Source organism: Aristolochia californica, unplaced genomic scaffold (assembly GCF_029961685.1).
Source record: "Aristolochia californica isolate CCGP_79_NKW_82.1479 unplaced genomic scaffold, dmAriCali1.0.hap1 SCAF_2, whole genome shotgun sequence".
NCBI classification, from domain to species: domain Eukaryota; kingdom Viridiplantae; phylum Streptophyta; class Magnoliopsida; order Piperales; family Aristolochiaceae; genus Aristolochia; species Aristolochia californica.
In genome coordinates, this window is record NW_027181881.1 from 48,592,488 (window position 1) to 48,843,668 (window position 251,181).

At 38.3% G+C, this 251,181-nt stretch overlaps 29 protein-coding genes, 1 long non-coding RNA gene, 1 other non-coding gene and 1 pseudogene across 39 annotated transcripts in view; 18 read left to right on the forward strand and 14 right to left on the reverse strand.

Annotated features, from left to right (window-relative positions):
- Positions 1–352: 352 nt before the first annotated feature.
- LOC137957036 (uncharacterized) lies at positions 353–6,947 on the reverse strand. The gene is made up of 3 exons (XM_068804736.1): positions 6,841–6,947; positions 2,983–3,134; positions 353–1,058 (listed from the first exon to the last, which is right to left on the reverse strand). The coding sequence occupies exons 2-3, from the start codon at positions 3,132–3,134 to the stop codon at positions 983–985; spliced, it is 228 nt and encodes a 75-aa protein (XP_068660837.1). The 5' UTR covers positions 6,841–6,947; the 3' UTR covers positions 353–982.
- Positions 6,948–8,830: 1,883 nt separating this feature from the next.
- On the forward strand, positions 8,831–20,315 carry LOC137955628 (probable magnesium transporter NIPA3). Of its 2 annotated transcripts, XM_068802648.1 has the most exons (9): positions 8,831–9,244; positions 10,160–10,216; positions 12,901–12,991; positions 13,072–13,232; positions 13,355–13,482; positions 13,575–13,712; positions 19,285–19,377; positions 19,635–19,740; positions 19,840–20,315. In XM_068802648.1, the coding sequence occupies exons 1-9, from the start codon at positions 9,079–9,081 to the stop codon at positions 19,935–19,937; spliced, it is 1,038 nt and encodes a 345-aa protein (XP_068658749.1). In that variant the 5' UTR covers positions 8,831–9,078; the 3' UTR covers positions 19,938–20,315. The 2 variants fall into 2 exon arrangements, with proteins under 2 accessions (XP_068658749.1, XP_068658750.1); XM_068802649.1 differs by lacking the exon at positions 8,831–9,244 and having other exon boundaries at positions 10,185–10,216; positions 12,885–12,991.
- A 3,226-nt stretch (positions 20,316–23,541) lies between these two features.
- Positions 23,542–32,647, forward strand: LOC137955679 (histidinol-phosphate aminotransferase, chloroplastic-like). Its single transcript, XM_068802737.1, has 10 exons — positions 23,542–23,902; positions 24,039–24,299; positions 25,542–25,625; positions 26,429–26,583; positions 26,677–26,774; positions 27,794–27,902; positions 27,988–28,145; positions 28,903–29,045; positions 29,550–29,690; positions 32,139–32,647. The coding sequence occupies exons 2-10, from the start codon at positions 24,045–24,047 to the stop codon at positions 32,268–32,270; spliced, it is 1,275 nt and encodes a 424-aa protein (XP_068658838.1). The 5' UTR covers positions 23,542–23,902; positions 24,039–24,044; the 3' UTR covers positions 32,271–32,647.
- LOC137955678 (uncharacterized) lies at positions 32,601–35,266 on the reverse strand. Its single transcript, XM_068802736.1, has 2 exons — positions 34,767–35,266; positions 32,601–32,973 (listed from the first exon to the last, which is right to left on the reverse strand). The coding sequence occupies exons 1-2, from the start codon at positions 34,850–34,852 to the stop codon at positions 32,850–32,852; spliced, it is 210 nt and encodes a 69-aa protein (XP_068658837.1). The 5' UTR covers positions 34,853–35,266; the 3' UTR covers positions 32,601–32,849.
- Positions 35,267–35,937: 671 nt separating this feature from the next.
- On the reverse strand, positions 35,938–37,898 carry LOC137956929 (uncharacterized). The gene is made up of 3 exons (XM_068804599.1): positions 37,695–37,898; positions 37,432–37,575; positions 35,938–36,257 (listed from the first exon to the last, which is right to left on the reverse strand). The coding sequence occupies exons 1-3, from the start codon at positions 37,866–37,868 to the stop codon at positions 36,114–36,116; spliced, it is 462 nt and encodes a 153-aa protein (XP_068660700.1). The 5' UTR covers positions 37,869–37,898; the 3' UTR covers positions 35,938–36,113.
- A 9,701-nt stretch (positions 37,899–47,599) lies between these two features.
- On the reverse strand, positions 47,600–52,284 carry LOC137956355 (protein EI24 homolog). The gene is made up of 11 exons (XM_068803822.1): positions 52,065–52,284; positions 51,896–51,961; positions 51,363–51,513; positions 50,747–50,799; positions 50,551–50,661; positions 50,254–50,317; positions 50,014–50,099; positions 49,773–49,855; positions 49,270–49,346; positions 48,311–48,423; positions 47,600–47,902 (listed from the first exon to the last, which is right to left on the reverse strand). The coding sequence occupies exons 1-11, from the start codon at positions 52,163–52,165 to the stop codon at positions 47,887–47,889; spliced, it is 921 nt and encodes a 306-aa protein (XP_068659923.1). The 5' UTR covers positions 52,166–52,284; the 3' UTR covers positions 47,600–47,886.
- Positions 52,285–53,452: 1,168 nt separating this feature from the next.
- Positions 53,453–56,509, forward strand: LOC137955728 (protein NRT1/ PTR FAMILY 5.10-like). The gene is made up of 4 exons (XM_068802825.1): positions 53,453–53,659; positions 53,771–53,988; positions 54,825–55,345; positions 55,622–56,509. The coding sequence occupies exons 1-4, from the start codon at positions 53,527–53,529 to the stop codon at positions 56,457–56,459; spliced, it is 1,710 nt and encodes a 569-aa protein (XP_068658926.1). The 5' UTR covers positions 53,453–53,526; the 3' UTR covers positions 56,460–56,509.
- A 13,281-nt stretch (positions 56,510–69,790) lies between these two features.
- On the forward strand, positions 69,791–77,948 carry LOC137955230 (protein NRT1/ PTR FAMILY 5.10-like). Its single transcript, XM_068802093.1, has 4 exons — positions 69,791–69,914; positions 69,999–70,216; positions 76,500–77,002; positions 77,089–77,948. The coding sequence occupies exons 1-4, from the start codon at positions 69,791–69,793 to the stop codon at positions 77,903–77,905; spliced, it is 1,662 nt and encodes a 553-aa protein (XP_068658194.1). The 3' UTR covers positions 77,906–77,948.
- A 1,700-nt stretch (positions 77,949–79,648) lies between these two features.
- LOC137955289 (protein NRT1/ PTR FAMILY 5.10-like) lies at positions 79,649–82,351 on the forward strand. The gene is made up of 4 exons (XM_068802161.1): positions 79,649–79,872; positions 79,984–80,201; positions 80,526–81,061; positions 81,326–82,351. The coding sequence occupies exons 1-4, from the start codon at positions 79,737–79,739 to the stop codon at positions 82,161–82,163; spliced, it is 1,728 nt and encodes a 575-aa protein (XP_068658262.1). The 5' UTR covers positions 79,649–79,736; the 3' UTR covers positions 82,164–82,351.
- Positions 82,352–83,251: 900 nt separating this feature from the next.
- On the forward strand, positions 83,252–86,841 carry LOC137955231 (protein NRT1/ PTR FAMILY 5.15-like). The gene is made up of 4 exons (XM_068802095.1): positions 83,252–83,392; positions 86,021–86,126; positions 86,240–86,457; positions 86,677–86,841. The coding sequence occupies exons 1-4, from the start codon at positions 83,252–83,254 to the stop codon at positions 86,794–86,796; spliced, it is 585 nt and encodes a 194-aa protein (XP_068658196.1). The 3' UTR covers positions 86,797–86,841.
- A 1,368-nt stretch (positions 86,842–88,209) lies between these two features.
- On the forward strand, positions 88,210–91,954 carry LOC137955288 (protein NRT1/ PTR FAMILY 5.10-like). Its single transcript, XM_068802160.1, has 5 exons — positions 88,210–88,279; positions 89,041–89,198; positions 89,310–89,527; positions 90,139–90,674; positions 90,954–91,954. Exons 1-5 carry the CDS (start codon positions 88,257–88,259, stop codon positions 91,789–91,791), a joined length of 1,773 nt encoding a protein of 590 aa, XP_068658261.1. The 5' UTR covers positions 88,210–88,256; the 3' UTR covers positions 91,792–91,954.
- A 15,102-nt stretch (positions 91,955–107,056) lies between these two features.
- On the forward strand, positions 107,057–112,213 carry LOC137955232 (protein NRT1/ PTR FAMILY 5.10-like). The gene is made up of 4 exons (XM_068802096.1): positions 107,057–107,180; positions 107,266–107,483; positions 110,808–111,310; positions 111,397–112,213. Exons 1-4 carry the CDS (start codon positions 107,057–107,059, stop codon positions 112,211–112,213), a joined length of 1,662 nt encoding a protein of 553 aa, XP_068658197.1.
- A 4,200-nt stretch (positions 112,214–116,413) lies between these two features.
- On the forward strand, positions 116,414–119,093 carry LOC137956062 (protein NRT1/ PTR FAMILY 5.10-like). 3 transcript variants are annotated; one of them, XM_068803368.1, is made up of 4 exons: positions 116,414–116,606; positions 116,690–116,907; positions 117,545–118,017; positions 118,128–119,093. In XM_068803368.1, the coding sequence occupies exons 1-4, from the start codon at positions 116,483–116,485 to the stop codon at positions 118,942–118,944; spliced, it is 1,632 nt and encodes a 543-aa protein (XP_068659469.1). In that variant the 5' UTR covers positions 116,414–116,482; the 3' UTR covers positions 118,945–119,093. The 3 variants fall into 3 exon arrangements, with proteins under 3 accessions (XP_068659469.1, XP_068659471.1, XP_068659470.1); XM_068803370.1 differs by lacking the exon at positions 116,414–116,606 and adding an exon at positions 116,970–117,069 and having other exon boundaries at positions 116,763–116,848; XM_068803369.1 differs by lacking the exon at positions 116,414–116,606 and having other exon boundaries at positions 116,820–117,069.
- Positions 119,094–120,968: 1,875 nt separating this feature from the next.
- Positions 120,969–124,473, forward strand: LOC137955864 (transcription termination factor MTEF18, mitochondrial-like). The gene has a single exon (XM_068803042.1). The coding sequence runs from the start codon at positions 121,398–121,400 to the stop codon at positions 123,162–123,164; it is 1,767 nt and encodes a 588-aa protein (XP_068659143.1). The 5' UTR covers positions 120,969–121,397; the 3' UTR covers positions 123,165–124,473.
- A 1,323-nt stretch (positions 124,474–125,796) lies between these two features.
- LOC137955608 (3-phosphoinositide-dependent protein kinase 1-like) lies at positions 125,797–132,754 on the reverse strand. Of its 2 annotated transcripts, none has more exons than XM_068802625.1 (11): positions 132,198–132,754; positions 130,490–130,670; positions 130,326–130,378; positions 130,142–130,243; positions 129,807–129,912; positions 129,637–129,715; positions 127,920–128,085; positions 127,031–127,165; positions 126,784–126,947; positions 126,382–126,604; positions 125,797–126,279 (listed from the first exon to the last, which is right to left on the reverse strand). In XM_068802625.1, exons 1-11 carry the CDS (start codon positions 132,390–132,392, stop codon positions 126,196–126,198), a joined length of 1,488 nt encoding a protein of 495 aa, XP_068658726.1. In that variant the 5' UTR covers positions 132,393–132,754; the 3' UTR covers positions 125,797–126,195. The 2 variants fall into 2 exon arrangements, with proteins under 2 accessions (XP_068658726.1, XP_068658725.1); XM_068802624.1 differs by having other exon boundaries at positions 129,637–129,718.
- Positions 132,755–133,421: 667 nt separating this feature from the next.
- LOC137956558 (uncharacterized) lies at positions 133,422–136,209 on the forward strand. The gene is made up of 2 exons (XR_011113250.1): positions 133,422–133,617; positions 135,782–136,209. It is a non-coding gene; the product is annotated as an uncharacterized lncRNA (long non-coding RNA).
- Positions 136,210–136,931: 722 nt separating this feature from the next.
- Positions 136,932–137,003, forward strand: TRNAQ-UUG (transfer RNA glutamine (anticodon UUG)). Its single transcript has one exon. It is a non-coding gene; the product is annotated as a tRNA-Gln (tRNA).
- Positions 137,004–137,241: 238 nt separating this feature from the next.
- Positions 137,242–144,421, reverse strand: LOC137956944 (uncharacterized). 2 transcript variants are annotated; one of them, XM_068804620.1, is made up of 4 exons: positions 144,123–144,421; positions 143,872–144,024; positions 142,101–142,172; positions 137,242–139,560 (listed from the first exon to the last, which is right to left on the reverse strand). In XM_068804620.1, the coding sequence occupies exons 2-4, from the start codon at positions 143,879–143,881 to the stop codon at positions 137,375–137,377; spliced, it is 2,268 nt and encodes a 755-aa protein (XP_068660721.1). In that variant the 5' UTR covers positions 143,882–144,024; positions 144,123–144,421; the 3' UTR covers positions 137,242–137,374. The 2 variants fall into 2 exon arrangements, with proteins under 2 accessions (XP_068660721.1, XP_068660720.1); XM_068804619.1 differs by having other exon boundaries at positions 143,872–143,941; positions 144,016–144,421.
- Positions 144,422–146,783: 2,362 nt separating this feature from the next.
- Positions 146,784–149,280, reverse strand: LOC137956862 (F-box/kelch-repeat protein At5g15710-like). The gene is made up of 2 exons (XM_068804513.1): positions 148,739–149,280; positions 146,784–148,476 (listed from the first exon to the last, which is right to left on the reverse strand). The coding sequence occupies exon 2, from the start codon at positions 148,333–148,335 to the stop codon at positions 147,238–147,240; it is 1,098 nt and encodes a 365-aa protein (XP_068660614.1). The 5' UTR covers positions 148,336–148,476; positions 148,739–149,280; the 3' UTR covers positions 146,784–147,237.
- A 9,375-nt stretch (positions 149,281–158,655) lies between these two features.
- On the forward strand, positions 158,656–163,214 carry LOC137955233 (nuclear poly(A) polymerase 4-like; annotated as a pseudogene).
- Positions 163,215–164,076: 862 nt separating this feature from the next.
- On the reverse strand, positions 164,077–168,670 carry LOC137955697 (probable alkaline/neutral invertase D). The gene is made up of 5 exons (XM_068802769.1): positions 168,588–168,670; positions 167,715–168,146; positions 166,865–167,296; positions 165,591–166,149; positions 164,077–164,540 (listed from the first exon to the last, which is right to left on the reverse strand). The coding sequence occupies exons 2-5, from the start codon at positions 168,093–168,095 to the stop codon at positions 164,245–164,247; spliced, it is 1,668 nt and encodes a 555-aa protein (XP_068658870.1). The 5' UTR covers positions 168,096–168,146; positions 168,588–168,670; the 3' UTR covers positions 164,077–164,244.
- Positions 168,671–172,001: 3,331 nt separating this feature from the next.
- Positions 172,002–173,365, reverse strand: LOC137957232 (U-box domain-containing protein 26-like). Its single transcript, XM_068804977.1, has one exon. The coding sequence runs from the start codon at positions 173,328–173,330 to the stop codon at positions 172,077–172,079; it is 1,254 nt and encodes a 417-aa protein (XP_068661078.1). The 5' UTR covers positions 173,331–173,365; the 3' UTR covers positions 172,002–172,076.
- Positions 173,366–176,867: 3,502 nt separating this feature from the next.
- LOC137955765 (26S proteasome non-ATPase regulatory subunit 11 homolog) lies at positions 176,868–183,490 on the reverse strand. The gene is made up of 2 exons (XM_068802877.1): positions 183,302–183,490; positions 176,868–178,367 (listed from the first exon to the last, which is right to left on the reverse strand). Exon 2 carries the CDS (start codon positions 178,340–178,342, stop codon positions 177,071–177,073), a length of 1,272 nt encoding a protein of 423 aa, XP_068658978.1. The 5' UTR covers positions 178,343–178,367; positions 183,302–183,490; the 3' UTR covers positions 176,868–177,070.
- Positions 183,491–183,918: 428 nt separating this feature from the next.
- On the reverse strand, positions 183,919–199,517 carry LOC137956150 (uncharacterized). 2 transcript variants are annotated; one of them, XM_068803510.1, is made up of 15 exons: positions 199,342–199,517; positions 198,318–198,465; positions 192,837–192,934; positions 191,549–191,610; positions 191,355–191,446; positions 191,123–191,246; positions 190,903–190,977; positions 190,220–190,316; positions 188,878–188,985; positions 188,304–188,404; positions 187,841–187,906; positions 187,676–187,763; positions 185,868–185,928; positions 184,691–184,754; positions 183,919–184,184 (listed from the first exon to the last, which is right to left on the reverse strand). In XM_068803510.1, exons 1-15 carry the CDS (start codon positions 199,394–199,396, stop codon positions 184,047–184,049), a joined length of 1,377 nt encoding a protein of 458 aa, XP_068659611.1. In that variant the 5' UTR covers positions 199,397–199,517; the 3' UTR covers positions 183,919–184,046. The 2 variants fall into 2 exon arrangements, with proteins under 2 accessions (XP_068659611.1, XP_068659610.1); XM_068803509.1 differs by having other exon boundaries at positions 190,903–190,989.
- A 3,199-nt stretch (positions 199,518–202,716) lies between these two features.
- On the forward strand, positions 202,717–204,675 carry LOC137955914 (transcription factor TCP8-like). Its single transcript, XM_068803136.1, has one exon. The coding sequence runs from the start codon at positions 202,947–202,949 to the stop codon at positions 204,414–204,416; it is 1,470 nt and encodes a 489-aa protein (XP_068659237.1). The 5' UTR covers positions 202,717–202,946; the 3' UTR covers positions 204,417–204,675.
- A 1,873-nt stretch (positions 204,676–206,548) lies between these two features.
- Positions 206,549–210,499, forward strand: LOC137955795 (uncharacterized). Its single transcript, XM_068802917.1, has 6 exons — positions 206,549–206,996; positions 207,828–208,027; positions 209,008–209,148; positions 209,236–209,316; positions 210,031–210,155; positions 210,263–210,499. Exons 1-6 carry the CDS (start codon positions 206,765–206,767, stop codon positions 210,309–210,311), a joined length of 828 nt encoding a protein of 275 aa, XP_068659018.1. The 5' UTR covers positions 206,549–206,764; the 3' UTR covers positions 210,312–210,499.
- Positions 210,500–210,681: 182 nt separating this feature from the next.
- Positions 210,682–216,638, reverse strand: LOC137956740 (chloroplastic import inner membrane translocase subunit HP30-2-like). The gene is made up of 6 exons (XM_068804344.1): positions 216,273–216,638; positions 213,602–213,717; positions 212,589–212,715; positions 211,207–211,355; positions 211,027–211,089; positions 210,682–210,938 (listed from the first exon to the last, which is right to left on the reverse strand). The coding sequence occupies exons 1-6, from the start codon at positions 216,567–216,569 to the stop codon at positions 210,908–210,910; spliced, it is 783 nt and encodes a 260-aa protein (XP_068660445.1). The 5' UTR covers positions 216,570–216,638; the 3' UTR covers positions 210,682–210,907.
- Positions 216,639–219,604: 2,966 nt separating this feature from the next.
- Positions 219,605–226,590, forward strand: LOC137955815 (uncharacterized). 3 transcript variants are annotated; one of them, XR_011113183.1, is made up of 8 exons: positions 219,605–220,153; positions 221,668–222,426; positions 224,312–224,667; positions 224,822–225,033; positions 225,123–225,379; positions 225,473–225,651; positions 225,931–226,148; positions 226,517–226,590. XR_011113183.1 is itself a non-coding variant. In XM_068802964.1 (7 exons), the coding sequence occupies exons 1-7, from the start codon at positions 219,907–219,909 to the stop codon at positions 226,012–226,014; spliced, it is 2,094 nt and encodes a 697-aa protein (XP_068659065.1). In that variant the 5' UTR covers positions 219,605–219,906; the 3' UTR covers positions 226,015–226,502. The 3 variants fall into 3 exon arrangements, 2 of the variants coding, with proteins under 2 accessions (XP_068659065.1, XP_068659066.1); XM_068802964.1 differs by lacking the exon at positions 226,517–226,590 and having other exon boundaries at positions 225,931–226,502; XM_068802965.1 differs by lacking the exon at positions 226,517–226,590 and having other exon boundaries at positions 219,605–220,144; positions 225,931–226,502.
- Positions 226,591–227,019: 429 nt separating this feature from the next.
- Positions 227,020–234,149, forward strand: LOC137956117 (cleavage stimulating factor 64). Its single transcript, XM_068803460.1, has 10 exons — positions 227,020–227,303; positions 227,409–227,487; positions 229,667–229,841; positions 230,021–230,054; positions 230,158–230,390; positions 230,473–230,550; positions 231,427–231,462; positions 231,559–231,993; positions 232,756–233,052; positions 233,609–234,149. The coding sequence occupies exons 1-10, from the start codon at positions 227,273–227,275 to the stop codon at positions 233,735–233,737; spliced, it is 1,527 nt and encodes a 508-aa protein (XP_068659561.1). The 5' UTR covers positions 227,020–227,272; the 3' UTR covers positions 233,738–234,149.
- A 602-nt stretch (positions 234,150–234,751) lies between these two features.
- On the forward strand, positions 234,752–239,415 carry LOC137955888 (protein disulfide isomerase-like 5-2). Its single transcript, XM_068803089.1, has 5 exons — positions 234,752–235,022; positions 235,307–235,410; positions 236,532–236,902; positions 237,478–237,785; positions 238,687–239,415. Exons 1-5 carry the CDS (start codon positions 234,807–234,809, stop codon positions 239,008–239,010), a joined length of 1,323 nt encoding a protein of 440 aa, XP_068659190.1. The 5' UTR covers positions 234,752–234,806; the 3' UTR covers positions 239,011–239,415.
- Positions 239,416–243,736: 4,321 nt separating this feature from the next.
- LOC137955585 (myb-related protein 308-like) lies at positions 243,737–244,902 on the reverse strand. Its single transcript, XM_068802595.1, has 3 exons — positions 244,726–244,902; positions 244,452–244,581; positions 243,737–244,355 (listed from the first exon to the last, which is right to left on the reverse strand). Exons 1-3 carry the CDS (start codon positions 244,856–244,858, stop codon positions 243,794–243,796), a joined length of 825 nt encoding a protein of 274 aa, XP_068658696.1. The 5' UTR covers positions 244,859–244,902; the 3' UTR covers positions 243,737–243,793.
- Positions 244,903–248,181: 3,279 nt separating this feature from the next.
- Positions 248,182–251,181, reverse strand: part of LOC137955798 (protein-tyrosine-phosphatase PTP1) — a 7,836-nt gene continuing 4,836 nt past the window's right edge. The window contains 5 exon segments of the mRNA XM_068802921.1: positions 248,182–248,698; positions 248,793–248,880; positions 249,741–249,882; positions 250,047–250,195; positions 251,006–251,140. Of these exon segments, the coding sequence (XP_068659022.1) occupies positions 248,694–248,698; positions 248,793–248,880; positions 249,741–249,882; positions 250,047–250,195; positions 251,006–251,140 (519 nt within the window). The 3' untranslated portion in view covers positions 248,182–248,693.

Here is a 251,181-nt window from a genome sequence, read left to right on the forward strand (position 1 = left end):
TACGTTTTGTTATTGGGGCATTGAGCGACAGGGATGAAAAACATTAGCCCATATTTGAAGGGCCAAACCTGAAAGCAGTAAGCAGAACGTAGAGCCATTTCCGCGAAATGAACTGAAATCTGGAGTGCAGACAAATATTTGAAGGGTTCTTCAGTTATTTGCATCGACTGACCTTATTCTGTAAGAAGCCTTTAAACGCCCGCAGGTAATAAATATAAAAAATCAGTTACATTAAAAATCAGTTGTGATTCATGGAACTAGGACTTAAGACTTGACAAGAGGTAATAAACCCAAAAGAGAGAGAGGGGGGCTGAGGAAATGAGTCAAAAGTGGAAATTCTTTTCTCTGGAAGTTGCATGAGAGCAATTATCATAAATGAAAAGAACTTTTTCAGGCAGAGAGACAATAACAATAGCTTTTCAACAGAGCGTTGTCACCTGTTGATCTTCACTCCCAAAATTTCATAGGGGTGTATTGAACTTCAGAATTCTTCCCTCGCAATTATAACTGACGTCTGGTAGACTTCGCAATGTCAGGGTACCATTTTATGGTACAATGAATCCTTCCCTCCATCTCAGAGTACAATGAAGAATAAGCTAAGCATGTTCAAGCAAGCAAAAGAGATTCAAAACGGAGGCCATGTCAAAAAACTAGTTCTATACCTGCCATTTTCTTATTCAATGGCTTAGGGATAAACACAATAATTAAAAGAGGACCATATCAACCCTGCAATGAATCGAGGTGAAATGATCTTTACGGAAATTTCCTGCCTATGAACAATCAGCTACAACCTAATCATAATCATTAAAAATGAAATAAAAGAACCATGATTTATCCACCTTTAAATTCCTACCATGTTTACTACAACTTTATCTACACAGACAAACCTCCACACAAGAGGGATTGAATCTCTTGCTTGCCATTTGCATCAGTCTAGAAGTCCAAAGGACAAAAAATCATGATAGATACATCTAGTAGAATTTCAATGCTTGTCCTTTGAAATGTCCTTTTCTGGTATTTTTGATTCCAGTTCTTTAGGTTTTGCTTTTTCTGCAGCCCTGCAACCAAACTCAACATCAAACACCTAAAGACTTGATGTATTGAGATGAACAACTAACTCAAATAACCTTTGTACTAGCCACCCACATTACAGTAAGCAAGAGAAAAATGGCCCCAGTTTCATCATAAGAAGAAATTAGTTATCTGTGGTGAATTTTTGAGATGATGATCCAGTGCATCCAGCATCCTAGGACTAATCTCCCTCCTCTCCCTCCTCTCCCTCCTCTCCCTCCCTCCCCGGGCTGACTGAAAACTTACTTCAATGAAACTCCCGGGGTTACCTGGGTCCAGCAGGAATTGGAGGCATCACATGGAAGAGTCATGGTCTTATTTTACTGACTTTTTCTTAAAGCAAAATCCAAGGCACTCACCGCTGGATCAAGTTATATGTCAGAAGTTTCCATCATCAGTAGTTAATGAAGCGAACTCAGCACTAGTTTCCATCTCAAAGAAAAGCACTCGATCTTGGAGATTAGAGTATGTATTCAATGAAACCCAAGACATTAGTGTATCCTTCCATGTAATCTGGCAGCACACTCTCGAGTTGCCATCAGTGTCTCCAATCACATAGCTAAACAGGGAGTTTCTCAGCCTACCCTAGGAATAGGAGTCTCCCCCATGTTCCCAGTTGAGGCTCTTATTTGGAATTTCATGTATCTCTGATGACATAGGTAAACAGAGAGTTTCTCAGCCTACCCTAGTTATAGGAGTGTCTCCCTCATGTTCCCAGGTGAGGCTTGTCCACTTTCTTGGAATTTCATGTATTTTTTATTTCTTTCATGAAATACACAATAAGTTAAAAAAATAAAAAAATAAAAATGAAAGAGTAGTCGCTAAGTCGCTTGGCAAAAGTAGATGTAAAACAGAAACCCACAAACTCATAGCTGAACCAGTTCTGACGAAAGCTGGACAATCTGATACAATGCTGCAAGTATGCACAGCCTAGTCCACGTGCAGGTGGAAAAGCATAACAGGTTGAGGTAGGGATCAAAACAATACTCAAACAACTAAAAATGACTGAAATTATTGTTTAACATCTGCTTCTTCTTCCACCATATATAACAGTGAAATAATCAGAGGCTAAACTAGTATTTGGGGAAGGAAGGGTCCACCTAGCACCTAAGAATCAAAGTACTAACATCTACAACAAGGATCAAGAGTCAGACAAACATCTCATGCTAGGTTTCTTATTCAGTGATTTTCACTGTTTTCCACCTCATAATTTCAGAAGAAGGCATTTTTTTAAACGCATACAACCACAAGTTATAACACCTTGCTATTAAGACTTCCACAAGAATACAGTTACAACTAGAAAACAGAGCCCAATTTAAGAAATTCAATCCAAACTTCACATAATAAATCCTGTTCGAACTCCATACTACAGCATGTGATTAGTATCTCAAATAATATTTTTATCCTTATTTTAAGATAAAACATTGTTATGCTTCTTGCTCCTTCACAATTGAATTTTGCTATAAATAAGCATTTGAACTCTCCAAATATGAAACAATAATAAGCACTTAAACTAACACTAGAATTTGTCAGATAAAAGAACCTAATGGCAATATATTTTGTTGAAAGAGAATATATCTCCACTCTGTTCCTTGGTGTTGAATGGTTTTCCAAAAGGAATATTTGTTAATATCTTAATAAACAAGAATTCTCTAACAACATATTGCACACTTTACATATTTCATTTTTTGAACACTGATGAATATCACATGTTATACCTTAATAGACATACTGTCAAATAACATGCATATAATAGAACCTTCTATTGTCAGTTAAAAAAAAAAAAAAAATTCTGTTGCATCATTGATTCATACAATGGGAACATTTTTGTCAAATATAAGGTTTGAATTCAGTGACAGCCATAAAACAATATATAATGAAGATTAGCATGATTATGGAAACAGATCCTACTTGGTGGCAGAAACAGATTCTTCCTCAAGCCAGTTCCGAATTTGGCGTATATTTCTCCTGAATATCGTGCCTGATTGTTTCACGTCACCACGAAAGAGAAGAATAGCAACACTGACCCCAGCAACGGTCAGGATGAAATTGGTCAAAGCCATCTATAAGGGGAAATAAAGAAAATAATCACTTGAAAGTTTTATGCAGATGAAATCATGTCAGAGCATTTAATATATGAAAGAAGATCAAAAAGCTTAAAGAAACAGCCAAGTAGACAGGCTTTTTCTGCCTATTACAATAGCAATGGTGTTAAGTAAGCTTGGGTTGAATTTCCAACCATAAAAAACTCATTGGTGGTTGAACCATTGGCAAACCCCAAATTTTATGGTTTTTGTGGCAGCACAATTAAACGGCCTGTCATAAATAGCATATTCAGCTACTGAAATGCAAAAAGGAAAAGATATTCTACTCAAGATGATTTGCAACTGTTACAAGAGACTTAAAGAGAAAATGTTAGTTTCAAGATCCCCATTGAGATAATTTTGATGATAACAAACATTTTAAGTTACTAATGGTATTAAGTATGTTGTGCAACTCAAAAAATTCACAAAGGAAGCTTCTAGTCATATATCCATTCGATTGGCAAAACATCGTCAGAACAGCCCATACAAAAAAATGAACAAGCAATTCAGGTTAGAAATCACACAATATGAACAGCCTAGTACACCTTTTGACCAAGTCAAGAGAAAGAGCACCATCATGTGAAAAGAACAAGCCTAGAAGAAGCAAGAATAAAATGGGCACAAGAGTCGACCCTTGGCAAAGGTGTCGACTACATCAGCTTGAAAAATGAAGTTCTGAAGTGGAGAAGACAAAAAGGGATCGTTCCCACGCATATGAATCAACTCCATGAGTAGGAGGAATGAAGGATCAAGGTAAAAAGAAGTCTACCCCATAGGCAAGAGTCAAGCCCATTGAATAAGAGGAGGACTTGAAAGGAATTGAACCTTCAAAACATAAACTTTTGAAATGAAAAAGAAGTCGGCCTCTACAACAGCACAAATAAAAATGAAAAGTGAAAAATGAAGAAGAAGTCGACTACAAATGAAGTAGCTGACTCCATTGAATTGAAAAGAAGAATAAGGGACTCAACCCAACGAAACATAAACTTTTAAATCAAAAAAGGAGTCTAGTCCTATACACGGATGTTAGTGGGCCGAATGGTCACTGGCGCCTGAACTGAATCACATTTCATAAAAAAAAAAAGGAGTCTAGTCCTATATGAAGAAGAGAAGCAGGAGTTGACCCTATGGAAGGGATTGACTACATGTGCCTATAGAAAAAAGTCGAGCCCCAATATCTATGTGCAGAAGTTCAAATTTTCAAGATGTTAGGCCAAGACCCTGATGTGTAGGTCTTAAAATTTTGTATGTGACCCATCATTGTGTTCAGAAACAAAAATAGGATTTAATTCACATTTTTTCAGAATTTTTGGACTTCTTTTTACATAGTTTTGTTATATGTCAAAAAGTCATTTTTCAAGTCTAACGACTAGTGTTTTGAACGTTGGAGAGACTTCTATTTATTCAAAACTCATCTCAAATGAGAAGATCTCTTAGCCACAACATATTCTAAGCCTCCTAAGCCCACATATACGATTTTAAGATTCGGTGTCACCTCCAAAGCTCCAAAGGAAGTGAAATTTAAAAGTTTCCATATTGAGCTAAGTATTTTTTAGCTTTTTTTTTTTAAATTCATGTTTACTTAGCATCCTTTGTGCTAGGGGCATTGATCTCATACTCTGAAATCATAGTATTATCTCTAACATACGAATTTGAAGGGCTTTTGCTTAGTATTTTAATTTTATGTAAGAAGTTCAAAATTCAAAGTATCTACTCTCATTTACTTCGAAATCTTTAATTATACTTGGTCAAATACATAGAACTAGTGTCATTTCACTTTGAAATTATTCATAAAATTCAGATTATTACTCGTGAACTGTACTTTAAAATATTTTATTAAGTTGTTTTGTGTGTTTCCTTTTAATTTGAAAAACCAATCCAATGTTCATATTGAGCTTATATTGTTAAATCCAGTCATGTAGGAGCATTTAAGTTGCTGATTACATTGAGCAGGTACTTAGGATTGGTGTACCTACTTGCTTGTGCTAAACTGTAAATTTGCCTGAGTTGCATAGTAAGCAAGTAAACCTTGCAAATTGGGTCAAGCCTTGGTCAGAAAGACCATCCTCACCTGAATTTCATTGAGTGAAGCTACGTTTGGCTAAAAAGGAAAGGTTGTAAGGCCTTACTATTACTTTCTTCCACAAGTCCTTGTGTAGGCGGGGGTGCTGAAAATTTCATTCGTGGGTCTAGGCTGGTGTGCCTAGCGAGTGATTGCAAATCCCTATATGGGTCTAAGCTCATGTGACCTATTAAGCTGTTGGAAAATCCTTTTGTGAGTCTGGGTTGTGTGCCGAGTATGCTGCTGTAAATCTAAGTGAGAACGTGCATTGTAAATTGGTTATTATAGACAATTGAATGACATTAGTCCCTGTATGAGAAGCATTATAGTTGGCCTTACAAGCATATCTGATATAAGTGTCAAGTGACAACCCTAAACTAACAGAATTCCAAGGTATAAAACACCTTGGGAGTAGCCTAGCAATCCAAGATAGGATTGTGAACCACTATGATTTTATTTTTATGTTCTTTGTGAACTTGAATGTTTGTGCGTACACATTTGATTGTTATATTAATGTTGCACATTAAATTACAATTAAGATTGTGAACACACTCAAAACCAAGAGTAAAACTAAAAATAAGTAAAAAACTAGCAGCAAAGTTAACAAACCTATTAACCCTCACTCTCCCTCTTAAGTTGGTTTCTCAACAGACCTAACAGAAAAGATAACAAAAAAAAGGCCCTTTTCTCTTGCATATCACTTTTAATTTGCATCGGTGTAGTCTCAAGTGGAAGATGTTAAGAAAGGTTCCTCTTATGAAAATTTTATGGGGTCTTTTCTCTAAGAAATAGTACCACCCCAGAAATAAGGTTTTTATGAATAAGAAGATCTGAAGCCACACCAAATGCAATGGTAACAGGCAACTGTTAGCACAGAAGCTTGGGTCTTTCATAAATTTCAAAACGGTGAGATATGATCAGCCATGGTAAAGAACTGAACAGATGGCATGAGTATGGAAAACTTGCGACAAAACAGTGGTGCCTTGTTCTGAAATCTGAAGTTGGTTTTATACCGGGAGAAGGACATAAGAAAAATACAAAAAAATAAAAATAAAAACTGTGGCCTTGACCATGCGAGTATTTTGTTGAATTCACTTATGTAGACCGCCTGCATCCATCAAGATTAAATGAACTTTGAAACAAATGAATCTCTAGATGAAATAAATTAGATTCTTTTTATGATGCTCAGAAATCCTACAATACTTGAGCAGCAAAATTTCTACCCACGGCTAAAACGAATAAGCATTACTGCACTTAGAAATAATTAGTCCCTCCCTTCAACTGAAAGTGTTACTCTTACGGGATAAAAACAATCACAAATACATCTCTATCCTGGATCATCATGCGTTCTCTAGCCTATGTAACTACCAAACCTCAGAAACAGACGATGTCATCAATTCCAAAAAACAAGTATTCAGAACAGTTAAACGACCATCAGAGTCTCTCCGCACAAGCAAATAATGACCTAATTCAGATTTAGTTGAGATCATTGAATCACGGCAGAGCGACATAAACTTGAATAAAATATTGAACAAAATATAAATTAACACAACCCGATCAAAATTCAACTTTCAAGTTTCCAAAAAACGAGATTAGAACACCGAAAATGTATTAAACACTTACCGTAAATGGAAAAACAGAGTGCGAGAACGAAAGAGCGTCCGCAGTCCGAGTGGCAGCACAGTGCGGCAGAAAACTATCAGCAGGTGCAATTTATCGTAATCGAGTAATAAAATGGGAACGGGCAAATCGGTAGGCAGGGCAATTCAGTCTTTCCAGTATGCGTAAATAAAATTTGTCTAGCTTTCCTTACTCTTTAAAAATAAGTTTCCACTGTATTCGATAGGAAAACATTAAATTGGTCTTGACCACTCGCCTCTTATTTTGTCTAACTTAATTGTTGCTTCTAGAGGCTTATAGTAAGAAGGTAAAACTTAACCTTACATGAATTTTAATAATCTCCTTCAAATTGGAGCATATATATTAAAAAACTCTAACTTATTACAAAAAATCCTTATTTCTCACTTACTTAAGGTTTTCATAAATATATGACCGAGTCGATCAGTATATCGAACATGCAGAGTGGCTAGTACTCCACTCATCACTGTGTCACGAATGATCATGGTCTTTATATTGAGAACACTCAAACTATTGTCATTGTTTTGTATTCAACTTCAGTTTAATCTTCAAGTGATTGTATGACTCATAGAATAAACCTTTTTTTCTGGTGCTTCCTTCAAGTATCTTGAGTTGCCTCCATATGAATTCTACGTGGACACACTAGAAATTAACTAACCTTGCTTATAACAACCTGCAACATAAGTAAGTTTTTCTACTTGCCTTTAGTACAAGGTCTTGTCCTTGAATTCAACACCACCATCTTCATGAAGATTATGACTCACCTCCATAGGTATCTTTACTGGTTTTTCCCTAATAACTCATATTCCTACAACACACTTGTGATATACTTTCTTTGCATCAACACAACACTTGCTTTACTTATGGCTACCTGGATCATAAGAAAAATATTTAAGTAACCTAAAATTTTTAGTTTGAAACCTCTTTAATGATAGAAATAAACATAAAGATAAAGATAATGATAAAGATAATAATAAAGATAATGATAAAGATAAAGATAACTAGTAAATAAATTAGAAACAAATTCAAATTGTAGAGTTGTAACTATTTATTATCTATGTTGTAACTCTATAAATAGTGTATACACAATCAATAACAATCACGGTAATATTATTCTTCATTCCTATATTCTACATTTAATGTCTTGCTTATCATTTTTAAATAAATACTATATCATCCACATATACAATCAAAATCCCAATCCCAATTCTAATTTCTTTCTTCATGATAAATAATGAACGGTCTCCAATGGTACACTACCTCACTAAACTTGTCAAATCATGCCTTAAAGACTCTGTCTGAGAACGTAAATTACTTTTTTGGGTGATGCGTCCACCGTCCACCTGCTGCCTGTGCCGGTACGCCGGTGTTGTGATGTGATGCTTAATCTAACACCCAATATTATTACTTATTAGGTGCAATGCGAATGTGTACTCCATTATTGCCGTGACCATCACTGTTGGATCACACTGTTGATCTACACTCTTCAATCGAGTACTACTTATTTTATCAATTGCAGCTAGACTGTGGTCCAGAGATGCTAATTAGTTTGATGATCTGATCATGGGCCCGCAACATTTTGCACGGTGGGCAGGCGGTTCATTTTGACCCCAAAAAGAACAACATTTTATCCGCATTTTTTTTTTTCGCTTTATTAGTCAGGAGAAAAATGGCCCAGACCGCAAAAACAGAAGGTTAAAAGTTAATTGGTGCGAGATAACCATTGATTGAACGGCTGAGATAGACTTTGAGATAGGATTTTGAGGACAACATGCCGTTTCGTATTGAAATTATACTTTCACTTCTTAAGCGCCGGATACAAAACTGTAGCCCCAGGAGTTATGCCGCCGTAAATACAGACTCGGAAATACAAAACGGTAAAAGTGCGGTCGGCGATGCGCGCTGCGCATTCGGGCGCATTGTAACCAAAGCCCAAAATCCCCTTAAAGAATTTACAAACCAGAGTACGAAACAGTTGCTTTGCTTCGTTCGTTCTACACATCCCCGATCCAGATTTCATCAATTGCTTCGCTTCGTTGGCTTCATATTTTTCTCTGCCTTTTGCCTTGGATCTGCAGAAGAGCACGCGCTATAGCTTCGTCGCTGAGATCTCTGTCTGCCATGGAAATGGCGGACCACTGACTCTTGAAGCTGGCTCGGCCATGGATCATGTAGAATGGACCGTGAGGATTTTGTGACGGGAAGTCAGTTCAGGAATTGGGAATGGCGACAGAGAGTGCTACTGCAAGTTGGGCCCCTTACAAGGGCATGTCTTCGGACAATATTAAGGGTTTAGTTTTGGCGCTTTCCTCGAGTATTTTCATCGGTGCAAGTTTTATAGTGAAGAAGAAAGGGCTGAAGAAGGCTGGGGCTTCAGGAATAAGAGCGGGTAGGGAGATTTTTTTTCATACATTTTTTTTTTTCACAATTTGGTGTTTTTTGATCGAGAACTGAGTGGCGTTTTTTATTCTTTTGGGCGGACAATATTATTTAGCCGACTGAAGTTTTTCATGCTTTTTTTTTCCTCTCTCTGCTTTGAATTGGCATGTCTCCTGTTGTAGGGGGCGAAGATGTTGCCATTATATAATTTTTCTGAGTTTCTACGCCACTGATTTGATTTATCTTCCAACCTGGAAGTATGAAACCGAAATCCAGCTTAGGTGGATGAAATAATTACTGGCGTTCTTACACTGCAATACAGCTGCCCGACCGTTTGAACAGGGTTTTGTCTTCCGTGCTGTGCAGAATTTGTTGCTTGGGTTTATTACTGGTGTGAAAGGTGCTCTAATACTGCTGCCTAAGTACTTTGAGTGGGTGTCATGTTATGTTTTCTGCAGAATATGTTCTCAGGTTTATCTTGCAGAAACTTTTTGGGTTGGTTAGTTATGTGCAATTGACATGCTTTCATGTTGATTTTGGCTGAACTGGACCTATGATGATTTTTATTTTAAGAGCAGAGCTATCAACTGGGAAAGACTAGTTCTTGGATCTGTTTGACAAAATAGGACTTTGGACGATGTCTCATTGTTTGGAAACTGAGAAGGCAATGCCTCTGATACTGATTAGTGTTGTCCTTTTTCCATTTACTGAGAGAATAGGCATCTGATTGTTCATGTTAGTTAAATTTTATTCTTTCCTTTCTTACTTATATATACGACAGTCTTATGTCATATCTCTTTTCTTTATCTTTTATTTCCTATTCATTTGCAAAATCCTTCAGATTTCACTGCACAATGCTGTGATGCTCTGGGGTCTCCTTTTGTTGTGCGATGAAGTTGAAATAAATGGTTGGTTGCTCTTGCAGGGGTTGGAGGTTATTCATATTTATATGAGCCACTGTGGTGGGCAGGCATGATTACAAGTGAGCTGTCTTCCTTTGTTTACGTAAAATGGATTGCAATTTAGGCTTTTTCTGCTATATTTCTTTTTACTATGTATTGCATAACGTGATATTCAGTATGAACTAAAAATAATATTTTCTCTGTTTTTGTTATCTTTATGCCTTTAGTGGACGAGCGCTGTAATTCATGGGCCCTGTCATGCAAATATGGACCCTTTTTTTTAAAAAAAAAAGCAATTTTGATAAATGAGAACCCTAAATAGTCAGATAGGTTTGGGTGTCTATTTGCTCAAGCTTGTTTTTCTAGAATCACATGTTCGTCCTTAATGACTCTAGTGCTACATTTGGTTTGCTTTCAAGTTCCAATAGATAGGAAAATCCATGCATAATGAATGATATACATTACAGTATGATCCCACAAATGTGTCCTTTGATGGTGTCAAAGAGGAGTCGGACATCAACCTGGTCTAAAAAGGAGTGATTTGGTATGATCCAACTTATGTACCATTTGATGGTGTAAAAAAGAGGTCAAACATCTACTTGGTCTAAAAGAAGTGCTTCAGTGGTTCTGGATCTTGATTGATGGTCTCAATATTCGAACTTTGGGAGAAGGGATGTGTAAGAGATTAAGATTGAGTTATTAAAAAATCCACTTAGGACTTCATTGCCTGATACTTCTATAGAAGGTTGACAGTTTAGACAAAATTAAGAACCCATTGATGCAGAGCGTTTTCGAAGATATTTTTTAAATAGAAAAATAAAAAAAATATTTGAATATTGCTTTTGCTTATATAAAGATTTTTTATTTTATTTTGGAGAATGCTTTTTGAAGAGTTTGTCTAAGACTTTTAGTTCTTTGAAAATTTCTGCTTGTGGTGTTGCGGATTATTTATTCTTTTATTTATTTTTTAATTTCATAGCCTACGCTGCAAGAGCATTTTCTGTTAGTGGTGCATTATTTCAATGCAACTTTTTCTGCCTGTGAATGAATTATCTCAGATATTGTTGGAGTTGACTTGACTGCAATGAAGGAAAGTATTACTGTAAATAGAATAAGAGGTCTCTATGCACAATCACTTATTGTAGAAACACAAATTAAAATGCATGGTGATGAACAAGATCTGAACATAAGGTTATGCTGCGGCATTGGGAAAATCATGCTGACTTTTCATTATTTTTTAAATTAATAAGGACTCATATGTGTAATGACATTGTGGATAAATGCAGCTAGGTTTTTTAGTAGTTCATTGATCAATCAATCAAGAAGATCTTTCTTTCAAAAAAAAAAAAAATCAATCAAGAAGATCTTTCTTTCAAAAAAAAAAAAAATCAATCAAGAAGATCTAAAGAGTCCTTAGGAGGTGCTTCATTTGGTGAGAAGTTAGACAAGCCTTAAGATGGTGTGGTTTTGTAAAATGAAGACTATTGACACCATTAAGCTGGTAAAACCTTGTGCAGGTTGAGGGATCTGGAGGTGTGAGGGAAAAGGTGACCTAGGACACGATTGAGTAGTGAAATAGACTTGAAATGTAAATACATATTTGAAGAAATTAAGAATGGAATGGTGGAAAATGGGTGTTGTTGCCAGCCCCATATATCTATAAAAAAAACGCATGAAGAGATTTTTCTCTGTCTATGAATAGATAAACACGATGAGGAAGATAGTTCTCTCATCTGTATATTCATTAGATTTTCTCCTTTCTCAACCAAAAACTTTTTTCTCTCAGAAAAGCTGCTCTCATTCTCTCAAACACACCGTCAAACAATGCCACATGGATTCTCTCAGAAATGTGAGATTATTATGGATATGCTCTGTTGAATTTGCATCTTCCATATGCTGACATGAAAAAGCTCTAGAAAACAGTTTTTTTATATGTAGTTTTTATCAAGTAAAATCGTATTCCTGCAGGAAATATGTGTAGCTAAATAAATTTAAAACAATTGTAATGTGTGTTAGCTACCTATGTTCATCCATATATTCTTTCGGCATTTGCTCATTACATCAGAAATATCTTTCTAAGAGGGGAGATTATATTGGTTGGCTCCCTTTTTGTGTAAATGTAAGTGGAAATAGCTAATGGACTAGCTTTTATTATAGAAAGTAAAATCAATAAAATTTCTGACTTTTTCCTTGTTCTTTTGAATTTTGGTTATATATACGTATGCATAGATGTTTTTTGGGGAAAGGGTGATATCCAATCAAGTCCATCGAAGTTCAATGTACTAATTTAGTCAAATTTTATTTCTCTTTGTGCTAGACTTTTTCTTTTTCCTATGATTTCGTGGTTGGCAGTCATTTGAATTTTTTATTAAAAATTGACAATATTGTATCATGACATTAAGAGAGAGAGATAGAGGGAGGGAGGGATGGAGCATTTCTCAAACAGATATATATATATGTCATGTCCTTTATGTTATTGTGCAATTCAACTGGAGAAGTTTAGGGTTTAGGATGGATCATGTCTCAAACAGATATATATGTCATGTCCCTAAACTGGAGAAGTAAAAGTAGTCTTCTGCATCGGTTGCTATCTTTTTTGTTGAAAGAAAGTAACCTAATGCCTGACGCAAGTTGTGTTTCAAAGGAGAAATCAACTCCTTTATCTAATTCTATTGGCAAATAGATGCCTTATAAGTTGTTTTGGAAAGTGAAAATGTTCTACTGTATGAGCTACATGCTGATTTGCAGATGACTGCTCCAACAGTGATTGTTGGGGAGATTGCTAATTTTGCAGCTTATGCATTTGCACCAGCAATTCTTGTCACTCCACTAGGTGCACTGAGCATAATTATCAGGTATGAGACAAAATGCCTCCTTGGTAGTTTTTTTTTCTTCCTCTGATTGTGGAATATTAATTACTGTATTTTTATGGCAGTGCTGCATTAGCACATGTTATTTTACGAGAGAGATTACATATATTTGGAATACTTGGTTGTGTTCTCTGTGTTGTGGGATCGACTACCATAGTTCTGCATGCACCTCAGGAGCGTGAGATTGAATCTGTGAAGGAAGTATGGGATCTCGCGACAGAGCCAGGTATTTGAGCAAATTCATTATAGTTTTTACCAACTTATGCATGGTTGTCTCTGGGATTCATGCACTTTTTCTTTTCATTGGGGATTTCATGTAACGAGAGTTGGTTTTACATCTCTTTGCAGCTTTTCTTTTGTATGCGGCATCAATTATAGCAGCAGCTATGGTGCTTATATTCCACTTTATTCCTCAGTATGGGCAGACACATATAATGGTGTATATTGGGGTTTGTTCACTTGTTGGTTCTTTATCGGTATGTAATTGTTCTAGAGATATACAAATGGCTTTATAGTTATTCTACTTTTATATATTACCGTCTTATTTAAAACTTCTGTTTTCTGACAGGTAATGAGTGTCAAAGCTCTTGGAATTGCCTTGAAGCTGACATTTTCTGGAATGAATCAATTAATATATCCCCAGACTTGGGCTTTCACCATAGTGGTTGCTGTATGTGTCATAACTCAAATGAACTATTTAAATAAGGTAAAGTGAAGCATTTTATGTTTTTTTTCCTTTTAGGTGATGATGATGAGTAACACATTATAAGATGTATTCTTTGATGTCTGCTGATTCTCTAATGAGTTGTTCAGCCAAGTTAGGGCCATCCACCAACATCCTTTTGTGGATGGCCATGTAACTTGTAAATTATCATCCCTTTGTTTACTCTCTTGTATTTGCTTTCTTTGTTTAATGAAAAGTACTTAGTCTCCAACAAAATCACAACTTGTAATGTTTTATGATTTAGAGGTCACTCTTTTAGTTTTGAAGCCAAAACAGGAAGTGATGGTGTGGCTTTTTATTATATCTTTTTTTTGAAATATTTCTATTATATCTTTTGCTTAAAATGATAAAAACTATAAGTAAAAGATAGCTGTTTAGTATTTGCATTTTCTTGAGCGATGCTACTGAGAACTTTACAGAACTTTTGCTTTTGGATGTTGGTGGGTTGTAAAGCAGACATTATTTTTGTAAATCAGAAATGATTTCTTGTGCTCTTTTAAATTTGTCTAGTAGGAGGTGATAATGTAGGCTGTTCATAAGGTCTGGAGCTATGTCCACAAAGGCGCTTATTACCATTTTATATTCTTCACTAACTGTTCTGATCCATCTGTTGATGAATTTCTCCTTTCTATCATTCATAGTCCCTTTTTGTACGAGATATCTGGAGTCCAATACATTTTGGCTATAGTGGCTAATAAAGACCTAGTTGGTCTATATTGTTGAATAAGAAGAAATTTCACATATACATGTGTTTGCAAGAAATTTATGTATGTATATTTTACCTGTGAAATTATGTAATAAAGGGGATTGAGAGAGAGAAGAAGAGAAAGGGAAGAGAGAAGAGAATAGACAGCTGCAAGGGAGCAAGAGAGGCTCTTGTGATTAGTGTTCAAGTCGACCCCTAATCCTTATATATGGCTTAAATTAAAAAACCCAAGGTACAAAGACAATTATACCCTTATAATTCCTACATTACACCTAATTACATGAAACTTGAACTACATAAGTTCTCGAACATGCTGAATAAGATAAGGCTATATCTAGGTGTATATAGTGGGAAATTACCAAACTACCCTTCACACTACTTTCTAACACTCCCCCCTCAAGTTGGAGCATAAATATCCATAAGGTTCAGTTTGTTACAAAAAGCCCAAATCCATGTTTTCATATGCCATGGTAAACATATCAGCAACTTGATCACCAGATTGAACATAGAGAGCGAGTACTTTCTTATTCATCACCGCATCTTGGACAAAGTGACAATCAACTTCTATATGCTTAGTTTTAAAAAAAAAAATTGGATTTTCAGCAATGAAAATGACAACTTTATTGTCACAGTACATGATCATGGACCCATTGCTCTATAGGTTTAATTCTAATTGATTTCACCCACATTAATTCACTAACAGTATGTGCCATAGCTCTGTAATCAGCTTTGACATTGGAACAAGCCACCATATTCTATTTGATGCTCCTCTAACTTATCAAGTTTCCACCCAAGAACACACAAAATCTAGTAGTTGACTTTTTGTCTAGTTTAGACTCAACATAGTCTACGTCTGAGAATGCCTCTATCTTCAGGTGATCATGAGGCTTAAAAAACATCCCTTTTCATGGGGAGCCCTTCAGGTATTTTAATATCCTTTGAGCAACTTCTAGATGTACCTTTTGTGGATGATCCATGACTTGGCTGACTACACTGACTAAGAATGATATATCTGGATGGTTAGCTGTAACATAGATTACTTTCCCAACTAATCAGCGATATACAATCTTGTCCTTGAGTTCATTATTGTCCTCACTGTAAAGATTATGACCGACTTCCATTTGCCCCTAATAGGCCATTTTCCTGTAACATATCAGTGACATATTTTCTTTGAGTAAGTACAAGTCTTGCCTTGCTTCTAGATACTTCAATTCCAAAAAAATACTTTAAGGAACCCAAGTCTTTAGTCTAAAAATGATGTGAGGGATGTAACTTCACTTCTTCAATACCCTTTGCATCACTTCCAAATAGGATGATATCATCCACATATACTAGTAGGACAACAACACTTAGATGATCTCTTCATAACAAACAAAGAATGGTCACAGTGACTTAGAGAGAATCCATAAGACATAAGAACCTAACTGAATTTTTCAAACCATGCCTAGGGATTTTTTTCAAGCCCATAGATTGCCTTTTTGAGTCTACACACCTTCCGAATTTTTCCTTGAGCAACATACCCGGGAGGTTACTCTGTACACACATCCTCATCTAGGTCACCATACAAAAAGGTATTTTTGATATCAAGCCGAAACAATGGCCATCTTTAGTTAACAACAATTGATACAAGAATGTTTACCAAAGTTAGATGAGCAACAAGTGAGAAAGTCTCAAATACATCAACACTAGGTTTACGTTTACCCTTTTGCTACCAGCCTGGCCTTATATGTTCAATTGAACCGTTTGCTGGTATTTCACCGTGTAAACCCAACGACATCCAACCACGGAAGCACCTAAATGCAAATCACATAGAACCAATGTGCCTCTATCACATAATGCATCCATTTTAGCATCAATGTCTCCGACATAAAAGCAACAATAACACACGAAGACAAGGACAAGGCAAACTTTTTGTACTTGTGAGACTAAGAGTCAAACAAGACAAAGTTAGATAACGGGTGGCTAATGCACTTATGAACACCTTTTTTGAGGGTAATAGGATGGTCCAAGACACTTACCTCATGATCAGTAGACGAGATTCTGGATCCAACAAGAGAGAGAGGGCTGATGCTGGTCGCTCGCGAGCATGTCTTATGGGATACACCTGTAGCGGTTTCTCTCCAGTGGCATCTACGACTAAAACATCCATCTCCAACAAAGTTTGCAATGGTATTAGAGCAAGTTGTATTAGTGCATCGATTAGGACAGTGGTATCAAAGGAGGTTGTATGTGTGGCCAAGGTCCAGTTTGTGTTTCCCAAGTTATTTGTGTGTTGTGGGCTCCATGTGGTAGGAGTTTGTGTTGTGGGCTCCATGTGGTAGGAGTTTGTGTTGTGGGCTCCATAAAGTAGTAGTCTGTGTGCCTGTTACGGAGTTTGTGCCCACGTCTCAGGTCCGTTATGTGTAAGCCTGGACATGATGGGGAGTGTTGAATGGAAAAAACTCTTACATTGAAAAATGAGAAGAAGAATTAATGGATTATAAGGTTGATCCATAGCCTTCTAAATAACTAGTCATTTTGGGATGGAACCGAGCTAAACCCAAAGCCCAACAGAGGTATCAGTGCAATAAGATCTGGTTGCAAGCAAGTGAAGCTTTCTTTGCTCCTCCATTGAAGCTAGCAACCTCTGACCAGGAAGAAATCAAGGTTTGATTGCTATTGGTTGATAACAAATTGATTTTTTGCTACCTTTCTCTGCCATAACACTAGGGTTAATGGCCTATGCTGCTTCTAGAGCAGCCTGATGAGTGATTAGTGCCCTAAAGGGGTTATTTTCTTGGGATCTCTCCCATCTACTTGGTGTGCTGCCTATTGTTGGGCTCAGCTTGCCTGCGTCATCATTGGGTTGGCTAACATCAGTCCTAGTCTTGAATTTTTTTTGTGGGATTTCTAAAGTATTGCCATCAATATTTGGGGTTTTGTGGATTTTTGGCAGATTGACATCCCAATTGCGCAAACCCTAATTTGTCTGAGAAATGGGGCCCATAGTGCCTACGCAGGCTATTGATTTGTGCTAATTTGTGGCTGTTTATAGTTGATATTCTTGGCATATATGGTTGATTGCGGTGAAGTTATCACCCCTTCTAGGGAACATGGAACTTCATACGGAAAAGATTCAATCTTGATTATTTCTGAAAGGTTGAATGAAAAGAACTATCTCAGTTGGTCAAAATCCAGTCAGATTTACTTCAAGGCCAAAAGAAAGTTAAAATTTATTAGGGATGGCTCACCAGTTTCCCTAGATGATGACTGAGAAGTAGATGATAGTCAAGTCATGACCTGGCTAATCAACAATTTTGATTCCAAATGACGAAATCAAATTATGAACTGTGAAACAGCCAAAGAGATGTGGCTGTCTCTAAACGCGTTGTATGCTCAGGATAGCAATTTATCCTATGTATGAGCTATATGCTAGATTGTCCAGTCTCAAGTTGGTTGATCGGTCAGTTACAGGTTACTATAATGAGCTACTTGGTGTCCTGCAGGAGAGAAGTACTTTCCACTCCTTTACTATTGATGAAAGGGAGTTGAGAAGACATCAGGGACAGCTACACGTAGCAAAATTACTGGATGGTTTGGGGCAAGAATTCCATGCTGTTAGAGCATAGTTATTGGCAGATGATATTCCATCACTAACCTGCTGCTTTTCATAGAGTCATGCAAGCTGAAAAGGCAAATTATATCCAAAGGACATAAAGAGATTAAGCAGGTTGATATATCTGCCCTTCATATCTTGGGCAACTCAGAATCAATCAAAGGATGGGGTGGATCCAATAAGGGCAGAGGTAGAGGCTGAGGTGATAGTAGGTCTGACATGAAGTGTATACATTCAGGCCGATCAAACCATTTCTCTGACAAGTGGTGTAAGTTTCGGAAGCCGGCTTGGTCAAATTCTCATCCATGAAAATGTTGAATCCTCTACTGGACCTGTTGTGAATATTGTGCCAGGTTCTGATGAAATGCAGTGATGAAGAAGGAAATAGTCACTCCCTATATTTGGTTTGGTGATCAAGTTGCTGATATGTTTACCAAGGCCTTGGAAAAACGTGAATTTGGGAGTTTTTGTACCATGCTAGAGCTTATGGATATATATGCTCCAACTTGAGGGGGAGTGTTAGAAAGTAGTGTGAAGGGTAGTTTGGTAAATTTTCACTGTCTACACCTCCTAGATAGCCTTATCTTCTTCAGCATGTTTCAGAATTTATGTAGTTCAAGTTTCATGTAATTAGGAGGTGCACCGTAAGAGTTGTAAGGGTTTAAGTGAGTGAGGATATAGTTGTCTTTTTACCTTTGTTTTTGTAAGGATTAGGGGTCGACTTGAACCCTAATCGCAAGAGCCTCTCTTGCTCTCTTGCAGCCGTCTATTCTCTTCTCTTCTCTCTTCCCTTTCTCTACTTTTCTCTCTTAATCCCCTTTATTTCATCATTTTGACAAAACTACCCTTCAGACTACTTTCAAACAAAACCATGTGGCAAGTTCCTAGTGATATTCACCAAATAATGTTGAAAATATTTTCTGTATAAGCTTTTTGTACTGGTTAGACCTCCTGATGCAATTCCAGTATAATATGTTTATACATATGAATATTACCTTTGTTGAGTGATATGCTTTGGATGTTCTGCAAAAAGTCTTGAGCAAAAACTCCTGTGGCACCTGTTTGTGAGAATCGAGGTTGTCCAATGAAGTGAGTTGGCTTTCATTTGTTTGCAGCATCGTTTGGATGATTAGGTTTCTGTGATCATACTGAAGCACATTAGCGAAGCTCCAGTTATTGTTTAATATATCTCTTTGGTTATTTTGTTATATGTGTCTGTGTATTTAACTTTTATATTTTAAACTTAATTGCAGGCCCTTGATACTTTCAACACAGCAGTCGTCTCTCCTATATACTATGTGATGTTCACTTCCTTGACCATATTGGCTAGTGTGATCATGTTTAAGGTAAGCTCAAATTTTGCTTTGCTTTGTGAACCATCTGCAATTTAAACAGGAATGGTCGGATACACTTTTCTGCTTACCCAAAAGAAATCATAAATGAGCACCAAGATTGAGATGTTTCTTGGTCGTCTGTACTAGATAGTTGATTACAATGTGAAGCTTGGATTGTTGATAAGAGAGATGCTTTTAGCCTCTCATAAGGAATATTATTGTGCTTCATCTATTAATTCTATCTATAATTGTATATTCTGGATAATCAGGACTGGGATAGGCAAAGTCCTACTCAAATTGTCACAGAGATGTGTGGATTCGTAACAATCCTCTCTGGTACTTTTCTTCTTCACAAAACAAAGGACATGAGCGATGGTATGTGTTGATGTGGATTTTACGTTTTTTTCTTCTTCTGTCTTCTCTAAGACAGTTATCATGATTTATGAACTAAATGAGGAAGGGATCTGTATTCAGGGAATATTTCATCATATAAGCATGCAGATGAGGACGGCTTTGGTTCAGAGGACATCCCTTTAACACTAAGGTGTCCGGAATCCTTGCGTTTACCATAGTGCTTGTTGTCATGGCCATCTGTTTCTGCCTTTCCAGCTGCTACTGTGGCTTTCGAGGGCCTGAGTCCACACTCGGGTGTTTGGTACCACTTTCTTTCCTGTGCGGTGGAAAGGCCAGGGATTTCAGTCCCGAGAAGGAAGCATTTTACATCTCTTTTACAGCATCGAACGAATACAGGAATATTGGTCATTTTGCATGGGAGGTCCAATTGGCAAGAAAGTGCAAACAGACAAATCAGTCGTCAGCTTTTGTTAGGGTTTGTTCGAACTACATATATAATACAGCACATTCATTCGTTTATGAGGGGGAGACCCCATGTAAGATGTAGTAATGATTAATTTGGCAAAAATGAAAGTTGAGGTATTAATTGTGCTTAATTGTGTCAAATGTGGCATTTTATTTCCTCGAAGGAATTATTTCACTTGTTCATGTCTGGAGCCCTTGTCCTGTTTTCTACTCTTCCACTTCCATCTTCTTTATTGAATTATTATTATTATTTTTTGAATGAAGATGTATTAACTCATCTTCTTAATTGATATTGATGATCTAATCCCTTGACCCAAGTGCAAGTTGGGACATTTGCTTAACTATTTATTATTCATTTATGGAGTGAAGTCAACGACCCTTATGCTGGATATTCCGACAAATAATGACATAAAAAACGGTAAGGATGTTCTGCTCATCTTCGAGAAAGTGATGGGAACCTAATTTCTTATCTCCACCGTGGTGTAGAGCAGAGACCATCCCATCACCAACCCCATTTTCCTCTGCTCTTCCTTTCAGCCATTTATAGCCGTTGCTTTTGGCCAGGGTGGCTGTGAGAGTTTAATTCTCTGTTTGCCTCATTGTTTTCACACTTCTTCTCTCTCTTATGGGTTGTAGCCCCTGTCCGAATGTGGAAGAGAGACTTGTGAGTCTACAGTTCGGCCCGGTGATTCCGGCGGTGGATGAGTAGCCCATTTGCCACGACAACGATTTCGCATATTTGGGGACCCACTTCTGCAACCATATTCGATTTGATTTATACTTCCGACAAGCAACTCCCAACTCCAAGATGTTGAATTGGAGCTCTTATTTAGTTGTTTTTCTCTTAGGCCGAGACGAGAATCTACTCTTGCCGATCAGAGATGATTGAGCAACCCTCTGTGTCCGAGGATTTCACCTTCCCCACAGTCACAGCAGTTATCAATTCTCCACCCCATTTCCGCTCTTCCGCTTTCTCCTCCCCTTCTTCATCATCTTCCACTCCTTTCTGGTTTTTGTCTGCCACCGCTGCTTCTGACACAAAAGAAGAAGGTCGCGGCTCAATACAGGGGACCCTTAGAAGAAGAAGCTTCACCGAGGGAGTAGGCGCCAGGGTGCTAGTTTCTACTGCCACCAGTACACGCAATGATGACGGAGGAGGGAACTATCTTGACGAGGAAGAGAGGATGGACATGCTGTGGGAGGACCTGAATGATGACTTGGGTCATAAGAAGGATGGACAAAGGTCGACTGCCAGCGCCTCGGATCCACCATCTGGATCGGTGCCGGTCTCGGATGCTGTGGCCAATATGAGCGATCTGTACTGCTTGCGGAGGTTGAAGATGTCCAAGAGCGATGGAGTCTTCTCTCACAGAAGAACAAGCCTGCTAGTGATTCTGAAAATCATGAAGAAGCTCTTCTTGCTCCACAACTCCCACAACCCAAAAAGGGTATAACCGTATATGTATATGGATTCGTGATCCGCCTGTGGTACATCCCATCATCAAAATTTAGCACCTGGTAAGTACAGAAAAGTTGATTTGTATATGCGCAACATAAGAGATGAAATTCATGATGGCTGGTTCGATGTCTGTTGAGGAGTCTGTTTATCTTGTTAGAAGATCACCATTTCTTGTAATTTTGGTATCGAGTGGTTGATCTGAAACTCTTACAGTTTTTTGTTTGTTTGATATACATTCTCTTACATCATCGCAACAGCTTGGTTGAGTAGTTGCACGGTCAGTTCCATGACCAACCTCAGACATCCCAAGAACAGTGATGATTTCTGAAACATACTCGGTTTCATAGATCAACACTAATAATCTCTTATGTAAGCACCAATATTTCTTGTATGATCATCCAAAGAAGTCTTGACTGGGTGAGAAAAACTCCTTTCAAATAAAAGGGTACTTGTAACGATAATTAAGGAGTGACACTAGCTAAAAGCTGCAGACAGATTTCCAGAGCGTTGTTCTTTTTATTTCCGTAGCAGAAGTTTCTCTCCTTGTGCTCAACAAAATTATAACAAAAAAAGTTTGATATTTAGTTAGTTATTAGAGTCAATTCTCAACTGTTTCACGATCCAATGGATTTTTTTTTTTTTTTCATTTTGATTGAGTGGTTTGATTACCAGTTCTGGATTATTTCTCATCTGCGTTTTTCTTCCCATCAAATTAGCAGTTAAATGGTGTTTATTAAGAGAGACATTCGATGTCACCAGACGGTAACCGGCCAACCCTGGGTTAATAAACAAAGTAGCCGTCAACATTAAATCCCCGGCTCTGTGATCACCCATGACGAGTGCCATTTTTGCCACATGTTCCTTGGTGGTTGGGATATTCTGTGTTGTCTATTTTAAAACAAATATCCACTGTTATGGGCGCAGTGAGTCACATACAGGCTACATCCTTAGTTCTAAGATAACAATCTATGGACAGAAATTAAATATTTGTATTTGGCTAGGTAATGGTGTCTAAATGGGCGGTCTTCCTTACTCAGTTGGAGGGAGTGGAGGACCTTTCCCTCTATTTGTTTCTTCTCACGTATGGGGAAGAAAATGGACATTTTTCTAAATTACATATTAATCAAATATTTTAAAACAAAATATTTTAAATTACTTAGAAATTACATTAGCTTTGATTTTCAAGGCTGTTTTCAAAATCATGATATCTAATATATCTAAGTTGAAATGTAGTATCTATTCCATATATGGAAAATACAATATAAATTACTTATTTGTATTAGTATGTACAATGTAAAATGTAGAGGGGTAATCAGTGCACAAGGCAACCAAATCAAGAAGAATGATTCTGAACCAAGAAGAACGAACCCTAATTTCCGTCGAATCGAGTAAGAGAGGTTGCAGAGGCATAGGAACGATTCTGAAAATAAAGCCGAAAATTAAAATGAGAAGTATACCAACAATTCAGAAATAATAAGAAGAATAACCATTGATTTTCAGGAAGAAAATTTTACCCTAGTTTCTTTCTAATCGAGCCGGAGAGATTGTAGAGAGGGAAAAGAAATCGCTGAAGGTCGTTGGTGTTGGGGACGGTGAGAGGAAGAGAGTTAGTGAGCACCTGACTCCTTTGAATTCACTTTCCCACCGGTTATACCTAGGGGAAAATGAATTACATTTATAATTTACTGTCCCTCCGACTACGGGTTTTAGCGCATTTTACCCACCGTAAATGAAATAGAGCACTGGCCAAATTAAATGAGATACAGTAGAATCTGCATAAGAGATTTTGCTTCCCAGATGCTGTGATCTTTACTCCATTAATTGTTGGCATAAGATGCGAGCATTGTATTTTATTTATAGTTAACAACTTTTGTCCCTGTTTGTGGAATTGTTTAACATTTATTTGACACTGTCGATGCGCCTTGGTCTCGCGTGAAGTGAAGAATCTTCAGATTGCCTGTTAGATGCTGTCATCCGGGTTGCAATCGTCAGTTCCGTAGAACTAAAACCTTAGATGAGTTTGAAATTTGAACATTGTGGGTCATTCGTAAACGGTGGCGGATGCCCAGTATCACTCCATCTGTACCATCGTCCGTAGAACTGTAGAAGAGGGTGTCTGAAAAGCTCACAGTGCGTCCCTCTACTTGACCGTTTATGATTTCGTACTTTAACCGTTAGGGTTTTGCTGGCTTCTGTTCGTCTCGCCTCCTCTTGCTCTTCCTTGCAGCTCAAATCAGCCGCTCCGATTTCAGCTTCGAGGTATATGGAGAGGAAAAACCAATATCTTCTCCTCGTTTCTGTTTTGCCTTTTCCTTTCTTTCCATCTCTCTTTAAGTTTCATTTTATGCTGTTGTGACTGTTCATGGGTTGCTTTTTGATTGGTGCCTAATTGCAGAATTTGATGGGTCTCGTTGGTGCAAGTAATACTTTTTCTCTGTGTGCCGCTGAGACACATTTCAGCTCCCGCTTAGTTTTCCGCACTAATCAGAAAAGCGTTTGTTACTCTTCCGCACAACGCCATTTCTCTATCCATAACATGGCTTCAACCATTCCCTTGGAAAATGTTAATGAGGGTCGGAATCAGGTCACCGGTGATTCATTCATCCGTGATCATCTCAGAAGATTGTCTCCATATCAACCTATTTTACCGTTTGAGGTAATCTCACAGACAATATTTTAACTTTTCTGCAGACCCGGTATGAACTGTTTTATTGACTGTCGTGCTGGCTTGTACTTTTGCTATTTCAGTAAAAGCTTGTTTCCCTGTTATCCCCTCGATAGTTTCTTAGTAACTAATGGTAGATAGTATAAACGACTAGCTGCATTGTTTTTAAGATGCTGAGGTTGACTATTCTTTTGCCATTGTTGTCCAATTGTGAATTGAGCTCCTTGAATATCTGTTGGAGTCCTTCATACTTTCCCTGTTGAAGGTTTTTATTTTTCCTTAACGTGTATGCATTGGGTTCACTAATGAATCACATGATGCTTTTCAGCTCACGTTGAAACTAGTAATAAATCTTAGAGATGTGAAAATTTCCAATCTCGTTTACTGTGTACCTCCTATCATATTTCTTTTAGGATGTCAAGCTAATCTTATGTTTCTGCAGATCTATGGCTTGGGCTTGTAGACACTTATTTAGTTGACCCCTGATGTTCACCAATACATCTTTTTAACTGAGTGCTCCTAACCCTTTACGTGTGCCGGAAATGGGAAAGGGGTTCATTTACTACATGAGTTTATTTATTTTCTTCTAATGATTTGATTTGTTCCATTATTTACTCTGGATGAGGGAGAGGGGGTTAATTGCACAGGAATGTGAGGTGGAATTTGCTCCATTGGAATTCACTTTCCTAGCAAAGTCAATTCCACTTCTCATGGATAAAGGAAAAGCTTGTTCACAACTGGTGAAATGTCATTAGAATTATTCAACTGATTGAGATGGCTTGAAATGTAACTAATCACAATCTTCAATTTTGTTTAGAAGATCAATATGGGCACATGCTTTTTACTTCATTACCTCTAACACAAAAAGGACTTCACCACATGGAGATCATCCTGGAACCATATTTGCTTTTTTCTTTAAGTGATTGCTTTCTCTGTGAACCACCCTTATGTCCATTTTTATTGGCTATTTGTAGAAAAACCTAGTTGATTGTATCTTATGCTTTGAGTCATGAAAAGGAATCAGTCATGCATCCATTTGTTCTTAGACCACTGGTTGCATTAAATGATGCGGGTTTTTTTTTTTTTTTAATAAAGAATGGTGTGGGACAGATATTATGAAGTAACATGTCTGCCTAATTGTGAAGGACATATGCACATTTCTTGCTAATGGTTATCTGTGTGTCGTTTGCTTCCTTTGCGTGTGAGTCATTTATGTAATCCAATTGCATGCAGGTTTTGTCAACCAGGCTTGGAAGGAAACCTGAGGATATTATCAAACTTGATGCCAATGAAAATCCTTATGGTCCACCTCCTGAGGCAAGTTCTTCCTATACTTTAAATAGAAAAATCCTAAAAGGTGCTATTTCTTATTTTAAAATTTAATAGCATTTGAAAAATTAAATAAGGGCTTGTACTAAGATTATGTATTTTAGAAGTGGCATATATGTTGACAATTTTCACTTATTATTTTGGGTCTCAAAATGAATAGGATGTAGTGAAGGATTTCTCATATTCTACCTTCTGATTAATACAATGGACCAGTATATAGTTAGATGCCCTGATCATCAAACTTATTAGGTTGAACCTGGTTCCATCCCAAAATGACTAGCCACTGAGGAGGCCTATTGCTCTACCTTATAACCCATTTTCTTTTCTTATGACTTCTTTACTTCTCAATATGGGACTTTTTCCCACTTCAAACTCCTGCTCACATCCACGCTTACACATAATAGGCCTGTGACGCTCATCTCATGGAGCCCACACAACTCAAATAACTTGAGGAACACAAATTGAGCCTTGGCCCACACACCCAACCTGCTTTGATACCACTATTAGGTTGTGCCTGGTTCCATCCTAAAATGATTAGCAACTTAGGAGGCTTGTTGCTCAACTTTTTAACCCATTCACTTTTCTTAAAACTTCTGAATGTGGGACTTTTTCCCACTTTTCAAAACTGTTGTAACTAATGAGACCAGTGCTTTACAAACTTTTCTGCAGAAATTTTACATGTTCTTTTGGTAATATTTCTTTTGGACTAAACTCTCCAAGATTGCATATAAATTAAATATTCTTATAGTCTTTATATTTTGTTCTAAATCCACTTCTCAGATTGTCTATAGGTAGCTGAAGCTTTGGGAACAATGAAATTCCCATATGTCTACCCTGACCCTGAGAGCCGCCTTTTACGAGCTGCACTTGCTGATGACTCGGGGCTTGAATCTGAGTATATACTTGCAGGGTGTGGTGCAGATGAACTAATTGATTTAATCATGAGGTCCATAACTGGTTATGTTGTCTTTTCTTTATTTTGGTTTACTATACAATTTCTTAAATGAATTAATTTGGATTCTACATTGACCTGCCATAGATGTGTACTTGATCCTGGAGACAAAATTTTGGACTGTCCTCCTACATTTACCATGTATGAATTTGATGCTGCTGTCAATGGAGCATTTGTTATCAAGGGTATGAAACAGTGTTTCATTTCCAAAAGTAATTACATTTTTGTAAAGGACTGTCTGCCACCACATCGCCTCTATTTTACTTTAGAAAAGGACAAATACCTTTAGTAGTGATTTTCAAATGCCATTCTGTTTCCTGTATTATACAGGTTTAAGGTCCTACTAGTTTAATGTAGGTAATAGTCCTTATGTGGAACCCATCTAGGTAATAGTCTTTATTTGGAATCCATCTAATGGCTCCTAGATTAAAAATATGCGTTTATCGTGATTCATGCATCTGTAATGAGGGATACAGATAAATGTTGTCCTCTGGATAAACTCTAAAATTTGGATCTGTACTTTATAATATGATACTTATTGGATAGGTTCCACATCAGATTTACATAAACACATAAATGTGTTCTATGGTACCTTTAAGGTAAGATGCATTATTTGAGTCTCACATAAGATATATGATCTCACATTAAGCTAGCGGGGGAAGAGGCTTATATGATAAAGAGACATATTGACCTTTCACTAATGGTATTTAACATGGAAGAGAACAAGAGGTTGCATAAACTAGGCTTTAAAATGCTATATTGTGCTTTTCTAGATGGTGGGTTTAATTTACACATATTCTTTTTGTTTATAGATCATTTGTCATTGATTGGCCTACAGATGTGGTTTGAATGGTGCTTATTCATAGTGGTGCTTCATGTCTTCTATGACTGTAGTTTGATTCTTGTGGAACTTTTTGTTTCTTAACATTACGGTTTTCTTGAATCACCTGCCATATGCAAAGATGACTTGTATGGTTTCATTTTTATAGATCATTTGTCCTTGATTGGCCTACAGATGTGGTTTGAATGGTGCTTATTCATAGTGGTGCTTCATGTCTTCTATGACTGTAGTTTGATTCTTGTGGAACTTTTTGTTTCTTAACATTACTGTTTTCTTGAATCACCTGCCATATGCAAAGATGACTTGCATGGTTTCATTTTTCTAATAATCCAGATTATTTATAATTTCTACCTATTTTAACAGTTCCTCGCCGATCTGATTTTAGCCTGGATGTTCCTCAAATAGTTGATGTTGTGGAACGAGAAAAACCCAAATGCATATTTTTGACCTCTCCAAACAATCCGGATGGAAGGTGAAATCTCTATTTTATTATTAATTTCTGCTCTTTGTTGTACATAGACGAAACAATGACATTACTTCTTCCCCCAATCCTGCAGTGTAATCAATGATGAGATTCTTTTGAAGATTCTTGATCTTCCCATATTGGTTGTGTTGGACGAAGCATATATTGAATTCTCTGGAATGGATTCCAGGATGGCTTGGGTAAAGAAACACGAAAATTTAATTGTCCTCCGAACATTTAGCAAAAGAGCTGGTAAGAGCAAGTTTCTTTGATCATTGAATTTTGAAAGTATTATAAGCTTCATTGTCATTGGGGGGTTAATGCAACTTTGTATGCATCTTCCTGTAAAATGTTGTTCAGATTGTTCATTTGGTGGCTGCCTCATAGAGGTTACTGTCCAAAGTCATACTCACTAGATACAGCCAACTACCATTTAGAGTTAGAAGAGATTTTGTTAAAATTGGGTCCAAGGCCTTATCCCAAAATGACTAGCCAACTTAGGAAACCTCTTTCCCAACTAATAAACTCATGATCTTTGTACTCACTAATCCATGTGGGACTATTCCTTAACACTCCCCCTCACGTGTAGACCATCTTTTGTGGCTCTACAAGTGGATAATTTAGGAGTAGGCAGTTTAGGTGTAGGCCCTCTTTTGTGGCTTTACAAGTAGATATTTTCACATGGCATTAGAGCAGGTACTCATATGTGGGCTTACACTCAATGGTGTATTTTAATTACAATCTGAAGTATGGTGGTCCAAAATATTCCGGCATGTCTATCTCTGCGAACTCTAATAATCATAATTATCAAAAGCCTTGTTTCAACTATGTTGTTGATATATGTCTTTCCTCCATTCTGATCTATCTCTGCCAAAAAAAACATTTTCTAAAGCTGAAATTTCTGTTTGTCATTATATTTCAAACTTCTAGATGTCTACAAAGGCAGCTTTATTTATTTATTTTTATTTAAAAAGGAAATAGTGCTTAACATCTTCTGGTGTGGAATCAGGTTTAGCTGGTCTTCGTGTTGGATATGGAGCATTTCCGCTGAGCATGATTGAATACCTTTGGCGAGCGAAGCAACCATATAATGTCTCTGTTGCTGCTGAAATTTCTGCTTGTGCAGCATTGCGGAACCCCACCTATTTAGAGGTTTTTTTTATGGTTTATTTAGTTTTGGTTAAACTGCTTAGGCATAGGCTATTCAGTTGTACCTGCTTTTGATATATTTTAGTTCAAAACTGATTTGGCAGTTTATATCCATTGCAAAAGATACGATTACTGCTGTAGTTCAACAAAAAAAGAAAATTGTTGATTGATTCTAGAGGATAATGATTACTTTATGTTCTTAGATGCTTATTCTCTTAAAAACTGCTGTCAAACGTGGCCACTCTACTTTTACCTACTTTTACCTACTTGTCATTCAACAAATAGGCAATTTATGAGCAAGCTGACAAATCACTGAATTTCCATTTATTTGAATGTTACTGAATTCTATTTTTCCTTTCAATTTCCGTCATCATCATTTTTTTTCCTTTCTTTCTAGCAATCATCTAGGCTACTTAGACGACATCTTTTTCCCTATTGTAGGTAACTTGCTCAAATGTGATGAATTTTTTTCTAACAATTTCTTTGACATGTGCCTATTCTAATCAGATGGTGAAAAATTCATTGGTACAAGAAAGAGAAAGACTCTTGAACCTCCTAAAGGAGGTCACTTTTTTGAAGCCATATCCCAGCTATTCCAATTTCATACTTTGTGAGGTTACATCTGGAAAGGATGCAAAAAAACTGAAGGTACCAAGATTTTCCTCAAAAAATGACATGTTTTAAAAGATAAAGATCCAGTGAAATTAGCAATATTTTTTCCATTTTAGTTCAACCTCATATATTCACAATCTTTGTCCTGCATTCTTTGCTGTGGAAAAATGATCAGTCTGGTCATTTCAATTGTGTATTTTGAGGGAATGCTCCTCAATTAATTGTTTCTTAATAAATCTCATCATTTTAAAAAAAAAATGTGTATTTTGAGGGATTTAATTTGCAAGTGGTATTGAGCTGAGGAATTTACTGACACTTGCATTACCTTTTTTGAATCAATAATTAAATCAGTTCACCAAAAGAAAGGGGTAGACCTTGTTATTTTTATTTTAAGTTTTTTGAAAAGGTGTCTTTTATTGCTTGAAGATGGGCAAGGAGACCCTTATGTTACAAGAGGGAGGGAGTTCCCAACAACAAGATATTGGCTGGAGATTCCCTAGGCAAGAGAGTCTGCTACATCATTGGCAGACCGAGGAATTTTCTGCAATGAGACATAAGTGAGCATATGAAAATCAAAGATTTCAATGCATGACGTAGAACACTTGGTGAGCCCCCTTCCAGTATGAGAGGGGAGGTGAATGACCTGTGGTGAAGTTTCTACCTTGAAGTTGGCACAGGTTTCAGCTTCATTTGAGTTACATGATCCAGTAGAGCCTGAATAAACACAGAGGATGCTGCTGCCGTTGTGGTTTCTATAGCCCCTCGCACACTGGCCAGGCAAGGATTGCCCATGGAGCTTCCATTGAAGTTCAATTTTAAGTGGCCAATAAATGGAACCAGCTTGCAGGTATGCAATGAAAGGGGGCTGAGAATGATTCTACAATCATCCAATGCCTCTTGGTAATGGAGCTAGGGAGAGGAGGAAAACCGTTTTTTGGTGCTACCCGAGGTAAGGGTTAGATGAGTAATCTTTTCCATGATGCTGCCTACTGAAGAAAGATGCACGGTAAATGTGCGGATGCTTCTTTCCTACCATAGTCCCCAAAGAACAGCTCGCATAGCTACTTTCCAGAGTATTTTAACTAGTGCAAGAAGGCCCCAAGAGTGAGATTGAGAGAGGAATTCTGAGTATAGGAGAGAGGCATAGCCGTCTGGATGCCAAACTACTTAGGACAGCCCCTGGACCTTGTGGCTGAATGGAGAACAAAAGGTCCCCTGGTTCTTCTGCAGCATCACTGAGCTTACAAAGAGATTTCACTACAGGACATCCCTCTTTTGGAGCTTAGCACACGTTAGGATCATCTTGTGTGCTTGGCATTAGATGAAGTGAAGTACCCTAAGGGGCCCATCAGTCTCCAGCCAATTTGGCCTGAGGTTCAGCTATGGTTCCAATAGATTTGAGCATAGGGAAGCCGTTGTAAAGACCCAAGGAGTCAAGGCTCCATATATTGTTCTGGCTTAATCTAGACGGCTCCCAGCAGTAGTAGGAGCTCAGAGATTTCCACTGCTTCAGCATCATTGAAGGGCATTTGAAACTAAAGTTCCAATCATAAGTTTTCCCATTCTCTCAAAAAAAAATCATAAGTTCTCCCCCTAAAGATTCTGCATTACTGAATTGAGCCTGATACGTCTTGGACTAGATTGATGGAATATCTTGGGAATTGGGTGCTCAGGCGGGATAGGCCCAGCCATTGGTCAGTCCACAATTGGACAGAGAACCCTGCCTGACATTGGTGCATGAATTGTTTGGAGAACTCTCCCCTTGCTTTTACAGATTTCTTTCCATATGCTAGATGCCCTTCATGGAGTGTTGTTTGGAACCCTGCACTGCAGATCGAACCCACCCATGTTTCCCATTCAGGACTTTTCTCCAGTGTCCTTTGATATGACGAAGTGCCACAACCGTTTTGCAAGGATTGCTGTGTTCATTAGCTTTAGCTTTTTCAAACCAAACCTCCTATCTGATCTTCTTTTACAAACTGATTCCCATCTAGCCGCAGGTACCACAATTTATCTTCAGTAGCCCAGTGGAGGAATCTCCTCTTAAGTGCAACATTCATCAGGGGTGGACCTCGTTATTATTGTTTGTTCATGTGCGGGGTGTAAGTGCTGGCATGGTGCGGGCATGGTGCGGAAACTTGCAAAGCTTGCCATCAATACCATTCAGAAAAAGCTCTACTTTTTGAACCATTGACCATACGATATGATCAAGTTCTTCACGGCTATTCTTCAAATATTCAAAGTGTCTTTCTTTAACTAACAACAGTATAACTGCTAGAACACCCTTGCTATTGTTACAGCTTCTTCCCATATTTCTACTCATTGTGCACATTCTAACATATATGCAAAAAGTAAATAATTAAAATATATGGCTTTTAGGGAGTTATAAATCACATACGTACTGATGCTGAACGATGAACCCTGTTTATTGAGCCTGGCCTGAGTGCATATGGCTGGAATTGACAAATTCATTTTTCTTTGCAGGAGGACCTTGCTCAAATGGGAGTGATGATTCGGCACTACAACAACAAAGAATTAAAAGGTTATGTTCGGGTGTCTGTTGGGAAACCTGAACACACCGATATCCTGATGAACTGCCTAAGACTGCTCTCCTGATCCTCTTCCTATAAAAGTAGAGGGCTTGTTGATTACTTTATCCAACCGGAGGCTCCAGAATAATACAATCTTCCACTCAAAGATCGGAAGTGCTAGTTGCAAGATGGGCTGTCCGTAGATTTTCTGAAGAGTTCGATTCAGATTCTCGTTAGAGAACTAGGAAACTAGAGTGAATTCAGTGTTAACACTATATTGTGTGGAAGGCATTAATCGTTGAACAATTCAGGCGGAGAATGAAGAGTTGTATTTCACCGGAATACCTGTTGTAGGGAATGAACTTGGATTGTACGTAAATTGGAAAAACATAGTTCACTTCGCAGTCATAGAACTTCTACACCACATCAAACAGGTGGGGAGCCATCAGCTGAACTCCACCCCAGGACATTGAAATTTCACTTGAAAGAATACCAAATGATTTATTAGCATCACAAATGCAGACAAGATAATATAAATCTCAGCAATTAGCGTTATTGAGCTTTGTCAAGTTAGTAAAAAAAATGATTATTTACAACACATCAGCAGATTCAGCTACTCAAAACTAGCAAAGCAGAGATGCATGATGCACACCATGTTTCCAGACTATGCTTCCACCTTTTCTTTCTTCGAGCGTGTTTTAAGAAGTCCTGATAAAGATGCACAATGAGTAGAGTTGTACTGACATTTCTCACAGCAGGACTGCAGCAGTTCAATGACTTTCAGGCACCTGCAACGATTATTAAACCCCAAATTTGTGAATTGAGTCATATGTCATCACTTACAGTACACTTCAAGTTCATAAGTGAAGTCTCAGGCACACAAACATGACTTTTATGGCAGATATTTGTGAAGAAGTCTCAAAAGGCTCCTTTGCCAATTCACTCAATACAAAGCTTAACAGAGATCATGCACCCAAATATACAAAAAGTAAAAAAATGCAGTGAGGAAGGGGCTGAGTATTTCAACGACAGTAAAATGCAGATTTTAATGCATACATTCTAAGAACATCTCACAGAATTGGCAAAGATACCTTCAGGGGTGAAGTAATAAACAGCTTGCTACTTCATGATTTGTATGTTTTAAGTATTTTTTTAATTTATCATTTCAATACCTGTAACAGAATTCAACGTCTATATGGAATCTATTCCTCTACTTTGTAAGGCACCTGCTTATAAATAGAAACTTCTACAATGGAATGCATTCTCATAAGCACAATAATCATATTACAATATATATGATAGATTCACATTTATACAAATTTAAAATGACAGATTATGTGACCCACTCCTTTCCACCGGGAATTTTTTACGATGAAATGGTTATGTTATAAGAGTATAACCTGCATGTGAGAAATTCCTAACATCAGCCCTGTGGTCTTTGAAATGCTAAACAAATGCCTTGTGGTTCTGAGAGATATGAGCCTACTACCACAATCTAGGTAGAGGATTGGATGGATTTCTCTTAAACAATGGACAAAAGAGACTGCCTACAGAGAGTAGAGACTTAAAAGTGACATGAAGAACCTTTCATTTTACATGAACTACACAGAGATCTTTTCAAGTTTTTGGGGTCACGCAACTCTGGCGAATCACTTTTCGTAAGGAAAGTTTGAAAGAACATGCAGGAGATATGTCGAATTTTGACCAAATCAGAAAAAGTTCTTCATAACTCTGGCTACAACAGAGTAAACAAGTATTCACATCAATCTCAACAAACTATAGTCCTTGGTGAGCAATGACAAGACTAGGAAAATCGTAAGAAGAATCAAATAAGTCATTCATATGAGTATTCCAATCAATATTAGGTAATGTTCTGTTTTCTCAAGTAACATTGAGAGGAAAGAGCAACGGTTTCTATACGGTGCTTGCCTGAGTAACCAAGACCATGAACAACTTTTGTCACCTTTTTATTAAAGAATAGAGTGAGCCTCCAATAGTTTCATGTGGGCTAAAAAAAGTGATGTCAAAGAAAACACTGGCGATCTTCTGAGTGGAAGAAACGTATCAAGAATTTAAATTCTGTAACAAAATCATGAGAATCCTCTTTATCATTCTTTTGACAGAGTAAGATTGAGTACTAGGATTATAGAATGAAACAATCATAACCTTGAAAGACAAAAGACGAGATCGTCTTCATCCGATTAAACAACAGAGAGTCTTGTCCATCTCCTGCACTCGCATTCAATACAGATTAACTCGTACTTTCGACTAATTCACCGAGTTCTGGGGCTCCAACAAGTACCGGTGAAAAATTAGACAACTGATATACCCAACCAGACACGTACTAAATCTTTAATCTAAACGAGCACATTAAGCACAATAAAATTTGAAAACCTCTTGTTTACGAAGAGATTGGACAACAGCATGACCTAGAAAGAAAACGAAAATCGCGAGAGAGTAAATGAAGAGCACACACAAATGTAAATTTCGTAAGCTACTTTTATTTAACAAGTAATTAGCGGGGGAAAGGAGAAACCAACAGTTTATCATCTGGGTGACTGGACCAGACATCGTAGCGTACCTTTGGGGGTTAAAATTGTTTTTGGTGAGGCAAGCCTGAATATCGCAGGCTTCTTTCTTGCACGGCTCTTTGCTCGGTTGCGGCATCTCTGTCGTCTCTTGGTTTCGTTTCAAAACTTCTCAGACGCCAATGTGGGAAACGCTTAACAAGCTGCAGACGACGTTCACAAGTGGGAAGTGTCCCTCTGCGCGCGTGACTTTGACGCCTACAACTCCCGTTCTTCTGCTGCTTCCGCCGTGCCCACGAGGCCATGACCGTGGGAAACACTAACCGCATCAGCAAAAGCCCACTTCACCCCGATCTGGCGGTTTTAGCACAACCAATTGAATATCAAATAAAACTGCTTAGAATTTGGACGCTGGCTAATTCTCTGTCCGATCAAATATAATGGAAGTCATCAATGTCAACGTATCAGATTCATCGTGGATTGAAGAGGATTGTCCTGGCTCTTGCTCCTGTTTCCCCATTGAATATGGAACTGTTTTCTAATTGCTTCTATGATACAATTAATACGATCAAATTTAGCATATCAATTCATAAGGCTAAAAGTCATGACTCGTGTCACATATGTAGAACCATGATAAATAATGAACGTGTCTTTAGTGCATCCTCCCCACTTCTTCTGGCGTGAAGGAAGCGGCTTCCACTTCCCTCTGTCAATGGCAGAGGGAAGAGTCGTCAAGGTACTGCTCTTAGTGACAAAGCAACCTGACTAATTGCCCTAGGTCAACTGTTTCATGATTAATAAATCAGATTGGTCAATTGAAGTTTATTAAAAAGAAGGGTTTCTTTTATTATATATTAAGTCAATGACATAATCCAATTGAACCAGATTCAATCAACCAGTTCTTTTCCATTAAAGCCTTGTCAACCTTGGGCTCTTGCAGGCTGATACTTCATGCATGAGACAGTGTAGACCCATTTTTCTAAAGAAACTTGTGTTCAACTGTAAAGCCACTTTTCCGCCATTTTCTATTCCATTTTCACCTTTTTTATTTTTTAGCATTTTCCATTAAAGCATCCTCAGCCTTGAGCTTCCAAAGATGACACTCCTTGCACGACAATTGAGTAGAGTCCATTTCCTCCAGCAAGTTGTTTGTGGGTAAGAGCCTCCAAGCTCTTAATAATTAATCCACCTTTACTATACAAATGTGAATGAAAGAGCTACAAATCATGGTAATAGTATGAGCATTCATAATACAATAAAAGTTTTTGCTAAGATATGTTCCAGCCTCCTAAGAGGTTGCAGAGAGCACCATCTACATATTGATTCCACAGCAGAGAATCTTGTGAAAGCGTACTGCTAGGCAGCCTTATGACAAGCCACAGAAGTAATATGAGACTACTTCACAACTTACTAGAGAAAGGCAAGGACATGGTATGACGACCTTGAGCGATTATCTTCCCTGTCTTCTTCTTTCTCAGCTCAACATTAACTACTGCAATAGTCTTTCCCATCCTCAGGACCTTGGCATCAATCTCAACCTCTTCCTGAACAGAAAAAAAAGCATAAAGAGGGATACAAAAACAAATTTCTGGTTTTATAGTTTAGAAACATGAAATTTGATTGAAACTAGACTATCAGACATTTCTAACCACTAGGCACAGATCCAAATTTGTTTCTCAACATCAAACCATGGAGATCAACACAAAAACAGGCTAAACCATTACAGCTCCATAAATAAACTGCCAAATAAACCACATCAAGTACCATAACCCTTAATAAAACTTCATCTGGAAATTTTGCCATGACAGTTTAGTCTCTACACAAAAAACAGCTAAAGAGAGTAGCCAATAAAGACAAAGCATATTGTTCTCAAGGATTGAAATGACCTCTCCAAGATATAAAGGACTAAAACTTCAAGAGCTTAAGAAAGTTAAGTGGAGAGCATGGTGAAAAGATCCAAATCAATAACAAAATTCGGTACTTCCCTTTCAAATTGGAGGCATAGAAATGATCTCCAGTATACATAACCTACTTAGTTAACGAACAACATTAAGAACTGAAATTACCCAGAATACACCACTTGCATAAACTTGAATTGCATCAATCGTGTCAAACACATATAAGAAACAATCAACATCGGACAAATTAAAGTAGAGGCAGTATAAACTACAGAATCATATATGAAATCAGGCTGTGCTAAGTAATCCTGAAAAGAGGAAAGCTGATGCAATCAAATCACTCCATCGAACAAGATATCGTGGCCAAATTCAATCATCCAGGTCACAGTTATAGTTCTTTCTTTCCTTCAAAGTTACAATTTCTTCAGAAAAAATACTGATCATAGTACACTAATGAATTGAAGACCACCTTCTCGCTTACTTTCCAACCCAAAGGTTTACATATAGGACAAGATAAAAATAATGAATCGACAAAGAAATTCTATAAGAAGACAAAATACGGACGAGAAAACAAAAGTAATTTCAATCTAAAGAAAAAAAACATAAAAATATATACCCGCATCAAGAAGTGAAATTGGTATCAAGGACCAAAGGACCAAAACAGCAAGCAGGTCCGACAGAATTGAGTTATAAGATGAAGCAGCAAACACAAAAAATAAGATCACTGATAGCCACATACAAAAATCCACTCCACAAAACGAACAGATCAACAATATTGAACTCAACGGAGATCGTGAATAGCAAAAAATTCCACCCGTACATCGAGATAAGCGGCATCCAAGTAAGAAACGTTAATCTCCAAAGAACCCTTGACGGACGGAGAGCCAGCAGCAAAAATCGCCGCCGAGCCAACGAGGTCAACCAAAGAAAACGTGGCTCCGCCGTGAAGAGAATTCTCATTATTCTGCACAAGCATAACAACAACAGAAAACCTCTGAAGCCCACAAGAAACTTAAGACAATTATTGAACAAATTCCGAAACTTTCTCGAATCCTATGAATCAATCTTGTAAAATTCCGGTACCAGTAAACGAGCAGGGACTTTGAAAGAGCAGAGAACTCGACCAGGTTCGATGAGATCAATTGAGAGGCCATAGAGGATTAGTGAGTTGTAGAATCCTGGGGGAAGGGAGTCGACTGACGATGGGAGGGACTTCCCTGCACTTTCCAGTGCTTCTTTCAGTGCCTCCATGTCCATTTCTTTCAAGTAACTTTTCTCGGTTTTCCACTTTTCCTACATTAAGCTCTGACTATATATCTATCTAAGGAATGTAAACTATATATATTATTTATTTATTTATTTATAATATGAAAGAATAGATAATAATAATAATTACACATTTATAAACTTAAAAAATAAAATATAAAAATCAATTGTATTTATACAAAATCTAAGAAAGAACACCCTAATCCAAAACTATTTTAAGTTGGTAAAAAACAAGATTATTAATTAGTTTTGGGATTTGTGACATTAACCCTAATTTCTTAACACCCTCTCTCATTGCCTTCTTCTTAGATTGTAATACTACACACTTATTCTATATATCCAATTTCATTATCACAATCATAAATTAATTAACATATTAACGCAAAACCGAAAGGCTTATATAAAATGTTACACAAGAACATAAAAAGAGTACTAGATCTATAACTTAACAAAACTAGCACTGAACATGTCCATCATCTTCTTCCTCCCTTTGATTCCCTCTTCAAATACCTCGTCAACTGCAGAACTAAAATTCTCAAGGCCTTCTTCCAGCTCAACGCATTTCTTCTTCAACAACTCAACACTCCTCAAAACCTTCTCTCTATCTTCTCCCGCTTGAGCCTTCACGTCCTCAATGGCTCTCTGCACCATCTCAAGCTCCATTACATTAATGACGCCTGAATCCCCTTCTGGTTTTCTAATCCTCTCTCGGAATGCATACACCAACTTCCTAAGCGACGGAACGAAGGCATCTATTTGTCGAAACTCGGGTCCGAGCTCTCCATCTATGTCAATTGAGACGGGAGCTACCACAGCGGAGACGACAAGTAAGGATACAATAATACTGGTGATTTTAACGACGTAAAGAACAGGATTCATGCCCTTCTTGAATTTAATGCCACTGGGGTTTACAGTAACTAATCTAATGTCTTGCAACTTCTGATCAATCCCACCAGTGAGGTCGAGATCGCCGCACTCTCCTAGTCTTTTGATTTCAGCCTTGTTTGTTGCACTCGACGGGTCGTCACTGATCCTTCTAGCCATGAATTCAACCACCATACAGTGCCTCTCGACCGTAGAAATTGCAGTTTTTACCAGGTTGCAGAAATCTAGTAAGGCTACGGTTTCCTTCATGTAATGGTCCAGCCATTGTTCTCCTTCCAACGAGATGGGTAGCTTCAGTTTCTCAATCAAGGCGAAAAATTCAACTTGCATTCTCTTCAGAAGATTTATAGCTTCTGCCGCCCATTTGAGGGAGACGGAACTATTGATGAGCGACTTTCCGAGAATCTCCAGGTCCTTGGAAAGAGAATAGCAGAACCCGCGAGCGTGTTCAGAGTAAGTTGCAGAATAAGGCGGATGTCTACTGCCCCTGAACTTGACCGTCGGCAGACAATTAAACAGAAGTACTCTTCCCATGGAAATTACTCCGGACCTGATCAGAACGATGTAATCAACGACGATCAGCTGGAATAGAGTAATCTTTCAGCTGAACGAGATGATCACCGCCGGTTGATTCTCTGATGGTTGGATTACAACCAATATGACAGAATCTTGCAAAGATCTAATCCTAACGGAGAGAACGAAAGGAGGCGACTAGTATTTCATATGTTCGCGGGCATGGAAGTTGTTTCGTTTCCTTCCTGTTCTCGTTAGGTTTCAAAGGACAGGAGAGCATACGTGATAACGAAGGACTCGAAAAAGAGAGAGAATTAAAAAGGGAAGAAGAAGATAAGTCACGCAAAGTTCTTTCCGTCCGCAGCAAAAGCGGAGTAATCCCAGTTTCGTATCTCTTACTCGAAACGATGACATGACACGAGAAAGATGACCTTGAGAAGAAAAAACGACCAGCGAACAGTCAGAACAGCGAGAGGAGATAGCTAATGTACGCCGGCTCGGGCAAGGAGCGCATTCAGTAGAGCAGTTTTAATGGAACGCAAAAAATTAAATATTTAAATAATTTTATATGTAACATGATATTTACATAATTCTAAATATTAGGGGAGATATGAAGTGCATCTTGTCCAACATGTGAGACGTGTCAAACAAAAACTCACCCTCGATTGAGAGAATGGATGGTTGGATGCAACTAGCCCACAAATGGTGGAAGTGACACGCATCCCAGTTTGGAGAAATCACCGGCGCACGTTAGTAAGGTGCATGTAACGAAGTGTACCGTACCCTTTGGGGGCCAAAAAGGTGGTTGGGCACAGAAACCGGTCAAAATTCGGAATTTCTGATGGATTAGGGCAAAAGGTTCCCAACCGAAGTCGACAGGGTCCTCCCTCGTACCTGAGTCCGGACCATAATCCGAACAACAAATGTACGCGGTTTCTATCTGCTAAAAAGGATTGACCGACTCTTCTGTTTGCAGCTAAATCTCACGTCTTGATGCGACTCAGTTGATCTGACTCAGATTTTCATCTATTTGAGTGGATCTCTACTACTCCAAGTCGGAAAACCTTAATTTGTTCAACCAAATCACTGATTTTTCTAGAAAAAAAAAACCCAAACTAATGTACTAAGAGTCGAAACTATCGTTCCGTTTACCTAACATCTGCTTGACTCAGACTTAGACAGTGAGCCAGAGACAAAACCCAAAATCTTAGGTGACTTTTAAGTGCCACCATCTATGGGGCCTCTTATCTGAAACTGGAGTGAAGATGGAAGTCTTACAGGTGCGGCAACAGCCATGCAATCACAGTACATATCGTACTAAGAGAGGAGAAGATCTCTCCAGAGTTTACAGACAAGTTGACTCGGAGATACTTCAATCTAATAGCTTCTGATTCCTTGCTTTGCTTTGCTTTCCTTGCGAATATATTCCTGTAAACTGCCTTAAACTGAGGTTTTTCTCACTTCTTTTGCCTTTTGGCTTTACTGTTATCGATGTAATAAATAGGTCTAATCCCCTGCTTTAATCAACCTGTATATTGAACAAGATGCAATCTAGTTTTATGTTTTCTAAACTCTTTAGCTGTTCAGAAAATTTTTAACTACCTAAACTTGATCATCGTCAAGAGTTTGCCTTATGCGGCAAGGTTCAAGGAAACTACCTTCTTTCGTACCTGTTATTTTTACTCCAGCGATGTCTCTCATCTACGGAGTAGTTTCTTCCCTTCCACCTCACTTCTCAGCACGGAGGACCAAAATGACCACAAGAGTTGGAAAGGAGACACTTAGGCCTATAAAACAAGTTAATTAGTTGTTAAGAAGCAGTTTAAAACCTGAAAATATCAAATACTTGTAGGAAGATAACTATGTTTGGAAGTGATTTGCTAAGCGATTTCTCTTTACTTGGCTGACACGAAGTTTGGACAATCTGAGTCATCCATCAATGAAAACAATGGCCAAGCAAAGACTCCAAAGAGTACACCAAATCCCGAACATGACTTAAGGTAAAATTCAGGATGATATCCATGTCAGACCAGCGGATGGTGCAAATACCCAGGTTATTTGAAGTTTCTCAAATTGCTTTAATATGCATGCCCAGGTTCATGCTTAGATGGGTATTAGTAAAACGTTGAAAAATACAAAAGCAACAAGGTAACTAAACCTTTCTCATCCTTTAATAGTGATTTGAATGCTTTTTTCTGCAACAATTTGAGAGAAGTTGAACCCTTTTAATCTCATGAACCTAGCTTTGCACTGTTGATCTACTATGCCGTTTAGTTTCTTTCTAATGGTAATTCAGAGGAACAAGATATCTGAACATGATGTTCAAACCCGAGTACACTATCAATGTGAAAACATTAGTTGTGAACAAGACATGGAACACTTCATGCTCTAATGATAAAAGGGTCCTAGCTTAAAGTCAATTGGGAGCTAATATGTTACTAATATACTTCATGAATATATGTTATTAGGAGCTAGGCCTATTAAGACGCATATGAGGTAAATCACAGTCTTCATGAAGATGATGGTTCTAAGCTTAAAGTCAATACTATCTAAAAAAAGTTAATAGGTAAACATATTTATGCTACAATTATTCAAGTTGATATATCATTTGTAGTGAGTATAGTCAACCTGTTTATGAAGAATATGAGATAAATATATTTTGAAGCTACACACAAGATATTACAATATTTGAAGGTTGCACTAGAAAAAAAAATTATTTAACACACCACATAACCATTTGCAAATTGGAGGATATTATGATTTCGACTATGCAGGGTCTAAAAAGGATAGAAAATCTATCTCAAAGTATTGTATGCTTTTACTGATGTAAACATAGTTAGCAAGAAGAACTAGAAATAAAATATTGTGGCCTGCTCTTATGCAAAAGTAGAGCACCAAGCAATGACCCACACGATTAGTGAAACTTTGTAGGTGAGGCCACTGTTACAAGAGTCGGGTTTTCTATTAAAAAAGCTATGAAGATGTTTTGTGAGAAGTAGGCTATAATATTCATCGCTAATAACCCAGTGTTCCCTGAATGTACTAAACATGTAAAAGATGTTTACCATTTTGTCTATAATTTTGTAATGAGTGGACCTAAAGTCACTCCATATGTCAAGTTTGTGGATTAAGTTTGTGATGTCTTTACTAAATCATTGGACAAGAGAGAATTTAGGACTTATTGTAACAACCTAAAGCTCCTTGATATATACCATCCAGCTTGAGGACGAGTACTAAAATATCTTTAAAAGGGTATTTTGGTTATCTACCATGCTTGTATGTCCCTCATAGGATAGAAATTAGCTTATCTTTATGCTAGTATTACATGGTTAAATTTTTGTTATATTTTGAGATGTAATTAAGGAGATGTAAGGCTTGATATGTAGAGGGGCATACATTTTTTTTACCACTTTTTTAAGTATGGATATAAGTGATTTTAGGGTTATTTCCCAAACCTTGACGACTGATGCTCTTTTCAATGCAGCCTTCTCAACTTATTTTCTTCCCTCTTTTCTTCTCATTTCTCCTCTATTTCTTCTTCTTTTTCATATTTTTACAATGATTTATGTGCAAAGTATTTTAGTATGTGAAGGGGTGATAATGATAATGATATGTAAGGTGCTTGGCAAGAGGCGAATACATTTAATCTTTTTACTACAAATGCTTTTGAGCTTAGTAAGGAGAAAAATCAAATTCAGGTTACAAAATTTTTAGATGAATTGGGGTCAAGAGTATGATACTAATCAAAGCCAAATTATGGCTAATGATGGAGATCATACATTGGAGAAAGCTTATAATTGAGTTCTTTGTGTTAATGGAGTAGAGAGAAATGGTAAAAGTCCTAAATATTTGGATGGTAAGCTTAATATCTCCTCTCCGACACCTCAATGTGAATCTTCTAGAGGACAAACAGGTGGTATTGGAAGAGGGGGGTGTGATAGTGATAGTGGTGACAGATGTAAAGGCTATGGAGATAGAGAGTATGTTCATTATTGTAGGTCTATTAACTTCTTGGATAAGTGTTGGGATAAATTTGTAAAGCCTATATACATTAATTCATGTATCTATAGAAGGTGGAGAGGTGGTTAGTGAGATTGGGTTAACTGATAATGACCACTACTCCAACATCTCAAGCACCTCCTACTCCTCCTATAACTAGTACTACAATTGCAAACTCAGGTATGTTTGCACTTCATGTACTATCTCCATTTTCTTGGGTGATAGACTCATATGCGCCTAGCCATATGTCACCTATGATATTGTTCATTTGGTGCATGAGAGCAATGGGTTGTACTACCTTGATATTGTTCGAGAGAGAAAGTTAGTTGCAATGAAAGTTTCATCCTTGCCTTATGACACCTATGCTTGGAACATTTGTCAATAGTTAATCTACGTAATTCATTCCTACCCTACCTCCAAATACTTCATTTGAATGTCAATTGTGTGAGATAGGGAAGCACAATCAATGTTCATTTCCTCGAAGTACTCAACAGAGTGAGAGTCTATTCTATTTAGTTCATGATGATGTATGGAGCCCATGTGGGATCCACGGTCTTTTGGTTTCAAGTATTTTTTTTAACATAATATATATATATATATATATATATATATATATATATATAGTTACGGACCAAGTACAACTATCAACAGTTCCCACTCCTTCATTGCCCCCACCATCAACCTCCAGGTTTGCAACTCTAGTTATGCGACCTTGATCTTCCTATTTACCTCTTAAAAGGTAAACAATTATGAAGCCATCATCCTATTTCTCATTATGTGTCTTTTAATTATTTTTGTCAAGTATTACCATTCCTACTAAAGTGTAGGATACCTTAATTTCTCTAGAGTGGAAAAAGGCCATGAGGAAATGGGTGTTTTGTTTATTTGCGCTTTATGGCTGTTGTGGTTGGCTATAGATGAGTTTCTATAGTCAAGTATAATGTTGATGGCGCCCTAGAACGACATAAAGCAAGGATAGTGGCTAACAGATATACCTAGACGTATGATATAAATGTCCTTGATACTTTTTTCCCTGTAGCTCAACTCAGTAGTGTTTAGATCCTGGTTTTAGTAGCTTGGTCTTTGCTCTAGTTTGATATCAAAAATATATTTTTGTATGGAGACTTGCGAGAGGAAGTGTATATGAAGCAAGCACCAACGTATGTTGCTCAAAGAGAGATAGAAATGTTTACAAGCACTAGAAATCTAAATGTGGTTTGAAGCAGAGTCCACGGGCACTTTTTAAGAAATTTAGTAAGGTGGTGATTTCATTTAGGTTCATAAGAAGTCATTATAACTATTCCTTGTTTATTTCGTATAGACAGTCTAGTGTTGTTGAGTTAGCGGTGTGTGTATATGACATTGTGTTCACTACAAATGATATTGAAGGTATTGAAGACGTGAAAAGTATGCCAAACAACAGTTTTAGACAAAGAATTTTGGTACACTTAAATACTTTATGGGAAAAGAAGTGGCTAAAAGCTTGTGGGATATAATTCTATCTTATAGGAAGTATGTGGTTGGTTTGTTGAGTGAATATGGATTACTTGGTGTAAGACCTACAGACACACCTATTGAGATAAACTGGACTAAACATATAATTTACACTACAAGAAATTTGACTTTTTTAGATGATTTTATATTGACAAAATAAAGTTTCACCATGAAAAAGTATACATTTCCCGAAAAATTGACTTTTCTCAGCAAAATTAATTTTTTTGAGAAATGTAACCAAATTTTCTCAGTGAAATTTAAAATCACCAAGATTTTTATTTTCATTATTCTAAATAAAGTTAAACGCAAGTAGGGGCTTTTCCCAGAGAAATTTAAAATCACTGAGAAAATGTATACATATCTCAATGGTTTTAATTTTCCCAAGAAAAGCACCCCAATATTTAGAAATAAATAAAGGCACTTTTTCTCAAAAAAAAATTAAAATAACCAAAGAAATGTACACATTTCTTGGTGGCATTTAAAATCGTTGAGAAATGTACACATCTCTAAGGAGTTTTAATTTCACCTAGAAAAGTTCCCAATATTCCAAAAAACAAAAATAAGGGTTTTCTCATTGAAATTTGAAATTTCCAACAAAAATGTAATTTCACTAGAAAAGTTATCCAATATTCCAAGATTAATTAAGTGAAAATGAGGGTTTTTCTTTATGAAATTTAAAAGCATTGAGAAATTTAATTCATTGAGAAAATTTTCCCAATTCTGAATAAAATTAAATAAAAATATGAGCTTTTATCAAAAAAATTTAAATCATAGGAAAAGTTTTCAATATTTTTAAAATAAATAAAAAGGGCCTTTTCTTTGTAAAATTTAAAATGGTTGAGAGATGTATACATTTCTCAATGATTTATTAATTAATGTTCATAATTATTTTACATTTATATAAGATTTAGATTTTTTATTATAGTGAAATACCTTTTCATTTTATTATTTTAATTTAAAACTCTCAAAATATAACTAGTTCAAGCGCTTGGTTCCATTTTACTTTTTATGCTCTTGCCTTCTTGGAAGTTTCCTCAATCTCTTCCCTGCTTATTGTTGCTTTCAACTTTCTCTTGTCAAGTGTTGTTTTGGCTATGAATAGGGGAGACACTTAAGCCAAATTGACTGGCAAGTCACTCGACTCGAGTTCGATTCGAAAATGTGGCTCAATTTTTTTTTTACTTGAGGTTGCTTTGAGCTCAAACTTAGAATAAAGCTCGTTAAGTATAACAAATCGAGGTCGAGATTTTTCAAACTCGGCTTGTTGACTCATGAGCCGACTTGTTAGCATATATTTTTCTTATGAAAATTTCCTTTACCCTAATTATTTTTGTCAATTCCCCTTTTAGTAAGTTGATGATTGCTCTTATTTACCTCAAACTTCAAAGGCCATCACTCATTCAACCCTACAGGTCACTCAACATCTAATTGTTTCGTCAATTCCCCTTTTAGTTAGTTGATGATTGTCAATGGAATAAACGCTATTGATAGAAAAATTTGCACTTTCTGTTAGGTCTATTAAGCTGATTATTGTACATCAATATGCTCTATTGTAAAATTTTGGACTTCTCTACAATAACGTGTCGTTCAATGGTACTAAGTTCATCACCAAGTTTTTATCTTTTCTCATTTTTGTAATTTATTTATTTTTATAGTTTTAAATGTATGTTGAATTAAAATCTGGCTCAATTTATCAGAGTCTGAAGAGTCCAGATTAGAAATCTCACAAATCCTCCTTATTAATGTTGTGCACGGCTCTTGAGAGAAATCAAGTAACCTGCCATTCTAAGTCCCTAATTTTCTTGCATGGGAGCTATCATACTACCGTAAGTCTGTTTTTCTCTGCCTCGTTCTCCGCTGTGTTGTCTTGTTGGAGTTTGCTGTTCAAGGAAAAGGTTGTAGGTAGTTTCAGTTTTTCAGAGAATGTTTCAAGTTAGACCTTCAGCGTTATTGAAATTCCTTTCTCCTGCGTTCTTTCTTAGTTAATCAGGTCCTACCAAAAGTTGGGGTTTCTAATTCCTGTAATGCCTTTGCTATGCGTCTTCTCATCCTACGACTAAGCCTGGTTTTACTTGTCTTATATGAGTCCCTTCGTTAAATTTCCATTTATTTCCCGTCCTACGTGAGACAAATTTATAGTCAAAATCTTTTTGAAATAGCTGTCTTTATTAGAGTCAGAATCTCATAAAATCTGTTTGGACTCGCATTGAAGAAGAAGTCAGTCCATGGCATATTAAAGAGTTCTAAGTATCTCCTTTCTCATTCAAAACATGTCCTAACAGCAGTAAGATCTGTCTTTCCTTTCGTATTTCTTCTCCTTGAACGTCAATCACTTATTGTAGACAACATCTTTTTGAATTTGCTAAGAGTCTTAATTAGAGTGAGAATCTCATAAAATCTGTTTGGACTCACGTCGAAGAAGATTGAGCATCTCCATTCTTATTCAAAACATGTCCTAACAGCTATCAGATCTTTTCTCTAATTTGACAGGGAGTATTAAAGAAGATGGTTTCATAGAGTTTAAAGCAAGTCTCAACAAGTCGAAGAAACTCAAAGAGAGAAAAAAAAATAGTCTCCTACTTGAAGCACATGGATAAGGACTAATCTTGTTGGAATTCCCATGTTTTATTTTCTTATTTCAGTTTCAGGGAGAAAATACACTTGTTCTCTGCATCTTCATTTCCTTTTCTAACGTGCTCTTCTTCTCTCTCTTTTCTCTTTCTATCTCTCTCTCACCCTCTGAAATTTAACAAATTGTTTTACCTTTTCATCTGATATTTACCCATTTTAAAAAAGATGTAGAAACTATATTAAGCAACCTTAAAGTGGATGATAAAGTGGATAATTGCATAACATAACAAATGATTTCTCATGGTAGAACAATCTAAGGTGGTCATTCTGTTACACATCTACAATCAGATGATTAAAATATTTACAAATTATCTAGCAAGGCAGGCTGAAGACTAGCTGCTCGGAGACAAGATTTGTCCTCTTTGGTCGTTGCAGGAAGAGATGCACATGAAGTGGTTCAATCCTGGTTGGGCTTTCCACCGCAGTGATACTGGCCATGCAAGATTCGTCACTGAAATGGGATATTCTTATCGAACAGCCACATAATTCACAACAGCCTCGTTCTATTTGCGTGCATCAAAGATTATCAAATCAGAATGTCAGTCACTACCACACTGTTCTCAGAATGGGCAATTCAGATCAAATGAAAGGTTGATTAATCCTCCACTAGGCATCTTTAGAGATCGAAAGCAGAACTCTCAAAAGCTAAAATGCGAAAGATAGTGAAGGGAGAGAAGCTCAGCAACTTTCAAACAGTTTTAAACATTAGTTGAATAACTAATATTACCAACCCTGGCATGCTTTCTTTGTTCAATTGCTAACTACTATGGTGGTAGGTAGTTGCACGCTACAAACTGTTTAAAATGACAGAGCTGCAAATTACTGTAATATCTCCAGTTATAATATGAATTCTTTCTTATATTTTGTTCTTTTTTAGGAGTCTCCAGCTAATTAATCAGAAAATAACTTACGCCAGAATATTTGCAACATAAAATATTGGAAGCTTTCCAGGTCCACCTCCCCATGATCTTCTTTGAGAATCTATATCTTTCTCTGCCTGAGATCCGATAGCTGTTAAAACAAACTGAAACATCACAGCAACAAATTGACATTATTAGCTTTCACAGTCGACGTTATTGCATTTATGCCAACATTTATAACACTCCATGAACAGTATGTCAGGTCTCACCAACAATTTAAGAATCACTTGAGTCTCAATCTTTTTTTTATCATATTTTATTTTCTTCAATAATGAGTCTTGGTTCTTGTCTTAGTTTAACATGTGCTGGAGTTCCTCATATAGAAATATTTCATTAAGAAAGTAGGTTCAGGTAGGCCTGGATCCAAAACCAACTGGAAAAAACCCAAACCTGAACACACACCTCCTCCTTCCCCCCCCCCCCCCTTGATTACTCAAGGAACTGAAAAATTAGTCCTCAATCTGGAGATTTCAAGCAGCGCAGCATTTGTTGACATCCAAAAAGGCAGAAAAGGATTCAAGTAATTGATCCAAACAAAATTGGGATATGCATCGAAAAAAAATTATATCAAACTGTGCAGTTGGTATTGAAGAGTGATTCATTATATAAAAAAAATTACTTTAATATATATATATATATATATATATATATTCTTTTTCTTCTTAAATATTGTTGACAGATCCTGCTCACAGTCCAAGATTGAAGACATCTCTGAGACATGGACCTAAGATCTCACATTAAGAAAATCTCTCGCATGATTTCTTTTGAAATTAAAGTTTAATTGAACCATCCCAACAGAAGTTGTCCTTTTTCAACTCTTCTACTGCAGCACAATATCTCATAGTAAAACGGGGAACTATTCCTTTATCCTGGATTTTTTTTTTCAGAGAAAACAGACAAAAAGTTTAACCAAGTAGGCCCTCATTTAACAGAATAGTTTAAAGATATACCAGAGGAAAGAGTATTGCCATGACTCCGTAGCTGAGGAGTGGAGAGAAAAAGAAAATTCCCATCACACATGGACTACCTACAAGGGAGACAAGACTGCAGCCGATCAACATCCTGACCTTGAAAATTAAGAGCATCAAAGTGAAAGACTTGAATAACAAAGTCTTCCAAGAACTTCCGCGTATACATGGATAATGGAATAATATAAAAAACATCCATGAAAGTAAGGTGGCACAATATGAAAGGTCATTCAATCTAAACTCAGGCAACCTAAAGCTCCTTAGGGTCTTCCAGTCCACGAAAATAACCTTAGATCAATCTTGATAAGCTTAACTGCCTTGTTGGAATGGAGGATATACATTTTCTGGATGTTTAACAGCACATTTAGTCAATTCTTTTCCACATAAAGAAGGTAAAAGAGGGAATGACATTTGATGTTATACGGAATTTCTGAAGTAAGATTTTATCAACAAAGCAACATAGTCTTTCTAGAAAAAAACATTACCAAATCCTGCAAAAAAGGCCCAGTTGGATTCAAAGAAGTCAAGCCTTTTCACCAATTCCAGTTCAATGAAGTTCCACTTGTACCTAAGAGAAAGATTACAACACAATGAGTCCTGATCCTCTAAATGTTGCATGTGTTACTGGTTATAAAGGTTCAACATAAACAGACAGAAAGAAGGACACAGAGAAAAGGTGAGACTAAATATGGCTTCAGTGAAGTTCCATATATGATCAATACATACTCGAAACAGTAATAGGCATACATCCAAGAAAGCAGTAGGAACTTGATCGCATTACCAACATATGGCAAAAGACCTGTAGCATAAACCTGGAACATAGTAACTGGTAGCAGTTAAAAAGATATTACATGCACTATTAAATAGAGTGTGAAAGTTCATCAGATGATGAACGGTACATGATCATCTTAGACAAAAATTAACTGAAAAATAAGAGCACAAGGAAGCAAGAGAAAAATACAGTACCTCGAAGCAGAAAATACTCAACAACAAAAGTGAATAGAGCTGCTCACTAATTCCAAACATGACCCTATTTGAAGACAAAGGGAAAGGATAAAACAGATGTAGAATATATTTAAGGAAGGTGATTCACCCATCACACACATTTCGAACAACTTTTCACATAAATGGTTTTGAATGTAAGACACAACTGCAAATAGTATCATGAAAGAAACAGGTTTTACACTATCATGTTTAATTATCTCACTTAGTATTTTCAGGAAAATAATTATTTAAAGAGAGATATGTTCTATGAAAACTAACTTATCAATCCCTGTGGACTTCTCCATATGGAGTGACTGTTGTTTCTTTGACAACTCCATTGTCCTTGATGTTTCCATTGATGAAAAGGCATGCTTAGCAATGTCATTATACCTGAACTAAATCCAAATAATTCAGGAGAAATTCCATAAAATTGTTAGAAAAGGAATGGTGTAAATTCAAGGTAACATATCAATACCAGATAGTGCTTAAGCACAAGCTGAAAACATATAGTGGATAAAACCACAATACCTGTCAGGTACAACAAAATGGTTAGGACAAAAGCTAAAATAATAAAAAGCATGTGAAGAATCTGCAAGAATGCAAGCAAGGATACTACCAATAAGACAAAGCACATGCTCATTATGTTATATACACATGTATATGCATATTCACAAATGTTCTAATACATTCTATACTCTACACAGGTGAACCAGTCCAACCTGGAGCCTAACCCCTGACTAGGTCAAACATATCATGTTTATCCAGATTTTCTTTTGAATGGAAATATCATAATTGAAAGTTGGAAAAACTTTGCCTATACAAAATGAAGTTATAGACGAGATGGCAAACCAGAAAATTCATGGCACCAACTGGTACAACAATGAAGCAGTTACTAGACAGGTTAATCATTAACACTTAACAGCAGGAACAAAAGACAAAAGAATGCAGCTCTTTATTAAAAAATTCTATTACTTTTTTTATAAGCACTTGTTTAGAAATACTCTCTCTCTCTCTCTCTCTCTCTCTCTCTCTCACACACACACACACACACACACACACACTGAGGGCCTCCAATGAAAATAATTACTTACATAGAAGAGCTCAATAAGGATATACCGTAGAAAGGTATAAAGTTTAATAGGTTCTCCATCCCAGCATGGAAGTTTAGAACTAAGATTTTGGCACCCATCAGGTAGTATCCACCACAGAGTTGGCATGACAACAAAGTTTAAAATATACATACTGCAACAAGAAAAAGCAAAAAGAATGTTATTTAGTTAGACAGATCACAGAACCCTTTGAGACGAATTTTTAACTGAATCAAACCAAATTTCATCTCTAACATGTGTAGAAATTCTGATGATCTCACGAATTGATGGTACCAGGAGGAATGGTCCTTTCCCACAACCCTCACTGGCTTCACAATCCTTAAGCCATTTAGTCAGTTAACTTCTACCTTATCTTCAGGAATGATATAATTGCCGCAGACAAAAGAAAAAATTCAAACGTGTTACACAGAAAATTCTTAACTAGGAACTCATCAGTATGACAGGTGTCGATGAATTAAATAGCAAAAAATTTCAGTATGAAATAAAAAAAGTTAGTCCGTGTTTCAGAAGACAACCTGCCTAAGAAGATCAGACCGTTTAACAGAAAGCATTGGCCTGTACGTATCGAAAGCATTCTCGACCTGCGGCAGAAACAGATAAAAGGGGGACGTTAAAGAAGACGAAAAGGAAGATAACCTAAGCTCTAAACATTGAAATTTGCAGAGGAAAAGCAAAAAAGAAAACCTTCTACAGAAGAAAACCACCCTATGAAGACAACAAGCTTCTCTAAAGCCTGCTTGCCAAAGAATCCCCGCGTGCTTTACATATTCTCTCACTTCATCCATGGATGAGAAAGAAAGTTCGATCACAGCATAGACTGATTCCGTTTGATTTATCTCCACTGCTTTTCGCAATCCGTGGCCGAACCCTCTCGCCGTCTCAGCTCCTCTCTTTCTTCCCCCTCTCGCCGTCCGAACCTCTGCCCTCTCTCAAAGTCTTTTTATTTTTTATTTGTTATAATTAATTAAACTAATAATTTCATTTTACTTCGTAATTATATTATTAATTTATACTACACTAAAATCTCTCTTAATGTTATTAATAAAATACCATATTTATTTATTCATTATATATTATTACTGTTAATACTATATTAAATTACTAATTTAAAAGTAGAATCACCTCATGAATGACCTTAGGCTTGGATTGTAGGTTTCCTAAGCCCATCTCAGGTTAAGATGAATTGATAATTATTCTCTCAGAGTTAGATGTGCTACCGTGATGCAGTGGCCTATCTAGGATTTTACTAGCGGAGGAACAAGGCTAACCAGGGGTGACATCGAACTAAGCCGGTTTGCTAATAGTTTGAATTCGGCTTGGTCTTGGCTCAATTCGGCTTGAACTATCCCGATCAGTGGTAGAGGAACAAGGCTAACCAAGGGTGACATCGAACTAAGCCGGTTCGCTAACAGTTTGAGTTTGGCTTGGTCTTGGCTCAATTCGGCTTGAACTATCCTGATCACGCATTGATTTCGAAATCTGGAGTTTGTTCGCTTAGTTATAAGAGCCCTGCTCGATTGAGGCTTGGTTTAGTTCGCAAACTTATAAGTCACCTCAATAACTTAAATATCTTTGGGTTTATATTAAATATCTGTTCACTAACTAACATACAGAGCTTAGTAAATCACAAGTTTGGTTTATTACAAGACTATTCCAAGTTTGAAAACCGAATTGAACCAAGATTGTTTTGATCGGGTTGGGTAAGCCAATTCATTACTTAAATGGGCCAACCTACCCACTCCAACTGGCTGTACCTTGGGTCTTTCATCATATTGACCCGATTAGGAGCATCTTGCCATATGAAGCCGATTCAAATGGTTAGGCCTGTACTAGTTTTTATAATATTATTAATATACAATAAAATAGTCTTTATGACTTATCTCAGTATCTTTATCTAGATCTTTATTATTCCTAACATCTTTTATATTTTTTAATGTTGACAAAAAATATTATATTTATTTTTAATTATTTTGATGACAACACAAATGCTAAAAAAATTGGCTCCTAAAGATTAATTGACACCAAGACAACGTGCCGATCTCTAGCACTGGGGATAGTGGGACCCGGCTCATGCCCATGTCTCCCGCGAATTTAACCCAGAGCTCGGATTTCTGCGAATCAGCAGCAGTTTTTGAGTTCAGGCATCATGGCGACTTCAGAAGCTGCGCCCCTTCTCTCTGGCCTCGGCAACGACGCCGTCCAAGGTGCAGTCGACTACAAAGGCCGGCCCGTCCCCAGATCTAGCTCCGGAGGATGGCGATCTGCTTTTTTCATCATAGGCAAAGTTTCTTACAACTTTCTGAGGTTTTGTTTATAATTCTTTCGATTGATTGGATGTACATGCACTTCTCGTTTAATTTATTGTTAATTTTTCATCTGTGGCTCGACAGGAGTGGAGGTGACGGAGAGATTTGCGTATTACGGAATTGCGTCGAATCTGATTAGCTATCTTACCGGACCTCTGCATCAGTCGACTGCGGAGGCTGCTGCTAATGTCAATGTGTGGTCTGGAGTAGCTTCGTTGCTTCCGCTTCTTGGGGCTTTTGTTGCAGATTCCTACCTTGGACGCTATCGGACGATCCTTCTTGCTTCACTGCTCTACATCCTGGTTAGTTTTACTGTCCTCTCTCCAGTTTTGCCGTCCGACATTCCGGGATTTGAATGTTCTGTCTGCTTTTATTTCTTATCTAGTGCGATAAATTAATAGTTAATAATCTTTTAAATAAAATTTGATATTTCAATTGACCGTGACCGAGTCGACAGGGGAGACGGGTAGGGAAAATATCTGTTTGTGAAATTACAAGATACCCTTTGCTTTGCTTTGATTATTTTTTTCTAGCTCGATTGCGTCAATAGAAGTCTAACTTTAGTGTTCCGTGCGGCCGTCAAGTCCAAGCCATTTTATTTTTATTTTTTATCACCAGTATTGTAACTGCAAGTTTGGAACATCACGTGAAAGCGGGGGAGAATTGTTATGAACCGGATTCGTTCATGGTTCACGATAGGGGTCTCTAGTTATGGTCCCTTGTCAAGTAAATGTTTTATATCTCGGAAATTATGTAATAATGATGTAGTAAGGCTCTTTTAGTTATAGCAAGACGTGTCGTATTGATAAGATGCAACTTAACATGAATAAACATTTGTGTAAAATAGACGAAAATAGAATAAAGTAAAGAGACAAAGATTTACTATTAAAAATAATGATTATTTTAATAATTTTAGTACGTGTCTTCGAAGGGTCCCTATAATCTTCATGACTTTTTAATGAGTTTTTAAGAATTAAATCAATTTATAGTGTAGTAAAAAAAGATATCTCGGTAGCTCTTGGAGATTTGAGTTTGATTGTTTATTCGCCTCTTTCTTTCTCTGACCGGGTTATTCCTATTAATGAGGCTCCAAGCAGGATAATAAATTTTCGGACTCAGCTGCCTTGTCTCCGTGCAGGGTCTGGGCTTGCTTAGTTTATCTGCTTCGATCACATTTCTCCGCCCCCCACCCTGTGTGGGTCTCACAATTTGCCCAGCTCCTTCTGGCTTCCAAAAGTTCTTCTTCTTCGCCTCTCTGTACCTGGTCGCACTTGCGCAAGGTGGTCACAAGCCTTGCGTCCAAGCCTTCGGAGCAGATCAATTTGATGCCCAGGACCCTACAGAGAGCAAATGGAAAAGCTCCTTCTTTAATTGGTGGTATTTTGGAATCTGTGCGGGAACAATGGTTTCCCTTGCTATTGTGAGTTACATTCAGGATAATGTGAGCTGGGGGCTTGGATTTGGAATTCCGTGCACTGTTATGGCGGTTGGACTTGTTATATTCTTGTTGGGGACCTGGACATATCGCTATACTTCCGCAGGGGATAAAAACCCATTCGTCAGTTTAGCGCAAGTGTTTGTTGCAGCTGCAAAGCGTACTTTTCAGCAGGATCCAGCGCTTATAGGCGGCAAAGCCGGAGGGAGCAACAGCCGGTTCAAGTAAGAAAAGAATTTCACTGGCTTTTTATACTTAGCAGGTTACATGTAGATAAATATCGGATATAAAGGCCTCTAAGATGCGTAAGTTATTATCGGTGGAACGTTATAAGATTGATGAAGCCCTGGAAATAAGTAACTTATATTGCTCCACAGAATCCTTTCATTTACTGCTTGTTTCACGCACTCCATAACATGGTTTGAGAAAGATTTGATATGAAACACAATAGTCACATGATTTAACACATCCAACTAAATGTCTATCATTTCTGTTTGCAGATTTCTTGATCGTGTCATTGCAGTTTCTTCTGATGGCACGGATTGTTCAGACAAGAGCAGTTGGAGTGTGTGCACAGCAAGTCAGGTCGAGGATGCAAAGACAGTATTACAGCTTGTTCCAATTTGGGCCACCTGTTTGATATATGCTGTTGTTTTTGCACAATCGTCAACATTCTTCACCAAACAAGGCAGCACCATGGACAGAAGCATTGGCTCCAATTTCAGAGTACCACCGGCCACCCTGCAGAGCTTCATCAGCCTCTCCATTGTGTTGACCATCCCCATCTACGATCGAATATTAGTCCCTGCAGCTAGAGCTTTCACGAGAAAGCCCTCTGGTATTACCATGCTTCAAAGAATTGGCACCGGGATGTTCTTATCTGTCTTGTCAATGGTGATGGCAGCTGTAATAGAGAAATGGAGGCTTGGCATTGCGAAAGATTCAGGGCTGGTTGACGATCCCTCGGTGACTCTTCCAATGAGTGTGTGGTGGTTGGTACCACAGTACAACTTGTTTGGCGTGGCCGATGTGTTTACCATGGTTGGGTTGCAAGAATTCTTCTATGATCAAGTGCCAGATGGGCTGAGGAGTGTGGGTTTGGCACTTTACCTCAGCATCTTTGGCATAGGGAGCTTCATAAGTGGGTTTATGATTTCAGCCATAGACAAGGTGACCAGGACTCGCGGGGACAGCTGGTTTGCTACAAATCTCAATAGGGCACACCTTGATTACTTCTATTGGCTGCTAGCTGGACTAAGTCTGATCGAATTGGGGCTCTATCTCTTCTTTGCCAAATCCTACGTTTATAAGACTGAGCTACGATCTTCGACGGGGTAAATACATGAACATTCAAAAAAAATTTAAAATGAACTTCTTCAAATATTATCTCCACTTGGCTGGTTAACAATGATTCATCAGTTTGTCTTTCTACTTTGAAACCAATAATTTTGTACAGTATTTGCAGTTTCCCTAAAATTTTATAGATAAATTCCAGTGAACCAGAATTCTGAACTTTTTAGCATTTGGAGTTTCTATCTAAAGGGCTGATACCTGGCCAAGCACTTAAGACTTAGGATTCGTAGTGAGGCACTAAAAAAAGTGTTCAGACTTTTAGAAGATTATGGCATACAAGTAATTAAATGTAAAAATATATTTGATAAGATGTATCTTGAGAATGTATTTAATTACAAGTCATTAAATGTAAAAGGAGTAGTATAACTATTCATGTACTCAAGTTTTGAATAAGCAAACACTTGAAACAAGATATTTTGTGTTGTCTATTTTTTTTCTTTCTTCTTCTATTTCTTTAGTGAGAGTTGTTATTGTTAAACGTCTAGCCAATACAAACCGGTCTGTTAAGTGCGGAAAGCCAAGTACCTAACATAGGTAGACCAGGGGTGGACGAAACCTAACCCAGGTGGATCGGAACCGCCTAGCTTTGACACCCATCGTCCCCGTTCCCTACTGCTTCCATCGGGATTCGAACGTGGAATATGGTGCCCAACTCTGATACCATGTCAAACGCTTAGCCAATACAACTTAACAAACCGGTCTGTTAAGTACGAAAAGCCAAGTACCTAACCTAGGTGGACCAGGGGTGGACGGAACCTAACCCAGGTGGATTAGAACCACCTAGCTCTAACAGTTATCCCACCTTTGCTTCCAACAAAGTGGTATCGAAGCGAGGTTGAAAGAATGAGTTAAAAGGGAGAAATATTTCTTTCCAATATCCACAATTATCCAAAACCAATTATGAGAGTTGGGCAATTCGAATAAAAGTTATCCTTGGTTCTCAAGGATTATGGGAGATCGTTGAGAAAGGTTTTGAAGAACCAAAAAATGAATCAATTTTGCTAACAAACAAAAATTAAGCTTTGGTAAAAAAGAGTAAGAATGGTCAATGTGCCCTTACTGTCATTAATCTAGGATTGGATGATGACATGTTCGTGAAGGTTGCCAATGACATCAAATCCAAACAAGCTTGAGATATTCTTCAAAATTTTGTCAAGGTAGTTGATAAAGTTAAGAAGGTACATCTTCAAACTTTAAGGGCTGAGTTTGAATCATTTTTTTATGAAGGAGAGCGAGTTTATCTCAATTTTCTTTACAAGAGTCTAAGTCGTGATGAATCAAATGAAGGGTTTACGAGAAAAGATTGAAGATGTTTGGGTTGTAGAGAAAGATTCTATCCTACCTCAACTCAAAATTCAATAATGTGGTGATAGCCATTGAAGAGTCTAAAGACTTGGAGATCATATCCATTGATTAATTAAATGGGTTATTACGAGCCCAAGAGGAGAAAATGAATCGAGGCAAACAAGTGCAAGTTGAGTAAGCCTTGCAAACAAAGTTATCTCTCAAATCTAAAGGTAAAATCACTTTGAGAGGTGAAAGAGGTCAAGGACATGGTCAAGGAAGAGGTAACAATGATCAAAACTTTATTTTTGAGAATAGAAACTAGATTTTTCATAGAGGTCGTAGAAAAGTACGATGAAGAAGCAACAATGGAGGCAACCATTGGATAAATAATGAAGTAAAAATTGACATATCTAAAATTGAATGCTATTCTTGTGAAAAATAAAGACATTATTAATAGGAGTGTCAATCCAAGAAATTAGATGAACAATTAAAATTGACTGAACGCAACAAAGATGTTGATGAACTTACATTATTCCTTTCACTAAAGGATGAGCCCATAGGAGAAAATAGTGCATGATACTTTGATAATGGCGCTAGCAACTATATGACAAGTGATAAAAATAAGTTTATTGAACTTGACAATAACGTAATGGGTCATGTACGATTTGGTGATGATACAAAGGTGGATATTAAAGGCAAATGTATGATCTTATTTCAAATAAAAGGTGGTGGCCACAAAATTCTTCATAATGTTTATTACAATCACAAGATGAAAAGTAATATTTTGAGTATTAGGCAACTTTTGGAGAGTGACTATAAAATCACCATGGAAGATCACTTTTTTTGACTTAGAGATAAAAAAACCAATCTTATCGCTAAGATCACAATGACAAATAATTAAATGTTTGAACTTGATATGAAGAACATTGGAGTAGTGTGTTTAAAAGCTTATGTGAATCTATCATGAATTTGACACAAGATTTTTTCATCTAAACTTTGGAGGACTTAGAAACTTGGGTGAGAAGAATATGGTGAATTGCATTCAAAAAGTTAATCATCCCCATCCAATATGTTAAACGTGCTTACTTGGCAAACATTCAAGAAAGTTTTTCGAAATAATCCACTAGAAAAGTCCCTTGATCTACTGGAACTAATCCATGGACATGTGTGTGGTCAAGCCTCAATCTTTTGGTAAAAACACTTACTTTATCCTTTTTATTTATGATTTTTCTAGAAAAAACATATGTATAGTTTTTGAAGTACTAGAGTGAGGCTTTTGAGGTATTCAAAAAGTTTAAAATTTTAGATGAGAAGGAAATGGCTATGAGACTAAAGCACTATAAACCGATCGAGGGAGAGAATTCATTTCCAATGAATTCAAGAATTTTTGTGAAAGACAAGAAATTTGTTGCCCTTAGACTTGATCAACTTTTATGCGAAAGTTGGAGGGGCCTGCAAATTTCGTACTAGAATATCTTGCAGCGTTTTGTCTGAGTAATTTAAAGACTTAATGTGCACCAACATACTTGATCCTACTTTCGCCATCTGTTTACTTGTAGGGCCCCATACTCACGTTGTATTCAATTTTTTTAGCAATGATGGCTTTTTTATGTGTCTATGCTTCTCCTCTAATCAAGTGAGAGAAATTGGAAGCAACAAAAAGTAGAGAAAAGAGGTAAATTGAATCTTCTTTGTTCTTCACCCTCTTGCATTTCTCTCCTCTCCTTACCTAATGTTATATAGGTATCTTTGTCATCCGTTTTTGGAGCTTCAAATTGATGTTTGCTCTCAAGAATTAATGATCCATAATTGAAGCATCATTCACCTAGACACCTCCGATGATGACTTAAAAGAAAACTAAGCACAATAAACAAGAAACCATTTGTGGCATTAGAGAGACTCTTTTGGAACTCATAGTAGGATTTTTAACAATTTTTTTTTTATCAGTAAAGAGGGGAAAAAGTAAGAAAAAAGTAAAAATAGAAGAAGAGAAAAAAAAAAAAAAAGCCAAATAGGATCAGATCCACCCATGGGTTCAATTCTTACAATGTGCATATTCAGTACAATGTTAGAATCCACTTTTAATATCGAAAGTTTTTTTAACTTGAGTTTGCTTCCTTTTTTTCTCTGCCATCTTGGGGATTCACATCCTTTCACTTGGGCTTCAATTCTTCATTCTTTACATGTTTCTTTCAGACCTTCAGTTTGAATCCTTCTTGCTAATGGGGTTGAATCCAATAGAGGATTCGACTTCCATTTTAATTCCGAAACTTTATGTAAGTGCGTTTGCATCTTTTTTTTCTTTTTTTAATTTTTAATGGATTTGAATCCAAGTATAAATTCGAAGTCATTTTTCAAAAAATCTAGAAACACCTTCTTTTCTATAAAATTTATTTCAAGGATTAGTTTAAAATACATGTTTTTGTTATCACCAAAATTCAAGTGTTTGGAGACGTCTTGAAACTCTTATTTTATATTGATGCCATCATTTATGTTGCAATTGGATCATTTTGTAGCAACAACCTCAAATAGGATTTGGTTGACTTGAAAAAGGATCAATGATATGAACCCTATTTTTAAATGTCGTTATATTTTCATAAAATTGCAATGAAGAGTTGAAGGAGAGAGGTTAACAAGGTTGAAATAAAAGATAATGGAAGAAGAGATTAGTAGAGGAAGAGAGGGAGATAGGGTGAGAGCTAGATGAAAAGAGAGAAGATGAGATAAGAAAGGAGAGAAAAAGTACCCGGGCATGAATTTGAGAGGGGAAAGAGAGGCAAGAGAGATTTTGGAATAGGTTAGACAAATTATTTTTTTAGCCAACGCACCTATTTATACTTTTTTCAATGTCTTCTTTTGGGATACTCGTCAATCATTTAAGGTTCCCTAATTACATAATTTAAGGAGAGATCCTAGGAGATTGAGAAAGAACATCAATCTAAATGAAATTCTAAGAATTTAAAAGATTGCATCAATCAAAGGAAAATGTTTTCTATTCTAACAAGATTCTATCTTCTTCAAGTGAGGCAAGTACCACTCCAACTTTGACCAGTCCCTTGAAGGAAAAATATGCAATTTAAGAATTTAAAAATTTACCTTTTACCCTTGAGCTCTTCTTTTTTCTAGGAGGTAGCACCATTTTCTAATTTTTGGGTGTCACCATTTTCTATTTTTCTTTCTTCTTTTTTTCTTCATATTTTGTCTGTCTGTATCAGGTTACCACATTTAGCTTTTTATTTCTCCTACTCACTAAATTAACCAACAAAATATGCAAAAACCACTCTTTTGATCTCATTTGAAGCTAGCATATTCTTCTTTTTTATGATGAGACCCTAAAGAAGCTAAAAAAATTGTTACTTCCCAAACTGGGGTTCAAACAACAAAAAATAATTCCTTCAATAATGTTGTCAAGCAGTTATAAGAACATGTCCAAGATTTATGAGGGGTTAGCAGCACAAGAGTGTGGTGTTCATACCTCAAAATTACCCTAAATAGAAAGACTCCTTCCCTCCTTCCTTGCTTCCCTCACACTCATCCCCACCCTGTCTTTTTCTTGCTCTTCCCTTGACCTCCAACCTCAAAATTACCCTAAATAGAAAGACTCCTTCCCTCCTTCCTTGCTTCCCTCACACTCGTCCCCACCCTGTCTTTTTCTTGCTCTTCCCTTGACCTCCACCTTCGCTTGGAAAGATCTCCCACCCATTTTTTTCACATTAATGAGTTTATTTTTTAAATGGTTACTATTTAAAATAATTTTACATATCATTATTATTTCTATTTATAAATAATGACTTATTTTCTCATGTTATAATTTTATTAAATTTAAATATTAGACATATTTTTGTTTATAAATAATAAATTATATTCTTTGATTACTTTAAAAATATTTTTAATTATACCACATATTTTGAATTACTTTAAACTAAAATAAAATTAATCTAACTTGCTTATTCCTCCTCCAAAAGAAAAAGGAGGGGTGGAAAAAAGAAGGGGAAGAAAAATAGAAAATAAAAATAAAGAAAAATAATTTTTGTTTTTTTACGTTTCCCAAAACATAATTAGCTCGAAAAAGTTTTCCCAAGAATGAGAACTTTTCCTAGAATGACATTTCCCAAAAAATTTTCACATTCACTAACAAAATTTTTTTGCTGGCAGAAATGATTTTTCTGGTAGGGTATAATACCCTCACCTCTAAAAACTTATTTCTCCAACATAATCCCTAATCATTAAGGAAAGGGAATTTCCCTAAAATACCCATTTAAAATAAATTATTTTCAAAAACACTGACGTCATCAAAATATTTCTAATTCTACCCAACTTTGACCGGTCAAATGCCTGTGTGCAGTCAAAAGCGACACGTAAGTTTTGACTGATTATGTGTCACCGCGTAATTAGTGCAGTAAACATAGATTGACACATTGTCTGCCATGTCATTATTTTACCACGTCATATGCCACATAAGCTGACACGTCATTAAATAAAAAATTAAATATTTTTTTAAAAAATAAAAAATCAAATACATATCGTGCCACGTAAGCCCCCACTTATGTTTTTTCTCAAAAATCTCTCTTCCTCGATCTTTCTTTCTCCTCGCGTCTCCTCTAGCCGTTGCCGCTCGCTCTCCTACTGCACCCCCCCCCTCAACCGCTCTCTCTTCGTCTCAACCTCATCTTTCATTATTCTTTTTCGCTCCCCTCTGTTCATCCTCTCGCCGCCCCTTTCTCAAAATCGAAAACTATCATTTCATCTCTTCTTCTCCCTCTCTCTCAAAACCAAATCCTATAATTTCCTCTCAAGGTCCCCTCTCTTATTACCCTATTATTTCAGTCTCTCGCCGCCCCTTCTCTCAAAACCGAAGCCCTACTCACCCTCCAAACCCGAATTTGAATTTCAGAAACCGATTTAGCACGGTGATTTTTTAGGGTTTTTGTTAATTGAATCTAATTACAGTGTTTAATTATTGTATTGATTTTTTTTGTGATTTACTGTTTAATTATTGTATTGATTTTTTCTGTGATTTACTGTTTAATTACTGTATTGATTTTTTTATTTACTGTTTAATTACTGTATTATTTTTTGTGATTCATTGTTTACTGTCAATTGCAGATAAATTAAAATTATTTTAAAGTTTCTTTAGTTTATGGATTTTTTGTATTTTAGTTTATGGATTCCAATGCCATTGAATATTGTATTTTCTGAAGTTGTTAGTTTAATTTTAGTTAATTTTGTTTAATTTTCTGATTTATGAAGTTGTCGTTTACTTGAGATAAGATTTGTAGTTGCTAGTTTTTAAATAAATTTGAAGTATCATAGAATGATCATGCCATGTGGTGAGGAGCTTTGGGTGTTATAAATATCCACCACAAGGTTTTTTTGTTTTGTTTATGTTTTCTTATGTTTGTCCTAGTTACTAAGATGGGTACAAATTCTGATTAAGAGTAGGTTGGGTAATGGAAAATGGGTTGAGTCGCCTGCACGGGCGTCCATTAGCCAACAAAACCCGACCCCATCATTGACGAGGTACGGTTCGTAGTGACTGCGAAGTCATATGGGGCTCTACATGGGTGTTCGGTGAATTTGGACTTAGGTGTGTTTTTGCATTGTTAGGACTAGTTATCTGTTATAAAATTAGTTGGATTATTTTTTAAATGTTGAATAATTTTGAAGTTCTATGGAATTATTTTTTTGTCTCAAAGTAAAATTCACCCTCACTGTTGGCATAATGACATTACAAATGAAAGATGATGTACACACTTTATTATTGTGACAAATGATTCTATTAACACGTGTGATCTCCACCATATTTTCTTATCTTAAATTGATGAATCATTCAATCACATGATGCAAAAACACTCCAAGGGCATCCATCGACACAACATTTAATTTTATAATCATAACTGCTTGACATCAAGTCTCATACTCAACATGTCTTTCAATCGAGTATTTTCTCAAAAAATGCATCATTTAGGTCGTATCCTCAAATATTTGACCTACGTTGATATTATTTGATGTTGAGTCTAAAATATTTATTATTTTGGAATTATCTTTGATACATCTAGTATTAAGCTCCTAGGAATCTTCATATATATCCGGGTACCCAATTGCATCTATTGTTTCAACTCTGTTACTATGTACTCTGACTTCAAATATCTCATCCCCTTCTCCTTCAATTTCTTTTTAACCAATATCACTATCATCACTAATACTATCACTATCATCAGTAAAACCATCACTAAAACTATCACTCTCATCATTAGTAACAACCCTGAATAAACACAACAATAGACATAAAAATTTGAGTACGGATAACATAAATTTCACACATTTAACAACAAAAGGGTAAAAAAATTACATGGGAGAAGATGTTTCACACTCATATAGTGATGCAATAGACAAGGGGTTCAAAAACCCCATTTCACGCCCTTCTGTATTACACCTATATAGATAATAGTTTGTACTTAAAAACAAGTCATGTAAACTTAACAATTCATATCATAAATATATGAACATAAATACTTACTCCTGTGTACAAGGTAATTCTTGTTCTTGGGGATAGGATGTTTCACCAATAAAGTTTTGATTGCTCGTACCTTCCTCTCCATGGGCTCTTTGTCTGAAGACTTTTTCTAAGAATATCTCAACCATAGATCGATTATTTGAAGCCATCACAAATAATTGAGTCAAATAGTAATCATTTTGCACATGTAAGATAACAAAAACCTCATCAGAAAATGAAATTTTGGCCTTAATAAACATTTGATGAGTATCACCATCCCACCCCGTGAGTTCGTACATCATTACTAAGAACTTGCTAAACTTAGTCGAAACCACAATCATTATCATTCGTGATTGACCTCAATCATAACTATCAAAATATCCAGACTTCTCCTTCAATTTTCCATTGTATCGACAGAAGAACCCAACCACTGACGCCATATAATCTATAAAAACTACATATATTAGTAAGGGTTTATTTATACAAAAAATTATCTAAGTTCTAATTTTTATGACCAGTCCTAACAATGCAAAAACACACATAAGTCTAAATTCACCGAACACCCCTGATAGAGCCCCATATGACTTCGCAGTCACTATGAACCGTACCTCGTCAGTGATGGGGGTCGGGTTTCGTTGGCTAATGGATGCCCGTGCAGGTGAGTCAGCCTAGTTTGAACTGGACCCAACCTACTCTTCATCAGACTCTCTACCCATCCCTAGGGACACATGGAAACTCAATATCATATCTCGGTCAAGTATGGGAAAGCATGGAGAGCAAAATGTAAAGTTATAAAAGCAATTTATGGTGATTGGGATGAATAATTTAATCTTTTGTCACGGTTTTTAGATGCAATAAAAGAGGCGAATCCAGATAATGAATATGTACTGTGTTGTGAGGAATTTGGCCATGAAAGGATGTTTAAGCGCGTTTTTTGGGTTTTTGGGCCATCCATTGCAGGATTCCAATACTGTAGACCCCTTATTAGTGTTGATGGAACACATTTATACAGGAAGTATCCTGGAACTCTGTTGATTGCTACTACTCTTGATGGGAACGATGGTATTTTTCCTCTAGCTTTTGCTATTATTGAAATAGAAAATCAAGACTCTTGGGAATGGTTTTTAGCTTATTTAGATCGTTTTGTTATTAAAGGAACAAAACCATTCACTCTGATTTCAGATTGTCAAAAGGGTTTAATAGGGGCGGTCCAGACACAATTTCCACCTTCAGAATGTTATCATCGTTATTGTTTACGTCATTTAGTTGCCAATTTTAAGAAGACGTTCAAAATAACACATTGAGTGCTTTCATATGGTCTGCAGTAAGGAAGATAAATATTACTGATTTTGATTATATGATGTAGTTGATTGAACAACAAAGTGAGAAAACGAAAAAATTATTGACAGAAGGACAATTGAGTCCTGAGTTTTGGTCATTGGCACACGATGGCAATGTTCACTTTGGTGTGTTGACCACCAGTATGTCTGAGTGCTTTAATAATGTTTTGAAAGGTGTTAGAAGTCTTCCAATTCAGGCATTGGTGGCATCAACCTTTTATAGATTGAATAAATATTTTGTGAAAAGATATGAATTTGCAGGAAAAATGACATCGTTCTGTACTCCCTATGTTGTTGCTTCTCTAAACAAATAAGATGGATAGAGCAAGAGTATGTCATGTATGTCGGTATCAGAATAATATGTATGGAATCACTATGGATGATGGAATGGAGTATCAAGTAGATTTGGTGAATATGACATGTACATGCATCCATTTTCAAATGGAAAAAATTCATTACACCCATGCCATTGTAGTGTGTAGAAAAATCAATTTTGATTTCAATCAATTGTGTGGTCATTGGTATACAACAAAGGCATATAAAAGAACATATGCAATGAGATTCTATCCTCCTAAAGATAAACTCTATTGGCCTAATACGGGTGTGCGAGTTGTTCCACCTATTGCAAGGAAACAACCAGGTCATCCACATTCAGTTCGTATATGTACAGAAATGGATAAAGGAGAACATGACACCTATGTCTGTGGTAGATGTAAACAACCGGGGCATAACTCTAGAACATGTCGAAACCCGCAAGTTAACACTCCAAGAAGTAACAATCCAAGGTGAATATTTTCATTACTCGTGAAATTTAAGTATTACTATTGATAATTATTTTTTATGTTTTTGGTATTCTATATGTATTAATCAGTCATTTTAGAATTTTATATTTTGTAGCCGTTCTTAGCGGAAGTTGTGGTTTGTGCTCATTTGGTAAAACCCATTGTTTGAAGATGAGGGCACGTCAGTGGTTGAGTTTCCTTATAGATTCACCATTCGTGTAAAGACTGGTGATGATTCTATCGTTTCCTCTGTATTTTTTGTTTCATTTCAACATATAGAGTACTTAGTTGAATGCATTAAGGTTTATTTTTCCTTGTTTCATGTAGGTTCAAGATTTGATCTCCCCATCTGAAAATAATCAATCAAAAGATCGGATCGGATGGGTCCTCCAGATTCGTTCGTAGAACTTGTCCAACAGGTAAGAGTTTGGTAGAAGACCTTTCCGATATGATTCGTAATTAATTTGTTTCAAATTCCCTTTTAGTTTCCTAAAAGCTCATGATTGTGTTCTCTAATAGGGCACATAAAAGTTTTTGAGATCTGGTCTCCTGTTTGAAACGTTTTGATTTCAGTGAAATTTCATAGGGTGGGGTAAAGGTGATTCATTGCTCTACTAACTTGTCTGATTCTTCTATAGCTTTATAGATTTTTTAGAATCTATCTCTGAATAAATCTCAATTTGTTTTACTCTTTTTTAAGCTTTTGGTGGTTATGCGCTAATGAACTTAACTTGCTAGCTCTATGCTGCCTGTCGATAGCATCTTTTTGCCTCTGTGAATTTTTGAAGAAGAACGCTGTATTATCTCTATTTCTGTTTTTCTTTTCAACCAAGATGTTTTCATGTTCTCTGGATTTGAGTATCATGAAAGAGAAATTTAATGCCAATTTAAAGCTGTTATGTTGTATTTTCACTTTACCAAAAATCTTATATGCAGTTGTGCTCGACAATAAAACTTATTTGGTGTTTCTTTTGGTCCTATGCAGTTGGTTGCAGCTTGCAGGAAACCACCTGTTTTCTGTATTATCACTGAGTATCTTGCAGGAGGTTCCTTGAGGGCCTTCCTGCATAAGCTTGAGCGGAAGTCCCTCCCTCTAGAGAAAATTATTGCAATCTCTCTTGATATTGCTAGAGGCGTGGAATATATTCATTCACAAGGGGTTATTCATAGGGACCTCAAGCCTGAGAACATCTTATTTGATGAAAACTTCTGCTTGAAAATTGCTGATTTTGGAATTGCCTGATTTTATTCAACTCTATTGTCGCGATAATGTGCTATGCTTTGGTAGTTTTGTAGCAGAAGCTTCTGATTCTGAGCTCAAAAAAGAGTCGTCTTTCTCAGCTTATTTCCACTGTTCTTATTACTGTATGTCGTTGAAGGTGGACGAGTTTGTCGGCCAGATAAAATAGCCTTCTACCACACGAAAGCTGAGAACTTTCAGTTTAATATTTTGATTTGTTTTACAAGTTTCGTGCCAAGATTGCTGCTCATCGTGTCGAATTTCTGAGTATCGATAATACCGGAGCTGGTGATCCCTTCAGACTATTTATGTAATTGAAAGGGTGATGATCCTCTTGAGCCGTATCGTTTTTTTCATTTATAATAAAATTATTGAAGAGGATCCGGTACAGATTTTGGTAGACGGGTCACGAGGAACTCGGAGTCGGACAGAGAGATTCTCGAAAATGATCCACGATTCATGGGTTAATCCACAAACTCAAAATTTGAATTTCATCTTCTTAAAATTTGAAGTTCTTCTTCTTAAAATTTGAAGTTCATCTGCAGTATAGAACTTAAAATTTGAAACTCATCTTCACTGTGGATGAGTTTATATACATTGGAAAAACAGTTTCCAATATTAGTACCCAAAATGAGAAAAATATCAAAAACAAAATAATGAATAAATAGTAAACTTAATTAAAACATAATACTTAAACCCTAGGTCAAACAAACATGATTATAATATAAATAAGTAATTTAACATATAATTAAAATAAATTAATATATTAATTAATTAAATTAGATATTATATTATTTAAATTGTATATTAATACAATAATTACGTGAGCCAATTAATTATGATTAATTATATAAAAAAAATTGATCAAATCCTCAGTTTAATACACTATATTTTTACGTATTATTGCATTGTTCGAAGGAAAAACAGTACTAGAAGCGGTTGGAGCGAACAAAATTGCATAAAAAAATAGGTTGATTTGCAAGATTTTTTTTTTATAAAAAAATTGCAGGTGTGAGTTCGCGTGCAGGATGGGGCGTTGAGGGGGGCAAATAATTTCCCCCCTCAACTTAGATATCTGAACTGGTATCCAGGGGGTTCTGTGTCACGCCGGTGAGAGCCGTGGGCGGCTGATCTGACGGCGGCAGCAGGCTGTGGAAGGGGGGTGATGACGACGAGAGAAGGTTCAGAGCAGCTGCTCTAGCCGGGGTACGACAAGGCGAGGGCGATGAGAGGTAGAGAAGGCAATGCGCAGGGGAAAGATTAGGTGTGGCGGCGGCGAGAGGGAGAAGAGAAAAGCGAGAGAGATAAGAAAGATTGAGCAAGAGAGTTTTTTGAGAAAAAAAATAAGTGAGGGCTTATGTGGCTTGATATGTATTTGATTTTTTATTTAAAAAAATTAATTTAATGACGTGTCAACTTATGTGGTAGAAGACGTGGTAAAATAACGATGTGGCAGACGACGTGTCAATCTATGTTTACTGCACTAATGATGTTGTGACACATAAGCAATCGAAGCTTACGTGTCGCTTTTGACTGCACACATAGGCATTTGACCGGTCAAAGTTGGGTAATTTTAGAAATATTTTGATGATGTCAATGTTTTTGAAAATAATTTATTTTAAATAGGTATTTTAGGGAAATTCCCTTTAAGGAAACAATTTCAAAAGGCTTGGGTTGAAAAGATTTGGCTGTGTCACCGCTTTAAGGAAAGTTCTTAGAAAATGCAGCTGATGAGGGTAGATTTGTGTCTTTATCACTACTCCCTTTCATGACCTCAGTTGTTGATGCTTGAAAGAATCATATTTCAGTTGGAGACGTCTGATGGTGGGTTATTAGTAAAATAAGCAACATAAACAAGAAATGTGTCTTGCTGGGTAGACTTTCTAACAAGAAAAGCAGCAATTTTTTCATCACCTACGCTAAAATTAAATTGCATCCGTGCTTGTCAAATGGATCTATTCCATGCGAAATCAAGATTAAAAACACAGCCACTAGAAATGTCACGACAGATCACTGTCAGTTGGCGCTGCAGTTGGCATGGTCACCTCAATAAACAGAAAAGAGCGAAACTTCATTCGTGAGCTTGCTTCCGCCATGGGAGTCTAACAGTTGGCATGGTCGCCTCAATAAACAGAAAATAACGAAACTTCATTCGTGAGCTTGTTTCCGCCATGGGCGCCAATCCTGCAACAGCTCTTCTGGAGGAAGATACTGTTGAGCGCGTCGTCGATCACAGAGGCCACCCAGTATCAAGAAGCAAAGCTGGAGGATGGAGATCGGTAGCTTTCATCATGGGTAAACAGAATTTTACCACTTATACGGTAGTAGTTATACTGTTGTGTTCTTTCTCATTCTGGTATTTCTTTCCTGGATTTACAGGAGGGGAAGTGGCGGAGAGGTTTGCATATTATGGGATACGATCAGATTTGATCAACTATCTGATGGGTCCCTTTCGTAAACCCATGGCCGAGGCTGCGGCGAGTGTAAATATATGGTCTGGATGTACTACCTTGTTTCCTCTCCTGGGAGCTTTTCTGGGTGATTACTTTCTCGGGCGATACCGGATGGTCGTTATTGCTTCACTCCTCTATATATTGGTTAGTTTTTCCTTCTATTTACTCGCCTCAAGTCTTCCTCTAGTTTCCAGCTTTTCCAATCTCTGACTGATCAGGCTATCTCGTCTCGCTTTTGGAAATCATGTCCAAGAGCAGATTGTGTCTCTTAGCAGGGGTTGGGCTTCCGACTTCAATAATATTATTTTATGGAGAAGCATATCATCTTGCTTTCTTAAACATTTGAGATGTTCTGACCAAGACACAAGACATCCACCCCTGCTCCAAACCCTATCTAAGTGATTGGATTTGAATAGGATCCATTCAAGGAATTAATCACAGAACTTGGACTTAGAAATACATCTCTCTGTTTTGGCATTTCTGTTTGTAATTGAATCGGATATTCTGCTCCCACCATCCCAAAAGAGTGATATTATTGCTGGTCCAGCTACCAATTTTGTTCCAAATCAGATCAACCATAAAGAATTGTAGTTGAAGTAGTTGTGATATCATAATAAATAAGTAATAAAGTAAAAATAAAATAGAGAAAATAGCCAAACGTAACTCTCCTTGCCCTCTTTGTGACGGGGAGATTGAGGTCGAACAGAGCCCTGCCCTCTCCACTGTGTGGAACTCCTGTTGAAATGTATAGCTGTATAGCGTGATCGGAGGAAACTGTATAGCGTGATTGTTTCCTCCGATCCCGTGATTATATTCTTGATTCTATTCCTTGATTTTAGGATCTAAATTGATCCTAAAATCAACTTGTAATGTATTATAAATACCTCCTAAACGGAGAATAATAAATCATCGAAAAACCATTCGTTCAACCTTTGTTCTTATTTTTTGGTTCTCTGTTTTACATGGTATCAGAGCAGGAGTTTTTTCCTCTTTTTTCCGTCGCAGAAAGTCGGAGCTAAGTGCTCCTGTAATCGCCAAAGGAGGAAGCCGGAGGAAGGAAAAATCCGTCGGAGTTGCAGAACTCTGTTTTTTCTGCAACTCCATATTCCGGCTGTCCCGACGCCAAAAGAACGTCGCCGACGCCGATGACGGCACCACCACACTGTTACGGCAGAAACCGACGCTCCGCTGCCGTTGCCGAAGACGAAGGCTGCCGAAGACTAAACGTTTTTTTTACGTCGCCGACGAGTTCCGACGATCGCCGACGAGCGCCGACGATGGCATCACCACCCTTTTCCGAACCGAAGCTGACGCTCCGCTGCCGTTGCCGAAGACGAAGGTATTTTTTTAAACTTAGGTACTGTTGATTTATTTTTCCTGTCGACCCAGACCGGCGGGTCGACCGAATCGGACCGAACCGGTCTAAACTCGAACCGAATCGGACCAGCACTGGAGCGGACCAGAATTGAATCCGCCCAGATCGTACCGAACCGGACCGGACTGAACCGAACCGGACCGGATTAAAAAAAAAAAAAAATCAAATCGATGGCCACCCCTACAGGCGCATCTACCGACCTTATCCCATCACCACAGATTATAGTCCACCAAGATAATTCTGCGTTTCCAACTGGAATTATCCTCGATGAGACCAATTATTCATTATGGTCCCAACTCATGGAGATGTGAATTGGCGCACGCAACAAAGCTAGATACCTCACCGGCGAAACAAAAAAACCAGCATCTGGTGATGCTAATCTTGGAGTTTGGATTACTGAAAATCAAAGAGTTAAAAGTTGGCTTATTGACTCCATGAGTCCATTACTCATGCAGCGATTTATTCGCCTCTCCACTGCCAAGGAGATATGGGAAGCAGTATCAAAAACATTCTATGATGGATCCGATGAAACTTGTATATTTGAGCTGAACCAGAGATCTTTTTCTACCAAACAAAATGGTAGACCTTATCCACATACTACAATGAACTGGTTGCTATTTTCCAAGAGATTGATCATCGAACTATATCTCAGGAAGGAACAGTCGAAGGGCTAATCCAGTTGCACTCTGCAATGGCTAGGCTTCGGGTTTATATTTTTCTCAGTGGGCTTGACTCCGAATTTGATCAAGTTCGTGGAGAAATTTTGCGAAAAGATCCCAAACTTGATTTGGAAAGTACATATGCCTATGTCAGACGCGAATATCAACAGAGACAGACAATGGGGAGCTATCGCCCAGTCTCCGAGAACTCGGCGATGTTGGTCAACCAAAGCCGACAAGGATCATCAAACAGTCGGAACCCTCAATCCTCTGGCAAAGGTAACAATCGTGTATGTATTCACTGTGGAAAAAAAAGACATTCACAACACCGGTGTTATGAGATTATTGGCTATCCGGAGTGGTGGGATTTCTCGAAAAATCCCCGTAACAAGACTGCTGGGAAAGCTATGGTGACATCCATGGAAGATAATCAGGAGCTACCTACTGCAAATGTTGCTTATCCAGGTATTCTCGATCATGCATTAGTATTTTCTGTACATTCTAAGAATAGACCTTGGATTATTGATACAGGTGCATCCGATCACATGACAAGGGATCCCAGTCAGTTACAATCCATCCTACCTTCTCCACAATCTGTTATTTCAACAGCCAATGGTAGTACCTCTCCTATTACTGGGGAAGGATCTGTTATCTTATCCAATAATCTGACATTAGATACTGTCCTTGTGGTTCCCTCTCTTGAATATAACCTTTTGTCTGTTAGCCAAATTACTTCCACTCTTGCTTGTACTGTAACTTTTTGGCCCTCATTTTGTGTCTTTCAGGACATTCTAACCCGGAAGATTCTTGGTTATGGTGTTAGACGGGGCAAACTCTACTATTTGGAGTTGTAAGAAAACGGGGGATCAAAAATCAGTCAGACAAATCAAGCTAGCAGTGAAGATAATGCGCAAACAACTGTATGGTTATGGCACCGACGATTAGGCCACCTTTCCTTTGGTTATCTTAAGAAATTGCGACCTCAACTTTTTTCAGGTTTGACTGATGTGCATTTTCATTGTGACACATGTGAATTGGCTAAAAGCCACCGTATTGCTTATTTCCCGAGTTTGAATAAAAGTTTCGAACCTTTTGCGGTTATTCATTCTGATGTTTGGGGTCCAGCCAAGATTCCCTCTATTTCTAGAGCTCGTTACTTTGTGACTTTTATTGATGAATGCACTAGAATGACTTGGGTATCTCTGCTTATCCACAAAAGTGATGTGAGTCTAGCATTTCAGAAATTCCATACCATGATACATACTCAATACCAAAAGCAGATTCGTGTTTTGCAATCTGACAATGGTACTGAGTTTGTTAATGCTTCTCTCGAAACTTTTCTGACTACTCATGGAATTCGTCACCAGACTTCTTGCATCTATACTCCCCAACAGAATGGATTGGCAGAAAGAAAGAATAGACAACTTTTGGAAGTAGTACGTGCCTCTCTCTTTGGCATGAACATGCCTCGATTTTATTGGGGTGAAGCTATCACATCTGCTGCCTACCTCATCAATCGAACACCTTCTAAAGTACTGGATTTTCAAACTCCTCTACATAAGCTGCAATCCCTGATTTCAATTCCCCATCTTCCAAATCTTGAACCCCGAATTTTTGGGTGTACCGCTTATGTTCATATCCCAAAGATCTTGCGAAATAAACTTGATCCATGTGCCAAGCGATGTGTATTTGTTGGCTACTCTGATTTTCAAAAAGGATATCGGTGTTATGATCCACACACCAACAAGCTCCATGTGACTTTAGATGTCTCATTCCATGAATCAGTCCCTTATTATTCAGGGGGAGTTTCTTGGACATCTCTTCAGGGGGAGAGTTCAAATGAAGAGAATGTTCCACATGAAGCTAACGGAGATGTTGAAAGAGGTGCCGAAGTTATTGAGTTAGAAGCGGTGAATGAATTTTTTAAGTGTCATGATGTGCAATAAGACTATGATTCAGTAATTTCACCTGAAGAACCCCCAGAGTTGCCCCCGTTTACACCAACAACTGAAGAATCAACCCAGAATGTTCCTCCTCAGGTAAATACGAATCCTATGTTTGATGAGTCTACTGAAACATGTCTTCCTACAGAAAACATAACCTCTAGATATCCACAAAGATTGAATAGGGGAGTTCCAAAAAAACAGTATGAACCTGATCTTGAAGCAAAGACCAAATACTCAATCAATAACTATGTGTCCTCCCATAGGTTGACTAAATCATATGCATTTACTGTTGATCAATTATCCAGGGTTTCTATTCCTAGTAATGTGCATGATGCATTAGCTGATCCAAAATGGAAAAAAGCGATGAACGAAGAGATGGAGGCTCTACAAAAAAATGCCACTTGGGAACTTGTTCCCCAACCTAAAGGAGTAAAAACAATTGGATGTCGATGGGTGTTCACATTGAAACTCAAACCGGATGGAAGCATTGACAGATATAAAGTTCGGCTAGTTGCAAAAGGATATACGCAAAGGTATGGAATAGACTATCAGGATACTTTTGCACCAGTACTAAGATCAATACAATTCGTATTCTTATATCTATAACAGCAAATCGAGACTGGCCTCTGCAACAATTTGATGTTAAAAATGCCTTCCTCAATGGAGACTTAGAAGAAGAAGTCTACATGGAACTACCACCAGGTATAAAAAGTGGTTCTTTGTCTCAAGGTAAAGTTTGTAAATTGAAGAAGTCATGGTTTGGGAGATTCTCGACTACAATGAAGGAGTTTGGTTATAAACAAAGTAACTCAGATCATACTTTGTTTATAAAACACAAAGAAGGAAAGGTAACAACATTAATTGTATATGTTGATGATATGGCCGTGACAGGAGATGACCCAGGTGAAATGCAAGCTTTATAGGAGTATTTAGCTACTAAATTTGAAATGAAGGATCTCAGACAACTTAAATATTTTTTGGGGATTGAAGTTGCAAGATCGAAACATGGAGTCTTCCTTTCACAGCGAAAATATGTGTTGGATCTTCTAGCTGAAACCGGAATGCTTGACTGTAAACCAATAGAGACGCCGATGGAAATGCATCATAAACTCGGAATTCTTCCAGATCAAATTCCAGCAGACAAAGGGCGTTATCAGCGATTAGTTGGAAGATTAATCTACCTATCCCACACAAGGCCCGATGTAGCATATGCAGTAAGCGTTGTGAGCCAGTTCATGCATGCACCAAGTGAAGAACATATGGAAGCAGTATATCGGATCTTGAGATACTTAAAGAGTGCTCCAGGAAAAGGTTTGTTATTCTCAAAAAATGGTATCTCTAGTATTGAAGGGTATACAGACTCTGATTGGGCAGGTGATCAGACAACCAGAAGATCCACGTCGGGTTACTTTACTTTTGTGGAAGGGAATCTTGTCACTTGGAGAAGCAAAAAACAGAAGGTAGTATCAAGATCAAGTGCTGAAGCTAAATTTCGAGGTATGGCTCATGGTGTATGCGAGTTGTTATGGATACGGAATATACTGAGAGACCTAGGGATTGAATACGACAAACCTATGAATCTTCACTGTGATAACAAGGCAGCTATCGCAATTGCACAAAATCCAGTTCAACATGATCGCACTAAACATGTTGAAGTTGATCGTCATTTCATCAAAGAGAACCTCGATGCAAAGATTATACAATTCCCCTTCATTCAATCTGCGAGTCAAATGGCGGATATGCTCACGAAGGCAGTATCAGGGAAAGCATTTCATGGTATAATTGACAAGTTGGGTTTGACTGATATCTATGCACCAACTTGAGGGGGAGTGTTGAAATGTATAGTTGTATAGCGTGATCGGAGGAAACTGTATAGCGTGATTGTTTCCTCCGATCCCGTGATTATATTCTTGATTCTATTCCTTGATTTTAGGATCTAAATTGATCCTAAAATCAATTTTTAATGTATTATAAATACCTCATAAACGGAGAAGAATAAATCATCGAAAAACCATTTGTTCAACCTCTGTTTTTATTTTTCGGTTCTCTGTTTTACAACTCCACCCCACTTCAAAGTAAAACATTGAGAGGAAACCCAGCTACCCTCCTTTCCGTCTACCAGTTGGGGAGGGGCTCCCACTCTAAACATTGGAGTTGAAACAGAGTGCCTAAGCCCTCTCCCTGGTGAGGCATGCAAGGGAGTTCCCTTCTGATGCATCCTGGATAGCCCCTGATCTGAGCACCTGGCCATGGTGTTGTCAGTTCCATGATTATCCCTTCGCATAAGGCTGCTCTCCACCGTCCCCATCGCTCTGTGTTGAAAGAGTGGAGGTAATAGAGGATGAGATAATAGGAAAACTGGGCTGCGTGAAATACTAATCTCAATTTCTTACTTTTTTTTTTTTGAAAGAAAAGCTCGTTTATTTAACTTCAAATTCATGATGCAGGGTACGAGCTTGTTAACTCTCTCTGCTCTCTCACCTTCTCTGCATCCCACGCAGTGTCCAGAGCAGGAAATTTGTCCACCACCAACTCAGTTTCAAACATTTTTGTTATTCACTTCTCTCTACTTGGTGGCGATTGCACAAGGTGGCCATAAGCCATGCGTGCAAGCCTTTGGTGCTGATCAATTCGATGCCCAAAACCCAGCAGAGAGCAAGTCAAGGAGCTCATTTTTCAACTGGTTGAATTTTTTTCTCTGCTTTGGCAGCAGCGTATCTATGATAACTGTGACTTACATTCAAGAAAACGAGAGTTGGGGCCTTGGATTCAGCCTCCCTTGCATTTCCATGGTAATTGCTTTCGCGCTTTTCTTGCTCGGCACTCCCACTTATCGTTACAGTCCCACAGAAAAACAGAGCGACCTGATAAAAAGCCGTGAAGATTTTGGTGCAGCTATTGAACAGAGGGTCCAACAAGCTCCTGTGCCTTCAGATGGGGATCGTGAACGGTATCACATTTTTCCCATTTTTTTCGATCGAGAAGAGGCCGCCATTTTTTAGACGCTTTTTGTCTTTACTAACTAATTTCTTTTAGGCTCCTGATTCAAATTACTTCTGAGGAAGTACATGATCTCCGAATATCAGCTTGGAGCGGATTACTCATGGAGGCAAAGCAAGTTTTACAGTTGATGCCAATCTGGGCAACGTGCATATCTTTCGGAGTAGTTGGTGCACAACCCTCGAGCCTCTTCACCAAGCAAGGCGACATCATGGATCGACAAGTGGGTCGTCACTTCCAAATACCTGCTGCCGCCATGCAATCATCTATCGGCTTTACGATGGTCCTGCTTTTGCCGATCTACGATCGCGTATTCGTCCCCATCATGAGGCTTTTCACAAATCTCCCCTCTGGTATAACAATGCTTCAAAGGATTGGCATCGGTTTGTTTCTATCCATCGCAACCATGGTCGTGGCTGCTGTGATGGAGAGGCAGCGGCTTGCCATGGTCAGAGAGTTGGGTCTCGCAGATGAGCCCGAGGCAACGGTGCCGATGAGCGTGTGGTGGTTGTTACCACAGTTTGTCTTATATGGAGTGGCAGACGTGTTTATGTACATTGGATCGTTGGAGTTCTTCTACGATCAAATGCCGGATGGGCTGAAGAGTGTCGGCATTGCCTTCTGCCTGACCATCTTCGGCATTGGGAGCTTCCTGAGCGGGATTTTGATATCCGTCGTTGATATGGCAAGCAGCGCGCATGGTGATAGCTGGTTCGACACCAACCTCAACCGCGCCCATCTTGACTACTTTTACTGGCTTATTGCAGCACTAAGTATTATCGGTTTTGGCCTGTTCATGTATTTCGCCAAATCTTATGTTTACAAAAACAAAACAGAGTACGGTGAGATGTAGAGAGCAGAGGCGTGTAAAGAAATCGGAGAGTTTGTGGAAACTAGAAATGACTTATCACACCGTTGCAAAAAAATCTGAAATTACTCACATTATCTTGCCCCCTATTTCCAAACTTTCTTTTAAAACAGCTTTCTTTTTATTTTCCTTCAAAAGATAACAAGTTTACTGCGACATTAAACCCCAAAACGAAAGAAAGAAAGAAAAATGTTAGGCTTCTTCTACCCACAGTTTTATACCACCATCCACTTACCCTCCCAATGCATTTGCAACTCAGTTTTCTCATCGGAGTCGGCAAGGGTAATTCTACACAACAAATAAAATCATGCGGGCATAAAAGATTCAAGAATGAAACTTTTTATATCAAAGTAGGTATAAAATTAAAACTTTTTGAGTTTAAATATATAGTTTGTGATTCTGAGCTATATTATAGGAGATATTAATATCAAAATTACTGAAGTGAAGTTCTTCAAATCATTTTTCTATTTCCGTTGTAATTATTTTTCCATTGCATAGAGGTAAATTTACTTTCCTTTTCTCCTAAAGTCCTAATTTTAAAGTAAATTTATCTTTTAATCAAATAATTTTTGTTATATTTATACAGTCTATGATATGCTCATTCAAGGTATGCACTATCCTACTCGGATGTCGTTTTCAAATTTTTTCGAGTTTTTGTTATGAGAGACAGTTAATTAATTTTTCAAATTAAAAATTTCGCAATTAAATTATATAATAATTTAGGAAATTAATGACCAATCAATCAAGAGATTGATTTGTCAAGATTTCCTAAAATAAAGAGAAAATCTTGATTGATATTTGATTTCTTAAATTAAGAAAATTTGAATCCTTAATTTAAAAAATAAATAATCCCTCTTTAGCCTATAAATAGGCTTATATTAATTGTAAAAATTCATTCTAATTCAATAAAATTTCTCCTCTTCTCTTTTTGTCCATGGATTAGGCTCATAGGGCTGAACCAATTACAATTGGTTTGGTTTTTGGTTCATTTCATCTTCAATTTCATTTTTGCATAGAAATTTCTCATGGTACTAGAGTCGAAAGTTTGATTTTGACTTTTTTTTGTTTCGATGTTATTTTTCACATAATTTTTATGTTTTATTTATTTTTTGTGCTTGATGTCGGATTGTGCAATTGAGATTTCAAATCTCTAATTCGGTTTGCGTAGAGAGGAAGACGACAAGCCAATATGGCTTGCCCTAATAGGCACACTAGTTCATGAAATTTTCATCTTTTACATTATCTTCTCCAAAAATCATTCTGACCCTCAAAAATTTTGTTTGATATTCATGGTCAAACTAGTTTGTTAAGTTATCTTTACAATTCTACCAAAGTGACCCCTATATTTCATAAAAAAAGAAAATTACATTCTATTTTGTTCGGAAATATAAGTGTTACATAGTCATCTCCTTCAAATAATTGTCAATTAATATTTTATTTTATTTCAATTAATATTTTATTTTTAGTTTGTTAAATTATTTATCTTTTTAAAAAAAATTAAAAACAATCATCTTAATAAATTTGAATCTATAAATATTTTATTAATCACTTATTATCCATTTTCCACTATATTTTCATTGTGTACAATAACACAATAAAGTACTTTATACTTAATTTCCATTGAACTCACTATAATAAAAACAAAACATAATTGGCTTTCATTTTCACTTTCTAAATGCATTTAAGGCCCCCTATTTGCACCAAAGACAATCATGCCGATCTCTAAGTTTGACCCGGCTCATGCCCATGTCTCCCTCGAATTTAACCTAGAGCTCGGATATCTGCGAATCAGTAGCAGTTTTGGAGTCCAGGCATCATGGAGGCGACTTCAGAAGCTGCGCCCCTTCTCTCTGGCCTCGGCAATGACGCCGTCCAAGGCTCGGTCGACTACAAAGGCCGCCCCGTCCCCAGATCCAGGTCCGGAGGATGGCGATCTGCTTTTTTCATCATAGGTAAAGTTTCTAACAACTTTCCGAGGTTTTGTTTATAATTCTTTCGATTGGTTGGATGTACACACCCTTCGCGTTTGATTTGTTGTTAATTTTTCATCTGTGGCTCGGCAGGAGTGGAGGTGACGGAGAGATTTGCGTATTACGGAATTGCGTCAAATCTGATAAGCTATCTTACCGGACCTCTGCATCAGTCGACTGCGGAGGCCGCTACAAATGTCAATGTGTGGTCTGGAGCAGCTTCGTTGCTTCCGCTTCTCGGTGCTTTTGTTGCAGATTCCTACCTTGGACGCTATCGGACGATCCTTCTTGCTTCACTGCTCTACATCCTGGTTAGTTTTACTGTTTTCTCTCCGGTTTTGCAGTCCGAACATCCGGGATTGGAATATTCTGTCTGCTTTTATTTCTTACCTTGTGCGATAAATTAATACTTAATAATCTTTTAAAATAAAATTTGATATTTCAAATGACCGTGACCGAGTCGATGGGGGAGACGAGTTGAGAAAATATCTGTTGGTGAAATTACAAGAAGACGCGGCCATTTCACGAGGGAATTTGCAGCCGTACAACAGCAAATTCCTTCTCCGAGCAGGATAATAAATTTTCGGACTCAGATGCCTCTATGACTAATCAGTTCAAGCCTCGTCTCCGTGCAGGGTCTGGGCTTGCTTACTTTATCTGCTTCGCTCTCATTTCTCCGCCCACCTCCCTGTGTGGGTCTAACAATTTGCCCATCTCCTTCTGGCTTCCAAAAGTTTTTCTTCTTCGCCTCTCTCTACCTGGTCGCACTTGCGCAAGGTGGTCACAAGCCTTGCGTCCAAGCCTTTGGAGCAGATCAATTTGATGCTCAGGACCCTACAGAGAGCAAATCAAAAAGCTCCTTCTTTAATTGGTGGTATTTTGGAATCTGTGCGGGAACAACGGTTGCCCTTGCTGTTGTGAGTTACATTCAGGATAATGTGAGCTGGGGGCTTGGATTTGGAATTCCGTGCACTGTTATGGCGGTTGGACTTGTTATATTCTTGTTGGGAACCCGGACATATCGCTATACTTCCGCAGGAGATAAAAACCCATTCGTCAGTTTAGCGCAAGTGTTTGTTGCAGCTGCAAGGCGTACTTTTCAGCAGGATCCAGCACTTATAGGAGGCAAAGCCGGAGAACTGCATCTTGAAGGGAGCAACAGCCGGTTCAAGTAAGAAAAGAACTTCACGGACTTTATATACTTAGTAGGTTACATGTAGATAAATATCGGATATAAAGGCCTCTAAGATACGTAAGTTCTTATGGGTAGGACTCTATAAGATTGATTGAAGCCCTGGTACCTTAGATTACTCCACAGTATCCTTTCACTCACTACTTTGCTTCACGCACTCTATAACATAGTGTGAGAAAGATTTGATATAAAACCCATTTTTCTTAACACATCCAACTAAATGTCCGTCATTTCCGTGCGCAGATTTCTTGATCGTGTCATTGCAGTTTCTTCTGATGGCACAGATTGTTCAGACAAGAGCCGTTGGAATGTGTGCACAGAAAGTCAGGTGGAAGATGCAAAGACAGTTTTACAGCTTGTTCCAATTTGGGCCACATGTTTGATATATGCTGTTGTTTTTGCACAAATGTCAACGTTATTCACCAAACAAGGCAGCACCATGGACAGAAGCATTGGCTCCAATTTCAGAGTACCACCGGCCACCCTGCAGACCTTCATCAGCCTCTCCATTGTGTTTGCTATCCCTATCTACGATCGAATATTAGTCCCTGCAGCTAGAGCTTTCACGAGAAAGCCCTCTGGGATTACCATGCTTCAAAGAATTGGCACCGGGATGTTCTTTTCTGCCTTGTCAATGGTGATGGCAGCTGTAGTAGAGAAATGGAGGCTTGACATTGCGAGAGAGTCGGGGCTGGTTGACGATCCCTCGGTGACTCTTCCAATGAGTGTGTGGTGGTTGGTACCACAATACATCTTGTTTGGCGTGGCCGATGTGTTTACTATGGTTGGGTTACAAGAATTCTTCTATGATCAAGTGCCAGATGGGCTGAGGAGTGTGGGTTTGGCACTTTACCTCAGCATCTTTGGCATAGGGAGCTTCATAAGTGGGTTTATGATTTCAGCCATAGACAAGGTGACCAGGACTCATGGGGACAGCTGGTTTGCCACAAATCTCAATAGGGCGCACCTTGATTACTTCTATTGGCTGCTTGCTGGATTGAGTCTGATCGAATTGGGGTTCTATCTCTTCTTTACCAAATCCTACGTATATAAGACTGCGCTACGATCTTCCACTGTGTAAATACATAAACATTCAAAAAAATTTAAATGAACGTCATCAAATATTTTCTCCAATTGGTTGGTAAACCCTGATTCATTAGTTTGCCTTTCTAGTTTAAAACTAATAATTTTGTTCAGTGATTGCTCTTTCGCAGCAGTTATCTGTATATAAATTCCAATGAACCTGAATTCTGAACTATTTAGTTGCTATATGAAGGGCTGATACCTTGCCAAGTACTTAAGATATAGGATTCAAAGCGTCCAAATTTTGAGGATGAATTTGCAAGATGCCAGCCTTTTTGTTTGTTAGTTTTTTTTTCCTGAGAGAGACGGAACATGGGAGAGATTCTTGTCACCCCAAGCTACATGTCTCAGAATGTTAATGATCTTTTTTTTTTGTTGATTTTTTGGTTTTAAAAATTCGTATTTATTGATGACATCATTGGATGTCATTGATGGGCAACCACTCACAAATTGATAAAATTCAATTTTTTAAGCAATATCTAAAGATATAAGGCAATACTTGTAGGTAAAAGATTCACGCAATTAGAAAGAATTGATTATAACGATACATTCTCTCTTGTTTTAAATCAGTAATTTCATATAATCATTGCATTAATAGCTCATTTTGATATTATAACTTTCTTGAATGGAATCCTACAGGAAGAGGTTTACATGAAACAACATGAAGGTTTTCAACGGGGAATGATCACTTGGTTTGTAGGCTTAAGAAATCTATATATGAGCTAAAACAAGCCTCCTGTTAATGGTATTTAAAATTTCAGGGAATACCGTGCATTAATATATTTACCATAAGATCAATGGGAACAAAATAATTTTCTTAGTCTTATATGTAGATGATATTCTACTTGCTTCAAGTGATTTAGGTTTACTTCATAAGTGAAATTTCTTATGTCATAGGCATAAAGATTGAGAGAGAAAGATCCTGAGGGATATTATGATTGTATCAAGAAAATTATTGACAAGAGGTGACAAGTCAGTTTGGAACAAGGTCCTAGAAATGATTTGGAGAGGGACCAAATGAAAACCATTTCTTATGCTTTTGTGGTTGGGAGTTTAATGTATTCTCAGGTTTGCACAAGACTTGACATGGCATATGTAATTGGAATATTAGGCCGATATCAAAGTATCCCAAGTTTGAACCATTGGAGAACTGTAAAGAAAGTCATGCGATACCTTCAAGGGACTAAAGATTACAAACTCACATATAGGAGATCTGATCATCTGAAGGTGATTGGATATTCAAACTCTGATTTTGCTGGTTGCTTGATTCGAGAAAGTCAACATTAGGATATGTTTTCTTCTTAGCTAGAGGGGTCATTTCTTGGAGAAGTGCAAAACAATATTTGATTACTACTTCTACCATAAGCTATAGGGTTGAGGAATTTTATTTATGGGGTCAACTATTTTCAAGCCATCGAAAATTTATTGCGATACTTCCACTGTAGTAATTTTGGCCAAGAACAATAAGAGCAGAAGTCGTAGTAAATACATTGACATTAAGTATTTCGCTATTCGAGAAAAGTAGTTGTGAAACACATCAATACTAGATTGATGATTAATGATCCGTTGACAAAAGGTCTACCACCATTTGCTTATAAGGAACATGTTGAATATATGAGACTCAATTCTACTACTGTTTTAGAAATTATGGCTTTCATCTTTGTCATCCGTTTTTGGAGTTTCAAATCGATGTGTGCTTTTAGGAATTAATGGTGCATAATTGAAACATCTTTCACCTAAATATGTCACATGATGGCTTAAATGAAAACTATGCACAATAAACAAGAAACCAATTGCGGCATTAGAGAGACTCTTTTGGATCTCATCGTAGGATTTTTAGCATTTTTTTTACGAGTGGAAAGGGAAAAGAGTGAGAAGAAAAAAGTGAAAACACAAGAAGAGAAAATAAAACAATAGTGAAGCCATTGAAGGTTTCCTAATTAAGTCAGATACTTGCAAAATTTTATTACCCCTTAAGATTGTCTGCATGCATGTCTTGGCTAGTCTATGCAATTGTAGCTGGATCCATAAGAGCCTGCCAATATTTGAAAGCACTGAAAATTTGAGAAAATAGAGAAAAATGAAATTCATATCTCAAAGGTAAACAATCAATAGTTACAAATTCTAAATAAAAAATCTAGTAGACAGTAGTTGGATTCCAAAAACAAAGTAAACGAAAATATTTGATAAAAGAAAAACACTTTATATCTTTTCCAAAAACAAAGTAAACGACAATATCTAAAAAAGGAAAAACACTTTATATCATAGGTTTTAGTCCCTCTAAAGAGATAATTGAGTACAAAATATAAGCAACATGATGACATTTGAACAAATAATTGCTCGACTAAATGTTTTCAAAATTCTATATTTTACTTATTTTTCCATTGGACTCGTGCCTTTGGTGGAATTATAGGTCTAGTAGCATCTAAACTTGAGTTGAATTGATGCAGTAACAAGTAGAAAAGCTTTAGCGTCCAATTATTCTTGCATCAGTTTTTTTTTCGCATATCGTGTTGAATAATGTGATTTAATTTTTTCATATAAACTATTTGCTAGTATAATAACTACTAAAAATGGGTACTTGCAATTATCAACATTCACATGGGTATGTTAACGAGATATGTCTGACAAAATATTTCTAACTTTTGATTTTTCAGTTAAAGGACCAGTTTCAATTTCAAGGATTTTGTTTCTCTATTCTCTCACGCTAGATATCTAAAGAGCGACCCATCTCCGATCTATATCTCTATATCTGGAGGATGGATATCTACTCTATTCTTCGTCATCAAAGTTTCAAATCCTTTGTCGATTTAGCGCAAGTCTTGCAGCTTGTAGGTGTACTTTCAATAGAATCCAACACCTATTGGAGGCAAGAATTGCATCTTTAAGAGAGCAACAACCGAATCAAGTAAGAAAAATGGCCTTTCATACTTTGTAGGTTACATAGAATTGTAGATAAATATCAGATATAAAGGCCTACAAGATACATAAATTATAATTAGTAGGATAATATAAGATTGATGAAGTTTTAAAAACAAACACCTTACATTACCTAATCCTTTCATTCACTATGCGCTTCACACGCTCTATAACATAGTTTGAGAAAGATTCGGTAAAAAACCTAATATTCACATTTAACACATTCAAATAAATGTGTCATTCTGATTTCTTGATCATGACATTACAATTTCTTCCAATTGCACAAATTGTTCAAATAAGAGTAGTTGGAGTGTGTGCACAATGAGTCTAGTCCAAGATGCAAAGACTATTACAATTTGTTCCAATTTGACCCACATGTTTGATATACACTGTTATTTCTCACAATCATCAACTTCTATTACCAAGAAAGCCAACACAAAGGACAAAGGCATTGGCTCCAATTTGCAAGTACCACTGGCAGCCCTACGGAGCTTTATCAGCATTTCGTTGTGTTGGTCATCCCCATCTACTACGGAATATTAGTCCCTGAGGTTGAGAAAACCCTGTGGTATTACCATGCTTCATAGAATTGGCAGTTAATATTATTTTAATTAAATTAATATATTATTTTTTATTTCATTAAATTTTTTATCTTATTTTATTTATTAAAAGTTAAATAAAATTATCTTAATATTGTTAAATCTATCAGTATTTTATTAATAACCCACTTTCCACTTTCCACTTTCAAATGCACATCCCTTTGATCACACTAGCGCAAAACACTAATTCATTGTCACTTTCACCATGAATTTATAATGCAATAACCCCTTATTGACACCCAGACAACGTGCCGGTCACTATAACCGGGGATAGTTGGCCCGGCTCAAGCCCATGTCTCCCTCCAATTTAAGTTGAGCTGGGATTTCTGCCAATCAGCAGCAGTTTTTGAGCCCAGAAGCCGTCCTAGGCGCGGTCGACTACAAAGGCCGGCCCGTCCCCAAATCTAGGTCCGGGGGAAGGCGATCTGCTTTTTTCATCACAGGTAAAGTTTCTACCAACTTTCCGAGGTTTTGTTTATATAATTCTTTCGATTATTTGGATATACACGCACTTCTCGTTTAATTTGTCGTTAATTTTTCATCTGTGGCTCGGCAGGAGTGGAGGTGGCGGAGAGATTTGCGTATTCCGGAATAGCGTCTAATCTGATAAGCCATCTTACCGAACCTCTGCATCAGTCGACTGCGGAGGCTGCTGCTAATGTCAATGTATGGTCTGGAACAGCTTTGTTGCTTCCGCTTCTCGGTGCTTTTGTTGCAGATTCCTATCTTGGACGCTATCGGACGATCCTTCTTGCTTCACTGCTCTACATCCTGGTTAGTTTTACTGTCTTCTTTCCGGTTTTGCCGTCCGAAATTCCTGGATTGGAATGTTCTGTCTGCTTTTAGAGTAAAGAAAATATCTGTTGGTGAAATTACAAGATACCCTTGTGACGGAGAGATTTACGTCTAACATTATTGTTTTTGTTTTCCTAGCTCGATTACGTTAATAGACGTCTAACATTATTATTTTTTGATTTCTTACTGGATTACAAGATACCCTTTGATTACTTCTATTGGCTGCTTGCTGGATTGAGTCTGATCGAATTGGGGCTCTATCTCTTCTTTGCCAAATCCTACTTTTATAAGATTGAGCTACGATCTTCCACGGTGTAAATACCTAAACATTAATTTTTTTTTAAAATGAACTTCATCAAAATATTATCTCCACTGGGCTGGTTGACCCTGATTCATCAGTTTGTCTTTCTAGTTTAAAACCAATAATTTTGTACACTATTTGCACTTTGACAGCTGTTATGTAGATAAATTCCAATGAACCTGAATTCTGAACTTTTTAGCATTTGGAGCTGCTATCTAAATGATTGATACCTTACCAATCACTTAAACGACGTAGGATTAGCAGTGATGCACTAAAAAAAGCCTTCAGACCTCCTCCACAGCATGAACTCCCAGTGAGGCGGGAAGATGCCACCACCACCCTCCCTCTCCTCCCTTTTTTCTTCTAATGACATGGGAGTGATTCCTGTAACCCCATGCTGCATGTCTCATGATAGCAGGTTGATATAAGGGGATCCCTTCCCTTTCACAGAATGTTGATCCTACGTCGTTTAAGAGACATAATTAACATAATAACCATCAAAAAGACATATCTGGCAACGAGGAGGGTAGTACCCTTGATTAGAATGAGTCCGGCCTCAGTTAGCATAATGGCGGCTCGAACCAAGGGTCCTCTCTGATTTTTTGTCCAAAATTCGGGGACTGTCATCTTGTGCTAGCTTTCACCTAATGATTTTTTAAAGTAAATTTTATAATTCAAGGGCCTGTTCTCTTAGTGAATTTGAAAGTCAGAGCGAATCCACTTTCACTAGGCTAACCAGTAGAGTGTGTGCACTTTCACTCGTTCTTAAGAGAAACAAGTGAAAGTGAAATCATTCCCTGGCCATGTGATTTCACTTTCACTGATATTCAACTTGACTGGAATCAAAGAATCAGATGAAAATATTATTCTCATTTAAATGACACAAATAATATGTCGTTGGAATATTATACATGCCTAGGTTCCAATGAATCAAATCATTCATGAATTAAAGTTTTCTAGAATAAGTTATTGCCAATTTACTACAAGTTATTCAACAAAACCGAAAATGCATGTATTCATTGGTTAATATCTTTTGGTGTGATAAGATGCATCTAGAAAATATATTTAGTTACAAGTCATTGAATGTAGAAGTGTCTTTTGAGCAGTATAAATACCCATGTGCTTAAGCTTTGAATAAACAAGCAATTAAAACAAGAATTCCTTTTATTTTTTGTCTTTTTTTTCTTCTATTTCTTTAGAGTGAGTTGCTAGCCCACCTTTGCTTCCAACAAAGTGGTATAGAGTATATATTTCTTTCCAATATCGACAATTATCCAAAACAAACTATGAGAGTTGGGCAATTCGAATGAAGGTTATCCTTGGGAGATCGTGGAGAAAGGTTTTGAAGAATTAGAAAATGAAGTGGTTTTGCCAGCGTGCACTTACCGTGACATAAGGGTTAGATGATGCTATGTTCGTAAAGGTTGCGAAAGACACCAAATCCAAACAAGCATGAGATATTCTTTAAAAATTTGTCATGGGAGTTACAAAGTTAAGAAGGTACGTCTTCAAACTTTAAGGGCTGAGTTTAAATCACTTTTATTGAAGTAGAGTCTATCACAGTTTTCTTTGCAAGAGTGTTAGTGGTGGCGAATCAAATAAAGAGGCTAGGAGAAAAGATTGAAGATGTTAGGGTTGTAGAGAAAGATTCTACTCTCCCTCAACTTAAAATTCAATCATGTGGTGGTAGGTATTGAAGAGTATAAAGACTTGGAGATCAAATCCATTGATGAATTAAATGAGTCATTACAAGCCCATGAGGAGAGAATGAATTGAGGCAGACAAGAACAAGTTAAGTAAGTCTTGTAAAAAAAATTATCTCTAAAATCTAAAGGTGAAAACAATTTGAGAGGTGGACAAGGTCAAGGACTTGGACATGGACATGGATATGGTCATCGAAGAGGTAACGATGAATAAAATTATTTTTGAGAATATAAATCAGACTTTTCAAAGAGGTATTGGAAGACCAAGAGACAACAATGGACGCAACCATTGGAAAAATAATGAAGTAAGACTTAAAAATCTAAAATTAAATATTATTCATTTAAAAAACACGGACATTATTAATGAGAGTGTCGATTCCATAAAATAGTTGAATAGTGAAAATTGGGAGTGTTAATTGACTTTCACTTTATAATTCTATATCCCCTTATTGACACCGGACAACGTGCCGAACTCTATCACCGGGGATAGTTTGACCCGACTCATGCCCATGTCTTCCTCGAATTTAACCTAGGCCTCGGATTTCTGCAAATCAGCAGCAGTTTTTTTAGTCCAAGCATCATGGATGCGACTTCAGAAGCTGAGCCCCTTCTTTCTGGACTCGGCAACGACGCCGTCCTAGGCCCGGTTGACTACAAAGGCCGGCCCGTCCCCAAATCTAGGTCCGGGGGGTGGCGATCTGCTTTTTTCATCATAGGTAAAGTTTCTAACAACTTTGCGAGGTTTCGTATATAATTCTTTCGATTGGTTGGATATACACGCACTTCGCGTTTAATTTGTTGTTAAATTTTCATCTGTGGCTCGGCAGGAGTGGAGGTGACGGAGAGATTTGCGCATTCCGGAATAGCGTCGAATCTGATAAGCTATCTTACCGGACCTCTGCATCAGTCGACTGCGGAGGCTGCTGCTAATGTCAATGTATGGTCTGGAACAACTTTGTTGCTTCCGCTTCTCGGTGCTTTTGTTGCAGATTCCTACCTTGGACGCTATCGGACGATCATTCTTGCTTCACTGCTCTACATCCTGGTTAGTTTTACTGTCCTCTCTCCGGTTTTGCCGTCCGAAATTCCTGGATTCGAATGTTCTGTCTGCTTTTATTTCTTACATGGTGCGATAAATTAATCCTTAAATAATCTTTTAAAATAAAATTTGATATTTCAAATGACCGCGACCGAGTCGATCGGGGAGTTGTTATGAACCTGAATAATGATGTAGTAAGGTTCTTTTAGAGCCTGTTAGTGCTTTTTCCAGGAAATGCTGGAAAGACGGAGTTGATGATTAGTTATAGCAATAGGACTTGTCAAGACGCAACTTAACAGGAATAAACATTTGTTTAAAATAGTCCTTTTATGACATTTTAATGAGTTTTTATTAGAATTTAATCAATTTATACTGTAGTAAACTTCTAAAAATTAGAAAAACAATGTCAAGAATAAAAAAAAAAATCGGTAGCTCCTGGAGGGTTGAGTTTGATTGTTTATTCGCCTCTTTCTTTCTCTGAAGGGGTTATTCCTATTAATGAGGCATGAGGATTTGCACGCATACACCAACAGCAAATTCCCTCTTCAAGCAGGATAATAAATTTTCGGACTCAGCTGTGTCTATGACTAATCAGTTCAAGCCTTGTCTCCGTGCAGGGTCTGGGCTTGCTTACTTTGTCTGCTTCGCTCACATTTCTCCGCCCACCACCCTGTGTGGGTCTCCCAATTTGCCCATCTCCTTCTGGCTTGCAAATGTTTTTCTTCTTCGCCTCTCTCTACCTGGTCGCACTTGCGCAAGGTGGTTTCAAGCCTTGCGTCCAAGCCTTTGGAGCAGATCAATTTGATGCTCAGGACCCTACAGAGAGCAAATCGAAAAGCTCCTTCTTCAATTGGTGGTATTTTGGAATCTGTGTGGGATCAATGGTTGCCCTTGTAATTGTGAGTTACATTCAGGATAATGTGAGCTGGGGTCTTGGATTTGGAATTCCGTGCACTGTTATGGCGGTTGGACTTGTTATATTCCTGTCTGGGACCCGGACATATCGCTATACGTCCGCAATGGATAAAAACCCATTCGTCAGTTTAGCGCAAGTGTTTGTTGCAGCTGCAAGGCGTACTTTTGAACAGGATCCAGCACTTATAGGAAGCAAAGCCGGAGAATTGCATCTTGAAGGGAGCAACAGCCGGTTCAAGTAAGAAAAGAATTTCACGGGCTTTTTATACTTAGGAGGTTACATGTAGACAAATATCGGATATATAAAGGCCTCTAAGATACGTAAGTGTTTATGGGTGGGACGTTATAAGATTGATGAAGCCATGGAAATTAAGTACCTTATATTGCTCCACGGAATCCTTTCATTTACTGCTTGCTTCACGCACTCTATAACATGGTTTGAGAAAGATTTGATATAAAGCCCAATATTCACATGATTTAACACATCCAGCTAAATGTCTGCCATTTCCGTGTGCAGATTTCTTGATCGTGTCATTGCAGTTTCATCTGAAGGCACAGATTGTTCAGACAAGAGCAGTTGGAGTGTGTGCACAGCAAGTCAGGTCGAAGATGCAAAGACAGTATTACAGCTTGTTCCAATTTGGGCCACATGTTTGATATATGCTGTTGTTTTTGCACAATCGTCGACGTTCTTCACCAAACAAGGCAGCACCATGGACAGAAGCATTGGCTCCAATTTCTTAGTACCACCGGCCACCCTGCAGGGGTTAATCAGCCTCTCCATTGTGTTGACCATCCCCATCTACGATCGAATATTAGTCCCTGCAGCTAGAGCTTTCACGAGAAAGCCCTCTGGTATTACCATGCTTCAAAGAATTGGCACCGGGATGTTCTTATCTGTCTTGTCAATGGTGGTGGCAGCTGGAGTAGAGAAATGGAGGCTTGGCATTGCGAGAGATTCAGGCCTGGTTGATGATCCCTCGATGACTCTTCCAATGAGTGTGTGGTGTTTGGTACCGCAGTACATCTTGTTTGGCATGGCCGATGTGTTTACTATGGTTGGGATGCAAGAATTCTTCTATGATCAAGTGCCAGATGGGCTGAGGAGCGCAGGTTTGGCACTTTACCTCAGCATCATAGGCATAGGGAACTTCATAAGTGGGTTTATGATTTCAGCCATAGACATGGTGACCAGGACTCGTGGGGATAGCTGGTTTGCTACAAATCTCAATAGGGCACACCTTGATTACTTCTATTGGCTGCTTGCTGCATTGAGTCTGATCGAATTGGGGCTCTATCTCTTCTTTGCCAAATCCTACGTTTATAAGACTGAGCTACGATCTTCCACGGTGTAAATACAAAAACATCTAAATGTTTAAAATGAACTTCATCAAATATTATCTCCACTTGGCTGATTAACCCTGATTCATCAGTTTGTCTTTCTACTTCAAAACCAATAATTTTGTACACTATTTGCACTTTTGCAGCAGTTCTGTAGATAAATTCCAATGAACCTGAATTCTGACCTTTTTAGCATTTGGAGCTGCTAGCTGATACCTTGTCAAGCACTTAAAGACGTAGGATTTTCAGTGAGGCACCAAAAAATGCGTTCAGACTTTCACAGGATGAATTCCCAGTGGGCGGGAAAATTTTAAAGTAAATTTTATTATTCAAGGGCATGTTCTCTTAGTGAACTTGAAAGTGATAGTGAATCCACTTTCACTAGGGTAAACAGTAGAGTGCGTGCACTTTCACTCGTTCTTAAGAGAAACGAGTGTATGTGAAATCGTTCATTTGGCCATGTGATATGTGAAATCGTTCCTTGGCCATGTGATATGTGAAATCGTTCCTTGGCCATGTGATTTCACTTTCACTTGTTGTTCTCTTTCTCACCATACGCCCTACTCCTTTGTTAGATATTAAACTTGACTGGAATCAAAGAATCAGATTCAAAGGTTATTCTCATTTAAATGGTATAAATAATAAGTCACTGAAATATTATGCCTGTCTAGGTTCCAATAAATCAAACAATTCATGAATTGAAGTTTTCTAGAATAAATTATTGCCAATTTACTACAGGTTGTTCAACAAAACCGAAAATACATGTATTCATTGGTTAATATCTTTTAGTGTGATAAGATGCATCTAGAAAATGTATTTGGTTACAAGTCATAGAATATAGAAGTGTCTTTTGAGTAGTATAAATACCAATGTACTTGAGCTTTGAATAAGCAAGCAATTAAAACAAAAATTTCTTTTATCTTTTGTCTTTTTTTTTTCTTTTTTCTTCTATTTCTTTAGAGTGAGTTGTTGGCCCACCTTTGCTTCCAACAAAGTTGTATCGGAGAGAGGTTGAGATAATGAGTTCAAAGGAAGCATATATTTCTTTCAAATATCCACAATTATCCAAAACCAACTATGAGAGTTGGGCAATTTGAATGAAGGTTATCCTTGGTTCTCAAGGATTATAAGAGATCGTGGAGAAAGGTTTTAAAGAACTAGAAAATGAATTGGTTTTGCCAACGTGCACTTACCATGATTTATAAGGGTTGGATGATGTCATGTTCGTGAAGGTTGGTAACGACACCAAATCAAAACAAGCATGGAAAATTCTTTTAAAATCTATTATGGGAGTTTGCAAGAGTCTTAGTGGTGGTGAATCAAATAAAGAGGTTAAGAGAAAAGATTGAAGATGTTCGGGTTGTAGAGAAAGATTATACGCTCCCTCAACTTAAAATTCAACCATGTGGTGTTAGGCAGTGAAGAGTTTAAAGACTTGGAGATCATCTCCATTGATGAATTAAATGGGTCATTACGAGTCCATGAGGAGAGAATGAATCGATGAAGACAAGAGCAAGTTGAGTAAGCCTTGCAAAGAAAGTTATCTCTAAAATCTAAAGGTGAAAATACTTTGAGAGGTGGACGAGGTCATAGACGTGGTACAGGTCATGGACGTGGACATGGTCAAGGAAGAGGTAACGATGAGCAAAACTCTATTTTTGATAATAGAAACAAGACTTTTCAAAGAGGTCCTGGAAGATGTTGAGACAACAATGGAGGACCCCATTGGAGATATAATGAAGTAAGAATTGACAAATAAAAAATTGAATGTTATTCTTGTTGAAAATATGGACATTATTAATGGGAGGGTCAATCCAATAAAATAGTTAAATAATCAAAATTGATTGAACACAAGGAAAGGAGCCTACACTATTCCTTTCACTAAAGGATCAACCCATAAGAGAAATAAGTGCATGGTACTATGATAATGGAGCTAGCAACCTTATGATATGTGATAGAAGCAAATTTGTGAAACTTTACAATAACTTAACATGCCATGTACTCTTTGGTGACGATACAAAGGCGTAGATTAAAGGCAAATGTACGGTCTTATTTCAAATACAAGGTGGTAGCAAAAATATTCCTCATAATGTTAATTACATTCTCAATATGAAAACTAATTTTGAGTATTAGGCAACTTTTAGAGAGTGATGGCAAAATCACCATAGAAAATCACTTTCTTTGGCGTAGAGATCAAGAAGCCAATCTTATCGCTAAGATCACAATGACAAAGAATCAAATATTTGTGTTTGATATGAAGAACATTGGAGCAATGTGTTTAATAATTTGTGTGAAAGATCCATCATGGATTTGACATATGAGATTTGGTCATCTAAACTTTGGAGGACTTAGAGACTTTGGAGAGAAGAATATGGTAAAAGGCATTCCAAAAGTTAATCATTCTGATCAAGTATGTGAAGTGTCCTTACTTGGAAAACTTTCAAGAAAGAGATTTTTGAAACAATCCACTAGAAAAGCAACCACTCCACTTGAACGAATCCACATTGGTGTGTGTGCTCCTATCAGGCCTCAATCTCTTAGTAAAAAATCTTTCTTAATCCTTTTTATTAATGATTTTTCTAGAAAAATATGGGTATATTTTTTTAAGTACAAGAGTGAGGTTTTTGAAGCATTCAAAAAATTTTAAGTTCTAGTTGAGAAAGAAAATGGCTATGAGATTAAAACACTATAAATTGATCATGGGGGAGAATTCACTTCCAATGAATTCAAGAAATTTTGTGAAAGACATGAAATTTGTGCCTTTAGATAGTTCCTAGATCGCCGCAACAAAATGGAGTTGTAAAGAGGAAGAATAAAACAATCCTTGACATGGCTAGAACTATGCTGAAGAGCAAGATGATGACAAAAAAAATTTTGGGTAGAAGTTGTTACTCTCTAAGAAGCATGGAGTGGATAAAAGCCAAGCGTGTCACACTTGCGTGTTTTCGGATCAGTGACCTTTGTTCATATTCTAGAACAAGAGATATTTGAGCTCGATGATAGAAGCAAGAAGTTTGTGTTAATTACCAATGATGAAAATTCAAAAGGCTACAAAGTCTTCAATCCTAGCAATAATAAAATTCTAGTTAGTAGAAATGTTGAGTTTGAGGAAGATGCTTCATGGGATTGGAGTGTTAATGAGGAAGGAGTCTATGATTTTTTTTCCATACTTTAAAGAAGAAGAGTCTACAGTGCAACAAGCTCAAAGTGAAAATACTCCTCCAACCTCACCAACATCATTCTCTCAAGCATCATCATCATTGTCTTCACCTTCATCTTGTTCAAGTGAAGGACCTCAAAGATACTGAAGCCTTGCAAACATCTGCAATGAAACTGAAAAGTTAGAAGATGAAAACTTATTTTGTTTTTTTTCTAATGATGAACCTTTGAGCTTTGGAGAAGCGATAAAAGACAAAAGGTGGTCAAAAGTATTGAATTAAGAAATTCAAGTTTTTGAAAAGAATGACACTTGGGAACTTGTTACCAAGTGGCCATCGGTCTATCAAAGTGAATGGGTATTCAAATCCGAGAAGAATTCCTAGGGGGGAGTAGAGAGCTACAAAGTGAAGTAGTTGCTAAGGGTATACGCAAAAGCAAGACATTAATTATGAAAAATTATTTGCTCCTGTTGCTCGCCTAATGAAAATCAAATCGTTAATTTCTTGTTAGGAATTAGATGCCCTAATTCCAAACTAACGAGAGCAATAATAATAATCGCGAAAAAATAAAAAACAAGCACAAAAAATAACAAGATTTATACAGGTTCGCCTCTAGGTGAGACTACGTCTTGTCTTCCACAGCTGTATAAATTCACTATAAAAATGAAATAATTTACAAGAGAATTGTACACACTTACATGTGTTTCTCTAATTTCTCTCGGGCTATAATTCCAATTCCTTCTCGGTGATGATAAAACCTTAATAGCGGCGCCCCTCAATTATAAAGAGAAAATTAGGGCACTCACAATCATGAGGTCCTAAATTCAACATCATGCTACAAACAAATCGCACGGGGATGTTCTTATCTACCTTGTCAATGGTGGTGGCAGCTATAGTAGAGAAATGGAGGCTTGGCATTGCGAGAGATTCAGGGTTGGTTGATGATCCTTGCAAAACAGTTCCATTGAGGGTCTGGTGGTTGGTGCCACAATATGTCTTGTTTGGTTTAGCCGATGTGTTTACATTGGTTGGGTTGCCAGAATTCTTCTATGATCAAGTGCCTTATAAATTAAGTAGAGTGGGTTTGTCACTTTTATCTTAGCATCTTCGGCACAGGAAGCTTTTTAAGTGGGTTTATGATTTTCGTAATCGACAAGGTGGCGGAGCTTATGGGGACAACTTATTTGCCACAAATCTTATTATGGCACACCTTGATTACTTCTATTGGCTGTTCCACAGACTCAACTTGGTCGAATTGGGGCTCTATACTTTCTTTGCCAAATCTTATGTATATATGTCCAAACTTCGATCTTCCACTGTGTAAACACGTGAATATCAGGAATTTAGAATGTGGGGGTTAGTCAACAAAATGAAAATTTGATCTTCATCTTCATCTTATGTATCTACATGATCTTCATCTTCGAAATGGGTGTTAGTCAAGACAACTTCATCTTCATCTTTATCTTATAGAAATTTAAAATTATTGATTTTAATAATTATAAAAATGAACTAATTAAACCAAAGTGTCTGAGTTAAAATATTTTAATTACCACTATTAAATCACTAATACAATAGAGTGAATAAAAAAAATTATGATTAATGAATAAAAAATATTATATTAATAACATAAGATAGATTTGTATTGTATTAATTAATAATATATTTTGACATAATTAATGATGATATATTAATCAAATGCATACTTTAATTATATTTTATTTACCAGAGACTTAAATATGAAGTTTAATATAGTAATAAAATAAAATAAAATAATAAATAAATACATATACAACTTTTAAAATAACCTAAAAAAAATTATTCAAATAACGAGTTCGTGCCTTTAATATTACAATCAACGAGTTACAAGTTTAGTACATATAAATTACGCATGTTCAAAAGTAATAAGAGTAAACTATCATTTATCGTTCCACATAGATGTCGATATGGCATCTCGAAATTGTGCAGCTCTTGTGGATTCTAATGCACTCTGCCTCCGAATGCTTGTTACTTGGCTACCCAATTCCTCAAGATCATCGCAATCGTCACTGTCTGTATCATCCATTGCACCTAATTGGACCGCATCACCTCCTCCACCGAGCTCGCCACCCGAATCATCATCTTCATCTTCAAATATATCATCATAATCTTCTGCACGTATATAATTGTGCAATATGCAACAAGCATGTACAATTTTCACCTGGATCTTAAAAGAAAATGGAGGAGTGCCTTTTAATATTTGAAATCGAGCTTTTAAAGCACCAAAAGTTCGCTCAATAATATTCCGTAAAGATGAATGTCTTCGGTTGAATAATTCTTTTTCATTTCTAGGAATATTATCTCCAAATTCTTGCAGATGATATCGGGTTCCTCGATATGGAGCCAAAAATCCCGGAAGATTTGCATAACCAGCATCAACTAGATAATATTTTCCTATAATAAAAATTATATACCACATAAAATAATTGAATATAAAATAGATAAAAAAGTACTGCATAAAAATATATTACTTACCTTCAGGTACAAAGATTTTATCTTGACGAGTCAATGCATCCTTCAATACACGGGAATCGGCTGCTGACCCCTCCCATCCAGCAAGTACATAAGTGAATTGCATATCAAATGAACATGCAGCCATCACATTTTGTGAGAGATAACCTTTTCTATTCCAAAACCTTGGTTGATCTTCAAGTGGAATGTTGGCTTTGATATGAGTTCCATCAATAGCTCCAATACAATCCTAATTATACATTTTCAATTAATATTTACTAACTTTGTATATTAATGTAAAATTATTTAGTTATAGGAAGTGATGTTACCTTGAAGTAGGGATAAAACATTGAATTTGTTAAAATCTTCGAGTGTGTGCGTTCCGAAGGCCATTTGACGTAATCAGAGTGAAGTTTGAGGATTGCATCCAACACCTTGTTGAAATACTTACTTATCGTCCAGTTTGATCTATTAAACATCTCTGCTGTGACACTATACACTTGTCCTTAACCAACAGTTAGGAGGAAATATGCAAGTTGTTCTTCAACTGAGATGGTCTTTGTGGCTGATAAAAACCCTTTACTAGAAAGTATATCTGCGAATTTGTGAAATACCAGTTGGTTCATCCTATACACTTTACGAAATTTAACTGGAGATTTGTCTAGTGCCTTTTGCAAATACAATGGACCATTCATCCCACAAGAACGTGGTACACGTTTGTTGCAATGGTATATATAGTATCTTTCCATGGCGATCATCAAAGTTGTGAATGCAACCATAATTGCAACCTTTTCATCGTTTGTCATAGTATCCATGGAAATCCACAAATTCAATCGCCTAAAATTCATAAACACGAGTAAACATCAATCTTCAATCATAACCTATTTGCAATCACACCTATAAACAACCATATTCATCCACATTCCCACATCCTACATTCATCCACATTCACACATCCTACATTCAATCACATCCTACATTCATCCCCATTCCCACATCCTACATTCATCGACATTCCCACATCCTACATTCATCCACATCCCACGTCCTACATTCAATCACATCCTACATTCATCCCCATTCCCACATCCTACATTCATCCACATTCCCACATCCTACATTCAATCACATCCTATATTCATCCACATTCCACATCCTACATTCATCCCCATTCCCACATCCTACATTCAATCACATCCTACATTCATCCACATTCACACATCCTACATTCAATCACATCCTACATTCATCCACATTCTACATCCTACATTCAATCACATCCTACATTCATCCACATCCTACATTCAATCACATCCACATCCTATATTCAATCACATTCCACATGCATACTCAAAACACCATATTTATCTATGCAATATATAAACACAACAACATATCAAATTTAAATACAAACCATACTAATAAGTTTTGCAACGTCATAATTCAAATATCATGTCTACCGCATAATAATATTCCAAAAAAATAGTGTATTTATAACGCATTACAATTAGTTTTCAAAACAAAATTTAAGCCACTCGACCCGCTCTTCCACTGTCATTTCCATAAACATGACCTTCTTAGTTGGTGTATCCAACCATGAAGGAGCGCGATACTTCAATTCTGTAGGCAAGTCCGGGATTTCCCTGAGGGCGTTGACGCAACCTCTTACAATATCGTCTTTCATCATGAAATTCTGAAATGTCTGAGCAATTCGATCTATTGCATCAAAAATTCTGCTACTAGTGTCGTTATCGGGCATTTTGGTTCTCTTTCTACGACGACTTGAAGATGACCGTTTACTTCTTTCAGATTGATTACCTAGAGACTCATCCATGCTTAATAATGGTGATGGAGTATCCCTAACTATATCAACATCCGCTGGCTCATCCATCGGGACATGTTCCGATTCACGGATCACCTCATCGCCTTGATCTACAAAGGTTGCAGCTCCTGACCCTACCGCTATTGTGTTTCCCACCACCACAGCTAATTTGTCGTATAGGGGGCAGCCTTCACGTCTGTACTTCTCAGCATCTTTATGCTTCTACAAGAATAAAACATCATTTAGACGTCTTGGAATAGAGTTATACTAACGCGAAAAACATAAAAAATATTTTATAGTACATCATATAGTCGAGCCATACAGATTTACTGACCTTTATGTAATCAAGCCATACAGAATTACATGCAGTAACTCGTTGTGTGGTTGCATCCCAACCAAACCCACTAGTGTTGATACAGCTCGTTACTGTTTGGTATGTTTTCTTCCATGTTCTTGTTCGATTCTTCACCTGCTCAACAGTTTTTTTCATGACTGTGTCTTCATTGAACTTATTTACACAGTCCATGTATACCTCATGCTTCCACACCCCGTTAGGCAACTTGTTCCCTAGATTGACCTGCTCGACCAAGAGATCGAGCATTTTTCTATCATCATCAAATGTCCAAATATCATATGTTCGACCACTTGGTTGTCTTCTTGCAGCTATGTATAATCTAAATCCGATACGGTCCTCACGGAAAAAACTTTATCAGACAACCTTTACTCGTCACGGAAACACAAACCATAAAAAAAATACCATGTGGTGGATATGTATAATACCCGACTCTCCTCACCACATGGCAAAAATATTTCATAGCACTTCAAAAATTCTCAACAACATTCTCACACATTTCAAAATTAATTAAATTATTTTCACTAATACATATGCACTAAACAAAGAAAACACACACACGTCAAATCCAAATTCACCGAAGACCCCTGGTAGAGCCCCATATAACTTCGCAGTCACTATGAACTGTACCTCGTCAGTGATGGGGGTCGGGTTCCGTTGGCTAATGGACGCCCGTGTAGGCGACTCAACCTTGTTTGAATTGGACTAAAAACCCCTAAACACTAATTCCAGAACTTAATACCTTAAAAGCCCAAAACCCTAAACCCTAACCCCCCCCCCCCCCCTCCCCAAAACCTAAAAAACCCCAAAATCTTAAAAACCATAAACCCCCTAAACCTTAAAAATCTTAATCCCTAAAATACCCTAAACCCTTAGCCTAAACCGTAAACCCGAAACACAAACCATAAAAAAAAAATACCATGTAGTGGATATGTATAATACCCGAATCTCCTCACCACATGGCAAAAACATTTCATAGCACTTCAAAAATTCTCAACAACATTCTCACACATTTCAAAATTAATTAAATTATTTTCACTAATACATATGCACTAAACAATGAAAACACACACACATCAAATCCAAATTCACCGAAGACCCCTGGTAGAGCCCCATATAACTTCGCAGTCACTATGAACTGTACCTCGTCAGTGATGGGGGTCGGGTTTCGTTGGCTAATGGACACCTGTGTAGGCGACTCAACCTTGTTTGAATTGGACTAAAAACCCCTAAACACTAATTCCAAAACTTAATACCTTAAAAGCCCAAAACCCTAAACCCCAAACCCCACCACCCCCCCCCCCCCCCCAAAAAAAAAAAAACCTAAAAAACCCTAGAGCTTAAAAACATAAACCCCCCTAAACCTTAAAAACCATAAACCCCCCTAAACCTTAAAAATTATAATCCCTAAAATACCATAAACCTCAGGCCTAAACCTTACCCGAAACACAAACCATAAAAAAAAAACTAAACCATCAAACCCTAAACCCTATCACCTACTAAACTCTAAACCCTAAACACTAATTCCCGGACTTAATACATTAAAGCCCTAAACCCTACACCCTAATTCCAAACCCTAAACCCAAAAAACCTTATAGCTTAAAAACCCTAAACCCCCTAAACCTTTAAAACCCTAATCCCTAAAATACCCTTAACCATAAACCCTAATTACGCACTAAACCCTAAACCCTAATCCCTAAAATACCATAAACCCTAAACCGTAACCCTAAATCCCAAAATAATGCACAAATAACCCCCAATTACGCACTGAAAATAAATTTAAATCAAATAAAACACTAATTTAATGAAAAAAAATTCGGGTTTAGGCATACCTCTGAAATTTGGGGAAATCCGAAGCCGAAGGGTGAAATCGAAGGGGAAATCCGAAGACGAAGGGTGAAGCCGAAGGGTGAAGCCAAAGGGTGAAATCGAAGGGGGAAATCCGAAGCCGAAGGGTGAAATCGATGCCTAATCGAGACTAGCCAGAGAGATAAGAGAGTGGGAGGCCGAAAGGGAGAAGAGAGGGAGAAGACAGAGAAGAAAGGGAGGTCGGGAGGGAATAGAGAGAGAGAAGCGAGAGAGAGTTTGTCCGAGAGAAGAGAGGGAGTCACGGAGACGAGAGAGGGGGTGCGACAGAGAGGGCGAGGCCGAGAGAAGACCGAGAGTTGAAGCCGGAGACGAGAGGGAACTGAGATAGTGGCCGAGATCAACGTCGGGGACGCAGGGAGACGAAGGCCGAGAACAATGTTGGGGGCGCAGGGAGACGAGAGAGGGAAGGGAGTGCGGGAGAGAGGAAGAAAAAAGAAAAAACGACGCACGATGGGGGGGGGGGGGGGGGGGTGGTGCGAGGAGAGAGAGCGAGGCCGAGGGCGACGCCCGTCCTTCAATTCGAAGAAGATCAAAATGGGCCTTCTTCCACATGATTGAAATTAAACCGTGGAGATGAAGGGCCCCTTCATCCCCTGCATCGAGATGAAGCTTTATCTGCGCTCCACTAACGACTTCAAGTGGAGAAGGGCGTTATGTGGTTGAAGATCATTTTGTCCTTCAAGTTGACTAACCCCCCCAATGTTAGCTCTGATTCATGCGTTTCTGGTTTAAAACCAATGAAGTTTCTATACATTATTGGCACTTTCGATTGAGATGTAAAGATGAGTTTCAGGTCAATTCTGACTTTTCGGCATTTCGAATACTTTCGAGGATATTCAAACCTCTGTATAGATTTAGGATCAGATTATGAACTTCAATTGATCACTTTTATGCAAAAGTTGGAGGGACATGTAGATTTTTTACTAGAAGATCTTGCATCGTTTTGTCTGAGTAATATTTCAGCAATGTTGGCTTTTCTATGTCTCTATGATTCTCTTCTACACATGCGAGAGAAATTAGTAGCAAAAGAAAGCAGAGAAGAAGGTAAATCGAATCTTCTTTGTTCTTCACCCTCCTGCATTTCGCTCTTCTCTCCCTACCTAACATCATATAGTATCTTTATCATCCATTTTTGGAGCTTCAAGTCAATGCTCTGAGGAATTAATGATGCATAACGGAAGCATCATTCACCTAGACATGTCTGATTGTGGCTTAAAAGAAAACTAAGCAAAATAAACAAGAAACCATTTGTGGCATTAGAAAGACTCTTATGGATATCGTAGTTGGATTTTTAGCAATTTTTTTATCAATTGAGAGGGAAAAGATGGAGAAAAAAAGTAAAAACAGAAGAAGAGCAAAAAAACAATAGAAAAGCCACCGAAGTTTTCCTAATTATGTCAGATACTTGCAAAAATTCATAACCCCTTATGATTGTCTGTGTGCATGTCTTGGCTAGTCAATAAGATTGACGTTGGATCAATACAAGCCTACGAAGATTTGAATGCCTTGAAAATTTGAGAAAATGAAGTAGAATGAAATTCATATCTCAGAAGTAAACAATCAATAGTTATAAATTCTGAATAAAAAAGCTAGTAGATAGTAGTTGGTTTCCCAAAACAAAGTAAATGAAAATATATAAAAAAAAGAATACTTTATATATTTATTTTTAATCTCTCTGAAGAGATAATTGAGTAAAATATGTAAGCAACGTGATGACATTCAACTAAATGTTTTCATAATTCTATATCTAACATATGTTTCTATTGGACCGACACCTTCGATATATTTACAGGTCTACAAACATCTAAACTTGAGTCGAATTGATGCAGTAACAAGTAGAAAAGCTTTAACATCCAATTATTCTTGTACTAGTTCTTTTTCGTATATCTTGTAGGATAATGTGATTTTTTTTTTATAATTTAACAATAAATACTAAAAATAGGTAGGAAGAATTATCATCATTCACATGGGGATATTAACGAGATAAGTCTGAAAGAATATTTCCAACTTTTGTTTTTTTAGTTGAAGGACCAATTTCAATTTGAAGAATTTTTCTCTTTATTCTTTAACCATATTGTCTCACGCTAGATATCCAAAGGGTGTTCCATCTCCTATCTAGATCTGGAAGAAGGAGATTTGCTCAATAAAAAAAAAATTCTCTTAAGTTTGAAAATTTCTATTGTAAATTGTATATAAATATCATTCTTAAATCAATATAAAAAAGTGTGGTTCAATTTCAAGGCAAATGAAATCGTTTTTATGGTATGACCAACACATTTTCTTCTCCTCTACTGCCTCTGCATTCTGACCACCTCTACTCAGAATCCTTGCCATTTCTTCATCTTCCCTTTCTCCTTTGCTTGACTGTCGTTCGATGCCATTGTTCGTCATCTCCATCCCTCCTCTGCTCTGCGCCATTCACCGTTGCCATGATTTTTTTTTTTTTTTGGGAGACCAAAACTGGAAGACAAAGATGACGCACATTAGAGAGTTGTAGGAGGTTGGAAAAAAAAAAAGACAGGAAATAGGCTCCGGTGAAAACTCGTACCGGTCGAGCTTCCCTACGCCTCCAACAACTCCTGCTATGCCTCCAAAATGGTGTTCCTACTTACTGCTATGGTTGCCCAGGCGCTCAACCCCAACCACCTCCACTCTAGGGGTGGCATCGAGCCGAGCCGAGCTGAGCCCGAACTTGCCTATGTTCGAGCCGAACTTAATTTAAATATTTCGAGCCGAGGTTCGGCTAGCCGAGCTTCGAGCCGAACCTCGTCTCGAGCCTAAAATTGTTGTCGAGCTCAAGCCCAAAAATTTTAACCGAGTTCGAGCCGATCTCGAGCTTCAACATACATTTAAAACTTTTCAAAAAATATATATATAATAAATTGTATATAAAATTATGCATATATTTTGCATAAAATTGGGTATGACCTCTACATAAAATTAGGCATAACCTATATATATAATACATGTATAAGATTGGGTATGACCTCCACTTAAAATTGAACATAATCTATGTATATAATACTTATATAAAATTCGGCATGACCTCTACTTAAAATTGGGCATAATCTATATACATAATACCTGCATAAACACTTCATAAAATTGTCTATACATTCCATAAACACTTCATGAAATTGTTTATACACTCCATACAATGCATAACATTATAAACAAACTCCATACAATAATCATACACAACAAAATTAAATGAAATATCATTATCAATTTACAATCACCCAAATAAAAACTATAAATCCTGTAAATAAAATCCTATTACTATTAAAGACTTACTAGAAAATTACAAGAAATATTTTAAATTTTTCTTAGGAAAGTTAAATGGTTCTCTTATTACCTTTTCTAAGGAAATAAATAATAATTAATAATTAATCTAATATATTATTATACTTATCGATAAATTTTTAATAAAATAAAACGTCAAACACAAAATTGCTATGAAAATTGCCTTATGCTAAAAGTATTATATCATCAATTGTCAAATACTTATTCAAAATTTTTCTATACGGTTTTCTAGCCCATCATGGCAAAAAAATCTTACTTAGAAAATTATATGATTTTTTAACAAGAATTTATAATTAGAAAAAAAATTTCAAAAAACATGAGGCACTAATTGTCCCAATATTTCTACTAAAAATTTATTTTCAACATTTATTGAAAAAACCACTAATAGTCTCTAGAAACGTATTTCTACTAAAATATCTTTTCAATTTCTATAATAGCCATGAGGAAGAGACAAAGAGTTTTTTTTTTTCCTTGTTTATAATCTCACACGTGGGGGTGGCTTCGAATAAATTATATATAAAATTATGCATACATTTTTAAAAAAATGATAGGGGAGGTTCAGGATTGAATTTCAATAATGGATTAAAATGCAGCAATATTAATATTTTTTACTCCAATTGTTGTCTAGCTTCTTTTGTAATTTTTGAATTTGGCCATAAATTTACTATGGTTCCTTAGTGCCGCTAGATGAAAATTTATATGCTAGGAAAAACTAGAAATATTTTTCCTAGGATGCATATTCCAAAAAAAACCTTTAAATAAAATCCTATTACTATTAGTGAATTATTAGAAAATTACAAGAAATATTTTAAAATTTTCTTAGGAAAGTTAAATGGACCTTTTATTGCCTCTTCTAGGGAAATAAATAAAAATTAATAATCAATCTAATATATTATTATACTTATCGATAAATTTTTAATCAAATAAAATGTCAAACACAAAATTGTAATGAAAATTGCTTCATGCTAAAAGTATTACAGCATCAACTGTTAAATACTTATTCAAAAATTTTCTATACAGTTTTCAACCCTATCTTGGTAAGAAAATCTTAATTAGAAAATTATATGATTTTTAAAAAGAATTTTCAATTAGAAAAATGTTTTAAAAAATGAGACACTAATAGATCATAGAAACTTATTTCTATAAAATGTATTTTTAATTTTTTCAAGAGCTACGACAAAAGAGAGTTTTAGGATTTTTTTTTTTTTTTTTACTTTATGATCTCGCATGTGCGAAATCTTCTTGGGGGGGGGGGGGAGGGAAGGGAGGAGGGGGGCTGTCGATTATTTCTCCCCTAATTTCTCCCCTAAACTTACTGGTTCAGGTGTTCCGCCGAGACGACACGGAGAGAAGGGGGTTATGATGCCGGGAAGGACCTGTCGTCGGGGATGACGGTTGCGATGACGGAAATAGGGGCGACGACGAGGAGAGGAAGAAATCGGAAGAGAAATTGAACGGACAGCCACAGAGGCGGCCGACGAGTAGCTGTCGACGACGGTAGAGGTGGTGACAACAGCCGACGGGAGGGGCTTGGCGATGACAAGGGGAAGAGAAATCCCCCCCCCCCCCCTCGCTCCCCTGCTTTCGACCCGATACCGATTCCGACTCACCTTGAGCGGACTCGCGAGCCGACGAACCTAACCTAGCTCCAATCGAGCTCGACTCGTTAAGGTAAACGAGTCGGTTTCAAAGCACAAGCTCGATAGATAGTGAATCAAACCGAGCCGGTACCAAGCCAAACTCGAGCCGCTAGCGAGCCGGCTCGGTTCGAAGCCACCCCTACTCCCCTCCGGACTCTATCATTGCGAGGTTGAAAGCGCACACACGCGTAAGAGAGCCACACATGTGAATGTCACACGTGCGAAAGAGAAAAAAACTCATTTAATATTAATATTATTTCATTTAAATTTACCTAAAAGAATCTTTCCCATAATAAATATTTTTCCCGACAAATTAAAACTAGCTTGAAAAAAAATCAGTTTTTAACTTTTCCCAAAACATAATTCGCTCAAAAAAGTTTTCCCAAGAATGGGAACTTTTCCTAAGATGACTTTTCGCAACTAAGTTTCAAATTCACTAATATAAATTTTTTGTTGGGAGAAATGATTTTTCTGGTAGTGTATCATACCCTCACCCCCAAAAATTGTCTATTCCAAGCGAAATAAAGATGAAAAACACACAGCCACGAGAAATATCACAACAGATAACTATTAGTTGGCGCTGCAAGTGGCATGGTCGCCTCAATAAACAGAAAAGAACGAAACTTCATTCGTGAGCTTGCTTCCGACATGGACGTCAATCCTACTTCAGCTCTTCTGGAGGAAGATACTGTTGAACGTGTCGTCGATCATAGAGGCCACCCCGTATCAAGAAGCAAAGCTGGAGGATGGAGATCGGTAGCTTTCATCATGGGTAAACAGAATTCCGCCATTTATAAGGTAGTAGTTATAATGTTTGTGTTCTTTCTAATTCTGGTATTTCTTTCCTGGATTTACAGCAGCGGAAATGGCGGAGAGGTTTGCATATAATGGGATAAGATCAAATTTGATCAACTATCTGACGGGTCCCTTTGGTAAACCCGTGGCTGAGGCTGCGGCAAGTGTAAATATATGGTCTGGATGTATTTTCGTGTTTCCCCTCCTGGGAGCTTTTCTGGGTGATTTCTTTCTCGGGCGATACTGGATGGTCCTTATTGCTTCACTCCTCTATGTTTTGGTAAGTTTTTCCTTCTATTTCCTCTCCTCAAATCTTCCTCTAGTTTCCAGCTTTTCCAATCTCTGAGTGATCAATTTATCTAGTCTCGCTTTTAGGAATCATATCTAAGTGCAGATTGTGTCTCTAAGCAGGGGGTTGGGCTTCCGACTTCAATAACATTATTTTATAGAGAAGCATATCGCTTTCTTAAACATTTGAGATGTTCCGACTAGGGGTGGCTTCGAACCGAGCCGGTTCACGAGTCGGTTCGGTTCGACTCGGTATCGGCTCGGTTCGATTCGTCATTTATCTAGCTCGAGCCGAGTTCAAACACCGAAATCGGCTCGTTTACTTTAACGAGCCGACTCGAAATGAGTCGGATTGGTATGAATCGATAAGGGGATCGCGAGCGAGCGGGGGAGCGGGAGCGGGAGCGGGAGTGAGAGTGAGGGGGGGGGAAAATTTTTCCTCCCCCCTCGTCACCGTCGACCCCTCCCATCGGTTGTTGTCGCCGCCTCTACCGCCGTAGTAGCTGTTCGCCGGCGTCTATACCGCCGTCGCAGCTGCTCGCCGGCCGCCTCTGTGGCCGTCCGTTCGATTTCTTCCTCTCCTCGTCGTCGCCTCTGTTTCCGTCGCCGCCGCTTCCGTCGCAGACGACTCTGTCGTGGCCGTCATCCCTGACGATAGGTCCTCCCCTGCACCGTAACCCCCTTCCCTCCGCGTCGTCGGCGGAAAACCAGAACATGGGAGAAATAATCTCCCCCTTCCTCGGGAGAAGATGATCTCATAAAATAAAAAAATAAAAAAAAACTTTTTCCTCTGGAAAAAATTAAAAATAAATTTTATAAAAATAATTTTCTATAAACTATTAGTGTCTCATGCTTTTTTAAACATTTTTCTAATTGAAATTTTTTATTAAAAATCATATAATTTTCTAAGTAAGATTTTTCGTACCAAGATTGGGTAGAAAACTATATAGAAAATTTTTGAATAAGTATTTAACAGTTGATGCTGTAATACTTTTAGCATGAAGCAATTTCCATTGCAATTTTGTGTTTGATATTTTATTTAATTAAAAATTTATTGATAAGTATAATAATATATTAGATTAATTATTATTTTTTATTTATTTCCCTAGAAGAGACAATAAAAGGTCCATTTAACTTTCCTAAGAAAATTTTAAAATAATTCCTGTAATTTTCTAATAAGTCACTAATAGTAATAAGATTTTATTTAAAGGTTTTTTTGGGAATATGTATCATAGGAAAAATATTTTTAGTTTTTCCTAGAATATAAATTTTTATCTAGGGGCACTAAGGAGGTCATAATAAATTATGACCAGATTCAAAAATTACAAAACAAGCTAGACAACAATTGGAGTAAAAAATATTAATATTGGTGTATTTTAATCCATTATTGAAATTCAATCTTGAACCTCCCCTATCATTATATTTTTTAAAAATGTATGCATAATTTTATATATAATTTATTCAAAGCCACCCCTACTCATAAACAAGGAAAAAAAACTCTTTGTCCCTTCCTCATGGCTCTTAAATAAATTGAAAAGATATTTTAGTAGAAATACATTTCTAGAGACTATTAGTGGTTTTTTCAATAAATGTTGAAAAGATATTTTTAATAGAAATATAGGGACCGTTAGTACCTCATATTTTTTCAAAATATTTTTCTAATTATAAATTCTTTTTAAAAAATTATATAATTTTTCAAGTAAGATTTTCTTGCCAAGATGGGTTAGAAAACCATATAGAAAAATTTTGAATAATTATTTGACAGTTGATGATATAATACTTTGAGCATGAGGCAATTTTCATAATAATTTTGTGTTTGACATTTTATGTGATTAAAAATTTATTGATAAGTATAATAATATATTAGATTAATTATTAATTTTTATTTATTTCCTTAGAAAAGTCAATAAGAGGTCCATTTAACTTTCCTAAGAAAAAATTAAAATATTTCTTGTAATTTTCTAGTAAGTCTGTAATAGTAATAGGATTTTATTTAAAGGATTTATAGTTTTTATTTGGGTGATTGTAAATTGATAGTGATATTTTATTTAATTTTGTTGTGTTTGATTATTGTATGGAGTTTATTTATAATGTTATGCAGTGTATGGAGTGTTTAGATTATTTTATGGAGTGTATAAACAATTTCATGAAGTGTTTATGGAATGTATAGACAATTTTATGAAGTGTTTATGGAGTGTTTATGCAGGTATTATGTATATTGATTATGCCCAATTTTAAGTAGAGGTCATGCCGAATTTTATACAAGTATTATATATATAGATTATGCTCAATTTTAAGTAGAGGTTATGCCCAATCTTATACACATATTATATATATAAGTTATGACCAATTTTATGTAGAGGTCATGCCCAAATTTATGTAAAATGTATGCATAATTTTATATACATTTTATTCGATATATATTTTTTAAAAAATTTTAAATGTATGTTGAGGCTCGAGCTCGGCTCGAAGCTCGGCTCGAACTCGTTGGACTCAAGCTCGATAACAATTTTAGGCTCGAGACAAGGCGAGGCTCAAAGCTCGGCTCGAAATATTTAAATTAAGCTCGACTCGAACATAAGCAGATTCGGGCTCAACTCGATGCCACCCCTAGTTCCCACAGAGACACAAGACATCTCCGCAAGTAACCATGTGATTCGTCCTTCAATGGGATTCGAATAGGATCCACTCAAGGAATTATTCACAGAACTTAGACTTAGAAGTACATCTCTTTCTGTTTTGGCATTTCAGTCTGTACTTATATAGGATATTCAGATCCCATCATCCCAAAAGAGTGATATTATAGCTGAATTTGTTTAAGTCTTAAGTGGATAAGTTGGTCCAAATCAGTCCAACAATAAAAAGTTGTGCTTGAAGTAGTTTTGGTATCATAATTACATAATAATATTTTGTGACGGGAGATTGGGGTCGAACAGCTCCCTGCCCTCTCCACTGTGTGGAACTCCTCAAGGGTGGACTGTGTAGCTCCACTGCAAAGTAAAACATTGGGACGAAACCCAGCTACTCTCCCTTCTGTCTACTAGTTGGGGAGGGGCTCCCATACTAAACATTGGAGTTGAAAGAGAGGGCCTAAGCCCTCCCCCTGGTGAGGCATGCGAGGGAGTTCCCTTCTGGTGCATCCTGGATAGCCCCTGATCTGAGCACCTGGCCACATGGTGTTGTCAGTTCGCATAAGGCCGCTCTCCACCGTCACCAAGGAGATAACAGGAAAACTGGGCTGCATGAAATACTAAACTCATCTTCTTACATTTTTGAAAGAAATGCTCCTTTCATTAACTTCAAATTCATGATGCAGGGTACAAGCTTGTTAACTCTCTCTGCTCTCTCTCCTTCTCTGCATCCCACGCAGTGTCCAGAGCAAGAAATATGTCCACCACCGACTCAGTTTCAAACATTTTTGTTATTCACTTCTCTCTACTTGGTGGCGATTGCACAAGGTGGCCATAAGCCATGCGTGCAAGCCTTTGGTGCTGATCAATTCGATGCCCAAAACCCAGCAGAGAGCAAGTCAAGGAGCTCGTTTTTCAACTGGTTGAATTTTTTTGTCTGCCTCGGCAGCACAGCATCTATTATTATTGTGACTTACATTCAAGAAAACAAGAGTTGGGGCCTTGGATTTAGCCTCCCTTGCATTTCCATGGTTATTGCTTTTGCGCTTTTCTTGCTCGGCACTCCCACTTATCGTTACAGTCACACAGAAAAACAGAGCGCCCTGATAAAAAGCCGTGAAGATGTTGGTGCAGCTATTGAACAAAGGGTCCAACAAGCTCCTGTGCCTTCAGCTGGAGATCGTGAACGGTATCATATTTTTCCCACTTTCCTCGATCGAGAGGATGCCGCCATTTCTTGGACGCTTTTGGTCTTTACTAACTACTTTCTTTTAGGCTCCAGATTAAAATTACTTCTGAGGAAATAGATGATCTCCGAAGATCAGCTTGGAGCGGATTACAAGTGGAGGCAAAGCAAGTTTTACAGTTGATGCCAATTTGGGCTACGTGCATATTTTACGGAGTAGTTGAAGCACAACCCTCGAGCCTCTTCACCAAGCAAGGCGGCATCATGGATCGACAAGTGGGTCGTCACTTCCAAATACCTGCTGCCGCCTTCCAATCATCTATCACCTTTATGGCGGTCCTGCTTGTGCCGATCTACGATCGGATAATCGTCCCCATCATGAGGTTTTTCACAAATCTTCCCTCTGGTATAACAATGCTCCAAAGGATTGGCATTGGTTTGTTTCTATCCATCGCAACCATGGTCGTGGCTGCTGTGGTCGAGAGGAGGCGGCTTGTCATGGTCAGAGAGTTGGGTCTCGCTGATGATCCCGATGCTACGGTGCCGATGAGCGTGTGGTGGTTGTTACCACAGTATACCTTAAATGGAGTGGCACAGATGTTTATGTACACTGGATCGTTGGAGTTCTTCTACGATCAAATGCCTGATGGGCTGAGGAGTGTCGGCGTTGCCTTCTTCATGACCATCTTTGGCATTGGGAGCTTCCTGAGCGGGATTTTGATATCCGTCGTTGATATGGCAAGCAGCGCGCATGGTGAAAGCTGGTTCGACACCAACCTCAACCGCGCTCACCTTGACTATTTTTATTGGCTTATTGCAGCACTATGCACTATCGGTTTTGGCCTGTTCATATATTTCGCCAAATCTTATGTTTACACAAACAAACCAGAGAACCGTGAGATGTAGAGAGCAGAGGGGTGTAAAGAAATCGGAGAGTTTGAGGAAACTAGAAATGAATTATCACACCGTTGCAAAAAAAATCTGAAATTACTCACATTCTCTTGCCCCCTATTTCTAAATTTTCTTTTATTCTTCTTCAAAAGATAACAAGTTTACTACTAGAAAGTTACCCACATTTAACCCAAAAGGAAAGAAAAAAATGCTCACAAAATAAGATTCTATTTATTTCCTCTATTATAAATGAAGGCTCATTGTACTCAATTACAACAAGTTACTAAAGTATTTTTCTTTTCACAAAATTCAACATAATAGTAGAGCAGGTTCATTGAGTTGACTCAGCCCACTCACACAGATAATGTGAACTTCTTTTGTTTTATTATCTCTAATAGTTTTGGTTCGTATTCTATATTTTTCTTTCTTTATTGTCCTATTACCCATTGTTTCTTTGACTTTTTTCGCAAAATTCTCATTCAATGATTAGTGTAGCAAGCATGTATTTGTTATCATCAAAATTCATTTGTTTAGAGGAATCTTGAACCTCTTCTTCTACAACCACTACTCGTCTTTGCTCACAACTTCCATCAATAATGGATGCGATAAGCAACAATGAATTCTACTATAGATAGTTTTATTAGTCAAATGCAAATTTTCAATAGTGGTTGAATAAATTAGATATACAGACTGTAGATTGATTTATATGATTTGGTATTGAAATAGTATTATTTGTACAATATTTATCCTATGAAACACTTTTTAAAATGATGTTTTCAAAAATGACTTGTGAATTATCATGATCTATTTTTGATCCATGTGGAAATTTTTTAGTAAATTCGAATATCAAATGAATACTTGGAAAAAGGTAACAGATTAAAACATGCTATATGTGTACCATTTTGACTAGTATCTCCTTATTCCATTTCCATATTGACCAATTACAAGTAACATCATTTTGTTTTTGAGCAACCGATGAAAACAAGCAGAGGGCAAAGTAATTAAATGAAGAAACAATCAAAGAAAATTAGGTGAAAAACCAATAAACAAAAAAAAGTAAAACTTACATTTGGTTTTTTACTTAGGGGTTAGTCCAATATGAAGTGAGATGAATTACTCCCGCATTATTTAGGTCATCAGATTAAGGGGTTAGGGGGGGTTAGTCCACAATGAAGTGGAAAATTGAATTGAAGTGAGATGAATTGCTTCCACTTCAACTCATGTTTGGGTGTTAGTATAGACGAGTTCAAGTGGCTGGAAAACAGATTCCAGTGTTAGTGCCCCCAAATGAAAAATATGATATAAAAAAGAAAATAAGTAACATTTTATAATATACTTAAATAGAACATATACCTAAATATATAATTAACAAAAATAAACGTGGTTACTACACTTATAAGTGATTTAACGTATAGTATTAGAATATATTAATATCCTAATTAATAAAAAATTATATTATATTACTTAATGATTATAATTTATTATAAATTAAAACAATAATTATGGTTTAATTAATTATAACAATTGGATAATTAAACCAATTAATGATTATAATTTATTATAAATTAATATACTAATTACGTGTGATTAGAATAAATTATTTAAAATAAATAAAAAAGTTAAAAATAACATAAGTGAATATAAGAAATAAATAAATTATTCTGTAATAATATAAGATATAGTTTAACATTAAAACTCACAAATTTAATAAAAAAATAAATAAATACATAATAAATAAATAAATAAATAAATTTATCAATAACATAATATACATTTTAAATATTATTAATTAATAATATATTAACAAAAAATAAAAAACTAATGGTTTAATTAATTGGATAATTAAACCAATTATGACGATGTTTAATTTTTCCTAAGTTAGGAAAAATTAAACATCGTCTTCGTCTTCCTCTGCGGCGGGCTTGGCAACGGCGGCGACGCTCTGACGGTTCGCTGAGAGGGAGAAAATAGGGAGGTCGAGAGAGAAGAGAAGCCAGGAGGCCGAGGGGCTCTGGCCTCCCGTGCTATGTGACGGAGGTCGAGAGAGGGAGGAAGGAAGGCCGACAGGGGGGGGGGGGGGGGGGGGGGAGGCAGAAAGAGAGGGAGGCCGAGGGGCCCTGGCCTCCCGTGCTCTGCGACGGAGGTCGAGAGAGGGAGGAAGGAAGCCCGACGGGGGGGGGGGGGGGGTCCGGAAAGAGAGGGAGGCCGAGGGGCTCTGCGACAGAGCCTCCCGTGCTCTGCGACGGATGTGGGGGCAGAGGGAGGACGGCCGACGGGGGTGGGGGCAGAGGGAGGAAAAAATACTTACGGTCGGGGAGGGAGCAGAGATCGTGGAGAGGCTAACGAGAGGGAGAGCAGCATAGCGGCGGCGGCGGCGCGGGGGGGGAGCAGAAGTAACGCGCGTGGAAAAGCTGATGATTTTCAAAATCGGTACAAAAGAGCTTTCCCCCGTTTTTTCTGACCGAATGAAATGGTGTTATCTCACGTCAATTCAAGTCATCCTGGACTAACGCCATAAGTGGGATGAACTAAGTAATGCGGGGGAATTCATTCCACTTCATCGTGGACTAACCCCCCCTTAGTGTAGAATGAATTATACTTCAAGTGAATCACATCAATTCATTCTCCCGGGCAAAAATCGGGGAATTTAGATTAACACCTGTTTTGCAAATCAAATAATTGAAGCATGCGACGCGCGTTGCTCCTTCACACCCCCCCCCCCCCCCCCCCCCCCCCCCCCCCCCTCTATCGGTCTCCCTCACCTCTCCCTCTCGACCTCCGTCGCAGAGTATGGGACGTCGCCTTCTCTTCTCCCTCTCGGCATACCGTCGGAGTGCCGCCTCCATCACCGTTGCCTGTCGGCCCTCCGCTGAAGAAGACGACGCGTGCCATGAGGAAGACGATTGTCATAAAAATAATAATTTATAATTTTATTGATAAAATAATTATTTTTATTTATTTAATATATTTATTTTATAATTACTATATTAAAATAATGATTTAATAGTCATAATTAAAATATTGTTAAAATACGTATTTGATAAATTATTTTTGTTTAATTATCCCATTTTTATAATTAATTAAACCAATGGTTTTAAAATTTGTGACAATATATTATTAATTAATAATACATAAAAATATATATTATGTTATTAATAAATATATTTATTTATTTATTATATTAATTTTTTATTATTTTATTAAATTAGCGGTTTTTAATGTTAAAATATATCTTATGTTATTAAAAAATAATTTATTTATTTATTATATTCGCTTATATTATTTTTTGTTTTTATTTATTTATTTTTAATAATTTATTCTAGTCACATGTAATTATTGTATTAATTTATAATAAATTATAATAATTAAGTAATATAATATAGTTTTTTATTAATTAGGCTATTGATATATTCTAATACTACACGTTAAATCACTTATAAGTGTAGTAACCATATTTATTTTGGTTAATTATTTATTTAGATATATGTTCTATTTAAGTATATTATAAAAATGTTACCCATTCTCTTGTTTATATCATACTTTTCATTTAGGGGCACTAAAACTAGAATCTGTTTTCCAATGCACTTGAACTCGTCTACACTAACACCCAAGGATGAGTTGAAGTTGAATCAATTCATTTAAGTTAAATTGAATTATTCATTTTATTTCAATTTCATTGTAGACTAACCCCCCCTTAATGTCGATGTATTCCGCAACGAATGTGCCAAGAGCTCAACCAAAGAGAATGTACAAAGGTATCATGCTACTATTGTTAGGACCATGAGCAACAACCTAAAGGGTGGTGAATAGGTTTGTTAGCTCTCCTACTTATTTTAACTCATTTAATTTTTTTTCTTCTTAATCTTGGGTGAGTTGGATTAGAATTGGGTTTAAGAAAACTCATCCATGTAAACCCAACCCATCTTAACTCCATTTTATGTCCTTATCTCGTTTGTGAGTTGGATTAGAATTGGGTTTAAGAAAACTCATTCCTGAATCGAAACCCAGTGAGTTTTTTTCCTACCCTATCCCCGACCTCTAGGGTGAAACCAAAAACCCAAATTTGAGGTTTTTGACTAAAAATAGTATTATTACATTCGTCACTTGTAAAATAGTATTGCTGTACATACTGCTTTTTCCTTGCGTCCGTTTGTCCACATGGAGTCAAGATAAAAACCAGAGCTAGACGAAACGTCGAAATAAAGTTGGCAACGCTGTCGGCACTGGGCAATGTCACCTCATTAAAGAAAAGAAAGAAACTTCATTCGTGAGCTTGCTTCCGCCATGGACCTCAATCCAACTACTGCGCTTCTGGAGAAAGATACCGTTGACGGATTCGTCGATTACCGAGGGCGCCCAGTCTCAAGACGCAAAGCTGGAGGATGGAGATCGGCTCTTTTCGTTATGGGTATACAAATTCTAGCCATCTAGATCGTATCTGTAATCTCGACGTTTTTCTCACTTTTTGTATTTCTATCCTGGATTTAAAAGGAGGGGAAATGGCGGAGAGGTTTGCGTACTATGGGATAGCATCGAATCTGATCAACTATCTGATGGGTCCCTTTGGTAAATCGATGGCTGAGGCAGCGGCAAGCATAAATATATGGTCTGGATGTATCTGTGTGATTCCCCTCTTGGGAGCTTTGCTGGGTGATTCCTTTCTCGGCCGATATCGGATGATCCTTGTTACTTCTTTCCTTTATATTTTGGTTAGTTTTGTATTTTCTCCCTCCAAATCTTCCCCAATTTTCCAACTATTCGACTTCTCCAGGTTAGATGTGCGGATGAGCTAAGTTATCTACGTTCTGCTTTGGAAATTCATGACCGAGAGAGCTGAAACGGGCTGGATGGAACTATGGGAAAGATCAAACGTGGGTTTATACGATTTACGCTCATTTCTGTTTCAGCAAATTGCAAAATCCATTTGAGCAGGATCGACTGATTGATACACCTAAAGTAGGTTCGGAGGAGTCGATGTTGTCAAAGCGGACCTTATTATCCATTTTTTTTCAGGTGGCCAAGCATGTTTTTGGGCAAGAAATTGGTGGATGAATGGATTTTTTGGTATCACCGTGATCATGATATATATTTTTTAACTTGGGGTTGTTAATGAGGTTAAGATTTTTGCTGAAACAAAAAACGCTGCTCATCTGGATGCCTTTCAAAACCCGATCTATAAACCAACTTTTAATAGGTTCTCAAGTTTTCGTGAGCAGAACCCTGTAGATTGAGAGGTAGGTTCCCAAAGGCTGCACAAAAGAATATACAGAAACTCATGCTCTCACAATTTTTTTTTTTGTTAATCTTGAAAAAGAAACATTTTTTTTTACTTCAAATTCGATGCAGGGTACAGGCATGTTGACTCTTTCAGTCATCATTCCTTCTCTTCGCCCGTTACAGGATCCAGAGCGAGGGACTTGTCCACCAGCAACTCAGTTTCAGACCTTTTTCCTATTCACTTCTCTCTACTTGGTGGCAATTGCACAAAATAAGCCCTGTGTGCAAGCCTTCGGTGCAGATCAATTCGATGCACAAGACCCGCAGGAAAGCAAGTCAAAGAGCTCCTTTTTCAACTGGTTGAACTTTTCTCTTTGCTTCGGCAGCGGCGCGTCTACTATCATTGTGCCTTTCATCGAAGACAACAATAGCTGGGGCCTCGGCTTCGGCCTTCCCTGCATTTCCATGGTGGCTGCCTTGGCCATTTTCTTGCTTGGCACTCCCAGTTATCGTTACCCAAAGAAGACAAGCGGGCTGGTAATAAGAAGCTGTCGAGTTGTTGGCGCAGCAGCTGAACAAGTGCCTTCTGGGGACGATGACCGGTATGACAATTGTTTCATTTTACTCTAGAAGAAAGGATACAAAGAGGGCCGTCTATCCTTGGGAGACTTGTAGCCTGTACTAACTAATGCATCATCGTCAAAAATTTTAGGCGTGTCATTCAAATTTCGTCTGAGGAAACCCATCATCCCCGAAAATCAGATTGGAGCAGATTAATCATGGAGTCGAAGGAAGTTCTGCAGTTGACGCCAATCTGGGTTACGTGCTTATTTTATGGAGTAGTAAATGCACAACCCTTGAGCCTCTTCACTAAGCAAGGCGGCACCATGGATAGGCGAGTGAGTCGTGATTTCCAAGTACCGGCAGCTGCCTTACAGTCAACAAGCAGCATCATGATGCTCCTTCTTGTGCCGATCTACGATGGTGTATTTGTTCCGATGACGAGGCTTTTCACAAAGCTGCCCTCTGGCATAACAATGCTGCAAAGGATTGGCATCGGGTTGCTTCTGTCTATCGCATCGATGGTAGTGGCGGCGGTGGTGGAGTCACGGCGGCTTGAAATGGCGAGAGAGTTGGGTCTGGTTGATGAGGGCGACGCGACGGTGCCGATGAGCGTGTGGTGGTTGTTACCTCAGTTTGTGTTGTATGGAACGGCGAATGTGTTTGTGTACATCGGGTCGTTGGAGTTCTTCTACGGTGAAATGCCAGAGGGGTTAGGGAGTGTGGGGATTGCCTTGTGCCTGGCCACATATGGCATTGGGAGCTTCCTGAGCGGGATTTTGATCTCGGCGGTTGACATGGCAAGCGGAGCGGTGGGTAAAAGCTGGTTCGATTCCAACCTCAACCGAGCTCACCTTGACTATTTTTACTGGCTTGTGGCGGCGTCAAGTGCTATCGGTTTTGGACTCTTCATTTATTTAGCCAAATCTTACGTTTACAAAAGCCAAAGACTGAGAGACAGCTTTTAGTCCTCCGCTCTACCGACTGAGCTAAGGTTAGTTAGCTTTTATTTGTTGAGAGTGTAAATATTTATGTAAATAATAAGCAGTGTAGTGATGGTAATTGTTAATATAATACATTATATTTTTAATGCCGGTGAGGTAATGATGTCGGTTGATGTGACCTTTGCTAATATTAAAGCCGAATAAAGTTGCTTGACACGGAAGGTGAAAGATCCGTATTAACTACCCAAACAGCATTCATTACCTTCGACCTCATCTTTCTATATGGGTAATTAAGTATAAATATAATTTAAATTTATTAAGTTTCCGTGTGAAACCGCAACGGACTTGGAGCATGACTTGGAGTATTTAGAAAGGAAATCAGATTGTCGGTGGCTTAATTAAAATCGGGACGTCTTCACGAGGCCATGATCGAACACACTTTCATCGTCGAAGAGGAGCCATGAATCCGAAGCGCCGCCTCTCCGACGGAGACGAGGAAGTTCAAGTTCGCTGGAAGAAAACGAGAATTACCCAAGTCTTGGATTTTGACTTATCGTTCCAAGACGACAACTTCGAGATTCTTGAGAGTCTACAGCGGTGCGAGGAGGAAAGAATGTTGAGGGCGGGAAACGATCAGAACGCTGTCTGCTGTGATAGACCAGAGGAACGTCGAGTGGTGGGTAATAGAGGCAATATACTAACCGAGCCAGCTCGAGTTCGGTTCGATTCGATTCGTTATCTATCAAGCTCGAGTTGAGTTCGAGCACCGAAATCGGCTCGTTTATCTTAACGAGCTAAACTCGATTAAAGCCAGGTTCGGTTCATCGGCTCGAGGTGAGTCGGATCAGTATCGGGATCGCGAGCGGGAGCGAGAGCGAGGTAGGGAAAATTTTTCCTCCCCTCGTCACCGCCGAGCCCCTCCCGTCGGCTGTTATCGCCGTCGTAGTTGTTCGCCGGCCGTCTCTACCGCCGTCGCAACTGCTAATCAGCCGCCTCTGTGGCCGTCCATTCGATTTCATCCTCTCCTCGCCGTCGCCTTTGTTTCTGTCACTGTTGCCTCCATCGCAGCCGTCATCCCTCCCCGGTGCCGTAACCCCCTTCCCTCCGCGTCGTCTCGGCGGAAAACCAGAACCTAAGTTCAGGGGAGAAATAATTTCCCCCCTCCCCCGCGCGAAGAAGATCTCACACATGCGAGATCATAAAGTAAAAAAAAAAAAAAATTCCTCTCAAAAAAATTAAAAAATAAATTTTATAGAAATAAGTTTCTATAAACTATTAGTGTCTCATGTTTTTTAAAATATTTTTCTAATTGAATTTTTTATTAAAAATGATATAATTTTTTAAGTAAGATTTTTGTACCAAGATGAGGTAAAAAACTGTATAAATTTTTTTTGAATAAGTATTTAACAGTTGATGCTGTAATACTTTTAGCATGAAGCAATTTTCATTGTAATTTTGTGTTTGATATTTTATTTAATTAAAAATTTATCGATAAGTATAATAATATATTAGATTGATTATTAATTTTTATTTATTTCCCTAAAAGAGACAAATAAAAGGTCCATTTAACTTTCCTAAGAAAATTTTAAAATATTTCTTGTAATTTTCTAATAAGTCACTAATAGTAATAAGATTTTATTTAAAGATTTTTTTGGGAATATGTATCATAGGAAAAATATTTTTAGTTTTTCCTAGAATATAAATTTTCATCTAGGGGCACTGATGAGGCCATAATAAATTATGGCCAGATTCAAAAATTATTTGCTTTATAACCATCCATATGATCTTTTCTATAGAAGAGGCCCAAAATTTTAGGTAATTTATCTAAACACAACCCTCATAAATTTAATGTTTCAAATATGATCTAATTCTAAATACTATCTTCAAAATCTGTTAAATTTGAAGGTCAATTATGAATTAAAATATTTATAAAAAATAATTAAATAAAAATAGAAAAGGATCCACCTTTCTTACCAATCAAATAGAGAGGCAAAACGTCATCCCCTCCTTTTCCTCTCTTCAGTTGCTGAACCTGAGCGAGAGGAGAAGAGGGGAGGAGTTCCCTTTGTTCTGTTTAAGTTGCAGGTGCCTCCTTTCAGTAATTTTTTTGTTTAGTCTTTGAATTGTCTTTCTTGTTCCATAGATTTCCTCTGCAGCCTTCACCTCTCATTTTCAATTAAACCTGAGATCAGACCCGTGCCCACCCTATTTTCACCTAGCCATTTTGGCGGATCGACTTCTCTGACTCTGTCCCAAGTTTCAATTTCCAAATTCCAAGTCTCCTCCATGTTTACCATTAAAGAACGCCTTCAAGAAAACCCTTGTAATCGAACTTCGCTAGCTTTGTCAATGGCGGCTTCTGCCGCGGGAGCAGCACAAGCAGTTGCCAACTTTCCGTTCGAAGGTTGAATTTTTGTCTCCGCATTGCTTCTCTAGTTCTTTATTCATCTTTAGTAGAACATTCCACTGATATCAGGATGGCCCATACTTGGAGGCCTGGAAGAAAGTCTATTCTCGGTTTCGTTTACTCGCTTTTCTCAGAGAGCAAATCATCAGAGGCTGCATTGCTATATCAAACTGCAGGAACTCTCCGCTTTGCAGAAAACTCACATCTTTACGCCGCTAGACATTCATTTTCTATTAGAGTATCTTGTTTGAAGGTTTCGGAAGGCCTCTTGTCAGAAGATAAAAGACGCAGTCGGCGAGCTGCTGTTAAGGAAGCCCAAGCCGCCCTTTTGGATTACCTCCATTCCACGCGAAGCCTACAGTTCACTGATGCCGAACATATGAGCAAGCACTCACCCAATTTCCTTGCCAAACTTCTAGGCAGAATAGGAAACGAAGAAGATATTGGGCGGTCAGTTACCCGCTTTCTCCGCTACCACCCCATCAACGAGTTCGAACCTTTCTTCGAAAGCTTAGGTCTGAAGCCTTCAGAATACGCTCCATTTCTTCCTCGTGAGTTAATGTTTCTTACTGATGATGAGCTCTTACTTGAGAATTATCATATTTTGTGTAATTATGGGATTGCCCGCAGTAAGATCGGAAAAATATATAAAGAAGCTACCGAGGCTTTTCACTATGATTATGGCGTGTTGGCCTCCAAACTCCGTGCCCTTGAAATTTTGGGTCTGAATAAAACGACCGTTAGTAAGCTTGCTACAGCCAGTCCTCGTCTTTTAATTGGTAATATTGTACTTGATGACTTTGTTAATGTGTTAGAGAAATTGAAAAACTTTGGATTTCAGTCTGATTGGATCTGTGGATTGTTGTCTGAAAGGAACTCCTATAACTGGAGCAGAATTCTTGACTTAATACATCTTTTAAGTGGAATGGGGTACTCTTTTGAAGAATTAAGAGTGATGATCACCAAGCATCCTGATTTTTTATTGGAGGGATCAGGGAAGATTGTCAATTTACTTGTTGGACTATATCTGAAATTGGGAAATGAAATTGGCCTGATCAAAAGGTTCCTTTTGCAGTTCCCTGCAGTTCAATGTGGAAGCTTCTTAAGAACTTTAAGACGGGGGTTGATATTTTTTTCTGAGATAGAAATGGTGCCTGAAGATGTTGGAGAAGTCATGCAGGCCCACCCACACATTTTAGGCATTTGCCCTTTGAAGAAAACCACCAGTATTCTTTCAATATTAAATGTTGGGAAGAAACGGTTGTGTGGAATTATAAAGCATGACCCAGAACAGTTGAAATTTTTTATCTTGGGAACTAGACTAACTCCTCTACCAACATTAGAAAAAGACAACCCCTTAATGCAGAAGATGGAGTTCTTGGTGAGCATCGGATTTGTTGAGAACTCTGATGAGATGAAGAGAGCACTGAAGAGATTTCGAGGAAGAGGTGCTGAACTTCAGGAGAGATTTGCTTGTCTTGTGGAATCCGGGCTGAACAGGGAAGATGTTTTCAAGATAGTCAAACAAGCTCCTCAGATTTTAAACCAGTCAAGTGAAGTGATCAAGAAAAAAATTAGTTTCCTTGTAAACAATTTGGGTTACCCCATCGAGTCCTTGGTGTCATTTCCATCATATGTCTCATTTACAACTGAGAGAGTTAAGTCGAGGTTTGCCATCTATACTTGGCTCAAGGAAAGAGGTGCAGTGAGCCCTACCTTGGCCTTGAGCACTATCCTAGCTACTTCAGAGATGATATTTGTAAAGCAAATTGTGGAACTGCATCCAGAAGGCCCCAAAGTTTGGGAAAATTACAAGAAAAAAATCTCATCAGATTAACAACTGTATATTAACTTCTTTAAAATTGACATATGATTCTTTTTGGCTGCTCAACTTCTCTGCTTTTGTTGATTGTCTTAGTATTTGTAGCAAATATCTGAAATTGTTGTCAATCACTGGTGGTGAGTTACTATTTCCAAACTTCTGATAATATTAGATGTCGACTCACGTATTCACTGGTGGTGAGTTACTATTTCCAAACTTATGATAATATTAGATGTCCACTCACATATTAAACGTTCTTTCTTAGGTCTCTACTGAGGTTACTCTAAAATCTGGTTAGCATGTAATTTCTTATAAATTGGACCAGTTCATCTTCTGTAGATTACTTCCCTTTTGCTTCTCTGTTTTTATTGATTCTTACCTGATGGCATCTGCAAAATTTGCTTGGTCTTCTTCTTCCTCCTTTTTTTTGTTTTTTTTGTTGTTGTTGTCATCAGGGGATCCCAACTCTGTAGTGCTGGAATATTAAAGACCCCGCAGTTCATCTTTGTCAAATAGCCCAACCTGAGCTTTGGAAAATATTTGCTATGATAAGTTATACCATTTTTCTTGAGAAAAAAGTTATTCCATGCGATATAAGTAAAGTTTGATTTTATTTTGTGTTGGATTAGATTTATCACAATCATCATCAATGACTTGTCAAATATGTTGGACCAGCTGCATTAGTCTTTGGCCTCCATTCTGATCGGCATTTTTTTAGTCTTTACTCTTTATTTCCATTTTCACCATTTTCAGCCTTCCCCCATTTCTCTGTCCATCAACAATGTTAAAAAATTATTTTCACTGGTGCAGATGGTAATCGTTTCCTAACTTACGATCTTAAATGGCTCTCATTTTCTCATGTAGTGGTAGTTTGGGACCGCTCTTAGTGTCCCTATATGTGTTCATAACTAATTTTCTCTTTCCTAATTTTTCTATTTCCATCACTCCATTCTTATCTGAATGATACTCTCGGTCTTCAAATTTCTTCATTGTTCTACATTTTGCTTTAGTTGATGAAACTAAAACCATTTAAAGTTCCGTTTTTTATGGGTTTTCTTTTTTGGTGGATAAGTGGGGAATCAAATCTATTATCAGTGTCTAGAAGATGTTTCTGGACAAGCTATTTCAGCAAAGAAATGGATGAGTCAACTGCATTAACGTGTGAAACCCCAATAGTTTTGAAGAAATCTTATAATGACTTATGTCGTGGATTAAGTGTATCTTACTTATCAACTCTGTGCAGAGGGGTCCAACAATTTTAAAGACATAACTCAAATAGAGACAAAATTTATCTCTTGTTCAACTATTTGGTAAGAAGGGCCTACTTCTTATGCAGATCAACTTATTTTAGCCATTATTTGAATTTTCAGAATATATATTAACAATATCTGATTGCTCCAGGCGAATATGGTTCTCCTACCCAGTCCTCTGTCACCCAAAATCTTCCTGCACAGAAAAAAAAAAAACACGGGGTAAGCTTTTCCTTACTCTTGTTTAGTTACTTGTTTTGAGCCTTAAGGTATCTGACCGGTATGTTTTCCATCAGTATTTATGTGTGATCTCATGATCTTTTGCATATTCAGAAACTGAGTTTTGTCAACTGTTTCATTGACCTCAGAATGGTTGCAAACAGCCAAATTCTCTTTATTGTGCCCTTTATATCATTCAATTTTTTTACTCATATATCATTGAATTATTTTTTTTCTCTCTCTCTCTCTTGAATAAAAAGAAGAAGAAGAAGATACTGTTCTGGGTATTCAAGCGCCAAATGCAGTTTTGGGTGCTGAAATTGTATAGAAATAACTTTAAACAAGAGATGCAAACATGAGTGATACATGTGATCTCGGCCGTCACATTTCTCTTTTTCAAAGATCAATGGTACAACTAATTGATTAATAAATATTTTGAGATTAAAGCTTCTACGTCTTTTTTCCCTCTTCAGGATGAAAATTCTCAACCTTAATCTGATGTGGATTCCAAGAGCTCAAGCCACAGGACTCCAACAAATATCAAAACAGCTCATCTTTCATCGCGAGCAAGTTTTGGGATGTCGTTTTCCTCCAGAAATCCAAAAACCTTTTAATTATCTACAATACCTAATGCCCAATTTTGTCTCTCTGCAGTGGGGGAAACCGCTAGGTGAAGCGTCAAGGTTGAAGTGGGTAGAGAACAGACAATTCTCATAACTGGAAGCCAGCTTCTTTTCTGATTATATGGCAACTTGCTACAGGCATTTGTATGTCCCATGATTTAGATGTTGATGCTGGATTTTAATACAAAATTTTGGGCTTCCACCAAGTTATTGCGTTTGAGATGGGTCAATTCTGTATATGCATTTTATAAAACTACTGAATGTAAGACCGTTTGACCAGTGGAAGTACCACTGCTTGAGCAGCTAATGGATTGTCAATTTGTCATGTCCTCCGTCTGCTATGACCAGAACAACAGCCAGGCAGCAAAAGTATTTGCCAGCCATGCCAACAATTGGAGCTGTTCTTCAAAACAAGAGATGGTTATCTTGTCTACGACAACAATTTTCATCTTTGCAAAGTCGGTAGTTTATTCTTTGCTGTAAGCTGTGATACTCATTACGTTGCAAAACCCTAAACTAGAATTTTAAGCTGGAAGCACTGCCACATTTTTTCAGTAACTCGACTAGAACAAAAATTTTCTATACAAATAGTAATTTCAAAAAATTGAAAATTTCTGTTACAGGCGTGGCTGGTACAAAGAAAAAATTTCCACTCCGGGTGGCAAATAAAGTAAAAAAAAAAAAAAAAACGAAACAAAAAGTGGAAAAATAACACGTTAGAGCAGGGAGGGGGGAGTAAGTCCATTGCCTTCTCACTAACCCATAACTTATGCGGCGCAGAGATTCAATGTCCAGTCCCAACATTAAGCAGCTCCAAGGGATGAGTGCTGGAACTTGTGGCAGCAAGCACATCTCCTTCCTTCACAACGAATTCAATCCTTTCAAAGGATTATTTCAATCAGCCCAATGACAATGTCCCAGAAATGGAACAAGCTGGTAATAAAGCCACTGGAATCATCGGTTTTGAAGACCCTCGATGGCCTTTTTCCATTGCCATGCTCTCTGTTTGGCATCTTCAAATGTAATGACTTTCTTAGGCTGAAACACAAAAACTTGCGTTAAGGAAATCCAGTGGTTGGGTATCATAACTAAACGTGGAAAGAATCAAGCATACTAAATGTGCATAAGTTAATTAAGTACCGTCACAATCTTGAACCACGAGGAGTTTGTTACTTGAATGCTGAGGTCGTTGGGATTATCAGACCAGATTATATTTCCTTTCAGAATAAATTTTGAAGGGTCCACGTATATCAACTTGGGTTTGTCAGTGAGAATGAGTTGCACTTTCTTGTTTGTTATCTTTTGTATCTTCTTCACCATAGAAATCATCACTACAGTTTCCCCAGGTTCCAGAAATTCTCGCCTACAAAGTACAAGAGAGCTCATTAGTGTACAAGATAAAATCCGGAAAACTATTGAAACTACTACAGCAAAAATCCCAAAAGCAATAAGCACCCGGTATCTATTATGTACGTTCAAGATGTTCTGTAACTGGCTCATTAAAATGAAACCAATGCCGCTATAGCAAACTTCTGAACATACCATCTAGAATCAAACGAATCAATGGAAGCAATCCTGGACAGTGCAGAAGATTCAGATGATGACGTCCCACCACTACTACCATCAGCCCCAGGATTGATCTGGGACCCATCACCAGTATGTGCAAGGCTCCATGGAGCGTCTTGGTCATCATCACCCTCAGTCGCCTGAAATGAAACAAAATCAATATACACAATGAATGCTATTGAAAATAGTAAATACAAAGGCAACACAAAGAAGAAGATCATACATTTGGATCCAAAACGAGTTTTGGGGCCGGTTGTTCCCTCAAATTTTCCCAATCAATTCCTTCAAAGAAAGGATGCATCTTAAGCACAGCATAACCATCAGATCCGGCCCCCAATCTTTTGCTTGGTTCTGTGTCCTGCAGAGGTTGAAGTTGGAAAATGAATAAGACATTTTCAGTTATATCATTAATGATTTGGTCCACTGCACTGTAATAGTAAATCCAATCTTTTAGAACATGTGGAAGATTCTATGCAGTTCCAAAGAAGTTGCAGCAGTTCAGCCATTCTGCCTAGAATGCTAAAGAATTATCTCTTTCAGAAAGGACGCAGCAAGTAAACATCATAAAGCATGGGCCCTAGTCCATGCAGTCCACTAATCACAGACATCACAGGCACTCGTGCTTCTACCAAAAAGACAGCCCTACAAACAGCAAGTAATTATAGACCTAAAAATTAATCAAAAGCCACAAAACAGGACATTTACACTCATAAAAAGAAACAGATCAGCAGCAATTGCATTGAAACATATAAAAGAGAAACGTCTATAAATCCTGCAGTGTTGATGATTTTACACAGGTAATACAGTTGAACTCTCAGTAGAATGGACTGGATTAAATCTTTTCTTTTATAAAGATAGACAGGAAAAAAAAAAAAGCTGCTACCTTGACCATTCCTAGCCAACTGCAAAAAAATGAACTTTTGGTTTTTGCAGTTTCAGCCATACATTTCGGATATATAGGAAAAAGAAAAGAAATCAGAAGTGAAATAACTCATAAGAGAAAATATCTGGCCAGTAAAATAGAAGGAGAAAATGCAAATAAAGACATGGCTCTGTGGAAAAGAAAAAGTAGGTAAAAAGGATATCCTGAATTCCAGGTGATGGCTGCTTACCAGTAATTTATCAATAAGATCTCTTGCTTCATCAGAAAAGTAGTCCGGAAATTTAAGGTCCCTGGCTATAATCCTCTGGAAAATAAGCCATTCACTGGCATCTTTAAAAGGAGAAGTTCCAGATAGCATTTGATATAAGGTGCAGCCAAGTGCCCAAAGGTCATTTCTGTCTCAATAACCATAAGACTGCATGAGATACATACAAATATGATTGAACTCAATTACCCAAATGCAGGTTAAGGAAGTTTAATGGACTAATGAACTACAATTAAATTGGGTTAGGTTCATCCCAAAATGAATACCCTGAGTTAAGAAACCTTCTCTCCAACAACTAATAACTCAAGACCTTCCAAATATGTTTCTCTAAACACACACACACACAGAGTTGAACTATTTCTTCACAACCACACTTACCGCACCAAAAAAACAACTTTGCTCACATGTCGGTCTGTCAGAAAAACTGGCCCAGGACAGGGAGAACATGGACATGGGCACAGTGAATGAGACAAGGACCAAATTACAAAAGTGGTGGGCTTGTTTTTTGTTCCCATACCATGCTCCAGGTTGGCTCATCCCAAAATGACTAGCTTAAGTTGGAGGGAATTTTTTGCCATCTAATAAGTTCAAGATTTCCAAGTCAAAACCCACACGGTTGTTCCCCCACAAAAACACCTCTGACACCCAGCAAACAAACCTAAGGAGAACACAGACATGACCCACAGTGAATGAAACAAGGACCACATTACAAAGTAGACCTGGCCTTGGTTTTTGTTCCCACACCATTCTCCAGGTTAGTTCACCCCAAAATGACTAGCTTAAGCTGGAGGGTTTTTTTATTTTTTCCGTTATCTAATAAGCTTAAGATTTCAGAGCCAAAACCCATATGGGTGTTTCCCCTCAAAAACATCTCTGATACCCAGACCTACAGTGCAAGAAACAAGGTCCACATTACAAAAGTGGACCTGGCCTTGGCTTTTATGCCCATACCAAGCTTCAGGTTGGTTCATCCCAAAATGACTAGCTTAAACTAGAGAGGGGTTTCCCCCCTATCTAATAAGCTCAAGATTTCCAAGTCAAGACCAATACGGTTGTTTCCCCTCAAAAACACCTCTGACACCCAGAAAGCAAATCTGGGACATTTAGCACATATATAAGAACAGAAAGATGGGGCTTTTATCCACCAACACGCTAGTAAGGAATTATGTGGTGTCCAGGTTGGCCAAATATTCCATTTAGTTTGAGCTGAATCATTCTAGGCAAGGCCTACCTAAATTTGCATTAAACAGATGCCCCAATGGACCTATTAGTGATCAGGCCTATTTCAATTTTGGTGATGATCCGAAGACCATCAGTTGTACATATTTCATTCCCCGTTGAATGATAAAGACCAAATTCGTTATTCTAAGATATACAGCTTATGTTATGATAAGGACATATATCACTCATATATCAGTTTTTAAACCTATAAAGATGGTTTTTTGTCTATCATGGCTCATTAAGTACCCATGATTATAGTGATTTTGGGATTGACATGTGTCATTTGCCTCATCCATACACTATGCAAATAAAAATGAAAAATAATCATCGAAATTACAATAATACATGTGTTGGATGTCAGCATAACAGTTAGTGGTGAGTTGAACATTGCGCTCATACATTATTTTATTATATGACCAACTAATTGTCCTTGGATGAAAAACTTTTGATTTTTTCTTACCCAAATGTAGCAGGAGAAGAATTGAGGACTTCTGGAGGGACATATGCTGCTGTTCCTACAAAGGTGCAGGCCTTTTCATCTGCTAAAGTTCATCAAAGACAAGTTAATAACCAAATGTCCAATCAACCCAGGAAAAAGTCAACTCAGACAAGATTTTAGTTTTCACTCACTGGAAGACGTTGATAGTAGTTTAATTTGGCTATCCTTCATTGGCTTTACACTACCAAAATCGGCAATTTTAATATGCCCATCTGAAGTAAATAGCAAATTCTCTGGCTGGCATTGGAAAAGTATTAGCAAGTAAAATAAGTTAGTAATTGTATCGGTTAGTAATTGCATTGGTTATGTATATAACAATAAAGTCACAATTACGTCAGGTTCAATCTTGAATTATATAATATTACAGATAAGAGAAACAAAAGATAATTGGACGTTGAAGGAGACAGATACGAAAAGGGTGATCTGCAGAAGCCAGATGAAGAAAATTATAAAATTTCACAATTACCTTAATATCTCGATGAATTAACCCTACACTATGTATATATTCTAATGCATCAATGACTTCAGCTGCATAGAATCTTGCATCAGCCTCTGAAAGACGCCCTTTCTGCGGTCAAAGAAATTAAACTAAATGATGATCATGACGGACGCCACATGGAAACATAAGTTCATTTGCATGCAAATGTTACCCTGGTTATTTGATCGAAAAGCTCTCCACCTTCACAAGATTCCAGGGCCATATCTTCATAAGATAGTCAGCAAGGCAAGTAAGACAAACAATTCAATCTAGGCAGATAGTAACAATCATTAAACAATTGCATCATTGATTCTTCCCAAAAGTAGAAATACCTACAAAGTGAATAGTTGTCTTGAAATGTGAAGAATAGCCGAACAATGCCAGGGTGATCCAATTGGTCTAGCACAATTCGCTCCAACTTAACATATGATGTCTTTTTCTCTTTGGTGATAAACTTTTTATCCATGATCTTCAAGGCATACAGCTTTCCGGTATCCTTTTTCTTCGCCCTCACAACCTGAAGACAATGGAACATTTAGTCAGATCAAACATAGGAGAAAAAGAAAAACAAGAAATTGAAAAACACCAATTTTATTGTTTCTCAACCTTCCAATTTAAATTGCCAGCACTCACTTTAAAAATGAAAAAAAAAAATTCTCAATCATATATATTCTTGAAATGGATACTTTTAGCAACTTAAAACATTCCACCACTTCTGAAGCTGGTCATCTTTCCTTCAAGTTCCCCGAGAGTAAAAAGCTTGGAGCTTATGCATGTCACGTTTTCTTACATGACCACTCAAACTATTCGAAGGTAAAGCTCAAGAGATACACCTAATAATAGTTTTTACACTTGGATAGGGATGTTGGACTTCAACTGGCGATAAAAAAGCTTGGTCCAAGGTTCTTCACCAAGTGAAGTATAATTTATAGATTCCAGAAATCAAGTAAAGTATACCAATGATTTTGTCAGTTAAAAATTGTCTCCAAGATCACAGGAAAAATTGTATCATCCATTCAATGGCAAAAAAGGAGGTGAAAACTCCATTTTCTTCACTACTAGAGATATTTAAGACACTCATCCTGAAAAGTAAAAATATGGACAGAAAGGGAAAGTTAGAGTTTAATACCTCTCCACCCTAATTACTACAGATAAATAACATAAAATGCATCTCCATTGCGCACAAGCTTTACAGAAGAATAAGAGTGAAAAAGTTCGTGAGAGACAATAGTGAGTCCTCTTGGAAAGGTGGCAGAAATGTTTAAATGCTTCTTGGACACTGCATCAATTAGGAAACTAGGCCATAAACTTTCTTGTGTTGGTTTTTTTACCCTCTGGCTTTTGTGACTGAATCCGGTGGTCTTTTAAGGTACCTTGAGGATATAACACGGTGCACAGCAATCCACTAGTGTGTACTATAACCGGCTTACAGTATTAGAATAAACGTAACTCCAAACAGACCTTATGGCTAAACTCTAATTAGTGCATCCTTGCACCTACTGGACTAGCAGAGAAGGAGAGTACCTCATTCTCCTTCAAATTTGGATATTAGCCAAACCCAAGATTTCTAGTCTTCCCAGCCACCCGCATGTTTTATGTTCATTATTCTATGGCCCTTTTATATATCTATCGTCATTTATTACAAGTTCATTTACTAAAATACCTTCAATCATCTAGTAGAATTAACATACTCCTCCATGGTTCACTTAAAAATGAGATCTACACGAGAAGAACATCATAATTCTCCGTGCAATGTTTCAGTAGAATGGCATTTTTACGCAGCATCACACATGCATTTTATATTCCAATGCGACAAAATTTCGTCCGCATTGCTCACGATACAAAAATTCTTGCAAAAAAAATGCGCCAAACGCCATCAGTAATCTTCGCTTTCTCCAGGGATCATAGTTACTGTTTTTATAATTTCCCACAACAGAAAAAGGTATTAGCATTATGCATCTCGAGTGAAGCTCCCAAAGGAAAACACGTCATACCCATAAACCCCCTTAACAAAGAGAAATAATAGGCAAAACAAGGGACTTACCTTGGAATAGGATCCGACGCCGTAAATCTTCCCCAACTCAAAATCTTGAATGGTGAACTGCTCCTGCGGAGCCCGAAACGTAAAACTCCTAGATCGCTCGACGGCAGCAGCACTATTTCCACTGGCAGTCTGATTCTGCAAACGCATCTTCGATTCGAAATCTTTTTCCATTTCGTCGCCACCAATCAACATCATCTCTCTGTTCAACCTTCCCACGCCACCATTCTTCGTCTCTCTCTCTCTCTCTCTCTCTCTCTCTCCCCTTCCCTCTTCCGTCTTTCCTTTTCCTCTGGATGTCACGTCACGGCCTCCAACGAAGGCTTACTGGTCAACGAAGACCAAAGAATCATCAGATTCCCTCTTGGGAGGTCTGGTAAAGCGCGAAAAAGAGAGGGTTTTATATGCCATTTATCGACAACCTTTTGCACACAACGAGAAAGAAGGCCAAAGGAAGAGCCATTATTTTTCTTCCTTCGTCTTTGTTGCCTTTCTTTTTCAGGAGAAGAAGGAGACTGAGGAGTCGGTTGCAGAGCACATGGAAAAGGAATGATGATTGATGGTGCTGCAGTTTTTGTGCAAAATATTAACTCTCCCCGTAAAAGCAGTTGCTTTGATGCGAACGAATGGGAACGCCGTCTGACGAGAGCAAGATGATGGGCTTCCATACCTGTGGGTCCTCCTCATCAACGATGCCTCTGATCATGATCTCTATGAGAGGCTGCTCATCAAGGGTATCGTTCGTAATAAGAATGGCACTTCTATTTTTATTTTAAAATTTAATTAAAATAAAATAAAAAACATTAAAATATTTTTTAAATAGTAAATGCTTGAGACAAAACAAAGTACAATTAGAAGAAAATTAGTTTTACATTATAATGGTAAAATTAAAATTTAAGGAATTCCATGGAAAAGAAAAGAAAAGAAAAGAAATGGAGAATTTAACTGTTATTATTTATAAAAATAATTAGTGAAAAAAAAGAATTTGATCATATCTCATTTTTATTAATTATTTTTAGAAATAATAATGATCAAATTCTCAATTTTTTTTTTCTTTTCTAAGGTTCCAAACAGATCCTTTAGTGTCATTTCCAGGAAATTTGTTTTAACATAGAAATTGATTTTCAAGGAACGTTAGTGCCCCTCGATTCCCTGGGAAAGCATATCTCCCTAAAAAACCTAGGTTTTTTTATAGAAAAAGAAATAGTCTTCCCGGAGAGATTTCCAATAAGAATTATCGGCAAATCGTTTCTCTTGACAAAAGGGTGACGAGAGAGAAAGAAGGAAGAAGCCATGGCTGCATTGAAGTCGAGCTTTTTGAAGAAGATGTATTAATCAAACGGAAGAGAATTACAAAATTTGTGGGAGCACAAGTCGAGCTTTAAGTTGATGAAATCCTCTGAGACGGCTCTTTCGAAAGCAGGCAAGGCGTTTCTTTCTTCCTGTATTTTGTGTTTAGGGATGCAGAATAATTTGTTTACTTCAAATCTGAGAACTTTTAAATGCCGCTTACTCCATCGATAGGATTTTAGCTAGAGAAGACCAGATTTTTTGGATCTCGATTAAGTACCGGTCTCACATTTGTATTCTGCCGCGAAATGAAAACCTGAAATGTAATTTTATTTACGGAATACGGATATGAATGGTATTCAGAGTGAATAACTCGATTATCAGTGATGGTGAATGAAGTAATTTTGCTGACGCATAGTTTGGGCAAATATGTGGCTTTGGTGTTGGAGGTATATGTTCTGACATTGTCTGAAATTCTTGCTACTCTAGTCCTCGGTACTCCCGTTATTTGGAGTCGTTTAAGGCAGAAGGAGTTCTTTTTATCAATAAAAGAAATCTGAGTTGTCAACTACGCTTAAATTGCTCACCGCTTTGATCTATTTCATATATCTATGCATTCATAGAGGGAGCTTTGGTGAGGATCCTTGTCAGGTTGATGCTGTATGTTCCTTTCTATTTTTTATTCTTAGCAATTCAAATCTGCCTGTAGATGGATATGTAGTTGATGTCACTTCCCCTTGAGTTCCATCAGTATGTCATATATTCTCACGGTTTTGTATTTGTGGAATTTTCTGATTCCCCAACCGGTGGTCAATGATGTCACTGAAGATTGGGGTGTCTCTGTGATGGAACTTTCTGTTAAGCGTCTCTTCACTTCATGAGTTTTATCCTTGTGTTAAGTACATATATCCCTGCCTCTACGGAGCAGTGGGATTTAACAAAATGTTCCTATCGAGAAAGTCATACTGAGAATGAATTGCTACTTATTGTATAATTAAGATTATTTAAAAGTCAAAATTTGCAATCTTTGGTAATATTTTTTATATCTATATATATATGGAAAGAATGAGCTTCTGACTCTGAGGTTAGGAGAAAAGATACGACTTTGCCAACCAAAATTGTACTCCTGTGAAAGGACAAAAACCATTTTATTTATATTTTCTAGTTCATTTTTTCAAAAAAAATTTTATATTTCATGCCCTTTAGCGGTATTAATGTAAACTTCAAATCTTCAGTATCATTTGGGTGTTGAACTGCTGTTTGTTTTGCATGGTGATTAAGGAGTGGTTAGAAAATTATATATACAGGGAATAAACTACTTGAAATAATAGACAATAAGTGCAGTGCTAATACATGCTCTACCATTAGCATTTAAATTTTTGACAACATTACAACTGCCAAACTGGTAGTGTGTTTTTTCTCGGTCAAAGGCTTTCTTGATTCAAGTTTAAACATAAAAAAAAAAAAAAAAAAAAATGCTTCCTTGATTGTTGCCCATAGCAATGATGATTGACTTCCAATAACAACTGTTCTTGTTTAGAACATCTCCTCATTTCTACATCCCTGTTACCCCCTTAGCAATTGCATTCACTGGGAGTTGCTTAATGAGAAAAGGTAATATAAACCACATGTAACTTTACATTTCCTTTTGGATGTGTCTGCCTCTACATCAAGTGTGCTCTCCATATCTTTATCTGGTGGATGCATTTGATATGACTAGTGCTATATATCCATTTATGCTAAGTGTATGCGAAATGCTCCTTTTGCTTCTCCATTCACTAAAAACAATAAAGATGGTTGTTGCTGTCCTTGGCTCGTTGAACTCTGAGAAATGAAACGTTCATATTGCTGTGTCTAATGATAGTCCTTTCTTTATATGGTAATCAGTAGGTTGATTGCTTTGAGAAGATTTCCTTTGATTGTAAACTTCAACACTGCTGTTCCTTTGAACCCCAGATGAAAAAATGAAATTGTAAACTGTGGGACTAGGAACTGGTCATGTCTCTATGGTTATAAGTCTTGGATAAAATACTTGTTTAGATCTCTTCGATACGATCTTTGCATAGATGGCATTGCTGAAGTCCTCTTACCGAGGTTCCTATATAGCTCAATTTACCATTTGCCTGTTACTTAGGCTGCCAATTTCATAGGTGATACAGTGGACTGTGACGAGTCTTTTTTGGGACATTGTGCGTGGTATTTTCTTTTATATTCACCACTTCAATAGCAATTTCCATGGTTTAGTTACTTGTTTATTTGAACTATTGGTTGAAGACTCAAGCTTTCCTTTGCGACAGCATCAAGAGGTTTTCACTCAACTGGGGTGAAGAGAATGGGTGGAGACATGGCCATGGGCATGATGAGTTTTATTACCTTCATGCCAAGCACATGTACAATTTGAACAGGATGAAGTACCAGGCCGCAAAGATGTCTCTTCCAGTCTTCACTGCTTTCAGCATTGGTGTTGGTGTCCCTGTCTGTGCTGTCATATTCCAGCAAAAGAAGACAGCCTCTTCTTGATTCCTCTTCAGAGCCTAAAATTAGCTACTTTTGTTTTATTGTCTCTCCCATCGGCTCTCTGGATCTCGAAGACAAAGAATTAAAGTTCTGTTGTTTAACTTGATTAGGGAGGTGGGAAATGAGTGTCATGTGCCTTGCTTTTTGGAGTGGAAACTCTCTAGTACTGGGGTTTTAATAAAATCAAGCGTAGTGGTACCGGCTGCAAGGATTATTATTCTGTGAATTACATCATCAGGACTGTTATGAAGCATTTGGCGAGCACTTCAGTTACTGGATATTTTTAGCTACCAAGCTGACAGTAGCATTGGTATAATTCAGTAGCAATGGTTTCCACCTTGTCCTGCCATAGCATTAGCGGTTATTGGCAAATTATAATTCGTGAATAACTCAAAGAAATGATTTGGCACAAATTGAACATCACATGGAGCTTTCGCCTGCCTTGATTTGCTCATAAAATATACTCCTACAATGTATGGAAGGAGAAACTAAGCAGAGTGGCCTGAGAATTGGTCAACATGAACGAATCCAGGTAGCAATGGTTAAAAGATGAAGTACTTGGTTAAGAATCCCAGGCAGAATTATTGGGTCTATGCATCAAATAAGTATTTTCTAATCTTTAGAAATGAAATTCCACCATGACATGCTGGAGAAGAACTGAATCTTGATTTTCTTACTGTTCCAGCTTCTCTTTTTTGGTCTTCTCATTAATGTTTTAGGACTGCGTTCTAGAGTGAGAATAGTGCGTGTGCCTTCCTCCACTCAAACTGACCAAATCGGAGGCGACGTTGGGTTGCTAAATCAGAGAAAATTACATGAGGGAACCGACATTTATAGAGTCACACTCCCAATTCGATAACAACGAAAGGAGATATTTGTGGATCCAAGTAATGTAGTTGATAACTCTTGTTGTTTCCCCAATTTGCAATCGGTTCTATGGTGTAGTGGTTAGCACTCTGGACTTTGAATCCAGCGACCTGGGTTCGACTCCCGGTAGGACCTTATTTTATCCTTTGAATTCAACCTACTTACGAAAGATGCTAGTCGTGTATATCAACTCTTTGGTATTGATGGTCACATTCTCCATGTTATTTTGCACCAAAACATTGCTCAGTAAATCCAACATCACAAACAGTGCAAGAATCCTGTTGACACATTCACAAAGAATACTAAAATTTACATTTCTTCAGTGTTCAATGCCAATGGTCGTGTCTGAGCAAGAAACCTGGAGCAGTTGTAATAAGCACAAAAACCAATTTGCAGGCCAAGAAAAATACATTAACGGGTTAAGTCAGAGAATTCAACACGAAAACCCTGTAAGAGAATCTCCATAAAATTACAAACAATTCCACCCTTTTCATTCAGAATCACTTTCATGGCTGCAATTGGTCCGAGTATGACACAGAAGCACTGCACCCTGAAGTGCCAGACGACTCAGCAATGTCTTCCAACCTTACTGAAGCAGACATTTCCTGTACTAACTTCCCTCTATCAGAGCCATCTATGACTAAGTTTAATCTCTTCAGCCATATATCATAGTCCACAGGATATGGAGTCCCACATAAACTATCTACATAATCTGCAAAAGCCTTCAAGAGAGCGGAAACTTCTCCCAGATGTTGCTGAATCAAACGACGGGCCCAACATCTCTCCCTCCACTGCAGTGCAGACTCAATAGAGTCTTGCTGTTGCATTGGACCCCCACAGACGAAATACAGGAGATAAATAAGACTCTCAGCATCTGAAACTGGACACAGTTTTCCCTGTTGGAGAGCATACGTAGATGAAAATTGCAAATTTATAGCTGGACTGTCCTTATCTTCTAATACTGCACGGCCCCAAGACACGGGCATATATACGAATCTACCAGAGGTGCCTGCTGTTTCAACCCGAACTATATTTTCTGGACAAATATCTCCATGTTGGATATTGGCCAATGATGCACTTCTGAGTGCCGATAAGCAGTCCCTGCAGCATCTTAGAGCCTCTTCACAGGAAAATGGGCCTGAACGAGCAACAATAGAGGATAACTGCTCTCCCACTGAAGATGTAACAAGGATTGGGGTTCCGCACCAGGGGTGGTCACATCGACCACCTGGGCTTTGTTTCTTACAAGGACCTGAATGCAAAATCCTACCTGAGCCAATTATTTCAGGCAAGTACTTGCTTGAAACCCCCTGCGCTTTCATGACATTTAATACCTTAGTTTGCCTCTGTACTTGATACCACATACTCATATCCTCCCAAGACGGTTCAAGCCTAGATGGATGTGCCCCTACATAGACAGTTAGTAGCTCATTAGGACAATCAAGAGAAGCAGCACTATAGGACAAACAGTTTCCTTCAGTCAGTGTGTTCTGTATCTGAAATCCTTTCTCCTGTCCAGCCGCATCCTCCAACATCATGATCTCTCCTTGCTTTAGTTTTAAACGTGAAGTATGTTTTTGGAATGATTTCTGATCCTCATCACCATCAAGTTCCACAATTTCTTCACGCTTCTGGCTTGACTGCCTCAGAGGCATGGGCCCACCATATCCATTCCCGATAAGGCCACATTCTACCCTACGTTTCTGCAGGCGAAGACTATGATCTGCTGCTAATGAGGCAATAGATTTCCTTGGTGGTCCTTTCCACTGTATAATGGAATAAAAGGTTGCCAGAAGTAGCTGTAAGGTCCCTAGGTCCCCCCAATTTGGGTTCCCCAGCTTGTTCCATATCCGATCCACTGGTGAAACATTGATTTCTGAATGGTGTTTAATCCATTCTGCTACCGAGTGATATGGATTGCTTGAATTAATCTCAAGTTTGCTCAGATCACCACCAAACTTAATAACTCCTCCAAACTTGGAATCAAGGACAAGTAAATAAACACAATCACTGCTAACAGAGCTGCATTTGCTCAAACTCCTTGAGAGAAGTATGTGGAATCCATAAAAGAGAGACTCACAAATTGTTGCTGCAGAAAACCCCAAGTCATTCCCCTCTGAAATGTCTGACTTAAATAATGCAAGCTCAACCAGTTGATCCCACTGGACATGTGCATCACTATCACCATTTGTTCTTGCCAAGATAGCAGCCCCACATAGGCTCCCTAGTCTTCCCTTTGCTATAGCGCTTTCCACATCATAAAACTTGGATCCAGGATGTCTGGGACAAGACACTAAGAATGGAATAGGTCCACTTCGGTGCCAAAAGGTGCGCCATAGGCCTTCTATGATTGCATGAAGGAAATCTTCCAATGCAAGGAACTCATCTTCTTTTAGGTCATCAGAAGAATACACTGAATAGGGCATTCGAAAAAGTTGCTGAAATGAGATGCCTTCCAAAGCATAATCAAGTTTGCGCAAGTCATCAATTGGAAAAGGGGATTTTAACAAATTTTTCCTGTTAGTAGAATTTGGGCAAGTTTTCTCAAGAACCCAATCTTCAAGATCTTGGGAAAACAAATCAAGATCAACAAGTTTTTTGGCATATTCTTTCAGGCCCTTGAATGTTCTTCTAGATGAAGGAAAAAATCTGCTTGAATTGGAGATCTCAGACCTTCTATCAGGGGAAATGCCTGCATTAGAGACCAACTACATTAATATAGCTACTTGCAACTTTCCTCGTATTTTGAAAATAAAACCAAAATTTTAAATGGAAAGCTTGAAAAAACCAGAAAAATTAACACACATACTTATTTGGTATTTTAATCAACAAAACTGTATATTACACTAGCATATTTAGCTCATGCATTATGTACATTGTACCTGCATGGTTTCTTCTACAAATTATGTACACAAAAAATAAGTTGAAGATGTATCACTTTTATCACAAAAAAAATAAAAAATTGAAGACCAGATTACAGGTATAATTTTGCAGAGATGTTCAGTCAAAATTGCCTTGCAGTTGATAATGTGTGCACTTATTGAGGCTTTACAGCAATCAATAGAGGTATATAGAAGGATGTGCTAGCAGCGTATTTAAGGACTCCTAGGTATATGTTGCACTCATTTTTGAATTAAATGATAGCACTAAACAGGACTTCCTCATTCATAAAAGAAGAACAGTAATAAATTTGGAGAACCATAAGTTAGAAAAATGTAACAGGAGTACGATGATAGCACAAATTACCCTCAACAGAAACTGACTCATTTCCAGTAATTGATGCAGCTATATTATTTCACTATCAGCTCAATGCATGTTGGAGCAGATACAAAGAGTCCAACTTATTGAAAAAGACATACAATAAACTTTCATTTCAGAAAAATAAGTTTTGGTGTACACCGCAGATTTTCAAGCTCAAAGTTGAAAGATCTTGATTGCTTTATAGAAAACTTTGTAGTTGGTAATTTGTATAATACCAGATTCCGTCCATCACAATGCCTATAAAGGAGGACTGTGTCTTTAACAATATTGTAGAAATGTTCTCAGCCACCGAAAGAATAGGCTGGATGCTTCTAGAACCAGGTTCAGGTCCAAATAGACCATTTTGAAGACATTTAAAATTTTTAAACAAATCTTTTTCTAAATGACATGATGACCGGTAGTCTTGAGCTGGTCCAGAGTTTTCCTCGAGTAACACTGCAATCTCATTTAAATTTCAAACCAAGTAACCATTTTGATCAATAGGCCTTCACAAGGTTTACAGGTTGAACAGGTTGACATGCTCAATCAGTCAGTTTATGTGGAAATAATGTTAGGCAGACAACTTCGAGATATTTCTAACGTCCAAAATGAAAGAAAAGCCTACACGGCACTCGGTTTTCTTGCTCTAACTACATAAACGTCCATATAGGTATGACTATCAAACAAAAACCATGAATATGTAAGGACCAAACTAGCTCACCAACATAAAGATGAAAAGGGGATTATGTGAAATGATACTATAAAATAATGAAGAAAATAGATACGAGAGAGAGTAGTAGGATGGGAGGAGGAGGAAGGTTTGAGAAGAGAGCGAGAGCTTCTCTCGATGGGGAAAAGCAAGAGCCCCATCTCTCTCTTTTATTCACTTTAAGTGGATAGGGAGAAAAAGACCTCTCTACCCTCGTACATGCATCTCATTATATCTTCATAATTACTAGTCTAAACACTATGAAACTTGGGCCATAGACTAATATAAACATACTGAATCTAATGACACTCTCACTAAAATATACAGATACTGTGAAATGACCAAACTACCCCTAACTTTATTTTTAACAGACACCCTGGTAGCTGTCCCCCTCTGTGAGAGAGAGTGATACCAATTTTCAGACCACGGAAATGGGCTATTGAACCAATAATTGTCTGCGCTAAGGTTGTGATTGACAGTTGTGTGTACAACCAGAATCAACTCAAATCCCAGTTCATCCTTGTTGAAACTGGACAACTAAATGCAGTTCTTACAACATTGATCTGTACAATAAGAGCATAAAACATCACAATATATTTCAGGCCACGGAAATGGGTATGTTGATACGTAGGATCATGACTTTAGACTTATTCATTTGGTTTTTCGAAAGAAAACCATAATTCTCAAATAAATTTTTTTTTAAATGAAATTTTTTTTGTATATTTTGACTCAAGCAAATATTGTCAATTACGAAGGAAAAGATAATTATGCAAAGGACTATCTGATCTTTCAACAATCCAATATAACAATGATGCGAGCTCAGATATCGATTTTCGATTGGCTTTTCTAAAGAAAACCATATCATCAACAAAATGATACAGGATCAAGCAAAAATCTCAATTATGAGGAAAAATATCATCTGCAAAGGAAGATCCAACTTTTCAAAAATCTAATATAACAATGATGGGAGCTCCTATACATCATTTAAATATGTTTAAGTTTATTTTGGATGGTGAAGCACAAATAAAACTATTTCATATACATACATACATACATATATAAAAACACAAATCTTATACATTTATCAGCAGCAAACAGCTGATAAGATTCACCAAAAAAATCATTTAAATTTTCAGTTAGCATACAGAAATGCAAAAGGAGTATAGCTCCACCAGTAGAAAGCATTCCAAAGCATATAACAGGCTGAGGTCATGAGACAGAACATGAAGCATTGACATAAAAAAATTACTGGAAAGCACTGGAGATGCTGAGCAAAAACTGACCACATTTAGACCTCCTAAAACTTCCATCCAGACTTTTCCCTGGAGATGAATCCAAATTCTTTTGCTGGAACCCTGAGCCACATGAACACCAAGATAAAATCACAAGTTTCATATAACAAATGCAAAAAATCAGGCCAGGTCCCTGGATTTGTGCTCAATATAAATGCTTCGTTATAACAAACAACAGGACATAAGCGAACAATGTTTTCTTAATCTGCGTTTTGAGGAACCCCCTGTGTTAACAATAGCCAAAATAAACCTTATAGGAGCAGTAAAAAAATGTTTTACCAGTACTGAGAGAGAGAGAGAGAGAGAGAGAGAGCTAGAACATGCCAAATAAAAAACTAACAGCTGCAGCATGAGAACAAGGTATTCCCAGATTAAATATTTAAAGTATTAGCATGTTTGAAGAGAGTTTTTGAAGGAGGGCCAAAACTCCTAGTATAACATTTATTTGCATATGTTCCCATAACTTCACTGAAAGGCAATTGCTCCCTCCTTCTGACTGCACTAGTGACTGCTTTTTACACAAATGTGGACGATTAGGAAGCCATTGCTATATCATAGAAGCAATAATGCTAATTGTTACTGTGGTGCAAGCTATGATTCTGTTCATCCAAGCCAACACTGAAGATAATGAAAGCTGGACTTATTAATAAAAAAAAAGCCGTTGGGTACTAGCATTAATGTAGACACTAAAGCAGGAGCTTCAAAAATTTCCAACAGAGTCAGTATAGATATGGCCAGTGGAAAAGATAGAAGAAGACAAACAACCATTTGGCTAGATATTATCAACAACTGAAAAGCATGGCATGATTATTACATTAAAAGATTAAGGTCTACTTGAAGGATCTGCAAAGCATATCTTATATCTGAAACAAGAAAACAAACAGCATCTAGGTGTTATACAAGGAAAGTTTAAGCAGGAATTTGGACATGCTACCTAAATTTCAAGGGTGGTTTCATCACCAATAAGCTACATGGGCCAGCATCTTAAACTGGGTTTCCTCCACATACACTTCCTATTTTGCTTCTCTTTGGTCACTGATTTATGCACATGATTCTGATATCAGAATTGCACTCTAAAACCAGTCATCAGCATAATCGGACAAAGAGAAAACTAGAGAGAGTGAGAGAGATATTAGGAAACAGTTAACAGTAAAAAATATTAATTTACATTAGTTACTTTTAAAAAAATAAAAAATTGCATCAATTAGCTCAGACTCCTGACTCTGCTTATATCTTCTATGTGCTGCTTATGTCATGAGTTTTGGCTCTTCTACTTTCTCTAATGATATAATAGACGGTTTGTAAGCATGCATTTCACATTACGTCCATGCTTCAGAATTAGATATTCTCCATCTCCTCCCTGCCTATTTGAAGCTCTTATAGCTTTACTTAGTTCACAGTTGTAAGTTTCAACTGATAAAATTTAAGTTGTCTATACATTCACCGTTACTTGGTATAAAGGGTACCCTTCTACAGTAAGCCAGGTGTAGCTATTCTCACTTCGTACCAGAGCTTTAAAAAAGTAGACAGTCAACACAAGATACCAGAAACAAAACACCCTAACACCAAACAATACACAGGCAATACGGTAACATTCAAATAAAATAAGAAATTTCACTAGTTTCTCATTTCATATACCTTCCCCATGTAAAACAAACAAAGCGCTCAACTCAATACCAGAAAGCCAACACAAAAACATAACAAACAACCATCTGCCTCTGTAATTCCAAGCTCAACCACAAAGAAGATAAAAAAAAGTTACCTAATTTCATGGCGAGATCACGAAATAGAACGACCCCAACCAGGACGCAATAGTATTACACCACCCCAATCTGTCAGAAGTCACCAAACTGTGAAACCCTAAGCTTAGCATTCTTCTCCAGAAGCAAGTCCCGCCTCCACTTACCTACAGTTGCTTCACTCCAAGAAACGCAGGAAAAACTTTCCAAATTCAGCAACCAAAAACCGAAAGGAAGAAACAAACTGAAGAGCATCCTGAGTCTGAGCACCCACTCGCCAAGAAAGAAACTACTCAGCTCTTTCTCTTCCTCCAATCTCATCCCAGAGCACTCTCCCGATCCTCGCTCCCCTAAACTGTTTATTGTTCCTCTCAATTTTCTCTTTTTTTTATATTCTTTTTTCCACATATATTGATTAATTATAGGAAGGAGAGCGTAAAGCTGAAGCTTACAGCAGGGCTGGTCCCATCGAAAATGATGCCTCCACGGTATTTTTATATAAAATATTTAAATATTTTATATAATAATCAATATATTCTCTTTCTGTGGCTTGCGAACTGTGATTAACTTGCAGGTATCTGCTCTCCCTATGCCGTTTTCTGGTTTGTTTTTTTAGCGTTTGGGGTTTTGGACTCTCGTGGGGATTTTATTCGTCAAAAACGAACGGGCGGATGCGGATCTATCCGCTTCCGACAGAATGTTGTTGACCCAAAACCGGTGAAAGTACGGGAAGAGGCAGTTGGAGGCTTGTTATTTGTATTTTATAATGCAGCTTCAATGGTCTCAACCCCTTCTGATCCCTACCCGAACCCACAATCAACCCACAGGTGCGTACGAAGGTTTCAACAACGGCTCGTACAAAAAGCAATCAAGCCAGGCGACTGGTGCAGCCGAGATTGATGATATCGTTCCGGCCTCCGGGCTGTTCGCTCACCTGGTCCCCCACCATCATTCATGATCGAATTCTTGCAGTTAATACCACATGGACTTGCGTTTTCTGAGGACCCAACCGACCTTAAAATCATTAAACAAAGACTAGAATCAATTGATTAACCCATTAAAAATGTTTCTTTAAAGCAGCTTCTGGTATATTAAGTTCTTAAAAAGCATGGTTGTTAGTGATCAATTCAAACACTAAAACAATCATTCTTCCACCAACCAAAAAGCAAGCATGTAGATCTAGAATAATAAATGAAATGGCTGAAGTTACAAAAAAAGGTACAAAAGGATGGGGTCTCAATTAATTCTGATGGGCGCAAATCATTTTGTTAGCTGAGTCAAAGTTTGCAGTTGGGCTGAAAATAAAGAGGGTGTTTTTCATCAGTTAATGGAAATAAATTAGATGGGAGTTCCTTGTGGAACTTTATTTGCTTCAAATCATTGAGTTGCTTGTGGGTCAGTCAATAACTCTTGTGGAGATGGAAAAAGTAGTAGGTTGTGAATGGTTACTGTTAGTTTTGATCTTGAGGTCTTGATATGATTGATCATGGCTCAAGTTGTTCATGAATTGACTCCCAAACCAGAAATTCTGTCAACTTGTGAGACCAAAACACAGGATTTCTGTCCACTTGCTCCTCAACATCACCCAAGACTGTCTCATTGAATCAACAACCACAAACCCTGCATTTGGATTTCAATTCTGCAACACACATCGGGGGTTCCAAAAACTTTCTCTTTTTTCTTAGTTAAATCTGAAGAAGTTACTGAAATAAACGAAGTCATGGCGAGGAACCATCCAAAATACAACAATTCCTTTTCAAGATTAGACCTCTAGAGCCACAAGAAACAGACACAGTTACACAATGCACAATACAGAGAGAGAGAGAGAAAAAGAGAGAAATTCCTCTCTTTCCCTATCTCAAGGTTTGTCCATCTAGCATCCACACTAAATTAAGGAGTGCTGCTGTGTATCCTTAGGAGCATGAGGGAGGAGAGAAATTCCTTCCTTTCCTTATCTTATGGTACATGCAACTAGCATCCACACTAAATTGAGTGCTGTTCAGTATCCCAAGGAGCAGAAAGGCAGAGCAAGAAGACAAGGAATCTTTTAACAGAGGGAGGAGTTCCTCCATTTTCCTATTAATGTTATGCTCACCTAGCATCAGCACTAAATTAAAGAGTGCTGCTGTGTATCCTAAGGAGCACAAAGGCAGATCAAATAGACAAGGTATGTTTTAACAACACCATCTCTTTCTAATTCTTCTTCCTCTCCATAAATTTTCACTCATCTCAAACATTCACACCTGAAACCATCATATCCAAAAACCAAGTCTTTACTTTTAATTTTAATGCTTCCGTTTTTTGCTGTCTACCCTACAATAAATTCTTACCATTCTGAAGCGCACAATTCCTTCGAATTTTTACTATGGCTTTGCACATGAATCACTCAATCTACAAGGATATTGTTCAAGAAGATAAGTGCATACCAAATAGTGCAGAAGAATCAGACTGGGAAGTCCCAAAAAAAAACTCCAAATACTAACTACAAACAAAAAATGCATTTGAAACAAGCCTTACTTTTGATTCCAGTGTTAGATATTAAAGGACTCTGCCGAACTCACTGGAACACATCCCACTTGAACTTTATTGGATTAGTTTGTTTCTGAAGTAATCTAAGTTATGGAAGTCAAGCCTCTTGACAGTATAAACCAAAATATCACCATATAGCTCTCAGTCAGTTAGAATTAACTATTACAGTTATTCTATTACACATACCTCAAATTAGTAAAACAACTGCCATTTGTAACCAATCAACCAGTGAATTTGCATTTTATCGTTGTAAACAAAAATGGAGCAGCAACTACAAAAAAATTCTTGCAATTGAGAATGAACAAATCATAGGATTCATAGCAACTGGAGTTGCAACAACATTGCTAACATAGAAAATGTAGAATATTCACACCATGAAGCATAGCTGTAACCATCATCGAGCAGAACCAGATCCAGAAATTTCAAATGAGTACATCAATTCGCGGCTCCACAGCATGACCAAACCATGAATTCAAAAATGGAGCAGCAACTACAAAAAATTTCTTGCAATTGAGAATGAACAAGTCATAGGATTCATAGCAACTGGAGTTGCAACAACATTGTTAACATAGAAAATGTAGAATATTCACACCATGAAGCATAGCTGTGACCATGATCACGCAGAACCAGATCCAGAAATTTCAAATGAGTACATCAATTCGCGGCTCCACAGCATGACCAAACCATGAATTCAAAAATGGAGCAGCAACTACAAAAAATTTCTTGCAATTGAGAATGAACAAGTCATAGGATTCATAGCAACTGGAGTTGCAACAACATTGTTAACATAGAAAATGTAGAATATTCACACCATGAAGCATAGCTGAGACCATGATCGCGCAGAACCAGATGCAGATATTTCAAATGAGTACATCAATTCGCGGCTCCAAAGCATGCCCAAACCATGAATTCATACCCAGCCAACTTCCTAGGGGACAAGGAGGGAGCCACCACCACATCTTTTCCAGTAAGTCATACATCAGAACAAGTGCAGACCCTCTCTTACAGAAACAAATTTTTCCCTGGCGATCAACCACATTGAAGTGGCTGAAGTTTCCATGCCCCAATTTAGAAAACAAATGGTCTGGCATGAAACAGATTAATCTCCACTGCCTCTCAACATTATCAAGTTCCCAAATCCCAATTCTCTTCATCACACCAAGCTCCTCAATCCCTCCAACCAAAACCAAAGCCTCCTGATGCTTGAGTAAATGCGAACAAACAACACTTGGAATAGCCACATTGATGGAGCCCCATAGGCCAGAACTCAATTCAAAGTACAAAAGTTTGTCTGGACCATGAGTTAAGCAGAAAAAAAAATCATCCAGATAAACAGCGCTGCCCAACATTGCAAAGCGTCCCTTGTGCATTCCTGTTACCCTCCAAGAATTTGTTTCTGAGTCATACATCTGAGAGTAAATTCTGTCAGCATTACTGACAGCAAGGATCTTGAACGAAGAATGTAGATCGATAATGGCAATCACATAGGGTTGAGTAGTCATTGAAGGTATCACTGGGGGGATGCTTTTGTAGTTTTTCGTGAAAAGATTAGCTACAACCATTGAACCGTTTCTATCTTCAGCCAAAACAAGGGCCCCGCTAGAGACTAGAGCACATTGGAGCTTGCAGCAAGTGGTCGGAGAAGAAGGTGAAAAGAACGATAGAGGAAGCAAAACCCATTTGTTTTCTATTGGATTATATGCAGCAGCAACGTCTTTGCGGTAAAAATCAGCAAACAGAACGAAATAGAGGTCTGGATGCGATACCTGTGCATAAGCAACACGAAAAGAATGGGACTGGATGAGGGAATTAAACCTTTTGGAGACAGCTTTCATCGGAAATAGGGTGGAGATAGGGAGATAAGAGAGAATAGTTTCCCAAATGTGATTTGGAAGCAGTTCCCAAGAAGAAATCATATCTGATTCACAAGTTCCACGTCCTGAGAAACTAAGTTCCATGGAAGAATCTCCAAGGGTTTATTACTATTGAGACCGTGAAGTATTTCCGAAAACCCCAGATTGGATTAAAACCAGAAATCCGGACCGGTAATTTCTTCCTTTCACAGGCAAATGCAAAATTCAACTCTGAATCCGCGCATTCTGTAAAGAGTAACCAGATGAAATTCCATGAGAGAAGTGAGAGCTGCAAGGAATTTCAATAACCAAAACAGACGTATGCAAACTAATTTTATCAAAATTAGCTTTACCACGCATTCAGCAACTGAAGAAAGATAACAAAAGAATCACGCGGGGAAAAAATTGTATAAAAATATAATTGTCCAGGGAGCGGATAAGAGTTTACGATACACCAGGCCAGACTCACATAACGAATCACGAAGCCACAAATCTCAATTTCGCCTACCTCTTCAATCAACGTTCATTTCTCGCGGTTCTTTCGATCTCTTGTGAGACTCGGGGAAACCGGAAGTCAAAACAATTTGGGAGACCGAATTCCGTCTCGTCCAGGGCAAAAGGGTTTTCATCCATGAGCCTCCCATCCAAAAACTTTTTTTATTCCGTCTAATCCGAGGAACATTCCAGCTATCAAAGTTAAAGACGCTTGTAAGAACCGGTCCGCTCTAACCAGATTCCTCTGAGACTGGAACTAAATCTTATTTGAGGAAGGGAGTAGCTCTGAGCTTCAACATAGGTGACTAGTGACAGGTGAGGCGGTGGGTTGGGAGTTGGAAATAGAGAAAGGGGCGGACAGCATTGAGAAGCGGGATCCTGTGGACCCCTATCAAACGATGTCACAGCTCAAATTGAGTCCAAACAGACCAAATCGGTGTTGGTAGAAACATCTCCAGGAATTCGCATTCTGCAAGTAAATTTTCAAAAAAATGGTTAAGAATTTATTATTTTCACTTTTACGAAGAATAATCCAAGTCTTATTTGCACGATTAACCTAAAATTCACCGAATTAACTCACGAGGGATTCTTGGGCCTTTGGATTTGGGTGAACCAACCCAACTTAAATAGCTTGACCAGGAGTCTGGGTCACAAAACACTGGTTGTAAATACGCAACCATGATAACCAAAACACTCTTACCGAGACAGTTTCGGGTCTCATCGGAGAAAAAAACAGAACGCTAGCGATATCGAATTCGATCGATTTCTTGCCTTGTTGAAGCCGCCAGGGAAATTTTGGGGTTTTCTTACATACTCGCTAACTGTTCTCGGCTCATGAGGGAGGTGGAAGGACGAAGGAGGGGGATGAGAGATCACTCTTTCGATGTTGATCTCGCTATTTGGCATCAAGAAAAATAAATACAGTACTGGAAGACGGTGGAAGAAAGAAAACATAACAGAAAGGAAGAAGAAGATAAAACGAAGAATTTCTTAAAGGCGCTAACGAAAAAAAAAAAAACCAAAAGGAAACACAGAAAATTGAGCACCGGAAGAGAAAGAAAAGAACAGAAAATACAGAGCTGACGATAAGCAAAAGAACAGAGGACGAAAAGGAATGCATTGAAAGAGCGGCAACGGCACCGCGGCGAAAAATATAGCGAAGAAAGAAAGGTCGAAATATAAATAACGTTGCCTTGAAGAGAATAAAGAAACGCCGTGGTTGTTACGAATCACGGACGAATAAAAGAAAATAAAAATACTGATAGAGATAAAGATAATTAGTGTTTGAATTAAAGAAAGACTCAAATTGTAGAGTCTGATTACCTCCAATCTTTCTGTATCATTCTATAAATAGTTTACACCTGATCAATAATAATTACGGTAATATTATTATTTATTCCTATATTTTATATGGTATCAGAGCTTCCAATCAATTAATCAGAACCAGTCTGTCGTCGCTAGAAATCCTTATTGGAAGCAGCCTCTGTAGCTGCAGCCCACTACCACCGCCCATATCTAGTATTTTCTTTCCCTTTCTCCGTAGAATTTCGACAGAGGTATTTTGAAGAAGAAAAAAAATCTTTACCCTTCATAGCAGAGCCTGACAAAGCACCAACCCCCCCCCCCCCCCCGCTACCGCTTCCTGCGCTTTGTCGCCATTGAGCCGCACCTCCATCCGTCACAGTTACCCTACCGCTTGTTGCCCATTGCCAGCAACTTCCCGCAACGAATAGTTCATCTCTCATGTCGTTGTCGCCCGACGTCCTCGTCGTCGACTCCCCTTTGCCATTGTCGTCCATCGTTTCCGCTGTCGCTGCCGCCTGCATCCGCTCTGCCGAAAACCACGCTCGTTAGTGCCACAAGTGCTTCCTTCGGTCTCCTCTCGACGCGGTTCAGTCTTGCTGATGCCAACACTGTTGTTCCGTCTCGCCACCGTCATTCACCCCTCCGCCAAGTGTCGACTGCCCCTAGCCAGCCGATGCCACACAGAACCCCTTGCTCTTCCTTCTCTCTTCTCTTGTTGACGATTTAACTCCGAAATCGGTCCACCCCGCTGCCACCTGTCGCTCATCGTCGTTGCCATTCACCCCTCCGGCCACAACGCCTGTTAGAGTGGTTCCGTCCACTCTTGTAGGCGATAGTTTTACGCACCTAACAGATCAATCTTTTGGGTCTATTGGCTAGCCGTTGTCATGGTATCAGAGCGTGGCATGTTACATCTTGTGTTCAAATGCCGTGAGAGGCGGTCAAAAATGGGTGGGGTGGGTGTTAGAGTAGTTTCGTCCACTATTGTATGTGATAGTTCTCCGCACCTAACAGATCGATCTTTTGGGTGTATTGGCTGGCCGCTGTGATAGTATCAGAGCTGGGCACGCCACGTCCCACATTCGAATCCCGTGAGAGGCAGTCAAAAATGGGTAGGGTGGATGTCAGAGTAGTTCCGTCCACTCTTGTAAGTGGTAACTTTCCGCACTAAACATATCGGTCTTTTGGGTGTATTTTCTAGCCGTAGTCAATGCTGACAACCCCAAGCCAATCAGAGCACCCCCCCCCCCCTCCCCCCCCCCCCCCCCCCCCCCCCCAATCTCGGCAGTACCAAGACAACCTAAGTTCAAGGGGGGAATTATTTCCCCCCATTGGATGCGCAGCATGCGAACTCGCACGTGCAATATTTTTTTATTAAAAAAAAAACTGTCGCCACCTTTTGTTACCCCGTGCAGAGCTCCTCCGTTCTGTGTTTTTCTCCAAAGGCTCTGTTTCAGTCGACGCTTGTGTTGTTCCCCAGTCGCCGCTCAGCCTTGTTCTGTCTCTACCCCGACCTATTTTTCCCTCCTCCCTTCGAAGCCACCGTTGTTCGCCCCGACGTCCACAATACAGACCACCCCGAGCTTGTCGATCAAGCCAAGAGTTCTCTCCCCCTCCGAAATCGGTCCACCCCGCTGCCACCTGTCGCTCATCGTCGTTGCCATTCACCCCTCCGGCCACAACGCTTGTTAGAGTGGTTCCGTCCACTCTTGTAGGCGATAGTTTTACGCACCTAACAGATCAATCTTTTGGGTCTATTGGCTAGCCGCTGTCATGGTATCAGAGCGTGGCATGTTACATCTTGTGTTCAAATGCCGTGAGAGGCGGTCAAAAATGGGTGGGGTGGGTGTTAGAGTAGTTTCGTCCACTATTGTATGTGATAGTTTCTCCGCACCTAACAGATCGGTCTTTTGGGTGTATTGGTTGGCCGCTGTGATAGTATCAGAGCTGGGCACGCCACGTCCCACATTCGAATCCCGTGAGAGGCAGTCAAAAATGGGTAGGGTGGATGTCAGAGTAGTTCCGTCCACTCTTGTAAGTGGTAACTTTCCGCACTAAACATATCGGTCTTTTGGGTGTATTTTCTAGCCGTAGTCAATGCTGACAACCCCAAGCCAATCAGAGCACACCCCCCCCCCCAATCTCGGCAGTACCAAGACAACCTAAGTTCAAGGGGGGAATTATTTCCCCCCATTGGATGCGCAGCATGCGAACTCGCACGTGCAATATTTTTTTATTAAAAAAAAAACTGTCGCCACCTTTTGTTACCCCGTGCAGAGCTCCTCCGTTCTGTGTTTTTCTCCAAAGGCTCTGTTTCAGTCGACGCTTGTGTTGTTCCCCAGTCGCCGCTCAGCCTTGTTCTGTCTCTACCCCGACCTATTTTTCCCTCCTCCCTTCGAAGCCACCGTTGTTCGCCCCGACGTCCACAATACAGACCACCCCGAGCTTGTCGATCAAGCCAAGAGTTCTCTCCCCCTCCTCCACCACCCCGCCCCCCACACACACACACACACACCGAACCCCTCGTCTCTCCAAAGTCATCTCTACTGACGCTATCTCCGGAAAATCACTCTCCCGTCGCCCTGCTACCGCCTTATGCCTCCACTGTCAGCTCTGCCGGCAACCACACAGCCAACGCTGCACAGAACCCCCTAATCTTCCTTCTCTCTTCTATCGTCGTCGATTTACCGCCGGAATAAGGTCGACTCTGCTACCGCTTGCCGCCATTCGCCCCTCCAACAACAGCACCATCCACCCCCAGCCTCACGACGCCCGTCTTGGCAGCACCGAGACGACCTAATTTCAAGGGTGAAAATTATTTTTTCCCCTTGGATGTGCCGTCCCACGAACGTACGTGCGAATTCGCACTTGGGCTTTAGCATGGGTGGCATTTTTTTTATTAAAAAAAAAAAATCTCAATCAAGAACCTCTTCATCCTATTCGGACAATGTGATTCCGTCCGCCCCAACGTTTGTCTTGCCACCGAACGATGAAATTCCGTCTGAGTGTCATTGCTCTTCCAGCAAAAGAAGCAATTTCGTCCCTCCAGCCACCTCTAGTGTCGTTACTCTTCCATCGGACAGTGCAATTCCGTTCGCACCAGTCGCCTCCAGTGATGTTGGTTTGCCACCTGACGATGAAATTTTGTCCACACCAACCGCCTCCAGTGCCGCTGCTCTTCCAACGGATGATGCAATTCCGTCTGCAGCAATTGCCTCCAGTGTCGTTGCTTTGCCACCTGACGATGAAATTCCATCCGCACCAGCCGCCTTCAATGCCGCTGCTCTCTCCAAACCACTTCCAAGAACATTCTTTTTGAAGATCAAGATTAGACTCTCCTGTTGGATTCCATCTTGCAAGGGCATGATAGAGATAGAGATAAACATAGTGATATATATAAAGATAATGATAAAAATGAAGATAACTAGTGTTTGAATTAGAAATAAACTCAACTTGTAGAGTCCTAATCACCTACAATCTTTCTGTATAATTCTATACATAGTTCACATCTGATTAATAATAGTTACGACAATATTATTCTTCATTCCTATATTCTATAGAAAGAAGCATTGAAAGAGAGAGTGTACGCGAAATATGAATAATGTTAAATACCTGGAAGAAGAAGAAGACGAACGTAGTCAAGGATGTTACGGCGTTGCGGCACTGCATGGCTGTCAAAGGTGGTTCCGGTCCAACTGTCTTGAGTAGGTTGGTTTTCCGCACTTAAGACTAGTCTTTTAGGTTGCATTGACCAACCCCTTGATATGGTATCGGAGCCAGATCCAGCACGTCCTACCTTCGAATCCCACGGGGAGCGGTAAGAGGTGGGGTGGCTGTTAGAGGAGGTTCCGGTCCACCTCTCTTGAATAGGTTGGTTTTTCGCACTTAAACGACTAGTCTCTTAGGTTGAATTGCCCAACCTCTTGACAATGGCACCAAGAATTATAAAAAAAAAAAAGATAAAGAAGAAAGAAGGGTTGAAAGAAAGAGTGTAAGCGAAATTTGGATAATGTTAAGTACTTGGAAGAAGAAGAAGAAGGACATAATCAAGGTTGTTCACGTCGTTCCCAATGCATAATTCCAATTGCAATAAAGGAAGATCACAAAGAGAAACACTGATGACGCGTGCCTTCCAAGAACTCAACGCCTCTCACCATCTCTTTTATCTCCAAAAAGTTTTACTATAAATAGTTCGACCTTTTTGGAGACGAAAGAGATAGCGAGAGACATTGAGTTCAAGTTCTTGCGCTGTTGAGGTCTGGGAGGTCTGGACGAGGGACAAAGGGTGATGGAGGAGAATCATAGATCATTTTGTTAGGTAAGAAAAATAGGTAAGAAAAACAAATAAAAGCATAAATCAAAGACAGGAGAAGAGAAAGAAAACAGAAGCAAGAAAGAACCAAAAAACGAAACGGAGCATTGTATAGCTGAATGTCTCCAATAAATAAAAACAAAAAACAAAGGAAGAACCACAATCATACCCAAGCCACCCCTCAGAGATTAGAAAAATAGGAAGAGCGAGAGATTTTTTAGGGAAAAATCGATAATGACAATAGGAAGCGGTAACCACGCACGACATAAAGATTTACGTGGTTCAAAAAATTGCCTACATCCAGAGGAGTTGCAGAAGATTTTATTATGTTGATGAATCTCAATAAAGTTTTTACTCACAATAGTACACAACCTCACCGTTACAACAAGCCCAGAGAGTTCTCTGTAGCAACAGTGACGGGTGTCGAGAGCCTCTCTTCCAGAACGACGTGAAATCACCTCTCCTTACTGCCTCTACCAACAGCACCAGAATGCCTCACTGCTGCCTCTACCAGCAGCATCACGGGAACGCCTCCCTGTTGCCTCTACCAGCAGCATCACGGGAACGCCTCCCAGCTGCACCCCCCCCCCCCCCCGCTCGTGTCGAACCCCTCGTCTCTCCAAAGTCATCTCTCTCGACACTACCTCCAGAAATCACTCTATTGTTGCCCAATGTCCTCGTCGCCCCACTACCGCTTGACACTATTAGCTCTGTCGGCAACCACATAGCCAGCACCGCACAGAACCCGCAAATCTTCCTTCTCTCTTCTCTCGTCACCGATTTACCGCCGGAATAAGGTTGACTCCGTTGCCGCTTGCCGCCGTTCTCCCCTCTGGGCACAGCACTGACCACCCCCCAGCCTCCCGACGCCCGTTTCAGCAGCACCGAGATGGCCTAAGTTCAAGGGGGGAAATTTTCCCCCCTTGGATGCTCCATCCAGCGCACATACGTGCGAATTCGCACGTGAGCTTTCGCACGTGTGACATTTTTTTTTATTACAAAAAAAAAAATCCTCAATCAAGAACCTCTTCATCCTATCTGGACGATGTGATTCCGTTCGCCCCAGCCGTTGTCTTTCCACCAAACGATGCTTCGTCCGTACCAACCGCCTCTAGTGTCGCTGCTCTTCCGCCGGACGATGCAATTCCGTCTACGCCAGCCGCCTCTAGTGCTGCTACTCTTCCATTAGACGATGCAATTCCATCCACACCAGCCGCCTCCAATGTCGCTGCTCTGCCACCTGACAATGAAATTTCGTCCGCACCAACCGCCTCCAGTGTCGCTGCTCTTCCATCGAATGATGCAATTCCATCCGCACTAGCCTCCTCCAATGTCGCTGCTCTGCCACCTGACGATGAAATTCCGTCAGCACCAGTCGCCTCCTATGCCACTGCTCTCTCCAAACCACTTCCAAGAACATTCTTTTTGAAGATCAAGATTGGACTCTCTTGTTGGAGCTCCAACTTGCAGGGGCATGATAGAGATAGAGATAAACGTAGTGATATATATAAGGATAATGATAGAGATAAAGATAACTAGTGTTTGAATTAGAGATAAACTTAAATTGTAGAGTCTTAATCACCTACAATCTCTCTGTATAATTCTATAAATAGTTTACACCTGATCAATAATAATTACGGTAATATTATTCTTCATTCCTATATTCTATAGAAAGAAGCATTAAAAGAGAGAGTGTACACTAAAAATTAATAATGTTAAATACCTGGAAGAAGAAGAAGACGAATGCAATCAAGGTTGTTACGGTGTTACGGCACTTCATGGTTGTCAAAGGTGATTCTGGTCCACCTCTCTTGAGTAGGTTGGCTTTCCGCACTTAAACAACTAGTCTGTTAGGTTGCATTGGCCAACCACTTGACATGGTATCGGAGCCGAGTCTGGCACTTCCTGCCTTCTAATCCCGCGGGGAGCGGTAAGGGGCGGGGTGGCTGTCAGAGGTCGTTCCAGTCCACCTCTCCTGAGTAGGTTGGCTTTCTGCACTTAAACGACTAGTCTGTTAGGTTGCATTGGCCAACCTCTTGACAATGGCACCAAGAATTATAAAAATGAAAAAGATAGAGAAGAAATAAGCGTTGAAAGAGAGAGTGTACGCGAAATATGAATAATGTTAAATACCCGGAAGATGAAAAAGAAGAAGAAAAACATAGTCAAGGTTGTTCACGTCGCTCCCAATCCATAATGCCAATTGTAATGAAGGAAGATCACAAAGAGAAACACTGACGACGTGCGCCTTCCAAGAACTCAACGCCTCGCAACATCTCTTTCATCTCCAAAAAGTTTTACTCAAAATCGGTCGACCTTTTTGGAAACGAAAGAGATAGTGAGAGACACTGAGTTCGAGTTCTTGCGTTGTTGAGGCCTGGGAGGTCTAGTTGAGGGACGAAGGGTGATGGAGGAGAATCATAAATCATTATGTTAGGTAAGAAAAACAATTAAAAGCATAAATCAAAGACCGAAGAAGAGAAAGAAAACAGAAGCAAGAAAGAACCAAAAAATGAAACGGAGCATTGAATAGCTGAATGTCTCCAATAAATAAAAACAAAAAACAAGGGAAAAACCACAATCATACCAAAGCCACTCGTCAGAGATTAGCAAGATAGGAAGAGCGAGAGATATTTGTTAGGGAAAAATCAATGATGACAATAGTAAGCGGTAACCACACACGACACAAAGATTTACGTGGTTCAGCAAATTGCCTACATCCACGGGGGCCACAGAAGATTTTATTATGTTGAGGAATCGCAATAAGGTTTTTACTCAAAGCAATACACAACCTCACTGTTCCAACGAGTCTAGAGAGTTCTTTGTAACAACAGTGACGGGTGTCGAGAGCCTCTCTTCTAGAACGACGCGGAATCACCTCTCCCTGCTGCCTCTACCAGCAGCACTGAAATGCCTCCCTGCTACCTCTACCAACATCACCAGAACGCCTCCCTACTGCCTCTACCAGCAGCATCACCGAAAAGCCTCCCTATTGCCTCTACCAGCAACATCATCAGAATGCCTCACTACTGCCTCTACCAGTAGCAGCGCCGAATCCCGGCGAGACCGAAGCTTCTCACAGCTGCTTCGTCTTCCTGGCGCACACCCACGCACCGATACAAAATCCTGAGAGAGTTCCGAGATTGCTTCTTTGTAGACTCTCTCACTTTGATTCCCAAGCGAGAGATCCCCTGTTCTCGGGAAACATGAAAACCCAACTCCCACTCGTTCAGAACCCCAAACTCAGTTTCTGTATGTCCTGAGCCTCTCTCTCTGTTTCTCGTCGTGACCCGAACCTGCTCTGCTCTGACCGTAGTGCTGAGCGGCAGTGCTTACGATGCTGAGTCCTGAGCCTCCACGGCTCTCTCATCTCCGGCAACAGCGTCGAGCGGCAGTGGTCATGGTACCGAGTCCCGAGCCTCCACGACTCTCTCTTCTCCAGCAACAACGTCGATGTCATTTTGTTTCGGCAACAACGAGAATCCCATAGACTCTCTCTTCCGTCGCTCGAGCCTCCTCACTTCTGGGTCCGAGCGTTGCCCCAGAGCACTCTCTCTTCCGGGTCCGAGTGTTGCCTCTGAGCCCTCTCTTCTGGGTTCCTCAAACCCCTCTGTTTTTCTCCGTGCGCCTAGAGTCCCTCAAGCTCCTTTGCTTTTCTCCCGGTGCCGAGAGTCCCGAGCTTCTTCCGAATGCTCTATGTGAGTCCCGAGGGATTACCTTGTTTTTTCGTTGTCTATGTAAGTCTCAAAGAGTAAAAATCATTGACCAAGATAAATGACCTTCATTCAATGTCTTGAGTACAACACGTGCTAGAGAAATCAGAGTGGTCCTCCGTGCCCCTTGGGCCCACCTACTCGAGCCGTGTGGACAGACTCCACATTACTCAATAATTCTCCCACTTGGAGATTGGTACACCCAATTGTTTTGCCCTCTTCCTTAAACATGACATCCTCTACCTCTGCAACTCACTATTGTCTTCATGCTAGAAGACCAACTAAAGTTGTGCACAACTTCAGTTTCTCAAGGGTAACACCCTTTGTGGCCAGCTCCCACTTGCTAGAATTTTTATCTTGCAAGGTTTTTTCGTAACTATGCAGTTCTCCACCAACTGCGAACTGTAGCAGTAGGAGTAGACGACTCTGGATCTAACTGCGGAATAATAGGAGTGGGTGCACTGGACCCACTCTCCCTGTCACTCGCATCTCTGCACTGCACGGTGTCCTTGTACACAATCTTCTCGTCTCTCTCCAGCCATAGTTTTCCCTTAGATCCGAACCTCTACTCTGATACCAGTTGTTAGGGAAAAATCGATGATGACAATAGTAAGCGGTAACCACGCACGACACAAAGATTTATGTAGTTCGACAAATTGCCTACATCCACAGGAGCTGCAAAAAAAATTATTATGTTGAAGAATCTTAATAAGGTTTTTACTCATAGCAATACACAACCTCACCATTACAACAAGTCCAGAGAGTTCTCTGTAACAACAGTGACGGGTGTCGAGAGCCTCTCTTCCAGAACGATGCAAAATCACCTCTCCTTGCTTCCTCTACTAGCAGCACCAGAATGCTTCCCTACTGCCTCTATAAGCAGCATCACCGGAACGTCTCCCTGCTGTCTCTACCAGTAGCATCACCAGAAAGCCTCCCAACTGCCTCTACTAGCAGCAGTGCTGAATCCCGACAAGACCGAAGTTTCGTCTTCCTGGGGCACACCCAGGCACCGATACGAAATCCCGAGAGAGTTCAGAGAGCGCTTCTCTGTAAGGGACTCTCTCACTGTAATTCCCGAGCAAGAGATACCCTATTTCCGAGAAACACGAAAAGTCAGCTCCCACTCGTTCAGAACCATAAGCTCAGATTTTGTAAGTCCTGAGCCTCTCTCTCTGTTTCTCGCCGTGACCTGAACCTGCTCTGCTCCGACCACAGATCCGAGCGGCAGTGCTCACGATGCCAAGTCCCGAGCCTCCACGGCTCTCTTCTTCGGCAACAGCATCGAGTGGCTGTGCTCACATTGTCGAGTGTCGAGCCTCCACGACTCTCTCTTCTCTGGCAACAACGTCATCGTCGCTCTATTCCGGTAACAACGAGAGTCCCACAAACTCTCTCTTCTGGCAAAGGCATCGGAGTCACTCGACCCTTCTCACTCCTCGCTTTCGGGTACGAGCGTTGCCTTTGAGCCCTCTCACTTTCGAATCCCTCAAACTCCTCTGTTTTTCTCCTAGCGCCGAGACTCCAAGCTTCTTCCGAACGCTCTCTGTGAGCCCCGAGGGATTACCATGTTTTTTTTTGCTGTATTTCTAAGTACTGAAGAGTAAAAATCATCCACCAAGAGAAATGCCCTTCATTCAATGTCTTGAGTACAACACACGCTAGAGAAATCAGAGTGGTTCTTCGTGTCCCTTGGCCCACCTAATCGAGTCGTGTGGACCAGACTCCACATTACTCAACAATATTGAGGTCGAGTCCTCACCTTGCTCTAAGCTCGGTTGTTGTCTCGCTCTCTGTTCTTGAAGCTCGTGCAGAGGAAGAAGGAGAAGAAATCGATCGTAAACACACGACCACACCCACTCAAGTGCCTTTTAAAGCCTTCGGTATAACAGAATCGGGGACTAACGTCGATAATTGCAAACATGGCATGATCAACGCTGTTCAATCGATACATTAAAATTTTTAACAAAATCGGGGACTAACGTCGATAATTGCAAACATGGCATGATCAATGCTATTCAATCGATACATTAAAATTTTTCAAAAAAGAGACTAGTTTGACTTAATAGAAATGGTCCTCAGTTGACTCAGTGTAACTCACCTAAGATTGGTCATACTTACTTTGGCCCAACTCAAAAAACCTAGGTTTAGGTTTTTTATTTTTTAAAAACCTAGGTTTAGTTTTTTTTTTAAGCATAAGGTAGAAACATAGTTGGGAAAAAACTCATGTGAGTTGTTTTTATTTATCTATAATAATTATTTTTATAAATATTCAATAAATGGTATGCACCATCGGCAAGAGTATGGAAGATGGGAACAAGGTTTAGGGGATGAAGATTGTTCAGGTTTTTTTCAAAGTTGAGGTTCGTGGTCGGGTTCAAGTTTTCAAAAATTTTACTTATCTCCACTACTAATTATTAAATCGTATACTGCTTAACTTTTACGTGCACTTGTAGTTGCAACTTGCAATAGTGTGCCCGTTGCAACATCATATACTATTTACAATATATGATTGTGTTGAAAAACATATATAGAAGAATTTTACATAAATCTCACACTAAAAAGTCTCACATAGTCATACTTAATATGGTGAAATTGTGCATGAGTCTCACAGGTGGAGGTCTCACAAAATAGTCTCAATTAAGTGTGTTTTAGTTACGTTGGTTTTCTATTTATGTTAAATTGTTTAATTGCTCTAAAAGTTATCTTCTTAGTGTTTAACTTTGGTTGTAATTGGGATAAAGTTAATTTAATTATAATTGGATTCTATTTGTTTTGTATTATAAATAGACGCTCATTATACTCAAATTACATCAAGTCAATGAAAATTTCCCTTTTTTCATAAATTCAACAAATCATTTGTGCTATTATTCTATTACATGGATACAGAGCTTTTAACCCTTGTATTTTTTATTATGTCGTCTTTTTTTACAATAAATGAAAAATAATAAAGATATTAAAAAATGAGTTAAGATAATTTAAGAATAAACCCTTTTAACCACATTTAAGTGATATATTGTTTATGAAAAATATCCAAAACAATTAAACACCCTTCAATCAAATTTTATATCTAAAAAGATTCGTTAACTGAATTTTAATTTAATAAAATTCAATAATACCCAATAAGTAACAAAAATGTTTGTTTTGTTGACCCCTTTCTTAATGTTTCCATTGACACTAAGAGAAAATACCGAATATGATATTTTTAAATATCTAAAATTTCAATTATTGAATTTCTTATCTAGAAGTTGTATATATATATATATATATATATATAAATATAAGTATATATATAAATATAAATATAAATATATATATATATATAAGTATATATATAAATATAAATATATATATATATATATATATATATATATATATATATATATATATATATATATATAAGTATCTATTAAGTATAGAAAATAGTTAATTTATCATAATTTATTTGTAATTTATCACAATTGTTTGAAGGAGCTTCAATCTGCGTTGAGGAGATGGTAAATGGTTCAGATCTTGATTACGATTTTCTGAATTCTGTTTTAACACTGTGTTGTGTAAAGAGTGAAAAGCATTTGTGTTTTCCTAGTTGGCTACAAAGGACTCTTTAAGTTTGCCCTTTCGTGTATTTGTTGGGAGCAGATTGTTGTTTGCTTTCAGTGGATAAATGGCAAAGTTGGAGAGCAACTATTCATCGGAAGGGAATGCTTCCAGGTATTATGGTCTGACTCCACCACTCTCCTTGGCAGAGCCCACAGAGGCCGATATTGGCAATAACCTGAATTTACAGAAATTAATGGTAGATTATGGATTATATGAAAGCAATGAAGACTCCATAAAAAAGGAGCAAGTTCTTGGTTGCATTGATCAGATTGTAAAAGCTTGGGTCAAGCAGCTAAGCCGCCAAAAGGGTTACCCTGTTCAAATAGTAGAGGATGCAAAAGCAATCATATTCACCTTTGGATCTTACTGCGTAGGCATCCATGGCCCTCAAGAAGACATAGAGGTCTTGTGTGTCGGGCCATCTTATGTGAATTGGGAGGAAGATTTCTTAATTATTTTGCATAACGTATTAGTGGAAACAGAGGAAGTGACTGAAATACGAACTGTTCGAATTGCTGAAGTTCAAGCTCTCTGGAATATCAATCCATCTCCTTTATGCTAGAGTCTCTCTTTTGAACATTCCAGAAAAACTTGGATATCACTGATGTATCCATCTTGTATAATGTTGATGAGCCCACTCTACAGAGTCTTTGCAAATGTAGGTATGCAATTCAAATTATCGGATTGGTTCCTAACGTTGAATACTTCTGTATGACTTTGAGGTGTATGATGTTTTGGGCTAGAAGGCAGGGTGTCTATTCACATAATATGGGATTCCTTGGTGGTGATAGTTGGGCTATCTTGGTTGCCCGTCTTTGCCAACTCTATCCCAATGCAGTTCCCAGTATGCTAGTTTCCCAGTTTTTTAGGCTGTATACACAATGAAGGTGGCCAAATCCTGTGTTTTTATCTCCTATAGAAGACCGTGAAAATGGTTTGCCAGGGTGGGTTCCTCGTACTGATCGTATGCCAATTATAACTCCTGCTTACCCATGCATGAATTCAGGCTGCAATGTTTCTACAGGTACTTATGCATGTAATACTTAGAATATTTCAGGAGAATAGCGAAATCTGTGAGCAGATCCAGGTGATTGAAGTTCGGTGGGATGCTCTCTTTGAGCCAATTCATTTCTTTGAGTTGTATAAGAATTATCTGCAAATAGACATTGTTGCAGCTAATGCTGATGATATGAGCAGATGGAAGAACTGGGTTGAAACCCAGTTGATGCAGTTTGGTACCAAAATTGAGCGGGACACATCAGGAATGTTACTTTGTCATCCATATCCCATTGAGTACTCAGACCCAACAAAGCAGAGTCCAAACCGCACTTTCTTCGTTGGTTTGCAGAGAAAACATGAGGATGGGGTAGGCATTCAAGAGAAACGACAGTTTGATATTCGTCGAACAGTTGAAGAAATTAGGAGTATGGTGCTCATGGACATGTTCTGGGAACCAGAGATGGATATGTGTGTCTCATGTCCGAAGAAAGGATATTCCCTCCTATGCGAGACTTGCAGGTAGCATCTCAGGACCATCAAGAAGAGGAAGTTGTTATTAGAAAATAAAGAGAGGGTAATCCGGTATTAGGCAAAGAAGGAAACTAAAAGAATGATTTTGTAGCTTATAGCGGATGATTGACTTCCCGAAACTACACAGGATTCAAATTATCGAGTATTTCGTCATGTAACCAGGAGCTTTTAAATCAATCCCATCGTTGCAAAGATCGTATGAAAGGTACTTGAATAAGTATTTTATACTTGACGTATATAACTGTTGAAACATGATTTGATACTGAGGCTATTCACCTGTTGGCGGAAGTGCTTGGTTTTCTTGTTGCTTGATCCAAGAAGTTCTTAGACTCAACAATCACCTGGCAGGGTGCTAATGAAACCGGTTCATGCCCAGCCCGATGACTGATCAGGTCCAGAGTTAGGTTGTTTGTTCATGGTGGCTCTAGTTACAAGAGACATCAATATGGAATGTAAAATCCCTCGTCTGCTTTCCCCGAAATGACAAGGGCTCGAATTGGAATTCGTTCTTGTATCAGAGAAAATAGTGTAGACGAAATGGGGCTTCGGCTCGCAACTCGTCCGCTTTGCGTTGTTGTTATAAGAAAATAATATTTTCAACTTAGAAATTTCTTACTACCATTCAAAAGAATTACGTCTTTGGCAGGAAACAAAGTCATGGTTTTTTCTTGGTTACGCTTTTAGGTACGCACAGTAAGAAACTCAGAGTTGCCCAAATCCGACATGGCCGCCCTCGAGACAAAAGTGAGGCAAACCAATTCAGGCCCCATCCCGCCGTCTGGACAGGTCTTTTATACCATCCATTTCCACGTCCGCTGCCAATATATATAAGGATAGGAAAACAAAAGGGCAGGCTTTACCGAGGACCTAGTCATCTAAAAGTCAAGGAAGGATAGTCAAATGTTCCATTTTTTATTTGAAAAGCGAGATGCCTCTCATAATGTACACATTCAAACCCATCTTTCTTCTTTTTTCCTGCAAACGACAACATCCTACAAACAATCGTGGCAAAAATAAAAGGCAAAAACTATAAATTTGACCGATGGACCGCTTTCTGTCTTAGCAAGTCCATGAGCTTGATCTCTTGAGAATCGGCTTCATCTGCTTGTCTTCTTCCAATGAGATCATACCCAAATGAGATGGGTCTTCCAACATCATTTTGGCCACAAGATATCCTCCAATTGACCATGTCTGGAATTTTCTTGCTTGTTTTCCAACGTACCTTCCTAGTTTTCCGTCGTAGTACTCTGGCCAATTGTCTTTTAGAAGGCGGCTCTCTGCAAGTTCGATTGCTCTTCGGGCGATCTGTGGCCGCCCTACCTTGATGCAGGCAGCAGTGAGCATCCACAATAAAACTGCAAGGAAATTAAGGCAGAACAGATTTGCTAAATGAATTGACATTATTATGTAATAAGAGGCTGTCAGCATGCAAACGAGAAAGGACAGTTACACATACAAAATAAATAAGCTCTTTTTGTTGTTCAAGATGCACAGAAACCAGAGGATTTTCCTTTTTCACTCCGGTACACCAGGGCCTGAAAAACCACTAAAGGGGTACTAGCCAACCAAATGCAATACATAAAAACATATATGCCCGTTTAGCTATCCACTCTTAGATTCTGTGGATGAGATGCAAGAGCCTTTTAGTAGCTCAATGATTTTTCACATAAGAATACATCACATAGATTAAAAGGGTACGTTTTTTGCCAATTGAATATGAAAAAGGATAAATAGAAGATTTTCTATTCGACCAAAACTTTATGATATGCTGATTTTGGGGGGACTAATTGAATTTTTCCGCTCAGTTACTCTGGAACCACAAAAAGTTAGAGCACAAAGAAAATGAATTTCCTATTAGTCCACTAGGGAAATTACGATAGATAAACTACGAAGGCATAAATGCGATCAAACTGGTGAAAGAGATATTATTTTTCAATAGAAAATGTTTTCAATTGGAAATTTTTCCTGTCATTATGTTTTCAAATGACAGAACAACAGTCCCTAACAATTAACCAAAAGAATAACAGGGACAGGTGTCTAATATAGTCAGTGTTCATTCATATTTAATACAGACACTGTTCAACCACTAAAGCACTGAAAATTCAGATTATCACATCTACAACAGTTCATAGGGTAGGCAGATCAATGTGGAAACTAAATAGACAATCACAGTGATGCATTATAAGCTTTCATGAAACTACACAAAAATAGGTGAAAATTGTTGCAGCTTCTGATTCTGTTGTCTTCTTTAAAATTAAATCCTCAGTGTGTGCTACATTATTAACTGTATTAGGTAAATCAATTAGTTCTTAGAAGAACTCAATTCAGATAAGAAAAGTTAAATGGTCATGACAAGATCCAAGTCCAGGACAAATAAAAGAGGAGAGCACTTCAGATTGACGAACCTGGCCAAGAACCTCCATTATGGTAGCTCCATCTAGTATTTTTAGGATCACAACCAGTCACATTCCGCCATTCATGACTCTCAATTGCTGGATAACATATTTTCAAAGGCATTTCTCCAACCAGCTCTTCCCATCGTGATTCAATAAGGTCCATGATTGCCATAGATTGTTCGGGCGTGGCAAGTGAAGACAAAATTGCAACACAGTTCCCTAAACAAAACCATCGGAAGTCCATCCTTGCAGGACTCACATTACCAATGAAGTAGCCACCTCGAGTTGGCATGAAATCAAACACCCAATCTGGGATTGAATCAGGAATGACATTGAATTTGTTAACTGCCGTGTGAGAATATTCCTCTGTTTTATACCGATAGATATCGTTTAGCTGTTGGAAGTCAAGCCAGAAGTAACTCCTCATGTGGTAACTTAAGGCATGAAGGCGCTTCACAATTCTCTCTACAAATTCTTTCCCCTCTGCATCATGCTTGAGCATTGCCAGAGCGCACCTCAAGGCCATAAAGAAGAGAGCCTGAATTTCAATAGGATATCCATATATGCCCTGCAAAATTTTGTGCATAATATAAGTGAAGTAGATAAATCCAAAATACAGTTGAACAAATTTTACTTCGACTATCCAATATAAAGGAGAAAAAGGGCCCTTGACTTGAATAAAATTTGCCTATGCTAAAAAAAAAGGATAAAAAGGGGCATGAATGCACTTGCACGCATGAAATATCATTCAGAAAGATTTTCTAAAATATGCAGCATAGCAGAGAGAAATGACAGATAAATGTCGAAGGATATACAAATCATTGAGACTTTTTGGCTTTCAGAAATCAAAGACATTCTACCACTGACAAGAGTATGCGAAGCCTACATTCAATACTAGAGGTCACCATAACCTCCTTCAGTGATAAGTTTGTCTGCAAGTTGCTACACCATGTCAAATCATGCTTTAAACCGGTAATAGCTAAGGTCATCTGCAAATTTATCTGGATTTGCTAATGCATTTTGTACAGTTTTTTAAGTCCTGCCAGAAGCTGGGTAGTAGAATTGTAAACCTAAAGGTTAAAATGGAAGACCTCATCAAAATCTTCAACATGAAGCATCTCATGGAAGCCGTGGTTAAAAAAGGTTTGAGAGAAACACATCCGTAAGTAACGATATCAAATTAAAGAATCATATATGCCAAGTACCAAAAAAATGGACGAATAAAACATAGAAATCCAAACATTAAAGAATTAGATAACAACAGTATAACAGAGCAATTTTACCATTCTTCGATCAATCATGGAGCACCCATCAGCACAGAGAAGGGTTGGAAATGTGTCAAATCCTTCTGACAGGCATAAAGCAAGGATGAGCCTCATCCCTTTTTGACAGTCGGGTGTTTCAGCAAGAGACAAATCCCCAGTCGATTTTGTATATGCACGGAGCAGAATAATCCACCAAAACCCAGAATCGACTGGAGCAACTCTTCCAATTGCACTCTCTCCAAAATCTGCAATTAGGGTATCAGTTTTCCGAACAGGATCATGAAGAACTTTAAAACTGGCAGGCATAACTCCTTCTCCAAGCTTGAAACGATCTATCCTTTTCTCCCATCCTTGCAAGTGGAGAGTCTTCAAAAGAAAATTTTTAACTATCTCTGGCTCTCCATTCATTAGAAAAGCAAGAGCACTAGGTACAAAATCTCGAACAAACACCTGTGCTTAACACAGAATGAAATGGATTACAAGCATATTCATGCATAGCAAAGAATGGGTTGTAAAACTCCGATAAGAAAATTTTTGAATGTCATAATACTAAAACTAGTTCAATCACCGTAAACAAATTAAATTCGTATACAAGGGAATCTTAGCCACAATATGAAGGCTAATTGTGGAAAGATGACTAAGACGAGGCTCATTAAGATACTGAACAAGTGAAATCTACAATTGCAGCTCATAACAAATGTGAATGCAACAGTCCAGAGGGAAAAGTAAGACGAAGAAAACATTGGAATCCAAATATCAGTACCCATCAGAGGAAGAAGTCAGAAAAGAGCCACCACGGTTACTTATAACGCACAAAGAAAAAAAGCGACGAGATAAAATGGAGGAGAAAGGATTTTCTTTGACATACCTGGTCATAATTTAGAACTTCCTCGGACGCATGATCATAAGCTGCAATTGTCCCAACCGGCTGATCCCTGAAAAACACCAGTGATCGCCTAAGAGCCTCCCATGCTTCGGCAACCATAGGGTGTGGCTCAAACGAGTTGCGAGCCGAAGAAGCCGGGGTGTCTAAACCAGACCGTCCCCCGGGAGAGTACATGCTCTCATGGGTATCCACTCGGTGAATACCAATCGATAACTCGCTGAGGGACCTCTCATCGAATGACCTCTGCCGTTCAATGTTGAGCCTCGGCCTGTCGAGAAGCCGTGAGAGGTCATAGTCGACCGCCTCCGAGATGGAGCACTGGGAAGGCACGTTACGGAGCCCAGGCTCACGAGTGCTGTCCATAACTTCAGTTTTCAAGAGAGAATATTTATGATAAAAAGTTGTTTCGAAGATCTGAAACAAACACAAAGCAAGTAAAAAAAAAAGAAAGAAGTTAGGAGCATGGTAGCAAACATCAGCAAGATTACAGATCCACGAAATAAAGGAGTTTTTGATTTGTCAACAACACCAAACAGCTTGATACGATAGCATAAGATTCGCAGCAAACAAGCTACACTATCAGATCACTATCTTCCATAATAGGCAATAAACAAGATGACCAACACAGAGCGAGATAATGCAGTGAAGAACAAGATCAAGTTAAAAGTGCACCAAAACCAGAGCATTGCATCTAAAGATCACAAATTCTTTCGGACAGCAGCTCAAAGTCGTTCACTTTCTCCATGCAATGGAGCAAATCGAGATAAATTCGGAAACATAACCGGATCTATCCTGGAAAAGGGAACAAAGAGCCATTTGCTAAAACTATTCTCATATTCCAAATAGACAACTCACACGGAAGAATAGAGCAGGAGAAAGGACGATCTCCTTCGACGGCTTCCGCGTCCGCACTCCGGCAAACGGCCGCCGGGAATGGCACGGAGAGATGGGACTGCCGCGTCGGGGAAGAGGAGAGAAGAAAAAATGAGCATATATCAGAAGGCTGAATTTATAGGGACGGAAGACGTGGGGTCCACGACTGTCTGTGTAGCTAACCTCCTCCCCCCCTGTTAGAGAGTTACAGCCTTACGGGCGATAGCCGGTAAGAAGTCACCGGATAGGGGGACGGACAAGCAGACAAAATCGCTTCGGCCGTTGATCTAAAATGGTGATAATAGTCAATATAAATGGTGCTTTGATTTTTCCGTGGCAGCTTTTATTCTCTCTTCGGACTTCCCCGTAATTAATAGACAGATTAGTAATTAGTTTGAGATTAAGGATCGTTAAACTCTAATTAGATATCCTCATTATGGGTTCAACTACCAATTACCCTAAAAAAAAAACTACCAGACCGATCGGCCTTTTCTTCGTTGTTACCTGTTTTTTCTTTTATTATTATTTAACAGGAGAAGTTGTCATTTTCTGAATTGCGGAAATGCATTTCCCGGAATTGGATTTTCCAGTTCTCAATTTGAAGAGGGGTTTTCTTAAATCCTGAATCCTAGGAGGAAGAATTGGAAAATCTGATCCGATAGAACCTGGAAATATGGAAGACATATTGGGTAATTTCTCTTTAATTACCAAATTGACAATTAGGTTAACTAAATTTAGATAAAAAAGTAATTTCGAATATCCAAACCCACTTTATATTTAAAAAAATAGAAGCGTCACGTGTGCCACCAACCCAAATCGAAGTGAGAGGGACGGAGGAACCTCCTCTACTCATCATCGTCTTCCAACGCATTTGACGCACCTGCAGAATATCTTCACCGTTCATTTTGACGGAATCCGGGTCCCTCAAGGGCACGTGGCTAACGTGAATAGTCACGAAGAATATACGGACGTACCACGCCTGCGCACGCGCTAAACGTCAATACTTGGGGCTTTTCTCTTCGAGAGCGCGCTATCTCGTATCTCAAAGCGTGGGCATTAAAAACGAATTGGTGGCGCCAGCTAGTAAAACGTACGCAGAAGCAATGTGAATCAGGCTCACTCAATCTCGACCGCACGTTTTAGAAAGTGGTCCCACGACCGAAATGCCCGGTTTTATGACGAGGCGGATAAGAAATGGTTCTTAGATACGTGGGTCCCATGATAAAGAGTTTCATGCCCCCGAACCATTTCTTAAGCAAGTGGTTCTGGAATTTTGGTGTCAAGTATAGGGTATAAGAGTCATTAAAATGGTCAAATTAATGATTACTTTATGGAGATCATTATCCATTTGTTACAAGTCAAGAAAGAGGTTACGTACTCTGTGGGATTAAAATTAATGAAACGGAGGAGTTGGTGACTCGGAATGGGCATTTGGGGTTCAGTTGCCTCGAGAGAACGGAATGTATTTATTAAAATTGCTTCCCCACGATTCAAGCTTTGCCGTAGTAAGATAATGATTTTATTCAACTATGATGTACACAAGAGAATAAGTAATTTTTTATAATATATTTAAATAGAATATATATTTAAGCAGATAATTAACTAAATTAAATATGGTTATTATACTAATAAATGATTTAATTTAGTATTAAATTTATATTAATATACTAATTAATAAAATATTATATTATATTATATTAATCGATGATTACATTTTATTATAAATTAATATAATAATTACCTATGACTATAATAAATTATAAAAAAATAAAGTAAAAATAAGTTAAATGAATATAATAAATTATTTAATTAATTCTTTAAATAACATGAGATATATTTTAATATTAAAAATCTCTAATTTAATATAGTAATATAAATAAATAAATATATTATTTTTATCAATAACACAATATATATTTTTACATATTATTAATTAATAATATATTACCACAAAATTTAAAATTATTGGTTTAATTAATTATAAAAATAGAATAATTAAACCAAAATAATCGATCAAATGTCCCCCATGTTGAATAGAAGAAAGCTACGATTGGTTTTGTCAGAGTGGTTCCGTCCACTCTTGTAGGCGATAACTTTCCGTATCTAACAAATCGGTCTGTTAGGTGTATTGGTTAAGCACAGTCAAACTTTAACTTCCATAATGGTTTCCAAATAGTAAGTTATTATGTTCAAAGCAAGCTACTGCTAGGAACTTTTTGTGGTATTCCTTCTATCATTGTGTCTCTTAGATTCACCACATCATGCCATCTACCATCGGCTGCATATATATTTGAAACCATGGGAGCTGATGAAACCTGATTTTATTGAACCCGATTCAACTCTTCATCCCGGTCGAGTCCCAATTTTAATTCATTGAAAAAGTGAGTTAATTGCCCCAGAAACGTTACTTTTCACAATGGGCCCAGATCAGGCACTCTCAAGGTCCAGTGAGTCTTTCTTGTTTCTTTATGCTCAACTTTTAAGTTGTTTGGACCTTAAATCGATAACTGACCCAGGTTCTTCAAAACCTGTATCCAGTCAACTTGATCCAAGTCTAATAAATAAATTCAGGGTGGGCTATCCATGGACTTGGCCCGCCATTGCTGGTCTGGGTTACTTTTTGTGTTTTCTTGTGCTTATTTATTTATCAGCTCTGGATTGAAGAGCTTAAAGATCCTCAGCAGCAGAAGATGCAACGAAAGCTGGCCACCTTTCGCACCAGAACAGCGAAGTTTGCTGAAAGGAACTAAAATGGGTATCGACGGAACAATGGATTATGTATTCGTTAAACACTCTTCAGTTCATGTTAATCAACTGTAATATACTGTCAAGCTCTGGGCAGAATTTTTGCTGTTTCAGATAATCTCTACCTCTCAAACACGTACGAAGTAGCAGACACTGATAAATTATCCACAGAGATTTGCGTTTGGGCTTGTTTTTGCATTTTCATGGCGCAACAAAAGCAAGAAAGCATGTGGCTGCAGCATCGCTGAGGTTCTCCTTCGCACATATTCCCATATTCGCTTCACCATATCCCATATGAAGTGATGTCGGAGTTCTTCAGAAAGCTGCTAGCTAAGGTGAGGTCCACTTCTGTTGTCTGTTTCCTGCCCATCCCACAAGGGACCGTAGAGCTTGCAGCAGGCACTCTTCACACTTCACTGCTTCCTGCGTTCCTGCAATTAGTACGGTGGAGAGGTCTGCTGGATCTGTGATCTGTGAATGTAAAATCTGAATTCACCTTTTTTTTTTTTTTTTCTTCTTAATTTGACATCAGTTGATTACTGTAGAGACAAGGAATGATTACTTCGAGATGGGTGGACTTTTGTACAATTAAAAGGGATCATAATGATACACTACAAGCTTTTTCATTTAGATCATGAGTAGGAAGTAAAGAAAAATCTTCACAAGCGAGCAAAAAGCATATCTACGATATGACTCTACAGAGATGTAGAAATGGGGAATATCCTCTCATGAATCAAATAAACCATATTCGAAATTAGAAGTTCTTGGATCTTCAACCCACATGGATCTAAGCAGCTTTAACAAAATCCTTGATTGGGTCTTTGCTCTTTCGCTGCACTGGCTCTGAAGCAGCAACAGCAGCTGGGTCACAACTCCGGCTCTGATGATTTCTTCCCGGAACCTCAACGAATCGCAAGAGATTATCAGAAGACAACCCACTGCGCTTTCACTTCCTTTAGGATCCGACCTTCGGAAAACCATCCTTACCAGCATTTGAGCAGCATTGAGATTGCTCAGCAGAGCCTTTTTACCACTCTCCAGTCCCAAGAGTGCTTCCAGAGAGGACAGAGCCCTTGAAACACTACTCCTGTCCGAGTTTGAAAGGTACATTATAAGGCCATGGATGGCACCTTCTCTGACGAAGCTCTCGCGATTCAAATCTAACCCACACAGGCCTGATATTGCTCTGATAGCCGCGTCTGAAGCTGTGGGATGCACAGATGGTTGTTTCAGGAGGGACAGTAGGCCTTGTAAAATGGGTCGAGTCTGCCCGAGAACGGAAGCAAGTTCTCGGGTCTCTGAAGATGATGAAATCTCTTCTATCAAATAGCATAAACTCGTCTTAATCTTTATACCTCCCCAACGGAATAAATTGCTCAGAGATGTCAAGTTTGGCTCTTCTTTGAGCGTGTTGAGACAGCCTAGCCTGGTGCAAAGTGATAAGTTGAGAATACATTGCAGTGCTTCTTCAACAAGCAGGGCGTTTTCGGGTGAGAGTTCGGCGCCGATTAAAGTATTGCCGAATAAAAACTCTACCAGTAACGAGTAGAAGCCATGCTCGATCAAGCATGCTCTACTTGAATCCGAGTCCTCAGATAGGGCTCTAATTTTCTTAAGTGTTTGAAGCCTTACTGCAAGAGTGGTCTGATCTGGTGCTCCGAGCTTCGCTTTCAAGGAGGCAAGTGAAGCTTCCGCGTCGGTTGTGGTCATGGGATTGGGGCTCAGCTGCGTACCCACGAGCAGCCATTGATTGATGAGATGCCGGAGTGTATGGTTGGGAACCATGGAGAGATCTTGGAGCTTCTGCATTGTGACTGGACATGTTAAATTCCCATCTGCTAGCCATTTCTCGATGCTGGATCTATCGTAAGTTTGGCCTGTACTGAGAGTCACAGGATCAGTGAAAATATCTAGGCTTATCGGGCATCTGAAGAGGTGAGGAACGGTCATTTGATTTTGATCCTCCTCGAACCAAACCATTCAAAACCTCAAAGATGCTCGGCCAAATGAAACGATGACTCTGAAAGGGACTAGAAATTTAAGCAAAGCAATCGACTCTTTCTTTTTAAAAAAAGAAGAAAAGAAGAAGAAGAAGAGCACCGGCAAGAGTCGGAGAAGATGCAATGGAGGTTCTCAAGCACGAATCTTCACTGACACCAAACACCGACAGAAATTGAAACCCAGAAGCCAGAAAGAGCTGGCTGTTCGTCCAGAGGCTTCAGTTGAGAAATGAACTAAAAACCAACTGAAACCCAGCAAAGCTGGAGATGGGTTTGCCAAGCAAAAGCTCGACTGACACGAAAATAGAGAAGTAAAAAACTAGAGCAGTACTGGGACTGAAAGCCGAAAAAGGGACGGGTTCTCAGTGTACCTCATTTACTTCCATTGCAGGCAACCAGAGAAGGAAAAAAACAGAAATATAAAGGAGACATCGGCCACACCATAACTTTTAAAAAAAAAAAAAAAAAAAAAAAAAAAAGTGGGTAGAAAAGAGCAACATTCATGGTAGGAGAAAAGCTGAGGAGATTTGCAGTACATATTGGATGGACTGACAGTGGGTGTAAAAGTGCAAAAGAACAACAGGAAAGAGGAAAGAAAATGAAGTGCATCTTAGTTGGAGGAATGGGACAAGGAACATCACCAGAGAAACACTAGAGCGGGCAATGATTGTCCTTATCTTGCTAAGACACCAACAGATTTAACAAGCAATAGAATAATAATTCTCTTCCCTCTTTCTCGTTCTAAAGCTAGGCAGTCAAAGGGACCATCTAGACAGCTTAAAAATTGCTTTGAATGTACCTAAAAAGAAAAGGAAAGAAAGAGGGGAAAAGCTCAGAAAGAGTTATGGCACTCAGAAGACTCTTGAGAATGACAATTAATGTGGAGTTTTGACAGATCAAATGGAGGAGTGGGTCACCCAGTTCCCTGCTGCTTATCCACATTGGCATCAGAGGATGGATTTGTAATTATGCACGCCATTAGTTTTTGGAACGACTCCAAACAACTCTGTTGCCACTAAAATTTTTATTAGAACATGGGTTGCCATCAAGAGGAGTGATCAGATCACCCATAAAGAGATATCTACAACTGGGAAATATCAAGCATCTGCTATAATTTATAAACTTATATTGCATGCTTCAGTCACTCTCCAAACTTGTTTTAAGTCGACACTACAATAATTATCAGAGACTTGACTGTGCTTTATTGTTCTTTTCCCTTTTCTCTCTCTCTATATCATTTACTGTTCAAGTTCTAATCCAAGTCGAATGGATACAAAGTTCTTTCTTTCTTTCTTTGTTTCTTTAGAGAAGAGAAAACAGGGTAAGAAGCCAAACAATCTGGATCTTCTAACCTTGACCCAAAGGCAAAGAAGCCTAACAGGCCAATCTCCGGTCATAACATCTAGAAGCATTACAAATATCCTTCATCGTGATTTATATTTAACACAAGAAAATCCTTCCTCTGTCACGCCACTCCCAGTCTAGAAGAATGAAAGCCAATTGAGTTTGTTAAATTGACCCGGCCAGGTCCGGACGAGTTCCCACTTGACATATCGCGTCATTGGACAGATCACTCTGGAATCTCGATTCCCATTTATGGGTAAAATAAAACGGCTGGTGAAGTCATGTTGAGAGGGATGGATGAGATTATGGAGTCAAAGAGCAGGGAAAGAGAGAAAAAGACACCGGAACAGACCCAGAGAAAAATTAGTATAACAAGGGATTTTTTTTTTTTTTTTTTGTGGGATTTGATCTCTATCTTGTCTGCCATATTTGGATTCTACAAGTTTTGACATAGATATTATCAGATAATAATACTTCTTCGTTTTGATCATCCATATTTTTCGTTTTGATCATCCATATTTTGACACTTCCAGAAGCAAATTTTTTTCCATCCCATGAATCGAGTGCTCCTGCTCCTGCTGCTGTTTTTCTTTTTTTCTTTTAAAAATAACTCCAGAGTTGATCAACCACCTCTTCATATTTAACAATTCTAGAGTTTTCTCCATGGCTGGAGCTCTGGAGCATTCAACCCCACTGAAATTAACAGTCATTTTTCTTCACTAAAGATGCAGATGATAGAGATACAAGTTTGTTTTTTGTTTTTTTTTTTTAATCGTCGGAGTCTCACATGAATGGATGATTCTGATTCCAAGACGCAGCTCAGAAAAAAAAAAAATCTCATGAGATCACATAACCTAATAAAGTCTTCTCCCTATCTTGGTCTAACCTACTCTGTGCCATCTCCCTTAGCCCATGTTTTCAGCAGCTTCTTGTCTAAAAGAATTTAAGATCGAGTTAGTAGTTGTGTTTGATAGTCGAATCAAATCTTTGAATATTCCTATTGTAAACAAAGAGCGAGTCTTAAGGAATCTCTTTCCCGTTTCTATTTTGCCTCTCCTAAAGAACATTGACCACCGATCCACTTTTCGTCTGTCCTTTTATGCAATTCCTCTTGGGCTACCTCAGCAAAATATAGGGACAGCATCTTCATCAAAACACTCAAATCCAGAGCTATTTCATAGAATGACTCTGCTAGTGGCAATAGTGAAACAATGGTTGCCAAGTTAGATCAGTTAGATATACTATGAAATGAGAAGAAGGAACCAAGAAAAGGGAAAGTAGAGGGGGTGAGAATTGGGTTGGGACGAAGAAAGAAAGAGAAGATGATAAAAAAGAAGAAGAAAGAGTTTTTAGAGTTTCTTGCTACCATCACAGGTCAGATTGCAATGCCATGTATGATCAGAGGTAAAAAATCCATCAAATAAACCACATGACATGTCTGGCAAAGCCCCGCGCGCGGGGGAACCTCATACGTGACTACGCTCAAGTGGATGGGCCTACCAAGAATTGGATTTAGCAGGTTGGTGTTGAGCTGGACAAGTGGTAATGGTGAGGGCCCGTTACCTGTGAGCACCAAAAAGGGTAGAAGAGTTCAAAGGAGACATAATTGAACCTTTCGCTGGAGCGTCTTTTCTGATTTGTCATTTTCGGGTCAAAGCAAGAGAGCTGGAACTTGGAACCCTTGCATCCGACCACCAACTGGCCATTTCTTCATGGTAACTAATGGACTCCGATGGGTCAGGTTATTGCCCTCTAGCCCACTGTACCAACTATCAAGAGTCTGCATCATCGGATTAGGACGTAACGGGGTGATGACGAAAACAACCCCAGTAAGTAACATGGCAGGATCGCAGAGCAAAAGAGGCGCTGGGAAGAAGACGAGGGGTGGAGAGAAGGGGGAGCGAAGCGCAGGCAAAGTTGACTCTTCTTATTGTCCGGTAGAGTGGGTTAGATCATGAGCCACAGCTGTAACTCGAGGTACATGAATCGCATTTACTGGGACGAGGTTCAGCAGAGCTAGGATGGAGATTAGATCAGTTACACCAAGAAATCAATTCAACAAAAAACTTAAATTTACAACAGAATTACTGAAACCTTTCATGTAATCAGCAAGTATAGAGAATCCGTTTACCGATCTTGCCAGTAAAATCACGATACTCAAGAAAATCAGTGGTAATTAACAAAAAGCCTCCCCAAGTACCTGAAAATTTCTTGACAGTAAAACCACATGTATTCATAAATTTCCGGCAACAGTAGTGAAGGAACTAGTTTGCAAGAAATAAAAAAACATAAAGAGGAATACATCTTTAACAACAGTCAATTGATAAAAGTAACAGTAGAAGACGACTAGCTTATAAAGCAGGGTGACTATATATTTTATGCCATTATCCTAGCTGACCTTACGTACAGGCTGTCCACAACCTTCCCCATGTTGGAAATAGTGTCCAACACTGCGGGATATATGACATCTTGTTTTGGATCGTCAAATATGATGAGGCATCCAGCACCCTGATCCAATGTTCCAGCAAACTTCTTGTCCAAAATCATCTGTGAGAGCTTCTTCTCCACATGATCAACTGGCAAATCAATTAATGTAGCAATATGTGCAATTTCTACACGTGAAAAGGGCTCGATCAACCTGCAGAGATTCTGGTCCAGTAGAGTATCATACAAGGCTGAAAGGTGTCTGTGAACAATTGGGTCATCTTCCAACTGGGGTTTATAATCTCGCAAAGCAGTTTCAAACAGCTTCAGGGACCTCTTTGAGTGCGCATCAGCAACAGCTTTCATTGCATCCAGTTGGGGACCAACGTAGAGCAGACCTGCCTTCGATGAGATTATTCCAGCCACATCATCGGCTTGGTTCACCATTATCTTACACAACAGCATGTATTTTAGGCTAAAGACTGCCCGAGGATCCTCAAGTGCATTGAAAGCCTCAAATGCTTCAAAGAAATAACTATAAGCAGTCTTGTAATCCTTCTCCTCTGCATGAAGAATCCCACTTTGCAAATCTATGGTACCTTGCTGTGCTGGAGGGACATAGATTGCATTTGCAGCAGTTCTTGCTGCTGTTAAGGCAGATTTTGCCTTTGGTAGGTTCCTCAAAGAGAAGTGCAGCTTACTCTCCAGCAGATTGATGTCTACTAGAAGAAGTTTATCATCCAGTCTCCTCACCTCTTTCACAAGGTTTGAGATCAGGTTTAGGGCCTCTGAATATTCTCTGTTTTCCATCAAAAGTGATGCAAGTCTTGCTTCAACTCGCTGTCTCAGAAAAGTACGCTTCTCTGCACGAGTCCACTTTACCATTTCTCTGCAAAGGGATATCTGCAGATCTGAAGAAGTTCCTGGAATTTTGGCGACAGCATCGATAATTGACCGCACAATTTTTGCGGTTTTAGCTTTGGGGATTAAGGAAAAGAAAGGTCTCAACTGAGTAAGAAGGTTCCTCAACTCCTCAGCCTTCTTTTCTTGTCTGAGAAGGTCAGAGAGATTGGAGATGGCTTGTTCTTTAATACGCACTGCTTCCGAGGAAGATGAAGGATTCTCAAGTACGCGGTAAAGGATAGAAATGGACTCATTGGGATCTTTGGCCTCTAAAGCCTGAGCAAGTGAATCAGTGGTTGCAGGGAGATATTTTGATGACATTATTCTGTTTTAGAAACCGAAAGTCCTGCAAAGAACAGTATACAAGATAGGTTTAAATACAACATGAATGCAATTCCAACCACGTAACACAGAAACCACATTGTTATAGAAAAATAAATGAATAAAAAAGAAACCACATTCAGCATGTTTGTATGGAATAATGTTGCAAGACTACCTTAGTATAACAGAGACTAAACATATACAACTTAATGCTTCCTATTTTATGTAGCGGTCGTGCCCAGTTTTAAGTAAAATTTGTGCAAAATTTTATGTACAGTTTATTTGACATGTATTTTATGCAAAGTTTTAAATGTAGGTTGGAGCTCGAACCCGGTTCGAGCTCGTGATCAAACTCAATTAAAATTATTGGACCCGAGCTCAATTCCAATTTTAGGCTCAGGTGTGGGCTCGGCCCGAGCTTGAGTTCGAAGTATTTAAATCAAGCCCAACTTGAACATATGCAGGTTCGAGCTTGGCTCGACTCGATGCCACCCCTACGTAAGTCCACTAAACATCCATTATTTAATTTTGTCTCGTTTGATTCCTTGTCTCACCATTACAAAAAGTTTGCCTCGCTTTTATCTTCGGGCACTAATCATTTTTCAATGCAGGATGCTCTTTTATCCCCTAAGCAGAAACAAGCTATGAATATTAAAATGGAAGCGCTATATAATAGAGGCACATGGGTGCTGTGTGACTTACCCTCGTGCTACTATGGTTGGATGTCACTGGGGGAGAAATACACAGATGGTTCAATAGAGCGATATAAGGCTTTGATGATAGTTAAGGGGTACACTAGACATATGGTGTTGATGTATTTGAGACCTTTTTTCCCCTGTTGCTCATCTAACTTTAGTAAGCCTTCTTGTATCTATTGTTGTCAACTAGGGTTCACCATTGTTTCAGTTTGATGTATGGACCTAAATGAGGACGTGTATATGGAGCAACCTCCTGGGTATGTTGCTCAATAGGAGATTCGGGAGGAGTACAAATTCAAGAAGACAATCTATGGACTTAAACAGAGCCCGAGGGCATGATTTGAGAAATTCAGCAAGGTTGTTATGTCTTAAGGGTTCTCTTATATTCACTGTGACCATTCTTTGTTTGTCATGTTGTTGTCTGGATAGTATATGTGGATGATATCATTTTATCTAGGAGTAATACAAAGAGTATTGAAAAAATAAAGATGCATCTCTCAAAGCATTTTATGACCAAAGACATCAGTTCCTTGAAGTATTTTATTGGAATTAAAGTAGCTAAAAGCAAGGTAGAACTCGTACTTATGCAAAGAAAATATGTCACTAATATGTTACAAGAGTGGCCAATCATGGGCGAAGCCAATGAGACCCCCATTGAAATTGACCACGATCGTCGCAGTGAGAACAATGATGAACTCAAGGGCAAGTACGGGTATCCCAAGTTAGTTGGAAAACTAATTTATGCTACAGTTACCTGTGCTGGAATGTCATTCTCAGCCAATGTGGTCAGTTAATTCATGGATCGCCTACAAAAGGTACATCCTGAAGCTGCTCAGAAGATATTTGTAGGGTTTCCCCAGTTTGTTCTTTAAACCTCAAAATCGCCTAAAGATAGAAGCATTCGTAGATGCAGATTATGTTGGGTCTACATGCCCCCCCCCCCCCCCCCCCCCCCCCCCCCTCCACGTGGGTAAACAAAATTCAACTTTGATGGCAGTGCTTTTGGCTGCCCTGGTCCTACAGGATTCGGTGGTATTATCCACAATGAAAATGGTGATCTTCTCTTCTCATATGCAGGTCCCCTTGGCAACTCAGATTCTACCGATGCAAAACTCTCTGGTGTTTTGCACGGACTCAAGATATTCTCTAGCCATCTCTCTGGCCCCCTTTTTATTGAAGGCAATTCAAAAGTAGTCATCAATTGGTGTGCTAACCATGGTCACCCCCTGTGGCGCCATTGGAATATGTTCAATGAAATTTGTAATTTATTTTCTAGTTTAAACTGTAAATGGAGCCACATTCCGCACTCTGCTAATCACCTGGCAGACTCTCAGGCTAAGGCGGGCGTGTCTCTCCAACTCTTTGTTGTGGAGTCAGACCCCCGTAGCTAGGTTTGTATTTTCCTCCCCTTGTTAATCAATATACGCACTTTCATAAAAAAAAAAAAGAACAAAAAATCAACTACTGGTTATTAGGGTGGAAACTTGATAAGTTGGAGTAAAAAACAAAATATTGTGGTCCATTCCAATGATAAAGTTGAGTATAAAGTTATAACTCATACTGTTAGTGAATTGGTGTGGGTAAGATCAATTGTCCATGAATTGAACCTACAAAAGAATGGACCCTTGACCATGTACCGAGACAATCAAGCTGCAATTTTCATTACAGAAAATCCAGTTTTTTCACGAGAGAACCAAACATATAGAAGTCTACAATCACTTCGTTTGAGATGCAGTGATTAAAAATGAGCTAGTTACTCCCTATGTTCGGTTTGGTGATCAAGTTGCTAACATGTTTACCAAGGCCTTGAGAAAACGTGAATTTAAAAAAAAAATTAATAAGTCGGAGCTTATGGATATTTATGCACTACCCTGAGGGAGAGTGTTAGAAAACAATGTGAAGGGTACTTTGGTAATTTCTAATAGCATACACCTCCTAGATATAGTCCTATCTTGTTTAGCATGCTTGAGTGTTCATGTAGTTCGAGTTTAATGTAATCTGTAGGTGTAATAGGAGTTATAAGGGATTAAGTGTATGAGGGTATATTAGTCTTTGTACCTATTTCACTTAAGCTATATAAGTGAGTTAGGGGCCGATTTAGAACCCTAATGAGAGCTCTTCTTCCCTCTCTCCTTTTCCCTCCTCTCCTTCTCTCTCTCTCTCTCTCTCTCTCAACACTCTTCATTACCTCATTTTCACAGACCACAAGATAATTTTTATGGGACATCATTAGTACTCATTCTCTTGTGATTTATTTCATTTCACCAACTTCTTTTTTAGAAGCAACAACAAACATTGTCAGTGAAATGATCTCAAACCCTTTTGCAGAACGCTCCCACTAAATGCCTAGTTTTTGGAAGAAAAAAAATAAGATACCTTCGACATCACAATGTCAACCCATGTGCTGAAAATCACATAGATTCACACACCAATTCAGAGAAAGCCCTTTTAAACTAGGAATAACTTAATTCCACAATATTCTTCAGCAAGGAAGCCTTCTTGTGTTATGTAATACATCTTTAGTTCAATCCTTGTTTCTAGTATCCATAGCGTTTTATTCTCTGCTGCAGTTGCAAGACAAACAAGCAAACAGCCTATATGGCTCCAAATTAAAGCACCTTTTTTTCCACAGATTGAAAGTACAATCAATCTCAGATTGTCATCATGCAACAAGATTTTTCATATCAATCAAGAAGAACATGGTTACTGAAGGGAAAGACTACGACAAAATAAGAAGAAAAAAAACACATGTGCATCATATGAGAGGAGCATAAAGAGAAGATTGGCAAGGATAATGTTAAAAAGTGAATCACTTAGCAGGAAACGCTTTCTTTCCAGATAAAATGCCTTTCTTTGATTTTCAACCAAAATATGAGCTTACAATGTCTCATTCACTCTGCAAATGCATGCTATTTGACCAAATGGCAAACAGCTTGTACTTATTCTGTTTAGTTTGCATAGAAAATTCAAAGTAAATATACATAGAGCAATAAAGGTAAGAGATTGTTAAAACATAGCACTCAAAATTATGAATTGAAATGTGAAAAGAAAGTTAAAGATTTTATTTATTAAGTGGCCTTATTCCATAGTAAGTACAATGTCAGTTTCAGAATATGGCCTCCACACAATCTGCTCATCTGTGGGTCAACCTGATCAAGCAGTAAATACCCAATAGAAACTAACCACAATATAAAAATGACAGTGTTTGAGTCTGGTTAGTAATTCAGACTTACTATGTGCAAATTTGCCACCACTTTCAGTGTTAATGTTAAAACTAAAAGAATTAGTAGGATAGAAAAACTTTTGTAATTCAACCATGGGTACATCGATTGTAAACTTCACTCATTAACAACAAAAGCAGAAGTGATTTTAGAATAACGTAGATTTATCTTTTAAAAAACATGTTTAGTGTCTGTTTAAGAACCTCACACGACCCTAAATTCTCTCCAGTGTGCACTTGAGTGAACCATGATTCTCCTTGGGACCAAGATTAGTAACTTACTATATCTACTTACCCAAATGACTGACCTTACAAACGTTTGTCCCCCAATATGAATTGCTTTTTAGTAGCAAATTGGAAAAGTAAATGGTAAAATGACCAATGAAGACGCTAAAATATATAGAAATGTGTATATATGAGTTATTTTAATGCTATTGTGATGACTTGCTGATCTTAAAGGGTTTAAAGACATTTGCATGAACAGGAGACTACTCGGGCATGGAGCTGATCTGTACTTTAAACACTTTAGAAGAAAGCCAATCATAGTGCACAAATTGGAACTCTTTAAGTAACAAAAAGACATAGCTAACGTTTTATGACAACGGAAATTTCACAGGTCCATATCATTTATTCGCTAATAGCAGTATTGCGAGCACCTAATATATGAGACTGCTCCAAAATCTTCAAATTCAAAGGAAAAAATCCCAATGCACGGTTGACAGGCTAAATCAAAAGCCAAGCAGTAAACAAAACAGAAAAGTCCGAAATAGCCCTAACAAGACCTCTGGTACTTACGCTATAACAGCATAAGAGCACGAATAAAATCATGGAAAAAGAAGAGGAGCGTCAGAAAAATCGAGAAGATCATAATGTTTTAACTACAAAGATTAAGACTTCAACGAGGAAAAGTGGATCTTATGAAATTATGGGGCTGAAGATACAAAAAGAACAAAAAAAAGAATACAATTCGGTGAGAAGTAGGAAATTAATCCTACTACCACGACTTCCGTACTACTAACTAGATCTGTCATAGATAAATACCTGAGAAAACCCAAGAAGAAGACCGCAAGAAGATCGAACAGCTAGCACTGGTAGGGTTTCCGCTGCACCCAAAACCTGGGAGAACTAGCGAACCAGAAGGAAGATCGAGATTCAAGGGAGGAAGGGGAATCGCTTTACGGGAGGGCAGAGTAGGCAACAGCAAATTAGTAATAGAACTATCTCGGACCGCCGAATTGACAACCAGACGATGCCGAGGACTCAGTAAATTATTATATTATGTACCCGGGTTGGGTTTCACGGAGAATCTGATCCGATCCCAAGTCGGGTCGATCGAGTGGGTTTGACTCGTCTGAGTCACCCTTGAACTTTCTACAAGGCGACTCATCCCTAAACCCTAACTCACTAACAGGCTTACTAATAATTTCAAGGGTTTTTTAAAACTCTAAATCGTAACAAGTAATAATATTAAATTTATTATTTTTTAAATTATTTATAATTAGTAGATATTTACTTTGTTAACTAATAATTGACTGAAGTTAGATTATAAAATTATTAACAATAATTCATATTAATTAACCACTATTTATTTGAGTCTGAGCTAGCCTATAAGTGATAGCAGAATTAAGAATCTCATCTCATCTGACTAGTCTGAAGGGGAAAGAAAAGGCAAAATGGCGCTGTCATTTGATTGACAATTACCAACTAGTAGTCCACAGTTCAAGTTCACTACACAAGGAAAAGAACACAGAAACCGTAACCGTAAAGTCACTGTACAGAAGAGAAATTATAGGCTATTATCGATGCCTCTTGTTGGTCGACAAACATGATTTCTTTTCCGAGCATGTTCATGGTTGTGAAGTTGCGTGCGGCATGCATATCCATACCAGCAATCATCCCTTCTGGCTGCTTCAGGTGGAAGGAGCTAAACAGGAAAAACCACAAAAACTGCTATCAATATTGATTTACATGTTAGGAAAAAGGTATTTGTCTATTCAAATTCTGCTCAATAGTAAACTGAATGACATTGCCAAATATCACTGCTTGTCTGCCTCTGTATGTGGGCAAGAGAATTTATGTATGTATCCCATATCTCTTTGCATGTGTGTGTGTGTCACATGCAGACGGCATATGTTGGCTAGGCTAGGAAAAACCTAACCAAACACCGGAACATAGTCAAGTTTTGTAATTTTGTGGACTGATCAACTTTCTAATAGAGAAAACTACTTTTCTTTCTCACTGGACTCGAGTTTTACATAAATAAAATGGTCAAGCCATAAAAACGCAACATGATTTTTTAACAAATAAAAAGTAACTTAATAAAAAAAATGAACACGAATAGCACAGAATTTAAGCAATAAATACATAGAACCAGAACCCAGTCCCGAGACAATTCAAATTTCTACTAAAAATAAAAATTGTGATACTTACATATTTTGGTATTGAGATTCGAAACCAATAAAGTAGGTAGTCAATCAACTTCTCATAGCAATCACTGTGTTCAAGCGAAAGAAGATATAGTATATCAGCAGTCTCTACTTAAACACCATAAACTAAATTGGATAAACAAGGACACAATGGATGTCTGTAGTATCTTTATATTAGGATAAAGTGCAAATGCAAGAACACAAACTGATTTCTCACTGATGGGAATCATCACCAAACAAAATAGAAGTGAGACAAGGTGTCGTAATTAAGCAAGCATGCTGAAATCATTTGGACCATCTGGAAAAAAAAAAAAAAAAAGAGAACAGGGAAACCTTTGAGGGTAAACAAAGATCCATCAAGGGAGTTAATGAAAAAGCCCTCTCATTCTGGAAAACTGGAAAAAATCATCAATCATGTTCACCACACGAACCCCACCCTTTCTGAATGGGTTCCTCCTTTAGAGGGTCAATGGAAGTTAAACTTTAACACAACTCTTGGGGAAATCCAGGCCCTAGAGGGAGGGAGGCATCATCAGGGATACTGCAGGTATTACTTGTTTATTCCGTTCCCTTCGATCAGTGTGATGCAGTGGCTGAGTTGAGAACCCTCCATGCCTTACAACTCTGTCCCAACCGCCTCTCTTCCCCTCTCAATGCAAAAGGAGATTATTCCATTGCCATAAATTGGGCCAATAGGAGCAAGAACTCCCCAGACATATTTTGATCAGTTGGAGGATACTTGCATTACTTTGCTTCAACACCTAGGTGTGCTTATGGTACAGATGTGTTGGCTAGGGAAGGGGATACCATCCAACACCATGTTGTCAGGCCAGCCCTCCCGCTTTGGTGTTCTCTCTCATTATTTTTTCCTCTTTTACCTTTCTATTTTTTATTTGTACTTCCTCTCTGGGGGGACCTTGAAGAATTCTTCCTTTTCATTTTTCTGAAAAAAGAAAAAGAAGTTTCAGCTAGTACCAGAATCATTTCATTAATCTTTTTAAGCCTTATTTTCAAATTATCGTGCATCGTTTATCTCAATAAAACAACACTTTAAATAGAAACAGCAGACCATCAACTTAGGTGTTGTTACTGCTACTGTAAGATGAAGAGGCCATCAATCAAACTCAATTAAAAAAATTTACACAAAGAGAGGCGACCATAAAAAGGAAACCATGGTTTACTTGCACAAGTGAGTCTGAGAAGATATTGCCTCTGCATGATTAAGTGGCAACCTTCTTTGATCTGTAAAAATAAAAGAATGAATAAAGATGATTTGGAGACTGCATTTCAACCTGTAAGTATGCTCTATTTACTCTGAAGCATTGGTTATGACAACGAATTAAGAAATTTCACTGGGATAAATAATTTATTAGAAATACCTGCTTTCAAAGAAAAAGATAAAAGAAAAAAGAAAGTCCGAAGGGGTCCTAATATAAAAAAACATTGTTCTCTATTTGACTCTACATCCAAAAACAGATGAGTTCTCATATAATACGGAAGCCACCTCATTTCCTTGTCGTAAGTAAATTACAAAAAAGCAATGGCAAGCACATCTAATGGTAGTGATCACTATCAAACCCTTATCTGTACCTTATCCCAATGATACAAAAGCAACATGGCTTCATAATAATGTGTTAAAGAATAGACCCACATGGATTAGCGAGTACAAAGATCTTGAATTTATTAGTTGGGAAAGAGATTTCTTTAGTAGGCTAGTCATATTGGGATGGGCCTTAGACCCAATTTCACATGGTATCAGAGCAAGTACTCATACGTGGGTCTACACCTAAACTATCCACTTGTAGAGCCACAAAATAGGCCTACACTTAAATTGTCCACTTGTAGAGACACAAAAGAGGGCATACACCTAAAATTATCCACTTGTAGAGCCACAAAGGAGGACCTATACCTAAATTATCCACTTGTAGAGTCACAAAAGAGGGCCTACACGTGAGGGGGAGTGTTAAAGAATAGACCTACATGAATTAGTGAGTACAAAGATCTTGAGTTTATTAGTTGGGAAAAAGGTTTCCTAAGTTGGCTAGTCATTTTGGGATGGGCTTTGGACCCAACTTCACAATATGTTTTACCTGAGCAAACCCCATTTGTCTTTTTTCTCTGTTTTACCAATCATACAAAAATCACTCTTAAGGTAAGACATCTTGTAGCTCCATTTCTCCCTAACTCTCTTTAGTTCAAGGTGCAAAGCATACAGGGCATTTGATAGTATTAATTCTGACAGAAATGGAAACTTACTGCAAATACAATAGTAGCTCTTGGAATGTGGGGCAAATAGCTTAGGAGGTCTTGGAGGAAAATTTGTTATCTATGTGGCAACAAATAGCTAGCTTTTTCAAAGAAAAGGTCTTGGAGGAAAATGAAGAATGAAAGGGCTGTTAAAATGGCATTGTGCCCATCCTAAATTGACTAGTTAAGGTTAGGGAGCATTTCCAAACTAGTAGGCCCAAGATCACCCAAACCCATAACCAGTGTAAGATTATTTTCCACAATAACGAAACTTACTCTCACACAACTAGCCTCACACTACAGCCACAGAATGCAAGGACAGAATGGGTAATTTACCAAGAGTATCTCCAATTGTGAATGGTTTTTCTTATTTGAAGAATAACAACATTTTTCTTAAGCAGTGGGAATGTTGAGTAGTTGAAAATTGAAAAAAGATAACAGAATAAAGGTCAGCTTGAAGAAATTGACATGATCAGTGGCTGCTACGTAGTACGGAATCCCACCTCGGAAAATGAGATAAAAATTCAAATTTTATTCTTGAATTTATTTAATGTGGCTCCAATGGATCCACGTGCACCATTAGAAAGTGTGCTCACATAATTTTCAGCATCAACGGCCACATGATGCTAAACTTGCCCACTAACTGAAGTCTGGCATCAATCATTGTCTAGAAAGTGTGCTCAATCATCTCTCCCTAATGCTCCTTCACAAATAAGTTTTCCTAATATAATGGAGAATTTACCGATTTCTTGGTTAACAAATTTCATAAACCAATCTGAAATGACTTCCTGCAAAGTTTTTCCAGTCTTCTGAATACACCTGTTTGTGATCTGGGGAACAAGTCAAAAGGAGAGGCACATTAGTTAAATGTATATCTGTGGACATAAAAACATAGAAAAATTCATACATCTTGCTCATAGCTGTTATTTTGGTGGGCAGAATCAGGAATTCTATGGATTGTGCGTTCTTGAATCTGCCAAAAGACCAAGGCCATTATATTAGATTAAAACACAAATGTAATTTTAAGGAAATCCTATCATGCAAAGATGAATAAGAATCATGTGGGCAAAATAATATAAAGAAGCAAGCCTTGCAGTTGTATTAAAACCTATTGTGAAGCACCGTCTGCCTATTTTTGTAAACCCTTTGTATGATGAGGTTCAGAAACTTCCAAATAACTGGGATTGATAGATAAAACAAATGCTCTTAGTTAGGGGATTTAGATATATCTGGAGATAAAATGAATCTTATCTCAGAAATTAGTTGTTGAAAATTTTCAAAAATTAATGGGACATCACTACTTCGAAATGTTTTTAAGCAAATTATAGAAGACATAAAACACTTTATAGCAAAGCTAGAAGAGCCTGTACAGGTCTAAACGTATTCCAAACACAAACTCCATTGGAACCACTTGGACCAATAGAAAGTGCCCTCCAGTAAGCCGCACAGAACACTCTGTCGCATCCTGAACCTGCATAAACAGAAATATGTATTAACAGTTATTCCCTCTCTTTTAGTTTTAAGGGCAAGAAATTTAATATTTTTCCTTCTATAAAATATGTATTAATGTGGAGTTCTTTTAAAATAAGCAATTTAGTATCAGGGACCCATAATTGCAGATGCACAGCACAGAATTTTGCATGAATTGCATGTCAGGGTACAACTGGCACTAAGCAATGGTGCAACTGTATGAGATAGTATTGGATTGAAGTGGATAATGCTTGAAATCTCTGCATATAAATTGTGAAACTCACACAACTGATATTGATAATCCAACAAATTGTCTGCTATCAGAAGTTCAGAATAAACTCTTGATGTTTTCTACCCACAAGTCAGCATGTACAAACCAACATGTGTGTCTGTTTGTAGCTTCATCTAAAATACAGGTAACACAAAAATCAAAATAATTTAAGTAATTACCAAAAGACCATCTTTATCACTTACAGTGTTGAGGAATAGTGATACCAGGTCTAGATGGCATCATTCCACCACATGTGTGACATTGTAGGTGAACAGTAGTCTGGTTGCATCTAAATCCACCAATATCAGCTTCTGCTGAGAGTTTCTAAGTCAGTTTTCTTTTTTTTTTTAAAAAAAAGGAGCAGAAGTACATATCTTGTGTATCAACAAGTCGTTGAGCAGCGATAAAATTCAAATGAGGTAAATCACTGCCCTCTATGAACTTAAAGAAGCTTTAATTCCAGCACAAATGAAAAATAGCAAATTTCAAGCATGAAAAGAATATGTCTTCCCAATTTAGCACAATTTTGAATCACAGTAGATAAATAAGCAGCATATATTTCATCTTACCCATGCAGGTTTCATTAAAGGAAAGTAATAATAGACACAAGCTTGAATTAACATTGTTAAAATAGCAGTTCAAAGGTATTTTGGTTATTTCCCATAAACTGATTTATCTTAGCATAGTTCTGTTAGATAGATAATTTCTTTAAACTCTTATGTTTCAAGTTTCATTCAAATCAGATTGTATTACATGAATTATAGGAGTTTTTGTAGCTGAGGGTATTTTTATCGTTTCTTGTAATTATCACTTAAAGTGATTAATAAAAGGGGGGAACTCATGCTTTTTGGCATGAACTCCAATGCGGCCTTGGTTGCTTCTTCTTCCTCTTCTCTCTCAAAATTTTCTTCGTCTTTCTCTCTCACATCTCCTTCTTTGCAAACATCAATGGATTGCATTTATACATCAAGCTGGACTCAGTTTATGGTAAAATTGGACCTCAATAGAGTATTCAATGAAGTTGGTCAAAAAATTGTTTATTTCTCTAACTTAGATCATTTTCCTTCTCCTGTTATCCAACTTTCTTTTTCTTTTTGTCTCATAAGCTTTCAGTCAACAATAAAAGAAGAATGAGTATGAGCCTTTTCAGACAAATGGCAATATTTAAAGAGGACGGTAACTGCAGCAAGGAGGTAATGCAATCCAGATGGGCAAAACCAGCAATTCAACTAGTATATACAATATGTTTCACAGCAGCTCCCTATACACTGCAAATTTTTATGCTTTCAAACAATTCAAGTGTCATGTTTGGGGAAGGGTACTATCCCAGCTGACCTGATCTCTCAGGAACAGCTTGAACTTAAGCTAAATAAATTCAATGCCATGCCTCTAGTTCTAGTATGAAACAATCTCAAAAATTTGAGAATTTGATATGACGTAAGAGCATTTAAAATAACACACTAAACCTCAAGCAATCAAAGGAACAAGTTGACAAATGAGTTTGAAAAACAATCTACACAAAGTGAAATCTTTAACAATGATTACCACATTGGCGGCATGGAAGCTCCACTTCATAGGTTTCAGAACTTGGAGGTGACAATGGCCTTTTCCTTGTATGGTTCCTTCCAGCACTGCTAATGACCTGAGGATAATCACAGAAAGATGCAAAAGGAATGAATAAAGTAGCAGATTCAAAAGTAAAATACTGAGCACTAATTCTTTATCATGCCATTGCCTGCAGCGATAACCTAGAAACAGTTTTCAAAGTGTAAAGAAAATCAGATGCAAATACAACCAGATTGAGATAGTGAATATGATCGAATTTCTTCATTAAGAAACAAAAAATTATAGAATTTTATTAACCACAAGTTAGCTATATAGCACAATTTCCCAGTGCCATTTGGGTTAAAGAAGTAACTTTATAGATCTTTGAACCAATTCAATTAAGCATCGCTTTTCATTGACAAACACACCAATATGCTAATCTTTGTCCATTAAACATCTCCATACTAATTTTTTTTACAATAAAATCTTCAAACTGATGGACTAATATAAAAAAAAGGAGTTATTCTCATCCACTTTATTTTGGTTTGGTACTTAGTAAGTGGTCAAAGACAAAAAGTCTGAATTCTATTTAGATTTTTTACATAAAAACACTCAATCCAACAAAATAATTTCGTGCCTCCTCAGCAAGTCCTCCTCCACTACTAAGAGAGAACTTTACTCACAAGATGAGATTTGATAGATGCATAGCCATCTAAAACTGCAAATTCTTCAACACAACGTTTCAGTGCAGGTGCAGCCTGCAATATACCCTAGCATATAATAAAGATCACAGTAAGTGGAACTTGTGCAGAACATATGAGCTGCTCCCTAGTGCAACAAATACAGAGAAAAAATGGAGAAACACCTGAAAATATTTTCCTTGAGAAAATGAAAAGCTGTTACCTCCTCAACGTTTCGCAGAAAATGGTTTCTTCCAACAGAATGGAGAACAGTTCGGCATTGAGGGCAGAGAACATTTTGTTTTTTCTCTTGTGACTGTCTTAGCCACTCTGAAAAGCATCCATTACTATGTAAAGCAATATAGTGTAGATGCATTAGAATAAATATACACCACTTAATCGACAAATTCTTCTTTCTGTAGGAGGTAGACCTACAGATCAGAAAGCATACATACCAGAAGTTGTGGAGGCAAGGGGCAAGAGTTACAACATCATGCCAGACATTTAAGCAGATGCTGCATTTTGCGTGCTCAACGTTTAATGGTATCTAATCCAAACAAAACAGAATCAGTGTTGCTACCAACATCACCAAGTCAATACAAGCAGAGGCCAAAGAAAAGTAAATATGTCCGCATGTAGTAGAACTCACCTTTAAAAGGCTCCTGCTGTTTTTTTCTGTTGGTATTACTTCGAAACAATAATTTACGAACCCTGTGGATATGAAGAATAATTTGTCATCTTCATTGTTCATGCTCATGATTGAGGGGCTAAGATTCTCCAATGACTGTTTTAGAAAGCAGAACAAACCAGCTGGTTGAATGAAATTGAACTAGAGCCCAAACATTCACCAGGTTGACTCTTGTAAAAATAAGATGGGGTCCTAAAGTGCACGGTTTAAAAATTCAGCCAGTTTAACCCAGTCAACCTTCAACTGTGAACAACAACAAGATAACATTTATAAAATGTCCAAATGTCTTAATCTCTATACATAAAATAGTATCAGTTACCAAAAAGTTCAACCTGGTTGAACTGATTGGACCTAACTAGCTGCTCTTCCAAATCAATTCAATCAGGCATTAAAGCACTATTCCTCACAAAACCAACAGATTTTTCTTTTTCTTTTTTTGCTGGATAACAGAGCAACAGATAGCATTTACAGTGAAATATGTGCAGAGAAATTACACCATGATGGAACGAATGATGTAAAAGAAAACAAATCCAATTGCAAAAAAAATATTAAACCGACATCAGCAACATATTTTTCTCAACAGTGTTGCAAAGCTGATGACTTTGATCAGTGCTGGATCATTCAGGCAAAGATGCAACTTGAATGGCCTCGTCTTGAGTTTGATGATTCTATCCTCAGCATATAAAAATACTTAACTTATAACAATTAAATTGTTGATGGTCTTGCTCAAGATGGTGTTCCCCAACAACAACTTGATGTGAGGCAGCTGGAAGCCACACCAGCTTAGTTTCTCTTTCTTCTTTCCTGTTGTATCAATTTGTTTTCGCCCTTTGGAGCTTGGCTTCTGGTTGTATCATGTTATTCATAACCTTTCCTTTCTCTTAACAAAATTTTGTAACTTTTGAAAAAAATAAAAATCTTTTTAGTTAGTTTCATGTAAAAATAATTCACAATAGAGAGAAGGTCTCACTCTAGCACTCCATTGAGCATTCTTTTACTCCTCATATATATCTTGAAAAGTATTGTGTAAGTTACTATGAAACCCTGTGGCATATATAAACTAAATTGCCAGTAATGTACTTCGACATATGAAAATTAATTTATATGGTTAGTGCCCATTTAAATTGAAAAAAAATAGTGATCCCCCACCATAGATGATAAAAGATAACTCTTATCTAAATTATTCGATAATCAAAACCTTGTTAATATTGAGATTTTGGTTATTTCATTGGAAAAACCAGTGACTAACCTTTTCTATCTGGCCCTGCAATAATTATGCTTCCGCACTTGATGACAGCAGATTCTTCTTCCCGAAGAACCACTTCGTCCACAAGAAGTGCACTTGAACTATTTCAGTAGAGTTAAACAGATATAAATGTCAAGATCTTCATTTGAATCACACGAATATGAATATGAAAAACTATCTCAGAAAAGAGATAACTTAGCCACTTATATGTGACCCAAAGTAAGAGAGACAAAAGCAGCCAACAGGTAGTAATCAGAAATGGTAAGAACTATTCTGTAACTCATTCCAATTACACAAAACCTACTCTACATGTTAGGCTTAGAGTGGGCAACAGGTGTTCCTATTTATTTAACCAATTACCTACAAATAAACAGGTAGACAGAGGTAAATGGCAAGCAAAATGTTAAAGAAACAAATTATACATTAAAACACTTATATAAAATCTGAAATATAATGTTCAAACTTTAAAAATAAATAAAAATGACTTAAACATGTACTTTAAGTCAATTTTCGTTAAGCATTTTTAAAATTAAATCATGTATCATATACTGACAGAGTACAAAATGACCTTTACCATATCTGGTCCATTTACCTGTATAAACGAATATGTGCAGTTTATATCCATTTATAAGCACATAGCTGAAGTAGTAGAAGAGGTAATTGGATAAAATTGTCAGCCCTAAAGGGACATCATGCATCACAAATAATAATTAATAAATTAAATATCTAAACTGAGGTTACTAGTTATACGAATGATTTTTGGAATTTGGGAGTTAAACTATTTACCTAGGGAGACTTATGTTACAAAAGCATTACATAGGGAGACACATCTTTTGCTCACATCAATTAACTAATAGTAAACAATATCAAACAGGATCATCTCCATATGGGTTTCCCTCTCTCCCTTGCAGGTTGTTTTCGCCAAGGCCATTAAACTCTATGTGAGGAATGGGAGATCCAACAAAATTTTCGGAGGGGACTGATGGGTTGGAAGTGCTTCCCTCAAGGATATCTTCCCCCAAGGCTATCTTCCCCCTGCTCTACAACTTGGCTGTCGACCAGGCAGTCTCGGTTGCTATTTCAAGCAGGATGGTGGCCAACGGTTCAGAATGGGACTTTCATATCAGAAGAGGTCTGAGGGATGGCAAGGATGATGAGGTTTGTCATCTTATTCATACTTTTCAAGGTACATCACAGGATAATTCTGAGGACAAGCCCATTTGGACCTATGAGAATAGTGGCAAGTTTACTGTTTCCCCTGCATATGTGAAGCTTAAGGGTGGCAGACTTCCTCAGCACATGCTGCAGCCGTCAGCTGGAAGCTCTCAGATCCCCAAAATTTGCTTCTTCATTTAGAATGAGATGTTGGGTAAGATTCTCAGGACTACTGATATTCTCAGGAAAAGTGGAAATGATGTTCACAATGGATACTGCAGCCTCTGTGGGAATATGAAGGCATGCGTGGATCACATCCTTATTCACTGCCCTTTTGCATGGAGAATTTGGTCTCACTTTTTCAGCAAAATTGGACTAGCACTCTGCATTCCCAATAGCTTCATCCACCTTTGTCATCTTGGTAACGGGACTAGGCTCCCTGGCCTTGGTAGCCGTTGTTTCAGCAATTGGGGTCTACAGTGGATGAGGTAAGATGCAGAATTACGAGTTCCATTGCTGCTTGGTGAGTACCAGAAGAGAATTTGAGAGTTTTCAGGGCTCCTCCCTCCATGTAACTAGTGCCTCATTGCCCAAATGTAATTTTCCAGACCAGTGCCTATGGCAGAATAGTTCTCTCCTCCTCTTGGGATTAACGAGGTGAACTTTGATTGGAATACCTCGGAGTGCCTGATATAGTGGGGTTGGGGGGGTGTTTAGGAACCACGAGGAAGTCATTCTTGTTCTTACTCTAGCCCCTCGGTTGTGTCGATTTGACCACTGCTGAGCTGATGGTGCTTGGCATGGACTCCTCATTTTCATTGAGAGGCTTAGTGGGCATCTTTGGGTAGAGGGGGACTCAAAGGTTGTGATTGGCTGGTGCTCAACTGCTTCTATCCTCCTTGGGGGCATTGGTAGATTTTTTTATGAGATTTTAGATCACTCCTCTTGTATTGATGTTTCTTGGTTTCATGTACCGCAGTCGGCCAACTCAGTGGCTGACCCCCTTGCCAAGCAAGTGGTTGCCCTATAATCACTCATTGTATATAAGGCTAGGCTTTGTCTTTAATGAAATTTCGCCTTTCTCAAAGAAAAAGAAGAAAAAAAAGGACATCTGGAGAAGCTTTTTGAAGTAGTTATCGACAGCCAAGTTTCTTCAAATTAGCAAGAGCAATTGGCCTCTGGTCAGCCCGTATTAAATCTAAATCCAAAAGCATCAGCTATTCAAGATATTTAAACCCAAATTTTTAAACCATGACATGCTTAACACAAATAACACATCCATTTTCAGTTACTAGCTCCATTCCAGTGTCCTTTTTTTTATGTAAATACAACAAAATACAGAACCACTGAAGCAATTACTACACATAACTGAGTTTTCCTATCTAAAATTTTGACATGAACCTCCTTCTTAGTACCTATCTCTTGGTTAAACGACTCTAGATGATATGGGGGTAGACAGATGCGGATTCTAACAAGATCCAATCTGAATTCAAATCCAAAACTTTCTATAGAAACAGAGCTATGGATCTGCTGGAACTTGATCGGATATTTGATAAGGTATCCGATTTAGTTCTGAATTGGAACCAGAATAAGGTATCCGGATCTGGTAAATATCTGGATTCAGAATTTTAAAAAACACTGATTTTTGGCCAAGAATGTTCAGAGCCATCTTTTCAGCCTTTACCTCCCTCTTTTCAACTCTTTTCAGCTTTCAAAAAACACTCTCCCTTCTTCCTGTTTCAACTCTTTTTACTTTTCCTTTTTTTCTGTTCTCACTCTCTTCTCCATTTGGCAACATATCTCTCTCTTTCTCCCTCTACTGCACTGATGCCAGGATAGAGGCAGGGGGGAGGGAGATCAGATCCAAAGGTCAGGCTGCCTATCAGATATGGAGGCCAGGCTGTCTTGTACCATTTGGTAGACCTTTGGTTTTATTTCTGTTATTTTATTTATTTTTTATTTCATAATTTCACTTTATTTCTGTTTAAGATTTAGTCATATTTTTTAGTCATTTTCCTCATTTTTATTTCAATTTTTTACAGGTTTTCAAATCTGGATATTATGCGACAGTTCTGATTCCGATATTAGACTTTGGGTATTTCATTGAATATTCGGATTTCAGATATCCGGATATATACAAATGGTCTGGATCCGAAATTACGATATCTGATCCTAATCCGGTCCGTTTACAGCCCTACCAGATGAGAAGAGACTCTCCTCAACAGTTTTCTCCATGGACTTGGACCTTTGGTTCAATGGTCACATGGTGGGGTTTCTAGTGTGAGGCTTTCACTTCAAGTCTCACCAGGTGTAGGAGGATGTTTGCGAGTGTAATCAACTTTCCAAAACAAAACAAACAAAAAAAAGGTGTTCAAAATCAAATTTTACAACTCCAAAAATTATTCTCTGAAATAAATTTTAAATTATAATGGATATGCCTTTAGGAAATTATTTTTATAGGCAATTTTTTTGAAAAATTCATAGTAGACAAATTTGGCAGGAAAATCAACTGGGTTTTTACTCTCACGTCCATCAAGCAGGCTCCTTGCTTGTTTCTTTTTAGTACGAGAGGTTTCGTTGGAAAGAAAACAGATACAAGAGGGAAGGAGAATGATCTAAGCATGAAGTAAAGAACATCTAAAGACCAAATTTGCACGTCAAAGAATTAGGCCTTTGGCTCAATGGCCACATGGGAAGAGAGCTCCTGTGTTCAAGTCTCACCAGGGGGTATGGCGTGCAGTGTGCATGTAAAATCAACATCCAAAAAATGAAGTTTGTGCTTCAGATCAGTGGAGAACAGAAAAACAGCAAGTTTATCTACCCTTAACTTTTTTATCAAAATTAAAGTTGGGCCTTTACAAAGGCAAGTGCTGCCACTTTTTGCCATGTAGTCACGGCTTCTGAATGGTTCTTATTTATCCTGTGGTCCAGAAATATAATAATACTTCCTTTTGTTTCTTTTAAATGAATTAAAATATCAAAAGTTCCACTGTTACATATTTATTTACTGAAATAATGCTAATAGTCAATCTCTATAAATTAATGTTATCAACTGATGTGCTCTCTTTCATGAAAACTCCCCACCACTTCTTGTCTTGAATTCATGTGTAGAGCGTTTAATGCATCAATGCCTCAAAATTAAAAAAAGATACCAAAAATTGATTTCTTAATCTAAAAGCAAAGCTTTAATAAAAGGCTATTACCACCTGATGCTTATTTGTTTTCTAACCTGAAAATTGGCATGATTGTGAACTTCGTTTTTAAACAAAGACATTTTTTTAAAACCAGAAGAAAATGTAAACTCTCCAACACTTCACCAGAAATTGAGGAAATGTAGAAATCTTCAAAGCTTTTGGCACAATCAAGGGATTCCACATGTAAAATAGAAAGTTTTAAAAATTATGCCATTTCCAAAACAAAAGTGTTTGAGGAAAAAACACTATAATTCAAAAGTTTCAATTGTGAAACTCTGAAATAGATTTCACTTTTCTTTTCTTAGAACTGGTGAAATGTTCAACGAAAACTTTCATTTGTCAAAAAACAACACAATTGTTATTAAAAAAAACAAAAGAAACAACACAGTCTCTCAATGAGGATAGTTTCTGTCCCCTTGAAGTTAGTTCACATATTAAATTGAAAGTGATCCGGATTACCTTTCATTTGCATATGTAATAGGTTGCAAAATACAATTTATTATTCAAAGCACATCCAAGGGGAAGCAACCTGTAAAAAGTTACTCATTATTGTGCCCATATTCCACGTTACTGTTTTCCTTGTTCCAATATTGGTTACGAACACACCCAAATACCCAGTCACCTGTATGCGGCATTTTATAAATTTGAAAGGAAACAAGAAATTAAAAAAAAAAAAAACTCCTGAAAGCTACGAATTTTTTTCTTGATGTCTTGGAATTCTTTAGAGGTTTAACTGAAGGTCATTCAAATAATTGGAACCAAAACCAGCTTAAAAACATACCATGGATGTGTCAAGACTTTACTTTCATAGCATTTACATTTGACTGTCACTTAAAAACAGCAGGTCCTCATGAATTTATGTCGTATTTATTGCGCACTTCACATCAAACCCTCAGACCATTCCATCTTTCACTAGTTTGGGGTGCTGAAAGTCCACTTGCACAAGTAACTTTTTTCATGGTCTGGTTTTTTATTATCCTAGTTTTGTGTAATCCAGAGAGGGAAAAGATCTGCCTCCAAGAATCTGTACTTTCACTACAAATGATTTCAATGAACAGATGGAGGCCTGATGAACTTCTCCAGTCAGCTACATAGAGTTAAAACCGAATTAAACAAAAGAAAGTGAAGAAAGAACCTTGTATTGTGAATGGTAGCTGAAATTAGGTCAGCACTCCTGATTATGCACCAACTTTGCATTTCACTTGACGAGCATGCAGTCTCAGAGCATACTACCACCTCATTAAACCTGATCTCGACATCTGAGTAGTTGGAATCCAGTGGCACTGCAAGAAACACAGTCATCTTCTAATCAAGATGTCTTATTAACCCATGAAATGATCTGAAGTCTTAACATTATATGAAACTATCTAAGATAAATGGTAATTCAGGAAAAAAATTATGTTCTATATGCACACTCTATGAGGAAGAAGTGATTGGGGCTTTTGGCTCAATGATTAAATGGGGGGTTTTCCAGTGTGAGGTCTTGGGTTCAAGTCTCTGTAGAGCTATTTAATAGAGGAAGAATCTTTAACACTCAATAAAGCTGTTGTACAGATTTCTCAAACATATTCTAACATCCTAGATGCACGTAAAAGTTCAAAAGAACCTTCAAGGAAGTTCAGGCGAGCAGGTGGGTTTTGAGAAACCTAAGGAGAATAACAGACAACCCAGATTTGTCGTCCCACGGACAACAGAATAGCTCAAGGAGAAAAGGCATCTGATGCATGGACTCAATTAAATCACTGACAGCATGGTATCAACTAATCAATGTCCAGTACTCCACTACTTAACTCTAGACCCTTGCCAAAGTTTGGCCTGACAGTGTTTCCCTCTACTTCCACACTCTGCTGCTAGAAACATTGTCACCCCACTACATTGAAAATTCAGCCCACGTATTGAAGCTCATTAATTTCAGTTACCAAGTTCCAGTCTTTTTAAGTAACTAAAACAATCACTAGGCTCATATCTGGCACCTGGTAACCAACGTGCAATATCACTTTTTAAACAACAGAACCATCATAAAAAACTAAGCATGCTCCGTGTCCGATATCCACCAAAGACAAAAATGAAACTTTATTTTCCTGTGAAATTTACAACAAGAAAACTAATGCAGGCTAACGTGATACGAAAATTACTTCGCTTGAAGAAGAGAAACTTACCGAGCTTTGCCCAGACGTCCCCTTCCTTCGCCCCTGAGCATTCTCCCACCTCCATATTTTGGAAGGAGAGAGTAGCAGAATGGTTCCTTTAATACTACAAAACAGTATGAAAGCTTGTCAGGGAAGATTAAACCCAGCGAGCACGTCTTCGCGGCCGGCCTCTCCGACCTCGCAATTTCATCGGTTTTGTAGCGGGTGCTGAAACGCTATGCCGGCACTAAAGGGAAATAATTAAAAATGAAATAGCCACCACGTCATCAATTGCTTACTCGTGCAAAGACCACGTCATAAATTCAGGGATTTTTTATATTTTTTTATTTTAATAAGAATTTCAGGGAATCTCATTCCTTGTTGACAAGCAAAAGAAAGGGAGGGTGAGCAACCCTCGACTCATGGTAGGGGGTTGTAACCTAGCCTTTGGCTGGCCTAGCCAATGGCCAATGGGTATTATTGGGTAAAAGCTCAGTTTGGTGTTTTGATTGTTTACTAGATTTCTCTAGGGTATGTCTGGAACCTTATGGAAAATAAAATAAAAAATAAGAATTTAATTATTATTATTCTAAAAAAAATTAAAAGAATTTATATTATTTTTTATTTAAAACAAGACATTACAGTTTGATGCATAATACATATCAATTAATACAACCCAATACGAGACATTTATGCCATAAAATGCCACACGTACCCTTGCTTGCAACACGTACAACTCTCAATAGTCTTTAATACACGTGAGACTATTAAATAAGGATTAAACAAATACTAATCAGTTAGGAAAATTTTGTAACAACCCTCTAAAATCGTAAGTTGGTGTAACGTTCATACAAAGTATTGGGTTTATGTGTAGCTTAAGATTACGAAGATCATCTCAATAGTTCATTAACATCATAAACTAGTCAGTTTGATTAGAGACCAAGGATTTTGACTCAAATTATCGTATTTCAATTATTTACCCAGGTCCGGTTCACCAAACGCGTCGACGTACCAAGTACCCGCGATAATTTCCCTTTGGTCCGGTCAGTCCGACCAAATTCAAATTCAATTTCCCGGAAAAAGGACAAGCCACGAAAACTAAGCAAACGGAGGAATAGCGAATCCAAGTTCCAATTTCCCGGAAAAAGGACAAGCCACGAAAACTAAGCAAAAGGAGGAAAAGCGAATCCAAGTTCCCGCGCTGAGATCCCTTTATACCACAATCCGTAGTACTGCAGGAGCAGCGTGACCCGCATGTGCGGATGTTTACACCAATAATCATTACCTCAACCTGTGTGTACCTTTGACGTCACTATTTCCCTTCTCTTTCCGTCTTTCACTCACGCATTTACTCTGTTTCCTTCTCCTTATTTCCATGTCGATGTCTAGTCGCTCAGAGTACTTTCCTGGAAAATTTACTTTCTTGTCTGGAGTTTTTTTTCACCTTCTCCGATCTCAGTCTTGCACTGTTCTAGTTAAAATGGAAAAGAAAAAAAAAAAAAAAAGGGAATATTTTTTAGTTAAAGAATCGTCCTCGTACTGGTTTTCAAACCGATTTGTTTATGATAATGGCGGAAAGAGGCGATGTCGAAGGGTCGTTATCAGGAATCCAAAAACGGAGATGGGAACAAATCGAGAAGTGACGGATGAACATTAATTATGTTGGCTTCAGCGATTTGACACGGAAACAGGAGTGCAGCAATAAACATGAGTTACCTGTTACTGGCTTCACTTACTGCTGTAATGTTCCTTTCTTTTACTTGTTTGTAGCTTTTGTTAATGGCGCCTGCGCTCTGTAAAAGTCTGCGGTCGGTTTCTTCGGGCGGAGTCCGAGACGGAGAGAGAAGACTGAAAGTCTGAAACGTGAAAAGAGTACACGTGAGTCTCGGTTTCGCCAGTTTGGATCAGTTTATAATATTTCGGGTCCGAATGCAGGGAACCGACCCGACGATTGTCTCGTCCGCGCGGAATATTTGTAGCAGCGCAGTTAATTAGGGTGAGAGAACGGGCATTAACGCGACCATGTGCATCCGTGTTTCGACTCAAAAGAACATTCCGTGAGGCCCATGGCGACCTGATAATAATTCCCTAGATCTGGTTACGATGACCCGAAACATGACACGAATGAAGACAGGCGATGAAGTTTGTCAATAGCACCTGAGCGGCGATCAAAGGGATCGGTGCTGGCCAATCGACCGCGAGCGGCGACTGCTACCGGTTTGCTTCTGCTCGCCTTATTTTGCGATTTCTCAGAAATTTCTATGGAAACTAGAATAGCCTCGTCTGTTGCAGATCATGTGGCCTTTCACCCTATTTGGAACTCTCGAAGCACAGCCATGCTTCCTTCTGTCATCGGTGTCTGCGTTCACCAATCAAGCTTCACTTTATGTATTTAAAAACCAAACGAGCCTAAACGCATCAAACAACTCGTAAGATGCACTGCCACGATCATGGCACGAGAAGTGGGAACGTGTCTGTCGAGCTGGAAACGTTACTAAAAAGCATATCTGAAAGGAGAATTCCCAGTTTAAATGATCCCACAAGCTTTGGCGGAAATATGCTCTCCAGCGAGACGGGCCCCACCGTATCGTCGAAAGAAAAGAAAAGAAGAAAGAGTGGCCGCGCAGGCGGAATTGAAGATTTAAGAGTCAACAGAGGAAGGAGGCGGTAATCCCAAATTCACCTTTGTTTGTTAGTCTATTAGATAGACATGTCCTTTGAGGCGAGGAGAAGCTATTTAAATGTATTCAGGAGCAATAATGTGGAGTGAGTAAAAGCCGAGTACCCTTTGGGGATTTCATTATTTTAGAAAGGGATAAAGGTGTGAGAAGGGAGAGGATTTCATAATTTTCTAGTGATAAAACAGAAAGTGGGGCTAGGTGGAGTTGACTGGCCGATGAGTGTAGAATTATTATTATTATTATTTTACCTATTATTTTTATATTGGAGTGTTGGGATTGAGCTGTCCCTCTGCAATTCCCACATTACTAGCGGTTCAGCGCCCACGCAGTAAGCACTCGAACAATCCACCACGCCCTGCTGCTACTTGGTTAAAGAGTAAAAGACGCTGGGGGTGGGGAGAGTCTGCGTGTCCGGAAATGGTTAAAAGAGGGAAAGTAAAGTCCGATCTGGATTCTGACCCTGGTCTCTGGAGCGTGAAAGAAGTCCAAATAGGTTAGACTTGGGGGCATTACGGTGATCATCGTTATCGAGAGGGAAGGAGGGAGGGGGGTTCAAATTGGTTTTCCTGGCCAAAATGTCCATTTAACATTCCTTCCAAGGCCCCACGAGTGGGCTCCTGCCGCTGCTTTTTTTTTTCCAGAGTTGGAAGAGAGAGAGAGAGAAAGCCAGGGAGGATTGGGTTTTCAGCCCTACCCCAGGGTCCGTTCGTATAGGACTGAAAACCCTAACGCAGCTACACTGCCGCACAGAGCCCCCACCACGAACTCTTTCACAAATCTCTCTTTGGCCGTCTCCCTCTGTTTCGCGGTTCCTGCCTTTCGCTCCGCCGCACGTGCGAACGCGAAATCGAGGATGGGGTGACGAGAGGGAGGCTGAACGAGGAAGGGAGAGGCCTGACCGACATCGGTTTTGCTTCTGTTTTTTTCTTCTTCTTTTTTGGTTGCAAGGGGGATATGGAATCGGCGGAGCAAGGGAGAGGAGCAGCAATCTTATCCAACAACGCCAACGGTAGTAATAATAACAGTTCGACGAGCCAACCCGGTGCCAATTCGGACCCTTCGGCTTCTTCTCAGCTTGCCGCAGGCGCCGCCAAGACTGTCCAGCCTCGAGACGGAGCTGCTGGCCACTTCATGGGTTCCATCAAGCCCTCCGCCTCCCCTCCTGTGGACGCCTCGCTTGCCATCTCCACCAAAACCGATGCGGCCCCCTCATCCCGATCCGATTCCTCCGATCCTTCCAAGAAGCTTGCAGTCGCCAAGCGCTCCTCCAAGGACCGCCACACTAAAGTCGACGGCCGCGGCCGTCGGATTCGCATGCCGGCCACTTGCGCCGCGAGGGTGTTTCAGTTGACGAGGGAATTGGGACACAAATCCGACGGAGAGACGATTGAGTGGCTCTTGCAGCAGGCGGAGCCGGCCATCATAGCCGCCACCGGTACGGGCACAATACCTGCCAATTTCTCTACTCTTAATGTTTCTCTTCGAAGCAGCGGGTCGACCATCTCCGCCCCTCCTTCCAAATCGGCGCCGCACTCGTTCCACGGAGCGCTGGCGCTCGTCCCCCACGCTCACGAGTATGACGAGGGAGATCGGAGGATTATGGGTGGAGGACAGGATTCTAGTTTACCGCAGCCAACCATGTTAGGGTTTCAGCAAGGAGGGAGCCAGCAGCACCATCTTAACCATCCTCAGTTGCTTCTATCGTCGGACGATGGAATTCATGCCGGCGGAGGATCGGATTCCGCCGACAACTATTTAAGGAAACGGTTCAGGGACGACTTATTCAAAGATGATAATCCTCCCGCGGCGCAGCAAAACCGCGACGCTTCTTCTTCTGCTTCGGCTTCGAAAGCCATGAGAACCTCCTCTGTCCCAGTACATCAGCAGCAAAGGCAGCAAGAGCAGATGGGCCTCATCCGACCATCTAATGTAATGCCCGCGGCTGCCATGTGGGCGTTGGCAGCGGCCCCAGCACCAACTAGCGGCGGTGGAGCCTTCTGGATGCTGCCCGTCACAGCGGGATCCAATGCCCCGGCTGTAGCCACCGGAGCAGGACCATCCGAGCCGTCCATCTGGACATTCCCCGCCGCCGGACAGTACAGAACGTCGATACAACCTGCAAGTGCCACCCTCCAGTCGCCCCTCCATTTCATGCCAAGGATTAACACCGTCGGCGCCTTACCCTTAGGATCGATGCTGGTTCAGCAACCCGCGGCAGCCGGCGGGGCTTCTCAACATCTGGGGCTGGGAATCTCCGAAACAAATCTCGGGATGTTGGCAGCATTGAACGTCTATAACCGCGGCGGCAGCGGTTTAAGTATGAATTCCGAGCAGCAGCAGCAGCCATTGGACCATCACCAGACGGTTCACGCCCACCCTCAGCAAAGTGACGACAGTGAAGATCATCAAACCAGTTCACAGTAGACGGTACCGGCGACTTCTTTGATTTCGTCGACCCACTTAGCTGAATAGAGATTCATAAGATGAATGTTTATTTATTTTTTCTCTCTTTTTGACTGCTCATTCTTAGCTTTAGCTAGTAGGAGTGTTGTGATTTTCCTTTTGCGCTGCAGATTAGACAGAGAGAGAAAAAGACAAAGAAAAAAGAAAAAAAACAGAGTTGAGATTTGAGAGAGTGCCCCAACATAATCCTCTCAATCGGAATCGTCCTTTCCTTCTCTAATTTCTGTTCTTCTCCTCGGATTTCCTTTTTTTTTTTTTTCGTTCTTTTCTCTTCTTTCTTTTAGTCTGGGGAGTTTGATTAAGCTTATTTGTTTGTCGGTCCAAAGGACCAAACAGTGGGGACAGTCCAGAGCTTGTATAGAGAGGAATTTGTTTGTGTAGTAGTGAGAATTCTTTGTTTGTATGAGAAGGGAAAAGGGAAGACAACTTAAAAAATCTTAAAAAGACAACCTCTAAGAACTGTTTCTTGTTCTTCTTGTTTTGTCTGGGTTTTGAAATTTTATCTTTTTTATTCTTCCCCGCCCCATCTTCTGCCTAATTATTATTTCTTCCTCTTTTGGATGAGCTCGGCGTTCCCACGATAATCGAGATTCGTCTCTTCATGGGTTCCCACTACCCACCTCCTGGTACTAAGGCTGGTTTTGTTCGCTTCTTTACACCCTAATCTTTAATGTCTAAATAAATAAGGAATCTGTTGCTGCTGTATGTTCCTCAATTGGTAAGACATACTCGCTCCCTTGGGTAAGAAGATGGAAGGAGTGCAGTTCACACCCTATAGAGGATGATACTCAGACCCTTTTTGACTAAAAAGCCCTCTCAGAAGAGTGAAGACGGATGGTTGAACTTACCACGGCCTGTCTCCGCTGCGCGCTCCTACTTTTTCGCTCTCGTATGTATCGCTGTCAAGACAAGCATGACTCCTTGAAGTTTGCACCGGCAGCACCACCAACCAGGCCATGGTGGACGGTTAGCTCGAATTTCAAAGGAAGGGTAATTCAGTAATTCATGAGGAACAAATATTTAGAGAAAAAAGTGAAAATGGGCCCTTGCTTCATAAAGGCCCAAGACATTGGTAATTGGAGCGACGATTATTGGATTGTTTCATAGCGGTTAAAATTTAAAAACTTCAAAATAATCTCACAACAGTGTACGGACTCTCTTCTCGTATTTCGTGTGTCTTCATCAAGAGGGGCATGTTTTGTAAATTCCTGGGGTCAGTAAGTGTACGGTTGTACGCAAACAAAAGCAACTGTAATGACAAAAGGAAGCCCACCATTCGTACAGGCCCACATTGAGGAAAGAAACGAGGGGAGGTCGGCGAACATAAATCCATGTGTTCTCCTTTTTGTACTCGTAAAGGAAAAAAACATAAAATTAGGGCAAATGGTCGACATTCGAAGTCATTCTTAATCTCGGTGTTGTTGGTGACGACATTTTCGAACCCATCAATCTTCGTGGCATCTGATACTGGGGCCCACTTGTGGCTGTTGGAGCGTGGAGGGTTATTTTTGTCTATTGAGATTTAAAAAGAGATTGACATGAGAGGCGGGCGGTGGGGTGGGAGGACAGGTTGGCGCAGAGTATCAGAGATGGGGGGGTCTGATCGCGCTGTTCACACGTGCCTTTAACTCATTGGCTGTGTGTTTTTTTATTCCTCTTGACTTTTCAAACTTCCAAGTCCAAAATTATGGGTTGGAAAAAACGGAAGAAAATATTTACACGAGTTGCCACGGCAGTAAGACGATCGTGACTGTACACGTGGGGGAAGGAGAGATCTTCCTGAATAAGTCGCATCCGACAGCGAGATTTGCCTTTTTCGCCAAGTCTGGCTCGTGTGAACGCTCTGGCAAATCTGAGGAGTTTAGAATATACAGTAGTAGTGTACAAAAGACCTCTTTACTGCCTTACTGTCTTGCTCTTTATTATTCTATCTAAAGAAGAAGATTCTGTCCAATAGGGCCCTCATCCGATTTCTGGCGTTCCTGCCAGTGGACCCGACTCAGAAACCGGTTCAGGCCGTGCCGCGCTGTTTCTCCAATGTCATCGTCCGGTCTTTTCGTTTGAAGCGTTAATTTCTTAATTGCGTACTCGTCGTGTTCCCTGGCTTTCCACTGAAAAACAAAGAAGGAGACGGCGATGCTGTGAAGCCGAACTTCTGGAGACGAAAAGTCTTAAATTCTCCGTCCCTAATAAAACAATAGAAATAGCCCTCGCCGTATTTAATTGAGCGAAAATTACTTCGAGATTCCTCCTTTTGAGCTGCGAAGACCGTTCCGTGGATCACTTGGAGAAAGAGAAAGCAAGGATCGATGGGTTCAGCTCGATCGGGGAAGAATCCGATCCACGCAGTTGCCACATGGGTGAAGCGCCAGCCTCCAAAGGTGAAGGCCTTCTTGGCAGTAATCGCCGGAATGGCTTCTCTCGTCTTTCTTCGATTCGTTGTCCACGACCACGACAACCTTTTTGTCGCCGCAGAGGCATGTCATGCCATGGGCATATGCGTTTTGATCTACAAGCTAATTAAGGAGCGCACTTGCGCAGGTTAGTTTCTCGATTTCTTGTAAGTGCTGTTTATAATAACTATTGTTGTTTGGAATTTTCTTTTTTTCTGGTCGGATTTACTACCCATTAGACAAGCTGCTCCATTATTTATGTATATATATATTTTTTGTTTTATAAAATGATAAGTATAAAGAAAGAGAAACGGTCAAACACTGAATCAAATATTCTACAAGAGTAAACTTGTCTCTTAAGAAGGGTTCTCGTTTCTAGTGGCTGAGCCAAATTGGCTTCGTAGTGCGTTCTGTTGTTTAGGGGACTGCCCGCTCTAGAAGCTTAATCAGTATAACAAATTATCGTAATGGTTTAATACTTGTCCTTTTTCCTGTCCTCAAATTTAAGGTTATATGAAGAGTTGTATAAAATCGTCTCTTGTATAAAATCATCTCATATTATGGTTCTGAGCCAAGATTCCCGCATATTGCGGAGAGGTTAGCGCGTCCATTCATACCTGTTTTGCTACTATGGATAGAACCTAAAGGTTACCTTTTGGGTATCTGTAATTGTTCTCAGGCAATCAAGTGATAATATACAGATCGTTTTCATAATTCTTCTACTTGCTGTCTACCAACTACTGGTTGTTTACAAGAGTTAGCTGGGTAATTTACTTGTCAACTAACTTTTGTACTGTTGTGGAGTGAGAATGGATTGGCTCGATGACGGGTTATGTTGTAGAGATTGGAATGGGATTATGATCATTGATCCATAAGTACTGCTAAGCTTGGATAACTTACTGAGTCTTTTAGATACTTTTGTTCTATTAATACCATCTACTGTTGTTTTTACGTTTGTACCTGACTGATTATGTGGCAGGTCTCTCACTTAAATCCCAGGAGTTGACAGCAATTTTTCTAGCAGTCCGTCTCTACTGTAGTTTTGTAATGGAATATGACATACACACGTTGCTGGATACAGCTACATTGGTCACGACTTTGTGGGTCATTTATATGATCCGGTTTAAGTTGCGGTCTAGCTATATGGAGGAGAAGGATAACTTTGCCATATACTATGTGGTACATTTTGGGCTTCTTTATTATATAGAGAATTTGATGAAGTTTTTTTCATTGATTAGGCAGCGGTTGTTACTGCCGTAATATTGCTGACCTTAACTCCGCAACTTTTTTTTCCTCACAATTACCCAATGTTATCATCTTAGATTTCTGTCGTTCAGAAAAACAACTTTTCCTTTTCTGGACTTAACATTTTCCTCATTTTCGATACGCGGTCCTGACCATTTCAAGCTATGTATCTTTTGATAACCCAAGAAATTCTATATCTTTAGTTCAAGTATAAATTCAATTTAAATGGAGGAACTACAGAGATATTTAAAAATGGATAGATCTCCAGAGAAACACTTCCTATATCCACATCTTTTTCAAGATTTCATTGATCAGGCAGCTTGTGTTGCTGTCATTTTATTGCTGACCTTAACACCCCAACTTTGTTTCTCACTATTATTATTTTTCAGTTTATCGGACATGTTGATAACTGTAAAAAGTTCTCCTTTGCAGTCATTAACTTTATATTTTCACCATTTTTCATATGCTCTTCAATCTTAAAAGAAAGTTGGCATAGGATGATAGAATTCAATTTTTGGCTAGAGGGAGCTTTGTTCTCTCAGATTTTTTTTCTTGTTTAGTTGCCTTGATAGTGTCCATGGTTAATGTATTCCATTTGGTTGTAACATGTCATCCTCTGGGTGTTGTTGGAATTGACAAATAAGTGAGTGAATGAGATGCACTTAGTGTAGGATTTTGTAGGATGCACCATTAAATGTCAAACAAGTAGAGAAATTATTTTTCATTTATGTTAGCAGGATCACATGCTCTTTTACTTGCTGCATGAAACTATAGTAATTCCTTTTCATTGCTATTGTAAAGATATGTTTCTTTTGAAATAGTGAAATTGTTCAAATGATTATTTGCCATTAATTATGTTGCATTTGTGGACTATTCCGAGTTATATGCTGTTGACTAATAGCAATTTCATGTAGTTGATACCATGTGCTGTGCTCGCTCTTCTTATTCATCCTTCAACTTCTCACAATTTTGTGAATCGAATCTCTTGGGCCTTTTGTGTTTACTTGGAGGCCGTGTCAGTTTTGCCCCAGTTGCGTGTTATGCAAAATGCCAAGGTACTCTCTGAAATACCTTCTCATCAATATTATATGCTTAAGTGGCTAGTTTTTTGAAAAATATTTAATAATCAATGTGTTATGCAGATTGTTGAAACATTTACAGCTCATTATGTCTTTGCATTGGGCATTGCTCGGTTCCTCAGCTGTGCACACTGGGTACTCCAGGTATGATCTTCGAATGATACTTTTTGCTGTGGACTTAAAAGCTTATATTTGATTTTCTCTTACTCATCAATCTCACGGAGGTCTCCCACTGATATGCAAATTTGCAGAGTAGTAAATCTTAAAACAGGGAAAGATAGCAAATTGTAATTTTGACACTTCAAAGAGACACTTTTGTGTGTTGTGAAGTACAATATTGGTGCAGTTGAAATCAATATATATATATATATATATATATATATATATATATATATATATAATTTTTTTTAAAAATAATTCAGGTTTTGAAGGATTCCAAAGAGGACTTCTCTTTAAAGAGAACAAGAGTTTAATGTTTCTTCATAAAAGGGCTCTAGTCAAACTCCTCATAACAGAGGTAAAAAAAAAAAAAAAGGTGTTAAAAGGTGATAAGAAAATGTTGTTATTAATTTTATTTTAGAATCTTAATTTTGGAAATACCGTCTGTCAGGGCATTAAATCAAATGTTTTTGCCTGGTCTAGTACGTTTAAAATTGAGTATATATTTATTTTTTTCAAGATTTTTTTTAATATAATATGAGATGCATGTGTTTGTGTTTTCGGGATTCATTAAAAAATAGTATAAGGCCTCACCAATATGGGTAAGTGATTGAAAATAAAAAAAGAAAAGTTGTCGAAGTTTTCTTTCCTAAAAGTTTGCTTCTATTATGACCTGTTTGTTGGTTTCTTATATTGAAGGTCATGGACAGTCGTGGATACCTTTTGAGTGCACTAGGCCATGGTTTATGGCCTTCTATGGTCCTTCTTGCAGAGATCGTCCAAACATTCATCCTGGCAGACTTCTGCTACTACTATGTCAAAAGGTGTCTCTTCTTAAATCATCCTAAATTGTTAACCATACAGATGTGTTCCTTATATTTTGTCACTCTCTTCAATATTGTTAACCACAACTATCAACTGAATTTTGCAGTGTTTTTGGAGGCGATCTTGTTTTGAGGCTTCCTTCCGGTGTAGTCTGAACAATTACCAGCTGAAGTTGGATATTTAAAAACTTTTTCAACTCTGTAGATATTATAATCAGTTCTGTTGAGAATTCAAATGTTAAATATTCGCTTAAGATAGTCATTCCTGGCTGATCTAGGTTGTTCTTCTCCAAGTAAATGAAGATGACGAGTTTTAGATAAATAATTAAATCTGAGTTGGCACATTCGTTTCTTTGTTGCCCCAATATGCATCTCAACAATGATCGTTCTTTATCCTCCTCCTCTTGCTTGTTTGCCTGTCTGCTTGAGCATAGACAAAGAGGATAGTTAGTAAAAAGAGTCAAACAGCAATAGCAAGTCTGAAATTCTTGAATGTGGAGTACTTCTTAATTTGTACTTTCTATGCTTTACTGTCTACCAAATCGCTCTATATATGATGTGTGATGCATCCCTTGTGTCAAAGGCAGAGGGTACACAGGCAATAGTCGCAAATTGCTGAATTTAAAACCTTGAATTGAAGCCAACATTTTCATCGTTTCTAAAACAAAATAACCCAACATCGAAGAAAAGTACTGGGATCATCAATTACAGGTCCGCAGGAGGTCTACATGGTACGACAATCTTGAACCTCTCTATTGCATCCCTTTTGTCAGGTCCGGGTCCCTGAAGGCGTCAAGCAGCAAAGTAGAATTAGATAGAGCAACGTGAAGCGATTAAATGACTGCATGACTAACAGGTTTATTTGTAACACCTTCTGATGTGATCAAGAATGAGAAGCCTTGGTCCAGGTGGGATTTTTACATCTCTGAGGGCACTGCAACAGATTAAGACAAATAAAACAATTATCTATTTTCTGATTGCCAAAGGTTCTGAAATTTTTTACTCTGTTACCTGATAAAGAACAAAAAAAGCGAAGGGTAATTCTGCTAACCTATCTGTGAGAAGTGGTAAAGTATTGTCTGTCAGCAACCCTTTCTTGAAGTTCTTTTCATAACTATGTAGGCCAAGGTTTGTCAGCATGCTCCTCGTTCTGGCATAGAATATGTCTTCAGTTGGTGGTTGAGAGAACTTTTGACCCAACTGAAAAAGGGAGATAAACATACAATGCATCAAGGTGACATAAAACAGTACCATCAAGGTGAGACGACCAGCTAGTCCTTTAGGGTCTGTTTGGAACCCCATGGAACAGAAAATAAAATAAAATGAGAGTTTGTTAGTGAAAAGGAGAATTTGATCATTATCCCATTTTCACTAACTATTTTTGGGAATAATAATGGTCAAATTCTCAATTTCTTTTCTTTTCTAGGGGTTCCAAACAGACCCTTCAGGTTCGCAAACAAAGACAGCAGCAATCTTGCTCTAGGCTTTGGAACTGTGTAGCTCAACAATTGAATAGGTTTTTTTTGGGACTTACCGTGTTCAATCTCTGCCTAACCAAAAAAAGATGTAATTACCTTTTTCATGCTTATCTATAAGGATGCTTCTATCTTTTCTTTTAAACTAATATGAGCCACTTCACAAGGAAAAGATAAAGAGGCCATAACATCAGAATTTCACTTAGTATGCAAGATATTCAGAGTCCAAGAGTGAGATGCAGCAGCCATAGAATTATGAATTTATATCTTTACAGAAAAAAAGCTATATGTGAACAATGTAATATAATTTTCCCGCTTTTCCCACTTTTTTCTTTTTTCGATTTGGGACAAAAGTCCAGCAAGTAAATTGAAAAAGCCTATACAAATCAGAGAATGACCACAGGAGCCGCAATCGGGTCAAATTCTTCACGATAACAGTTCTGGACCAAACTGACAGGCTCAACAAAGAATAACATTCAAATACATATATCTTCATTAATCTTTAAATTTGTGATTTACATACAAATTTCAATTCTCACAGGCTTCAAATTTTTCTATACTGCTGTATGGAGCTGATAGAAGTGTGCAGATGGTAATAATTAAAACTTATCAATTTGTAACAGTTCTTAAAATCCACTTTTATTTTATTAATAAACTGCTAGCAGCCAGCTGAAGCTGCCTCCTTACATCTCTGTTGGATTACATCTCTGTTGGATTATTTTCTTTTTCCAAAAATCAATATAGAAATACACCTTTAACTGGTAGAAAATGTTAGAATGTTAATGGTTGATCTTGTTAGAATAAGTGTATAAATCATTAAAGTGTTTGTGCATTTTTTTCTAAAAAATATTAAACAAATTCCCTATGACCTCTTGTACACTATCTTTCTGGAAATGCAGATGGCAAAATTCAACATAAATGCTCTTAAAGAAACAACACTATTTCTGTGGTTCCCCACCTTGAAAAGACCACCCTGAACAAGAGCAAAGAAAAGCCCTGATGAGATTACATTGGCCACCTGATTGGGGCCACCCATGCCGCTAACTAGTGAAAACATAGCTCCAGATCCAAAAGCTGCCACCATACTGCAATATACAGCAACATGACAATCACAATAAGTAACATATTTAACAAACAAACACTATGTTGATTTAAAAAACTAATAAGGTCCATCTATAATCTTATTTTATAATGTCAATATTGGCAATCCTCATCTGTACTTACTAAACTCATTTAACCTTGTTTGAACAGAAAATCAAGCACATAATCATCAATCAGCAAGATTGATGCATATATTAAAGTAATTTATGTAGTCTCCAAGGAATTGGATGTCAATTCATCAGACAAAATCCAGAACAATGGAGCCATTTCCAGGAATCAAATGTCTCTATTGAAATTATGCTTGGTCTTTCAGAAAAAAGAAGTTATACAAGGAGGAGGCCTAACGGACAACTCAATAAGTAAATACCAGCATAGAAATATTACATGTTTTACCCATGTGATAATGCTTAGTATTTGGGTGAATAGGGTTAGACATTTGCTTTCTGATGAAGTACAAAAAAATAAGAAACGATTACCAGAGCATATGGACAGCCATTATTAAAATAATGCTCAGTACATTACTCTTATGTTTATAAGAAATCACTCTTCGAATAGTATTCCTTGATCCAAGTTTTCAACATTTTCTAATTTACAACTGAATAAAACATGTATATAACGGACCTCCAGATTCTAGGAAAGATATCCATTGTAAATTCTACTATCTGAATCCCATCCTAAGTTCCATATGATATAATACTAATCAATCTCTCATTTTATAGTGTTTGGTGAAGAAATCTTACATTCTGGTAAAACAGACTCCAGATTTGCTTTTACAATAACCCATTCCTTGTATTTAAGTTATTGACGGGTAATCGTACTTTATATTAAAAATAAATGGCCAAAAAAGGCCATAGGGAGAAGAGACCTTACCTGCCTTGGATATCTTCAGCTCCTCTTATTCTTTTCATGACACATGAGAGACCGGCATTTACTCCAGTCATGACAGCAAAATTGCGGGCTTGGACCAAGGGACCCCCAGAAAGAGCCTATTTCTCAAAACATAATTCATTTGATTATTTGAATTACAATAAGAAAATAGAAAGAGCAAGAATTTTTTGTTAGCATCACTAATTCATTCAAACTTTGTTAGTTAACCAAAGATCCTAAACCAAGGAATGAGTGCTAAAATAAAAGCAGTACAAAGCTTGGTCCTACAATAGAATATGAACACATATCAATTATCATGTGAGCATGCTATGTACTTTCTGTCTCAAAACACCTCTGGACCCACATATACTGCCATAAAGAACATCTTTTGCAGCAATTTTCATCAATAAAGAGACAATGCTAGAGAATATGTTGTTTGTAGACTAATAGTAAATAAAGAGACATTTCAATGGAATAGGTCGTTTGTAGATTATTAGTGTTAAGTGGCAAACCTAGACAAGGCATAAATAGGAAATTACAAGGAGGCAGGTCTTAGAATCCAAGTGTTTCAAAGTTAATCCAAAATTTAACATATGAATTGCAACTTGAGGGGTCCAAAATTCAACAGAACTTGTCTCCAGTGGCATTGGGGTTGAAGTTAAAGCTCAGTCCTTCAAATGCAGGAGAATCAACAAGGATGTAATGTAACACAAATAGATATAGATGGCCGATGTGGAGATGAGCAGTTGGGATACTAAACAACAAGCACATGCAAAAAAGGATGAAGGAAAAGTTTTCCGAGATATGTGTTAGCTGAGCAATGCTTTATTCAACAAACATTAGGTTAGTCAAGAAGCACTATCTGCAGAAAATGCAAGTAGTAGAGTGAGAATGCCATCACGAATCTATGGAGAATATACAGAAAGAAATTAAAGATTAACAACCGGAGAACAATAGGCAGTGGCAAGACAGAGCTGTTTGAGATGACTGTTAGCTCAGCAATGCATTATTCAACAAACATTAGGTTAGTCAAGAAGCACCATCTGCAGAAAATGTGAGCAGTAGATGAGAATGCCAAAACAAATGCATGGAGAATTTAAAGGAAACAAATGAAAAATTAACAACAGGAGAACAATAGGCAGTGGCGAGACAGCTGTTTGAGATTGGTGTATATGCATATTCAATAGAGACCTAAAAGCAGCAGAATAAAGTATTTTTGGTCGAGAGACCAGCAAGAGACAGAGAATCCCAAAATTGTCAGAGGCTAAAGTAGCAATGAAAGACTGTTAAAAGTGGTCTTAGTAAAAGACCCAGGATATGGAAGAGTAAAATAGAGGAGCAATTATGAAACAAGACTGATGACAATAATGACAAGTAAAGGCTACCAATATAATTCAAAACAATTTGGGACAAGAAAGAACTACCTCAACTGAATTATAAACCAAATAAACTGAGAAAGTCAACAAGCTTGCAGTGATCATTTGCTGGTTAATGATATTATCAACCTCATGTAAATTCTGCCAGTCCTTAATGGCATTCACAATAATGTAGTTTTTTTTTCCGACATTTTTAAGCTCCTAAAGGTCTTACTTACTGCCAGGGTCAAGTTCTTCAAGTTTGACTGCTACCATCTTGTAAACTTCATGATACTTTGTCATTCAAATAAACAACTGATCATTTGCTTCTTATAAACCACTGACGGTTAACAACAGAACACTCCAAAGCTGCTGTCTGGGTGTGCACCTGACTACTCGGGAAGAGTGGAACAGTTAATATCTGGCAGGAATCAAGGATCATGAAGAATGCTCATTTGTGCCAGATGTATCCCGAGAATGTCCATTCTTGAGGGATCCACACCAAAGTACGCATAAATGAGGCCCTCACTAGGTGGCAAACTCAAAGCTCATCAGCTGAAATTAGGTATGGATCCTCTTCAGGAACTCATGAAAATATCAGAGGTTACTAGATATCCCATTTGAGAAGGTTTCATAGGCAGAAGCAAAACCTAGACCAAGCATATTACTAGTTTAGAAAACTTAGGTCACAATCGTCACTGGTTCCTCTTTTCAATGAGGTAGAGGAGGCTGAGGCCAGTGTTGAATACTGAATCCATCGAATCTTCCTGTTACCAAGAAGAAGCATGGGCGTTCAACTGTGCCTCCTCTTTAAATTGGCCAAAATTTTGATACACTTATACAGGACCATAGTAATTGGAATTTTTAAGAAATACGACATGTTATCAATATGAACGAGTACGATTGACGGAATTTGAAAGTATTGCATGTCGCAGGTTGAAGCGTGGTTGCCAACTCTAAATGAAGCAGGGCAAAGATTCAGCCATAGTCTATTTACCCTCATCGCCACAGCATAATACAATAATTAAAAGAGATCCAACCACGATTTGGCAAAGAGAAATACCCAGAGGGATAAAATTATGGCATACAAGAAGATAAATTCCTTAACCCAATCCAGCAGATTAAATAGATAAAGTTGCGTCTGCGATTTCTAGCAGAAAGAGAAGATTTAGAGAAAACAAATTTAAGCAAAGTGGATTGTTTCTTTCCAAAAAAGTCGAAACTGAACGGATAACCAAGACCTCGCATCTCTAAACACAAATAATTATCTAAAGGAGAGTAGCATCTCCGTTTCATTTCTTCCAGTTTTGTAGACTAACCTGCGCTTGCTTGAAGGAGGCCATGGCTTGCGGGTTGAGAGCGGCCTGGGGCGGAGGGGTCGGCATCGAGGCCGAAATGTCGGAAGAGAACGTTCCCATAATCCCTCCGATAGCCGCTCCTTGAGCAGCGCCGGTAGCAGTCACGATGGCGGCCTCTACCGGCATGGACTGCTTGGCGAGCCATGCCCTGAAGTTCGTTTCGAATTCCTTGAACTTATCCTGCACCACTGCTATTGGGTTCGTCTGAAGCTTGCCCTTGAACACCTCTATCATCATGCCCTCTTGTCTACCTTCCATGACTCCTCTCAGCTCCTCTTAGCAAGCTGTTGAGTGTTGAAACCGAAAAGGATAAAGTAAGGAAGGCGAGACAAAGAGTTAGAAACAGTGGAGACTATATAGTCGGCTTTTATAAAAGGGTTTTGGGGGTTTTGGGATTCAATTTCGTAGGTAAAGACAATCAACTACGAGAAAGAGAAAAAAAAAAAAAAAAAAAGATCAGTCTATCTCATCATTGTTGAACACTAAGAATGTTTTACACCGTTTTTAACAATTTTTTATATTAAGATTTTAATATAAAATTTTATGTTGTTAATTTTAATTTCTAAAAAATCAGAGAAAGTTGTAGTTTTAATCAGATATTGTTTTGCAAAAAAAATTCCAAAATTTTGTCTTAAACCTAAGTAACATTCATTGATTTACAATAGGTTACTTTGGTCTATTGAACAATTGAGGTTAGTAGAATTTTCTGCAAGGTTATTCAATTAAATTTAAATTTTGAGTTAATGTCATATGATGGATCGAAAACCTGATAGGAGTCAATAGTGCCGACTTAACCATGTCCTATCAGTAGAGAGAGATCGATTAAATGAGCCTTCGTCTTCTCCGATGACTAAGATACTGTGAACAGTCCTCAACTTGGGTCCCCCAACTGGAGCAAGCATGGGGACCCATTTTTACATGGCCATGGTGATTGCCTGATTGGTGCGGGAAGAAATTAATCTGATGTCGCAGTGGGCTGTCGTTTGGACTGTCCTGACGGCTTCACTCACCGTCAAACTACACAGAAACCAGGGACCAAATGCATCGTTTTTTTCTTATTTGGCCTCTTGATGTATGCTGGGTAAACAGCTCACAGGACCTGTAAATCACCACACGTGAGTCTCCAACAGAGATTTTTAATGAGAAGAGAAAACGGGACAAGAATATGTCTATATAAGAAGCCTTTCTGTTTCTGCTATTTTATCACCGTTTCTCATTGATCCGTCTCCCATTTCCGGTATGGTTATCGGTGCAAAGGTGCTCGTCTTTAGTTTCTTCGTCTTCTTCCTTCTTTGTGTTCAGGTAACCATTCTGATCTCTATACTGTTTAAGCGGCAATTTTACATGCGTACCTCGAATTCCTTACTATAAAATGATACAGTAGCTGTGCCTCATCTGCTAGAATTTCTCAAAATGCAGGTTGTTTCAGGAGCCCCTCTCGATAATGTGAGTTGAACCTCCTCTGTTCATCGTTACCTACCTCTTTTAGTGAAAATTTTATCCTTTTCGCATGGGTTCTCAATTATTACCTGTTTATTTCAGGTCAAGGAAGGAAGTGAACTGACTGAGCGGATAAATGCCAATGGGCATGAATCATCAATATGAAAGCAAGATAGACCTCTCTGCTTAGACTAACGTTTAACTGGGCATAGTTAACTACTATTTTCATTCCATATTATAGGATCAAACAGAGCATCTGTCACTTCACTACTGCTGTCAACACAGAGATGCGATACTAGGGTTCTTGGGAGGTGCTCATCTGGACAGTACAAGGAATCCAAGAGCATAAAATCTCTGCTTGCAACGCTAAAAAGCACCTCCGCCCGTCTTATTTTCCACATATTTAAGAGGAAAGCATTTATTTATTGATGCATTTCACATGAGTTATAAAGAGTAAAGTTTGAAGCGTCAGGGGCACTTGGGTGTGCCGCCGTGAGTCTTCATATTGGCGTAGCAGGGGCAGACATCCTTGTGGCCGGAAGTCCCCGGCGGGACACAGTGGCACCTCTGGCAGCAAGTGTTACAAGCCCTTATACACATCTTGTGCCTCGAGGCCTTACTGCACCTGGTTTCACACGCTGAACCGCAGTCTGCATTTTCCAACACGAAAAGGGTCGATTTTCAATTCAATGGCTATTCCAATCCGAACAGAATTAAGAAGAATTCATTACTTATTGCTTCAACCGCCCATCTTCCTCCGCTGATGTACGTATTCAACTGTTGAAAAATTCAAGTATATATTGTTAGCCATATCAAGAGAATACAAGGATCAGATATGCATTCCAGTTCGAAGATGTAGGGAAAACATCATGACGGATGTATTGGGAAGGAACTCACCTCAACCACAAGCAAGAAGATTAAGAGTGCGGAGATGGTCTTCACCTTCACCTTCCCCATACCAGACACCTAGTACATGGATGAAGAAATGCCGAGGAGTTAATATAGATCCACGCTTGCACCGTTCCCTCGTTAATCTGGGTGATTATCACTACACAGAGCGTATTTTGTGGCGAAATTATGATCACGATGAACTTACCTGATTCGGAAACCCTGGGATGGCTTGGCCTGCTTTTTTTTTTTTTTTGATAGTTACATGACGATATGCTGGTAGTCACCACTATCCATTGGCTTTATCTTCTCCGTCCTCATAAACTGAGTAGAAAAAGTTGAAGGTCCTTGCTGGTAAAATGCATGGGATAAAACTGGCACTTCTTTAGCATTGTGACAGAGACAAAAGGTGATGCAGAGTGTAGCTAGAGTGAAGAAGCATCCCCCGCCTTTGGGTGGGAGGCGTTGAAGGCCTTCTGGTAAAGTTAGGCGGAAGATATAGTAAATGGCAGACGGAGGTGAGGTTCAAGATATTCAGTTTGCGCACTGGGGTTTCTTAGCTTCTGCTTCCTCTGTTTGCTTTCGTTTTCCCTGCTTTGTAGGCTTCTAACAATGTCATGAACTAAAGATTCTACACCTAGATCGTGCAGTCCTTGGATTGATTAGATTGCTTTATCGTAACAGTGCAAAAATGACAGATTCCATTCCTGTTTTTCTTTGGTATAAAATGGGGTCCATAGAATCTCTGATGGGAGGGTCCCCATCTCTCAGATTTTAAAGCACTTGTTTTCATATTTGCTGCACTTTTTGTTGTAAGTGTTAATAATTTGGGATATTTCAGGATTGTATCAAACGGCGGATAAGTTCGCAAAATGCTCGAACTCGGCTTCGGCTCGGTTCGATTCGAGTAAACCTGTATACAGATTGACCGCCATTTGTGTCTAAAAAAAGGCCACTTTCGGAAATTTGTAAAGATTTCATTAAGGGGATCGATCGTACTGCCACGAACACCGGCGTTTAATAGCCGATCCCTCGTGCTTGTCTTCAATCGTACTTGTCATCTCCTTTTCAGAGTCCGTTTAGAAAATCTAATATAAAAGGACAGAAGCAGATACTGCAGAGGCCAAAAATCTAATATAAAAGGAAGAAGAAACAGATTTCTTGTAGTCTTGTTCAATGGCGACACGCAGACCTTATAAACCCTAAAGTGTGGAAAGCCTCCCTTCTCTGAGATCGTCCCCCTGTGGCAGCGGAAAACAATGTTGGAATGGCTCAGTACAGGCAATCAGGTGCGGAGAGGTTTGGAGTCCGAGGGCAGGATTATCATCTCGGTAACGGAGGTGCGGACCAGATCGGACTCGTCGGATTTCGGGCCCCTTACAAGCATGGGCGCATCAGGCGGTTCGCGCGCTCCGATAAGAGCTGGAAGGTCTCAATTAGTGCGGTGGTTGTCATTCTCGGCCTCGTGCTAGTGGTTACTTTCTTTGCGTACAATTACATTTCCGGTAATAAAGGTTGGTTAGTCATTTGATTGAATTCCTGTCTTTTTATTGTGACAGTGAATAAGATAGTCATGGGAAACTTTTTGCTTGTTTAGTTATGCTACTGGATCTGTCGGGACAAGCTGCAGAATGTTCGTGCTCTTCGTGTATCATTCTCAGTTTTGTTTCCTTTTAGTTTCATTTGGTGGCCTGGCTGTTTTCAGTTTGAGCGTTGTACAGGTCTTCATATGTTGACCTCTCTTCCTATATTAAAACTCACAGAATATGTAAAGAATAAACTTACAGGATGGGAGGTCTTCCTGCACTAATGAATGATCTATATCGTAAGTGTATGGAAGATTTGTCATCTGTCGACAAAGGGAGTTAGATTTGATGACTGCTCAAGTAAAATGCAGTGAGAGTAATATACTAACACTGAGTGATTGTGCGAGTTTTTCTATCTTCCTTCTGGAGACACCATAAGGGACATCATTGATTAAGAAAAATGACAGGAGGATATGCATCCGAAGGAACAAGATTTTCTGAGGAGCAGTTTGTAATTGAAACTTTTGGCTGTTAAATGCATCAAATAGTTTTTGTCTTTGTATGGCGTCTCAAATAAATTTCATATTTTTATAACTTTATTTCTAATTCATTTGGTATTTTTCTTTGGTTCATATGATAAAAGTCATGTAAGCCATATGTACATGGCATATGTTTCATCATACAACCAAACAATTGGAAAAAGATATTATATTTTGTTGTTGGCGAAAAATTTAAGCAGGCTTTGAATGCAATTTCTTATCTGGTACAAAATTTTAATTGTAATATTTAAACAATTGGAAGTTGAGGAAAATTTGAAGTAATCATACCATAATAAGGTAATTAACTAATGCAATTCAGTTCTTTCAATTCTCTTTTATGGTATAATCAGGCAGGACATTAGCCTCTTTTGTTTTTGCTGTCTAGAGTTTGTCATCAGTAAAGACAGCCAAACTAACTCTTGCTACTTGATATTCTCAAAAAAAAAAAAAGAAAAAAAAAAGAAAAGAGAAAAAAGAAAGACTCTTGCTTACTGTCAAATACATATTGTGTTTAAATTAAGCTTGTCATTTTCTGTTGTTACTAATTCAATTGTAATAAAATACTTGTGATCATTTTCCAAAAAAATAAAATACTTGAGAGTATTCAAAATTTAAATTAATCAAGATAGTTTTATTGCTTCAGACATACAAAGACTACCTTATCTTGTGAACTCTAAAACTGCAAATTTTCCTGATTATCACACTTTAATATTGATGGAAAGCTGTCGTGCTTTTACATTTTGGAAGTCCTCAGTGATGTTTATTAGATGCCTTTGGCTTGCTTTTTCTTTTTTTTTTGTTTTTCTTTTTCATTATCTTATTGAAACGAACAATGAGTTGTCCTGATGATGTTGCTATCTGTTTGTTCCTTTTCTTTTTCAACTTTTATTTTCCCCAAAATGCTTTAGTGTTTTTATTTTCTGAAACCATTTTGCTACAATTGATGAAAATGAAAACATGTAGAGCTTCAAGGACATGATGTCGCCCAGGGCAGCGATCTGGAGGCTCTGCCACATTCAACTCTAACTGGAAGGTATAAAGTTCTTAAGTTTGGTCAGGGGTCTGTACATCATGGCCGAGATTCAAGGTACTGGGACCGAGATGACAGGAGAAGGGACAAAGAATATGATGAAGATGCCTCAGAGCTCACTACTGATGATAAGACTGATGAATCTCCCAATAAAGGTCAAATATTAGAAGATGATAAAAGTGAAAGGAGAAAATACCTACCAACAGATACTCTCAAGCGCCTATCTAATGTAATAACCACAGGGCTGTATAATGAAGTTGGACGTGATGAACTTAAACATTACGAAAAAGAGTATGAAGCATCTCTCAAGGAAGTTGGGCAGTCTGGTGGTGATAATAGTAATGGTCATAGCATTTCCATTGATGAAGATAAGGACATTCAAAATAGGGAAATAGATTCTTTCGACGAGTATGATGATGGTATTGATTTACAAGATTCCCGTGCTGAAGAATCTGATGTTGGAATACATGTGAAAGATGCTAAGCCAGATGCAAGAAAAGGTCAGGAAGTTGAGAATTTTGAGGAATTCTTTGCAAAAAAATCTGAGAAAGATCCTTCTACTCCATCTAAGAATCTAAATCGTGTCCAACTGGAAGCAAGGGAGCGCAGCATTGATGGTGATTCTTCAAAGAAATCTTCCCCTGATAAGAAGTCAAACTTGAAAAGAAAAGGGAAGAAACGGAAATATTCTAGTAAGTGTTTTTTTTTCTTTCCCTATTTTGGCAGATTGATAAGTTCTAAATGTCACATATGGTTTTTTGACCAAGAGCTGAAATTTTTTTCTATAATTTCATTTATCAACTTCATTCCCTGTGATTTGTTGTCTTGTAAAGAACTGGTTGGATATCCTACCCTTATCAACGTGGCCGCATTCAAATATTTTTATCATTGTAGTGAGTGCAGTAAACATTTGGGACTCATTTTTTGGCTTGCTCTGTGTTTGCTTCGTTCTATAGTGTTACTGTTGTTTTAAAACCTCCTGTCTAGGCCACAATGAGCTGCTTTGATTGTTGTCAGGTATCTCTCTCTGTTCTTCCTGACTGTTTTGGTAGTGGAAAACCATTATAATACTTCAACTAGTTTTGTCATTTGTTGCTTGTTTTGGCTGTGATATTTTTCCTTTTCAATGTTACTTGTTGATGGCCTTTTTTTTTTTCTTTTTGTTTATGGTAACTCTGTGTACTGCCCTTTTTTTGTACTAATACAGAAATTTACATCAGGAACAATGTACTAATGTCATGGCAATACTTACAATCACTTTTATGGTATCTCAACATGTTGTACCGCTTGTACATCATGGTACTTTTTTTTTGTTTGAAAAAGATGTATTAATAAAACGAGAGAAACTACAAAATTTGGGGGAGTAGGTCCCTTACAACCAGCGATTGTAGGGTAACTCCTTGCCTGGCAAGCGCATCTGCTGTCGAATTAGGGGATCTTGGAATGTGAGTCCAAATACAAGAAACAATTGAGGTAATTTCTAAAATTTCCTGAAAGGTATCCCAATGCCGCCATGGGGGAGGGGATGCACTCTCACACCATCCTATAACCACTTTTGATTCACCTTCGATATGAAGAGTCCCGTTGCATTTGTCTTTGAAGATGCGGAGACCATGTAACTCTGCAGACGTTGAGTCGGATGTGCCTAGAGGGCCGGCATAAGAGAAAAGCTGATTGCCGGAATGATCTGAAATAACTCCTCCGAAACCAGAAATCCCAGGGTTACCAAGAGACAAGCCATCAAAATTTAACTTAAGCTAACCAGGTTCAGGAGGAGTCCATTTTTGCAAAACCGGGATCTTTTTCCCTAAGTGCATCATAGCCAAATTTCTCTAGTTTTCACGAATAGGGGTGCCCAAAAAAGAAGAGATGACTTTCTTGGTCAAAAGCCAAGTAGATATATGACTCACCACTTGGTCCACAACCCGATCTGCAGATTCACATTTTGCATCAAAACATCTTCTATTGTGCTCATTCCAAAGCCCCCACGGGATGAAACTAACATAGGCAGAGAACATCATTTTTCCAAGGCCAGGCAGAGGGGTACCAGTTTACATAATGTTACTTTATTACCACTTTACTACAAAAACGTTGGGCATCTTATTTCTACAAATAGGAATGAATGACAGTTAATTTTGGTGTATATAAATTTTACTTGAAGAGTGGCAAAAGGCATCCATCTCTATTTCATGTTAATTTCTTTTAATAAAATAACTTCACACTAGGACACAAACTTTATATTATCAATTTTCTTTTCACCATTCTCAAAAAAATGTCTTTTTTGGACTGGAATACTTCATAACAAAACGAGCGTGCTGAAGTATGTGTTGTTAATACCCTTAACCTTTTTTATAGGTTATTTTTTGTTGGATAAAACGTAATCTTTATTGAGAAATGTTTTTGTCTGTTCACAAAACCTTGAGGTTTGAAACTAAGGTTAGATGGTTATTCTACTATCAATGGGTTTGGACCATTTGTATTTTTGTTTTTCTCTTTTTTTTGTCAATGGAAATTCATTCTAGTTGTACTACTTTACAAAACATGCCTGACATGTTGAACGACATCTAATTTTCTCAGGTTCCTCTTGCGAGATGAAGTTCTTAAACTCTACAGCCCAACTAGTTGAACCCCTTGAGAGCCGAAAATTTATGAGATTTTCCTTGCAGTATATTGAAACTGAAGATCGTCCTCCTGGTGTGGAAAATTGGGAACCAAGGTTTGCTGGGCATCAAAGCCTTCAAGAAAGGGAAGAATCATTTTATGCTCATGATCAGAAAATAAATTGTGGTTTTGTTAAAGGCCCTAAAGAATCACCCACTACTGGATTTGACCTGGCAGAAGATGACATCAAATTTATGCGTAGTTGTCATATAGCTGTATCCTCCTGCATCTTTGGAAGCTCAGATAACTTAAGATCACCTACCAATAAAATGGTGAGAGCAAATCATGGTTTAGAGTCATCAAGTCTCTGGTCTTCATTGTAGTTGATTAAATTTCTCTTCTTATTCAGATAGTATGCTGCTTTTGTCAGATTTTAGCCCAAAAGCATGATTCATATGCACGCTTGTTTTTGTATGTGTATTTCAGGTTACAAGATCGTCAAGAAAAAATGTCTGTTTTGTAATGTTTGTGGATGAAAGTACACTGCAAACTTTGGCTTCCGACGGACAAAATGTAGACAGATCCGGATTCATTGGTTTATGGAAGATTGTTGTTGTGAAAAATTTACCTTATGATGACATGCGCAGAGTAGGAAAAATACCAAAATTTTTGACACATCGGTTATTTCCTTCTGCAAGGTACCTATTCTCCTCCTACCCCTTCTCTCTCTTCTCGGTGTATATTAAAATCTTTCCATTCTGACTTTGATGTTATTGTTGTTCTCCAGGTATTCAATATGGCTAGACAGTAAGCTAAGACTCCAGAAAGACCCCCTACTCATATTGGAATACTTCCTCTGGCGGAAAAATTATGAATACGCCATTTCGAATCACTATGATCGCCACTGTCTATGGGAAGAGGTGGCACAAAACAAGAAGTTAAACAAGTTCAATCACACTATTATTGATCAACAGTTTGAATTTTATCAGGCTGATGGGTTGAAAAGATTTAATGTCTCTGATCCCAACAAACTTCTGCCTAGCTGTAAGACTTACATCAATCTTATGGATTTATGATTTATTTAATTAATCTTGTCATGAATCTGATGGACCCCTGATGTCTCTGTGATGCAAACAGATGTGCCTGAAGGATCTTTTATTGTGAGGGCACACACGCCAATGTCAAATTTGTTCTCATGTCTTTGGTTCAATGAGGTTGACCGTTTCACTCCTCGTGACCAGCTAAGTTTTGCATACATATATTTGAAGCTGAGAAGGATGAACCCAGAAAAACCATTCTATCTCAGCATGTTCCAGGTACTGCTTCTTACTGTTATTGTGACGCCATAACTCCTCCCCTGCTCAGTTCAATGAACTGCATGGTACTTTGTGGTGCATGTCTATCTAAGGGCTCGCCACCTTGTTATAATTCTTATAAAATGTATACTGTGTTCAGAAGTTATCGAAATCATCTTATGGGCGGCACTATTATACTTCCTGAGTTTTTACATGGTCTACCCTGTATCCATGCCATATGCATATTAGCTGCTTGGAAGCAGTTGTTGATCTTCCTTTTATTTGCTCACGTGATTGCAGGATTGTGAAAGGAGATCTATTGCGAAATTATTCCATCACAGGCCAGAAGATGAGAGAACCCTTCAATCACAAGCAGCAGAGTGAAATTTTGGTCCAATAGCAAAAGCTTGTTTTCTCAAAGCATGCTGCCATTTTGATTTTCTTCGGTAGATGTCCTCTTATCCAGACAGTTGCTACAAATGCACGAGTGCAGGTTTGGATAAGGTGAATTGCCAAGGGTAATATGTTAACAGCTTTGGTCTTGGAATGGAAGTGCCCAGCATGTTCTAGTCAAATGAGTTTATGCTTTGTTTTCATTGTGGTCCTGAAGTTCTTGGTCGTCTGAATCCAATGTGTCTCTAGAACGACCTGAAAGTTTTTTTTTTTTTTGATTCCCACTTAGGCAATCAAGCTGTCGTCATGATCGCTCATTACTCATTTCTATTGATATCTGTTCAGCCATTATTTTTTTTTTTTTGGTCACACTTGTATGATATGTAAGCATTTTTAGAGGTGTTAGAAACTAAAATCATGGCTCATTGGTTCCTATAATGTCCATTCTCTGTGCCTAAACAGTGATTTTTTGTGTGTTTCATCTGGTGTCCAGCTGTTTTGGCCAAGTCATTATGGTGATCCACGAAAATTGAACTTTATGGTACAAACAGAAAGACCCCCTTGCAGAGGTACTTGGTTATTAGCAAATATGTGATCATTACACTGTACATGTGGAGCTCATATTTATTGAATTTTAAGGGTTCTAAGCCTCTACTATTGTATCAAAATATTTATCTTAAATTTTCACTATTTAAATCTAAATACACCTTGAATTGCGGTATAGGAACTGTTAATCTCTGGGGTCTGGTTAATCGAGAGAAGAGTGTATTAAAGATAACTCTAAAAAAATCCAATACTTAAAATTATAAAAATAAAAATTCTAAATATATTGTGATGGATTTAATAAAGTGTTTCTAAAAGTAAATGCGTCCAATTTTTTTTATATCTCTGTATACTAAATGAAAAAAAAAATAGAAGTTCTTTCTGAGACAAAATCGGGATGCTGTGGATATGAACCAGTAAATTAACCTTCAAGAAGAGATTTCATTTCATGATTCTTTGATTCATCTATCGATCACAAGTGCGGCCCCACGTCTTCTTCACCGGAAAACCGAATGGGAAAATTGTAAAACCTAACCTCCAGGGCGGGAGTTGCAGCCTTGCAGGCATCCCAGAGTATCGTCCCTCCCAACTCCCATCCCTCTTACAAGATTCATTCCGTACAAAGCGTTGAATCTTCTCCTCCCGGCTCCCGCTGCTTCGCCGACGGGAAGTGCGCGATGAGAAAGAAGCACGATAAGCTCTTGTAATGGCCGGCTCTCAACACCGTTGCGTCTTTGGTCAGTGATGACAACAGATCTCCCTCTTCCCTTCTCTCGGAGTATATAACTTTTATTTCGAATTATCAACTTTTTGAACTTCTTTCTTTCTCTGATTGGTGGCAGTTGGGAACATACCGTACGATGCCACGGAGGACCATTTGAAACAAATCTGTGAGGAGGTAGGGCCCGTCGTCTCGTTCAGGTTCGTCGTGAAAACCCTAAAGTTTGAATTCTTTCTTTTCCGTTGGTCTTGGTTCCGGTTCCGTTCTCTGGGTTTCTTTGGATGGGTTAGCAGCTGAAGAACAGCGTCTTTATTAGTCTTTTGTCGTGAATTTGATACTGCGCTTTGCCATTCTGCTTTGACAAATAATACCGGTGACTTCCAACTGAATCTCGAAAAACTTATTTAGGGTTCTGACATATGGAAGTAAACTTGTTAGGATTAGCATAAACGTGGATCCAAAGTAATTCAAGTGGCCTTAAGGACTGCTAGTTATGTTGAACAGGATTCTCTTTTGGCCTAGGTTTTGAACTTTGGCCGAGTTCTCTGGTTCCAGAGTGTGTAAAGCCTTTGACCTCTTGGAGGCTAATGATGTCTTTTCTCGACATTGCTTTTGATTAATATTTAGTTACTAATGACCTAATCTAAGAAAATTGTAAGAAGTGAAAGATTTTTATTTTCTGATTAGCTCCCTCTGGAGTTGTTCTTCTTTGCCAGGATATATTTTAAGAAGACTAATTCATGGGGCTAGCTGTTTATTTGTTGACCAACTGCTGAGTAATACATTCTTTAGGTGAAATATGTGGTTGAACAGGTAGGAAAAGCTTCAACCAAGTGGGCCAAAAAAATCTTAGAACTGAGACCAGTATCTGGAATGAGAATGGTTTCGTTGAAGTTAATTTATGCCAGTGAGTGACGAACAGGAGACTTTGAACTTTAAAAGAAAAATCTATAAAAATAATTAATCATCCTTTCGTTCAGTGCTTGAAAGAAGAGCTGTAACTTTGGAGATTTTTTTGTGGCTGAGAAGGTACTAAGTTTTTATTGGGTCAAGTAGAAACTAAGATCTGGATTTGCATAGTTGAAGGAAAGGGAGATGTCCGTAATGTTCTTTCTCTATAAGATAAATTTTCTTGATAGGCAAATCCAAGTTCATGATTTTGGAGTAATTAGGTCTTTTGAATCATTGAATGAGGGTTAATAGGATTTTAGCCTTACCAAGCAAGAGAATTTCTTAAGGCCTAAATAAACTGATGGCTTATAACACTGTTCCTTGATATCCAAGTAAGGGTGGGCATCGGGTCGGGTTTGGTGGAGAACCTGATCTGACCCAACCCGAAATACGTGGGGACGGGGATGGAAATAAAATCCCGTTGGGTTTTTGGTTGGGGATGGGTTTCCTCGAACCCGATCGGTGGGGATGTATACCTATAATGCCCCCCTCTCATATTAAAATGACATTTGGTTTAATAAAAAAACGTAATTGTTTAACTTTAGTTGGGGTATTTAAGGATTTTTTTTTAAATTTAAAAACACTCTTCACGTTGACGTGTACACCCTCTAATTTAAAAATAAAGACTCGAACGTTTTTTATCCATATAGAGAATGAAAAGGTTCAATTTAGGGCATTTAAAGAAGAAAAAATTCAGGCTTCGAAGCCGTTATTTACAAATTTTTATAATTTTTACAGGCTAATAATTTTTTATGGGCCTTTATTTATGTGTTGGGTCGGGGATGGGGGCGGGGACGGGGCAGGGATGGGGTTGGTTTCCCAACCCCGTTCGGGTTTTGTTCAAGGATGGGAGTCGGGTTCGGGGATCCCGTTCAGGTTTTGGGAAACCCGTCCCCGACCCGATCCGTGCCCACCCTTACATCAAAGTTATAATGCTTAGAGAGGTCACAGATAAGGCACCACTTTTTTTTCTAAAGAAAAAGGAAGTTGCCTTATGAGGCAATGTGATGCTTGCATTTCATGGAGATAGTTTGGAAGTTGGAATAGGAGGTCAGCAACAGGAAATTTATGATAAGAGAAAAGTCATTGCAGGCAAGTGCAACTTGGTTCTTTCCTATATCAAGTGATTTAGGTTTTAGGGTTGGGCAAGTAGTTTATGCTAATAATAACTAAAAATGTCCTCAATGAGGCCTGTGCACATGTTCTACTTGTTAAATTATTACCAAGATGGACTTTTTAAAAAACAAATATTACCAGGATGGACAGCACTGTTGGATTCTGGTTTATTTGATGGGTTTTCTGCTAGTTTAGAATTGAGTTATTTTGTATTCTCTAAAATAGTCGGACACGATGCCTTCATATTTGGACTGTGTTTTGACTTCTGTAAGGTTTTTATGGTTACAGACAAATTAATTCTTTTTATTTCAGATTAGTTCTCGATAGAGAGACTGGGAAGCCAAAAGGTTATGGGTTCTGTGAGTATAAGGATGAAGAGACGGCTCTCAGTGCTCGCCGCAATCTCCAGGGATATGAGATCAATGGTCGACAATTGCGTGTTGATTTTGCTGAAAATGATAAAGGATCTGACAGAAATCGAGAACAGGTATAGTATCAATAAGTGGCATTGTCTTGTTTGTGTATGATGTATTATACATCCCAAATCATACATGCCTGTCAAGTAACGGAAAGTGATTCAATATTAAGACGGATTTTAGTTGTTCTTGAAAGGAGTATGACTTTCCCAGCTACATGTTTTATGTTAATGTGAAGTTTATGGTGCAGGGTCGAGGTGGACCAGGGTTGGCATCAAGCAACGGTTAGTCTTCTTCTTATTCTAACATAACTTTATTTTCGTATTACTGGGTCTTCTGCTAATTTATGTCTGGAGTTCGTCTGATCTCTTTATGGGAAACCTTCAGGTAGTGGTGTTGCAGTACATGCAGATCCTTCTCTCCATCAGCCGATTGGTGTTCAATTGGCTGTGACTGCGGCTTCTGTAATGGCTGGGGCCTTGGGTGATAGACAAATCACTATTGGGCAGTCAAATCACATGGGATTTCAGAGTCAATCTAGTTTAGGAAATGATCCACTCACTCACTATTTGGCCAAAATGTCTCGTGCCCACTTTTATGAAGTCATGACTGAATTGAAGGTAATATATACTTTCAATTGTCATTGTGTTTTCAGTGTTCGTACATGAAGGAGCTTTTAAAGTTGTGATATTCTTATTGCAGAAAATGGCTAAACAGAATAAAGCATTAGCTCGCCAACTATTGCTATCAAATCCTAATCTATCGAAAGCTCTCTTTCAGGTTAGTCATGGTTAAGAATTGGTTACTGATCAAACTTACCCTCTGAGAAAGATTCTCAAACCATTGTAGGTGGAATGGGTGGCTACTATTTGGGCTAATCAATTTAAGGGTTGTTTTATTGACATGCATTAAATACCACCAGTTGGAGAACCGGCCCAACTTGTGCTCTTAAAAAAATGGGTACAGATTGATCCAATAGCATCACGATAATCTAATGATAATTTTTTGAATGTTGATTTTACGCACACTACATCCAATACTCATGCTAAGATTTAAACCCAAGACCCTTAATCTAGAAACCCCGATGTGGTTATTGAGCCAAAGGCCCAATCCACCTATCTAAAGAATTGATAGTTCGATTTGCTCATAATATTTGTTAATTATAAATTTTCTGTACGTGTGATAGTTGAGGAAGCACACCTATATTCTTTGCAGCTGAAGCTACAAACAGCTTTTCTGAAATAGAGATTTGGCTTTGTTCCCAAAAAGCTATTCGATGTTTCACTTCTATTTCAGCTATGTTTGTGTCCATAAACTAATTCTTTTTGTGTTTTCAATTGAAATGGTGATGATTGAACTAGAAGCCAAAGACTAAAAAATATGAAAACAAGATTAGAAGAAGCAGGTCTAACAATGACAGCTTGAAGGCCAGCCGCTTCTTTACCTAAAACATCAGCTACATAATTCACTGACTGCTTCACATAGACCGGCAAGCAGACCTCTTACTTTAGTTGCAACAAAAACAAATTTAGTTGCAGCAAAAAAATTAGTTTAGTTTCTAGGCGATCACCTACTCTAGACTACTATGAACAGTTCCAGATGTGATCTCTTTGGATTAAACTTAACTTGGACTCTGCTTGTTGTGGATCTCTGCAGGCACAGATAATGCTTGGTATGGTGTCTCCACAAGTGGTGCGTCTCGTATATCTATTCTAAAAATCTATAATTCGTATGTAATCTGAGGATTCACTGCAAACTAAAATTCTTGTGTTGATTTTACATGTGCAGTTGCAGATGCCCAATATTCGGCAGTCGTCCAGCTCAATTCAACAGTCATCAATACAGGAGGATAAGCAGTTAAGTCATCCATCTCAGACTAATCAGACACTTCCTTTGCAGAGTGCTAGCAGTGTACAGCTTGGGCTTCTTCCCAGAATACCAGAAGCTCAGTTGGTGCCCTCCTCCGGCCCACCAATTAAAGCTTTGATAGGCCAGAGTTCATCTTCCCTCCCACTCCAACAACAATCTCTCATCCAACCTATGCCTTCTCAGTATTCTCAGCAAGCACAAACTCAAATTCTTAGTGGAGTTACATCAGCTCCATCAATAAGACCTCTGCAGCCACTCACAGGTTCTTCTGTTAGGCCACAATCTACTCCCTCTTTTGTGTTTCCCAAAGGAAGTCTGAAGCCACAAGTACAGCCATCTTTGCTTCCACACAAGGTGAGAGTTGGAGCACTCACTGTAGTAAACAATTCACAGATGTCTCTTTCAAATTCTATTCCTGGACCTCTACCAGGTCAGGCAAAATTTCAGGTATGACATTGCCCACAACGACCACACACCCCATGAGCGAGCACACGCGCGCGCGCGTGCACACACACACACACACAGAGGAAACCAATTCACATTAACAGATACATGCAAATTAGATGATCTCAGTCAAACTGTAAAGAAAATGTTTGATAAGATAGTCCTTAGTATTTGGTGGGAGTAACTTCTTTTTTGAAAATTGCGGTATTTGCATGAAGTCATTCCTCCCAGACAGGATAAAAGAAAAGCATAATTTGGGAGTTTGCTGCTACTTGTTTTTGCACAAGTTTCAAATATTTGGCACTTAATAATAACTCTTCCATATAGACAGAATCATATCTTATTGCTAGGAGAAAAAATTAGAAAGTAAAAAAACTCAAATCCACTGTAAGTTTTTGGCATCAAATACAAACCCTACTACACCCAGGTAGTAATTTCATGAAAAAGTCACCTTCTAGATAATACTAATGATTAAAATACAAGTCCCGATTCCTGAGACTTTGTTACTTATTGTCTGTACAGGCTTCAGTACCAACAATATATATTTATAATTTGATAAAAAAAAATGTCAAATTTGTATTAATGGTTATGTATAAAAAGGCAACTCTTATCATCTCTAATCTGTTTTAAAAAACACTTTTTTATGTTTATCAAAATCTTTTGTTGTGACAGCCTGGTCAATCAAGTTCCTCAATCTTGCTGGATGGAGTGGAGTCAGCTTCTAGGGAAGGCAGTTCAAATGCTCAACTAGGCCAAGATACAAGATGGGGTCAGAGAACTGAGAGTTTGGACCCAACAACTCATCCATCCAAGCTAATGAGGTTAGATGATGGGTACAGCGGGTCCAGCATAATGAGCAGCAATGCCAATATGAGTGGATCCGCGCAAGGTTTTGGAACCAGCTTGCTTTCTGCAACCCTAAAAGGCCAAATTGATGGGGCCCAGCAATCCAAGAAACAAGCTCCTCAGGTGATTATGCACTACCCAATTGTCCGTAATCATTTACTAGATGCTTGTTGTTTTATTGGTGAAATATAGAATATGTAAGTGAGGTCTGTATTCACGTAGTGCAGAAGAGTGGTTCTTTTGTGCCAGATGTTGAGGTTTGGACACACTGCAATGTGTTCACAAAAAGTCTAGGATAGGGTCTTCCCCACTTTGTGAAGCTTCTCTGTATTCCTTTTACTTTTGTTTGAATGTTCCAGTATTTTATAGCTTCATCCTGTTTGTTTGTGTTGGCTAACTGCTTTTTAATTGTCACTCCGCATACACTCTTCAATCTTGACTTAACCAGTTAAAAATATTCAGGAAAATTATATTTGAATATTGAATTTTGTTTTCCTTAATTTTTATGATTGTTATTTGAGCATTATGTAAACGTGCAAGTCAAATAAGGATTACGCACAAGCAACCGTAGTACATTGCTTGATATGTCTTTAGCTGATTAGTTTCTTTCTTGGAATTATTTTAAGTAGGATGTTTGTTGCATGTTTATTAATATTTCCATCCATTTTTTTCTGTTCAGCCGGTGCTGCCACCAGAGGTAGAATCGGCTCTGCTTCAGCAAGTCATGAGCCTCACATCAGAACAATTGAGTTCACTGCCACCGGAACAACGGCAACAAGTGCTTCAACTTCAAAAGATGCTCCGCTGAGTACCATCAAAGACCTGAAAATATCTAAATCTTCAGAGTCCTACCCATCGGAGATGTAAAATAGGGTCCAAAAAATGAAAATCAGTCTCATTCATTGCAGGGCCGAGCACTTTTGTCTCCTATACCTGTCTGTGTCCATTATCTGTAACATATCAGTCAGGGAGCTGGTTGGTCGATTAACGCCCCAACCATCAAAAGCAATAAGGGTTCTGAGCAGCGTTTTGTGATTCTTTACATGTAACAGAAGGAAATGGGAATACGTTTTCTGATTATTGCGAGGACAAAGCCCGTGTTTGTCTCGACTTCTTGGTTGGGTGGAAAAGAAAAATAGCTTGCTGAATGTGGAACATGATAGTCTGATCTCTACAATGTATTTGCTCTATTAGCGAATTGAAACAATTTTGCCTTATCTGAACGGTTCCTCTTGTTCTTATACTTGTCGCATTATCTGATTTGGAGCCATCTTTAAACAAAAGAGATTGTTTATCTCATGTTATGGGCTCTTATTGAGCTCTTATTTGATTTTAAATTTTTTTATTTTCATAAAAACCCAATTGAATCATATTCATTGAGACAGAGTGAAAATTCACCGGAAAATAGGCCGCAGTGTTATCCTTATCACTGACGTAGATCAGTTATCTATTTTGGATTACAGGTTAAAGTCCCTTTTATTAGGGCCAGACTTTGTAACTTCTCTAAAAACTGCAATATCAGATATATTATTCACTTCCTAAGCCACTAATACTATAAAACATGTATATTATATTTTTTTCTTTTTTTATTCATTTTTTAAAAAAAATTGTGTATATCTCTAACAAAGGAAGTGAATTAAATTATAATATTTTTTAAAATTTAAAATATTTTTCGCCGACATTATTTGTGAGTCTGTAACTGTGAGAGCGCGTTACCAGGTCCGATACGGCCCAGCGTAACTCGTGTCGGCCGTTACGCATCGGAATTTAGAGACGGGCAACGCCCGTTTCATCCCCCATTTCACTACTGCTGTTTCGGTGGATGTATATGAACCCAGAACCAGAGCTGCGGAACAGTGACACGCGAGGGAGCCCTGATGCAGCGAAACGCGTTTACCGTGGTTGTCATCTTTCTCGCTGCTGCTGCTGCAATAGTCTCGATCCCGTTCGTCTCTTCCCATGATTTCAAATTGAACGGCTCGGTCTTGGAGCTTGACGAATCCAACTTTGATGAAGCCATCTCCAGTTTCGACTATGTCTTTGTCGATTTCTATGCGCCCTGGTGCGGGCACTGCAAGAGGCTGTCTCCGGAGGTCCTCCTTTCCCTCTCTTCTCTTCCAGTGATTGATTTGTCTTTGTTTTTTCGGTTTTTATTGACCATTTCATTATTAATTTGTTCTTGTATTTGGTACTGGGCCTTTGTTAATACTGGATTTCAAGTGATCTGGTAGAATGCTGTTTTTCAGTTAATATAACTTAACCTACAAAAAAAATGGTTGTAGAAGTTTGTGTTATTAGGGATTTCTTGTCATAATATCTTTTGGTCCCTATTTCAATACTAAAGTGACTAAATTCACACTAATTTTTTATTTTGCAGTTGGACAAGGCTGCTCCAATTCTTGCGCAGTTGGATAAACCAATACTGATTGCTAAAGTAAATGCTGATAAGCACAGAAGCTTCACTGAGAAATATGATGTGGAGTATGTCTTCTTGCTCTGTGAAGATCTAGTGCTATTCGTGATTTATGAATTTTATTTGACCATAATAACCTATAAAAATTTCTTGAAACTGATTAAGATGGAGTCAGTTGCGATGTCTTAAACAATTCTGGTACTGCCCTTTTCTCTTTGATAAAATTGCTTGCCCTATTAAAAAAATGACCCATAAATCATCGGTCTGATTTCCTGTACATTTGATGTGCTAACTAAGCCCAATGAGGCTGTCCTCTACCTAGTTACAGATTTCATGCTCTTTTCTTCTTTTGTGAACTTTTATAATAATTTGTTGCTTTATAGGTGCAAAAGGCCAAAAATACGTCTTACCTGAGTTCTTCATTTTTGTTAAAAAGTGTTTGAATCTTTCATTATGTAGATTAAAATCTGTTGAAATGATGCCTTGAATTACATCGATGCCAGTTTCATGTTGTGCCTGCTCAAATCATGTGGAGTAAATTTATTGTAGATTGTTGCTGAGGTTTGCGGTGGTAGCAGAGGAATTGGCCATTATAGTTTAGATATTTGTATGGTTGGATGTAACGTATTTTGGGCCATGGATAGAAGCCAGGGTTTCAATCCTTTCTTTTGTGAGAAAGAAAAAAAAAAAAAAAAACTTCTGCATCTCCCAATTTTTTGTTGATAGTGAATCTCTCTTTTTCCTGGCCTGTAGATGTAGGCAAAATTGGCTGCATCACATTAAATCCTTGTGTTTTTTTTTCGATTTATTCTGGTTTTGTTTGTGTTTTCCTGCTTCCATTATAACCGAATCTAATCCAAAGCACTGACATCTGTCCTCAATTGGGGTTCACTTGAGAAAAACTAAAGTGTTTTGGAAGCGTCATTGAAGTTCTTTTGGAGTTTTAAGTTTTCAGTGTCAACAATGTTCTGAGATTTTAATTGTCTTTAGTCTCTGATTTTTGTTAAGCTTTTATTCTTCTCCCTTCATGGTTCTATGAAGTTGTGCCTGTTTTGGATTTCTCACATTTTTGGCACTAAAAGCAGAGGAAATTTACATGGAAAGAAAGAACATGTATGGCTTTAGATTCTTGTACCTGAATAGTCATCTTCTTGTTGTTCTGATCCGATCTCTTTCATATGTGGTGTAGCGGGTTTCCTACACTGAAGCTATTTATGCATGGGGTGCCAACTGATTATTCAGGCTCACGTAAAGCTGAATCAATTGTTCGATACTTAAAAAAGTTTGCTGCACCAGATGTTTCTTTTCTTGAATCAGACTCGGCAATTATTGACTTCATTGAAACAGCTGGTACAGATGGTCCAATCTTCATTGGCTTTGGCTTGGACAAGACTTCAGTTGAAGGATTTGCAAAGAAATACAAGAAAAATGTATGGTTTTCCATAGCAAAAGATTTCTCCGAGGAAGTTATGATCACGTATGATTTTGACAAGGTTCCTGCATTGGTTGCTCTTCATCCTAAGTACAATGGGAGAAGTGTCTTTTATGGGCCTTTTGAAGGTGAGCGGAAATTCTGCAATCTGACTTTTGTCCTACTCTTTTTCTCTCTTACATAAGGTCCCATCTAATTATAGTAGTTATTATTCCTGTTAAGTAGTAGCTTTCTGTCAATCAGGCAGATGCTAATCAGGTAAATGGATTCAGTGGTTGAAACAAATGTCATTTGGAAATGAGTGACATTTCAAGGCATATGATAAGTATCGTTAGGCCTAATTATCAAATAACATGTTCTTCAAAAAAGTTGATGAATTATGAAATGACTTGTGTTGGAAAACAAGTCCAGGGGTATTTTGGTTTATTTCACCACTTTGGTAGATTCATCTTTATGTGTAATCTTGTTCTAGATTCACATAATATATATAAAATAACCAAAATGCCCCTATTTAACTGTTATCTTGTCCTAATTCTTTGCAGCAAAACACTTAAGTTTGTAATATTTTGTTGGCGGTCTCTCGTGCAGATGTTTAAAGCTTGCTTTGACTGTTGAAAAAGAAAAGGATAATGGCTTGAGATTGGTTTTGACACAATAGCTAGTAGTACTTTGCCTTTAACCTGCTTATTTTGATTTTTTGCAGAGGCATTCTTGGAGGATTTTATTAAACAGAACTTATTGCCTCTAATCATGCCTGTAAACTATGATACCTTGAAGTTACTGAGGGATGATGAAAGGAAAGTTGTTGTAACAGTTTTGAAGGATGAAACAGATCAGAACTCTTTTGAATTGATCAAGATTTTGAGAGCTGCTGCATCTGCAAATCGTGATTTGATATTTGTGTATGTTGGTCTCAAGCAATTTGAAGGCTTTGTCGATCCCTTTGATATTGATTCGAAAACGAAACTGCCAAGAATGCTTATCTGGGAGAAAGGTGAAGAATATTATATGGTAAGTCAAATCCTTTGTCTAGATTTCAGCTTAATTCACTATTAATAGTTTAGTTTTTGTTTTTCCTTATGATTGCTGGCGATTAATTCACTCTTCATTATTTAGTTTTTATTTTTATTTTTTATAATCAATGGTGCTAATTTCTTTAAATGAGACGAAGATGTGAATGCTTTCTGTCGTATGCATCATGAACAGGGTGACAGTAACTTCTCTGAGTAATTGTGTCATGTTCCTTGTAAAATGAGTCTTCTGCTGAAAATGCTCTCAGCTTTTACTTCTTTATCACACTGAAATAAGTACAGATTTAAGTTTTTCTGAAAGATCATATTTTAGGTTTATGGTAGTCCATGGTGGAGTTCCATTGAATGGACTCACTGAGTGCATGAAACTGGTAATGATGTGGACCTCCCTTCTTCACAGTACAAGATGATCTAAACTGTTCAGTGGGGTTTTGTTTTTCCACATAAGATAGTAAGATGAACTTTTCACGATTATTCCTATTCAAAAAGTCATTATTTTTTTGCAATTAATATATAATAAAAATGTGAAAAAACAATTTTAAAGAATATTTCAATGCACATTTCTTGGAAGTCTTTGAGAACCCTGATCTCCTCAAAGTGTGCTCTCTTTCTCTCTCTCTCTCTCTCACACACACACACACACACACACACATTCAATGCACATTTCTTGGAAGTCTTTGAGAACCCTGATCCTCCTCAAGTGTGCTCTCTCTCTCTCTCTCTCTCTCTCTCTCTCACACACACACACACACACACTTTTGTCAACTGCTAGGATGTTTTAACATGTCCACTTCATGATAGCTTGCTTTTCTTCTATATGTTGATACGATGATTTGAAGGAAGGTTTTTGCTTATTCTAATTAGGTTATTTTGCATAAAAGGTTGTAGGCTCAGAAAATTTTGATGAAGAGGATCAGGCATCTCAAGTTAGTCGGTTCCTTCAGGGATATAGAGAAGGAAAAGTAATACGCAAAAGATTCAAGGGTCCATCATTCATTGGCTTCATCAATTCACTAATCAGCATCAATACTGTATATCTTGTAGTATTCGTAGTGGCATTGATTATGCTTGTTCAGTATATGACTCGTACTGAAGAAGAAGAGATTCCTCCAATGAAACAAACAGAAGAGGTTTTGGATGAAGGCAGCTCAGCAGCAGAAAGCGAAAGCGGAAGAGAGTACCAACCTGGAGACAAGGAAGACTGAAGAATGTCCTAGTTCCACAAGAAGTTCCTCATGGTAACCATATTTTTTTTAAACTTTGTTAGTCTACAAGCTTCAATCCATACGAAGGGAATAGTGTCTTAATACATAACGGTCCTAATCAAAAAGGGTCATATGTGCATCCTATAAATAGACGGTAATTGTTAACCTCAGTTATGCTAGATTGAGATTACATTTAAAAGAGTACAGATATGGGATTTGCTACCAAAGATGCTTGTGAGAGGAGCAATTCCTAGATGGTTTGAAGGATTGGCTTTTCTTTTATTGATCAATAGAGGTTATCCTATTTGTTTTAACAAGCTATTTTGTTACTCAAAGACTTTGTATGGGCACTTGGGGTGAAGAGGAGTGTTTGTGATGGAAGTTAAATTTACTAAGAATTCAGTATTTCGATGGCATTTCCGGTACTAATCCTCTTATACGGATTAACTTGTTCTCCAAGAACTGAAAACTTGAATTCCTTAATTCCTCATCCTATTCACTGAGTTAGTAAACATGCTCGATCTTTGCAGGCTTGATCGTTGAGGCAAAGACCTAGGCTTTTACTCGGTTCTTTTCTCAAGCCTCTGGATTAGAAGTGACTATATCTCTATCAATTCATGACTTAAAAAAAAGAATTTAGCAAACAGCAAAAGATGAAAAGACGAATGATAAACATATCACACGGTTAAGAAATTTGCCTTTATCCACAGGTTGGGTTCTTCTTGCTTCTTTGCTTGACAATAAGACAGCGATGGTGCAGGATGGAGAATGGGACCCACGTCCCATACTGAGCTTACGTTCATGGCCACACCCTTTATGAGGAACTAATTAACCAGAGGATAAGATATAAGACCAGAACACCACTTTCGAAGACAATCTTCTCCTCCATCAGAACCTTTATTCTCCCTGTGTGGTAATGGAGAGGTAGTACTCTTTACCTTTTTAAGCCAAGTGGTATTGGATTTCCTCCACTGGCCATAAGAAAGAATCCTTTCTAGTACCAGAAAATATAAATGTCACACCGCATTTCACATCCATTAATGTGCTTTTTAATAGTGTTTAGATTGCCTTCTAAAGTGTCTAAAACAACTTAACTACCAAAATATAAATATAATGGTGGGAATTGGGAGAGGAAGAAATTTTTTAATATCAGAAGAAGAAGAAGAAGAATAAATAATTTCCCCCATGCTTTTCACCCAACAAGTATGCAACATTTATAAAATTACAACAGGTATCGTAGCGTAATCTACAAAAGGCAAATGCTTCATAGTTACAACTTGAGACGATCTCAAATTCTGTCAACTCTTATCTTGATCTCTATAAGAAGGCACTGTTTATCCTAACCCACTTTTCTCGAAACCATTCAAGCAGGGTTATGGTCGGTTTAATGTTAACAAAGCTTAACCCAATTTTGATGATGGTTTTGGATAGAGCTGACTTGAATAATGTGCTTGCTTGTTAGGTTTACACTTAACGCCTATATATATAAAATAGAGAATTAAATTTGAAATAGAACTGCAAAGGCTGAGTTTCTTGCCCACCGGTTGCCAGAAGACACAAGACTTGCGAGCGGTGACATATCAAATATGCCTTGTAATCTAAGGCCGGTTAACAACCGAAATTTAAAAAGGGAACGGAAGAAAGTAAACTTTGTAAATATGTATAGTATTGCTCGTCTATGACAGCCGGAAAAGTAAGTTAAATATTGAACGCCTCTTGAACTGACTTTAAATTATGAGGAAGAAGGCTGAAAGTAATATGAATGGTTACAATCAGGAAGAAACTGAAGAGCAAACCAAGAGAGAGAATTAGTAAACTATTACAGTGAATTGAAGACTGAAAATTCATCATGTGCTTGAGATTGATCTCAACATAGCTGATGCAATAACTTTGGTTGCTAGAACTCTGAAACTGTTTAAACTAGCTAAAAAAATACCACTTTACTAGTTTCAAATAATGAAGGATTCTACATGCCTGCAACAAAACTTATTGAGACACCTGGTGCCAACCTCGACGCCCTCTCTCTCTTTCTCTGCTCAGCCTGTTAGACGATAAACTTAAGCAGGAAAGGTTGACTTAAAGCTGCACAGGATGAAGGCATAACATGTGCAATCAATCAGACCCCAAAGTCCTTTCAGAGACTAGACAAAGAAACTGTTAAAATATGTGAGCAGACGTTGAAAAGAAGAAAAGACAAGACCTAGTTAGCATTAGGGTGTACAAGGCAGTGACTCGGATGGACTGTTAGGTGCAATTATATGGCAGCCAAAGGCGAAACTCTCCCACATCATCACCTCCTCCTTACATGTAAAAGACAGGCAATGTTCCAAGAGAGACGATTATTTTAATGGTGATGGGAGGCAAGGAAAGTTTAAACATTTCGCTTCGGCTTTCTGAAAAGAAACGGATCAAACAAATCTCTTTTAACGGTTGACACTGATAGTTTCCGGCTGATGAAGCAAAAGCCAATGGAATTAGGTGGCGTGCCCTTCTAGAAGGAACCCACTTCATTGAATATATGAGAAAAATCTGCAGCTTTTGTATTTGTTTATGCTGTTCGATGAAATTACTGAGAGAGTTGATTTGCAAGTCCCGACTTTCATGAATGAGAAGAGACACAGGTTGTTGTCCCCCTCACGTCATCTTGCTACCAACCGCCAACCACCACCTCCCGTGCTCCTCTGGGCATTTGGATGGCGAGCAACAAGGGCATGGATAGGAAGAGGACCTGCAGATATGAGATTCACCTCAGACGTTTCTTCTCTCATGACAAACTACTCAATGGGCACTAATTTGAGACATTTTTGGAATACACTAGTTGTAGCTCTTCTTCTCCCAAATCCTAGACTAATAACATGATAATTCCAATGATCAAACCGTCGAGTAAATTGTGGAATAAAACCCTTCTTCTCCCCTTTCTTCAACATACTCAATATGGTTTAGTTTGTTTAAATATGAAACGATCTCGAGATCATATCGGGTATCTAAGTTAAGAACAGTTCTTCATGAATTAAAGATTAGTAGTAATTGTATTTATTAGTTGAGAAGAGACTTGTAAACTTAAACTAAGTCTCATATATGAAATGTCTCACAATATGCAAACCATTTGATGATCAATATTGGTGATTAAGTTAAGTTGTTTGCTAAACATAGTTTTATTTCATTGGCTTCTCACGGTAAGATGGGGCAGGGAGGAAAAGAAGAAAGAGAGAGAAAAAGGAGGTGATTATGAGTTGGAACCCTAGCTTTTTCACGTGGCCAAGTTGGTAATGGAAGCTTCCCTTGAGATGGGTCAACGAGAAAAGGGAATGAAAGGCAAAACTCAGATTGGGGAAAAAAAAACGAAAAAAAGGCAGCATCGACATGAGATGGGATAGAGAGTGAAAGGCAGGTTAGGTAAGGCCGGTGGTGTAGGATAACTCTGGTGGGTCCCTTCACACATGAGTGGTGCGTAATACGCACACCTCTCTCCCCTCCATCTACACTCACATGTACTAACTAACAAGCATGGGATTTTAGTGAAGAGCGAGAGAGAGAAGCATAGAGGTAGGTAAGGTTAGCTTTCCTTCTTTTTCTTCAATTATTTCTTCATCTTCTTCTTTCTTTAGATAAAGCAGCTTAGATGATCAGAAGGGCTTCCTTATCTCTCTCTCTCTCTCCCACTCTGTGTCTCTATGATCTGTGTTAAATCGATCTCAGCTACGTTGGAAGCCACATGACACAGTTTTTCGACTGTACTAACTTGGAGCTAACGAACTCTTCTTCTCTCTTATTTTACTCATAATCTGGTTACCTACCCAAACATCTCACATGTTTGCCACACTCTTTCCAACATGGAAGTAAGTTGCCCAAATTCCACGACACAATAGACAATACCACAATAATCCAAGAGGAAACCCAGCTGCAGCAGAACATGGATTTTTAGTCTGAACGTTATCTTACCCAATACGTATCAGAGACAAGCTGGATCCTACCTGGTCTTTTCCCGGATAGTTGTATCCGGTTACTGTACCTTCCAGGTTTTTAAACTTTTTAAAAACTTTTAAAGAGAATGTTACTGTCTATTGTTTGTTTCTGTACCCAACACCTGATATATGTATCTGTTGATATCTAGTTATTTATGATTGCGATCATATGAGATCTGGGTGGATATCTACTTTTGGAGGAACTGGGGAATTGAACTTCCGAACATCGTTTGCAGAATGAGAGCCTGGGTTTAACTATTCAGAGTTTGATAGTACTGTAGGACACCCTGAGCTCTGATAATGTAAACTCTCTCTCTCTCTCCGTGTCTCTTTCTGTGTCACTTACGCAAATGAAGGGAGAAAGAGGAAGTGACCTTTCCGTCACTCTTATCAGAGAGAACATATATATTCATGATCTGATGCTCCCTTATCTTAATGGTTGTTCTCTTGTATGTTCTAATGACATTGCAAAAGTGGTGACCAAAATATGGTTTACTTTTTACATGAGAAAGTCATGTTGATATCAAAGTTTCAGTCTGTACATTGAGAATCAGAGAGATGCTTCAAAAAACTTAACCCATGATTTGGAGAATCTTATCTACACCCATTTGACTTTCTCAAAGAGAAGTTGATCTCTACCCATTTGTTCAAGTAGCAGTTATTGAAAGCTGTTATTGAATCTTATGAGATTATAGATGGGGGGGTAAGAGAAGGAATAACAGAAGCAAAAACCCGATCAAAGATAGATGAAAAAAGCTCTTGTTTAACTCAAATATATTGATTTGTATTTTGTTGGGGAATTTTCCCATATATTTGAACTACAAAGATAGGGAAGAATCAACAGGAGTGTAATATCTTAGAGCATGCGGATTGGGGATCTTCTGGCATGTACAAGCTTCGCTGCTTCGAAACCCCAATTGGCAACACAGACATACAGCTGCAGTAAAGGGAGGTGTGGAGGCTGTGGCGGAGGTGCTTGTGGTTGCTCTCAAAGTTGCACCACACGACAATTGTTGGCCGGAATCTGCAGCGATGGCTGAAGATTTCTGCGACTGGGCCGGGAGACTAATAGATAGCTCCAGATTGATGTCTGGGTACAGATTGTCTTCTTCAGTAGTGCCACTGGTATTAGGCTCCTCCATAGAATCAACGGGTTTGATGGTGGTCTTGTTAGTGTTTGCAGACGAGAAAACAAGTTCTGCTGGCAACTTGGACACTCTTTGCGGAGAAATCGATGTGTCTGAGTAGGTATCTCCAATGGGACGATGGGTTTGTGGGTCTAATCCTCGGCTCAGAAGCTTCCGTTTGATGTGGGTGTTCCAGTAGTTCTTGATCTCGTTATCGGTTCTTCCCGGCAATCTTCCGGCAATGAGAGACCATCTAAGAGAATCAGATAGAAGAATCAAGTCAGGGAAACAACAAGTAATGCATCAAAGGAGGAGTTGTACAATGAAGACTTCCGATTGAAGGGCGTACTTGTTTCCTAACATGCTATGAAGTTTGATTATAAGCTCATCTTCTTCTTCCGTGAAGTTGCCTCGTTTAAGATCAGGTCTGAGGTAATTTATCCATCTCAGTCTGCAACTCTTCCCACACCGAAGCAGTCCTTCAAAAAGGAAAGCACCCAAGAAACAAAAGCTTCAGATTGACTGACCTCGACATCGAAATTACAATCCGAAACAAGTCTGGAAAAGAAGACGAAAGAAACACCGAACAAAAAAACGGGAAGAAGGATTTGAAGAACTCCAACCTGCAGCCTTGGGGAGAGATCTCCAGCAACCTTCTCCGTGAGCTCTGATGTAGGAGATGAGCCGCTCGTCTTCCTCCTTGGTCCATGCACCCTTGTTGGTGTGGGCTTTTTCGCAGCAAGGAGAACGACCCATGGAACAGCTGAGAGAGAGAGAGAGAGAGAAGGATGGGTTGTGGTTGTATGGCTTTGGGGAGTTAAAATTGAAAGAGTGGAAGAAAGGAAGAAGAAGATTTATACGTGAAGAGAGGGGAGAGAGAGCGAATAGAGAAAACGGGGTTGCAATTGACTCGATCCTTATGGGGATTTGACCGAGTTTGGTGAGAAGGACGAGTTGTTACAAACACCGGGAACCCGGACCCGGATTTGGTAGGTAGCTTCGCTTTTACATTCCTACCCTTCTCCTTTTTTAAAATTCCAAAAAAAACTAAATTATTCTTTTTGAATTCTTTATTGTTTTTAATCTTTAATCTTTAAAATTAAAAAAGTCGATTTCACATGTGGAACTAAAGGGTGGAGATCACCTAGCGGATTAGACCCAGTGAGATCCAAACCCTTAAAAATCCAAAAGGTTCCAAATTTAAGGGTGGCCCACAGTTTACGGCCGACAGTTTACACGCCGCACTGACTCCATCCTTTTCAGGTTTCTAGAAGGATTAGTGTGAGGGAAGAGAGAGAATCCATATTAGCCCGTTTGGTGACCCACCCCCCCCCCCCCCGCTCAAGTGGGCCTTTCGTGTTCTTTCCTCCTCACGATTCTCATTCTCTTTTCAATTCCAGTCCATAAAATTGGTAGATTCCTTTGACCACTAAAAACCACATTCAACACTAATCTAATCCCATTTTTTTTTTAATTATTATTAGTCCATAATAGGGTACTTAGTGTAGATTAATAGGGGTACTCAAAAGTCTTTACATTGCCTCACCTGTGGGGCCTACAAAGGCATCGGCCATTAACTGGTCGAAAAATGGGTCCTACTGATGAGCATAAATGTGGTCCCCCGAGTGTCTTGTGCTTGAGTCAAGCTATGCTTTTATTGATTTTGGTACCGAAAAGTTGGTCTTTGGGATGAGATTGGATGAACACCTCATCGGTAGCGTTGGGCAATAAAGACTCCCCCCAAGAGTCACTCTCTGTGCCCATCTTCTCCCTCTACCACCACAGTTGCTCATTCATGGGATTGAGACTAGCAAACCAGAAAAAGACAGAGTTTTCCCTTTCGTTGATTCTCCTAAATTGTATTAACCATTCGATCGACCCTGAAGCGTCGTGGTTGACTCCAGGGAAGGTGGGGTGGTTTGTGGTTTCATCAGGCGGCATACCTGCTTGCTGCTTCATTTAAAGCAGTCGCCTAAGCGCGGTGGTAGTCAGAGTGGAGTTTTCATGTGGGATTGTGTAGGTCTAAGCTCGGCGTTTGCCTTTAATGTTTTTGCTTTCTTTTTCTTATCCGCTTTGGTCTGTAATTAGCCAAGCAGATCATGATCTATACCCACCAAATATAGAAATCTCCGATGATATAAAAGCTCGAGGACGGTGTTTGGCCACCTGAAAATCTGGTTGGATTTTGTGCTGAAAACCTCAGAATCTGGTAAACGAAATGGTAATGAAGATACAGCATCAGGGAATTAACAAGTTCTTAATCTCTCTCTACTTTGAACAGCTAGAACTAACTGGTGACACTAGGAGTAAACAGTCAGCTTTGGATCGTTAAGGTTTCACTTCATGACCCGTGACCTGTGAAGACAAAAAATAAAACAGGTCTTCCCTCATCTGTAATGGAAACACCATCCCTTTCATATAGTGAATAGTCCAATATGCCGACACATGTTTCAGATATAAAAAAAAAAAAAAAAAAAAACTCTCTTTTTCTTATGGTTGACCTTCTTCCTGAACCACAAATGCAGAAAAGAGAGAAGAGGGTCTAAAATAATGCATGATTTCAAATGGGTACCTACTCTCTGTACTGTTCTTCAGTACATCTCTGAGTATTATTCAAGTGGAGCACTTCTGTGGGGGCTTCTCCCTTCTCTCCACCTAAAATTGGTCCATCCTATCAGTCTAAAAAATCCAAGAAGCCTGCCCCCATTAGTTTTTAATGTTGATAATAGCACTTGAAGGACAGTTCACAGTTCATCAATCAGCCTTTTTTTCTTTTCTTTTTTTATGTTGAGAGATGCTGATTGAGAAATGTAATTCTAGGGGTGGTCAGGTTGAAGATTGAATCAGATCTTTACCAAAATAATTAGAGAATAACGAATGAGATTTGAGTCACTCTTCGTTGAATCCAAATAGAACGGCTGGTCATTCATGCTATTTGACTGAAATTTGATGGTTAGGTAGAAAAGATCAGAAAGGAAAAAAAGTGGGAAACAAGTCAAGGCTGTTTGATTTTCAGGCTGAAATTGAGGGCTTATGTTAGGTCTGACTGGAATAAAATAGAAATGGGAACACCCACTTTTGGGTTTAGAATAAGAAAATATCTGAAAATTCTCCATGATTTCAGATAAGAAACTTTTCCTTTTAAGTAAATTAATGAAGATTATCTTCTGAACTAGACCCACTGGTCTGCTTGATGCAAAACAGCTGCATGTTACAAGAATCAGATTTCATACTTTATTAAAAAAAAAAATTGAAGTTATTTTAATAAGAGTGGGATGATTATCATTTATATGTAAATAGATCTGCATAAGAGATGTGAAGGAACAGATTGCACAGATTTGCACATAAATTTTTAGATTAATAGGACCATCAACTGCTACATTGACTTCAAAACATTAATCACGTCGGCTAATGCTGTCAACTGCCCACAGCTTCCCACTTATTGGATCGAAAAATTGGATTAGGTTTGATTAATATCTAATTGTAGAAAGAAGAAAGGAAAAGCAATTATTGTTACTATCCTTAAATGAGATAGTTATGTGCGAATAATTCTTGATAGAGGTTTGCGTCAAATTGGAGTGATTTGGGCTGTTAATTACTGTATAAAGAAATGACTTATACATCAAATTAGCAAAAGATGAACATCAACTGATATGTACCACAGCCTCCCTATAAATCCTTTCAAAGGAGGAGTCAACCCCTCTATTTGTGTCTTTTTCTTCATTAAAGTTTGATTGCACGGTTTGCCATAACCTCATAAATGGTCGATACAACCTGGTAGCAAACCAGGTCCATAACCCCACGTTAAAAAAGTCACAGACCCACATGGTGAACAAGTCCCAACTGTAGTGGAAGTTGAGTTAGCCAACTAAGTTTGGTAGTATCATAGGGATATGTAGCTACTTATGTCTTATTTTAATATTTCTCCATAACCTAAATTAGAGTTAACTGACAACACTGGATGACAGGTTACCGACTCTGAACCGTAGGGAATGTAAATAAACCCTTCAACGGTATTAGAAGAACAGTCGCATGACTTGTTTCGAAGAAGGCTGAACAAGACAAATGAGACGAAAATGAAACTCGAAGGTCGCCTTTTTTTCTTCAGCAAGAAACCGATCACAAAAAGGACTCCATTGAGACCTACCCACCTGAAAGGAATCACATTCAACGCACAAACGCATTAGTCAGTTCGTCGGGCTCTCACTCACGGCTGTTAAGTTACACAGACCGCTGGTTGATTGCATGACATTCCAAAATCCATATGCACCAAGACGAATAAATAAAAAAAATGTTCAGCTAACTCTCCGCAAAAGAAACCATCGTTGAAATTTTCAGCTACGGTCATAGCCTGACCTAAATGAGGGGTTCAACATTTGTGTCCTATATGCTGTTCACACGCTTCTCCCCCATCAACCCTCCACCCTCACCTATCCACCCAAAAACCAAAATGGCCAAAAGTACAAGAGAGATCTCATCGTTTGCAAGTGAAGAATGTACACCGGATGCTTCAATACAGCTTCAGTTCCCACGGCAGTCGCCTCCTCTTTCTGCCCATTTGATCTGAAGCTCATTTTGCCGAAGAATTCTCCTATGCTGATCATTAGATCGCAAGTTGATATATTAACACTCTGCACAATGAAATCTAAAGCAAAGAAATGAAGCACAAAATCTAAGTACTTCAAGGTACCTTCTTGGACTCCTTGCCCCAAATTGGACTTTGAAATAAGGTCTTCTAATTCATCTATGATGGCAGCATAGCAGAAGCTGAATTGGTCCTGATAACATTTAGGCGGATCATATAAGAGAACAAGTACTAATGATCCATTAATTTTTTTTTTATTAAATTCTAATAAATACTGCTTGTACAGATATGCTTCCCACATATTTAAAAGAAGGGGGTCCTCTTTTTCGATTTTAGGAACAATTCATCTACTGGATCATTCTACATATCCATTTTTAGGGGTTCTAAATGTTCTGGCAGATGCACTTAAACATATTGAGTGCTAGGTTTTATTCCAACATCCGTTTGTATGAACCTTATGGAAATTCAAATAGCAATGAAACATGAAACCTTGTCAAAAGACATTCGCACAAAATAAGATTTAGGCACCCAAACCAGGTCACCCCGGACACACAGTTGGCCAATCAAAGCAAAATGGATCACACAGTTGGCCAATCAAAGCAAAATGGATTAGAAAATGAGAACAATAGCTACAGTTTTGAATGAATCTACTAAGTCTAAGTTGGCTATCAAGATACACTCAGACACTTCATGTAATGTACAGCCCTGTTGAATTTACTACCATTGGAAAACCAGGCTTCTATTTCCCCTTATTATGCATTTGGCCTGCAGCATCAATTTTCTAGGTCCAAACTACCACACCCCCCCCCCCCCCCCCCCCCCAAGAACATGGATTCCCTGCTAGGGTTACACTTTTTTTTTCCTGTTGAAAGATGGTTACTCGAATGTTTATAGAAAAAATTCTCATTCTTCCATTCTCTCAGTATATTTTCTTCCTCACTCCTAAACTCTGTTTGAATAAAGCTGGACACCAATCTGAAGCAAATACATCTGAAATGTTATGAATCTATCAAGTATAAACAAAAGATTAGCCAAACAGATGTGAAAACATACTGCAGTTTGGACCATGCCAATACGCTGAGATCTGAAGTGGCTTATAGTGTCAACAAGATTTACAGCCGACATGTCACCAACAAGAATTCTTTGGATTGTATTGAAAATGGCACAAAATGTTCCCGTGCGCCCAATGCCTGCACTGAACAGAATAACAAAGGAATTTCAGGAGCAGAAGATGATTCAATAAAACAAGAGAATATCCAGAAGAGACCTAAAAAACAATTGGTATTGCGTATCAAAGTACATAGACTAGAAGTAGAAATTTATTGAACATTCAGGTGTTAGAATTAAAGAGCGCTAAACCTGCAATGCACAACTATAGGGCCAAGATCAGGCGGAATATGATACAGCCTTTTCAAGATTTCACGAACAACTAGTGTGTTTTCTGGAACTCCATGATCAGGCCATTCAGGATACTGGATATGAATGACACACAGTGGAGGGTCATCTGACTGCAAGAAACAAGCAAAAAAAAAAAATATATATTATACATTATTTCAAAGCCTACACCTAACCAAAAAAAAAAAGAATGTACAAGGAGACATTTCAGACATTCACTATTACAATGGCTAATGCCTGCTAGAGGAAGGGTGTTAAATAATCAAATAATGTATGTGTGATAACAATCAATTAAAACTGAACCTGTTAGACTAAAGTATCAGTAGCATTATTAGATAAAATAACTATAACACAGGAGAGAGACAGCTCCTACTACTGAAAACACTTGAATGCATGATCACAAAGCAATTGTTGAATTGAATGATAAAAATTCTTTCTGGACTTTGATTTCAGAAGGCTACAGAATGTAATGGTGATAATGCATTAATAATTGAGCAAGTGGTGATTAATTTTTTCCATGACTCAGCAGATGAAGCTTCTTTTTGTTTTTTCCTTTTTATAACAATGAATCCAACTGTACTTTTAAACGTTCCACAACTAGTTAAAACTTTTATATTAGACTTCATAAGATCAAAACATGATTAACCTGCCTAGAAACTTTTCCAGGTTCCTCCAGAAAATCTAGATCCTCCACCAAACTTCCCAAGTAAATTGAAGACCCCATGTATATAATTCCTTACAGCAATACCACTTCTCTGCCTCACTAACACCATTCTGAACCGACTATACCATCATTTAGATATAAAAGATAAAAAAGAAGCAGCAAAAAAACTATCGAGGATGCTTGCTCCTACTACAGGATCATGCCAAATTAAAGAACTAAGAACATCCAAAACAGAAGATATGTTATAAAAATACTTCACCTGTTGGTAGTTCACCTCCAAGGAACGTAATACTAATGAGCTATCAGTTTCTATAGAATGCCTGTTAGTGACAAATATTTTTCCATATTCTCTCCATCCCTCATCTGCTGGAAAATAGCTATCACATTTCACAACCTGCAAGAAATTGACATAAGGTTAGCACCTTGGATGATGCA

Bases quoted from the DNA above. Each gene is read 5' to 3' on its own strand.
- LOC137955608 (XM_068802624.1), bottom strand. From the start codon at position 132,392: ATGATGTTGATTGGTGGCGACGAAATGGAAAAAGATTTCGAATCGAAG. The intron at 126,948-127,030 runs GTATGATCTTCT...GTTTCATTTCAG, and splicing joins AACTCGTTTTGGATCCAAAT to GCGACTGAGGGTGATGATGA. The intron at 126,280-126,381 runs GTACTTAATTAA...TTTGTGTTTCAG, and splicing joins CGTGGTTCAAGATTGTGACG to CCTAAGAAAGTCATTACATT.
- LOC137956062 (XM_068803368.1), top strand. From the start codon at position 116,483: ATGGACCTCAATCCAACTACTGCGCTTCTGGAGAAAGATACCGTTGAC. The intron at 116,908-117,544 runs GTTAGTTTTGTA...AATTCGATGCAG, and splicing joins CTTCTTTCCTTTATATTTTG to GGTACAGGCATGTTGACTCT. The intron at 118,018-118,127 runs GTATGACAATTG...CAAAAATTTTAG, and splicing joins CCTTCTGGGGACGATGACCG to GCGTGTCATTCAAATTTCGT.
- LOC137955795 (XM_068802917.1), top strand. From the start codon at position 206,765: ATGGGTTCAGCTCGATCGGGGAAGAATCCGATCCACGCAGTTGCCACA. The intron at 206,997-207,827 runs GTTAGTTTCTCG...ATTATGTGGCAG, and splicing joins TAAGGAGCGCACTTGCGCAG to GTCTCTCACTTAAATCCCAG. The intron at 208,028-209,007 runs GTACATTTTGGG...AATTTCATGTAG, and splicing joins ACTTTGCCATATACTATGTG to TTGATACCATGTGCTGTGCT.
- LOC137955232 (XM_068802096.1), top strand. From the start codon at position 107,057: ATGGACGTCAATCCTACTTCAGCTCTTCTGGAGGAAGATACTGTTGAA. The intron at 107,181-107,265 runs GTAAACAGAATT...CTGGATTTACAG, and splicing joins ATCGGTAGCTTTCATCATGG to CAGCGGAAATGGCGGAGAGG. The intron at 111,311-111,396 runs GTATCATATTTT...ACTTTCTTTTAG, and splicing joins TCAGCTGGAGATCGTGAACG to GCTCCAGATTAAAATTACTT.
- LOC137955815 (XM_068802964.1), top strand. From the start codon at position 219,907: ATGGCTCAGTACAGGCAATCAGGTGCGGAGAGGTTTGGAGTCCGAGGG. The intron at 220,154-221,667 runs GTTGGTTAGTCA...GAAAACATGTAG, and splicing joins TTACATTTCCGGTAATAAAG to AGCTTCAAGGACATGATGTC. The intron at 222,427-224,311 runs GTAAGTGTTTTT...TAATTTTCTCAG, and splicing joins GAAGAAACGGAAATATTCTA to GTTCCTCTTGCGAGATGAAG.
- LOC137956740 (XM_068804344.1), bottom strand. From the start codon at position 216,569: ATGGAAGGTAGACAAGAGGGCATGATGATAGAGGTGTTCAAGGGCAAG. The intron at 213,718-216,272 runs GTTAGTCTACAA...TTTGAGAAATAG, and splicing joins CCTCCTTCAAGCAAGCGCAG to GCTCTTTCTGGGGGTCCCTT. The intron at 210,939-211,026 runs GTGTTACAAATA...TGACGCCTTCAG, and splicing joins ATTCTTGATCACATCAGAAG to GGACCCGGACCTGACAAAAG.
- LOC137955888 (XM_068803089.1), top strand. From the start codon at position 234,807: ATGCAGCGAAACGCGTTTACCGTGGTTGTCATCTTTCTCGCTGCTGCT. The intron at 235,411-236,531 runs GTATGTCTTCTT...TATGTGGTGTAG, and splicing joins ACTGAGAAATATGATGTGGA to CGGGTTTCCTACACTGAAGC. The intron at 237,786-238,686 runs GTAAGTCAAATC...TTTGCATAAAAG, and splicing joins AAGGTGAAGAATATTATATG to GTTGTAGGCTCAGAAAATTT.
- LOC137955230 (XM_068802093.1), top strand. From the start codon at position 69,791: ATGGGCGCCAATCCTGCAACAGCTCTTCTGGAGGAAGATACTGTTGAG. The intron at 70,217-76,499 runs GTTAGTTTTTCC...TTCATGATGCAG, and splicing joins CTTCACTCCTCTATATATTG to GGTACGAGCTTGTTAACTCT. The intron at 77,003-77,088 runs GTATCACATTTT...AATTTCTTTTAG, and splicing joins TCAGATGGGGATCGTGAACG to GCTCCTGATTCAAATTACTT.
- LOC137955288 (XM_068802160.1), top strand. From the start codon at position 88,257: ATGGGAGTTACAAAGTTAAGAAG. The intron at 88,280-89,040 runs GTACGTCTTCAA...GCAAATCAGCAG, and splicing joins GGAGTTACAAAGTTAAGAAG to CAGTTTTTTTAGTCCAAGCA. The intron at 89,199-89,309 runs GTAAAGTTTCTA...GTGGCTCGGCAG, and splicing joins ATCTGCTTTTTTCATCATAG to GAGTGGAGGTGACGGAGAGA.
- LOC137956929 (XM_068804599.1), bottom strand. From the start codon at position 37,868: ATGGACATGGAGGCACTGAAAGAAGCACTGGAAAGTGCAGGGAAGTCC. The intron at 37,576-37,694 runs GTACCGGAATTT...ATGCTTGTGCAG, and splicing joins AAGTCCCTGCTCGTTTACTG to AATAATGAGAATTCTCTTCA. The intron at 36,258-37,431 runs GTACGGGTGGAA...TTTTCTGTTCAG, and splicing joins TGGATGCCGCTTATCTCGAT to GAAGAGGTTGAGATTGATGC.
- LOC137956117 (XM_068803460.1), top strand. From the start codon at position 227,273: ATGGCCGGCTCTCAACACCGTTGCGTCTTTG. The intron at 231,463-231,558 runs GTGCGTCTCGTA...TTACATGTGCAG, and splicing joins GTATGGTGTCTCCACAAGTG to TTGCAGATGCCCAATATTCG. The intron at 233,053-233,608 runs GTGATTATGCAC...TTTTCTGTTCAG, and splicing joins CCAAGAAACAAGCTCCTCAG to CCGGTGCTGCCACCAGAGGT.
- LOC137956355 (XM_068803822.1), bottom strand. From the start codon at position 52,165: ATGGATGAAGTGAGAGAATATGTAAAGCACGCGGGGATTCTTTGGCAA. The intron at 51,962-52,064 runs GTTTTCTTTTTT...TTTCTGCCGCAG, and splicing joins GTGGTTTTCTTCTGTAGAAG to GTCGAGAATGCTTTCGATAC. The intron at 50,318-50,550 runs GTTAGTTTTCAT...GTCTTCAAATAG, and splicing joins AAGTCCACAGGGATTGATAA to GGTCATGTTTGGAATTAGTG.
- LOC137957232 (XM_068804977.1), bottom strand. From the start codon at position 173,330: ATGGTTTGGTTCGAGGAGGATCAAAATCAAATGACCGTTCCTCACCTC.
- LOC137956150 (XM_068803509.1), bottom strand. From the start codon at position 199,396: ATGGAGGTGGGAGAATGCTCAGGGGCGAAGGAAGGGGACGTCTGGGCA. The intron at 191,447-191,548 runs GTGAGTTCTACT...TGTTTGGATTAG, and splicing joins ACAGCAGGAGCCTTTTAAAG to ATACCATTAAACGTTGAGCA. The intron at 191,247-191,354 runs GTATGTATGCTT...TGCTTTACATAG, and splicing joins CCTTGCCTCCACAACTTCTG to TAATGGATGCTTTTCAGAGT.
- LOC137955289 (XM_068802161.1), top strand. From the start codon at position 79,737: ATGGAGGCGACTTCAGAAGCTGCGCCCCTTCTCTCTGGCCTCGGCAAT. The intron at 79,873-79,983 runs GTAAAGTTTCTA...GTGGCTCGGCAG, and splicing joins ATCTGCTTTTTTCATCATAG to GAGTGGAGGTGACGGAGAGA. The intron at 80,202-80,525 runs GTTAGTTTTACT...GTCTCCGTGCAG, and splicing joins CTTCACTGCTCTACATCCTG to GGTCTGGGCTTGCTTACTTT.
- LOC137955765 (XM_068802877.1), bottom strand. From the start codon at position 178,342: ATGTCATCAAAATATCTCCCTGCAACCACTGATTCACTTGCTCAGGCT.
- LOC137955864 (XM_068803042.1), top strand. From the start codon at position 121,398: ATGGCCCATACTTGGAGGCCTGGAAGAAAGTCTATTCTCGGTTTCGTT.
- LOC137955728 (XM_068802825.1), top strand. From the start codon at position 53,527: ATGGCGACTTCAGAAGCTGCGCCCCTTCTCTCTGGCCTCGGCAACGAC. The intron at 53,660-53,770 runs GCAAAGTTTCTT...GTGGCTCGACAG, and splicing joins ATCTGCTTTTTTCATCATAG to GAGTGGAGGTGACGGAGAGA. The intron at 55,346-55,621 runs GTAAGAAAAGAA...TTCTGTTTGCAG, and splicing joins GGGAGCAACAGCCGGTTCAA to ATTTCTTGATCGTGTCATTG.
- LOC137955678 (XM_068802736.1), bottom strand. From the start codon at position 34,852: ATGCCGCAACCGAGCAAAGAGCCGTGCAAGAAAGAAGCCTGCGATATT. The intron at 32,974-34,766 runs GTACGCTACGAT...TAATCGTTGCAG, and splicing joins AACAATTTTAACCCCCAAAG to GTGCCTGAAAGTCATTGAAC.
- LOC137955679 (XM_068802737.1), top strand. From the start codon at position 24,045: ATGGGTCTCGTTGGTGCAAGTAATACTTTTTCTCTGTGTGCCGCTGAG. The intron at 26,775-27,793 runs GTATGAAACAGT...CTATTTTAACAG, and splicing joins TGGAGCATTTGTTATCAAGG to TTCCTCGCCGATCTGATTTT. The intron at 27,903-27,987 runs GTGAAATCTCTA...CCAATCCTGCAG, and splicing joins CCAAACAATCCGGATGGAAG to TGTAATCAATGATGAGATTC.
- LOC137956862 (XM_068804513.1), bottom strand. From the start codon at position 148,335: ATGGAACTTAGTTTCTCAGGACGTGGAACTTGTGAATCAGATATGATT.
- LOC137956944 (XM_068804620.1), bottom strand. The intron at 139,561-142,100 runs GTCAGTTTTTGC...TCTCTAATGCAG, and splicing joins TTTTAGGAGGTCTAAATGTG to GCATTTCCCCTGATAGAAGG.
- LOC137955628 (XM_068802648.1), top strand. From the start codon at position 9,079: ATGGCGACAGAGAGTGCTACTGCAAGTTGGGCCCCTTACAAGGGCATG. The intron at 13,713-19,284 runs GTAAAGTGAAGC...ACTTAATTGCAG, and splicing joins AAATGAACTATTTAAATAAG to GCCCTTGATACTTTCAACAC. The intron at 19,378-19,634 runs GTAAGCTCAAAT...CTGGATAATCAG, and splicing joins CTAGTGTGATCATGTTTAAG to GACTGGGATAGGCAAAGTCC.
- LOC137955231 (XM_068802095.1), top strand. From the start codon at position 83,252: ATGGCATATGTAATTGGAATATTAGGCCGATATCAAAGTATCCCAAGT. The intron at 83,393-86,020 runs GTGATTGGATAT...TCTGCCAATCAG, and splicing joins GGAGATCTGATCATCTGAAG to CAGCAGTTTTTGAGCCCAGA. The intron at 86,127-86,239 runs GTAAAGTTTCTA...GTGGCTCGGCAG, and splicing joins ATCTGCTTTTTTCATCACAG to GAGTGGAGGTGGCGGAGAGA.
- LOC137955914 (XM_068803136.1), top strand. From the start codon at position 202,947: ATGGAATCGGCGGAGCAAGGGAGAGGAGCAGCAATCTTATCCAACAAC.
- LOC137955697 (XM_068802769.1), bottom strand. From the start codon at position 168,095: ATGGACAGCACTCGTGAGCCTGGGCTCCGTAACGTGCCTTCCCAGTGC. The intron at 166,150-166,864 runs GTAAAATTGCTC...AAAATTTTGCAG, and splicing joins CCATGATTGATCGAAGAATG to GGCATATATGGATATCCTAT. The intron at 164,541-165,590 runs GTTCGTCAATCT...ATTTCCTTGCAG, and splicing joins TAATGGAGGTTCTTGGCCAG to TTTTATTGTGGATGCTCACT.
- LOC137955585 (XM_068802595.1), bottom strand. From the start codon at position 244,858: ATGGGTCGTTCTCCTTGCTGCGAAAAAGCCCACACCAACAAGGGTGCA. The intron at 244,582-244,725 runs GTTGGAGTTCTT...TCCTTTTTGAAG, and splicing joins ATCTCTCCCCAAGGCTGCAG to GACTGCTTCGGTGTGGGAAG. The intron at 244,356-244,451 runs GTACGCCCTTCA...TGATTCTCTTAG, and splicing joins CATAGCATGTTAGGAAACAA to ATGGTCTCTCATTGCCGGAA.
- LOC137957036 (XM_068804736.1), bottom strand. From the start codon at position 3,134: ATGGCTTTGACCAATTTCATCCTGACCGTTGCTGGGGTCAGTGTTGCT. The intron at 1,059-2,982 runs GTAGGATCTGTT...GTTTGGTTGCAG, and splicing joins GAATCTGTTTCTGCCACCAA to GGCTGCAGAAAAAGCAAAAC.